Below are 288,358 nucleotides of genomic sequence, written 5' to 3'. Positions count from 1 at the left end.
AGAAGTTTCCTATTTTCCCCTGGACGTGGTATACAGGAAGCTATTCTTCATACAAGACTTACTTAGAATAAGACAAAGATTAAGAGAGACCTCCCTGGCCCAGATTTTATCTTTTCTTTGTTCTGCCTTTCCTATCTTTTTCATCTTCTGGCACCTCTACCTCAGGACCTGTCAGTAAAGTATAACCTGCTGTTGAAGTCTTTCAGTTCCTAACTGTCCCGACTTTCAGTTTTCTGTCACTATTTAATTTTTTTCAAATTATGTATGTTGTAGACTGAACCTGAAAGAATTTGAAGATGACAGCATATTTTGAAATTCATACTGCTTCATGAACAAGGCAGTGGTGGTGCATGCCTGTGGGGACACCAGACCTTGAGCAGAGACCCACTTCCCCATTGGCCTGGGAGTAGGCAGCTGTAAGACAATGTTTACTAAAAACATGTTTACTAAAAACAATACAATGCCCGGGGTAATAAGTTCCTGGAAAGGGCTTGCCCATGGGAACCGCCCTGACCTCGACTGTTTCCAAAGACTAACCGCTTCTTCAGACCCACCCACCTCCACCTCTGGTGTCAGGGTATATAATAACCAGCCAGAATAGGAATAAAAGAAAGCCTTCTTGAGGAGCCTTCAGTGTTGTCAATCCCCGACACCCTTGCCACATTCTCGGACTCAGGCTGCGAAGAGGACGCGGCATATGCCTTTAATCCCTGCAATTGGTAGTCAAAGGCAGGAAGATCACTGTGTGTTTGATGCCAGCCTGATCTACAGAGCTGCTTCAAGGACAACTGGCTGTTGCACAGAGTAACTCTGTCTCATCAAACCAAAAAGAATGTGTTTTAGGCTCTCTCTTCTTTGAGTATTAGACAGAGATGAATGCATGCTATCACTACAAAGATTTTTTTCTTTATTGATCTCTTAGTCTGTTGAGTTATTTCTAATTGGAAAAGCATTTTAATTCTAAAACAGCAGCACTTCCAGCATTTTAGAAAAAGGTTTCTTAGACAAGCTCTATCATGTTGACATAGGTGACCTTGATCCCAATCTGTTGCTTTCCAGGGCAATGACCTTGCTGTGGTCTTGTTTACCCCTTCTTAAATTAAGTGACTGTATGTAGAAAAAATATTTTGTTGGGATCACTGAAAGGGAAAAACAGGGCAGGAAATCAGCTGGTTGAGTCACAATCATGAAAAAGAACCTGATTGTGGCAATGTGATAGTCTGAATGTAATCTCATGGGGAGTGGCACTATTAGAAGGCGAAGCTTTGTTGCAGTGAGTTTGGAAAATTTACCTCATACAGTATGCTAATATTGATTCCCAGTGATTATTTATTTTTTTACTTTTTTACTTATATAGGCTCTTTTATTCTCTTCAATGTTAATCTGTGAAAGATTTCATTGTTTTGCCTAAAAAGTACGATCAGCCTTGGCATGTGGTTCAGCACATATTCTTCTAGGGGATGACCTGAGTTCAGATTCCAACACTCAAATTTGGAGGCATATTACTACCTACTACTCCAGATCCAGGGTGTCCAACCTGTCTTCTCTGGTATGTCACATGTACACACATGGAAAACCTCTCTCTCTCACAAATTCTATATACAAAAATTGCTATGATCTTATTTTCAAAATTTTTGTTAGATATAGAGAAATGAAAGAAAAACCAGTCACTTTGGGTGAATAATACAAAGCATACACTGTTTCTTTTTAAATTTATTTTAAAATTTTTGTTTTCATTTTACATATCCACCTCATTCTCTTCCCTCTCCATCTCCTGCCCCCTTCCTATCCCAATTTCCCTTCCTTGTTCACACCTCAGAAGGGGTAATTTCTTCTTAAAGGTGTAATTTATTCTTATGGGAGTAAACAAACTCTGGCACACCAAGTTGAGGAAGGAACTGTGGGAACAAAAGACCTTGGGCAGAGGACCACTTCCCTATCAGCCTGCAAACAGGCAGCTGTAAGACAATGTTTACTAAAAACATATTTACTGAAAACAATCTGGTGTCCATAAGAAATGTTTACCAGTGCAATAAGATTATGATAAGGGCTCGCCCATAAGAACGACCTGACCTTGACCTTTTCCAAAGACTCTTCCTGACCCACGCACCACCATCTCTGGTGTCAGGGCATAGACATCCAGGGATAAGAAGGGAGCAGAAGCTTTCCTTGAGGGAAGCCTTTCTTGGGAAGTTTTCTTGAGCCTTCTTGGGGCCTGCTTAAACTTTTCTTTGCACCGCTGACTGGTCTCAGTGTCATCAATTCTGGCACCCTCTGCACATTCTTGGGTACAGGCTGAAGAGCAAGGAACAAGACACTCCATCCCTTATCAAGACTGAGGAGCATCCCCCATTGGGAGTGGTTTCCAAAAAGTCAGTTCTTGCATCTGGGATGGGTAATGGTTTCACATTCAGGGTCCCCCAAATAATTCAAGTCACATAACCATCACCCACATTCACAGGGTCTAGTTTAGTCCCATGCAGAATCCCAGCTGTCAGTTTATAGTCTCTGAGCTCCCACATGCAACAAGAATAGTTTAAGTGGCTTTGTTGGAGTGGGGTTTTCCTTGTTAGAGGAATTTTGTCAGGAATTGAGGTTTGTCATATTCAGGATGCTGCCCCGTGATTCAATCAATGTTCAACGGTCTCTGTGTCAAGATGTAAGGACTCTAACCTCCAACACCACATCTGCATATAAGCATCCATGCCCCCTGCCATGAGGTTCAACTGAACCTCTGAAATTTTAAGTGACACACTTCATTTAAATTTTATCTTCGTAATAGTTTCTGTGGTTCATGGAGTCTCTTCACAGCAATGAAAACCTAACACATACAGAAGTTTATACCACGGATTTGGGTATTTCTGTCATAGGCTGAACCTGTCATACAATTTCTCCGATGTGTTCTCAGTAGTGTTGATGTGATTGCTTGCCTCTATCATTATGTCTGTTCATTGGAATTTCTTTCTCATGGCTATATGCTACTTAAAGAGCCAAGAAATGGTACATGTTTACCTCCCAGTCAGTTTCCTTCTAAAGTGACTGGGTGAATACATTATAATGTCCATGTCATGAGACAAGAGTGGGAAGCACCAGAAGTATATGAATACACTATTAACGAAGCATTTTTTGGGTTTTCGAGACAGGGTTTCTCTGTGGATTTGGAGGCTGTCCTGGAATTCACTTTGTAGACCAGGCTGGTCTCAAACTCACAAAGATCCGCCTGTCTCTGCCTCCCGAGTGCTGGGATTAAAGGTTTGTGCCACCAACACCTGGATTTAAGGAAGCATTTGTATACAATGCAATTATCACACATCCTGTATTACACATGTGTGGGTTGTTTCAGGACACTGTGACATATGATGATGTGCTCATCAGCTTCACTCAGGAAGAGTGGGTTTTGCTGAATCCTTCTAAGAAAAGTCTCTACAAGGACCTCTCTGCCATAGGTGAGACTGAACTTCCCTTCATGATTTAAAATAAGGGGACACCTGCTTCTTGGCTATTAATACTCTTCTGTAATTTTGATTGAGAAAAGGGAATATTAGGTAAATAAGATGGTTCTAATGTTCATTGATGATATTAACTTAAAATTAATGCCATTTCCCTTTATATGTATTGTATTTTAGGCTACAAGTAGGAAGAACATAATGTTGAAGAACATTGTAAAAGTTATAGAAGAAATAAAAGGTAATTTTCATATGCAAGCTCATGTAAATTTGTATTTCACCCGATTGAGATCTGTGCTGTAGAAATGCCAATCCTTTTAGTTTCATACCACTAAGATATTTCAAACAGTATACACATTGAATAGGTGAGATGTTTATGCCCAGGAACATTTAAGAAAAAAAAAGATTCTATAGTGAAGCAGTCATTAAGCATATGTTTGCTAAGTATATTAAAAATGGTCAGAATAGCTGAGCGGTGGTGGCTCATGCCTTTAATCCCAGCACTTGGGAGGCAGAGGCAGGCAGATCTCTGTGAGTTCGAGGCCAGGCTGGACCAACAGCCTCCAAAACAATACAGAGAAACCCTGTCTCATAAAACTAAAAAAATGGTCAGAATATGAGAGTCAAGAAGGTTGTTTTGGAGGAACCTTAATGCCTATATGACATGTCTCTGAGGAAAAGAAAGCTGAATTGTGGGAATGAAATGTGCAAAAAAATTTATTTGTTATTCTTGCTTTTGTAAGAGTATATTGTCCATCGGGGCAGTTGTAGTGCATACTTTTAATTCCATCACACAGGAGACATAGGCAGCTGGATCTCTCTGAATTGGAGGCCAGCCTGGCCTACAGAGTGAGTTCTAAGACAGAATCCAATGCTACAAAAGGAAAAACTGTCTCAAAAAAACAATGAAAAAAAGAATATCATGTATCACTCTAAATAAAAGCTATGGGAGCATATAATATGGATAGAAGCAATGTAGCCCCTCTCACTCTCTGGGCAACTAGAAAAAAAGAATGTTATTTCATGGTTCCCCACCTTGAGTAGCTGTGTTAAATGTGATACAAGATTACAGTTAATTGGATTTCCAACTTCCTTAGGAAGACATCAATGAATTCACACTGCAGAAAAGCCCACTGAGTCTTGGAATGTGTGAATATGTTCATGTGTCCTGGTACATTAAGGTAATGAAATATAATTCAAATTACAGGAAAATTTGTGAATGCAGTGGGTATGGCAGAGCTCTGAGTTCATCCAGTTCTTCTCAAATATGTGAAAATTCTCATATAAATGAGATGCCATAGATATGGGCCATGAAATAAAGTCTCTAACTCTCTGTCACAGGTGTCTTCATAGCCACAAACAACTCCTCATGAATGGAGACATCATGAATATAAATCTTAAGAACTGATTAATATCTGCAATTAGGCAAAATTTTAAACTCAATGTATATAAATACCATCCATGGTTCATCAGTATAATGGAAGTAGTAAAGCTTTTACATGTGATAATTATCTTTTCAGGAATGAGCCATACAAGAGAGAAACCTTTGAATATACTCAATGGGTTTAAATCTTTGTATGTTAAAGGCATCTTCAAAGACATGAAAATGTTCATACTGGAGAAAAACCATGTGAAGATCTTCAAAATGGTGGTGTCTGTGCATGTCACAGTTGTCTCAAACTCCATAAAAGAACAGGTGCTGGACAGACAGCCCATGAATGTAATCAACGTGGTGAAGCTTTTTCACAACACAGCAGTCTCATAAGTCATAAAACAACACATATTAGAGACAAACATTATGAATGCAATCAGTGTGATAAAGCTTCTCTTCATATCAGTGATCTTCAATATCATAAAAGAACACACACTGGAGGGAAACCCTATGCATGTAATCACTGTGGTAAGACAGGGTCAACATCAAGTACATAAAAGAACACACACTGGAGAAAGACACTACAACTGCAATGAATGTAGTAAAACTTTTTAACAGAACAGTCATCTTCAAGTACATCAAAGAGCACATGTTGGAGAGAAACCCTATGAATGTAATCTGTGTGGTAAAGCTTTTACAAGCCACAGTCACCTTAAAAGACATAAAACATCACACATGGGAGAGAAACCCTATGAATGTCCTCAGTGTGGGAAAGCATTTTTATGACACTGTCAACTCCAAATACATAAGAGAACTCATACAGGAGAGAAACCCTATGCCTGTAATCACTGTGGTAAAGCCTTTACCCTCAAGGCCCATGAAAGGACACATATGGGAGCAAGACCCTATGAATGTAATCTATGTGGTAAAGCCTATTCACAAGCCTGTAGTCTTCAATATCATAAAAGAACACACACTGGAGAGAAATTGTATGAATGTAATCAATATAGTAAAGCCTATTCGCATGTCAGGAGTTGTCGCACCTGCTGTGCGGCCTGCATCCAAGAATGTAGTGAGATAGTCGGGATAGATGACACAGAGACCGGTCGGTTGCTTTAAGAAAACTTTATGCTTCCCCAGTCAGCTTAGGAGGAGAACTCAAGTCTGCTTAGGAGAGAGAGCTCTCTCAGGAGAAGCCCCTCCAAGAAAAAACGCTTCCCCTTTTTAAGGACTTCTCCCATCCATCTACATACAATTTTTCCAGACTTCTCACCCTCCTGGCTGGTGGTTTAATCTCTGGCCCCAGAATCAGGGAGACACAGCAGGGGAACGGAAAGAGGCATCTAGCCGTAGGGGGTGTCAAAGTCATGGTTTTTCAGTGAGCGAGCCCTTATCTGAGCCCTATCAAGAGCTTTATAGCACTGAATTTTTTTCAGTAAACATTATCTCACAGCTGCCTGCTCCCAGGCCGAAGGGGAAGTGGGTTTCTGCTCAAGGTCTGGTGTCCCCACAATTCACCCCTTTTTTTCTTTTTTTTAAATCATTTTTTATTTTAATTTTAAATAGCTTGTTTTACAGGTCAATCACAGTTCCCTCTCCCTCCCCTCCTCCCGCACTCCCCTTCCCCCCATCCTCCCACCCTATTGCCAAATCCTCCACATAGGGGATATCTAGAGTCTGTCATTTTACTCTGGGTAGGGTCCAGGCACTCCCCTAAGAGTCCAGGCTGAGAGAGTATCCCTCTTTGTGCTATAGGCACACGAAGACTGTTTGTATACCAGGGATAGACACTGATCCACAGCTCTGGGCCCCATAGATTGCCCAGGCATTCTTGCTGACACTCACATTTGGGGGGTCCAGATCAGTCGCATGCTGGCCTCCCCACTGTCGGTCTGGGGTCCAAGAGCTCTCCCCTGTTCAGATCAGCTGTCTCTGCTGGTTTTGCAAGCCCATTCCTTGCCAATTTGCTCATCACTCCTCTCTCTCTGTCACTGGGTTCCTTGGGTTCAGTTCAGTGATTAATTGTGTGTTTGCCTCTGCTTCCATCAGTCACAGGATGAAGGCTCCTGGATGGTTATAGACATAAAGTTCATTATCAGGAATGAGCATTTGAGGTGGTATCTCCACTATTGCTTAGCTTGCCAATTGGTGTTATCCCTTTAGATCACTTGAGGTCACTATGGTGCCTGATCTGTATTCTATCCTATGATTCCCTCTTCCCCCTATTCTACCCCAATCCCCTCAACTTCCTCTTCACCCATGACCAACTCTCTTCCTCTTCACCCTTTACAATAGCCAAAAACAGCATCAAATATCTGGGGATAATGTTAACCAAGGAAATTAAAGACCTGTATATCAAGAACTTTGTGTCTTTAAAGAAAGAAATCAAAGAAGATACCAGAAAATGGAAAGATCTCCCATGCTCTTGGATTGGTAGGATCAACATAATAAAAATGGCAATCTTGCCAAAAGCAGTCTACAGATTCAATGCAATCCCTATCAAAATTCCATCACAATTCTTCAAGGACCTGGAAAGAACATTAATCAACTTTATATGGAAAAACAAAAGGCCCAGGATAGCTAAAACATCCTTATACAATAAAGGAACTTCAGGAGGCATCACCATACCTGACTTCAAGGTCTATTATAGAGCTATAGTCCTGAAAACAGCTTGGTAATGGCACAAAAATAGGCAGGTAGACCAATGGAACTGAATCGAAAGCTCTAATTTTAACCCACACACCTATGAACACTTGATTTTTGACAAAGAAGCTAAAACTGTACAATGGCAAAAAGCATCTTCAACAAATGGTGCTGGCATAACTGGGTACTGGTATGCAGAAGACTGCAGATAGATCCATGTTTATCACCTTGTACAAAACTTAAGTCCAAATGGATCAAAGATCTCAACATAAATCCATCCACACTGAAACTTTTAGAAGAGAAAGTGGGAGATACTCTTCAACAAGTTGGTACAGGAGACCACTTCCTAAACATAACAACAGTGGCACAGGCACTGAGATCGACAATTAACAAATGGGACCTTCTGAAACTAAAAAGCTTCTGTAAGGCAAAGGACACAGTCAACAAGACAAAAAGGCAGGCCACAGAATGGGAAAAGATATTCACTAACCCTACATCTGACAGAGGGCTAATCTCCAAAATTTACAAAGAACTCAAGAAACAAGTCTCCAAAACACCAAAGGATCCAATTAAAAGGTGGGGTACAGAGCTAAATAGAGAATTCTCAGTAGAGGAGGCTAAAATAGCCAAGAGACACTTAAGAAAGTACTCAACATCCTTAGCCATCAGGGAAATGCAAATCAAAACAACTCTGAGATACCATCTTACTCCTGTCAGAATGGCTAAAATCAAAAACACCAAAGACAATTTATGCTGGAGAGGATGTGGAGAGAGAGGAACACTCCTCCACTGCTGGTGGGAGTGCCGACTCATACAGCCTCTTTGGAAATCAGTATGGAGATTCCTCAGGAAAATGGGAATTAATTTACCATTAGACCCAGCAACTCCACTCTTAGGCACATATCCAAATGAGGCAAGTTCATACAACAAGGGCATCTGCTCCACTATGTTCATAGCAGCATTATTTGTAATAACCAGAACCTGGAAGCAACCTAGATGCCCCTCAACTGAAGAGTGGATAGAGAAAAAGTGGTACATTTACACAATTCACCCCTTTTTATTTTTAAATGAGGCACTCCTGGTTTAGATCAAGTAGAGTCACCCTCCCTGGCCCGTCTTTGGGGGACCTTGAACCCCTGTCTTAGGTGGAAGAGGTCTTCCCCACAGGTTGCCTGTCAAACGAGTGGCCCCACCCTTAGAATCATCTGTAATAAGGCTTTATGGCTATTGGGATTGCCATGGTCTAAGGCACTTTGAACTCAGCATGAAGTCAGAATGCCTACTGCCACTGTTACCATTCCTAGGACCCCCACTGACATAGCGCCTCTCTGTTACCTGCCCATCCCCCGATCTGGGCAGTAGCATTTTACCACCAGTCTTTCTTTGTTACAAGGGTGATTTATAGTTACAATTTGACGGTTAAAACAGTGATAAAGTTTACAATCATTTTAAGATGTACCTAGGAAAGCATTAGATAGTGCTCTTGCACAGATACATTAGGTACAATCATTGATGTTACACATGTAGCATTATAAAAAATATGAACAACAGGCTTGTTTCACTATTTACAGACTACCAATTTGTTCCTGTGGTGATGTAGTCTGTCAATTTAATGTCAGTAGTATCAGCCGAACATGTAACCCGAGTCAGTCTTTTTGACGCACCAGGACAAACCACATTTCTCCAGAAAAACACACTGGCATAGGTGTGATTCCAGAAACAGGAACTACCAAGTCTGATATTTCAAGTGACCAAGTCCTGTTCAAATACTGAAAAGAGGCTTTTGCCACTCATCACAGTCCATACCAATGTCCAAATGTTTTAAATGGGTCCTTTTTTTTCCAGAAGGTTGATGCAGCAGGTCTGTTGAGAAACTGGAAATCTCAAACCAACTGTTTTCTTTCTTTCTTGGGCTGTAGATTTGATGACATCAAGGGTCAGGAACACTGATTTAGGAGATCTCACTCAAACTGGCTTAGATAGGCTCCCATGGTCTCAGGTCCAGTTTTTCTCTGCTCCATGCATCTCACTAAATGGTCTGACAGCTGCTGAAGCTTTTTTCTTTTCCTGCAAGAAAACACAAACATGCCCTCGACCCCAAATTAGGGTCTTTTCCACTGTCTAGTGTATGGATGTTTCAATTTGACCTGAGCAATAGTTGTTTAAGTTTTTTATGCCAGAATCTGTCTGAAGCAGATTGCTCACTGGCATTTACATTTTAAAATTTTTAAAATGAGGAGTGGATTATTCAATGAATCATGTAGGGACTGGGGACATTACTCCCCCTTTTTTATTTTTAAATTTTGTATGAACTGTTGAAGTTGGACCATAACAGTAGAAGGATTTGTGTACCCTCCTTAGTTAACTATCTAGGTGAATTGGGATCACTATTTAAATTATTAATTAGTAGATGTCCTTTAAAAGGGACATAACCATTAAGTACCTTTGAGAATCATTTAAGGATTGTAAACTATACTATGTCCCAAATAGTCCCTTTTTTTCTAACCTGTAGCTCTCACTAGCTGACAAGGCCTCTTTGAATCTGAGCTGACAAGACCTAACTTGCATTTACAAAGACACCTTTGGGGGTCCAGGCCTGCCAAAGCAGCAGGGCAGTTCCCTGAAATAAACCTCTCTCTCTTTTTTTTTGACTGGCTCTGAGAGCTTAACTTGAATTTTTTATTAAGATATTAACTGAGGAGTCCAGCGAAGTAGCTTTCCCTCCAGCAGCATCAGGTAAACAGGCCGGCTTCCCGGCCTGTGTTCCAGTGCCTGCAGATCGCCTGGGAACTGCAGAGAGCTCCCAATCCCGGCGGGAGCCAAGCACCCCAGACTCCAGATCTTCTCTCCCACCAACGAGACCAGGAAACGAGAGGAGGCTGGGAGTCCAGGGAAGCAGCTGTTCCTCCAGCAGCATCAGGTAACCAGGCCGGCTTGCCGGCCTGTGTTCCAGTGCCTGCAGATCACCTGGGAACTGCACAGAGCTCCCAATCCTGGCGGGAGCCAAGCACCCCAGACTCCAGATCTTCTCTCCCACCATTGAGACCAGAAAACCAGAGGAGGCTGGGAGTCCAGGGAAGTAACTTTCCCTCCAGCAGTGTCAGGTAAACAGGCCGGCTTCCCGGCCTGTGTTCCAGTGCCTGCAGATCGCCTGGGAACTGCACAGAGCTCCCAATCCCGGTGGGAGCCAAACACAACAGACTCCAGATCTTCTCTCCCACCAACGAGACCAGGAATCCAGAGGAGCCAGGGAGACAGGGGTAGTGTCTGTTCTGGATCAGGTACAACAGGACCCAGCATAGGGTCCAGGGGACCAGGTAGGAGGCTAAGCACCCCAGATTCCTGTACTTCTTCTCCATCCATGGACCAGCATTTGGACAAGGAATAGAAGAACCACCAGATTATTGGACTTGCTAGCACCCACCAAAAGGGAACTCTGGTCCCCAGACCAGTAAGAGGCTCTTTCTGCACCCACTAGAAGAAGAGATGGGAAAGAGACAATACAAAAACACACTCAGCAACAGAAAAACAAATATGACACCGCCAGATTCTAGAGACTCCACACCAGCAAGACCCCAACATTCCAATGCGAAGGAAGCAGAAGAGAACAACCTTAAAAGCACTTTCATGAAAATGATAGAGGCCCTAAAAGAGGCTATTGGAAAATCCCTCAAAGAAATGGAAGAAAAAACAAGCCAAAAAATGCAGGAAATGAAAGAAGAAATGAAGCAAAAAATGCAAGAAATGGAAGAAAAAACAAAGCAAAAAATTCAAGAATTGGAAGAAGAAACATACCAAAAAAGGCAGGAAATGGAAGAAGAAACAAAGCACAAAATGAGAGAAATGGAACAAAAAGCAAACCAAAAAATGCAAGAAATGGAATAAAGAACAAACCAAAAAATTCATAAAAGGCAACAAACGGACGAACAGATAAACAGAAAATTGCAAGAAGCAATGCAAACACTGCAAGGGTTGAAAACTGAAATAGAGACATTAAAAAAAGATAATCTGAAGAAAGGCAGAAAATAGAAAAGCTGGACAAACAGCCAGGCACTATCAATACAAGCATTACCAACAGAATAGAAGAGATGGAAGAGAGAATCTCAAGTGTTGAAGATACACTAGGAGAAATGGATTTATCAACCAAAGAAAACCTTAAATCCAACAAATCCTTAACACAAAACATCCAGGAAATATGGGACACCATGAAAAGACCAAACCTAAGAACAATAGGTATAGAAGAAGGAGAAGAAATCCACCTCAAAGGGGCAGAAGGCATATTCAACAAAATCATAGAAGAAAACTTTCCCAACCTTAAGAAAGACATGCCAATGAAGGTACAAGAAGCCTACAGGACACCAAATAGAGTGGACCACAAAAAAATCCCCTCGCCACATAATAATCAAGACCCCAAACATACAGAATGAAGAAAGAATATTAAGAGCAGCTAAGGAAAAAGGTTAAGTAACATATAAAGGCAGACCTATCAGAATTACACCTGATTTCTCCATGGAAACTCTGAAAGCCAGAAGGTCCTGGATAGATATTCTACCTACACTAAGAGACCATGGATGCCAGCACAGACTACTATACCCGGCAAAGCTCTCAATCACTATAGACGGAGAAAACAAGATATTCCATGACAAAACTAGATTCAAGCAATATGTTTCCACTAACGCAGCCCTACAGAAAATGTTGGAAGGAAAACTCCAACCCAAGGAAGCTAACTACAACCAGAAAAACATAAGCATTAGAGAATCCCTCTCTACCAACAGCCAAAAGAACAAAGGGGTGAAATTCCACACATAATTCCACCAACAACAACCATCGCAAATCGAAGAAGGATGAGCAATCAATGGTCATTAATATCCCTCAACATTAACGGCCTTAACTCACCCATAAAAAGACACAGACTAGCAGAATGGATTCGAAGACAGAACCCTTCCTTCTGCTGCATACAAGAAACACACCTCACCCTCAAAGACAGACATTACCTGAGAGTTAAAGGTTGGGAAAAAATTTTTCAATCAAATGGACCCAAGAAACAAGCAGGGGTAGCAATCCTAATATCTAACAAACTAGACTTTAAAATAAAATCAATCAAAAGATATGAAGGAGGTCATTACATACTCACCACCAAGATGAAGTATCTATCCTGAACATCTATGCCCCCAATACAAAGGCATCCACATTCGTTAAAGAAACATTATTAGAACTTAAATCTCATCTAAAGCCCCACACAGTTATAGTGGGAGATTTCAACACACCACTCTCACCACTAGACAGGAATACCAGACAGGAACTCAACAAAGAAGCAAAGGGTCTAATAGAAGTAATGACCCAACTGGGATTAACAGATATCTATAGAACATTTCATCCACATAAAAAAGAATATACCTTCTTCTCACCACCACATGGAACCTTCTCAAAAATCGACCACATACTTGGCAACATATCAAACCTCAGCAGCTACAAAAAAATTTGGAATAACTCCATGCATCTTATCAGACCACCATGCCTTAAAATTAGAATTCAACAACAAGACAAATTTCAGAAAACCTACAAATTCATTGAAATTGAATAATGCTCAACTGCACCATCCCTGGGTCAAAGAGGAAATAAAAAAAGAAATTAAAGACTTCCTCGAATTCAATGAGAATGAAGACACAACATACCCAAACATATGGGACACTTTGAAAGCAGTGCTACGGGGAAAGTTCATAGCACTAAGTGCTCACATGAAGAAACAGGAGAACAGTTATACCAGAGAATTAACATCACAGCTAAGAGCTCTAGAACACAAAGAAGCAAACTCCCCCAGGAGGAGTAACTGCCAGGAAATAATCAAATTGAGGGCTGAAATCAATAAAGTAGAAACCAGGAAAACAATACAAAGAATCAATGCAACGAAGAGTTGGTTCTTTGAGAAAATCAACAAGATAGACAAACCTTTGTCCAAACTTACCAAACAGCAGAGAGTGAACACGAAAATTAACAAAATCAGAAATGAAAAGGGGGACATAACAACAGACTCTGAGGAAATCCAGAGAATCATTAGGTCATACTTTGAAAACCTGTACTCCACAAAATTCAAAAATTTAAAGGAAATGTATGACTTCCTGGACAGCTATCATTTGCCAAAACTAAATCAAGAACCGATAAGCAATTTAAATAGACCTATTACCACCTATGAAATAGAAGCTGTCATCAAAAGTCTCCCAACCAAAAAAAGTCCAGGTCCAAATGGCCTCAGTGCAGAATTCTACCAGAAATTCAAAGAACAGCTTATACCAATTCTTCTCAAAGTGTTCCACACAATAGAAGCATTTGCCAAACTCTTTCTATGAGGCTTCAATAATCTTGATCCCCAAGCCACACAAAGATACAACTAAGAAAGAGAACTTCAGACCAATATCCCTCATGAACATTGATGCAAAAATACTCAATAAAATACTGGCAAATCGGATCCAAGAACACATCAAAACAATTATTCACCACGATCAAGTAGGTTTCATCCCAGGGATGCAGGGAAGGTTCAACATACGAAAATCCATCAACATAATCCACCTTATAAACAAGCTGAAAAACAAAAATCACATGATCATCTCACTAGATGCTGAAAAAGCCTTTGACAAAATCCAACACCCCTTCATGATAAAGGTCTTGGAGAGATCTGGGATGACAGGGACATACTTAAACATAATAAAAGCTATATACAGTAAACCAACAGCCAACATCAATCTAAATGGACAGAAACTCAACGCAATTCCTCTAAAATCAGGAACAAAACAAGGCTGTCCACTCTCTCCATACCATTTCAACATGGTACTTGAAGTTCTAGCTATTGCCATACGACAACAAAGGGGGATCAAGGGGATACAAATTGGGAAGGAAGATGTCAAACTTTCACTGTTTGCAGACGATATGATAGTTTACATCAATGACCCAAAGAACTCTACCAGGGAACTCTTACAGCTGATTAACACCTTCAGCAAAGTGGCAGGCTACAAGATCAACTCAAGAAAATCAGTAGCCCTACTATATACAGATGATAAAAGGGCTGAAACAGAAATCAGAGAAACATCACCCTTTACAATTGCCACAAACAACATAAAATACCTTGGGGTAATGCTAACCAAACAAGTGAAAGACCTGTATCGTAAGAACTTTGAATCTTTAAAGAAAGAAATTAAAGAAGCCCTCAGAAAATGGAAAGATCTCCCATGCTCTTGGATAGGTAGGATCAATGTAGTAAAAATGGCAATCGTGCCAAAAGCAATCTACAGATTCAATGCAATCCCCATTAAAATCCCAGCACAATTCTTCACAGACCTTGAAAGAACAATAATCAATTTTGTATGGAAAAACAAAAGACCCAGGATAGCCAAAACAACCCTGTTCAACAAGGCAATGTCCGGAGGCATCACCATCCCTGACCTCAAGCTCTATTATAGAGCTATAGTCCTGAAAACAGCTTGGTATTGGCACAAAAAAACAGGTAGACCAATGGAATCGAATTGAAAATCCAGGTATTAACCCACACACGTACAAATATCTGATATTTGACAAAGAAGCTAAAAATATACAATGGAATAAAGAAAGCATCTTCAACAAATAGTGCTGGCATAATTGGAGACTGGCATGTAGAAGAATGCGGATCGATCCATGTTTATCACCATGCACAAAACTTAAGTCCAAATGGATCAAAGACCTCAACATAAATCCAGCCACACTGAACCTCTTAGAAGAGAAAGTGGGTGGTACCCTTGAACGAATTGGTACAGGAGACAGCTTCCTGAACATAACACCAGTAGCACAGACAGTGAGATCAACAATTAATAAATGGGACCTACTGAAACTGAGAAGCTTCTGTAAGGCAAAGGACACAGTCAGCAAGACAAAAAGGCAGCCCACAGAATGGGAAAAAATATTCACTAATCCCACATCTGACAGAGGGTTGATCTCCAAAATTTACAAAGAACTCAAGAAGCAAGTCTCCAAAACAGCAAAGGACCCAATTAAAAAGTGGGCTGCAGAACTAAATAGAGAGTTTTCAATAGAGGAGTCTAAAATGGCTGAGAGGCACTTGAGAAAGTGCTCAACATCCTTAGCCATCCGGGAAATGCAAATCAAAACAACTCTGAGATACCATCTCACTCCTGTCAGAATGGCTAAAATCAAAAACACCAATGACAATTTATGCTGGAGAGGATGTGGTGAAAGGGGAACACTCCTCCATTGCTGGTGGGAGTGCCAACTGCTTCAGCCACTTTGGAAATCAGTATGGAGATTCCTCAGAAAAATGGGAATAAACCTACCACAAGACCCAGCAACTCCACTCTTAGGCATATATCCAAAAGATGCCCATTCATACAACAAAGATGTCTGTTCCACTATGTTCATAGCAGCTTTATTTGTAATAGCCAGAACTTGGAAGCAACCTAGATGTCCCTCACCCGAAGAGTGGATAGAGAAAATGTGGTACATCTACACAATGGAGTACTATTCAGCAGAAAAAAATAATGGAATCATGAGATTCGCAGGCAAATGGATGACACTAGAAGAAACCATCCTGAGTGAGGTAACCCAGTCACAAAAAGAGAAACATGGCATGTACTCTCTCATATATGGATTTTAGACATAGATCTGGGGAGTGCCAGCCTACAATCCTATGGCCAGAGAGTCTGGGAAACAGAAACTTCATTTAGTGGCTGATCGAAGAAGAGGCAGACTCCCTTGGTTAAGTACTGAGCTGAACTCAAGAAAGCCAGTAACAGAGAGGGAGGACTGATGATCAAAGGGATTAAGACTGGGCTGGTTTAACCCCCAGAAACAGCTGACCAGACAAAGGTTAACTCTTGAATCCCAGGCATCAACCTGGGAATCCAGCATGGGACTGATCAATACCCCCTGAATATGGGTATCAGTGAGGAGGCCTAGGGAATCTATTGAGCCTTGGGCAGCAGATCAGTACCCATCCCAAGTACACACATGGACTTTGGACTCTCATTGAAAAATGTGAGGTGCATTCTCACCCTGAACTCTTGGGGAAGGGTCTAGGCCCTGCCCTATATGAAATGACAGACTATGGACACCCCCATGGAGGGCCTCACATTCCCTGGGGGAATTTGGGGATAACGGGGGGGGTTGGGGGAGGGCACGGGAGAAGGGGAGGGAATGGGAGAGGTATCTGGAATTGACTTGTGAAGCAACCTCGTTTCTTATCTAAATTTAAACTGGATTTAAATTTGTATCAATAACCTACCCCATGTAAATGTAACCAAACCTTTTTATTTTATATACCTTTGTCTTTTTTTTTACTGAATACTAATACCTCATTTATTAACTTTACCAATTTTTTTAATTTACCCATCTTTAATCTATCCTTCCATTGAGGATGATCCTCCAATCCACCCTCCAACTGAGGGCAACTTCTTATCTTAGGTTCCCTTTTTTTTTTCCTGACCTTTGTTAGGTGAGGGCCTAGACATTTAATCTGGTACCCCTTGCTTGGTATCCCCTTTTTAATACATCTTTATAGCCTTACTTGTTGGCCAGTCTTTTAAATCTCTTAGTTTTTCTTTTAATTTCCTCGAGCCTTGTAAGGAGTTGTAGGGAGGAGGAGCAACTGAGCAATCCGCTCTCCTGCTGGGATGGAAACAACCCCACTGGCCACTGATGTCATTATTTTAATCTCTCCTTTGTTATTCTGGTCTATAACCCCAGGGTGTACCTGGATGCCTAGAAGGATAGTACTGGACCATCCCAAGAGTAGTCTGACTGTGCCTGGGGCAATGGCCCTTGTACCCCAGTAGGGAGGGCCTGGATCCCCATCTCTGGTGTTTGGACTGCCCGGGTGGAGGGACCGATGTCCAGTGCTGCACTGCCTGAAGTGTCTCTAAGGAGGTCTGAGATATGAAGGGGTTGCTCTGGGGGAGTAAACGAATCTTGCTGCTGCCCACAGCGGGGGGGGGGTCATTGCCCCATACACATTGGTTTTGGGGCCCTGGGGTGGGGCCCTCTTCCAGTTTTTTTGATTATTATTAGTAGGAAGGAAATTGCCCCCCAAGTCAGTTCTAGAGTAACAGTCAGTGGCCCAATGATATTCCTTTTGGCAGCGGGGGCATAAACCAGGTCTCTTGAGACTAGTAGTACTATTTTGAGGGCATTCTCTATGGAAGTGTCCCTCCCTACTGCAGCTGAAACATGTTTTTCTCCCTCCCTGATTAGATCTTTTTTTCCCCCTTGGGGTCGAATAGTAGCAGCTAACACTTGGCCCTGGATGAAATTACCATTAATGTCTCTACAGATCCGGATGTAGTCATTTAGACTTTTGTTGCGGTGGGGGCGAAGAGCCTCCTTACAGTACTTATTTGCATTTTCAAAAGCCATCTGTTTGATAATTGGCATCGCAGGCCCAATGCCCCCAAATATTCTCTCTGTTACCTGACTGAGGTGGTCTACAAAGTCTGGAAAGGTTCGGAGGGTCCTTGAAGGACTCTGGATAGGTGATCCCCTCCTTCCTTTGAAGGCAATGCTTTCCAAGCACCTTGGGCTGCTGCCTCCACTTGGGCATAGACAGCGATGTCATATTGCATTTGTTGTTGAGCGGTGGCATACTGACCACTCCCAGTAAGCATCTCAACATTTCTCTGGGGCTGTCCGGCCTGTGCATTCCTTTGGGCTGTCTGGCTGCATCTTTCTTGAAACTCACCTCTCCAAATCAAATAATCTCCCCCGGACAAGGCTGCTCTGCAAAGCTGCTGCCAATCGCCAGGTGTCAAATTAAGAGGCACAAAAGATTCCATTAAGGAAAGTGTAAAGGGAGCCTGAGCTCCATAATTTAGAGTTGCCTCTTTCAGTTGTTTTATATCTTTGAAACTTAAAGGGTTATGGTGCCTAATGACCCGCTCAGGGTTGTTTGGGTCTGGAACTTCCATTACTGGGGCCACCACCGGACAGCATTGGACCCCTCCTCTGGGTCTTCCCTCCAGATCCGAGAAGGAGGAGTCCCTCATTTTAGAGTATGGAGGGTTTCTCTCCCTGTCCTGTCTTTTTTTAATTCAAGTCCTTTTTAGTGCCTTTTTAAGGGCCGAGACCTCAGCAAGTAACTGTTCCTTCTCAGACTCTGACGAGTCAGAGTCTGGGTCTGAGCTATTTTCATTTTCTAGGTCTGACAGAGTAGGATATACCCGATTCTGACTGAAGTCCCTCCTTTTGGGTCGTGCCCCGAGATTTCTATTAACTCTTTTGTTGTTGCTAAGAGGCTCCTCCTCATCCTCACTAACAATGGAGCCTCTAGTTTCAGGCAGGGTTTCTCCAGATGATTCACTGTTATTCTCTGCCTCAGAACTCAGGGAGGCTTGAGTCTCAGTCTCTTGTAACTCTGAAAAAGCCTCTTTTGTGGCCTGGACTACCTGGTGGTGGCTAGCCTTATCTGTCAAAAGTGCGCCCTTCACTAATCTCCATAAGGAGAATGTGGATGGCGGCAGGGACTCAGGTCCCTCTTTTTGTAAAAGTTGATGAAGATCACGGCGAACCTCCTCCCACTCTGGGATACTTAAGCTCCCCCCAGTAATGAACCATGGACTGGCTCGTTTGATCGATAAGAAAACTTTATGCTTCCCCAGTCAGCTTAGGAGGAGAACTCAAGTCCACTTAGGAGAGAGAGCTCTCTTAGGAGAAGCCCCTCCAAGAAAAAATGCTTCCCCTTTTTAAGGACTTCTGCCATCCATCTACATACAATTCTTTCCAGACTTCTCACCCTCCTGGCTGGTGGTTTACTCTCCGGCCCCAGAATTGGGGAGACACAGCAGGGGAACAGGAAGGGGCATCTAGCCTTAGGGGTTGTCAAAGTCATGGTTTTTCAGTGAGCGAGCCCTTATCTGAGCCCTATCAAGAGCTTTATAGCACTGAATTTTTTTCAGTAAACATTATCTCACAGCTGCCTGCTCCCAGGCCGAAGGGGAAGTGGGTTTCTGCTCAAGGTCTGGTGTCCCCACAAGGAGTCTTCAATATCACAAAACAACACATACCTGAGACCGACCCTCTGAATAAAACCAATGTAGTAAAGTCTTGGTAAGTAATCATACAGTAGAGAAACCCTATATCTGTAAGCAGTATGGTAAAGCTGTGAACTCTGCATAACTCAATAATCTGTGAGGTCCTGAAAAATTTAACACTGAAGGGAATCTTGGTATAAAGGATTTCATGAGATCTACAATGAGCACACATTTAGTTACACAAGATTCTTCAGGGAAAAACATCTGAAAAGTGTCACCAATCTGCTCAAGCATTGTGATGTCTCTGTTATGTTTGCACCTGCAAACTCTTATGGACAAATGTTCTATGAGTTCGCTGATAAGGTAACCCTTTTTGTTTTAACACTTTTCTTTAATTGCATAAAAACATAACTCTGATCACTTGATTTCTCTAAATTCAATCCTATGTGCTTGCTGTCTGTTCCATGAACCAATGCATGATGAAGGGAAACTTTTAAGACTTTAAATGCCTCAACCACTGTGGTACAGGAATGAGCACATACAATAGAAAATCTTCACCTGTGCAAATATGTTTACTTAGAGAATGAATTGGATTTAATTAAATGATGTCAGTGTTTGGGTTTGTGATGGGTCATGCATGTTCCCAAGAAGGGTAGACCCTTGAGTTTTTCTGCAGCAGAGACCAAATAAAGTTCTCAAAACCCTGACCTAATTTCTGGCAATGAACTTGTAATAATTTTTCTCATCTGTATCTCTAACCCCATTCATATTTCAAACCCTTTTTTGAAAGAGCTTTATATAAGGTAATGGGGAAGAAGTCACAGAAGAGAAATCCCTATTCATATAAACATTTTGGTAGAGACTTTAGAATTCATACTCATGTTCATTTTCAATAAAATGTTTTTTCACGTAAGGAGAGGTGTCAATTCATTCACTAGACCCAAGATTAATGATTAGTGGGTGTTTTATTATGGAACAACTTACACAAAAAAAGCCATCGAGGCATTCTTGCTCCAGAAGATCAAATCTCTGTCTTTCTGACACCCAAGAGAGACAGAGGGAGGAGAGGAAGAAAATAGAGAGAGAGACAGGGAGACAAGGAGAGAGGGGGGAGATAGAGAGAGAGGAGGCAGAAAGGTAGAGAGAGGGAGAGAGATAGAGACAGAGAGGAGAAGGAAAGAGTGAGAGAGGGAGACAGTAGAGAGAGAGATGAGAGATACAAAGAGGGAGAGAAGAGAAAGATACAGAGAGGGAGACGGAGACAAAGAGGAAAAATAGACATAGTGGGAGAGGAGAGAGAGACAGAAAGACAGAGGAGAGAGATAGAGAGACACAGAGAGACAGAGAGAGAGACAGAGAGAGACAGAGAGAGAGAGAGAGAGAGAGAGAGAGAGAGAGAGAGAGAGAGAGAGAGAGAGAGAGAGAGACTGTGCCTCTCCCAGCTTCTCCATCTCTGGGTCTGGCATACAGAATCAAAGGCACAGAACTGGAGACTCCAGCAGATCCATCCCATCTGACTGGCAGATCTGCTAGAGGCTCTGATTGGCTTCTGTGCCCTGAATGACTGGACCAAGTGAGCAGAGGAGACAGCATAGTGGTTTAATCAGAGCAAAGAATCCTGTGTGACCCCAGGTTACAGCAAACCGAAAACCATGAGGTGAACCCTGTGGTGGGGGCTTTTACCAACCCCACCCCAGTGGTGGAGCCAGCAATAGTTGGCTTTTATTGGCAGAGCCAGGACTGGGGTGACCCCAGATGAGGTCCCGCCCTTGGCACCTTGAGGGCAGGGTTAGGAACAGGGCTAGGGAACAATCCATCCTCTTTGCACAGATAAAGAAGCTGGTAGGGAGTCCATATCAACAACCCACACTCCAAGGGTTTATGGGTGAAGGTTTAAATCTGGCTTCTTCCTGGTGAAAAGGGATGATGTGGAGGATGGGGACTTATGACTTGGTGGGTTCACATTCAGCAGGAAGTATGGGTGGAGATGCATTCCCTTAGCTGACATCCTGTAGACTTCAGGCATCAGTTCCTTGAGGAGGTTGCAGGTTGCAGGTTGGGTTAACCTCCCACCATAACAGGGAGGTGCCGGTGGAGACAGGCTACCACGAGTCCAGGTGGTGTTTGGCAGCAATGATCCAATCCCAGCCCTCAGGGTGCCAAGGGCAGGCCCTCTCCTGGAGTCACCCCAGTTCACACTCAGCAATTAAAAAGCCAACCATTGTCCCTCAGAGAAGGGGAAAGGGACAAGAGCTCCTGAACAAATAAGGAGCATGGGGGGAGCAGAGAGGAAGTTAGGAGAAAGAGAAGGGGAGATTAGGAGGGGGAGGAGGACATGAGGGAGCAGGAAGTTTGAGTCAGGGGAAGAATAGATAAGGAGAGCGAGAAAAGAGAGACCATATTAGAGGGAGCCATTATAGTTTTAAAGAGAAATCTGGCACTAGGGAAATGGCCAGAGATCCACAAGGATGACCCAACCCTACAATTTAAGCAATAGTTGAGAAGCGACCTTAAATGCCCCTTCCTGATAATGGGATTGATGACTACCTTAAATGCCATCCTAGAGCCTTCCTCCAGTAGCTGATAGAAGTAGAGGCAGACACTCACAGCTAAACACTGAGCTGAGCTCCTGGAATCCAGTCGCAGAGAGGAAGGATTGATGAGCAAAGTGGCCAAGATCAGGCTGGAGAATCCCACAGAAACAGCTGACCTGAACAAGGAGGGAGCTCATGGACCCCAGACTGATAGGTGGGGAACCAGCATAGGACAGAACCAGATCCCCTGAACATAGGTGTGAGCTAGGACCACTGGGCAGTCTCTGGGGCCTCTTACGGTGGAACCAGTGTTTATCCCATCTGCACAAATGGACTTTGGGAGCCCACACCCCCTGGAGAGAAACTCTCTCAGCCTAGATACATGGCTAAAGGACTATGGCCTGCCCCAAATGATTTGACAGATTTTGATGAACCCTCACAGAAGACCACACATCCCTGGGGAGTGGACGGGTATGGAACAAGGGTTCAGTGAGGGACATGGGAGGATGGAAGGAAGAGGGGGGATGGGAGTGACATGTAAAATTAGTTTCTAATTTAAATATAACTTATAAAGTAAAAAAAAGGAATAGGTGGAAAATACCAGTGCTAACAATTGCTAGGACCAGAGCCCTGAAGGTCTGGAGATTAGGGGATGACAAAGGACCTGCTGAGTTGCTTGCAGAGGGTGGAAGAAACACAGAATGGGGAGTAGAGGAAGTTATCTCTAAATTCTGTCTAAGGCCACATGACCAGTTGCAAACATGAGAATTATAGCTGACGTGAGTGCTTCTGCTGTGTTTTGCAAATAACATATTTGTACAGAAATCTGTATGTGTGGGTATTTGGGCATCTGCACCGGCCTGCCCTTGGGGTTCTGACAGGACATGCCCTCTGCTGCAGCCACTGAGAGCACCACCTGTACACATCCACTATGTTGCCTTTGAAAAGGGCTCTGATTCCTCGGCCATTAATGGGGCCTCTGGTAATGGATCAGTATTTATCCCTGGTGTGCAAACCAACTCTGGGAGCCCACTCCTCCTGGAGGGATGAGCTCTCAGCCTGGATGCCTGCTGGAGGTCCTGGTTCCTGCCCCAGCTGATTTGACAGACATTGGGATTCCCCATGGAGTGCCTCACCCTCCCTGGGAACAGAGGGTAGATGGGATCACGGGGGAGGAAGGGAGGGAGAGGGAGCATGGACTGACAAATGAAGCAGATTTTAAATTAAAATTAAATTAAAAACTTAAAAATAAAATAGCAATGAAATAAAATAAAAAGCACCTGACCACCTTGTTCCTCTCCAATTCTCTCTCCACCTCTATCTGTTCTCCTCTCTCTCTCTCTCTCTCTCTCTCTCTCCTGCTATTCTCTGTCTTTCTCTCTCTCCTCTCTCTCTTCTGATACTCTTTGTCTTTCTCTCTCTCCCTCTCTCTCTCCCTCTCTCTCTTTATGTCTCTCCTGCTACTCTCTCTTTCTCTCTCTCTCCTTCTCTCTCTCTATTCTGTCTCTCTCTCTCCTGATACTCTCTGTCTTTCTCTCTTTCTCTCTCTCTCCCTCTCTCTCTCCTGCTACTCTCTGTCCTCTCTTTCTCTCTGCTTCCTCTCTATTTCCTTGCCCCTCTCTTCTCTTCTGCCATTCCTACTTCAGAGACCAGCCTCCTCTCTCCCCTTTGCACTTTTCACACTCACTTTATACCCCAAAAAATCACATGACATCTCTATATCACATGATGCATTATTAAATTTGAACAGTATTTTCCTTCATGTTCCTTTTTAAATGCGGTAGCATCGATTAAGTGATTATCAGTGGTTATCAGATGCACGTTTGAGACACTAGGAAGTAGTTTTTCCCCAAGGGATATTGCCATTATTCTCAATAAATAATGAATTTGTGAATGTGTGTGGGATAGTCTTGTTATCTTTAGGCATAATTATGACCTGGTTATTGTTTTTCATTTGAAGATTAATCATGACATAAGATGATATGATTTTGTGTCAACTTGACAAGGCATGGATTGGGATGCCTATTCTTGGTTTTCATCTTGACTTATCTGGAATGAACTATAATTCTAAATGGAGAGCAGAGTTGTGGTCTGAACCCTGAGGCAGGAAGATTTCATGCCTTTGACCCATATTCTGAGGCTGGATGACACTTCTCTTTAATCCAGACCTGGATGCTGGAAGCTACACCTTTAATCTAAGTCACACCTTATGCTGGAAGGACAAAGGAAGAGGGAAGCTAGTGTGTTAGTTTATTGTCTGCTTTCCCACCCCTTGTCAGCACATCCATTCCTTTACAGGCATTGAAGCCTGCTTCTTTGGGATTCCATCGTATAAAAATAATTAAAAAGAACTCTGAGACACTAAGCCTTGTGGGACTGATAAACTCTAGATTCTTCAGCTTTTCATTTACTGTTGAACTGCAGCCTTTGAGGCATTCCAATAAATCCCCATACACACATGTGTACATAGATAGATAGGTAGATATATGCTATATAGATAAGTAGATAATAGGTGATACATAAGTAGATGATAGAAAGATATGAATGATAGATACAGATAGATGATGCAGAGATGGATGACAGATAGATATATAGTTAACTAGATGATAAAAGATAGATGATAGACCAATGATAGAGATAGATGATAAAAAGATGATAGATATAGATAGATAGATAAATACCAATAATAACAGATTGATTACAGATGATATAGAATGATGATTCATAGAATGATGATGTTTAGAAACATAGATAGAGACAGACAGATGAGAGATAGAGATAGATGACACACATGCATAGATAGATGATAGGTGAAAAGTGATAGATATAGATAGACTGATGATAGATAGATATAGACAGATGATAAGTATATAGATAGATGATACAGATAGAGATGAATAGATGACAGAGATGGATACATAGATGACAGATAGAGAAAGTGTATATAGATAGATGATATGTGAGTATAGATATAGATAGATGACAGACACACAGACAGATGGAAGAAAGAAAGAAAGAAAGAAAGAAAGAAAGAAAGAAAGAAAGAAAGAAAGAAAGAAAGAAGGCAGGCAGGAAGGAAGGAAGGAAGGAAAAGAAAAAAAGATGGACAAAGAGATTCTATACTTAATTTCTGTGACTCTAGAGAATCCTGACTAATACAGTGGGATTTCCAGTCAATTAAATTTCTATACTTTTAGGTTCTAATTTTGAATTTATACTGAAACTACACATTAGAAACACCTATAACAAGTACTTTATTACTAAAATACATAATTTGGAGAAAGTATCATTTCCTATTGAATAAAGCTAAACAATCTGGGAGACAGTGAAGCATAGGGTTGGGTATGATTTCTGATTAAACCTTTCTAAAATAGCAAGAGCCATTAGATACATGGATCATTTGATTATTTGTTTTATCAACTTAATAGATACTTGTTAGTGGAAAACTGCTTGCTTATTTAATTTAATCTCATAGGCATTACTTTTTTTGGTTTTTATGAGACAGGGTTTCTCTGTATTGTTTTGGAGGCTGTCGGTCCAGCCCAGCCTCAAACTCACAGAGATCTGCCTGCCTCTGCCTACCGAGTGCTGGGATTAAAGGCGTGCACCACCACCACCTGGCAGGCATTCCTTTTTTAATCTTACTAAATTTCAAAAATTAAGTAAATTGATGCTTAAAAAGGAAACACTAACATCAAAGTTCCAGTCACCAAGGAAGAAGAAAATAAACTCTGTCTCCAGTTGTAAAGCCAACAATTACAGTTGTAGTTAAAGGACTGAATGATGGAGATGGAGAGATGGTGCAGCAGTTAAGAACACTGGCTGCTCTTCCACAGGACCTGGGTTCATTTCTCAGCAATTATATTGTAGCTCACAGCTGTCTTTAGCTACAATTCTAGGGGACCTGACACACTCACATGGACATACATGCAGGCAAAACACCAATGCACATAAAATAAAATTAAATAAACAGCATTGAATGAAATTTAACATCACCTTCTAAATGGAGATAACTTATTACAGTGGCATCCTGATTTGATGAATTTTCCAGAGTTATGTTTGTACAACACCACCACCTGGCTGCATAGGTTTGTTTTCGTTTTTGTTTTGTTTTGATATTTTAAGAAAAAGAGATCTGTGTGATCCTGGCAGCACCAGTATACCTCAGAAAACATGATGGGCTTTAATGAAACTCCACATGGGTTTTACATTCTTTATAGCAAAACTAAGCCACTGGACAAGAAAGTGCTCTTGCCTCAACTGCAGACAGTATGCTGTCCAAATTGGGCAAGCAGCACACAAAAGAGAGTGAGTACCAAACCTTCCTAAGACAAGGTGGGACAGACCTTCAAAAATACTGCCTCATAGAAAAGTCTGTCAGATATGCTAGGCCAGTAGGCCAAAGATGGATGACATGATGTTACAGAGGATCCTTGGGTGGCTCTGCAAGCTGCCAGCATTTTCTGTCATTTCTCCCAATTTTTGGAAGTCTCTTGCTTACACTTCCTGCTTACTTGGGTAATGTTCCTCCCTTCTTGCATCTCTGATATATTTGAAGACTTTATAGCTACAGTTGTAGTTTTTTTCATCAGTTTCAGAAAAGAAATTCACTTAAGAAATGTAGAGTGTATAAGGTTGAGAAAGAGGAAAAGATAGTTTTGATAATTCAAGTTAGAATAGACAGTGAATTAGCTGCAACCTCTTGGACTGAACAAAATAGCATAGATACTGGTGTTCTTTTTTCTGAATTTGTCAAATGCTGATGAGCTAGACATTGTTGATGCATTTATTACCTGTGTATACTGGATGTATTTATTGAACTTATTGCATAGTTTTTCTTATATTAGTTATAACCTTTCTTATTTTTGACAAAAAAGGCAACATGTGGTGATATTTTGTTTGTGCACCTTGAAGGCCTCTATTCATGGAGTTCTTTGGTGGTTGGTCCAGGTCCTACCACAGGTCAAATCCTTTCTATAAAAAGCTGAAGGTGGAGCACAAGCAGGTCATGTTGGACATGCAGATATTGGAAAATGAGAAAACCCATGCTTCAGAAAATTTCAATGAGCTGGCCAAGGAGACCATCTTCTCCTGGAAAGTGCTTGGCTTATCAGAGACCACTAATATTGTGTATGGGTCATCTCTGCCTTTCTTTGTCCCTGGGTTGGAGAGGCCACAGCTCTGGTTCCAGCCTTTCTGCATCTTAGCAAGAAGCTCTTGAATTTGTACCTTTTGGACTCAGTTTATCCAAGTGTGAACAAATCTGCTAGTTCCCTACAGCACATGAACACACTCAGTATCCTCTAGATGAGTGGTTTTCCACCTTCCTAATTCTGTGAACATTCAATGTAGTTCCTTTTGGTTTGGTGACCTGTTAGATAAAAATTTTTGTTATTATTACCTCTTTTATATTGTGATCATGTGCGGAAGTGGATTTGTTGAATGACTATGTTTCAGACTAGGGAGCACACCACAGGAACATTTCTGGACTCCCTAAGTAAAATCCCCATGCTTTCCTAGTTTAGGAAAATGACTGCTTTGGAAACTACATTCATGGTCTCCTTGTCACCTGAGGTTTAAAAAAAAGGTCAGTGTTTTCTGTCTTGGTTGTTGTGATGTCTGTTCTAGATAGTCAAACTGAATACCTCTGGCCTTATCCAAAACTCAGTGATGTGGAGTATTTTGTTTGTTTGTTATTTTTATGCTTGTTTTAGGTTTCTTGAGACAGGGTTTCTCATTAGAGATAGAGCCAGTCCTAGAACTTGCTGAGTAGACCAGGGTGCATTGAACACAAAGAGATATATCTTCCTCTGCCTGTCAAGTGCTGGGATGAAGGGTGTGTACCACCACCACCCAGCTAGCATTTTCTTCTTAAAAGTTTTAAAATGGGAACACATATCTTTAATCTACATATTTGAAGGTTATAACGTCCACCTTTACCAGCTTTGAGTTTGTGTTCATTTTTAATTCCAGCACTCAGGAGGCTGAAGCTGTTGGATTATCTGAATTTGAGGCCTGCCTGGCCTACATAATGTAAATAAGGGCTACACAGATAAACACTGTCTCCAATAAAACAAAAATGAAAAATTAAATCATGAGGAAAAAATCCATGTATAACCTTTGTCATAACTTTGGCAGCAGTGTACATATATAAGAGATATTGAAGGAGCGCTCTCTCTCTTTGCCTTCCTGTCCTAGCTCTGGCTACTGAGTTTATTCCTTTAATAACTTTAGAGCCCTCTTCTTTGAAATACTAATGTATACTGAAGAGAAGCTGAGACATCCAGACTCATAAACGAAACAATTACTGAATTCTTCACTCTCCATTGGTATACACAGCCATTGCTGTACTACCTGGATCACAACCTGTAAGACATCCTAATAAATCCACTTTCTACAATCATGCAGAGATTCATTTTACCAGCCCTGTTCAAGCAGAGAACACTGAATGATGCAAGTGTTTTTTCAACTACCCACTGAAAAACATGTGCAGCCTCACCATTGAAAGGGGTAAACTAAACACAAAGGCTTCACTTCTAATAATTTGCAAATAAAGGGACCAGACCTTCTCTCAACCCCTGCTTTAGCAGCCATGACAGGCTACAGAAAAGACATGGAGGTCTCTGACACAAGGAAATTCCAGATCCCCTGGCCTCCCAGAGCCTAGGGCCAAAAATGAACAAAAAGAAACTTCAGACCTTAACTAGACTCTTAGATGCTTGGTTTCTGGGAACTGTTTGTCCACAAAAAAACCCTGAGGAGACCAAAGCCTCCTGTATAGTCTCCAGGATACAATTCTGAAAGCTAGTGTTGTCTATGTACAACAGGTCACCTGCAAGTAACAAGACAAAACCATAGAAACCACAGAATGCTCCCTCTCAGCACTGATTAGTGAGAATAATTAGTACACAGGTATTTCATGACAAAATATGATTTTGAGAAATTCTCCTAATTGTTCCCAAATGTCAACCAATCAGAAACCAACCCATACTTCCTGTGACTTTTGTCTTTGAAAACTAGCAGTAGACAAGGAACTTTCCTACCTCTGGAGGATGCTGCTTCAACTTGCTAGGCAGGTTCCCTGTTATGGTTGGATAAGGAATCATTAAACCTTGCTTTTGCAGTTTGGTGGGTCTTACTTGTGGTCTCTGGGCATCTTTTCAACTTGGCCACAACATTTGGGAGCTCATCCATGATCCCCAGGAACCCAGACCCCTAAAGGTTTAAGTTTCTAACCAGACAGGTAAATGTTCTGTGTTTGTTTGTTTGTTTCTGTGTTATTTATTGTACTGGCCTGGAAAATTGTGTGACCTGAATTCTGTGACAGGTTTGTGATTTTCCATTTTTGTGACTTTCATGTTTCTATTTTTGATTCACTGGCAGACAATCTGAGACTGTAAAAAACTCTAAGAAAGAGATCAAGCAGTCCTTGACAGACATGCTATAAGGTCAGATCTGGAGGTGATGAAATGTCTCAGCTTCTTGATTTATTGTCTTGATGGGAATTCCAGCATCTGAATCTAAATTTGGGTAAAAATCTGGTGAATTAATGCACCATGTGAATTTGAGTAGCTACCAGGGTGTTTGCATCCCGGCTGTAAGCCTGAAACTTGCCAGTCTTTGAGATGGACCCCTTTCATTTGTCTAAGTGCTGTGCTTGTTTCTCTGATGTTTTTCTTCTCTTGTCTTATCTTGATGGTACTGACAAGATGGACCTAACTGGGACACACCTTAACATGGGACAGACACCCTCCTTCTCTCTAGATCTCACCTGACCCATCAAAAGAATATAAAACAGAGAACCTCAGATTGTGGCTGAAAATGTTGGGAAAAATTTTGTTTTCTTTCAGGAACACTGGCAGTGAAGGACACTCTGTGCTCAACAGCACTGTTCCCCCTCCCTTCTAGTCTGTATACTTTATGCTCTTCCTTCCACAGGGGGAGCAATATACATATAGGTTTTAGTCATTTGTGGTGGCTACATGCAGAAGCTCCCATAAATATGGGTCACCCCAGCTGCTGGCTACAGGGCATTACACTCCAATTTCTGAATGCAGTCTTTCAACAATGTGCCTCACCTTGAGTAGCTAGTAGCCAACTCAAGAAAAGTGGACAAGATACAGGTTTTAATGGATTAATATGATGTTGGCATCTATATGTCTTTGATAATAACATGTCTGTTTATGGATTTTGCCCTTTTTCTACTTGGATCGTTTGTTCATGTCACTGTTGAGTTTTATGTAGGTTCTCTATCAGATGTGTGGTTATTTAAACTTTTTCACATAACTTGTAACAGGAAAAATAAGTACACTTTACCAGGACTTCATGCATGGCCAATCACTGACAAAAGAGATGTGAGCTGTGAGTGAACCTCAGCCAGTAGATCAAGAGACACTTCTTTCTGACTTGTACCTTCCCTCTTCAAAGGAGCAATATAATCTATTCTGTTAATTACACTTTTCTGTTCTAAAAAAGTTATGCAAGTTTATAATTTAACAGACACCCAGGGTATAATGGTTTTAAGGACATAAGGGCATTTTATTTCTTCCCTCAGCCTAGACAGAGGGACAATTTAGTTAGCTTGCACCAACAAATTCTCCTGCCAGACATAATTCATTTACTTTTTTACCTTTTATATTGGTTACTGACAGTTTTCTTCATTCACTGGCTCTGTTACACTTGTCTTGTTTGAAGAATAGTCTGCCTTTCCAGGGACCAGGTGGGCACACATTACAGGCAAAAATCCTGCCTGTTCCATTTGCAGCAGATCTACATTCTTGTCGCTGACACTTTGAAGTCACTGTCTGTTTAAATGTTCTGTTTGCTAAGTTAAAACCAGTTACAGTCAGACTGGGGGGATCTAAATAAAATATCACTCCACAACCTGTTAATTTAAATCCAGTTCTCCAGGAAGATCCTAGATTAATGTCATTGTAACCCTACTAAGTACAGAAACTTTTTTTTAGCAGGGATAAACCTTACTCAGTTCCCTGTATATATTTTCAAAGGTTAAGCTGAAAACAAATAACTGAAAACAGAGTTGTCTCTACAGATTTACCTAGGCAGCATTTTTAATGCTTCCAGAGATCTGCAGAATATGGCATTTAAAATCTAAAAGGCTTATAATTTCAGAGAATTTTAGATCCTGACAGTGACCCAAATTCTCCAAAGAAGATCACAGGACACATTGATGACTACACAATAATGATCAGGGACCAGGATGCACGAATGCACACCTGCTGCCAGGACATGGACCAGACCATGGACAGGTGATATGACATTGGAGAATTAATGGTATCCCTTTGCCTAGACAAAATAAGGCCAGTCTTTTCCATGCCCCTTTTCCACAGAGAGAAAAAAACTCACCTCATAGACCTGGCAAAGATTGATGCTATTCTTTGATACTTCTGCTGGGTAATGGAGACTATGGTATAGCTAACTAAGTGTGAAATTGACCCTGTCATTTTTTAATAGATTAAGAATCTGTATAAAATTTTTCCTTCTGAGATCTCTGATAGTATTAATGGTTAAAGTATAGCCAGCTTAATAGCTTATAATTCTGATAAGCTGATACAACAGTGACTACCTGGTGTTCAGTCACAAGCTCAAGGTTTTTAGGTTTATTTTGGTTGTCATCTAAATATAAACTTAAGGGATTTTCATCAGGTCAAAGTACCTCTATCCAATCTTACCCAACTCTCTTGACAGAAGAAAAATATACAAGCTTCTAACTCAAAGCCATAGTTTTTGCTAGGACTCAAAGTTATGAGTCTGTTCCTGCTGTTTTGCCTATACCTGATCTCTGCTTTTTCCACAATGTAGATGTTGATACAGATTCATAATACTAATAGGTTTAAAACTTTTAATTACTTTTATATAATAAAGTTCATATAGTCCTCAGAGGAGCAAAAGTCATAAAGCTTGGATCTGCTTCTCACAGGGCAAAAGGACTCTAGATAAGTACTGCTTTTGATATCCCACCTATCTGTTTCTAAGGATAGGATTTTCTCCCTTGGTCTTAGGACTCCAGCCATTACTGATGGCTAAAACTATGGGGCTAAGTGTTCTGATTAAATATATAAATTTTAACTTTTGTTTCATGTTTAAACATGTCTCAAACAGGCTGTGTCTTCAGGTTTCCACTTCTGGCAGAGGCATCTGAACATCAGTTGCTGATGACAGTCTGCTCCTAAAGAATACAAACTCCAGATTTGTTGTGTATATAAATGGGTCCAGCCAATGTGAACACTCCCTGTCTCTTCAACAGAGTCTGCCAACCAGATGCTTCTGATAAATGCACCTATTGCCTAAATTCCCTCTTTGCTTTTGAATAGCATTTTAGACTACTTGGGCCCCTGACTACAACACCCCAAAGTCAGTGGGAAGTATCACAGAAATGAATACATCACTTGTTTTCCCTGGTTGAAAAACTCCCTTGCATAGGGAACAAGATTACCTATAAGAAGAGGAGAGAATGAAAGGAGTAAACTAAACTCAAAGGCTTCACAAGTGATAATTTATAAATAAATTAACCAGACCCTCACTCAGCCCTTGCTTTAGCAGCCATGACAGGTTACAGTAAAAACACAAGCCAGGCATTGGTGGCACACAGCTTTAATCCCAGCACTTGGGAGGCAGAGACAGGTGGATCTCTGTGAGTCGAGTTCAGAGTGGTCCACAGAGCGAGTACCAGAACAGCCTCCAAAACAATACAGAGAAACCTTGAAAAACCAAAAATAAATAGTTGCAGAAAAGACACATAGGCCTCTGACACAGGAAACTCCAGATCCTCTGGCCTCCTTGAGTCCAGGGCCAAAACTGAACCCAAAGAAACTCCAGGTAGGTTTCCCACCCTAGCCTTATAGATAGCTCATTGGAATTGTTTGTCCACAAAGGAAACTCCAGAGGAGACCAAAACCTCCCCTGCAGTCTCCAAGACACAGTTCTGAAAACTATTGGTGTCTATGAACAACAGGCCATCTGTAATTAACAACAAAAAGTCACAGAAACCACAGAATGTTCCCTCTTGGCACTGACCAATGAAAATAACTGGTACATTGGTATTTCATGCCAAAATTTTACTTTAAGAAATGCTCCTGATTGTTCCCAAATGTCTACCCAGTACCTACTGATGCCATCCTGTAACTTTAGTGTTTAAAACTGACCAGTAGTCAGGGAACTTCGCTCCCTCTGGAGGATGCTGCATCAACTTGCTAGACGGAGTCCCAATCATGGTTGGATGGACAATCATTAATCCTTACTTTTGCGGTTGGGTGGGGTATTCCTCATGGTCTCTGGGCATCTTTGCAACTTGGACTCAACAACCATAGCACTCTTCCATGGCCCATTGTCTCTGAGTATCCTCATAACCATGAAGGCTATCATTTTTATTATCATTCATTCCTCAAGAATTTGACATATATTTCAGAAATAAAACTCAGTCTTCTGGCAGGAGAAACTTATGTCATCTTCTTTGTGATCTGGTTCCTGCATTTTTCTCCTGGTTATCTGAAGTGACTGTGACTACCAGGTAAAAAGTAGACTCTGTTCCCCAGAAATTATAAAGAAGCCACAGAATAAACTTTTTTTGTTGTTTTTTGACACATGTTTTTTTTTTTTATTTTTTTGTTATAGGCTGTCTTGGAACTAGCTCTAGTAGACAAGACTGGTCTATAACTCACAGAAACCTGCCTGTCTCTGCCTCCTGAGTTCTGGGATTTAAGGTTTATACTACCACTGCCCAGCACCAAACATATTCTTATGTGTCCTTAAAATCTCTATTCTTTTTAATACCCTGGGTTCCCTTCCATCTCTTGAATGAGAGAATCACTCCAGTCCACACTGTGTCAAGCTCGGCACATGGTGTGGAGGAGGAGGAAGAGGATGGACCTGTGAAATGCAGGAGGAGAGCTGAATCATCTCCTGGAGACAGGGGTGAGTGATAATGAAATGCATGTCTCTGCAGATCTCTGAAAGGCCCAGGTCTGGAGCAGAAGCCAGGGCCAGGACCCAGTGTGCTGTGTCTTTAAGCACACTCTAACCACTAAGGAAGTGCTCTTGTTGCTCAAGCCTCACCAGCCAATCAGGGTCACCAGGCCAACCTGCCAGTCACGGGTCTCCCAGGACACTTCCTGGAGCCATATTGCAGGCTTGGTTTCACAGAAGGACAGTCACAAGGGATTGCCTGCTGTGCTGTGAGTACTGCCATAGGGGATGTGAGGCGAGCACGGATGAGCACTGAAGCCACAGCATGGTGAGCTATACCAAGATGGGGTGGACGGGGTCAGGAGGCCTGGGAGATGGTGTGGGAGGCCCTCCTGTAGTCTGGGTGGGAACCTGCAGCCCCATTAAGTGCTCTGTGAGGTCCCTTGGGGACCTAACAAATCCCCAAACCCTTGTGCTGGCCTATGAGTAATTCACTCTGTTGGCTGCATCTGTGGAAAACATTTTTTGTTGTTGTTGTTATTTTTCGAGACAGGGTTTCTCTGCGGCTTTGGAGGCTGTCCTGGAAGTAGCTCTTGTAGGCCAGGCTGGTCTCGAACTCACAGAGATCTGCCTACCTTTGCCTCCTGAGTGCTGGGATTGAAGGCGTGCGCCACCAACGCCCGGCTGTGGAAAACATTTCTAACAGGGAGATTTGTGTAGAACCATCTTTGCACTCAACACCAATGTGCTTTTGGTGCATGCACAAGGCAAATTGTCAAACTTGAAGCAACTTAGTTTCTGTAGTGTCTTCTAGACGCTCTGTACTTTACATTTGACAATTAGGTGTAAGATCAATGTGGAGTTTATTTTGTGCACGGTGTAAATGACATTCATTTTCTTTCCTTTTTAATACTTATTTATTTTTGTTTTTTTCAGACATAATTTCTCTCGATAGCTTTGGAATTTGCCTGGAACTTGCTCTATAGAGCAGGCTAGTCCCAAAGTCACAGAGATCTGCCTGCCTCTGCCTCCAGAGTGCTGGAATTAAAGGCTTGCACCACCAATGCCACTCTCTTTCTTTTTATATATATTTTAATGATTTATTTATTTATTATGAATACAACATCCTGCCTCCATGTGTGTCTACACACCAGAAGATCACACAATATGTCATTGAGGATGTTTGTGAGCTACCCTATGGATGGGGGGGAATTGAACTCATGACCTCTGGAAGAGCAGTCAGTGCTCTTAACCGATGAACCATCTCTCCAGTCCCCATTTTTGCTGGTTTGTTCTTTGTTTGTTTTTTTTGAGACAGGATTTCTCTGTGTAGCTTTAGAGTCAGACCTACAACTTGCTCTGTAGAGCAGGCTAGCTCCAAACTCATGGAGATCTGCCTGCCTCTGCCTCTCCAGTGTAGGGATTAAAACATGGGACACTAAAGACATCTGTAATGGCATTCTCATGTTGGATTGCACTCCACTATTAAACTGAATTTGGAGAGTAGAATTGTTGATATAAAGGATTTACCAATTTTTAGGGAATAGTAAATCCTGCAAAGTAGAATTTACCTGAGGGAGTGCTGACTCTAAAATAACCCAAAGATAATTAGTATGCTAACCAGGTCTGTTAGAGATTAGGATGCTAAAATATGCATTTGTTCTCCTGGATTGTCCCGACATTTGGCTCCAAACCATGACAAGTGAGAAACCCCTGATTTACAAACAGGCCCTAGGCCCATCCACATATCACAGAACAGGGCTGCTGTTTTTTTCTTTTTCTTTTATTTTTGAGTCCAGGTTTCTCTGTGGCATTGGAGGCTATACTGAAACAAGCTCTTGTAGGTCAGGCTGGTCTCTATCTCATAGAAATCTGCCTGCCTCTGCCTCTTGTATGCTGTGATTAAAGGTGTCTGCCACCAAAGCCCAGCTGGCTGTCTGTTTAATTATCAACACGTCAGGCCCTTAGGGAAAGCACAAAAGACCTAGGCCCCAGGCTGTCACTAGCTCTCCCAGGAATGATTCTCCTCCATGCCTGAGGGCTGAAATAAAATCCTTGGTTGATCAGGCAAATCCTTAACACAGCAGTGTTTTATATTTCAAATAGTTGTCACATGGTGTCCCATTGTGCAGCATCATTTGAGTGACCTCCTGAGTTTGTTCCAATGTGTGATAATTTCTGACAGCTTACCAGAAATTTGCTCTTTCTGTCCATTTCCCCTAGGAAGTCATATACAAGAAGCAATTCCTCAGCCAGGCATTGGTGGTGAACGTCTTTAATCCCAGCCCTCCGGAGGCAGAGGCAGGTGGATCTCTGTGAGTTCAAGGCCAGCCTGATCTACAAGAATGAGTTCCAGGACAGGCTTCAAAGTCACAGAGAGACCCTGACTCAAAAAACTCCCCAAAAGAAGCGTTTCCTCTTAAGAAGCTGACTTAGAATAAGACACAGTTTAAGCAAATCCTCCATGCCCCAGGATGTAAAGGCTCAACACCTTCATTTCCACATCTTCCTGCTAGCTTCTTGACCCCACCCCTCCCATGATGATGATTAAGTGAACCTCTGAAATTTTCAGTGAGACACTGCAACTTAATATTTTCTTCATATGTGCCTGTTCACAGCAATAAAAAAACTATAAAAGACAGAGGTTAGAACCAGGGACTGGGGTATTGTTGTCAAAGGCTGGCCCTGTCATACAATTCCTTGGATGTGTTCTCAGTAGTGTTGATCTGCTGGCTTGCCTCTCCGTTTATGTCTGTTGACTGGCATTTCTTTCACAAGTCTATAGGCTATTTAAAGGGCCAAGATGTGTTGCATGGGAATTTCCTAGTCTGTTTCCTGTGAAAGTTACTGGGTGAATATATTTTTTTAAATTTTATTTTCCAGTTTAAATTTAGATAAGAAACAAGCTTGCTTCACAAGTCAGTTCCAGGTCCCTCTCCCTTTCCCTCCCCTCCTCCTGTGCCCTCCCCCCAACCCCCCCCCCCCCGTTATCCCCTCATTCCCGCAGGGAGGGTGAGGCCCTCAATGGGGGTGTCCATAGTCTGTCATTTCATATGGAGCAGGGCCTAGACCCTTCCCCAAGAGTTCAGGGTGAGAGTGCACCTCACATTGTTCTATGGGAGTCCAAAGTCCGTGTGTATACTTGGGATGGGTACTGATCTGCTGCCCAAGGCTCAATAGATTACCTAGGCCTCCTCACTGACACCCAGATTGAGGGGGTCTTGATCAGTCCCATGCTGGATTCCCAGGTTGATGCCTGGGATTCAAGAGTTAACCTTTGTCTGGTCAGCTGTTTCTGGGAGTTAAACCAGCCCAGTCTTACTCCCTTTGATCATCAGTCCTCCTTCTCTGTTACTGGCTTTCTTGGGTTCAGCTCAGTACTTAACCAAGGGAGTCTGCCTCTTCTTTTATCAGCCACTAAATGAAGTTTCTGTTTCCCAGACCCTCTGGCCATAGGATTGTAGGCTGGCACTCCCAAGATCTATGTTTAAAATCCATATATGAGAGAGTACATGCCATGTTTCTCTTTTTGTGACTGGGTTACCTCACTCAGGATGGTTTCTTCTAGTGTCATCCATTTGCCTGCGAATCTCATGATTCCATTGTTTTTTTCTGCTGAATAGTACTCCATTGTGTAAATGTACAACAATTTCTCTATCCACTCTTCGGCTGAGGGACATCTAGGTTGCTTCCAAGTTCTGGCTATTACAAATAAAGCTGCTATGAACATAGTGGAACAGACATCTTTGTTGTATGAATGGGCATCTTTTGGATATATGCCTAAGAGTGGAGTTGCTGGGTCTTGTGGTAGGTTTATTCCCATTTTTCTGAGGAATCTTCATACTGATTTCCAAAGTGGCTGACCAGTTGGCACTCCCACCAGCAATGGAGGAGTGTCCCCCTTTCACCATATCCTCTCCAGCATAAATTGTCATTGGTGTTTTTGATTTTAGCCATTCTGACAGGAGTGAGATGGTATCTCAGAGTTGTTTTGATTTGCATTTCCCGGATGGCTAAGGATGTTGAGCACTTTCTCAAGTGCCTCTCAGCCATTTTAGACTCCTCTATTGAAAACTCTCTATTTAGTTCTGCAGCCCACTTTTTAATTGGGTCCTTTGATGTTTTGGAGACTTGCTTCTTGAGTTCTTTGTAAATTTTGGAGATCAACCCTCTGTCAGATGTGGGATTAGTGAATATTTTTCCCATTCTGTGGGCTGCCTTTTTGTCTTGTTGACTGTGTCCTTTGCCTTACAGAAGCTTCTCAGTTTCAGTAGGTCCCATTTATTAATTGTTGATCTCACTGTCTGTGCTACTGGTGTTATGTTCAGGAAGCTGTCTCCTGTACCAATTCGTTCAAGGGTACCACCCACTTTCTCTTCTAAGAGATTCAGTGTGGCTGCATTTATGTTGAGGTCTTTGATCCATTTAGACTTAAGTTTTGTGCATGGCAATAAACATGGATCGATCCACATTCTTCTACATGCCAGTCTCCAATTATGCCAGCACCATTTGTTGAAGATGCTTTCTTTATTCCATTGTATATTTTTAGCTTCTTTGTCAAAGATCAGATGTTCGTATGTGTGTGGGTTAATACCCGGGTTTTCAATTCAATTCCATTGGTCTACCTGTTTTTTTTTTGTGCCAATACCAAGCTGTTTTCAGGACTATAGCTCTATAATAGAGCTTGAGGTCAGGGATGGTGATGCCTCCGGACGTTGCCTTGTTGAACAGGGTTGTTTTGGCTATCCTGGGTCTTTTGTTTTTCCATACAAAATTGATTATTGTTCTTTCAAGGTCTGTGAAGAATTGTGCTGGGATTTTAATGGGGATTGCATTGAATCTGTAGATTGCTTTTGGCAGGATTGCCATTTTTACTACATTGATCCTACCTATCCAAGAGCATGGGAGATCTTTCCATTTTCTGAGGGCTTCTTTAATTTCTTTCTTTAAAGATTCAAAGTTCTTACGATACAGGTCTTTCACTTGTTTGGTTAGTGTTACCCCAAGATATTTTATGTTGTTTGTGGCAATCGTAAAGGGTGATGTTTCTCTGATTTCTGTTTCAGCCCTTTTATCATCTGTATATAGTAGGGCTACTGATTTTCTTGAGTTGATCTTGTAGCCTGCCACTTTGATGGTGTTAATCAGCTGTAAGAGTTCCCTGGTAGAGTTCTTTGGGTCATTGATGTAAACTATCATATCGTCTGCAAACAGTGAAAGTTTGACATCTTCCTTCCCAATTTGTATCCCCTTGATCCCCCTTTGTTGTCGTAAGGCAATAGCTAGAACTTCAAGTACCATGTTGAAAAGGTATGGAGAGAGTGGACAGCCTTGTTTTGTTCCTGATTTTAGAGGAATTGCGTTGAGTTTCTGTCCATTTAGTTTGATGTTGGCTGTTGGTTTACTGTATATAGCTTTTATTATGTTTAAGTATGTCCCTGTTATCCCAGCTCTCTCCAAGGCCTTTATCATGAAGGGGTGTTGGATTTTGTCAAAGGCTTTTTCAGCATCTAGTGAGATGATCATGTGATTTTTGTTTTTCAGCTTGTTTATATGGTGGATTACGTTGATGGATTTTCGTATGTTGAACCATCCCTGCATCCCTGGAATGAAACCTACTTGATCGTGGTGAATGATTGTTTTGATATGTTCTTGGATCCTATTTGCCAGTATTTTATTGAGTATTTTTGCATCAATGTTCATGAGGGATATTGGTCTGAAGTTCTCTTTCTTAGTTTATCTTTGTGAGGCTTGGGGATCAAGGTTATTGAAGCCTCATAGAAGAGTTTGGCAAAGACCCTTCTGCTTCTATTTTGTGGAACACTTTGAGAAGAATTGGTATAAGCTGTTCTTTGAATTTCTGGTAGAATTCTGCACTGAGGCCATCTGGACCTGGACTTTTTTTGGTTGGGAGACTTTTGATGACTGCTTCTATTTCCATAGGGGTTAGAAGTCTATTTAAATTGCTTATCTGTTCTTGATATAGTTTTGGCAAGTGATAGCTATCCAGGAAGTCATCCATTTCCTTTAAATTTTCGAATTTTGTGGAGTACAGGTTTTCAAAGTATGAGCTAATGATTCTCTGGATTTCCTCAGAGTCTGTTATGTCCCCCTTTTCATTTCTGATTTTGTTAATTTGCGTGTTCACTCTCTGCTGTTTGGTAAGTTTGGACAAAGGTTTCTCTATCTTGTTGATTTTCTCAAAGAACCAACTCTTCATTGCATTGATTCTTTGTATTGTTTTCCTGGTTTCTACTTTATTGATTTCAGCCCTCAATTTGATTATTTCCTGGCGTCTACTCCTCCTGGGGGAGTTTGCTTGTTTTTGTTCTCTAGCTTTCATCTGTGATGTTAATTCTTTGGTATAATTGTTCTCTTGTTTCTTCATGTGAGCACTTAGTGCTATGAACTTCCCCTGTAGCACTGCTTTCAAAGTGTCCCATAGGTTTGGGTATGTTGTGTCTTCATTCTCATTGAATTTGAGGAAGTCTTTAATTTCTTTTTTATTTCCTCTTTGACCCAGGGATGGTGCAGTTGAGCATTATTCAATTTCCATGAATTTGTAGGTTTTCTGCAATTTGTGTTGTTGTTGAATTCTAATTTTAAGGCATGGTGGTCTGATAAGATGCACGGAGTTATTCCAATTTTTTTGTAGCTGCTGAGGTTTGATATGTTGCCAAGTATGTGGTCGATTTTTGAGAAGGTTCCATGTGGTGGTGAGAAGAAGGTATATTCTTTTTTATGTGGATGAAATGTTCTATAGATATCTGTTAATCCCAGTTCGGTCATTACTTCTATTAGACCCTTTGCTTCTTTGTTGAGTTCCTGTCTGGTATTCCTGTCTAGTGGTGAGAGTGGTGTGTTGAAATCTCCCACTATAACTGTGTGGGGCTTTAGATGAGATTTAAGTTATAATAATGTTTCTTTAACGAATGTGGATGCCTTTGTATTTGGGGCATAAATGTTCAAGATAGACACTTCATCTTGGTGGGTTTCACCTGTGATGAGTATGTAATGACCTCCTTCATCTCTTTTGATTGATTTTATTTTAAAGTCTAGTTTGTTAGATATTAGGATTGCTACCCCTGCTTGTTTCTTGGGTCCATTTGATTGAAAAATTTTTCCCAACCTTTAACTCTCAGGTAATGTCTGTCTTTGAGGGTGAGGTGTGTTTCTTGTATGCAGCAGAAGGAAGGGTTCTGTCTTCGAATCCATTCTGCTAGTCTGTGTCTTTTTATGGGTGAGTTAAGGCCGTTAATGTTGAGGGATATTAATGACCATTGATTGCCCATCCTTCTTCGATTTGCGATGGTTGTTGTTGGTGGAATCATGTGTGGAATTTCACCCCTTTGTTCTTTTGGCTGTTGGTAGAGAGGGATTCTCTAATGCCTATGTTTTTCTAGTTGTAGTTAGGTTCCTTGGGTTGGAGTTTTCCTTCCAAAATTTTCTGTAGGGCTGGGTTAGTGGACACATATTGCTTGAATCTAGTTTTGTCATGGAATATCTTGTTTTGTCCGTCTATAGTGACTGAGAGCTTTGCCGGGTATAGTAGTCTGTGCTGGCATCCATGGTCTCTTAGTGTAGGCAGAATATCTATCCAGGACCTTCTGGCTTTCAGAGTTTCCATGGAGAAATCAGGTGTAATTCTGATAGGTCTGCCTTTATATGTTACTTGACCTTTTTCCTTAGCTGCTCTTAATATTCTTTCTTTATTCTGTATGTTTGGGGTCTTGATTATTATGTGGCGAGGGGATTTTTTTTGTGGTCCACTCTATTTGGTGTTCTGTAGGCTTCTTGTACCTTCATTGGCATGTCTTTCTTAAGGTTGGGAACGTTTTCTTCTATGATTTTGTTGAATATGCCTTCTGCCCCTTTGAGGTGGATTTCTTCTCCTTCTTCTATACCTATTATTCTTAGGTTTGGTCTTTTCATGGTGTCCCATATTTCCTGGATGTTTTGTGTTAAGGATTTGTTGGATTTAAGGTTTTCTTTGGTTGATAAATCCATTTCTCCTAGTGTATCTTCAACACTTGAGATTCTCTCTTCCATCTCTTCTATTCTGTTGGTAATGCTTGTATCAGTAGTGCCTGACTGTTTGTCCAGCTTTTCTATTTTCTGCCTTCAGATTGTGTTTTTTTTAATGTCTCTATTTCAGTTTTCAACCCTTGCAGTGTTTGCATTGCTTCTTGCAATTTTCTGTTTATCTTTTCGTCCATTTATTGCCTTTTATGCATTTTTTGGTTTGTTCTTTCTTCCATTTCTTGCATTTTTTGGTTTGCTTTTTCTTCCATTTCTCGCATTTTGTGCTTTGTTTCTTCTTCCATTTCCTGCCTTTTTTGGTATGTTTCTTCTTCCATTTTTTCATTTTTTGCTTTGTTTTTTGTTCCATTTCTTGCATTTTTTTGCTTTGTTTCTTCTTCCATTTCCTGACTTTTTTGGTATGTTTCTTCTTTGAATTCTTGCATTTTTTGCTTTGTTTTTACTTCCATTTCTTGCATTTTTGCTTCATTTCTTCTTCTATTTCCTGCCTTTTTTGGTTTGTTTTTTCTTCCAATTCTTGCATTTTTTGGTTTGTTTTTTCTTCCAATTCTTGTATTTTTTGGTTTGTTTTTTCTTTCATTTCTTTGAGGGATTTTCCTATATCCTCTTTTAGGGCCTCTATCATTTTCATGAGAGTGCTTTTATGGTCGTTTTCTTCTGCTCCGTTCTTATTGGAATGTTGGGGTCTTACTGGTGTGGAGTCTCTAGAATCTGGCAGTGTCATATTTGTTTTTCTGTTGCTGGGTGTGTTTTTGTATTGTCTCTTTCCCATGTCTTCCTCTAGTGGGTGCAGAAAGAGCCCCTTACTGGTCTTGGGACCACAGTTCCCTTTTGGTGGGTGCTAGCAAGTCCAATATTCTGGTGGTTCTTCTATTCTTTGTCCAAGTGCTGGTCTTGTGGGTGCAGAAGAAGAACAGGAATCTAGGGCACTTAGCCTCCTACCTGGTCCCCTGGACCCTATGCTGGGTCCTGTTGTACCTGATCTGGAACTGCTACTCCCCTGGTCTCCCTGGCTCCTCTGGTTTCCTGGTATTGTTGGCAGGAGAGAAGACCTGGAATCTGGGGTGTTTGGCTCCCGCCGGGATTGGGAGCTCTGTGCAGTTCCCAGGCAATCTACAGGCACTTGAACACAGGCCGGGAAGCTGGCCTGTTTACCTGATGCTGCAGGAGGAACAGCTGCTTCCCTGGACTCTCAGCCTCCTCTGGTTTCCTGGTCTCGTTGGTGGGAGAGAAGATCTGGAGTCTGGGGTGCTTGGCTCCCATCAGGATTGGGAGCTCTGTGCAGTTCCCAGGCGATCTGCAGGCACTGGAACACAGGCCGGGAGGCTGGCCTGTTTACCTGATGCTGCAGGAGGAACAGCTGCTTCGGGTGAATACATTTTTAATGTCCATGTCATGGATTAATTTGGTAAGTACCAGAATTTTATGAATACACTATGAAAGAAGCATACATGTACAGTGCAATTATCACATGTCCTTTATTACACACATGTGGGTTGCTTTAGGAAGCAGTGGGCTTTGCTGAATCCTTCCCAGAAAATCTCTACAAAGATGTGATTCTGGAGACCTTCAGCAACCTCTCTGCCACAGGTGAGACTGAATTATCCTTCATGATTTAAAATAAGTGGAAGTCTGTTTCTTTGTTGTTGATGATCTTCTGTAATTTTGATTGAGAAAAGGGAAACTTAGGTGAATAAGGCATAGTTCTAATGTTCATTGACAATATTAACTTAAATTTGATGCAATTTCCTTTCATATTTCATGTATTTTCTGGTATTGTATTTTAGGCGACAAGTGGAAGGATCATAATATTGAAGAACCTTGTGACAGTTATAGAAGAAATACAAGGTAATTTTCATGTTCAAGCGTTCAAGCTCATGCAAATTTGTATTACACCCCATCGAGATCTGTATAGAAATGCAAATCCTTTTAGTTTCATACTGCTCAGATATTTTAAACAGTATACAAATTGAAGAGGTGATATGTTTATGTCCAAGAACTTTTTAGGAAAAAATTTTCTATAGTAAATCGGTCTTTAATCGCATGTTTGTGACTTTGCTAAGTATATTGAAAGGCTCAGAATGTGAGAGTCAAGAAGGTTGTTTTTGAGGAACCTTAATCCCTATATGACCTGTCTCTGAGGAAAAGAAAGCCAAATTGTGGGAATTAAATGTGCAAACAATTTGTTATTCTTGCTTCAGTAAGAGTATATTGTCCAGAGGGGCAGTGGTAGTGCATGCCTTTAATTCCACCACACAGGAGGGAAAGGTGTCTGATTTCTGTGAGTTGGAGGCCAGCCTGGTCTACAGAGTGTATTCTAGGACAGAATCCAAAGGTTCACAGAGAATCCTATCTCAAAAAATCCACGAAAAAAATGAATATCACATATCACTCTAAATACAAGCTATGTGAGCACAGAATATGGAAAGAAGCAATGTAGTCCCCCTCACTCTCTGGGTAACTAGAAAATATGAATGTTATTTAGTAGTTCCTCACCTTGAGTAGCTGTGTTAAATGTGATACTATATTACAATTAATTGGATTTCCAACTTCCTTGGGAAGATATCAAAGAACTCACACTCCAGAAAAGCCCTTGAGTCTTGGAATGTGTAAATACATTCATTTGTCCTGGTACATTCAGCTAATGAAATATAATTCAAAATACAGGAAATCTAATGAATGCAGTAAGTATGACAAAGCTCTGGGTTCAGACAGTTTTTCTTAGATATGTGAAAAATCTCACATAAATAAGATGCCATAAATGTGGGCCATAAAATGAAGTCTCTAACTCTCTGTCTCAGGTATCTTTATAGCCAGAAAGCAACCCCTCATGAATTTAGGCATAATGAATATAAAACTTAAGTACTGATTCATCTTTACAATTAGGCAAAATTTTAAATTCAGTGTATAGAGACACCACGATTCATCAGTATAATGGAAGTGGTAAAGCTTTTTCATGTGCCAATTCTCTTTGCAGGAATGAGCCAAGCCATACAGGAGAGAAACCCTGTGAATACACTCAATGTGTTAAAACCTTTGTGTGTTGCAGGCATCTTCAAAGACATGAAAACATTCATACTGGAAAGAAACCATATGAAGGTGACCGTGTGAATGAAACCAATGTGGTAAAGCCTTTGTAAGAAATCACACTGCTGCTGGGTGGTGGTGGCGCATGCCTTTAATCCCAGTACTCAGGACGCAAAGGCAGGCAGATCTCTGTGAGTTCGTGGCCGGGCTGGACCTACAGCTTCCAAAACAATACAGAGAAACCCTGTCTTGTAAACAAAAAAAACAAACAAACCAACAAACAAAAAAGAAATCACACTGCTGAGAAACCCCTTAATTGTAAGCAGTGTGGTAAAACTGTGCACTCTGCATAACTCAATAATCTGTGAGATCCTGAAAAATTTAATACTGAAGGAAATCTTGGTATAAAGATTTTGGTAAGATCTTCAATGAACGCATTTAGTTACACATGATTCTTCAGTGCAAAACTTCTGACAAGTGTCACCAATCTGTTTAAACATTGTGTTGTCTCTGTTTTGTTTGCACCTGCAACCTCATATGGACAAAAGTCCTATGAGTTCACTGATAAGGTAACCCTTTTTGTTTTCACGCTTTTCTTTAATTGCAGAAAAAAATCATTCAGATTACTTGATTTCTCTAAATTTAATCCCATGTGCTTGCTTTCTGTTCCATGAACCAATGTATGATGAAGGGAAACTGTTAAGGCTTTAAACGCCTCAATGCCTGGGATACAGGAATGAGTGTGTACAAGAGAAAATCTTCACCTGTGATCATCTGTTTGGTTAGAGAATTGATTGAATTTAATTATGTGATGTCAGTGTTTGGGTTTGTGATGGGTCATGTGAGTTCCCAAGAAGGGTAGACCCTTGTGTTTTTCTGTAGCAGAGACTATATACATTTCTTAAAACCCTGACCTAGTTTCTGTGGCAATGAACTTGTAATAATTTTTCTCATCCTTATCTCTAACCCCGTTCATATTTTGCTTTATATAAGGTAATGAGGAAGAAGCCATGGAAGAGAAATCCCTATTCATGTGAATAATTTTGTAGAGACTTTAGAGTTCATACTTGTGTTCATTTTCAATAAAATGTTTTTTCATGTGAAGACAGAAAGATGGAGAGAGAGATGGAGAAGGAAGAGAGAGGGATAATGAGGGAGAGACAGAGATGAGTGAGAGAGACAAAGAGGTAGAAAGTAGAGAGATACAGAGGGAGACAGAGAGAGGGAGAAGTAAGAGATGGAGAGTGAGATAGAGGAGAGAGATGGAGAGTGGGGAGATAAAGAGAGAGGAGAGATACAGAGAGATAGGAGAGAGAGAGAGAGACTGAGTCTCTCTCGACTTCTCCTTCTCTGGGTCAGGTACACAGAACCAAAGGCACACCGCAGTAGACTCCAGCAGATCACTCCCATCTGTCTAATGGGTTCACTAGAGGCTCTGATTGGCTTCTGAGTCCTGAGTGACAGGACCAGGGGAACAGAGGAGAGACAGCACAGTGGTGTAACCTGAGCAAGAATTCCTGTGTGGACCCAGGGGAACAGAAAACCAAAAACCATGAGGTGAATCCTGAGGTGGGAGCTATTTCAACTGCTTGCATGTGGAGCCAGCAACAGTTGTCTTTTAGGTTCAGAGTGTGGACTGGGGTGACCCCAGATGAGGGCCCACCCTTGACACCTTGAGGGAAGAGTTTGGAACAGGGATACTGAACATTTCAACCTCTTTGCATAAGTATAGAAACTGGTAGGACATCTATATCATCAACTCACACTCCAAGGGAATATGGGCGATGTCGTAAATCTGACTTCTTCCTGGTGACGAGGGATGATGTGGGGGGTTGGGACTCAGGACTTGGAGGGTTCACATTCAGCAGGAAGTATGGGTGGAGATGTGTTCCCTTAGCTGCCATCCCGTAGACATCAGACATTTGTTCTTTGAGGAGGCAGAGAATGCAGGTTGGGTTAACCTCCTGCCATATTAGGAAGGTGCTGGTGGAGAGAGGCTGCTGTAAGTCCAGTCTGTGTCCAGCAGCACCATTCCAAACCCCATCCTCAGGGTGTCAAGGGCAGACCCTTCCCTGGAGTCACCTCAGTTCAGACTCAGTAATTAAATAGCCAGCCATTGACCCCCAGAGAATGGGAAAGGGACAAGAGCTCCTGAGCAAATAGGGAGCATGGGGGGATCAAAGGGCATTAGGAGAAAGAGAAGAGAAGAAGAGGAGGGGGGAGGATGATATGAAGGACCAGAAGGTTGAATCAGGGGAAGAATAGAGAAGGAGAGTGAGAAAAGAGAGACCATATTAGAGGGAGCCATTATTGGTTTAAAGAGAAATATTGCACTAGGTAAATGTCCAGAGATCCACAAGGATGACCCCAACTAAGAATCTAAGCCACCGTGGAGAGGCTACCTTAAATGCCCTTCCCCTATAATGAGATTGATGACTACCTTAAATGCCACTCTAGAGCCTTCATCCAGTAGCTGACAGAAGCAGAGGCAGACACCCACAGCTAAACACTGAACTGAACTCCTGGAATGCAGTTGCATAGTGGGAGGAGTGATGAGAAAAGGAGTCAAGACCAGGCTGGGGAAACCACAGAGACAGCTGACCTGCACAAGGAGGAGCTCATGGACCTCAGACTGACAGCTGGGAAACCAGCATAGGATGAAACCAGGCCCCCTGAATGTGGGTGTCAGTTAGGAGACCTGGGCAGTCTATGGGGCCTCTGGGAGTGAAACCAGTATTTATCCTTTGTGCATGAAAGGAATTTGGGAGCCCATTCCCCATGGAGTGATACTCTCTTTGCCTAGATATATGGTGAAGGGCCAATTTAAATAAAATTTATGAAAGCATAGGAAAGATGGGGGTGGTAAATACCTGAGCTAACAATTTCTGATGCCACAACCCTGATGTACTGAAGCTTCAGGGAACATTATAGACACTGTCCTGAACCAGTCACAGTTTCCCTTTGGTCTGTGGTCCTCCCACCAAACTCCATTGACCATATTCTTCTTGGATGACTTTGAAACCTTGAAATTCCTTCCTCCCCTTTGTAAGTGAAGATGAAGGTGGCTTCATCTTTACTTAGTGAAGCATTAGAATGATGGGATGAGTAACATGAGGAGTTCTGCTAGACTTAAAATTGACTTATCTCAGTGAGCCTGGGTTTCACCATCTACAGAAAAGGCCAAAACTCTTGCCCAGTCCTTTGACGAGTTATAACAGACTCCATGATAAGGAAAAAAATTTCTTAGAGTTGGAAGCCAGTGGACTTTAAGGCAAAAATACTGCCTTTGGTGGGTACCTTCTTCTGTTACTGGAGTTTGGACCAGAGCCTGTGTCCTGGCTACCATAACCACCCAGGTTCAGTCATTCACCCTCAGGAATCCAATTAAATGAACCAATTTATCAAGTGACACACCTAATTATAATGCTGGCACTCTGGAGTCAAGATGCGCAGATTTCTCTGGTATCCAGGACAACATATTCTATAGTGTGAGTTCTAGGTCAGATAGGGACTTACAGTAATGCTATTTTTAAAAAGAAGAGAAGAAAAATAACACAAAATGTAAAATGACAAAATTAATAAAAATTTAAAATTTATTTATTCATTTTGAGTAATTTGGAACAATAAAAACAACACGTTGAATAATCCATTACTGGGATGCTAACAGGCTGAGATAGAAGACAAATATATGCAAATCTAAATAATCTAATGAAGAAAAATAAAAGCTTTTCCCCATCTCTAAAGCACTCCCACATTCTCAGTTACTCTTTATCATGTAATTTAGTCAGATAAAGGTTTCTCCATTAGAGTCATTCTTACTTGGAAGACTCAAGTCTTTTCCCACAATGAGTTTCCCCAGGAAAATATATTTTTTTTGGTTTTTTGAGACAGGGTCTCTGTATTTTTTTTCTTGGAGCTGTCGTAGAACTTGCTTTGTAGACCAGCATGTTCTCGAACTCACAGAGATCCCCCTGCCTGTGCCTACAGAATACTGGGATTAAAGGAGTGCACCACCAATGCCCAGCATTAAAGTATAATTTTATGGGTTTCATTAGTTGTAGGTCTAAAGCAGACCCCATGAAGATGACTTACAATCTCCACATAACTGTCATGGTCTAAAAGCCTGTAATTACATTACAGACTCACACATATAATGGAAATTATTTTGTTTCATTTTGAATAAATCTGTTTGCCATGACATTATAAAGTCTCTCAGGATAATCCATTTGAAGTCATTACTTAAAGATAAAGTAAATCTTTTTTTTTCTTTTTTTTATTTTTTATTTTATTTTTTTTATTTTTTTATTAATTTTTTTTATTTTCCATTTTAAATTTAGATAAGAAACAAGGTTGCTTCACAAGTCAGTACGAGGTCCCTCTCCCTTTCCCTCCCCTCCTCCCGTGCCCTCCCCCATCCCCCCCCGTTATCCCCTCATTCCCCCAGGGAGGGTGAGGCCCTCCATGGGGGTGTCCATAGTCTGTCATTTCATATGGAGCAGGGCTTAGACCCTTCCCCAAGAGTTCAGGGTGAGAGTGCACCTCACATTGTTCTATGGGAGTCCAAAGTCCGTGTGTATACTTGGGATGGGTACTGATCTGCTGTCCAAGGCTCAATAGATTACCTAGGCCTCCTCACTGACACCCAGATTCAGGGGGTCTTGATCAGTCCCATGCTGGATTCCCAGGCTGATGCCTGGGATTCAAGAGTTAACCTTTGTCTGGTCAGCTGTTTCTGGGGGTTCAACCAGCCCAGTCTTAATCCCTTTGATCATCAGTCCTCCCTCTCTGATACTGGCTTTCTTGAGTTCAGCTCAGTACTTAACCAGCCAGTAAATGAAGTTTCTGTTTCCCAGACTCTCTGGCAATAGGATTGTAGGCTGGCACTCCCCAGATCTATGTCTAAAATCCATATATGAGAGAGTACATGCCATGTTTCTCTTTTTGTGACTGGGTTACCTCACTCAGGATGGTTTCTTCTAGTGTCATCCATTTGCCTGCGAATCTCATGATTCCGTTATTTTTTTCTGCTGAATAGTACTCCATTGTGTAGATGTACCACATTTTCTCTATCCATTCTTCGGGTGAGGGACATCTAGGTTGCTTCCAAGTTCTGGCTATTACAAATAAAGCTGCTATGAACATAGTGGAACAGACCTCTTTGTTATATGAATGGGCATCTTTTGGATATATGCCTAAGAGTGCAGTTGCTGGGTCTTGTGGTAGGTTTATTCCCATTTTTCTGAGGAATCTCCATACTGCTTTCCAAAGTGGCTGAACCAGTTGGCACTCCCACCAGCAATGGAGGAGTGTCCCCCTTTCACCACATCCTCTCCAGTAAATCTTGAGAAAATAATGGGGACATGAAGAAGCTCGGATTTGAAATAGTAAGTACTTACATACATATCCATAGCACATGAAGTTGTGTCATGCAATAATGACATGGACCATGTGGTGCCCATTGCTTCTTGGCCATCATTTCACCATTGCAGACTAACCTCACTTTTCCAGCACCTACAGAGGCAGGCAGATCTCTGTGAGCTCTGGGTCAGACTGGAAGAATGAGTTCCAGGACAGCCAAAGCCAGACAGAAAAACCCTGTATCGAAAAAGTTGAATAGATCCACATTTATCTGCTTGGGTGCAGAGCAAATGATTAACCCATGCACTCAGGAGGCAGAGCTATGTGGATTTTCTGAGTTTGAGGCCACTCAGCTCCACAGAATGAGGTCTAGTGCTAAACAGGCAAACGCTGTGTTGAAAACACCAAAAGAAAACAAAACAAAAGTAATAAAGAAAGAATAGAATAAAACTTTAGTAGGGCTCATACCATCTGGTGGCAGCCTGCATATATAAAAGATACTGAAGGAGGAAGCTCTCTTTCTCTTTGAGTGCTTACCCTAGCTCTGACTACCAAGTGCATTACTTTCCTAGCATTAGAACCTACATCTTTGGAATTTTAGTGTGTGATGAAGATCAGATGAGATACCCTGCCTGACAAACTAAACAACTACTGGACTCTTCAACTTTCCATTGGTAGGCAGCCATTGTTGGACTATCTGGGCCACAACTTGTGAGGCATTCTAATAAATCCACTTTCTACACACATGGAGAGGTTCACTCTACCATTCCTGTTCATGTAGCGAACCTGGAATGATGAAGTTGGTTTTTCTTTGTTTTTTTTTTTTTTGGTTGCTTGGTTGGTTGATTTTGGTTTTTTGTTTTGTTTTGTTTTGTTTTGTAACCTTCTCACTGAGGAAGATGTGCTGGCTAACAATAGTGGTCATAAACACACTCTTCCAAAGTCCATTACTCTCTTAATATTCAAATTTCTATGAAGACTACTCTTTTTATTACTGTGCATTTGCCAACTGTTTGCTCTGAGTTTCAGGAATAAAATCCTACAGCAATGGAGACATCACCCAGCCTTCTGATTAGAGAAAGACCTATTATCTTTTTTGTGATCTGGTTCCTAGTTTTCTTTCCTGAGTGTCTAAAGTTCCTGTGACAACCAGGTAAAAAGCACCTTCAGTCCGGTGAGATTGGGTCTCCGGCGGGGACCACCCGCCCTTCCCCCATCTCCCTTGGTCTTCGGGGCCGCTCCCGGCATCCAGAAGACCCGCCCACACAGGAAAGACATCAGCCCCTCCAAGACCCCAACCCCAGCGAGTCCAGCTTCAGGAAAGACATCAGCCCCTCCAAGACCCCAACCCCAGCGAGTCCAGCTTCAGGAAAGACATCAGCCCTTCCAAGACCCCAACCCCAGTGAGTCCAGCTTCAGGAAAGACATCAGCCCTTCCAAGACCCCAACCCCAGCGAGTACAGCTTCAGGAGACCTGCCCACACAGCAAAGAAGTCAACAACTCCAAGACCCCAACCCCAGTGAGACCCGCTTCAGGAAAGACATCAGTCCTACCAGGACCCAAACTCCATGTCAGCATCCCCAGCTTCAGCTGCAGGAAGGAAGGAGACCAGTGGAGACAGAAAGACCCCACCAGCACCCACTGAAAGAAGAGATGGGAAGAAGACAGAATAAGAGATCACTCAGCAATAGAAACACCAACATGACCCCACCAGAATCCAGGGATCCAACACCAGCAAGACCCGAAAAGCACTACATAGACGAAGAAGAGGAGACAGACCTTAAAAATTATTTCATGAAGATGATGGAGACCCTCAAAGAAGAAACGAGGAAATCCCTTAAAGAAATAGAAGAAAAAACAAACAAAAAATCCATGAAATGGGGGAAAAATTCAAGAAATAAACAAATCTCTCAAAGAATCTAAAGAGCACCAAGAAAGAACAACCAAAAAAATGAAGGAAACAACTCAAACAGTTGAAGGATTGAAAGCTGAAATAGAAACGATAAAGAAAACACAGAATGAAGGGATGCTGGAAATAGAAAAGCTGGGTAAACGATCAGGAACTACAGATGCAAGTATCACCAATAGAATACAAGAGATAGAAGAGAGAATCTCAGGTGTTGAAGACTCATTAGAGTATATAGTGTCGTCAACCAAAGAAAATCTCAAAACCAACAAATCCTTAACACAAAATATCCAGGAAATATGGGACACCGTGAAGAAGCCAAACCTGAGAATAATAGGTATAGAAGAAGGTGAAGAAATTCAACTCAAAGGTACAGAAAACATATTCAACAAAATCATAAAAGAAAACTTCCCTAACCTAAAGAAAGATATGCCTATGAAAGTACAAGAATCTTACAGAACACCAAATAGGCTCGACCAGAAAAAGAAGTCACCTAGCCATATAATAATCAAAACATCAAACCTACAGAGTAAAGAGAAAATATTAAGAGCAGCTAAAGAAAAAGGCCAAGTAACATACAAAGGCAGACCTATCCGAATTACACCTGACTTCTCAATGGAAACGATGAAAGCCAGAAGATCCTGGACAGATGTCCTACAAACGCTAAGGGAACAAGGATGCCAGCCCAGACTACTATATCCAGCAAAGCTCTCAATTACCATAGATGGAGAAAACAAAATATTCCATGACAAAGCCAGATTTAAACAATACGTATCCATGAATCCAGCTCTACAAAAAATGCTAGAAGGAAAACCTAAGGCCAAGGAAGATAACTACATTCACAAAGACACAGGCAATATATAATCACACTTTACAAAACACCAAAAGAAAAAGGGAGGAGAAATTACACAAAATAACTTCACTAACAATAAATCAAGCACAAGCAAGGATCACCAATCAATATTCATTAATATCCCTCAATGTCAACGGCCTCAACTCGCCTATAAAAAGACACAGACTAGCAGAATGGATACGAAGACAGAACCCTTCCTTCTGCTGCATACAAGAAACACATCCCAACATCAAAGACAGATGGTATCTCAGAGTAAAGGGTTGGGAAAAGATCTTCCAATCAAACGGTCCCAAGAAACAAGCGGGTGTAGCAATCCTAATATCTAACAAATTAGACTTCAAGTTAAAATCAATCAAAAGAGATGAAGAAGGACACTTCATATTCGTCAAAGGAAAAATACATCAAGACGAAGTCTCAATTTTAAACATCTACACCCCAAATACAAAGGCACCTACATTCGTGAAAGAAACATTACTAAAGCTCAAAATGCACATAAAATCTCACACACTAATAGTAGGAGACTTCAACACACCGCTCTCACCGCTAGACAGGACCTCCAGACAGAAACTTAACAAAGAAACAAAAGAACTAATAGAAGTTATGACCCAACTGGGTTTAACAGACATCTATAGAACATTCCACCCAAATACAAAGGGATATACCTTCTTCTCGGCACCACATGGAACCTTCCCTAAAATTGACCACATAATAGGAAACATAGCAAATCTCCAAAGATACAAAAAAATTGGAATAACCCCCTGCATCTTATCAGACCACCATGCATTAACATTAGAATTCAACAATAACAGAAATCGCAGAAACCCTGCAAACTCATGGAAATTGAACAATGCACAATTGCACCATCCCTGGGTAAAGGAACAAATAAAAAAGAAATTAAAGACTTCCTCGATTTCAATGAGAATGAAGACACAACATACACAAACTTATGGGCCACTTTGAAAGCAGTGCTGAGAGGAAAGTTTATAGCACTAAGTGCCCACATGAAAAAACTGGAGAATAGTCATACTAGAGAACTAATAGCACAGCTGAATGTTCTAGAACTAAAAGAAGCAAACTCCCCCAGGAGGAGCAGATGCCAGGAAATAATCAAATTGAGGGCTGAAATCAATCAAGTAGAAACCAGAAAAACACTGAGAAGAATCAATGAAACAAAGAGTTGGTTCTTTGAGAAAATCAACAAAATAGATAAACGTCGGTCCAAACTAACCAAAAGACAGAGGGAGAGCATGCTAATTAACAAAATCAGGGATGAAAAAGGGGACATAACAACAGACTCTGAGGAAATCCAGAGAATCATCAGGGCATACTTTGAAAATCTGTACTCCACAAAATTTGAAAATTTAAAGGAAATGGACAATTTCGTGGATAGATATCACTTGCCAAAACTAAATCAAGAACAGATAAATAATCTAAACAGACCTATAACCCCTAATGAAATAGAAGCAGTCATCAAAAGTCTCCCAAATAAAAAAAGCCCAGGCCCAGATGGCTTCAGTGCAGAATTCTACCAGAAATTCAAAGAAGAGCTCATTCCAATACTCCTCAAAGTATTCCACACAATAGAAGCAGGAGGCTCACTGCCAAACTCTTTCTACAAGGCTACAATTACCTTGATACCTAAGCCACACAAAGACACAACTAAGAAAGAGAACTATAGACCAATTTCCCTCATGAACATTGATGCAAAAATACTCAATAAAATACTCACAAACCGGATTCAAGAACACATCAGAAAAATCATCCACCATGATCAAGTAGGCTTCATCCCAGGAATGCAGGGATGGTTCAACATTAGAAAATCTATCAATGTAATCCACCATATTAACAATCTGTGAAAGAAAAACCACATGATCATCTCACTAGATGCTGAAAAAGCCTTTGACAAAATCCAGCACCCCTTCATGATAAAGGTCCTAGAGAGATCAGGGATAACAGGAATGTACCTGAATATAATAAAAGCAATATACAGTAAACCAACAGCTAACATCAAACTAAATGGAGAGAAACTCAAAGCAATTCCTCTAAAATCAGGAACAAGACAAGGCTGTCCACTCTCTCCATATCTCTTCAATATTGTACTTGAAGTTCTAGCTACAGCAATAAGACAACAAAAGGAGATAAAGGGGATACAAATAGGAAAAGAAGAAGTCAAACTTTCACTATTTGCAGATGATATGATAGTCTACATAAGTGACCCAAAAAACTCTGCAAGGTTACTCCTAGAGCTGATAAACACCTTCAGCAATGTGGCAGGATACAAGGTAAACTCAAAAAAATCAGTGGCCCTATTATATACAGATGATGAAGTGACTGAGAAAGAAATCAGAGAAACATCACCCTTTACAATAGCCAAAAACAGCATCAAATATCTGGGGATAATGTTAACCAAGGAAATTAAAGACCTGTATATCAAGAACTTTGTGTCTTTAAAGAAAGAAATCAAAGAAGATACCAGAAAATGGAAAGATCTCCCATGCTCTTGGATTGGTAGGATCAACATAATAAAAATGGCAATCTTGCCAAAAGCAGTCTACAGATTCAATGCAATCCCTATCAAAATTCCATCACAATTCTTCAAGGACCTGGAAAGAACATTAATCAACTTTATATGGAAAAACAAAAGGCCCAGGATAGCTAAAACATCCCTATACAATAAAGGAACTTCAGGAGGCATCACCATACCTGACTTCAAGCTCTATTATAGAGCTATAGTCCTGAAAACAGCTTGGTATTGGCACAAAAATAGGCAGGTAGACCAATGGAACCGAATCGAAAGCTCTAATTTTAACCCACACACCTATGAACACTTGATTTTTGACAAAGAAGCTAAAACTGTACAATGGAAAAAAGAAAGCATCTTCAACAAATGGTGCTGGCATAACTGGGTACTGGTATGCAGAAGACTGCAGATAGATCCATGTTTATCGCCTTGTACAAAACTTAAGTCCAAATGGATCAAAGATCTCAACATAAATCCATCCACACTGAAACTTTTAGAAGAGAAAGTGGGAGATACTCTTCAACAAGTTGGTACAGGAGACCACTTCCTAAACATAACACCAGTGGCACAGGTACTGAGATCGACAATTAACAAATGGGACCTTCTGAAACTAAAAAGCTTCTGTAAGGCAAAGGACACAGTCAACAAGACAAAAAGGCAGGCCACAGAATGGGAAAAGATATTCACTAACCCTACATCTGACAGAGGGCTAATCTCCAAATCTAACAAAGAATTCAAGAAACAAGTCTCCAAAACACCAAAGGATCCAATTAAAAGGTGGGGTACAGAGCTAAATAGAGAATTCTCAGTAGAGGAGGCTAAAATGGCCAAGAGACACTTAAGAAAGTGCTCAACATCCTTAGCCATCAGGGAAATGCAAATCAAAACAACTCTGAGATACCATCTTACTACTGTCAGAATGGCTAAAATCAAAAACACCGAAGACAATTTATGCTGGAGAGGATGTGGAGAGAGAGGAACATTCCTCCACTGCTGGTGGGAGTGCCGACTCATACAGCCTCTTTGGAAATCAGTATGGAGATTCCTCAGGAAAATGGGAATTAATATACCACTAGACCCAGAAATTCTACTCTTAGGCATATATCCAAATGAGGCAAGTTCATACAACAAGGGCATCTGCTCCACTATGTTCATAGCAGCATTATTTGTAATAGCCAGAACCTGGAAGCAACCTAGATGCCCCTCAACTGAAGAGTGGATAGAGAAAATGTGGTACATTTACACAATGGAGTATTACTCAGCAGAAAAAAACAATGGGATCTTGAAATTCGCAGGGAAATAGATAGCACTGGAAGAAACCATCCTGAGTGAGGTAACCCAGTCGCAAAAAGACAAACATGGTATGTACTCACTCATATATGGATTTTAGACATGGATCAGGTTAGTGCCAGTCTGCACTTCCACTGATAGAGAGTCTGGGAAACAGGAAAGAACCTAAAAGATAGGCAGATATGCATAGTACCCAAGAGAAGAGGATGGAGACAAGATCCCCTGAATGGATGGGGAACACGGCGAGGGGTGGGGGGTAGTGGGACCTGGGAAGAAGGGAGGGGGTGAAGAGGAAGAGAGTTGGTCATGGGGGAACAGGAAGTTGAGGGGGTGGGGGTAGAATAGGGAGAAGAGGGAATCATAGGATCGAATACAGATCAGGCACCAGAGCGACCTCGAGTGATCTAAAGGGATAACACCAACTGGCAAGCTAAGCAATAGTGGAGAGACCACCTCGAATGCCCATTCCTGATAATGAACTTGATGTCTATAACCATCCGGGAGCCTTCATCCCGTGACCGATGGAAGCAGAGGCAAACACACAATTAATCACTGAACTGAACCCAAGGAACCCAGTGACAGAGAGAGAGGAGTGATGAGCAAATTGGCAAAGAATGGGCTGGCAAAACCAGCAGAGACAGCTGATCTGAACAGGGGAGAGCTCTTGGACCCCAGACCGACAGCGGGGAGGCCAGCATGGGACTGATCCGGACCCCTGAATATGAGTGTCAGTGAGGAGGCCTGGGCAACCTATGGGGCCCTGAGCTGTGGATCAGTGTCTATCCCTGGTATACAAACAGTCTTCGTGTGCCTATAGCACAAAGAGGGATGCTCTCTCAGCCTGGACTCTTAGGGGAGTGCCTGGACCCTACCCAGAGTAAAATGACAGACTCTAGATATCCCCTATGTGGAAGGATTTGGCAATAGGGTGGGAGGGTGGGGGGGGAAGGGGAGTGCGGGAGGAGGGGAGGGAGAGGGAACTGGGATTGACATGTAAAATAAGCTATTTAAAATTAAAATAAAAATGATAAAAAAAGGAAAAAAAAGCACCTTCAGTTCACCAGACCTCAGGGTAAAACCACATAACAAATACTACATTTTGTATCTCTATTAAGTAGATAATATTGTGGGCACCCTTCTAGCTTTTTGACAAAGAATCACTCTATCCATATATTAAGTGTAGTGGGCTGTACAAGCTAGCTAATTATGTTGTGTCCAGGAGGAAGAAGGGGAAAAGTCTATGGAGGGCAGGAAGATAGCAGGGTCTGCTGTTAGAGACAGGGACACGTGTTACAGAAATGCAGATCTTTGCTGACCTAGATATGGTCTTTTTCTGTGGTAGAAGGCTAGGTCAGGAATATATTGTGCTGAGACCTTAAGCACTCTGTAACCCTATGGGAGGTGTGGTAATCACTGAGGCCTTACTAGCCAATCAGGACCCTAGGTGATGTGCCTGTCAGAAGTGGTGCAGGGCCCTTCTGGCTACTGACTACAGGCTTGGCTTTGAAGACTAACTGGAGCCAGTGGTCTTGTGTGCTGTGCTTTGAGCAGGCACTACCTTGGAAACCACAGAATGGTAATGGAGGGGTTGTGTCCCCAGATGTGGAGTGGTGAGGTGCTAGAGTCCATGTGGGGGGTATTCCCTGGATCTGGGTGGGAAGCTGCAGACACACTCCCTGTCCTGGGTTGTGCCATGCAGTCATTGAAAAGCCCTGCACCCAGAGGGTGGACTCTCAATAACTTCGCTCTATGGGCTGAGTCTGCAGTGAGCATTGGAGCAGGGAGTTGTGTGTAGAATCATCTTTCTAGTCAGCTTCAATGTGCTTTATTTGCACCCATGGAAAGCAGGCCACCAACCATGAAGAGGCCTAGTATCTTCAGTGAAATGTAATGGGGAAAATAAAAGTCCCCAACTAAGCGAGGTGACAGGAAGCCACAAGCAGTTCCCACAAGAAGGGGACTTAAGTTCATCCCTACTCCATTGTCTTAAGAAAACTGTAAACTGCATGCTGCCTGACTTGCCAGTCATAAATCCCTCTGACCACAGATTATCTGATCAGAAGCTGGGACCCACGAGCAGCTTCAACAACATCTGCAGCTACTCCCTTGCCTTGAGAAGACTGGGAAGCAGATAGCCTCTTGCCCTTCTGATCAACAAAATTACTCCATAGCACACAGTCGCAGGATGTCCTCTGGCTGTGAACCCCAAGACCACAAATGTGCCAATTAATTCTACCTAACCAGGTGGCAGTTATTGCCTTCCTCAAGGCCCTTCATTTCATGATGTCCTTGTATGGAAACTGTATGCTAAGTAATCTGTGTAACCATGAGAACCTTAGGAACTGAGGCTTGCAGTCTTGGAAATCCCCCTTTCATATCTCTCTTTAAAAGTGCCTTGCATTTTCAGTTTGGGGCTTCAAATCTCCCACAGGGTTTAGCCCCAGCTAGCTGTTTTTCCTTGGAAATACCCAAATGTTCTTGTACTTGCATTCGGTATCATTAATTTCCTTGAAGCCTTGAGTTCCCTCTCCTAGTGGGCACAACGTTCAGTAACTTCTAGCTGTTCGGCCCTTTGCATTTAAACTTTCCATGTACCATCCATCTGTTGTTAATATTGTGGAGGTTTGAAAAGGCTCTCAAGTGTTGTCTTGCAGTTCACTACTAACCTGCCATGTAGAAGAGTAAAATTGGTAAAAAACAAAGGATTTACAAATGCTTAGGAAAATCTAAATCTGAGAAAGCAAAATTAAACTGAGTGAGGACTGCCTCTAAAACACCAAAAACATAAGTATATGCTAACTAGGCCTGTTAAAAATTAGGATGTGAGGATACACATTTGTTAACCAGAAATGCCTAGACATTTGGCTTCAAACAATTGCAAAGAAGCCACTCCTGATTTACAGCCAGCCATAAGACCCATCCACATATCAAAGAACAGGCCTGTTTCAAGTTGCACATGGAGACATTACAGGGTCCCAAACAACCTTAAGTCTTGCTGTGCCATAAAGTTTCAGTTTCCTTCATGAGATCAGGAAAGTTCTGCCGCGTGTGCAATAGGAAACCAGGTGGCAACAATTTAAAAAGCAAAACACTTGCATTAAAGACTTGCCTAATCAGGCAAGGATTTCATTTAGGCCCTTAGTCAGGAAGTAGGAACATTTTTCAGATAGTTAGTAACAACCTGGGGCCTAGGCCTTGAGAACTTTCCCTATGGGTCTGATGTGTTTACAATAAAACACATTGTCTAAAACCAGGAATATTCTTGGGAGATCTGATAATGGTTTGTAACAAAGCCTTTGTGGTGAGGTTACTTCAGACGAGGAGAAACAAATTATTCCCAGTACTTGGAGCTTGTTTATCAACCTCAAGGCCACAGTGGGCTTAGTCAGTAATGATCTTGAGATTCCCTGTGTTCCTCTTGCACAGCATTGTTTGATTAGCCTCCTCTCTGAGTTTCTCCCATTGCATGATAGTTTCTACTTTCTTCATAGAACCCTCCCACTTACTTCCATTTTCCTCCTGGAAGTAGTGTACAAGACGCTGCTCTTCGTAAGAAGCTTACTTGGCATGGGGCATATCTTGTACAAGACCTCCCCATATTTTATCTTTTCTCCCTTCTACATTTCCTAACTTTCTCATCCCCTACCACCTTTACATCAGGATCCTGTCAGTGAAGAAGATTCTGCTGTCTCAGGTCTCTCATGTACTTAAGAAACAATTTGGAATTATATTTACCCTGTAGGTCTCCCATCTGCTCAAGTAGCTACACATGCTATCTCCTGTCTCTATTTAAACTTTTCAAAGTGTAACCTGGAGCATGAAGAAAAATGACACTTAAGGATGACAGCATATATGAAATGCAAATGTGACTAGGCTGCCTCCTCTTTAAGTACTATCGAGAGATGGATGCATGTTATTGATAAATTTATTTTACTTTATTAATCTCTCAAGTGTGTGAAGGGATTTCTCCCTTGTAAGGCATATTAATGCATTTCCATTCTGTTAGAAGAATGTGTCTGAGGCTAGCTCTCTTATAAGTTTACATAAATGGCCTTGATTTCAGCCTGTTGCTCTCCAGGACATGACCTTGGTGTCTTCTGTACTACACATTCAAATTTCTTAAATGAATGTAGCACCTCAGAGAGCTAAAATTGTCCATTTGAGTCATGTAGTCAACTATCCCATGCTGTAACAGGAAAAACATTCCCATGGGAAGTATTGCATCTGCTTTCAAACCAAAATAGGAGGAATAGTTTACACTGCAGGAGGATTCAGTGCAGGTAGCCAGCTGCTGGAGTCACCGTTGTGAAAAGGGACAAGTTGTTTTAGTGGGAAAGATTTTCAAATTTCCCAGCATGTTTTAATCCATGTCATGTGAATAAACACAGACCAGATTTTGTGGGTGTAAATTTTGGGAAGGTTAGCTTCAATCAATGAAAATCGAGGTTTCTACCCTGTGCAGACAAGTGCTATCCTGCTTGACACAGTTATCAACTCATAGGATCGAGAAGCAGGTCATTGACTGTAACTGTGGGTCAGATTACAAAGCGCAGTAGCCAACATATGCATATGGGCAGCATCAGCCTATCTCTCATTAATGACAGCTGTAATAGTTTGTTTGAATTATAGCAAGTAAGTTTTGCCTGAAGATTAGAGTTGAGAGAAAAGTCACTAGTTAGCTACACACCTCATAAAATGCTAAGTTACTAGTTAGGCACACACACTAAGTCACTAGTTAGTCACAGAGGCAGGAAATCAAGCACTCATGGTCATCCCTGACCATGCATGGTGGGTCACAGCTTTAATCACAGCACTTAAGATGTGGAGGCAGGTAAATCTCTGTGAGTTCAAGACCACTCTGATCTGAGAGAGAGAGAGAGAGAGAGAGAGAGAGAGAGAGAGAGAGAGAGAGAGAGAGAGAGAAACAGACAGACAGAAAGACACAGAGAGAGATAGTGGCAAGGACCACATGAAACACCACAGGACATGGAATCTGGCTACAGATTCCCACTCAGATCCAGAGAGAACTCACCACACTTGCTCCCACACCTCACCATATGCTCCTCAAATCTGGGGACATTTGCCCCTCACTTGGCATGTCATGGTCACCCAGCTCACCCATGTTCGCCACTCAGCTTCCTCAGCAGTACTCACAGCACAGCACACACAAAAATTGCTCCTTCTCCTCTGCAGAGACAAGACTGAAACTGGAGCCCAGTAGAAAGAACCCTGTAATTCTTGTGACTGACAGGTTGCCTGGATGGACTGATTGGCTAGTGGGGCATTAGTGACAAGTGTGCCTCCAATAGGTGTGTCCTTAGACACACAACACAATGCTTCAGGACACTTCCTTTCACTGGAGACAAAGACCTTTTCTAGATCAACAGAGATTTGTATTTCTATGGCACTTGCCCAGGCTTCCAGAGCAAATCCTGTTAGCTTCCTGTACCTCCACTTTCTTTCTAGACACAGTGTGATTAGCTAGCTTGCACAGGCCACTATTCAATGCAGGTGGAGTGATTATTCCCTGTCTCACAGGGGAAAGGCTGCCCAGAATGTTAACAAGTAAAGAGAGATTTCAGGAAACAAATGGAAATGTTTGTTCTGTAGATTCACGCTGAGTTCAGATGAACTGCCGGTGTTTTTTTCATGGTTGTCACAGGGAATTCAGACAACTAGGGAAGAAAAGCAGGAACCATATATTGAACAAGAAAATATGTTTTTCACAATCATAAGGCTTTAATGGCTCCATTGCTTTAGGAGCCTGGAATTCAGAGCAAACTCTTGGCAAAGGCATAACTATAAAGTGTTATCTGTCTCTTTCCATTTGTAGATGACTCTTAGTTCATATGAACTGGTGTTTTGCTTGCATGCATGTCTATATGAAGGTGCAGATCCCCTGGTATTGGAGTCACAGACAGTTTTGAACTTCCATATGGTTGCCGAAAATTCAACGTCTTCCACTGTGAAGAGGTGAGGGAAAAAAGCAGCTGCATGATTCTAGGTTTTCTACATGAACTGGTAGAATGAGTCTCTCCATGTATGTAGAAAGTGGATTTATTGGAATGGACAGTGTCTCACAAACTGTGATCCAGGTAGTCCCTACGATGGCTGCCTATCAATGGAAATTTAAGTAGTCCAGTAGTTGCTCAGTCCATGACACAGAATGTCTTAGCTCCTCTTTGGTATACACCAAAACGCTGAAGAAATAGGCTGTAATTCTAGTGATGGCAGTAGAGGTAGAGCGAACAGGCAGAGAGAGCTTTCTTCTTTAACATCCTTCACATATGTCAGCTGCTAACAGAAGGTGTGATCCAGAGTAAAGTTGGATCTTATTCTTTGTTTGGTTGGTTTTTGCTGTTTCAAGACAAGGTTTGTCTGTGTAGATCTGGAACTCATTTTTAATCTAGGCTGGCCTCAAACATATAAAATCCAACTGCCTCTGCTTCCTGAGGGCTGGGTTTAATATATGCACTGCTCCAATCAGCTAAAGGTGACTTTTATTAATTCATATTATCCAGATTAAAATACATCTTTAATTTCAAAATCTTCAAGAAAATTCCTTCACAGTTGATTCAACTGTTTGGCTTTTAGTTAATTCCAGAGATAAGTTTGACTACCAACAATGGTCATCCCAACAGCCAAGACAGAAAAAAGGAGAAAGAACTCTTACCTTCAGGAAGCAAGGAGAGCATGGGCAATATTTCAAAAACCACTCTTTTCCTAAACAAAGGAAGCCTGGGGATTTTATTTAATGAGCCTAGAAACATTCATGCAGGGCTCTGACTATTCCTAAGCATGTCCAGTTATCAAATCCACATCTGAACATGATCACAATGTAGAATGAAAGACATTTACGGATATTCTTACCTCATAGTCATGCTAGAACACATATAAATCAAAAAATGATAGAAAGAATGGCAAATTCATCTTGAACCACAATATCTTAGCTAAATATAAAGTATATGACTGCAGGGTCCTCCCTGCAGGTAGAGCGGGGGAATGGCTGGTCCAGCAGGCCTCTTCCCGGGGGCTGAGTTGAGTGGGATGGTGAGTGTCGACAACTCAGACCCTCCCCCATTAGTTACCAGGGAGAAAAAAACCACACTGAGTGGGGAGTCTGTCGAAGCAGGATCTCGATTTATTCCAACACACAGGAACTTATATAGGACTGAGGTAGGGGATGGCAATTTTGGGATAGGGTAAGGTGACGTGAGGAGTTAAGGGCCAATAGTATTCCACCAAGCAGGCAGGTAGCTAGGCAGGGGACAATCTTGCATCAGATCTGGCTGAGTCACCCCCACATGGAGGTTACAGGTTAGAGACAGGTCACCAAACTCTTGCCAGGCTCAAGAGGTTACACTGGGCCTCACATCTGAGCCCAAAACTCAAGTCAGGATCGGGAGCTTACACTGGGCCTCACATCCAAGCCTTTCTTAGGCCCAACATATGACAAAATGCTTTAGATCGTATACTACCTGTCAATCTTGATGTTTGATCTAAAATTAACTGTATCAATGCCACAATTCTCACAGTTCCAAAAGATAGATGACCAAAATACAGAAAACTTCAGGGAAAAGTCATGTAAGAGCAGTTTGTACTATGGTCTTAGATTCATGTTTGTGATGATCTGTATTAACATCATAACACAGTTGCTTTTGCCTCTGAACAGGCTGACTCTGAGAATGTCACAGCTACTTCCATGCAAGACCATAAGGAGTTCATTTTAATGGTCCTGGCTGTTCTCTGTTTCAGGGCTGTCACATCCTTATAGAGAATTCCATTCTTTCCTTTTTCTAACTTTCTAAAAATTTAGTTATATGGGTGTTAAGCCTGCATGTGTCTGTGCACAGTACTTACAGAGGCCAGAAGAAGGGAGGAGATGCCTGGGACTGGAGTTACCTCAAATGGTTAACTGACATGTGTTCTGGAAATAGGACCTGGGTCCTCTTAAGTACAGAGTGTTGTTAATTACAGAGCCATCTCTCTTGTCCCTCTTTTTATTTAAAAGTTATTTACATAAACTGATAATTAGAATGTATTATATCACTTTCCCTTTTTATCTATTCACTCCATACATTCACAAATCCCTTCCAACTGCCTTCCTGTTATGTATGGGTGAATAAGTAGACTGAAATATATGAATACAACCAACTTCACACATTTTTGTTTGTTGTACATATATGGATGATTGCCTTACATGTTCTATTGCATAAACCATTAGGGAGCTCATCCTTGCCTGATGAATTCTCTCAAATGGAGGAGAATTCTCCTTTTTAATCTGCATTGGTGCCTGGCCATAACAAGGCTGCCTTTGAAAGGAAACATAATCAAGAATAGAAAATTTGTCATGCAGTGGTGGCACACACCTTTAATCCCAGCACTCGGGAGGCAGAAGTAGGTGGATCTCTGTGAATCTGAGGACAGCTACAACTGAGTTCCTGGAGAGCCAAAATTGTTACACAGAGAAACTGTGTCTCAAACAACTAACAAAAAAAAACAGACAAACATAGAATAGAAAACATATGGTGGGAATTACCTTAGCAGTGAAAAGCACAGATGATTCTTTCAGAGCACACAGCTGCCATTCCTCATATATTTAGAAGCTCACTATTACCTGTAACTCATATATCAGGGCTTCTGACACCATCTCCTGGCCTCCCTGGTCATGATAAGAAGGGGAGACTTAAACCATAAAAATTATTTTCAAGCTATGTGTGGTAGTGCATTCTTTTAGGTCCAGCAATATGGACACAGAGGCAGGAAGATCAATCTCAGTTTTAAAGCCTGTGCTACACAGTCTTCACACACTCACACACTCACACACACACACACACACACACACACACACACACACACACACACACAGCCTGGTTTACAGAGTCAGTTCTAGGACAGACTCCAAAGCTACACAAGGAAATCCTGTCTCAAAAAAATCTGTGAAAATAAAAAGAATATCACATATCACTCTAAATACAAGCTATGTGAGCTTAGAATATGGAAAGAAGCAATGTGTCCTCCTCACTCTCTGGGCAACTAGAAAATATGAATGTTATTTAGTAGTTCCCCACCTTGAGTAGCTGTGTTAAATGTGATACAAGATTATAGTTAATTGGATCTCCAACTTCCGTGGGAACACATTAATGAACTCACACTGCAGAAAAGCCATCTGAGTCTTGGAATTAGTGAATACATTCATTTGTCCTGGTACATTCAGCCAATGAAATATAATTCAAATGACAGGAAAACTTATGAATGCAGTAAGTATGGCAAAGCTCTGAGTTCATCCAGTTCTTCTCAAATATGTGAAAAATCTCACATAAATAAGATGCCATAGATGTGGGCCATGAAATAAAGTCTCTAACTCTCAGTCACAGGTATCTTCATAGCCACAAAGCAACCCCTCATGAATGGAAGCATCATGAATATAAAACTTAAGACTGATTCATCTCTGCAATTAGGCAAAATTTTAAACTCAATGTATATAAACACCATGGTTTATCAGTACAATAGAAGTTGTAAAGCTTTTACATGTGCCAATTATCTTTGCAGGAATGAAAGAACCCATCCAGGCCAGAAAAACCTGTGATTACACTCAATGTGTGAAAACCTTTGTGTGTTACAGGTGTCTTCAAAGACATGAAAACATTCATACTGTAGAGAAACCATATGAAGGTCCTCAAAATGGTGGAGTCTTTGCATTTCATAGCTGCCTCAAAATGTTTAAAAGAACAGGTGGTGGAAAGACACCCCATGAATGTAATCAACGTGGTAAAGCTTTTTCACAACACAACAGTCACATAAGTCATAAAACAGCACATATTAGAGACAAACCTTATGAATGTAATCAGTGTAGTAAAGCATTTTCAGATCGCTCTAATCTCCAAAGGCATAAAATAGCACACACTGGAGAGAAACCCTATTCATGTAATCACTGTGGTAAAGCTTTTGCAGTTTGCTGTTACATGAACCAATGCATGATGAAGGGAAACTGTTAAAGACTTTAAACGCCTCAACCCCTGGGATACAGAAATAAGTGCATACAAGAGAAAATATTCACTGGTGATAATCTGTTTGGTCATAGAATTGATTGAATTTAATTATGTGATGTCAGTGTTTGGGTTTGTGACAAGTCATACATGTTCCCAAGAAGGGTAGACCCTTGAGTTTTTCTGTAGCATAAAATACATAAAGTTCTCAAAAAACCTGACCTATCTCACATGCAATCACAAGTGTATTATTGTCTGCTTTCCCTCACCTTGTCATCACATCCATTCTTTCATGGGCATTGAAGCCTACTTCTTTGGGATTCCATCGTATAAAAAGAAAACATCTGAGACACCAAGCATTGTGGGACTGAGCAACTCCAGATTCTTCAGTTTTCCATTCAGTGCTAAGCATTGTTGGACTGAAGCCTGCAAGGCATTCCAAAAAGTTCCCATACACACATATGTAGATAGACAGACAGATGGTAGATAGATAGCTAGACTGAAGATAGATGATAGATAGATAATAAACAGATAGATGACAGATATAGATATAGATAGATAAGTAGATAGATAGATAGATAACAGTTGAGAGATGGAGAAAGAGATTCCTTTCTTAGTTTCTGTGACCCTAGAGAATCCTGACTAATACTGTGGTATTTCCAGTCAAATAAATTTCTATACTAATTTTGAACTTACACTCTAACTACACATCAGAAATACCTTTACCAAATACTTCAATACCACAATACATAAATTTGCAGAAAATGTTATTTTCTATTACATAAAGCTAAAGAATAAGGGAAGCAGTGAATCATAGGGTTGGGCATTGTTTCTGATGAAAAGTTTCTAAAAATAATTAGAGTCATTAGATACATGGCTAAATTTGGTTACTTGTTTGTCAAGGTGACAGATACTTGCTACTTAGTGTAAAACTACTTGTTTATTAATTTAATCATATAGACATTCATTTTGGAAACTTATTAAAGTTTAAAAAGGAAAAGTCATCATCAAACTTCCAATCACCAAGGAAAGAGAAAGTAAACTCTGTCTCCAGTTGTAAAGCCACCAATTACAGCTGTAGTTAACGGACTGAATGATGGGGATGGAGAGATGGTGCAGCAGTCAAGAACATTGGCTTCTCTTCCAGATGACCTAGATTCAATTCTCAGCAATCACATGGATCTCACAACTGTCTTTAGCTACAGTTCTAGGGGACCTGACACCCTCACACAGACATATATGCAGGCAAATTTCCAATGCACATAAAATAATAACTAAATTTAAAGTACTGAATGAAATTTAACATCACCTTCTAAATGGAGATATCTTATTGCAGTGGCATCCAGACTTGATGGATTTCACAGAGTTATGTTTGTACAACACCACCTCCTGCAGGGCAGTGCTGGTGCATGTTTTTAATCCCAGCACTCAGGAGGCAGAGGCAGATGGATCTCTGTGAGTTCCAGACGAGCCTGGTCTACAAGAGCAAGTTCGAGAACAGCCTCCAAAGCCACACAGAAACCATGTGTTGAAAAACAGAAAACAAACAAACAAACAAAAAAAACCCACCACCTCCTGGCTATATAGCTTTTTGCTTTTTTTTAAGAAAATGAAACATGTCTTATCCTCTTAGCAACAATATACTTCAGAGAAGATGATGGGCATTAAAAAACCCTATATTGGCTTTACTTTCTTTATAACAAAAGTAAGCCAATGGGCAAGAAAGTGCTCTTGTCTCAACAGCTGACTGTATACTGTCCAAATTGGGTGAGCAGGACACAAAAGAGAGTGAGTGTCAAACCTTCCTAAGACAAGGTGGGGCAGTCATTCAAAAATACTGCCTCACAGAGAAGTCTCTCAGACATGCTAGGCTGGTAGGCCAAAGATGGATCTTTGGGTGACTGTTACAGAAGATCCTTGGGTGACTGTGTAAACAGCCAGCAGTTTCTGTCATTACTCCCAATTTTTGTAAGTCTCTTGCTTATACTTCCTGCTTACGTAGTTACTGTTATTCCATTTTGTGTCTCTGAAGGATTTGAAAACTTTATAGCTACAGTTGTAGTTTTAGTTCATCAGTTTCAGAAAATATATTCATTTAAGAAATGTAAAGTGTATAAGGTTGAGAAACAGGAAAAAATAGTTTTGATAATGCAAGTTGCAATAGAAAGTACATTAGCTACAACCTTTTGGATTCAGCAAAATGGGATGGACACAAGTATTTTTTCTGAAATTGTCGAATGCTGATGGGCTAGACATTGCTGATGTATTTATTGCCTGTGTATATTGGATATATTTATTGAACCCGTTGCATAGTTTTTCTTACATTAGTTATTACCTTTTTATTTTCAACAAAAGGGCAAAATATTGTGATATTTTGTTTGTGCACCTTGAAGGCCTGAATTCATGGAGTTCTTTGGTGGTTGGTCCAGGTCCTACCACAGGTCAAATCCCAAATCCTTTCTATAAAAAGCTGGAGGTGGAGCACAAGCAGGTAATGTTGGGCATGTAGAGCTTAGAGAATGAGAAAACCCAGACTTCAGAAAAGCTGGCCAAGAGACGGGCTTCTACTGTCATGTGCCTGTCTTGTCAGGGACCATAAATATTGTGGAAGGGTCATCTATGCCTTTCTTTGTCACTATTTTGGAGAGGACACAGCTCTGGTTCTATCCTTTCTGCCTCTCATCAAGATTCACTTGGATTTGTACCACTTGTACTCAATTTTTCCAAGTGTAAAAGAGACTGCTGGCTCACTCCAGCACATAGCCATACTCAGTAGCCTCTAGATCAGTGGTTCTCAACCTTCCTGATTTTATGACCTTCAATGCAGTTCCTTTTGTTTGGAGACCCCCCTGAGTGATGGAAGTCCTTCTGTGTGTTTCTTTTTGGTTGATAAATAAATCACTGTTGGCCAATAGGGAAGCAAGATAGGTGGGACTAGAATGTGAGGAGCATTCTGGGTAATGTAGTCAATAGATAGTCACCATATGATCCCAGGAGGAGAGCACACAAATCTGGCATTCTCTGGAAACCTTATAAAATATATATTAGTAATTATGTGTTAATAACTTAGTCAAAGCTGGACATCAAGATACCATAGCAAACAGCCAACGGCTTCATAATTAATATAACGTCCTGCATGTTCATTTGGGACTAATGAAGCTCAGGGACCAGGCTGCCAGGAAGAATGCACACTTCACCTGAGATAAGAATGAATATAAGTATTTCTGCCTTTACACTGTGATCACATGCAGAGGTGGATTTGTTGACTGACTATGCTTTGGAATAGGGAGAAAACCTCAGGAGCATTTCTGGACAGCCTAAGTAAAATCCCCATGCTTTTATTGTTTAGGAAAAGAACTGCTTTGGAAGTTTCTCTGATGGGTTCCTTGTCACCTGAGGTAAGAAATCTTTCTTGTTTCTTTCTGTCTTGGTTGTTTTGATGGTAGTAAAACTTACTACATCTGGAATTAACTAAAAGTCAATGAGGTGGGGAATTTTTTTGTTTATTTGTTATTTGCTAGTTTTGTGTTATTCCATACGTTTTCTCTTTAGAGAAGAAATAGTCCAGGAATTGATTTGTAGACCAAGTTGTCTTTGAAGAAAGAGATCCATCTGCCTCTGGCTCTCAATTGCTGGAATTTAGGACATCTGTTACCACCTCCCAGCAGGCATTTTCTTATTAAAAATTTTAAAATGGGAATTCTAATCTTTAATCTAGATCTTTGGAGGTGATAAAATCTACCTTTACCAGCTTGGTGTTGGTGCACATCTTTAATCCCAGCCCTCAGGAGACTGAAGCAGTTGGATTTCCTGAGTTATAGGCCTGTCTGGTCTACAGAATGTGATGCAGGCCTACACAAATAAATGCTGTCTCAAAAAACAAAATAAAAAGAAAAACAAAATAAAATAAAAACATGGAAAAGAAACCCATCTATAATTTGGTTCACACATTTTGGTCGCAGTGTACATATGTAAGGGATATTGAAGAAGAAGAGCACTCTCTCTTTGCCTGCTCACCCTACCTCTAGCTAATGAGTTTATTCCTTTACTATCATCAAAACATATTTTTTTCAAATAAGCTGTGTACTGAAGATCAAGACAGGGTTTTTCTGTGGCTTTGGAGGCTGTCCTGGAACTAGCTCTTGTAGACCAGGATGGCCTCGAACTCACAGAGATCCTCCTGCCTGTGCCTGCATAGTGCTGGGTTTAAAGTGGTTCATCACCATTGCCCAACACAAACATCATCTTTTCTGTCCTAAAAGTCTTTTTATTTTTTGTTATCCTGATCACCCTTTCATCTGTTGAATGAGAGAATCACTCCAGTCCTCACTGTGTCATGGTAGGTGGAAGCTAGGCATGTGGTGTGGAGGAGGTGGAAGAGGATGAACCTGTGAATTGCAGGAGGAGAGACAGGGGTGAGTTATACTGAAATCCATGTCTCTGCAGATCTCTAAAAGGCCCGGGTCTGGAGTAGAACCCAGGGCCAGGGCTCCCTGTGCTGTGTTTTTAAGCACACTCTCACCCTTAAGGAAGTGCTCTTGTCACTCAAGCCTCACCAGCCAATCAGGGTCACCAGGTCAACCCACCAGTCACAAGTCTCTCAGGACACTTCCTGGAGCCATGCTGCAGGCTTGGATATATAGCAGGACAGGCACCAGGAGATTGATTGCTGCACTGTGAGCACAGATGTAGGGGATATGAGGAGAGTAGGGATGAGCACTGAAGTGAGTGAGGGGATGCTATCCCAAGATGGGGAGGCATGGGACACAGTGGGGCAGACCCTCGCCGACTGAGGCTGGGTGCGAACCTGGGACCACATTCAGTGCTCTGTGAGGACCCATGGGGTCCTAGCAAATCCCCAGACCTTGGTGCCAACCTGTGAATCATTCACTATGTGGGCTGCATCTGTGGAAAACATTTGTAACAGGGAGATTTGTAGAAACATCTTTGCAGTCAACACCAACATGCTTTTGGTGCACATGAAAGGCAACTTGACAAACTTAGACAGTCCTCATTTCTCTAGTGTCTTCTGAAAGTTCTGCACCTCACATTTAACATTTACATATAAGGTCCATTTAGAGTTAATTTCGTGCATGGTGTAAATGGTAATCCTTTTCTTTCTTTTTTATATTTATTCATTTTTGTTTTATTTATTTATTTATTTATTTTTGAGACTGGATTTCTTTGTGTAGCTTTGGAACCTGACCTGGAACTTGCAATATAGAGCAGGCTAACCCCAAACTCAGAAATGTTTGCCTGACTCTTCCTTGTGAGCGCTCTGATTAAAGGCATGGGCCACAAGGAAGACTGCAAATGGCATTCTTGTGTTGGATTGCACTCCACTATTAAGCTGGGTTGTCGAAGAGTAGAATTGTTGATATAAAGGATCTACCAATTTTCAGGGAATAGTAAATCCTGCAAAATAGAATTTACCTGAGGGAGTGCTGACTCTAAAATAACCTGAAGATAATTGGTATGCTAACCAGATCTGTTGGAGATTAGGATGCTAAAATATGCATTTGTTCTCTGTGACTGTCCAGAAATCTGGCTCCAAACCATGACAAATGAGAAACCCCTGATTTATAAACAGGCCCTAGTTCCATCCCCATATCACAGGACAAGGATGCTCTTTTTTCTTGTTTGTTTGTTTTGAGACAGAGTCTATGTGTGGCTTTGGAAGCTTTCCTGAAGGTCTTTAATTCACAGAGATCTGCCTGCCTGTGCCTCTGAAGTGCTGGGGTTAAAGGCATGTACCACCAATGCCCAGCTAAGAATGGGGCTTTTAAAAGCTGCTCAAGGGGGTATTACTGGGTCATAGTGAACATTAGGGCCTGTTGTGCCACACAGTTCTAGTTTTCTTCTAGAGAAACTCATTTTTCTGCCAGATGGACAATGGGATACCAGTTGACAACTATTCAAAACATGAAACACTCTTGTGTTAAGGACTTGTGTGATCAACCAAGGATTTCATTTAGGCCCGGAGGCAGGGAGGATGATCATTTTTGGGACAGCTAGTAACAGCCTGGGGCCTATGACTTTTGTGCTTTCCCTAAGGGCCTAGTGTATTCATAATAAAACAGAGACCCAGCCAGGCATTGGTGGTACATGCCTGTAATGCCAGCACTTGGGAGATGGAGGGAGGTGGATTTCTGTGAGCTCAAGGCCAGCCTGGTCTACAACAGCTAGTTCCAGAACAGCCTCCAAAGCAATACAGAGAAACCCTGTCTCGAAACACCAAAAAATAAAATAAAATAAAATAATAAGATAAAATAAAACAGAGAGCCTTGTTTAAAACAAGGAATTTGCTTGTGAGACTGGTAATGGTCTGGAAAGAAGCCTCTATGGAGTGGTTCCTTCATTTGTGGAAAAACAATCTTTTCCCACAATGGTTATCTGTCCAAAGGCCACTGTGGGGTTTGTCAGTACTGGTCATGAGATACCCTGTGTTCCCCTTGTGCAGCATCATTTGAGTGACCTTCTCCTGAGTTTCTTTCAATGTGTGATAATATCTGCTGACTTCCTAGAAATTTCCTCTCTCAGTCCATTTCCACCGGGAAGTCATATACAAGAAGCTGTTCCTCAACCAGACATCGGTGGCACATTCCTTTATTCCAAGCACTCAGGAGGCAGAGGCAGTCAGATCTTTGTGAGTTCAAGGCCAACCTGGTCTATAAGAGTGAGTTCCAGGACAGCCTCCAAAGCCACGAAGGAACCCTGACTCGAAAAACCAAAAAAAAAAAAAGAAGTGGTTCCTCTTAAGAAGCTAACTTAGAATATGACACAGCTTATGCAAATCCTCCCTGCCCCAGCTTTTGTCTTTTCTTTGTTCTGCCTTTCCAGTCTTTCTCATCCCCTGACACCTCTGCCTCAGGACCTGACAGGAAAGTATTACCCACTGTGTCATGTTGCTCGTGTGCTATGAAATAACTATGTTCATGTCTTTTCTGTTAAAGACTTTCATTTGTCTAACTGGCAAACTTGCAGTTTTTTGTCACTATTTAAATTCTTCAGAGTGTAAGCTGGAGTCTGACCCCTAAAGAAATTAAAGATCACAGCATATGTGGAATGCAAAATCTGTTTTAGGAACCAGGAGGTCATGGTCTATGCCTTTAATCCCAGCACTCAGGTATCAAAGGCTGAGTTTCCTTTCATCTTCTGATGAAAATTTGATTGTATTTTCTTCCTTTTGTTCTTGTCTTTTTCTCTACATCCCCTTCATTCTTTTCCAAATATCATACACCTTCTTCATTGCTGTCAATTAGTTTTAAGTACAGAAGTCACACTGTGTGAACATGGGTATGATTTTTCTTTTGAGAATTCTGTTTCCACTTTGTTATAGCTTTGAAATCAGGCATCCTGTTATAAGGTGTTTGTAATTTTCTTTGGATTGTGTTCAATTCATGGTGTAAAATTACCTTATATGGTATCTTAATGTTGACACATCAAGTCCCAATGATTATTTATTTACCTCTTTATTTATGTTGGCTCTTTCATTCTCATTGTTTTTCATCTGTGAAAAACTGTTAATGTTTTGCCTAAAATCTGCTATTGGGCTTGACTGGTCGTTCAGCACTTATTCTTCTTGGGCATGACCTAGCTTCAGATACCAACACCCACATTTTGAGGCTCATAAGTATGTGCTTCTCCAGATCCTGGATATCTATCACCCCCTTCTCTGGTGTGTCACATGAACATACAAGGAAAACGTCAATGAATAAAAACTGTATATATAAAATATTTAGGAAAAACTTGTTTTCAAAATTCTTCTTGCTCATAGAGAAATGAGAGAAAAACCAGTCACTTTCAGTGAATAATATAAATAATACACTATTTTTAATTTATTTTAAAATTTTAATTTTAAGTTTATATATCCATCCCAGTTCCAATCCCTCTTTCTCTCCCTTCTTTTGGGAGTCAACCAAGTCTGTTATAGCAAGTTGAGGAAGGATCAAGTCAGTCCATCCTGTACAATGACTGAGCCAGTTACTGCTCCCATAGGTTGTAGCCTCCAAAAAGCCAATTCTTGCACCAGCAATGGGTCCTGGTTTCACTGTCATGGCCCCCCCAAGGAATCACATCACATGACTGTCACCCACATTCACAGGGTCCAGTTTAGTCCCATGCAGGTTCCCAGCTATCAGTTTATAGTCTCTGAGCTCCCACATGTGACAGGAGTAGGAGATGTGGCTTTGTTGGAGTGGGCTTTTCCTTGTTACAGGAAGTTATGTCACTGTGAGGTCCAGAATTGAAGTTTCTCATACTCAGGATGCTGCCCAGTGAGTCAGTCAATGTTCTACTGTCTCTGTGTCAAGATGCAAGGACTCTAACCTCCAACACCACATCTGCATATAGGCATCCATGCCCCCTGCCATGAGGATGCTCAACTGAACCTCTGAAATTTTAAGTGACACACTTCAATCAAATTTTATCTTTGTAAGAGTTGCTGTGTTTTGTGGAGTCTCTTCACAGCAATAAAATCCTAACAAAGACAGATGTTGGTACCAGGGACTTGGGTATAGATGTCATAGGCTGGCCCTGTCATACAATTTCTCTGCTCTGTTCTCAGTAGTGTTGATCTACTAGCTTACCTCTCCCTTGGGATTTCTTTCTCAAGGCTATATGCTACTTAAAGGTCCAAGAAATGGTGCAATTTTACCTCCCAGTCAGTTTCCTTCTAAAGTGACTGGACGAATACTTTATTATATCCATGTCATGAGATAAGTGTGGGAAGCACCAGAATTATATGAATACACTATCAAGGAAGAATTCGTATACAATGCAATTATCACACTATCAAGGAAGCATTTGTATGCAATGCAATTATCATGCATCCTGTATTACACATGTGTGGGTTGTTTTAGGACACAGTGACCTATGATGATGTACACATAGACTTCACTCTGGAAGAGTGGGCTTTGCTGAATCCATCGCAGAAAAGTCTCTGCAAGTATGTGATGCTGGACACCTACAAGAACATCTCTGCCATAGGTGAGACTGAACTTCCCTTCATGATTTAAAATGAGGGGACATCTGCTTCTTGGCTATTAATACTCTTCTATAATTTTGATTGAGAAAAGGGAATATTAGGTGAATAAGTCATAGTTCTAATGTTCCTTGATGATATTAACTTAAAATTGATGCCATTTCTGTTCATATTGTATGTATTTTATGGTATTGTATTTTACGCTACAAGTGGGAAGACCACAATATTGAAGAACATTGTGGCAGTTCTAGAAGAAATAGAAGGTAATATTCAAGTGCAAGCTTATGCAAATTTGTATTGCATCCCATTGAGATCTATGCTGTAGAAATGCCAATCCTTTTAGTTTCATACTACTCAGCTATTTTAAACCGTACACATGTTGAATAAGTGATATATCCAAGAACCTTTAAGAATGTAAAGATACTATAGTGAATCTGTCATTACTCAAATGTTTGTGACTTTGCTAAGTATATTGAAAGGGTCAGATTATGAGAGTCAAGAAGGTTGTTTTGGCAGAATCTTAATATGTATATGACCTGTTTCTGAGGAAAAGAAAGCCAAATTGTGGGAATGAAATATGCAATCATTTTATTTGTTATTCTTGCTTTAGTAAGAGCATATATTCTAGTGGGGCAGTGGTAGTGCATATCTTTAATTCCACTACACAGGAGGCATAGGCAGCTGGATCTCGGTGAGTTGGAGGCCAGCCTGGTCTACAGAGTGAGTTCTAGGACAGAATCATTTCAAGTGTCTGACACTGACTGCCAAAGAAACACATTAAAAATATATAGCTAATCTTGTGAGCACATGTCATTAGTCCTAGCCACTGAAAGAAACTGGACATTCGGTAGTGGGTCCTGCGACCTGAAACCATCAAGTCATAAAGAAGGACATGTTCTGGGCATTGCAGCAATCTATTATCAGATGGATGTGATATATAAGAGAGCAGGCCTTCTGGGTGCTGGTGGCTCTCCCATTAATCCCAGAACTCAGGAGACAGACACAGGCCCGCCTCTGTGAGTTTGAGACCAGCTTGGTCTAAAAAGCAACACAGAGAATCCCTGTCTCTGAAAACCAGATCAAGAGAAAGAGAGAGAGAGAGAGAGAGAGAGAGAGAGAGAGAGAGAGAGAGAGGGAGGGAGAGAGAGAGAGAGAGAGAAAGACAGAGAGAGAGAGCGAAAGAGAGTTTGAAGAGGGAGAAGGTGATGGAGAGAGGAGAGACACAGAAAGGGAGAAATAGAGAGGGTAAGGGGGAGAAGAAGAGGGAGAGAGAAAGAGACAGGCACACAGACAGACAGACAGACAGACAGACAGACAGACAGACAGACAGACAGACAGAGAGCCCAAGCAGCTACTGAAGACACAAGCAAGCCACATGGAGGAGTTGTCCATACCCTTCTGGTTTCTTCTACTCCTGTTACAACGCCTTCTGCTGCCACCATAGTCCTAAATTCTCAAGGGTCTTCCATGTGATTTGTTTACTGGAGAAGTGTAGACTATGTCTGGATTTACTGATGGGTCTGCACATCATGTAGGCACCACCCAGAAGTAGACAGCTGTAGCATTGTAACCCCAATCTGGGACAAGCCTGAAAGATACTGGTGTATGATATTTTGTTTGTGTCTGATAAATAAAGCTTGCCTGGTTAGATCAGAGGTTAGAGCCAGCCACTACTTAACCATGGAGGCCAGGCAGTGGAGGCAAAAATATTTAATACCTGTACATGGGAAGTGGAAGCAGGATGATCAGGATGATCTTGGCTACACAAGATTGCTTCAATCTGAAAGGGAAACAAAGTCACATTGTGATGGCACAAAACTTTAATCCTAGTGCTAAGGAGGTGAAGAAAGGAGTACAAAAAGGCAGGTACAGATCTCTGCCACCTCTTCAATCTGATGATGATTCATAGAGACAGGGTCTTCCCCATTCAGTCTGAGATTTCATAGGGGTGAGAAGTCTATGGTGTCTGTCTGCTCTGCTCCTCTGATTTTTCAGCTTTCTTGATAAATATCTGACTCTTGGTTTTTATTGATTAAGATTAATTAGGAACACATTTCATATTACAGAAGGGAAAATTTCACAGTGGGCAGGAGTCGGGCAGGGTGCATGGTCATGCAGTTTGTTTTGAAGGAGAAATGATCAAATGTGCAACTACTCACTGATTGATCAGCTCTAGCCAATGGCTGGACTGGGTGGTCAGGGTCCTGGAAATAACATGACTGGAAAGCGGGTAAGAAAAACATCTGGGGGAGAGTTGTGTATGTAGCTCCCTCCAAGTGGGCAATGGGTGTGTTGATACTTGTGTCCCACATAAATATTCACCACTCTGACTTCAGCTGAGGGGGAATTCAATAATCAAGTAGACCATTTGCCTTTCTGTGGACAGTTGGCCTCTTTTCCCTGCAATACATGTGATTCCCCATTGGGCCCATGAACCCAGTAGTCATGGTGGCAGAGATGGGGTCTATGCATGGGCTCAACAACATGGTCTTACACTCACCACATATGACCTGGATACTACTGCTGCTGAGTGCAAGAGCAGCCAACAGTGGAGACCAACACTGAGCACCAGATATAGTCCCATTCCTTGGGGTGACTACACAGCCACATATTGGCAGGTTGGCTACATTGGATGGCTTCCTCTCTGGAGAGGACAACTCTTCCCTACATGTAATGTTACTGCCAAAACTACCATCAATTCTGGGCAGTGTTGGTGCAGGACTTTAATCCCAGCACTCAGGAGGCAGAGGCAGGCAGATCTCTGTGAGTTCAACGCCAACCTGGTCCATATGAGCAAGTTCCATGACAGCCTCCAAAGCCACCGAGAAACCCTGTCTCAAAAAATGAAATACATAAAGAAAGAAAGAGAGAGAAGGAAAGAAAATCCACCAACATGGTATTCCACACAGCATTGCTTCTGACCAGGGAACTCACTTCACAGGAATCAGGGTCCAGGAATCAAGTGGTAGAAACCGGGATAGATCCACTCACTATAACCCCTAGTTGTCAACTAGGAAAGTTTTTCATTTTGTTTCAGCAACTCTAAATTCTTCTGATCTAGAGGTTTTGTCTACACATGGGGGCAGTGCTCCTGCGTGGAGCCCCAACAAACTTTTCTATTGAAGAGCCAAATCTCCAAATCAGTCCTTCCTCCAGCCTTGGCTCAAAGAGACTGCATTGTATGCAGCAGGCCTAGGGCTAAAACTGAACACAAAGGAACTCCCAACCCCCCTAGCCTCCTAGGTACTTGGAGACTGGGGGCAGTTTGACCACAAAAGGAACGCCCCTGCAGTCTCCAGAAAATTCAACTCTGAAATACATTGTTAGAATAGACCACATGCAAGACACATAAACCACAGAATGCTCCCTCCCAGCACCAACCTATGAGGAATACGGGTGCACAGGTATTGCACACCAGAAACATGACTTTGAAAAAAAATTTGATTGATCCCCAAATGTCAACCAAACAGAAACCAACCTGTACCTAATGATGTTATCCTGTGATTTTTGTCTTTCAAACCTAGTGGTGGACAGGGACCTTCACCCCCTCTGGAGGCGGCTGTGTCAGCTTCCTAGATGGGGTACTCCACATGAGGAAGGACAGAACAATCAATAGACCTCATGCACTGGCATTGGTGGTCTGTCTGCCTGGACTCTTTGGGGTCCTTGTAACTTGGGCACAGCACCGAAGAACTGGAAACTGAGACTTCCCCCTGACCCTCAAATGCCTTTAAACCAAAAGACTGAGGAAGGAGTGATACCATTAGGAGGCTTGATATATTCATATAACCATGGGGAGATAGGATTCACTCTCATAAATAAAGGTAAGAATAATCGTGTCTGGAATCCAGGAGATCCTTTGGGGCATCTCTTGGTGCCATTGTGCCATGTGATCAAAGTTAATGGGAAACTACAGCAATCCATCCCAGCAAGAGTGATAAAGGGCACAGACCCATCAGGAGAGAAGGTTTGGGTCACTTTCCCAGGAAAATATTCAAGACTGGCTGAGGCGTTTGCAGAGGATGGAAGAAATACAGAATGGGTAGTAGAGGAAGGTAGCTCTAAATTCATCCAAGGCCCCATGACCAGTTGCAGAAATGAGGATTATACCTGATGAAAGATAGCAAGAACTTACAAAGGCAAGTGTGCCAGCTTGTGTCCAAATGGGCTTTCCAAGAAAGCTGTATGTTTATTACTGCAGAATAAAGACTGAACTGCACAGAGAAATATAACAATCAAAACACAGGACAGCTTTTATTAGGCTGGGACTTCACCAATATACTTAGTCTCTTCAAGCTTATCGAGATAGGGAACCCTGCCTCCACCAAGGTCATTCAAAATTATTGGTGAAGCAGCCGCAGAATTAAAAGAACACTGTGTACTCTACACTGTCTGCTCTATTCTGCAGGTTCTACACTGTCTTCTCAAAACTGCCTGCTCTACAGTGTCTTCTCCACACTTCCTGCTCTACAGTGTCTTCTAAACTCTCTCTAATCTACACTGTCTGCTCTACACTGTCTGCCTACACTGCACGCTCTACACTGTCTGCTCTATACGGCCTGCTCTACACTCTCTGCTCTACAGTGTCTGCTCTACACTGTATGCTCTGCACTGCCTGCACTACACTCTCTACTTTACACTGTGTGCTCAACACTGTCCGCTGTACACTGTCTCTCTACAATGCCCGCTCAACACTGTTTGTTTTACACTGTCTGCTCTACACTGCCCACAATACACAGTCTGATATACACTGCACGCTCTACATTGTCTGCTCTATACTTTATGCTCTACACTGCCCAATCTACACTGCGGGCTCTACACTGTATGATGTAAACTGTCTGCTCTACACTGCATGCTCTACAGTGTCTGTTCTACACTGCCTGCTCTACACAGTCTGCTATTAACTGCCTGCTCTACACTGCCTGCTCTACACTCTGTGCTCTACACTGTCTCCTCTATACTGGATGCTTCACACTGTCAGATCTACACTGCCTGCACTACACCATCCGCTTTACACAGTCTGTATTAACTGCCTGCTCCACACTGCCTGCTCTATACTGTCTGCTCTACAATCTCTGCTCTACACACTGTGCTCTACACTGTCTGATCTATACTGCACGCTCCACACTGTTGGCTCTACACTGTCTGCATTACACCATCCAGTCAACACTGTCTGCTCTACAATGCCCACTCTACACTCTCTAATCTATATTGTCTGCTCTACACTTCGCTCTATACACTGCGTGCTCTATACTGCGTGCTCTACACTGCCTGCTCAAGACGGTCTGCTCTACAATGTTTGCTTTACAATGCCTGCTCTACACTCTCAGCTGTACAGTGTCATCTCTACACTGTCTACTCTACACTGCACACTCTACACTGTCTGCATTACAGTGTCTGCTCTACACTGTCTGCTCTACACTGCATGCTCTACACTGTCTGCTCTACAGAGTGTTCTCAACACTACCTGCTATACACTGTCTGCTCTACACTGTTCGCTCTAACTGTGTGCTCTACACTGCCCACTCTACACAGTCTGATGGTCAGTGCCAGCTCTACACTGTCTGCTCACACAGTGTATGCCATATATTTCCCACTCTACACTGCACACACTACACTGTATGCCATACACTGTGTGCTCTACTCTGCACGATATACACTGTCTGCTCTATACTGCCCCCTCTATTCTGTCTGATCAACGCTGTCTGCTTTACACTGTCTTGTCTACACTGTCTGCTCTACACTGCGCACTCTACACGGTCTGATCTACAGTGTCTGCTCTACAGTGTCTGCTCTACAATGTCTGCCCTACACTGTCTGCTCTACATTGCCTGATATACACTGTCTCATCTACACTGTCTGCTCTGCACTGTCTGCTCTACACTGTCTGCTCTACACTGCACACACTACACTGTCTGCTCTACATTGCATGCTCTAAACTTTCCGTGCTACACTTCCCAATCTACACTGCCCTCTCTACACTCTATGCTCTGCACTGTCTGCTGTACACTGTCTGTCCTACTCTGCCGGCTCTACACTTTCTGCTCTATAATACTCGCTCTATACTGCCCGCCCTATACTCTGCTCTGTACTGACAGGCTGTAAACTGTCTGGCCTACACTACCTGCTCTACATTGTCTGCTCTACACTACCCACTCTACACTGTCTGCTCTACACTGCCCATGCTACACTGTCTCCTATACACTGTGCCCTCTACATTTTTTGCATTACATTTTCTGCTCTACACTGTCTACTCTACACTGTCTGCTCTACACTGTCTGCTCTACACTATGACCTCTACACTGTCTGCTCAACACTGCCCGCTCAACACTGTCTGCTCTACACTGTATGCTCTACACTGTCTGCTATAAACTGCCTGTCATACATTCTGTTCTACACTGTCTGCTCTAAAATTCCTGCTCTAAACTGTCTGCTCTACACTGCCCACTCTACTCTGTCTGTTCTAAACTGTCTGCTTTACACTGTCTGGTATACAATGTCAGCACTACACTGTCTGCTCTATACTGTCTGCTCTACCCTGTGCGCTCTACACAGTCGGCTCTACAGTGTCTGCTCTACACTGTCTGCTCTACATTATGAGCTCTACACTGTCTGCTCAACACTGCCCACTCTACACTGTCTGCTCTAGACTGTATGATCTACACCGTATGCTCTGCACACTCTGCTCTACACAGCGAGCTCTACACTGTCTGCTATACACTTTGTTCTACACTGTCTGCTCTACAATTCCTGCTCTACACTGTGTCCTCTACACTGTCAGCTCTACACTTTCTGCTCAATAGTGCCTGCTAGTACACAGTCTTATCTACACTCTCTGCTCTACACTCTGTGCTCTACATTGTATTCTCTACACTATCTGCTCTACAGTGCCTGATATGCACAGTGTGCTCTACAGCGCATGCTCAACATTGCCTACTCTACACTCCCTACACAACACTGCCTGCTCTATACTTTGTGCTCTAAACTGCGTGCTTTCAACTGTCAGCTCTAAACTGTCTCCTCTACCCTGCGCCCTCTACACTGTCTGCTCTACACTGTCGGCTCTACACTGTCTGCTCTACACTGGCCGCTCTAAACTATCTGCTCTACACTGTCTGCTCTAGACTGTATGATTTGCACTGTGTGCTCTGCACTGCTCTACACAGTGAGCTCTACACTGTCTGATCTACACTGTCTGTTCTACACTGTCTGCTCAACATTTCTCGATCTACACTGTCATATCTACACTCTTTTCTCTACACTCTGTGCTCTACATTGTATTCTCTACACTATCTGCTCTACACTACCTGATATGCACAATGTGCTCCAAAGTGCAGGCTCAACAGTGCCTGCTCTACACTGCCTATACAACACTGCCTGCTCTAAACTTTGTGCTCTACACTGCCTGCTTTCAACTCTTGCTCTAAACTGTCTCCTCTACCCTGCGCCCTCTACACTGTTTGCTCTACACTGTCAGGTTTACACTGTCTGCTCTACACTTTCTGCTCTAACTATCGGCTCTACAGTGTCTGCTCTACACAGTCTGCTCGACACTGCCCACTCTACACTGTCTGCTATACACTATCTGTTCTACACTGCATGCTCTCCTGTCTGCTCAACAGTGACTGCCATACATTGCCTGCTCTACACTGCACATTACACTGTCTGCTCTACACTGCCTGCTATACACTGTCTTCTCTACACTGTCTGCTCTGTCTGCTCGATACTGTCTGGTCTACACTGTCTGCTCTACACTGCACACGCTACACTGCTCTACACAGCACGTCCAACACTTTCTACTCTACACTTCCCCCTCTACACTCTATGATCTGCACTGTCTGCTGTACACTGTCTGCCCTACACTGCCAGCTCTGAACTTTCTGCTCTATAATTCCCACTCTAAACTGCCCGCCTTATACTCTCTGCTCTGCACTGTCAGGCGGTAAACTGTCTGGCCTACAGTACCCGCTCTACACTGTCTGCTCTACGCTGTCTGCTCAACACTGTCTGCTCTACACTGCCCATTCCTCTCTGTCTCTTCTACAATGTCTGCTTTACACTGTCTGTTCTACACTGTCCGCTCTATACTATCTGCTCTACATGGTCTGCTATACACTGTGTGCTCTACACGGTCTGGCCTACACTGTCTGCTCTACATAGTCTGCTGTACACTGCGTGTTCTACACGGTCTGCTCTACACTGTCTGCTCTACACTGTCTGCTCTACACTGTCTGCTCTACACTGTCTGCCCTACACTGCCCACTCTACACTGTCTGCTCTACATTGTCTGCTCTATATGGTCTGCTCTACACTTCCTGATCTACACTGCCTTCTCTACAGTCTCTGGCCTGCACTGTCTGCTGTAAGCTGTCTGCCCTACACTGCCTGCTCTACACTGTCAGCTGTACACTGTCTGCTCTATACTGCACGATTTACACTGTCTGCTGCACAGTGTCTGCTCTAATCTGTTTGCTCTACAAATTCTGCTCTACACTGTCTGCTCTACACTGTTATCTGTACAGTGTCCTCTCAAAACTGTCTGCTCTAATCTGCCTGCTGTATACTTTCTGTTCTACACTGCTGGCTCTACACTGTCTGCTCTAGAGTTTCTGCTCTTCACTGTCTGCTCTACACTGCATGCTCTAAACTGTCTGCTCCACAGAGTCTGGTCAACACTGTCTGCTTTACACTGTCTACTCTACACTGCCTGCTGTACACTTTCTGCTCTACACTGCACGCTCTACCCTGTCTGCTCAACAGTGTCTGCCATACATTACCTGCTCTACACTGCACACACTACACTGTCTACTCTAGAGAGTCTGCTCTAAACTGCTCAACACTGTCTGCTCGAAACTGTCTGCTCATCACTGCCCAATCTACACTGTCTGCTTTACACTGCCTGCTGTACACTTTCTGTTCTACACTGTGTGCTCTACACTGTCTGCTCTAGATTTTCTGCTCCTCACTGTCTGCTCTACACTATGTGCTCTAAACTGTCTGTTCTATAGAGTCTGGTCAACACTGTCTGCTTTACACTGTCAGCTCTACACTGTCTGTTCTACACTGCATACTCTACACTACCTGATCTACACCATCTGCTGTACACTGCCGATCTACACTGACTGCTCTACAGTGTCTGCTCCACACTGTATGCTATAATGTCTGCTCTACACTGCATGGTCTACCCTGTCTGCTCAACAGTGTCTGCCATACATTGCCCACTCTACACTGCACACACTACACTGTCTGCTCTACAGTGTCTGTTCTACACTGTCAGTCTACACTGTCTGCTTGAGTCTGTGAGGTCTACGCTGTCTGCTATACAGTGTCTGACATAAATTACCCTCTCTACATTGCACACACTACAGTGTCTGCTCTAGAGTGTCTGCTCTACACTGTCTGCTCGACACTGTCTGCTCAACATTGCCCGCTCTACACTGACTACTCTACACTGTCTGCAATACACGGAGCCATCTACACTTTCTGCTTTACAGTGTCTGCTCTACACTGTCTGCTCTACACTGTGAGCTCCACACTGTCTGCTCAACACTGCCCACTCTACACTGTCTGCTCTTGGCTGTATGATATACACTGTCTGCTATGGACTCTCTGCATTACACAGCGAGTACTACACTTCTGTTCTACACTGTCTGCTCTACAATTCCTGCTATACACTGTCTGCTCTACACTGTCTGCTCTGCACTATCAGCTCTACACGTTTTGCTCAACACTACTGGCTCTACACAGTCTTGTCTACACTCTCTGCTCTACACTCTGTTCTCTACATTGTATTCTCCACACTATCTGCTCTACATTTCCTGATATGCAAAGTGTGCTCTACTGTGCATGCTCAACATGGCCTGCTCTACACTGCCTAAACAACACTGCCTGTTCTAAACTTTGTGTTCTACACAGCCCTCTCTCCAATGTCAGCCCTAAACTCTCCTTCTACCCTGTGCCCTCTACACTGTCTGCTCTACATTGTCTGCTTTACACTGTCTGCCCTACACTGGCCACTGTAAACTACTAGCTCTACACTGTTTGGTCTCCACTGCCCGGTCTACACAGTCTACTCTACACTGCCCACTCTACACTGTCTGCTCTACACTGTCTGCTCTACACTCTGCTCTATAATGTCTGCTCTACAATGCCTGCTTTACACTGTCTGCACTACACTGCCTGCTATACACAGTCTCCTCTACACTGTCTGCTCTGCACTGTCTGCCCTAGACTGTCTGCTCTACACTGTTTGCTCCACACTGTCTGCTCGACACTGTCTGGTCTACACTGTCTGCTCTACACGGCCCGTGCTACACTGTCTGCTCTACACGGCCCGTGCTACACTGTCTGCTATACACTGTCTGCTATACACTGAGCTCTCCACATTTTCTGCTTTACATTGTCTGCTCTACACTGTCTGCTCTACACTGTGAGCTCAACACTGTCTGGTCTACACTGTATTCTCTACACTGCCTGCTATACACTGCTATACACTCTGTTCTCACTGTCTGCTCTACAATTCCTGCTCTACACTGTCTGATCTACACTGTGAGGTCTACACTGTCTGCTTAACACTGCCCACTCAACACTGTCTGCTCTACACTCTATGCTCTGTACTGTCTGCTATACACTCTGTTCTACACAGTCTGCTCTATAATTCCTGCTCTACACTGTCTGTTTTACACAGTCTGGTCTACACTGTCAGCTCTACACTGTCTGCTATACACTGCTATACACTCTGTTCTCACTGTCTGCTCTACAATTCCTGCTCTACACTGTCTGATCTACACTGTGAGGTCTACACTGTCTGCTTAACACTGCCCACTCAACACTGTCTGCTCTACACTCTATGCTCTGTACTGTCTGCTATACACTCTGTTCTACACAGTCTGCTCTATAATTCCTGCTCTACACTGTCTGTTTTACACAGTCTGGTCTACACTGTCAGCTCTACACTGTCTGGTCTATATTTCTGCTCTACACTGTGCGCTCTACAGTGTCTGCTCTACACTGTCTGCTCTACAATGTCTGCTCTACACTGTCTGCTCTACACTGTCAGTTCTATAATGTCAGCTCTACAATGCCTGCTCTACACTGTCTGCACTACACTGCCTGCTATACACAGTCTCCTCTGCACTGTCTGCTCTGCAGTGTCTGCTCTACACTGTCTGCTCTACACTGTCTGCTCTACACTGTCTGCTCTACACTGTCTGCTCCACACTGTCTGCTCCACACTGTCTGCTCTACACTGCACGCTCTACCCTGTCTGCTCAACAGTATCTGCTCTACACACCCTCTCTAAACTTCACACTCTACACTGTCTGGTCTAAGCTGTCTCTTTACACAGCCCGCTCTACAATATCTGCTCTACACTACCCGCTCTACACTGTCTGCTCTATACAGCCCGTGCTACACTGTCTGCTATACACTGTCTGCTATACACTGAGCTCTCCACTTTTTCTGCTTTACATTGTGTGCTATACACAGTCTCCTCTACACTGTCTGCTCTACACTGTCTGCTCTACACTGTCTGCTCTACACTGCATGCCCTACACTGTCTGTTCTACACTGTCTGCTCTACAATTCCTGCTCTACACTGTCTGCTCTACAATTCCTGCTCTACACTGTGTGCTCTACACTGTCTGCTCAACACTGCCCGCTAGTACACTGTCTTATCTACACTCTCTGCTCTACACTCTGTGCTCTACACTGTATTCTCTACACTGTCTGCTCTGCACTGCCTGATATGCACAGTGTGCTCTACAGTGCATGCTCAACATTGCCTGCTCTACACTCCCTACACAATGCTGCCTGCTCTAAATGTTGTGCTCTACACTGCCCACTTTCCACTGTCAGCTCTACCCTGCACCCTCTACACTGTCTGCTCTGCACTGTCTGCTCTACACTGCATGCTCTATACTGTCTGCTCTATACTGTCTGCTCTACACTGCACGCTCTACCCTGTCTGCTCAACAGTATCTGCTCTACACACCCTCTCTAAACTGCACACTCTACACTGTCTGCTCTAAGCTGTCTGCTCTACACAGCCTGCTCTACATTATATGCTCTACACTGTCTGCTATCCACTGTCTGCTTTACACAGTCTGCTCTACAATTCCCGCTCTACACTGCCCTCCCTACACCCTCTGCTCTGCACTGCCAGGCTGTAAACTGTCTGGCCTACACTACCTGCTCTACACTGTCTGCTCTACAGTGTCTGCTCTACACTGTCTGCTTTACACTGTCAGCTCTACACTGTCTGCTCTACACTGTCAGCTCTACACTGTGTGTTCTACACGGTCTGCTATACAGTGTCTGCTCTACACTGTCTGCTCTCGACTATGAGTTCTACACTGTCTGCTCTACACTGTCTGCTCTACAATTTCTGTGCTACACTTCCTGGTCTACACTGCCCTCTCTACAGTCTCTGTTCTGCAATGTCTGCTGTACTCTGTCTGCCATACAATGCCCACTCTACACTGTCTGCTCTACACTATCCGCTCATCACTGTCTACTCTACACTGTCTGGTATACACTGTCTGCTGTACACTGTCTACTCTACACTGTGAGCTCTACACTGTCTACTCAACACTACCCACTCTACACTGTCTGCTCTATACTTACTGCTCTACACTGCCCTCTCTACAGTCTCTGGTCTGCACTGTCTGCTGTACGCTCTCTGCCCTACACTGCCTACTCTACACTGCCCAAACTACACTGTCTGCTCTATACTGTCTAGTTTACACTGTCTGCTCTACACTTTTTACTCTACACTGCGTGCTTTACCCTGTCTGCTCTAGACTGCAGGCTCTACACTGCATACTCTACACTGCCCTCTCAACAGTCTCTGGTCTGCACTTTCTGCTGTATGCTGTCTGACCTACACTGCCCGCTCTACTCTGTCTGCTCTACACTGCCCACTCTATACTGTCTGCTCTCCACTGTCTGCTTTACACTGTCTGCTCTACACTGTTTGCTCTTTACTGCGTGCTTTACACTGTCTGCTACAAAGTGTCTGCTCTAAACTGTTTGCTCTACAATGTCTGCTCTACACTGCCTGGTCTACACTCTCAGCTTAACAGTGTCATTGCTACACTGTCTGCTCTACACTGTCTGCTTTACACTCTCTGGTCTACACTGTCGGCTCTACACTGTCTGCTCTACACTACACGCTCTACATGGTCTGCTCTGCACTGTCTGCTATAGACTGCGAGCTCTACACTGTCTGCTCTATTCTGTTGCTCTACACTTCCTGCTCTACACTGCAGGCTCTACACTGTGCACTCTATACTGTGTGCTCCACACTGTCTGATCTACATCGCCCACTCTACACTGTCTGCTCTACAATGCCCGCTCTACACTGTCGGCTCTACACAGCCCGCTCTACACTTTCTGTTATACACTGTCTGCTGTACACTGAGCCCTCTACAATTTTTGTTTTACAGTATCTGCTCTACACTGTCTGCTCTACACTCTGTTCTACACTGTCCAGTCTAGAATTCCTGATCTACACTGTCTGCTCTACTTTGTCTACTCTACACTGTCAGCTCTATACTGTTTGTTCAACACTGCCTGCTCTACACTGTCATATCTACACTCTCTGCCCTACACTGCCTGATATGCACAGTGTGCTCTACAGTGCATGATCAACATTGCCTGCTCTACACTGCCTACACAGCACTGCCTGCTCTTAACCTTGTGCGCTAAACTGCCCGCTTTCCTCTGTCAGATCTAAACTGTCTCTTCTACCCTGTGTCCTCTACACTGTCTGCTTTACACTGTCTGCTTTACACTGTTTGGTCTACACTGCCCGCTCTACACAGTCTACTCTACACTGCCCGCTCTACACTGTCTGCTCTACACTGCGTGCTCTACACTGTCTGATATACACTGTTTGCTCTAGACTACACGTTCTACACTTTCTGATCTACACTTCCCGCTCTATACTGCCTGCACTACACTCTATGCTCTGCACTGTCTGCTGTACACTATCTGCCCTACACTGCCCGCTCTACACTGTCTGCTCTACACTGCCGCTCTACAATGTCTGCTCCACACTGCCCGCTCTACACTGTCTGATATACACTGTCTGCTCTAGACTACACATTCTACACTTTCTGATCTACACTTCCCACTCTACACTGCCCGCACTACACTCTATGCTCTGCACTGTCTGCTGTACACTATCTGCCCTACACTGCCCACTCTACACTTTTTGCTCTACACTTCCCGCTCTACACTGACCACTCTACACTGACTGCTCTGCAATGTCTGCTTTACACTGTATGCTATACACTGTCTGCTCTACCCTGCATGCTGTCCACTGTCTGCTCAAAAGTGTCTGCCATTCATTGCCCGCTCTACACTGCACACACTACACTGTCTGCTCTAGAGTGTCTGCTCTAGAGTGTATGCTCGACACTGTCTGCTCTACACTGCCCGCTCTGCACTGCACACTCTACACTGTCTGCTCTACACTCTCTGCTCTACACTGCCCGCTCTACACTGTCTGCTCTACACTGCCTGCTCTATACCATCTGCTCTACATTGCCCGCTCTACACTGTCTGCTATACACTGTGCCCTTTACACTTATTACTTTACAGTGTCTGCTCTACACTGTCTACTCTACACTGTCTGCTCTATATTGTCTGCTCTACACTGTAAGCTCTACAATGTCTGCTCAAAACTGCCAGCTCAACACTGTCTGTTCTACACTGTATGCTCTACACTGTCTGCTCTACACAGTCTGCTATACCATCTGTTCTACACTGTCTGCTCTACAATTCCTGCTCTACACTGCCCACTCTACTCTGTCTGATCTACACTGTCTGCTTTACACTGTCTGGTCTATACTGTCTGCTCTACACTGCGTGCTCTACATGGTCTGCTCTACACTGTTGGCTCTTCACTGTCTGCTCTACACTGTCTGCTATACGCTGTCTGCTCTAGACTGCAAGCTCTACACTGTCTGCTATACACTGTTTGCTCTACACTCTCTGATCTACACTTCCGTTCCCCACTGCCCTCTCTACAGTCTCTGGTCTGCACGGTCTGCTGTACGCTGTCTGCCCTACACTTCCCGCTCTACACTGTGTGCCCTACACTGCGAGCTCTACACTGCCCACTCTACACTGTCTGCTTTACACTCTGCTGTACACTGTCTGCTCTACACTGTTTGCTCTATGCTGCGCGCACTACACTGTCAGCTCTACACTCTCTGCTCTATACTGCATGCTTTACACTGTCTGCTACAGAGTGTCTGCTCTAAAGTGTTTGCTCTACAATATCTGCTCTATGCTGCCTGCTCTACACTGCCCGCTCTACACTGCAAACTCTACACTGTGTGCTCTACACTGTCTGCTCTACACTACCCACTCTACACTGTCTGCTCTACACTGCCCGCTCTACAATGTCTGCTCTACACTGCCTGCTCTATGCTGCCTGCTCTACAATGCCCACTCTACACAGTCTGATATACACTGTCTGCTCTACACTGCATGTTCTACACTTAACACTCTACACTGCCCGCTCTACACTCTATGCTCTGCACTGTCTGCTGTACACTGTCTGCCCTACACTGCCCACTCTACACTTTTTGCTCTACACTTCCCGCTCTACACTGACTGCTCTACAATGTCTGCTCTACACTGTATGCTATACACTGTCTGCTCTACACTGCATGCTCTACACTGTCTGCTCAATAGTGTCTGCCATTCATTGCCCACTCTAAACTGCACAAACTACACTGTCTGCTCTAGAGTGTCTGCTTGACACTGTCTGTTCTACACTGTCCGCTCTGCACTGCACACTCTACACTGTCTGCTCTACACTCTCTGCTCTACACTGCCCACTCTACACTGTCTGCCCTACACTGCCTGCTCTATACCATCTGCTCTATATTGCCCGCTCTACACTGTCTGCTATACACTGTCTGCTATACACTGTGCCCTCTACACTTTCTAATTTACAGTGTCTGCTCTACACTGTAAGCTCTACACTGTCTGCTCAAAACTGCTGGCTCACCAATGTCTGTTCTACATTGTATGCTCTACACTGTCTGCTCTACACAGTCTGCTATACCATCTGGTCTACACTGTCTGCTCTACACTGCCCACTCTACTCTGAGCTACACTGTCTGCTTTGCACTGTCTGGTCCACATTCTAAGCTCTACACTGTGTGCTCTACACTGTCTGCTCTACACTGCGTGCTCTACATGGTCTGCTCTGCACTCTCTGCTCTACACAGGGAGCTCTACCCTGTCTGTTCTACAATGTCTGCTCTACACTGTCACTTCTATACTGTCAGCTCTATACTGTTTGCTCATCACTGCCCGCTCTACACTGTCATATCTACACTCTCTGCTCTACCCTCTGTGGTCTACATTGTATTCTCTACACAATCTGCTCTGCACTGCCTGATATGCACAGTGTGCTCTACAGTGCATGCTCAACATTGCCTGCTCTACACTGCCTACACAATACTGCCTGCTCTAAACTTTGTGCTCTACACTGCCCGATTTCCTCTGTCAGATCTAAATTGTCTTCTCTACCCTGCGCCCTCTACACTGTCTGCTCTACACTGTCGGCTCTACACTGTCGGCTTTACACTGTCTGCTCTACACTGTATGCTCTCCACTGCATGCACCACACAGTCTACTCTACACTACCCACTCTTCACTGTATGCTATACAGTGTCTGCTATACACTGCACGCTCTACTCTGTCTGCTCAACAGTGTCTACCATATATTGCCCGCTCTACACTGCACACTACACTGTCTGCTCTACACTGCCTGCTATACACTGTCTCCTCCACACTGTCTGCTCTACACTGTCTGCTCTAGACTATCTGCTATACACTCTGTTCTACACAGTCTGCTCTACAATTCCTGCCCTACACTGCACGCTCTACCCTGTCTGCTCAACAGTGTCTGCCATACATTGCCCACTCTACACAGAACACCACATTGTCTGATCTACACTGCCTGCTATACACTGTCTCCTCTACACTGTCTGCTCTGCACTCTCTGTTCTACACTGTCTGCTCTACACTGCATGCTCTCCACTGTCTATTCTCCACTGTCTGCTCCACACTGGCTGCTCGACACTGTCTGCTCTACACAGTCTGCTCTACACTGCATGCTGTACACAATCCGCTTTACACTCCCGCTCTACACTGCCCACTCTACACTCTATGCTCTGCACTGTCTGCTGTACACTGTCTGCCCTACATTGCACACTATATACTTTCTGCTCTACACTGACCACTCTACACTGACTGTGATACACTGTATGCTATACATATCTGCTGTACACTGCGCACTCTACACTGTCTGCTCAACAGTGTCTGCCATACATTGCCCGCTCTACACTTCACACACTACACTGTCTGTTCTAGAGTGTCTGTTCTACACTGTCTGCTCTACCCAGTATGCTCTACACTGCCCGCTCTGCACTGCACACTCTACACTCTATGCACTACACTGCCTGCTCTATATTTTCTGCTCTACATTTCCCGCTCTACACAATCTGATATACACTATCTGCTATACACTGTGCTCTCTACACTTTCTGCTTTACAGTGTCTGCTCTACACTGTGAGCTCTACACTGTCTGCTCAACACTGCCTGCTCAACACTGTCTTCTCTACACTGTCTTCTCTACAATGTCTGCTATACAATATGTTCTACACTGTCTGCTCTACAATTCCTGCTCTACACTCTCTGTCCTACACTGTCCACTCTACTCTGTCGACTCTACAGTGTCTTCTTTACGCTGTCTGGCCTACAATGTCAGCTCAATACTGTCTCTACAAAGCCTGCTCTACACTGTATGCGATACACTGTCTGCTATACACTGCACGCTCTACCCTGTCTGCAAAACAGTGTCTGCCATACATTGTCCGCTCTACACTGCACACTACACTGTCTGCTCTACACTTCCTGCTATACACTGTCTACTCTACACTGTCTGTTCTGCACTGTCTGCTCCACACTGCACGCTATATACTGTCTGGTTTACACTCTGCTCCACACTGTCTGCTTGACACTGTCTGCTCTATGCTGTCTGCTCTACACTGCATGCGCTACCCTGTCTGCTCAACTGTGTCTGCTCTACATTGCCCGCTCTACACAGCACACTCTACACTGTCTGCTCTATGCTGTGTGCTCTACACTGCCCGCTCTACACTCTCTGCTCTACACTGTCTGCTCTACACTGTATGCTCTACACTTTCCGCTCTACACTTCCCGGTCTACATGGCCTGCTCTACACTCTATGTTCTGCACTCCCAGGATGTAAACTGTCTGACCAACACTGCCTGCTCAACTTGTGTGTTCTACACTGTCTGCTTTACACTGTCTGCTCTACACTGTGCGCTCTACACAGTCTGGTCTACAGTGTCTGCTCTAAACTGTCTGCTCTACATTGTCTGCTCTACACTCCCCACTCTACACTGTCTGCTCCACACTGTGAGCGCTACACTCTGTGGTCAACACTGTCCGCTCAACACTGTCTGCTCTACACTGTCTGCTCTACACTGTCAGCTCTACACTGTCTGCTCTACACTATCTGCTCTACACTGCATGTTCTACATGGTCTGCTCTACAGTTTCTACTCTACACTGTCTGCCCTACACTGTCTGCTCTACACTGTCTGCTCTAGACTGCGAGCTCTACACTGTCTGCTCTAAACTTTCTGCTTTACACTTCATGCTCTACACTGCCCTCTCTACAGTCTGTGGTCTGCACTGTCTGCTGTACACTGTCTGCTCTACACTGCCCGCTTTACACAGTCTGCTCTACACTCCCGATCTACACTGCACACTCTACACTCTCTGCCTTACACTGTCTGCTCTACAGTGTTTGCTCTACGCTGCGCACTCTACATTGTCAGCTCTACACTGTCTGCTCTATACTGCGTGCTTTACACTGTCTGCTCCAAAGTGTCTGCTCTAAAATGCTCTAAACTGTTTGATATACAATGTGTGCTCTACTCTGCCTACTCTACACTGTCTGGTATACTCTGCGCCCTCTGCACTTTCTGCTATACACTGTCTGCTATACACTGTCTGCTCTACACTGTGAGCTCTAAACTGTCTGTTCAACCCTGCCTGCTCTACACTGTCTGTTCTAAACAGTATTCTCTACACTGTCTGCTGTACACTCTCTGCTCTATACTCTGAGCTCTACACTCCGAGCTCTACACTGACTGCTCTACACTGCTATACACTCTGTTCTACACTGTATGCTCTACAATTCCTGCTCTAAACTGTCTGCTCTACACTGTCTGATCTACACTGACTGCTCAACACTGCCCACTCTACACTGTCTTATCTACACTCTCTGCTCTACACTCTGTGCTCTACACTGTATTCTCTACTATGTCTGCTCTAAACTGCTTCATATGCACAGTGTGCTCTACAGTGCATGCTCAAATTTGACTGCTCTACACAGCCTATACTACATTGCCTGCTCTAAACTTTGTGCTCTACACTGCCTGCATTCCACTGTCAGCTCTAAACTGTCTCCTCTCCCCTGGCCCTCTACAAACTCTGCTCTATACTGAGTGAACTACACTGCCCACTCTACACTGTCGACACAAAACTGTTCGCTGACAATGCTCTCACTAAACTGCCTGCCTTACACTGTCTGCTCTACACTGTCTGCTCTACATAGCCCGCTCTACAATTTCCACTCTACTCTTCCCACTCTACAGTGCCAGCTCTACTCTCTATGCTCTGCAATGTCTGCTGTACACTGTCTGCCCTATAATGCCCGCACTAGACTTTCTGCTCTACACTTCTGGCTCTATAGTGACTGCTCTACACTCTCTGCTCTGCACTGCATGCTGTAAACTCTCTACCCTACACTACCTGCTCTACACTGTGTGTTTTACACTGCCCACTCTACACAGTCTGCTCTACAATGTCTGCAGTACACTGTCTGATCTACACTGCACGTTCTACACTGTTTGCTCTCCACTGCCCGCTTTACACAGTCTGCTCTACACTGCCCAATCTACACTGCACACTCTATACTGTCCACTCTACACTGTCCACTCTACACTGTCTGGTCTACACTGCACGCTCTACATGGTCTGCTCTACAGTGTCTGCTATACACTGTCTGCTCTACACTTTCTGCTCTACACTTCCTACTGTACACTGCCCTCTCTACAGTCTCTGGTCTGCACTGTCTGCTCTACACTGTCAGCTCTACACTTTCTGCTCTATACTGTGCACTTTACACTGTCTGCTCCATAGTGTCTGCTCTTAAACTCTCTGCTCTAAACTGTTTGCTCTACAATGTCTGCTCTATACTGCCTGCTCTACCCTGCCTGCTGTACACGTTGTGCTCTACACTGTGTGCTCTATACTGTCTGCTCGAGAGTTTCTCCTCTTCACTGTCTGCTCTACACTGCATGCTCTACACTGTCTGCTATACACTGTATGTTATACACGAGTCCTATACACTTTCTGCTTTACAGTGTCTGCTCTACACTGTCTACTCTACACTGTCTGCTCTACTCTGTCTGCTCCAAACTCTCTGCTTTACACTGTCTGCTCTACACTGTCTGCTCAACACTGTCTGCTCGACACTTTCTGCTCTACACTTCCCGCTCTATACTGCCAGGTCTACACTCTCTGCTCTGCACTGCATGCTGTAAACACTCTGCCCTACACTACCCGCTCTACACTGTGTGCTGTACACTGCCCAATATACACAGTCTGCTCTACACTGTCTGCTTTATACTGTCTGCTCTACACTGTCCGCTCTACACAGCCCGCTCTACACAGTCTGATCTAGACTGCACGCTCTACACTGCCCATCTGCTCTGTCTGCTCTACACTGCCCGCTCTACACTGTCTGCTCTACACTGCCCGCTCTATCTGTCTGCTCTATACTGCCCGCTATATACTGTCTGCTCTAAACTGTCCCCTCTACAATGTCTGCTGTACACTGTCTGCTATACACTGCTCCCTCTAAACTTTCTGCTTTACAGTGTCTGCTCTACACTGCCTACTCTACACGCTCTGCTCTGCACTGTCTGCTCAACACTTTGAGCTCTACATGGCCCGGTCAACACAGTCTGCTCTACACTATATGCTCTACACTTTCTGCTCTACACTTCCTGCTCTACACTGCCCTCTCTAGAGGTTCTGTTCTGCACTGTCTGCTGAACACTGTCTGCCCTACACTGCCCACTCTACACTGGCTGCTCTACACTGTCAGCTCTACACTGTCTGCTCTATACTGTGCGCTTTACACTACCTGTTCCATGGTGTCTGCTCTAAACTGTCTGCTCTACATTGTCTGCTCTACACTCATGCTCACTCCTCACCCCTCACCCTCACCCACACTCATCACCCTCACTCCTCATTCCTCACTGCTCACCCTCACTCTTCACCCTCACTCCTTACTCCTCACCCTCACTCCTCACTCCTCATTCCTCAAACTCACTTCTCACTCCTCAACCTCACACCCCACTCCTCGTTAATTACTCCTCATTCCTCACTTTTCAATCCACACTCCTCACCTTGACAGGTCACCCTGACCCCTCACTCCTCACTCTCATTCCTCACTCCTCACCCTCACTCCTTACTACTCACCCTTACTCCTTACTCTCACTCCTGACTGCTGACCCTCATTCCTCACTCCTCACCCTCACTCTTCAACCTCACTCATCACCCTCACACCTCACTCCTCACCCTCATTCCTCACCACTCACACCTCACCCTTACTCCACAACCTCACTCCTCACTCTTCACTCCTCATTCCTCTCTCCACACCCTCACCCTCACTCCTCACTACTCAACAACACTCCTCACTCCTTAATCCTAACCTTCAATCCTCATTCCTCACTCTCACTCCTCACCCTCACAACTCACTCCTCACCCTCACTACTCACTCCTCACATTTTTTACTCACTCCTCAGCCTAACCCTCACTCCTCACTCCTCACTCCTCAATCCTCACCCTCACTCTTCACCCTCACTCCTCACCCTCACACCTCAACCTCACTGCTCAACCTCACTCCTCACCCTCACTCCTCACCTCACTCCTCACACTCACTCCTCATTCATCAACCTCATTCCTCATACTCACTCCTCACTCCTCACCCATAATCCTCACACTCACTCCTTACTCCTCACCCTCACACCTCACTCTCAATCCTCTATCCTCACCCTCACTCCTCACTCCTCACAGTTACTACTCAATCCTCATTCCTCACCCTCACTCCTCAGCCTCACTCCTCACTCCTCACTCCCCACCTTCACTCCTCAAACTCACTTTCACTCTCACTCCTCACCACTCACCCTTACTGCTCACCCTCACTCTTCACCCTCACTCCTCACTCTTCAGCCTCACTCCTCACCCTGACTCCTCACTCCTCAATGCTCATCCTCAATCTTCACCCTCACTCCTCACTCCTCACTCTTCATCCTAACTCCTCACCCTCACTCCTCACTAGTCACACTTACTCTTCACACCTCAACCTCTCCATCACTTTACACTCACCCCGCACTCCACAATGTTCACTCTCACTCTTTACTCCTCACCCTCACTCCTCACCCTCTCTTTCACTTCCCACTCCTCACGATCACTCACACCCTCACTCCTCACTCCTCACCCTCACTCCTCACTCCTCATCCTCACTCCTCACTCCTCATGCTCACTCCTCACACCTCATCCTCTCCATCACTTTGCCAGCACTCCTCACTCCACACTGTTCACTCTCACTCCTCACCCTCACTCCTCACTCCTCACCTCACTCCTCACTCCTCACTCCTCTCTCCTCACTCCTCACTCCTCACTCCTCTCTCCTCACTCCTCACCCTCACTCTTCACCCCTCACCCTCACTCCTCACTGCTCACCCTCACTCCTAACCCGAACTCTTCACTCCTCACCCTCACTCCTCACTCCTCTCCCTTACTCCTAACCCTCACTCTTCACTCCTCACCCTCACTCCTCACTGCTCACCCTCACTCCTCACCCTCACTCCTCACTGCTCACCCTCACTCTTCACTCTTCACTCCTCACCCTCACACCTGACCCTCATTCATCACTCCTCACCCTCACTCCTCTCTCCCCATCCTCACTCCTCTCTGCTCACTCTTCAAGCCTCACTCCTCACCCTCACTGCTCACTCCTCACTATTCACCTCACTCATCAATCCTCACACCTCACTCTGACTCCTCACTCCTTACCCTTCACCCTCACTCCTCACTCCTCACACTCACTCACCACCCTCACTCCTCACCCCTCACCTTCACCCCTCACTCCTCACCATCACTACCCATTTCTCATTCATGACTCTTCATGCCTCACTTCTAACCCTGACCACTAACTCCTCACCCTCACTCGCCACTTCTCACTCCTCACTCATTACCCTGACCATTCACTCCTCACTAACTCCTCACCCTCACTCCTCACCCTCACTTTTCACCCTCATTCCTCACTCCTCACCCTCACTCTCACTCCTCACTCCTCACCCACACCCCTCACCCTCACTCCTCACCATCACTCCTCACACCTTGCTCCTCACTGCTAACGCTCACTCCTCACTCCTCAGTCCTAACCCTCACTCTTCACTCCTCACCCTCACTCCTCACGGATCACCCTCACTCCTCACCCTCACTCCTCATTGCTCACCCTCACTCCTCACTCTTCACTCCTCACCCTCACACCTCACCCTCATTCATCACTCCTCACCCTCACTCCTCACCATCACTCCTGACACTTCACTCTTCACTGGTCACCCTCATTCCTCACTGCTCACCCTCACTCTTCACCCTCACTCCTCACTCCTCACCCACACCCCTCACCCTCAATCCTCACCCTCACTCCTCACCCTCACCCCTCACCCTCACTCCTCACTGCTCACACTCACTCCTCACCCTTCACTCCTCACCCTCACACCTCACCCTCATTCATCACTCCTCACCCTCACTCCTCACTCCTCTCTCCCCATCCTCACTCCTCTCTGCTCACTCTTCAATCCTCACTCCTCACCCTGACTGCTCACTCCTCACTCTTCACTCATCTCTCCTCACTCCACACTCCTCACCCACACTCCTCACCATCACTCCTCACACCTCGATCCTAACTGCTCACCCTCACTCCTCACTCCTCAATCATCACTCATCACTACTCACTCTCACTCCTAACCCTCACTCTTCACTCCTCACACTCACTCGTCACTGCTCACCCTCACTCCTCACTCTTCACTGCTCACCCTCACACCTCACCCTCATTCATCACTCCTCACCCTCACCCCTCACCCCTCACTCCTCAATCCTCAATCCTCACGCTCACTCCTCACTCCTTACTCCTCACCCTCACTCACCACCCTCACTCCTCACCCCTCACCCTCATCCCTCACTCCTCACCCTCACTGCCCACTTCTCATTCCTGACTCCTCACTCATCACTTCTAACCCTGACAACTAACTCCTCACCCTCACTTGCCACTTCTCACTCCTCACTCATTACCCTAACCATTCACTCCTCACACTAACTCCTCACCCTCCTCCTCACCCTCACTCCTCACCATCACTCCTGACACCTCACTCCTCACTGGTCACCCTCACTCCTCACCCTCACTTTTCACCCTCACTCCTCACTGCTCACCCTCACTCTTCACCCTCATTCCTCACTCCTCACCCTCACTCTCACTCCTCACTCCTCACCCACACACGTCACCCTCACTCTTCACCATCACTCCTCACACCTTGCTCCTCACTGCTAATGCTCACTCCTCACCCTCACTCCTCACCCTCACTCCTCACTCCCCATCCTCACCCTCACCTTCACTCCACACCCTCACTCCTCACTCCTAGCCCTCACTCCTCACTCCTCACTATCCCTCCTCACTCCAAATCCTCACCCTCACCCTCACTCCTAATCCTCACTCCACACCCTCACTCCTCACTCCTCTCTCCTCACTCCTCACCCTCACTCCTCACCCCTCAACCCTCACTCCTCACCCTCACTCCTCACCCTCACTCCCCATCCTCACAATCACCCTCACTCCTAACCCTCACTCCACACCCTCAATCCTCACTCCTCTCTCCTCACTCCTCAACCCTCACCCTCAATCTTCACCCTCACTCCTCACCCTCACTCCTCACTCCTTACCACTCACCCTCACTCCTCACTCCTCACCCTCATTCACCAAACCTCACTCCTCACTCCTCACCCTCACCCCTCATTCCTCACCCTCACTGCCCACTACTCATTCCTGACTCCTCACCCTCACTCCTCACCCTCAATCTCAACCTCACTCCTCACCCTCACTCGCCACTTCTCATGCCTCAATGGTCACTCCTTACTCTGACCATTCACTCCTCACCCTAACTACTCACCCTCACTCATCATCCTCCCTCCTCACCATCTCTCTCACTCCTTACTCCTCACCCTTGCTCCTCACTCCACACCCTCACTCATCATCCTCCCTCCTCACCATCTCTCTCACTCCTTACTCCTCACCCTTGCTCCTCACTCCACACCCTCACTCCTCACTCCTCTCTCCTCACTCCTCTCTCCTCACTCCTCAACCCTCACCCTCAATCCTACCCTCACTCCTCACTACTAACATTCACTACACAGCCTCACACCTCACACCTCTCTCCTCCATTCTCAACCCTCACCCTCAATCCTCACCCTCACTCCTCACTCCTCACCCTCACTCCTCACTCCTCACCCTCACTCCTCACCCTCAATCCTCACTCCTCACCCTCACTCCTCACTCCCCATTCTCACCCTCACTCCACACCAGCACTCCTCACTGCTCTCTCCTCATTCCTCACTCCTCACCCTCACTCCTCACCCTCACTCCTCACCCTCACTCCTCACTCCCCATCCTCACCCTCACCTTCACTCCACACCCTCACTCCTCACTCCTAGCCCTCACTCCTCACTCCTCACTATCCCTCCTCACTCCAAATCCTCACTCTCACCCTCACTCCTAATCCTCACTCCACACCCTCACTCCTCACTCCTCTCTCCTCACTCCTCACTCCTCACCCTCACTCCTCACCCCTCAACCCTCACCCTCACTCCTCACCCTCACTCCTCACCCTCACTCCTCACCCTCACTCCCTCACCCTCACTCCTCATCCTCACAATCACCCTCACTCCTCACCCTCACTCCTCACTCCTCACACCTCACTCCTCACTCCTCATTCATCACTACTCACCCTCACTCCTAACCCTCACTCTTCACTCCTCACCCTCACTCCTCACTCCTCACCCTCACTCCTCAGCCTCATTCATCACTTGTCACACTGACTCCTCATTCCTCTCTCTCCACCCTCACTCCTCTCTCTTCACTCCTCACTCCTTACCCCTCACCCACACTCTTCAGTCCTTACCCCTCACCCTCACTCCTCACTCCTGACACTAACTCCTCACTCCTCACCCTCACTCTTCACCCTCACTCCTCACTCTTCACCCTCACTCCTCACTCCTCACCCTCACTCCTCACCCCTTACCCCTCACACTCACTTGCCACTTCTCACTCCTCAATATTCATTCCCCACCCTGATCATTCACTCCCTCCCACTCCTTACCCTCACTGGTCACCCTCACTCCTCACCTTCTCTCTCACTCCTCACTCCTCACCCTCACTCCTCACTCCTAATCCCCCCTACTCCTTACCCTCACTCCTCATGTTCACTGCTCACCCTCACTCCTCATTACTCACCAACACTCCTCACACTAACTCCTCACTCCTGATCCTCACTCCTCACTCCTCACCCTCACTCCTCACCATCACTCCTCACCCTCAATGCTCACTCCTCACAGTTACTTCTCACTACTCATTCCTCACCCTCACTCCTCCATGTTACTACTCACCCCTACTCCTAACCCTCAATCCTCACTCCTCACCCTCACTCCTCACTCCTCACTCCCCACCCTCACTGTTCAACCTCACTTTCACCCTCACTCCTCACCCCTCACTATTACTCCTCACCCTCACTCTTCACCCTCACTATTCACTCCTCATCATCACTCCTCTCTCCTCACTCCTCACCCTCACTTTGTACCCTCACTTCTCACTCCTCACTCCTCACTGCTCACCCTCACTCTTCACTCTCACCTCACTCCTCACTCCTCACCCTCACTCCTCACTCCTCAATCCTCACACTTAGTCCTCACACCTCACCCTCTCCCTCACTTCACCCTCACTCCTAACTCCACACTCCTCACTCTCACTCCTCGCTCTTTTGTTATGAGAAGCTTTCCTTGTTAGCTAGCTGCTTTGGTTTATCTCCTGCCAGTTGCCTGGGCTCTGCCACTTTGTAGTCCCCAAATAAACACACAAGACGCTGTATTAATTATGAAGCTGTTGGCCTTGCTTGTCTCCTACTGGCTAGCTCTGACTTAAGTAATTACTCATAATTGTTAATCTAAGTATGTCTCTTACTGGAGAGGTTTCCGGGCTTCCTACCCCAATGGTGTTACATCTCGAACTCTCCTGTGTTTCTCCTCCCAGAGTCCTCCTGGACTCCTAGTCCTTCCTATCTAGATTCCCCATGGGCCAGACAGTACTTTATTGACAAATGACAAGCAAATAACAGGACTCCCCAACATCTCCTCTTTTCTGTTTAAACAAAAGAAAGGTCTTAAGTTTAACATAGTCAAATTATATATGACAGAACAGTTATCAAGTAAGAACACAGTTACAACATTTTGTCTATTAACATTTAGCAAGATCTAAAGAAAATATCATCCATCGTCCTATATGTAGCTTATCTTTTATCATAATTAAGGAAAACTATAATTATAACTATCTGTCTTCAACTCCATCAAAGACCACAGAAGGATTATATATAAACACTAGGATTGACAGAGGTATCTTACTGCCTGGACAGTCACCTGAAGTTCCTCTGTAACGTTGGGGCATCCATCTTCAGCCATAGGCCACAATGTATCCAGAAGATTTCTCAGCAAAGCAGGAAATTTCAAACTGTCCATCTGCGTTGGCAGTCTGTCAATCATTTTTCTTTGTCCTGCAGAAAGTCTTGTAGACTCTTCATGAAGCAGGAACCCTGTAAGACTGAGTTCAGTAGTCACTTTCCTGTGGGTCCTGCATGTCCAGATTATACAACAACAGTCAAGCAGTACAAGCAAGAGCAGTTTCTTGCCAAATGGCTAATCTTGCCATGTTGAAAGCAAACTCCATAACAAGTTTCTTTGATGCCCATCTTCCTCTCAGACATAATTGGTGCTGCCAAGAGCAGATATTTCTCATTGTCAAGAAAAACCCTAAACCATTTTAAATGCCATTTTCTGAAGGTCTTTGAAAGGTTTGAAGACTATCTATCTGTCTCAAATATTATCTCTATATATCTAGAAAACCTAACTTACCTAACTATAAATTCTGTTATAAGTAACTATAGTCTGTATTCAATTATGCATTACATTTTAAAAGATCAGTATAAGCACAATACTTAATCAAGAGGAGAAATATACACATCACAAAATTGACCTTGACTTTGTATCAATAAATGAAAAACAATACCCATACCACAATTCCCCTTTTTACCATTAAAAGGAGATTGGTTGTGATCATTAACCAATTATAAACAATCCCATTTAAATTAAAACAAAGATTTATAAACAAGATGGGAATTAGGACGTCGCTCATTCCAAACTGCTTCATGCTGGAAGGGGGCGCTGTTCATACCATGGGGATCATGACAAAACTCAGAAACCTGTATAAGTCTGTATTTTCAGGGTCTGTAAAACTGCATCCTCTTAGCTGTTTTGATTGTTGGAACACCTGATCCACTGCTTCCGGGGGTCTTGGTTCGTCGAACCACAGAAGCCTGGAAGGAATCCTCAGCTTTTCATTTTCTGTGGAAACATAAACTAAAACTCCTTTTCCGAGTAACATATCCTTATACTTAAATTTTGAAGTCAAGGCATTTTTAAAAGATAGAAGTTGGATTAATTCAGCAGCATTTATAATCAAGTGTACTTCAGTAGCTGTTCCTTCCTGAGTAATCAAAAAACTGAAAAACACAATAGCATACAGTATCCAGACTCTCTGTGTATTTTCCATCTTTATGTGGCTTATTTATTGATCTATTATTACTTTATTTATTTTACTTTTATTTATTTTTCTCTGAGACAGGGTTTCTCTTTGGAAATCCACCTGCCTCTGCCTCTGGAGTAAATCCTACCAGCGTGCGCCACCACAACGCCGGCTTTTGTATTTATATACCACTTTGTCATTTCATTTTCTCTCTCAATCTCACGTATATTTTTAAACACACTGTAAACCTTTAGAGGTTTTGTTCATCCAAGTCTGACTTTACAGTAAATCTTTATGATTTTCTGGACACGTGTCTTATCTGTAAAACCGGGGCTGTTTTAAACTGCCGTTTCAAGATGGTGGGCATAAGCGTGTTTCCAGCTTACCGCCTCAGTCCACGCTGACATCCAGCAAAAGCTGCCACTTCCAGCTGTACGTACATACCTTTTAATCATTAGCAGAGTCTCCTAAAACAACCTTGGTGGTTTTTTTGTTTTTTTGTTTTTTTCTTTTTATGCCGAGTCAGGAAGACTCCAGTAAGCGAGCCACGTGAATCATGGCTTGTGGCTAGCAAAACAGAGCACACCTGAGAAAAATGCTGCTACCAAAATCTGTGGTTCTCTCTGTTGTTCTGTTTCTAAAATTCCTTGAAAGCTTTTGTTGTTTTGAGTGGAAGTTCAATCCCGCTTCTGACAACCATTATGTTATGAGAAGCTTTCCTTGTTAGCCAACCCCTTTGGTTTATCTTCCACCAGTTGCCTGGGCTCTGCCACTTTGTAGTCCCCAAATAAACACACAAGACGCTGTATTAATTATGAAGCTGTTGGCCTTGCTTGTCTCTTACTGGCTAGCTCTGACTTAAGTAATTACCCCATAATTGTTAATCTAAATATGTCTCTTACTGGAGAGGTTTCCGGGCTTCCTACCCCAATGGCGTTACATCTCGAACTCTCCTGTGTTTCTCCTCCCAGAGTCCTCCTGGACTCCTAGTCCTTCATATGTAGATTCCCCATGGGCCAGACAGTACTTTATTGACAAATGACAAGCAAATAACAGGACTTCCCCAACACTCTTTACCATCACTCTTCACCCTCACTCCTCACCCTCACACCTCACCTCTCACTCCTTACCCTCATTCCACACCCCTTACAACTCACCCTTACTCCACAACCTCACTCCTCACTCCTTACCCTCTATCCTCACTCCTCACCCTCACTCCTCACTCCTTACCCTCTCTCCTCACTCCTCACCCTCACTCGTCACTGTTTAATCCTCACCCTCACTCTTCACTCCACACCCTCACTCCTCATGTTCACTCGTAACCCTCACTCCTCACTCCTCACTTATTACCCTCACTCATCACCCTACTCCTCACTACTCACTCCTCACTGTCACTCCTTACTCCTCACCCTCACTCCTCATTCCTCACTCCTCACGATCACTCCTCATGTTCATTCAAACCCTCACTCCTCACCCTCACTCCTCATTCATAAGCCTCATTCCTCACACTCACTCCTCACTCCTTACCCATACTCCTCAGCCTCACTCCTTACTCCTCACCCTACACCTCACTCTCACTCCTCAATCCTCACCTTCACTCCTCACCCTCACTCCTCATGTTCACTCCTAATCCTCACTCCTCCCTCCTCACCCTCACTCCTCAACCTCACTCCTCACACCTCACTCTTCACTGCTCACCCATACTCCTCACTCCTCATTCATCACTCCTCACTCATCACTACTCACCCTCACTCCTAACCCTTACTCTTCACTTCTCACCCTCACTCCGCAATGGGCACCCTGACTCCTCACTTCTCTCACCCCACCCTCACTCCTCACTCCTCATGTTCAACCTCACTCCTTACCCCTCACCCTCACTCCTCACCCTCATTCACCAAACCTCACTCCTCACTCCTCACCCTCACTGCCCACTACTCATTCCTGACTCCTCATTCCTCACTTCTCACCCTGACCACTCACTCCTCACCCACAATCTCAACATCACTCCTCACCCTCACTCGCCACTTCTCATGCCTCAATGGCCACTCCTTACTCTGACCAATCACTCCTCCCCTAACTACTCATCCTCACCCCTCACCCTCCCTCCTCACCATCTCTCTCACTCCTTACTCCTCACCCTTGCTCCTCAATCCACACCCTCACTCATCACTCCTCTCTCCTCACACCTCAACCCTCACCCTCAATCCTACCCTCACTACTAACATTCACTACACACCCTAACACCTCACTCCTCTCTCCTCCATCCTCAACCCTCACCCTCACTCCTCACCCTCACTCCTCACTCCCCACCTCACTCCTCACCCTCACTCCTAACCCTCACCCCTCACCCTCACTCCTCACTACTAACATTCACTCCACACCCTCACATCTCACTCCTCTCTCCTCCATCCTCAACCCTCACCCTCAATCCTCACCCTCACTCCTCACTCCTCACTCCTCACCCTCACTCCTCACTCCTCATTCATCACTACTAACCCTAACTCCTAACCCTCACTCTTCACTCCTCACCCTCACTCCTCAGCCGCCCTCCTCACCATCTCTCTCACTCCTCACTCCTCACCCTTACTCCTCACTCCTCACACTTGCTCCTCACTCCTCACCCTCAATCCTTACTCCTCACAGTTACTACACACTCCTCATTCCTCACCCTCACTCCTCACTCCTGACTGTTACTACCCACTCCTACTCCTCACCCTCACTCCTTACTCCTCACTCCTCACCCTGACCATGCACTCCCCACCCTCACTCCTCAACCTCTCTTTCACCCACACTCCTAACCCCTAACCCTTACTCCTCACTCTTCACCCTCACTCCTTACGTACTCTCCTCACTCCTCACTACTCATGCTCACTCCTCACACCTCATCCTTACCATCACTTCACCTACACTCCTCACTCCTCACCCTCACTGCTCACTCTGACCATTCACTCCTCACCCTCACTCCTCACCCTCACTCCTCAATCCTCACCCTCACTTTTCACCCTCACTCCTCACTCCTCACTCTCACTCCTCACCCTCACTCCTCACTCCTCACTCTCACTCCTCACTCCCTATCCTCACCCTCACCCTCACTCCTAACCCTCACTCCACACCCTCACTCCTCATTCCTTTCACCTCAATCCTCACTCCTCACCCCTCAACCCTTACCCTCACTCCTCACCCTCAATCCTCACCCTCACTCCTCACTCCTAACACTCACTCCACACCCTCACACCTCACTCCTCTCTCCTCCATCATCAACCCTCACCCTCAATACTCACCCTCACTCCTCACTCCTCATTCCTCACCCTCACTCCTCACCCTCACTCCTCACTCCTAATCCTCACCCCTCACCCTCACTCATCACTCCTCTCTCCTTACTCCTCACTCCTCACCCTCACTCCTCACCCTCACTCCTCACTCCTCTCTCCTCACTCCACACTCCTCATTCATCACTACTAACCCTAACTCCTAACCCTCACTCTTCACTCCTCACCCTCACTACTCACTCCTCACCCTCACACCTCAGCCTCATTCATCACTCCTCACCCTCACTCCTCTCACCCCACCCTCACTCCTTTCTCTTCACTCCTCACTCCTTACCCCTCACCCTCACTCCTCACTCCTTACCCCTCACCCTCACTCCTCACTCCTGACACTCACTCCTCACTCCTCACCCTCACTCTTCAGCCTCACTCCTCAATCCTCACCCTCACTCCTCACTACTCACTCCTCAAACTCACTTGCCACTTCTCACTCCTCAATATTCACTCCCCACCCTGATCATTCACTCCCCTCCCACTCCTTACCCTCACTGGTCACCCTCACTCCTCACCTTCTCTCTCACTCCACACTCCTCAGCCATCATTCCTCTCTCCTCACCCCTCTCTCCTCACTCCTCACTCCTCACCCTCACCCCTCATCTTACTACTCACCCTCACTCCTCACCCCTCAACCCTCACCCTAACTCCTCACCCTCACTCACTCCTCACCCTCACTCCTTACTCCCCATCCACACCCTCACTCCTCACTCACCATTCTCACCCTCACTCCAAACCCGCACTCCTCACTCCTCTCACCTCACTTCTCACTCCTCACCCTCACTCCTCTCTCCTCACTCCTCAACCCTCAACCTCAATCCTCACCCTCACTCCTCACTCCTAACACTCACTCCACACCCTCACACCTCACTCCTCTCTCCTCCATCCTCAACCCTCACCCTCAATCCTCACTCCTCACTCCTCACTCCTCACTCCCCACCTCACTCCTCACCCTCAATCCTCACCCTCACTCCTCATTCATCACTACTAACACTAACTCCTAACCCTCACTCTTCACTCCTCACCCTCACTCCTCACTCCCCACCCTCACTCCTCTCTCTTCACTCCTCACACCTTAACCCTCACTCCTCACTCCTTACCCCTCACCTTCACTCCTCACTCCTCACTCCTCATGCTCATACCACACTCGTTACCCCTCACCCTCAATCCTCACTCCTGACACTCACTCCTCACTCCTCACCCAAACTCTTCAGCCTCATTCCTCCTTCCACACCCTCACTCCTCACTCCTCACTCCTAACCCCCCTACTCCTCACCCTCACTCCTCATGTTCACTCCCCACCCTCACTCCTCACTACTCACCAACACACCTCACCCTCACTTCTCATGCTCGCTCCTCACACCTCACCCTCACCCTCACTTCACCCTCACTCCTCACTCTCTCTTCACACTCCTCACCGTCACTCATAACCCTAAGTCCTCAAATGTCACCCTCACTACTCACTCCTCATGTTCACTCCCCACCCTCACTCCTCACTACTCACCAACACACCTCACCCTCACTTCTCATGCTCACTCCTCACACCTCACCCTCACCCTCACTTCACCCTCACTCCTCACTCTCTCTTCACACTCCTCACCCTCACTCATAACCCTAACGCCTCAAATGTCACCCTCACTACTCACTCCTCACTCTTCACTCATCAACCTCACTCCTCACCCTGACCATTCACTCCTAACCCTCTTTCCTCACCCTCACTCCTCATCCTCTCTCCTCACTCCCCACACTCATTCCTAAACCTCACTTTCACCCTCACTCCTCACTCCTCACCCATACTCTTAACCCTCACTCTTCACCCTCACTACTCACTCTAACTCCTCACCCTCACTCTTCAATCCTCACCCACACTTTTCACCTTCACTCCTCAACCTTACTCCTCACTCCTCACCCTCACTCCTCACTCTTTATTCCTCACTCCTCGCCCTCTACCCACTCCTCACCCATACTCCTAAACCCTCACACTTCACCCTCACTTCTCACTCTCACTCCTCACCCTCACTCTTCTATCCTCAACCTCACGCCTCACCCTCACTCGTCACTCCTCACCCTCACTCCTCACCCTCACTCCTCATCCTCTCTCCTCACTCCTAAATCCCCACCCTCACTCCTCAACCTCACTTTCACCCTCACTCCTCACTCCTCACCCATACTCCTAAACCCTCACTCTTCAACCTCACTTATCACTCTCACTCCTCACTCCTCACCCTCACTTTTTACCCTCACTCCTCACTCCTCAACCTCACTCCTCACTCCTCACCCTCACTCCTCACTCTTCATTCCCCACTCCTCTCCCTCACTCCTCACTCCTCACCCATACTCCTAAACCCTCACTATTCACCCTCACTTCTCACTCCTCACCCTCACTTTTCAATCCTCAACCTCACACCTCACCCTCACCCTCACTCCAAAACCTCACCCCTCACCCTCACCCATCACTACTCTCTACTCACTCCTCACTCCACACCCTCACACCTCACCCTCACTCCTCAACCTCACTCCTCACTCCTCACTCATCACTACTCACCCTGACCATTCACTCCCCACCCAAACTCCTCAACCTCTCTTTCACCCTCAATCCTCCCCCCTCACCTTTACTCCTCACCCTCACACCTCACTCTTCACCCTCACCGCTCACTCCTCACCCTCACTCCTCATGTTCACTACTCACCCTCACTCCTCACTCCATATCCTCACTCCTCACCTTCACTCCTCACACCTCACTCCTCACATCTCACTCCTCAATCCTCACTCCTCACGTTGACAGGTCACCCTGACCACTCATTCCTCACACTCACTCCTCACCCTCATCCTCACTCCTCACTACTCACCCTCACTCCTCAACATCACTCCCCACTCTCACTCCTCAACCTCACATTCACCATACTCCTCACCCCTCCCCATTACTCTTCACCCTCACTTCTCACTCCTCACCCTCACTCCTCAATCCTCACCCTCACTCCTCACCTTCACCCTCACCCTCACTCCTCACTCCCCAATCCTCACCCTCAGTTCTCATGCATCAGCCTCATTCCTGACACTCACTCCTCACTCCTCACCCATACTACTCACCCTCACCTCTTACTCCTCACCCACACTCCTCACTCTCACTCCTCAATCCTCACCCTCACTCTTCACCCTCACTCCTCATGTTCACTCCTCACCCTCACTCCTCACCCTCACTCTTCACTCCGCAATCTCACTGCACACTCCTCACTCTCACTCATCACCCTCACTTCTCACTCCTCACCTTTCTCCTCACTCCTCACTTCCCACCCACACTCCTAAACCTCACTTTCACCCTCACTACTCACTCCTCACCCTTACTCCTAAACCCTCACTCTTCACCCTCACTCCCCATCCTCACCCTCAACCTCACTCCTAACCCTCACTCCACACCCTCACTCCTCACTCCTCTCTCCTCAATCCTCACCCTCACTCCTCATCCTCACTCCTCACCATCTCTCTCACTCCTCACTCCTAACACTTACTCCTCACTCCTCACCCTCAATCCTCCCTCCTCACAGTTACTACACACTCCTCATTCCTCACTGTTACTACTCACTCAAACTCCTCAGCCTCACTCCTCACTCCTCACTCCTTACCCTGACCATTCACTCACCACCCACACTCCTCAACCTCTCTTTCACCCTCACTCCTCACCCCTCACCCTTACTCCTCACCATCACTCTTCACCCTCACACTTCACTCTTCACCCTCACTCCTCACACTCACTCATCACTCCCCATCCTCACTCCTCACCTTCACTCCTCACCCTCACTCCTAGCTCCTCAAACTCAATTCTCACTCCTCAGCCTCACTACCCACTCCTCATTCCTCACTCCTCACACCTCACCTCACTCCTCACCCTCACTCCTCACCCTCACTCCTCAGTCCTCACCCTCACTCTCTCACTACTCACCCTCACTCCTCAACCTCACTCCCCACTCTCACTCCTCAACCTCACATTCACCATACTCCTCACCCCTCACCCTTACTCCTCACCCTCACTTCTCACTCTTCACCCTCACTCATCAATCCTCACCCTCACTCCTCACTCCTCACACCTTACCCTCTCCCTCACTACACCCTTACTCCTCACACCTCACTCTCACTCCTCACCCTACTCGCCACTCCTCACTCCTTACCATCACTCCTCACTCCTCACATTCACCCTCACCCTCACTCCTCACTTCTCACTCCTCACCCTCACCCTCACTCCTCATTCATCAGCCTCATTCCTCACACTCACTCCTCACTCCTCACCCATACCCTCACCCTCACTCCTCAATCCTCACCCTCACTCCTCACCCTCACTCCTCATGTTCACTCCTCACCCTCACTCCTCACTACTCACCAACATTCCTCACCCTCACTCCTCATCCTTACTCCACACGCTGACCATTCACTCCTCACCCTCACTACTCACCTTTCTCCTCACTCCTCACTTCCCACCCACACTCCTCACCTCACTTTCACCCTCATTCCTCACTACTCATCCCTACTCCTCACACCTCACTCCTCACTGCTCACCCTCACTCCTTTCTCCTCACCCCACACTCCTCACTCCTCACTACTATGCCTCGCTCTTCACTGCTCAACCTCACTCCTGGCTCCTCACTACTCACCCTCACTCCTCACCCTCACTCCTCACACCTCACTCCTCGCTGCTCACCCTCACTACTAACCCTCACTCTTCATTCCTCATGTTCACTCCTCACTGCTCACCCTCACTCCTCACTCATCTATCCACACACTCACTCCTCTCTCCTCACTGCTCACTCCTCACCCTGACCATTCACTCCTCACCCTCACTCCTCACCCTCACTACCCACTCCTCATTCCTCACACCTCACACCTCACTCCTCACTGCTCAATCCTCACTACTCTCCCTTACTCCTCACTACTCACCCTCACTCCCCACGCTCACTCCTCAACGTTACATTCACCATACTTCTCAAGCCTCACTCTTATTGCTCACCCTCACTTCTCACTCTTCACCCTAACTCCTCACTCCTCACTCTCACTACTCACTCATCGTCCTCACTCATCGCCCTTCTCCTTACTGCTCACACTACTCACCACTCCTCAATCCTCACCCTCACTCCTCACCTTCACCGTCACCCTCACTCCTCACTCCTCACCTCACACTCTTCACTCCCCACTCCTCACCCTCAGTCCTCATTCATCAGCCTCATTCATTCCACTCACTCCTCAGACCTCACCCATACTCCTCACCCTCACTCCTCACTCTCACTTCTCAATCCTCACCCTCACTCTTCACCCTCACTCCTCACCCTCACACATCAATCCTCACTCCTTACCATCAGTCCTCACCCCTCACACCTCACCCTTACTCCACAACCAGACTCCTCACCCTCACTCCTCACTCATCACCCTCACTCTTCAACCTCACTCCTCACCCTCACTCACCACTCCTCACACCTCATTCTTCTATCCACACCCTTACTCCTCACGCCACACTCCTCACTCCTCACTCTCACTCCTCACTACACACCAACACTGCTCACCCTCACTCCTCACTCCTTATCCTCTCTTGTAGGAGGAAGTCTGATGCCGCCATTAAACATGTGACTTATTAGAGGCGCATACAGATGAGGTAATAAAAGGGCGGTTTACCACACCGCTAACCACACCCACTTTAGGCAGGACTAAAGATGTATACGTACGTAAGCGGAACTACGTCACTAGCCAGGCCCACTTTTGGGCATGGCTAGGGGCGTTACGGGGGAAGGCATAAAAGACAGCGCACAGGAAGTCTCGGTCTCTTTTCCTGGAGATGGGCTTCCGGGTTGGCCACTGAAAACTGCTCCTCTGGGTTTGGTATCTTGTGAGTAATTTTCTACATTAAATACTTAGCTTTACTGTCAGTAATTGTGTGTCGCGTATTGTTACAGCGTCCATTAAAGCCTACACTCTCTCCTCACTCCTCACCCTCACTCCTCATGTTCACTCCTCAACCTCACTCCTCACAACTCACCAACACTCATCGCCCTCACTCTTCACTCCTCACCCTCACTCCTCACTCCTCAGTCCTCACTTTCACTCCTCATTCTGACCATTCACTCCTCACACTCACTCCTCACTCTCACTCCTCACCTTTCTCCTCACTCCTCACTTCCCACCCACACTCCTAAACCTCACTTTCACCCTCACTCCTCACCCTTACTACTAAACCCTCACTCTTCACACTCACTCCACAGCCTCACTCCTCACTCCACACCCTCACTCCTCACCCTCACTCCTCACCCTCACTCCTCACCATCTCTCTCACTCCTCTCTCCTCTCTCCTCACTCCTCATTCCTCACTCCTCACCTCACTCCTCACTCCTCACCCTCACTCTTCATTCCTCACCCTCACTTCTCACTACTCACTCTCACTCCTCACTCCTCAATCTCACTCTACACTCTCACTCCTCAACCTCACATTCACCATACTCCTCACCCCTCACCCTTACTCTTCACCCTCACTCCTCACTCTTCACCCTCACTCCTCAATTTTCACCCTCACTCCTCACACCTTACCCTCTCCCTCACAACACCCTCACTCCTCACTCTCACTCCTCACCCTCACTCATCACTCCTCACCTTCACTCCTCACCGTCACTCCTCACTCCTAACTCCTCAAACTCACTCCTCACTCCTCACCCTCACCCTCACTCCTCACTCCTCACCCATACTCCTCACCCTAACTCCTTACTCCTCACCCTCACTCCTCACTATCACTCCTCACCCATACTCCTCACCCTAACTCCTTACTCCTCACCCTCACTCCTCACTATCACTCCTCAATCCTCACCCTCACTACTCACACTCACACCTCACTCCTCATGTTCACTCCTCACCCTCACTCCTCACCCTGACCATTCACTCCTCACTCCTCACTTTCGACCCACACTCCTCACCTCACTTTCACCCTCACTCCTCACTACTCATCCCTACTCCTCACACCTCACTCCTCACTGCTCACCCTCACTCCTCTCTCTTCACACTCACTCCTTTCTCCTCACTCCACTTCTCCTCACTCCACACTCCTAAGCCTCACTCCTCACTGCTCCACCTCACTCCTGACTCCTCACTACTCACCCTCACTCCTCACCCTCACTCCTCACACCTCACTCCTCGATGCTCACCCTCACTACTAACCCTCACTCTTCACTTCTCATTTTCACTCCTCACTGCTCACCCTCACTCCTCACTCATCTCTCCTCACACTCACTCCTCTCTTCTCACTGCTCACTGCTCACTCCTCACCCTGACCATTGACTCCTCACCCTCACTCCTAACCCTCACTCTTCTCTCCTCACCCTCAGTCGTCACTCCTCACAGTTATTACTCAATCCTCATTCCTCACCCTCACTCCTAACTCCTCACTGTTACTACTCACTCCTAATCCTCACCGTCACTCCTCACACCTCACCCTCACTCCTCACTCCACACACTCACTCCTCAACCTCACTGTCACCCTCACTCCTCACCACTTACCCTTTATCCTCACCCTCACTCTTCACCCTCACACCTCACTCTTAACCCTCTCACCTCACTCCTCACCCTCACTCCTGACTCCTCAATCCTCACACTCTCTCCTCACTCCTCACACCTCACCCTCTCCATCGTTTCACCCTCACTCCTCACACCACACTGTTCACTCTCACTCTTCAGTCCTCACCCTCACTCATCACCCTCTCTTTCACTACTCACTCCTCACGATCACGCACACCCTCAGTCCTCAATCCTTACCCTCACTCCTCACACTCACTCCTCACTTCTCACCCATACTCCTCACCCTCACTCCTTACTCTTCACCCTCACTCCTCACTCTCACTCCTCAATCCTCACCTTCACTGTACACTCCTCACTCCTCACCCTCACTCCTCACTCCTAACCCTCAATCCTGAATGCTCAGCCTCACTCCTCACAATCACTCCTCACCCTCACTTATCACTCCTCACTCCTCATCCTCATCCTCACACCTCATCCTCATTCCTCACAGCTCACCCACACTCCTGACTCCTCACTACTCACCCTCACACCTCAAGCTCACCCTCACTCCTAACCCTCACTCTTCACTCCTCACCCTCACTCTTCACTGCTCACCCAGACTCCACACTCCTCTCTCCCCACACTCACTCCTCTCTCCTCACTGCTCACTCCTCACTCCATACCCTCACTCCTCACCCTCTCTTTCACTTCTCACTCCTCACGATCACTCACACCCTCACTCCTCAATCCTTACCCTCATTCCTCACTCCTTACCCTCACTCTGCACTCCTCACAGTAACTCCTCACTCCTCAATCCTCACTCCTCACACCCCACTCCTTACTCCTCACTCCTCATCCTCACTCCTGACTGCTCAAACTCACTTCTCACTCCTCACTCATCACTACTCACCCACACTCCTAACCCTCATTCTTCACACCTCACCCTCACTCCTCTCTCCACACCCTCACTCCCCTCAACTCACTCCATACTCCTCACTCCTCACCCTCACTACTCACTCCTCATTCCTCATCCTCACTCCTCAATCCTCATCCTCACTCCTAACACTCACTCTTCACACCTCACCGTCACTCCTCACTGCTCACCCTCACTCCTCACTCCTCACCCTCACTTCTCACCCTCATTCATGACTCCTCGCCCTCACTCCTCACTCCTCTCTCCCCACCCTCACATCTCTTCTCACTCCTCACCCTCACTCCTCACTCCCCACCCTACTCCTTACTCCTCACTCCTCATGCTCACTCCTCACTCCTTACTCCTCACCCTCTCTCCTCGCTCCTCATCCTCACTCACCACTCCTCACTCCTCACCCTTACTCCTCACTCCTCACCCTCAATCCTGACTCCTCACAGTTACTACACACTCCTCATTCCTCACCCTCACTCCTCGCTGTTACTAATCACTCCTATCTCTCATCCTCACCCCTCACTCCTCACTCCTTACCCACACTCACCACTTCTCACTCCTCTCTCCACATTCCTTACCCTGACACTTCACTCCCCACCCTCACTCCTCAACCTCTCTTTCACCCTCACTCCTCACCACTCCCCCTTACTCTTCACTCCTCACCCTCACTCCTCACTCCTCATTGCTCACCCTCACACTTCACCCTCACTTCTCACTCCTCACTCCTCACCCTCACTCCTCACCCTCACTTCTCACACCTCACCCCCTCCCTCACTTCACCCTCACTCCTCACTCCACACTCCTCAATCTCACTCCTCACTCCTCACCCTCACTCATCACCCTTCTCCTCACACCTCACCCCTCACCCTCATTCCTCATTCTCTCTCTCTAACTTCGCACTCCTCACGATCACTCATCACCTTCACTCCTCACTCCTTACCCTCACTCCTCACCCTAACTCCTCACCTTCACTCCTCACCCTCACTCCTCACCCTCACTCCCCACTCCTCATTCCTCACTCCTCACACCTCACTCCTCACTCCTCAATCCTCGATCCTCACCTAGACAGGTCACCCTGAGCCCTCCTCACCCTCACTCCTCACCCTCATTCCTCACTCCTAACCCTCACTCCTCACCCTCACTCATAACTCCTCTCTCCTCACTCCTCACTCCTTACTGCCCACCCTCACTCCTCACATCTCACTCCATATTGCTCACTCTCACTCCTCTCTCCTCACTCCTGACCCCTCACTCTTCACTCCTCACCTTCACCCCTCACTCCTCACCCCCACTGCCCACTCCTCATTCCTGACTCCTCACTCCTCACTTCTCACCCTGACCACTCCCTCCTCACACTCACTCCTCACCCTCAATATCATGCCTCACCCCTCACCCTCACTTGCCACTTCTCACTCCTCACTCATCACTCCTTATCCTGATCATTCACTCCTCACCCTAACCCCTCACTCTCACTCCTCACCCTCACTCCTCACCCTCTCACTCCTCACTCCTCACCCTTACTCCTCACTCCTCACCCTCAATCCTCACTCCTCACAGTTACTACTCACTCCTCATTCCTCACCCTCACTCCTCATTCCTCACTGTTACTACTCACTCCTACTCCTCTCCCTCACTCCTTACTCCTCACTTCTTACCCTCACTGGCCACGTCTCACTCTCTCTCTCACTCCTTACCCTGACCATTCACTCCCCACCCTCACCCCTCAACCTCTCTTTCACCCTCACTCCTCACCACTCACCCTTACTCCTCACCCTCACTCTTCACCCTCACTCCTCACTCTTCACCCTCGCTCCTCACTCCTCACCCTCACTCCTCACCCTCTCTTTCACCTTCACTCCTCACCCCTCACCCTTACTCCTCACCCTCACTCTTCACCCTCACTCCTCATCCTCTCCCTCACATCACCCTCACTTCTCACTCAACACTCCTCACTCTCACTCCTCATCCTCACTCATCACCCTTCTCCTCACTCCTCACACTCTCAATTCTCACTCCTCATGATCTCTCCTCACCCTCACTCCTCACTCCTCAAACTCACTCCTCACTCCTCACCCTCTCTCCCCACTCCTCATTGCTCAGTCCTCACACCTCAATCCTCACTCCTCAATCCTCACTCCTCACCTTGACAGGTCACCCTGACCCCTCACTCCTCACACTCACTCCTCACTCCTCACTCTCAGTCCTCACTACTCACCCTCACTCCTCACCCTTACTCCTCACTCCTGACCTTCACTCCTCACTCCTCACCCTCACTCTTCACCCTCACTCCTCACCCTCACACCTCACTCCTCACCCTCATTCCTCACTCCTCAAACCTCATCCCTACTCCACAACATCACTCCTCACTCCTCATTCCTCACTCCACACCCTCACTCCTAACTCCTCACTCCTCCCCCTCACTCCTCACTACTCACCAACACTCCTCACCCTCACTCCTCATGTCCACTCTTCACCCTCACTCCTCATGTTCACTCCTCACACCTCACCCTCACTTCACACTCACTCCTCACTCTCACTCCACACTCCTCACCCTCACTCATCACCCTCACTCCTCAGTTCTCACTCCTCACTCTCACTCCACACTCCTCACCCTCACTCATCACCCTCACTCCTCACTCCTCACCCTCACTCCTCTCTCCTCACCCTCACTCCTCACCCTCACTCCTCATCCTCTCTCCTCACTCCTCATTCCCCACCCTCACTCCTCAACCTCACTTTTGGCGACACCAGACCTTGAGCAGAAACCCACTTTCCCTTAGGCCTGGGAGCAGGCAGCTGTGTAATGTTTACTGAAAACAATTCAGTGCTTTAAAGCTCTTGTAGGGCTCAGATAAGGGCTTGCTCACTGAGATACCATGACTTTCACACCCCCTATGGCTAGATGCCTCTTCCTGCCCCCCCTGCGATGTCTCCCCGATTCTGGGGCCTGAGATTAAACCACCAGCCAGGAGGGTGAGAAGTCTGGAAAGAATTGTATGTAGATAGATGGCAGAAGTCCTTAAAAAGGGAAGCTCTTTTTTCTTGGAGAGACTTCTCCTGAGAGCTCTCTCCTAAGCGGACTGGGGTCTCCTCCTAGGCTGACTTGGGAAGCATAAAGTTTTCTTAAAGCAACCGACCAGTCTCTGTGTCATCTATCCCGACCACCTGGCTACATTCTTGGATGCAGGCCGCACAGCAGGTGTGACAATTGGAGGATCCCACTGAGATTGTGAAAGCAAGGTAGTGAGCGGGTTCGTCTCTTTTTCTGGCCAGGGACAGATTGGGGAAAAAAGAAAAGAAACCATGGGGAATAGTTCTGGGAAGCTTAAATTATAGTATCAAGTTAAAAAGTTACTTGAAGGACATGGGACTACAGTAAAGTCTAAAACCTTAGAAGGCTTTCTAAAGTCGATCAAATGAGCCAGTCCATGGTTCATTACTGGGGGGGAGCTTAAATATCCCAGATTGGGAGGAGGTTTGCCATGATCTTCATAAACTTTTATGAAAAGATGGACCTGAGTCCCTGCCCCCATCCACATTCTTCTTATGGAGATTAGTGAAGGGCGCACTTTTGACAGATAAGGCTAGCCACCACCAGGTAATCCAGGCCACAAAAGAGGCTTTTTCAGCGTTACAAGAGATTGAGACTCAAGCCTCCCTGAGTTCTGAGGCAGAGAGTGACAGTGAATCATCTGGAGAAACCCTGACTGAAACTAGAGGCTCCATTGTAGTGAGGATGAGGAGGAGCCTCTTAGCAACAGCAAAAGAGTTAATAGAAATCTCGGGGCACGACCCAAAAGGAGGGACTTCAGTCAGAATCGGGTATATCCTACTCTGTCAGACCTAGAAAATGAAAATAGCTCAGACCCAGACTCTGACTCGTCAGAGTCTGAGAAGGAACAGTTACTTGCTGAGGTCTCAGCCCTTAAAAAGGCACTAAAAAGGACTCGAATTAAAAAAAAAGACAGGACAGGAAGAGAAACCCTCCATACTCTAAAATGAGGGACTCCTCCTTCTCAGACCTGGAGGGAAGACCCAGAGGAGGGGTCTAATGCTGTCCGGTGGTGGCCCCAGTAATGGAAGTTCCAGACCCAAACAACCCTGAGCGGGTCATTAGGCGCCATAACCCTTTAAGTTTCAAAGATATGAAACAACTGAAAGAGGCAACTCTAAATTATGGAGCACAGGCTCCCTTTACACTTTCCTTAATGGAATCTTTTGTGCCTCTTAATTTGACACCTGGCGATTGGCAGCAGCTTTGCAGAGCAGCCTTGTCCGGGGGAGATTATTTGATTTGGAGAGGTGAGTTTCAAGAAAGATGCAGCCAGACAGCCCAAAGGAATGTACAGGCCGGACAGCCCCAGAGAAATGTGGAGATGCTTACTGGGAGCGGTCAGTATGCCACCGCTCAACAACAAATGCAATATGACATCGCTGTCTATGCCCAAGTGGAGGCAGCAGCCCAAGGAGCTTGGAAAGCATTGCCTTCAAAGGAAGGAGGGGATCACCTGTCCAGAGTCCTTCAAGGACCCTCCGAACCTTTCCAAGACTTTGTAGACCGCCTCAGTCAGGTAACAGAGAGAATATTTGGGGGCATTGGGCCTGCGATGCCAATTATCAAACAGATGGCTTTTGAAAATGCAAATAAGTACTGTAAGGAGGCTCTTCGCCCCCACCGCAACAAAAGTCTAAATGATTACATCCGGATCTGTAGAGACATTAATGGTAATTTCATCCAGGGCCAAGTGTTAGCTGCTACCAATCGACCCCAAGGGGGAAAAAAGGATCTAATCAGGGAGGGAGAAAAACATGTTTCAGCTGCGGTAGGGAGGGACACTTCCATAGAGAGTGCCCTCAAAATAGTACTACTAGTCTCAAGAGACCTGGTTTATGCCCCCGCTGCCAAAGGGGATATCATTGGGCCACTGACTGTTACTCTAGAACTGACTTGGGGGGCAATTTCCTTCCTACTAATAATAATCAAAAAAACTGGAAGAGGGCCCTGCCCCAGGACCCCAAAACCAATGTGTATGGGGCAATGACCCCCCGCTGTGGGCAGCAGCAAGATTCGTTTACTCCCCCAGAACAACCCCTTCACATCTCAGACCTCCTTAGAGCCACTTCAGGCAGTGCAGGACTGGACATCGGTCCCTCCACCCGGGCAGTCCTAACACCCCAGATGGGGATCCAGGCCCTCCCTACTGGGGGTACATGGGCCATTGCCCCCAGGCACAGTCAGACTACTCTTGGGACGGTCCAGTACTATCCTTCAAGGCATCCAGGTACACCCTGGGGGTTATAGACCAGAATAACAAAGGAGAGATTAAAATAATGACATCAGTGGCCAGTGGGGTTGTCTCTATCCCAGCAGGAGAGCGGATTGCTCAGTTGCTCCTCCTCCCTACAACTCCTTGCAAGGCTCGAGAAAATTAAAAGAAAAACTAAGAGATTTAAAAGACTGGCCAACAAGTAAGGCTATAAGGATGTATTAAAAAGGGGGTACCAAGCTAGGGGTACCAGATTAAACGTCTAGGCCCTCACCTAACAAAGGTCAGGAAAAAAAAGGAACCTAAGATAAGAAGTTGCCCTCAGTTGGAGGGTGGATTGGAGGATCATCCTCAATGGGAGGATAGATTAAAGATGGGTAAATTTTAAAAAAATGGTAAAGTTAATAAATGAGGTATTAGTATTCAGTAAAGAAAAAGACAAAGGTATATAAAATAAAAACTGTTTACATTTATATGGGGTAGGTTATTGATACAAGTTTAAGGTCAATTTAAAAAATTGGTAACAGTTAATAAATGAGGTATTAGTATTCAGTAAAGAAAAAGGCAAAGGTATATAAAATAAAAATGTTTGGTTACATTTATATGGGGTAGGTTATTGATACAAATTTAAGGTCAATTTTGTGAGTCATTTCTAAAAACTTTTGACAAAAGCCTGGTCTTTCCACTTTGCATCTACAGAATTGCAAGGAGTGGGTATGGCTGTAGCCCCTAAGTGTAGCTCAAAACTTCTCTAATGAAGAAATGATGAGGGACATACAGGACTTTTTCAACCTTTTGTTTTAATTCAAAGATTGACTGGAGTTGTTCTGTTAAAGAAGTTTCAATTCAACAAACTAATCATAACCTAGGCAAAAGGAGAGATATGTATGCATGGTCTGTGTGTATGGACGTGGCCACGTCAGTATGTATAAAGTGTGAAATGTAAATGCGTGAATGTTGACAAAAGCAACTGTTCTAATTGCCTTGGATATGATTAAAGGGATACTTAAATCCCTTCAAACAGTTAAAAACTACCTAAATCGATTTAGATATAGCCAAAAGAAACATCCAGTCAGTCGGTTAATATCTTAACAAAAAAATTCAAGTTAAGCCCTCAGAGCCAGTCAGAGAAAGAGAGAGAGAGAGAGAGAGAGAGAGAGAGAGAGAGAGAGAGAGAGGTTTTTTCAGGGAACTGCCCTGCTGCTTTGGCAGGCCCGGACCTCCAAAGGTGTCTTTGTAAATGCAAGTTAGGTCTTGTCAGCTCAGATACAAAAAGGCCTTGTCAGCTAGTGAGAGCTACAGGTTAGAAAAAAAAGGGACTATTTGGGACATAGTATAGTTTACAATCCTTAAATGATTCTCAAAGGTACTTAATGGTTATGTCCCTTTTAAAGGACATCTACTAATTAATAATTTAAATAGTGATCCCAATTCACCTAGATAGTTAACTAAGGAGGGTACACAAATCCTTCTACTGTTATGGTCCAACTTCAACAGTTCATACAAAATTTAAAAATAAAAAAGGGGGAGTAATGTCCCCAGTCCCCACATGATTCATTGAATAATCCACTCCTCATTTAATAATTTTTAAAATGTAAATGCCAGTGAGCAATCTGCTTCAGACAGATTCTGGCATAAAAAAACTTAAACAACTATTGCTCAGGTCAAATAGAAACATCCATACACTAGACAGTGGAAAAGACCCTAATTTGGGGTCGAGGGCATGTTTGTGTTTTCTTGCAGGAAAAGAAAAAAGCTTTGGCAGCTGTCAGACCATTTAGTGAGATGCATGGAGCAGAGAAAAACTGGACCTGAGACCATGGGAGCCTGCCCAAGCCAGTTTGAGTGAGATCTCCTAAATCAGTGTTCCTGACCCTTGATGTCATCAAATCTACAGCCCAAGAAAAAAAAGAAAACAGTCTGTTCGAGATTTCCAGTTTCTCAACAGACCTGCTGCATCAACCTTCCGGACCCATGAGTTTTCATCGTGAAGCCAAGAGAGAAAAAAGGACCCATTTAAAACATTTGGACATTGGTATGGACTGTGATGAGTGGCAAAAGCCTCTTTTCAGTATTTAAACAGGACATGGTCACTTAAAATATCAGACTTGGTAGTTCCTATTTCTGGAATCACACCTATGCCAGTGTGTTTTTCTAGAGAAATGTGGTTTGTCCTGGTGCGACAAAAAGACTTTGACTCGGGTTACATGTTCTGCTGATACTACTGACATTAAATTGACAGACTACATCACCACAGGAACAAACTGGTACTCTGTAAATAGTGCAACAAGCCTCTTGTTCATATTTTTTATAATGCTACATGTGTAACATCAATGATTGTACCTAATGTATCTGTGCAAGAGCACTATCTAATGCTTTCCTAGGTACATCTTAAAATGATTGTAAACTTTATCACTGTTTTAACCGTCAAATTGTAACTATAAATCACCCTTGTAGCAAAGAAAGGCTGGTGGTAGAATGCTAAGGCCCAGATTGGGGGATGGGCAGGTAACAGAGAGGCGCTATGTCAGTGGGGGTCCTAGGAATGGTAACAGTGGCAGTAGGCATTCTGACTTCATGCTGAGTTCAAAGTGCCTTAGCCCATGGCAATCCCGATAGCCATAAAGCCATATTACAGATGATTCTAAGGGTGGGGCCACTCTTTTGACGGACAACCTGTGGGGAAGACCCCTCCCACCTAAGACAGGGGTTCAAGGTCCCCCAAAGATGGGCCAGGGAGGGTGACCCTACTTGATCTATGCCAGGAGTGCCTCATTTAAAAATAAAAAGGGGTGAATTGTGGGGACACCAGACCTTGAGCAGAAACCCACTTCCCCTTCGGCCTGGGAGCAGGCAGCTGTGTAATGTTTACTGAAAACAATTCAGTGCTTTAAAGCTCTTGATAGGGCTCAGATAAGGGCTCGCTCACTGAGATACCATGACTTTCACACCCCCTACGGCTAGATGCCTCTTCCTGCCCCCCCTGCGGTGTCTCCCCAATTCTGAGGCCTGAGATTAAACCACCAGCCAGGAGGGTGAGAAGTCTGGAAAGAATTGTATGTAGATGGATGGCAGAAGTCCTTAAAAAGGGAAGCTCTTTTTTCTTGGAGAGACTTCTCCTGAGAGCTCTCTCCTAAGCGGACTGGGGTCTCCTCCTAAGCTGACTTGGGAAGCATAAAGTCTTCTTAAAGCAACCGACCGGTCTCTGTGTCATCTATCCCGACCACCTGGCTACATTCTTGGATGCAGGCCGCACAGCAGGTGCGACACTCACTCTTCACCCTCACTTGTCATTCTTCACCCTCACTCCTCACTCCTCACCCTCACTCCTCACCCTCACTTTTCACCCTCACTCCTCACTCCTCACTCCTATCCTCACCCTCACCCTCACTCCTAACCCTCACTCCTCACCCTCACTCCTCACCCTCACTCCTCACCCTCACTCCTCACTCCCCATCCTCACCCTCAGCCTCACTCCTAACCCTCACTCCTCACTCCTCACCCTCATTCCTCACTCCTCACCCTCATTCCTCACTCCTTGTGCAGAGCTGAGCCACCCTTTGCCTTAAAGATGGTGCTGGCTTCAGCCTTCCACCATCCTGACAGTGGGTGCTCTCAGTGATAAACAACTCCTTTTTTGGCCTGCTCCCATCCTGCTGGGATCAGGACATGATCATCAGACTGCTTATGCATTCTACTGAGCCTATGGCTTGGGCACACTTGGCTGCTCAGGGTTGGCTGGCCTAGGCTATTTAGGGAGCAGGAGGGGTTTCTCCCGTGGCTGCCTCTGCATTGTTCATCAAGGTCCTGAATAAACCTCTTGTGAGAAGGACTCCTGAGTTGTGTCTTCCTTGCTGGTCGAGGTGGTCATGACAACTCTTCACTCCTCACTCCTCAACCTCACTCCTCACTCCTCAATCTCACTCCTCACCCTCACTCCTCACCCTCACTCCTCACTCTCACTCCTCACTCCTCACTCTCACTCCTCACCCTCACAACTTAACCTCACTCCTCACTTTCCACTCCTATCCCCCACTTTTTTGCTCCATGATACAGAATCCTAGAACAGTCTAGTTACTTTCTTTGCATGATAGAAAACTTCTGCAGACTTGAGTGTAGGGGAACTCTTCTGATGAGCATGTTCTTTAATATTTCAACGATTTTTTGTCTTTATTGTTTGCTAGAAAATAACGACTTATCTTATATAAACCTACTATAATATGGCTGAGGTAGTTGGAGATGAGGAAATAGTTGGTAGCAATATAGAGGCAGTAGACACTGGTTATGACACCCTAGTGCTGGTCAACTAATGGTTTGATTTTTCTTATTACCTTTTATGTGTATGCATGGTTTCCTTGTGTATATGTGTGCAGCAAGTCCAAGGTGGCTAGAATAGAGAGTCTGATCCTTTGGAAATAGAGCCACAGATGGTTGTGATTTAGCCACATGTGTGTGTTGGGAAATTGACCCAGGTCTCTTGGAAGGGCAGAGAGTATTCTTAATCACAGAGCCACCTGTCCAGCTCCTGGTGCTGGTGAGATTTTCCAAGGCTGAACCCTCTGAGCACTCACCTACTAGTCCCCAGGGCCAGGCCATATGTTGTTTGAGATTGGTCAGGAGCCAATGGGCAGCTGTAGAAGTTCAGCTAACCCATCCAGAGGTTCCTGGATTTAACTGTACTGCAGCAGCTTTGGGTGCTCCTAATGGCTAGAGAGAAGTTTCTGGAAAACAAGATATTCTTATTTAACACAACCTTTACTTAAGAGTATTTCCAACCATACCGTTTCTTTTCAGGTCATCTCATCCTGACCCAGGAGACACACAAAATCCAGAGACTCCCTTCTTATGTTAGGGGTGTGATAACTATATTAGGATTTGGGGAGCATAGTACTCAAATACAACAACTCTACTCAACCATTGTGTGATAGCAGCCACAATATGCAAATGAAGAGGAGTGGCTGTGAGCCAGTATGTGACAACACAGAAATGTGCATTTTGTTTGATTTTCATTCCTTGTAAACATTGTTCCTCTTTGGATGGTTTTCATTTAAAATCATTCTTAGCTCACAGGCCATGAAACAATACAAAAAGAACCAGACAGCAAACTGGTCTTGTCTTTAAGCTAGTTCTACAGCAGAGGGTAATCTTTCAAATTGGAGGCAAGCTGCAGCCTACAAAAGAGGCTGAGGTGAATGGGCCTCCGAATGCAGCAAGAGCAGCTGGCTGGCTTCTCCACACATGGGTCCTCTCCCTGTCCTCTCTCTTTTTTCACCTTGCACATTTCCCAAGTGACTTCTTTGCTAGCCATGGGTGTGATGTAAATTTGCAAACACCACTTTTGATGAAGTGGAATAGAAAAGGTTTCAGGGTTCCCACACTAAAGTTTAGCACAGTCCACAGCATCTTGCCAGGTGTGCACTTGATAATATTAGCTCATGCGGTCCTAACCTGAACACAAATGAAAGCAAAACCCACCTCAAGTCTAGAAGGTGATGGTCATGAATGTTCTCAGTCACTGCCATCCAGCCAGTGTGGTCTAGACTTATTTCTTACCTGTTCTGAAAAGAAATTGAACAGTAGTCACAACTTTGTGGTCTGAAGATTTAGGAGCTCTCCCCATGTCTGAATCCACATGTCATAGTGACATTGCTTGAGAACACAGAGGAGGTCTGTTTCTGTCAAGTGCCACACTTCAGAAAGCTCAGAGCTTACACCTAGTATTTGGGCATGCTTTTCAGTTTTTAAATTTCATGTATATGGGCGTTTTGCTTGCATACATGCCTAGTGCCCAAGAGGCAAAAAAGGAGCTCATATTCTCTGGGTCTAGAGGTAGACAGTTGTGACCTGCTGGAGATTAAACCTGGGTCCCTTGAAGAAACAGTCGGTGCTCTTAATCATTGAGACACCTTTATAGCTCATAGTTGAGCATGGTTTATTCTGAAGCAATTGTGAGCCATTTGCAGACTTCAGGAGCAATGTCTTGTTATTTTCTTTAAATCCCCTTTTTCCTTTCAGACACTGGGGTTGCAGGTATGAAATGTGAGGGAGTAGAACACAGCTGTGGAACTGGATGAACCCAGTGAGAAACATTTGAGTGTTGGCCTGTAACTACACCAGCCAGCTTAATATTACACACAATATCAGTGAGGCTCTGGGACGAATGTAGGAAAAGTGCTGTCCTGCCCTCTTGGTCAGGTAATAAAAATGCTTATTTTATCAGAAATACAAGCTACCCACAAATACTCAGAAGCACTCACTTGGTGTGAAGAGAGGGTATTTACATCGCAGCATGGGAATCACAGTTATTCTCCAGTTCTCCAGTCACTGACTTCTGGGAAACATGAACCTGCTTTAGGGCAGCACAAAGACCAATTTCTAGGCAAAGTGGGCAGTGAGTGCTGAGGTCACATGGGATGGCACGTGAGGAAAGAAGAGAAGACTGAGCCAGGAACACAGACAGAAGAGGCTCTCCAGTCTCCTTCCTTATGAAAGTCCTCTTCTGTGGAACACCCCAGCACTCCTTCAAGATGCCTATAGTTCTTCTGGCCTGACTTCTTGGGTCTGAACAATGCATAAATTACTAAGAAGTGTCAGATTCCCTGGCTCAGATGGGATGGCTTCAGAACTACTTCCGGTCTAGTCTTTCAAGTGGGATCATTTTGAGTTTCTTTCTAGATGTAAGAAAATCCTACAGTATTAGAATATGGATTAAAGATTGGGCTTTGGTGGGGCAGCGTAGGAGTGTCCTGAGTCACAAGACTAAAGGAGAAGAAAAAACACAGCAGGATTGTGATGAGCTGGGCCCAGAGTGTGGACGACACTTCTCCCAGTCCATGAGCAGCAGGTAGACACTTGACTTCAAATGGAGGAGCTACATGAACTCTAAGTAGTGGGATATCCAGAGAAGGGTGAATGAGTGACAAGACCTGTGGTCCTATAAGAAGATAAAGTTCTGCCAGGCATTGGGGGCACACACCTTTAATCCCAGCACTCAGAAGACAAGAGGCAGGAGGATCTCTGTGAATTCCTGGCCAGACTGGTCTGCCGAGCGAGTTCCAGGACAGCCTCTAAAAGCTACAGAGAGAAACCCTGTCTCAAAAAAAAAAAAACAGAAAAGATAAACTTCTAAACAGCCTTTTCTTCCAGAAGCAAACTGAAACCTGGTGGCTATAATTCAGACACTGCAGACAGTTCCTGGAACTCTCGGGTGCTTCTGCTGTTTGCTTGATAGTCACACAAGGGCACCTGTCCCTCAGCACTCAAGTCTCTGACCTAGCTCTGCAATCAGCATGCTAAGCATCCAAGGTCCTCTGAGTTCCAGGTCCTCCAGTCACTCCAGGTCCATGTTGTATGTCCACTAATTACCCTGGTCAGTACTGACTTACCCCAATGAACAGGGATTCCATGATTATCCAGCCACTCCTAAGAAGCAGTGACTTCCCAACTGGAACCCAAGAAAGAAATGAGACATTCCAAAGAAATGAGACATTCCAGAATCATCATCTAAGGGTCATGTCCATATGTCACCACCACCCCCCAGCCCGCATGCATGCTCAGAGATAGAATCTGTATTTAGCATTTCATCTCATCATTTTATTTTATGTAGGTGAGACAAACATCTGGTACCCAAATCTTCATCCATTTTCATGCCTTGCTAGCCCCTTCAGATGCCGCAACCTGCCTCCCCATCCTGTTAATGTGAATGTGAACTTCACAGATACTAAGTCAACAAGATTCTTTTGTAGTGTGGCTGAACAGATGTGTTGCATGAGAAGCATCTCCTCAAATATACCTCTTGGCAATACCCTCCCACATAAAGGAACCCAAGAGAAAACCCGAGGCACAGGCAGCTGGCACAGTGCCTGGGGTGGGCACATGGCAGCTGCCTTTCAGGGGGATGTCTGCTTCCTTTAGGATCTGCTTCTTCATAATGTGTTCCCTTCCTTTTCCTAGGGACCACTTGCCAGACTCTGGGCAAAGGACAAGAGAGTGCCAGCTGCCCTGCACATCCTGTGGTGTAAGGAGCACTCAATTCTGGAGCCTGCACTGCTCAGTCTCTCTAGGAGATTAAAATCAGAGACTTTAAAGTTCCATCCGAGTTATGACCCAGCACTTTGGCATACTCTGAGGAACACTCATCCCCAGGGCTGAAGAGTTCCCATCCAAACTCAGAAAGTCTGGATTCTGGAGTTGCAGAAATCTCAAGTGGCTCCTTGGGGCACTGAAAACTACGATGTCACTCTGGCCTTACCCGCTTCTAAGGTCAAACAATATCCCTGAAGCTGTGTGGGCAGTGGGGACACCAGTTAAAACACACAGCAAGCAAAATCTGTCCGCTGGGCTTTCAGGGAAATAAATCCCAAGCAAATCCAAAGCTCTCACTGCTTCAGAAGTGGCTTGTTAGGCAGGGGGAATACATGTCTCTGTGCTGGCTAGTTTCACGTCAACTCAAAACAGGTGGAGTGGTCAGAGAGGAAGCCTCAGCTGAAAATTCCTCCATAATATCAGGCCACAGGCCAAATATGTAGAACATTTCCTTCCTTCCTTCCTCCCTCTCTCCCTCCCTCCCTCCCTTCTTTCCTTCCTTTCTCTTTATTTCTCTCTCTCTTTTCTCCCCCGCTTCTGGCTTTTTGAGACAGGGATTCTCTGTATGGCCCTGGCTGTCCTGGAGTTTGTTCTGTAGATGGGGATGACCTCAAACTCAGAGAGATCCACCTATCTCTGTCTCCCGAGTTCTGGGACTAAAGGCATATGCCACTACAGACTGGAAAGCATTTTAATTAATGACTGATGGAGTGCCCAGCCTATTGTGGGTGGTACCATTCCTGGGCTGGTGCTCCTGCATTCTATAAGAAAGCAGCTGAGCAAGCCATGATGAACAAGCCACTAAGCAGCACCCTCCATGGCCTCTGCATCAGCTCCTGCATCCAGGATCTACCTTGTTTGAGTTCCTGCCCTGAATGTGATGTGGAAGCATAAGCCAAATAACCCCTTTCCTCCCTTGTACCTGTAGGGCTGCACCTTTTAGATACAGATATTAAGTATTCACCAGCCTCTTTCATCACAAGTTAACCAAAGTCTGGTTGATTTGTGGATTAGTTCTCCCAGAGCCTTGATGTTAGGCCTGTCTTGATGAGTCACTTTCTCAGAGCTAGGTGACAGGGCAGGGTACCTAGGCAGGGAAGGTAAGGGGCACTCAGTGTCATCCCATGAGTTGTGTGAGGCTGAACTTAATGCACTTTGCACTCTGTAAATGGCCCATGTCTAGGTGGCCCACTCGGGCCAGTTGTTCCCTTGGCTGCTTTCTTTGGAACCAGCAGTGCTTGGCCTGAAGTACCTATTAGCAGAAAAAAAGGAACTGGATGGCAAGGCCAAGGTGCTCAGATGTGGTCTTTCTGCCACTCTCCACTGGAAGGGCTCTGGAGCAGGCAGCCCCAGAGGTCTTGGAGAAAGAGGCCTGAAGCTTCCCCCAGAAAATACCCCAGCCAGAGAAAAAATAGTGGCTAATTCCTATGTACATGTCACATACAGACTCTCACTAAATGTACACACTACTTTTGTGAAGGTGTATTACTATCCTTATTTCCCTTTCCCACAGGAGGAAACAGACCCTACCCACTCTTGCCATGTTAATAATGGCAGAGTCGGCTTTAACCAAGGAAGGGCAGAGTCCACTACTTTAGTCAGCCATGTCTTCTCCAGAGTGGTAACAGGTCACCTTGGGGTCACTCACCCAGTCTAAGACCCATATTTGGGGCTATGGAGCTAACCCAACAAATTGCTTGTCTTGCAAAAACTCAAACCTGAGGTCAATACCCAGAGCCCACAAAAAAGCCAGATGTGGTGGTGTGTGCAGTTCAGGGGTGGAAACAGGTGGATTTCTGGGCTTGTTGGCTAGACAACCTAGCCTACTCAGTCATTTCTGGTCTTGTGAGAGCTTTGCCTAAAAAACCAAGGTGGGTAGGACCTGAGAAAAAGTGTCCTCTAGAGTTCACATGCACTGGCACACACACACACACACACACACACACACACACACATCCCATATGAACACAAACATGCACACATGTAGTTGGGCTTTCTTTGGACCACCAGCTCAAAATAATGACATGCAGACTTCCTATGAAGTATGAAAGCTTGGCCTTAGATTAGGCTTGTTCCCAACTAGCTCTTATAACAAATTAACCTGTGTGTATTAATGCGCATTCTGCCACATAGCTCATTACCTCTCCTCCATACTGTAGTCTGACTCTTTCTTACTCTGAACTTCAACGGTGAATTTCTCCTCTCTTCTTCCCAGAGGTCCTGTCTCTTTCTGTCCCCTCCTCTCCTGCCTAGCTATTGGTCATTCAGCTCTTTATTAAACCAATCAGAAGGTGTCTTGGCAGAGACACATCTTCAGTGTACAAAAGATTATCCCACACACACACACACACAGAGAGAGAGAGAGAGAGAGAGAGAGAGAGAGAGAGAGAGAGCAAGAGCAAGAAAAGCATCTTCTGTGGCATTCCTTTAAAGGTTTATTTTATTTTAGGTGTATATTTGTGAATGCTTTGCCTGAGTGTATATATGTGCACCATATATGTGCCTGTGGAGGCCAGAAGAGGGCATTGAATGCTTTGGAACTGAAGTTAGCGGAGGTTGTGAGCTTCTGTGTGGGTGCTCTGTCCTCTGCAAGAGCAACAAATGTCTCCAGCCCCTGTGATACTCCTTTAATGGGGGAAAGTTTCAGAAGCAAGTAGAATACATTAACTGCAAACTAACACTCTACAGCTGTGGCAAGAAGAGTCACAGGTTTGCAAGGCTGAACTCTGGCTTTATAGGATCCTTTAAGTTCAGGGTGGAGTTGACTCCCATGATTACACATTCCCCCAGGGGATGAAGTAGTCCATGTGAAGACATTAGACAAGCGAAGAGGACCTTTGATAGAGCCTGTGCCCTCTCTTCCCTTCTACAGTCAGCAGGGATGGTTAAGAGTTTTATCTTCTAAAGGGGGAGCTACAATGCCTTCCCATTCATTAAAAGCTCACACATGAGGCTCATGGCAGCACTTCCCACACCTCCACAGTGATGGACCCAGACAAGCCTCCCTGGTGGAGGCTCCCAGGAATTTTATAGGCACTTTGGCATGAAACTGAAGGTCTTTTGAGGTCAGGTACAACACAACAGAATTTACTCAGAACAAGACCCAGGGCATCAAAGTGGGTATCCACAGCCCTACTCCAAACATAGAGGAAGATTATATGGCAAACAATGCCTTTCCCTGTCATTCAAAAGAAGTGGAGACTGCTCAACCCTCACTGCCATGCCCCATGCCCATCTAGAGACCACTAGTCCCACAATGAGGACCATGATGCACGCTCGGTTTTCCAAAGGAGACTAAAGTTCACACACCTCTTACCCCTGAAGGGTGCTTAGGGAGCACAAGCCAGCTCAAGCCCTTTGACTTCAGACATAAAATCTGACACCATTCAGAGAGACAGCCAATAAGTGCTGATCAGAAAGAAGACATGTACTGGGAGGGGAAGCCATTCCTCCACACTCACCTCCCCAAGATCACTGTTATTAATACTCCAGGTGTAGTGACCAGTCCCCCATCTTAGCAGCCATGACAGGCTAACATGTGTTTGCATGACCTTGCCGCTCCTGTCCTGGTCACTAAGGTCAGATGCCCTCCTCGTGGCAAGGAACCAATCAGATTAGCTGGCAGGGCTGTGCTTTACGGCTCTGGGTGTGCTTTACGGACAAGTGCACAACAGTGATGTGCAGAGCATAGCAACCACACTGGGAGGGCCTATGGGCCATAACAACCAGTTGACACAGGGCGGGTCACCCAAACTTGGAAGCACACCAATCCTGAGACTGTTTCATACCCCTAGACACTCCCCTTATGCTGCCATTTAAGGTCCCTGCCTCAAGGTTGCTTGGGGTCTTTCTCCAGCCATCCACCATGGTGGCGGTGTGAAGGGCCCGAGCTAATGGGGTTAGCTCGTTAAACATCTACAATAAAAAACTCTTTGCTTCTGCAACGAAATGGACCTCTTGGTGATTTGGGGGTTCAGAATTTGGGCACAACACAGGGAGTGTTCCAGACCCATTAATCAGGGATGCCAACGCACCCATATGACCCCTGAGGAAAATTCTGCCTAAATGAGAGACTTCGGTTATAGAAGTCAAATGATCTTTTCCTCTCTGGAAACTGATTTTAAGAATAAACAGGGGGGAAGGGCTTGGTTCTGCCTCAATTTGGTATCCAGACTTTGGTGACTACCTGAGGGAGGCCTTATCCCCTCTAAGGATGGGATTGGGGGTGGGGTAGGGGAGGGTGGGAAGGCAGGAGAAGGGGAGGGAGAGAGAACTGGGGTTGGAATGTAAAAATGAAAAAACTGATTCCTCCAACAGCATCAGGTAAAGAGGCCGGCTTCCCGGCCTACGTTCCAGTGCCTGCAGATCGCCTGGGAACTGCACAGAGCTCCCAATCCCGACGGGAGCCAAGCACCCCAGACTCCAGATCTTCTCTCCCACCAATGAGACCAGGATACCAGAGGAGGCAGGGAGACCAGGGGAGTAGCTGTTCAGGATCAGGTACAACAGGACCCAGCATAGGGTCCATGGGACCAGGTAGGAGGCTAAGCGCCCCAGATTCCTGTTCTTCTCACCCCTGGGACCAGCATTTGGACAAGGAATAGAAGAACCACCAGATTATTGGACTTGCTAGCACCCACCAAAAGGGAACTCTGGTCCCCAGACCAGTAAGGGGCTCTTTCTGCACCCACTAGAAGAAGAGATGGGAAAGAGACAATACAAAAACACAGTCAGCAACAGAAAAACAAATATGACAACGCCAGATTCTAGAGACTCCACACCAGCAAGACCCCAACATTCCAATGCAAAGGAAGCAGAAGAGAACGACCTTAAAAGCACTTTCATGAAAATGATAGAGGCCCTAAAAGAGGATATAGGAAAATCCCTCAAAGAAATGGAAGAAAAAACAAACCAAAAAATGCAAGAAATGGAAGAAAAAACAAACCAAAAAATGCAAGAATTGGAAGAAGAAACACACCAAAAAAGGCAGGAAATGGAAGAAGAAACAAAGCAAAAAATGGAAGAAATGGTAGAAAAAACAAAGCAAAAAATGAAAAAAATGGAAGAAACAAACCAAAAAAGGCAGGAAATGGAAGAAGAAACAAAGCACAAAATGCGAGAAATGGAACAAAAAGCAAACCAAAAAATGCAAGAAATGGAAGAAAGAACAAACCAAAAATTTCATAAAAGGCAACAAACAGACGAACAGATAAACAGAAAATTGCAAGAAGCAATGCAAACACTACAAGGGTTGAAAACTGAAATAGAGACATTAAAAAAAAACACAATCTGAAGAAAGGCAGAAAATAGAAAAGCTGGACAAACAGTCAGGCACTACCAATACAAGCATTACCAACAGAATAGAAGAGATGGAAGAGAGAATCTCAAGTGTTGAAGATACACTAGGAGAAATGGATTTATCAACCAAAGAAAACCTTAAATCCAACAAATCCTTAACACAAAACATCCAGGAAATATGGGACACCATGAAAAGACCAAACCTAAGAATAATAGGTATAGAAGAAGGAGAAGAAATCCACCTCAAAGGGGCAGAAGGCATATTCAACAAAATCATAGAAGAAAACTTTCCCAACCTTAAGAAAGACATGCCAATGAAGGTACAAGAAGCCTACAGAACACCAAATAGAGTGGACCACAAAAAAAATCCCCTCGCCACATAATAATCAAGACCCAAAACATACAGAATAAAGAAAGAATATTAAGAGCAGCTAAGGAAAAAGGTCAAGTAACATATAAAGGCAGACCTATCAGAATTACACCTGATTTCTCCATGGAAACTCTGAAAGCCAGAAGGTCCTGGATAGATATTCTACCTACACTAAGAGACCATGGATGCCAGTCCAGACTACTATACCCGGCAAAACTCTCAATCACTATAGACGGAGAAAACAAGATATTCCATGACAAAACTAGATTCAAGCAATATGTGTCCACTAACCCAGCCCTACAGAAAATTTTGGAAGGAAAACTCCAACCCAAGGAAGCTAACTGCATCCAGAAAAACATAAGCATTAGAGAATCCCTCTCTACCAACATCCAAAAGAACAAAGGGGTGAAATTCCACACATAATTCCACCAACAACAACCATCGCAAATCGAAGAAGGATGAGCAATCAATGGTCATCAATATCTCTCAATATTAATGGCCTTAACTCACCCATAAAAAGACACAGACTAGCAGAATGGATTCGAAGACAGAACCCTTCCTTCTGCTGCATACAAGAAACACACCTCACCCTCAAAGACAGACATTACCTGAGAGTTAAAGGTTGGGAAAAATTTTTCAATCAAATGGACCCAAGAAACAAGCAGGGGTAGCAATCCTAATATCTAACAAACTAGACTTTAAAATAAAATCAATCAAAAGAGATGAAGGAGGTCATTACATACTCATCACAGGTGAAACCCACCAAGATGAACATCTATGCCCCAAATACAAAGGCATCCAAATTTGTTAAAGAAACATTATTAGAACTTAAATCTCATCTAAAGCCCCACACAGTTATAGTGGGAGATTTCAACACACCACTCTCACCACTAGACAGGAATACCAGACAGAAACTCAACAAAGAAGCAAAGGGTCTAATAGAAGTAATGACACAACTGGGATTAACAGATATCTATAGAACATTTCATCCACATAAAAAAGAATATACCTTCTTCTCACCACCACATGGAACCTTCTCAAAAATCGACCACATACTTGGCAACATATCAAACCTCAGCAGCTACAAAAAAATTGGAATAACTCCATGCATCTTATCAGACCACCATTAGAATTCAACAACAACACAAATTGCAGAAAACCTACAAACTCATGGAAATTGAATAATGCTCAACTGCGCCATCCCTGGGTCAAAGAGGAAATAAAAAAGAAATTAAAGACTTCCTCGAATTCAATGAGAATGAAGACATAACATACCCAAACCTATGGGACAATTTGAAAGCAGTGCTACGGGGGAAGTTCATAGCACTAAGTGCTCACATGAAGAAACAGGAGAACAGTTATACCAGAGAATTAACATCACAGCTGAAAGCTCTAGAACACAAAGAAGCAAACTCCCCCAGGAGGAGTAGACGCCAGGAAATAATCAAATTGAGGGCTGAAATCAATAAAGTAGAAACCAGGAAAACAATACAAAGAATCAATGCAACGAAGAGTTGGTTCTTTGAGAAAATCAACAAGATAGACAAACCTTTGTCCAAACTTACCAAACAGCAGAGAGTGAACACGCAAATTAACAAAATCAGAAATGAAAAGGGGGACATAACAACAGACTCTGAGGAAATCCAGAGAATCATTAGGTCATACTTTGAAAACCTGTACTCCACAAAATTCGAAAATTTAAAGGAAATGGATGACTTCCTGGACAGCTATCATTTGCCAAAACTAAATCAAGAACAGATAAGCAATTTAAATAGACCTATAACCCCTGTGGAAATAGAAGCTGTCATCAAAAGTCTCCCAACCAAAAAAAGTCCAGGTCCAGATGGCCTCAGTGCAGAATTCTACCAGAAATTCAAAGAACAGCTTATACCAATTCTTCTCAAAGTGTTCCACACAATAGAAGCAGAAGGGTCTTTGCCAAACTCTTTCTATGAGGCTTCAATAACCTTGATCCCCAAGCCACACAAAGATACAACTAAGAAAGAGAACTTCAGACCAATATCCCTCATGAACATTGATGCAAAAATACTCAATAAAATACTGGCAAATCGGATCCAAGAACACATCAAAACAATCATTCACCACGATCAAGTAGGTTTCATCCCAGGGATGCAGGGATGGTTCAACATACGAAAATCCATCAACGTAATCCACCATATAAACAAGCTGAAAAACAAAAATCACATGATCATCTCACTAGATGCTGAAAAAGCCTTTGACAAAATCCAACACCCCTTCATGATAAAGGTCTTGGAGAGATCTGGGATAACAGGGACATACTTAAACATAATAAAAGCTATATACAGTAAACCAACAGCCAACATCAAACTAAATGGACAGAAACTCAACGCAATTCCTCTAAAATCAGGAACAAAACAAGGCTGTCCACTCTCTCCATACCTTTTCAACATGGTACTTGAAGTTCTAGCTATTGCCATACGACAACAAAGGGGGATCAAGGGGATACAAATTGGGAAGGAAGAGGTCAAACTTTCACTGTTTGCAGACGATATGATAGTTTACATCAATGACCCAAAGAACTCTACCAGGGAACTCTTACAGCTGATTAACACCTTCAGCAAAGTGGCAGGCTACAAGATCAACTCAAGAAAATCAGTAGCCCTACTATATACAGATGATAAAAGGGCTGAAAGAGAAATCAGAGAAACATCACCCTTTACAATTGCCACAAACAACATAAAATACCTTGGGGTAACGCTAACCAAACAAGTGAAAGACCTGTATCATAAGAACTTTGAATCTTTAAAGAAAGAAATTAAAGAAGCCCTCAGAAAATGGAAAGATCTCCCATGCTCTTGGATAGGTAGGATCAATGTAGTAAAAATGGCAATCCTGCCAAAAGCAATCTACAGATTCAATGCAATCCCCATTAAAATCCCAGCACAATTCTTCACAGACCTTGAAAGAACAATAATCAATTTTGTATGGAAAAACAAAAGACCCAGGATAGCCAAAACAACCCTGTTCAACAAGGCAACGTCCGGAGGCATCACCATCCCTGACCTCAAGCTCTATTATAGAGCTATAGTCCTGAAAACAGCTTGGTATTGGCACAAAAATAGACAGGTAGACCAATGGAATCGAATTGAAAATCCGGGTATTAACCCACACACGTACGAACATCTGATCTTTGACAAAGAAGCTAAAAATATACAATGGAATAAAGAAAGCATCTTCAACAAATGGTGCTGGCATAATTGGAGACTGGCATGTAGAAGAATGCGGATCGATCCATGTTTATCGCCATGCACAAAACTTAAGTCCAAATGGATCAAAGACCTCAACATAAATCCAGCCACACTGAACCTCTTAGAAGACAAAGTGGGTGGTACCCTTGAACGAATTGGTACAGGAGACAGCTTCCTGAACATAACACCAGTAGCACAGACAGTGAGATCAACAATTAATAAATGGGACCTACTGAAACTGAGAAGCTTCTGTAAGGCAAAGGACACAGTCAGCAAGACAAAAAGGCAGCCCACAGAATGGGAAAAATATTCACTAATCCCACATCTGACAGAGGGTTGATCTCCAAAATTTACAAAGAACTCAAGAAGCAAGTCTCCAAAACACCAAAGGACCCTATTAAAAAGTGGGCTGCAGAACTAAATAGAGAATTTTCAATAGAGGAGTCTAAAATGGCTGAGAGGCACTTGAGAAAGTGCTCAACATCCTTAGCCATTGATTTGAAATGCAAATCAAAACAACTCTGAGATACCATCTCACTCCTGTCAGAATGGCTAAAATCAAAAACACCAATGACAATTTATGCTGGAGAGGATATGGTGAAAGGGGGACACTCCTCCATTGCTGGTGGGAGTGCCAACTGGTTCAGCCACTTTGGAAATCAGTATGGAGATTCCTCAGAAAAATGGGAATAAACCTACCACAAGACCCAGCAACTCCACTCTTAGGCATATATCCAAAAGATGCCCATTCATACAACAAAGATGTCTGTTCCACTATGTTCATAGCAGCTTTATTTGTAATAGCCAGAACTTGGAAGCAACCTAGATGTCCCTCAACCGAAGAGTGGATAGAGAAAATGTGGTACATCTACACAATGGAGTACTATTCAGCAGAAAAAAATAATGGAATCATGAGATTCGCAGGCAAATGGATGACACTAGAAGAAACCATCCTGAGTGAGGTAACCCAGTCACAAAAAGAGAAACATGGCATGTACTCTCTCATATATGGATTTTAGGCATAGATCTGGGGAGTGCCAGCCTACAATCCTATGGCCAGAGAGTCTGGGAAACAGAAACTTCATTTAGTGGCTGATCGAAGGAGAGGCAGACTCCCTTGGTTAAGTACTGAGCTGAACTCAAGAAAGCCAGTAACAGAGAGGGAGGACTGATGATCAAAGGGATTAAGACTGGGCTGGTTTAACCCCCAGAAACAGCTGACCAGACAAAGGTTAACTCTTGAATCCCAGGCATCAGCCTGGGAATCCAGCATGGGACTGATCAAGACCCCCTGAATCTGGGTGTCAGTGAGGAGGCCTAGGGAATCTATTGAGCCTTGGGCAGCAGATCAGTACCCATCCCAAGTATACACACGGACTTTGGACTCCCATAGAACAATGTGAGGTGCACTCTCACCCTGAACTCTTGGGGAAGGGTCTAGGCCCTGCCCTATATGAAATGACAGACTATGGACACCCCCATGGAGGGCCTCACCCTCCTTGGGGGAATGAGGGGATAACGGGGGGGGGGGGTTGGGGGGAGGGCACGAGAGGAGGGGAGGGAATGGGAGAGGGACCTGGAACTGACTTGTGAAGCAACCTCATTTCTTATCTAAATTTAAACTGGAAAATAAAATATAAAAAAAGTATAATATATATATATATATATATAATGAAAAATTTTAATTAGTTAAAACAGCAAGAATAAAAAGAAAACGAGTCAATCGGCTTCAGAGAGGAGTCGTGGATGTGCGCTGAGGAGCCAGGGAGAGAATGCAGACACTGAGGCATGCTGATGCTGCCGTACCACAGCAGCCATGAGCCCAAGTGCCCACACACAGTGTCCGGCAGCCTACCTGTCACAGGTGGGTGCCACACTGTAATGTGGAGCATGGACCTGCTACTTCAAGGGGGGCACAGACTGTCAGAGAGCTGAGGGGAGTGCTTCATGCAGAACAACGGAACACCAGTGTGTGCCAACACAGCCACAGATTCAGGGCATTAGTTCAGAAGAAAGAAGGGCTGGGGCATGCCATGGCCCCTTTACTGCCATTGTGAAGGCTGTTGAGGTAGGCCATTGCTGACAGGAGGAAGTTACATAGCCCAGAGTCCCAGAGGCAATTTAAGATAAGGGTGCAAGCTGGCAACTATTTGTCTTCTGGTGAGGCCTCAAGCTTCTAGGCAAGTGTGTGTATGCAAAAGACAGAGAGCACAGGACACACCCCTCAGGAGTTAAAGCACGGACCAAAACTCCTCAGTAGTTAGGACATCAGTGCATCCATGAGGTCTCTGCTCTCTACGGCCCAAACACCGCGCTGAGGTCCTACCTCCCAATGTGCCACAGTGACAATCAAGTTCCAACATAAATGTCATAGGGGACAGACCCCATTCAAGGTGGAGCAGGTCCATACCAGTTATCCCCAATGACGGCGTAGGTTGGAAGAGTAGCCAAGTGAGTGCTACACTAAGTCATGCAATTTAATTCCTTTAAAGAATTGCCAAAAAAAAAAACCAAAACCAAACAAACAAAAAGACCCTAGTATTTGAACATGTGCCATCATAGTCAACAGAAGCCCCTGATTTCCAGTAACAGAAACCAACTCAAGTGAACTGACCAAGAAATTTGGTGATTTCCACAACCGGAAAGTGATCTAAGGCCAGACCCATCCTCAGCAGTGCTGGGCACATTTGTTCAGCACCGCTCAGGAACCAGCATTTATCCTTACTGCTCTCCCCCAGCTGTGCCCATTCTCTGACTGGCAAGCCCCTTCCCACAGTCCACAAAGTCCTCAATACTGACTTTCCAGATTAGCAGCCTGTACCCACAGCACTAGTCTATCTTGGGAAACGTGTCTATGAGTGAACCAATCATGGAGCTTGGGAGGAACAGCCATCGGAATGGCCTGGTGTAGGCCATGTGCTTAGTTGTGGACCCAGCAAATGTCAGCCCCTCCAGAACACAGGGCCTAACAGAACACAGAGTTGCTGCCTGAGAGAATGAGCAGGAGGCTGTCACAGCCTCCACACTAAGCAGGTAATTGGATGAAGATCCTTAACTGTCTTTAGCCCCCAAGTGATTTTTAATTTGTGTGTGTGTCTATGTGCCTGTGTGTGTGTGCATGTGCATGTGTGTGCATCTGGTGTGTGCATGTGTCTGTGTGTGTGCATGTGCATGTGTGTGTGCATGTACGTGCATGTGTGTGTCTGTGTATGCATGTGTGTGCATGTGCCTGTGTATGTGCAGGTGTGTCTCTGTGTGTGTGCATGTGTCTGTGTGTCTGTCTGTGTGTGCATGTGTCTATGTGTGTCTGTGTGCGTGCATGTGCATGCATGTGTGCTTGTGTGTGTCTGTGTGTACATGTGCCTGTGTGTGTCTGTGTGTGCATGTGTCTGTGTGTGTGCCTGTGTGTGTCTGTGTATGCATGTGCATGTGTGTGTGTGTCTGTCTATGTGCTTGGGTGTGTGCATGTGCCTACGTGTGTGCTTGTGTGTCTCTGTGTGTGCATGTGTCTGTGTATTTGTCTGTGTGCATGCGTGTGTGCCTGTGTGTGTCTCTGTGTGTGCAAGTGCATACTCATGTGCACACAGCACTGGGGTTCAGAGCCAGAGCTCTGTGCACATCAGGTACAGCACGGCTTCCTGATCTCATGACATTTAAGTTCACAGTGAATTTATCAATTGAGGATCTTACAGACATGTGCATCTCAGACTGATTGATTTAAACAGAAGTCATATTTACAACAGCTGACAGGGTCTCCACAAGGCTCAGAGTGGGCTTCCTACCCTCTAGTGACAAGCCTTTGTTGCACACTGCTGTGAGGACCTCTGTCCCTCTGCCACACCCTACCTCCATCACCAAGTCACAATCCCACTTGAATCTGTCCCTTGCCTTCTTCTCTTCCAGACTGAAGTCTCATGATGCCCAGTTGATGGGTACAGCCTAGATTATATGCCTGCGTGTGGCGTCTGTGCCACAAACAAGTCTGAGGTATCTGGAAATGAGAGACAAGATATCCAACCGTTTGTGCTAAGAGAATGCGTCTGCTGCCTTTATTGCCAGGAGAATGAGTGTGTGTATATGCGTGCCACACCTGCGTGTCCTTATTATATCATTGTGCTAGATGTTGATGTTAGTGAGGCAGGACTAGAAAACAGGATGCACCTGTGGCTATCAGCTGACAACTCAAAGACCCTGTGGGGGCTGGGACCTGAAACCTGAGGCCTCCCCACAAAATCATTCATAACAGAGCTCTGATTATCTGCTCACCAGCTTTCTGTTATTGTAATGAAGCACCCAAAGCAATTAACTTATAAAGACTTGCTTTGGCTTATAGTTCCAGAAGGCTCAGTCCAAGACTGGGACCATCTATTGCTTTAGATTCCTGGTGGGGTTGGTGAATGGGAATAGCAGAGAAAACTACTTACCCCAGGGGGAAAAATAGAAAGACTGTCCCACAATTTCCCTCAAGGACAAACCTCCAAGAACCTAAGCACTTCCCACTAGGCCCCACTTCCTAACAGTTCCCCCGCCTCCCAACTATCCCACCCTGGAGGTGGGCATGCCATTACCACAGCAGTGGTGCATTTCCCCGGTTTAGGAAAGCTATTAAAATGCTGCTGAGTCAGCATCCATAAGACCCATGCCCACCCTACTGTCCCTGAAAAGTCAGGCTCTGGAGACACTGAGCAAGGGAGCCAAGGATCTGTGTTTCACATGTGGCCTCCCAACTAGCCTGAGAACCTATGTCTAGGGTAATGAAAGGAGCTTAGTTAACACAATTTGACCAATGAAACTTGAATAAAGTGTGGTTTGCAGGTATTTATTCTCAATGAGACTGCTGACAGAAGCTGACAGCTTCATTATTAGGAAGGTACCCAGTGGGTCGGTCATCAGAGCATGGCTAGTCCCTCCTCACACTGGAACCCTGCAAGTTCCTAATAAGCCTGTCACAGCAATGCAGAAATGCCACTCTGGCCCGTTATAACCAAAGAAGCAGCCCCCAGCCATGAATGAGAGCTGGGCTGATGGTGGGCCCTGGCAAGGCCCTCCCTAGTCTGATAAATTCTTCTGGAATCTAGCACGCTCCAGCTCCTCCCAGGAGACTAACTTATTTGACTTTCCTCTTATGTCCATGAACTGCTTCACCAAGGGCCAAAGCTCCTCAGCGAAGACATCATTATCTGCATAACAGCAATATTTCAGACACTGAGCTAATACTGAACATGCTCTGCCCCCAGAAGCCCTCAGATTAGTCAGTGAAGGGAGGGCAGGCGAGGCAGGCAGACTTATTACCGTGCTGCTACTTTGAAAGACACTGAAAGCACGGTCTCTGATGTGATATGGGAGCATAATCACTCTGTTTTCTGGACACATAATCCAACCACAAAGCGTCTTCTGGTGGAAAATCCATTGGTGTCACCATCAAGAACACTTAGTTATGTTTAAGAATGAGACCAGAGGAGATAATGGCCACTGCAGAACATCTCAGCTTGGTCAGGCATACACAGCTCCTGGCAAATGCCGGGAAAGGCAGCCTTGGACGTGCCCCCACCCCCAGGAGTGAGGCGTGTTCCACAAGGGTGGGGCATTGCAGAATCTGGGCCTTGAGAGGACATCTGTCTCCCTGTGACCCTCCGGCTTCGCCATTTCCAAAGAAGTGGCAGGTGCCCCTGAGGACCACTAGGTGTCACTGTGAACCTGTGTGAGCAGGGCCTTCTGCAGGGACCCAGCATCAGCTAGGTCTGTTTTCAATCAACACCTTGTCAGTTTTTCTCCCCAAGGCCCCAGGGGTGTGCTAGGAATTTTTATTTCTTGAGAAATCCTGTGATTCAGCTGCCCTTTGGCCCTACTAGAGAGAACAAAGGTTGAGCTTGCTCCTGCAGCCCCCTCGGGGCCAGGGGAGGAGGGGGGAGGGCGGAGTGTCGTCCTCACCCCCCCCTGCAGGAGGCTCCAGGCCACCAGCCACAGCCCCTGCCTCAGATCTCTCCTCACATCTTTCTTCCTCTTCATTCCCCTTGTATGTCTCCCCTCAGTGACACATTGGCCTAGCCCTGTCAAAGCCTCCTTCAACCCTTGGGACTTTCAGGACACCCAAAACAAAGCATGTGGGCGCTTTCTTTGACTCAGGACCCCCAATACCCCTTCAGGTCCTCCACCACTTACCAGCTGAGAGGCCTGTGGCAGCACACTAGGCCAGTGGTTCTCAACCTTCTAGCCCTGAGACTTTCATATAGTTCTTTGTGCTGTGCTGATCCCCCACAGCCATAAAATTAATTTGTTGCCACTTTATAACTGCAGTTTTATTAGTTATGAATCATAACGTAAATATCTGATATGCAGGATTTTTGATATGTGACCCCCAAAAGGGTTATGACCCACAGGTTAAAAACTGTTGCTAGCCTTTTCCAAGCCCGCTCTCCACTAGATAGTGTCACACTAGCACCCAAGTATCCCGGCACGTGATTTAAGTTATCCCCACAGGGACAGTCACATTAACACATGGACATGCACAGGCAGACAACGGCACAGAGTATGGGACCTTCCTTCATTCTCCTGAATCTGTGGGAAGACACTGTTACAGGACCAACGTCCTGGGTGTCCTTAGAGAGGCCCACACTGCGGCCGACTGGACCCCTTTACCTGTGTTGGTACTGACTAACTTGTGGATAGCCCAGATGGGAGCTTGCTTGGCAAAAGGAAATGAAAACTGTCCTGCAGCTTTCCCGGAAACGTCCACTTGTGGGTGGAGCTCCAGGTTTGGATGGCATTTCTGGTTTCCAGCAACCACGTAGCTTCTGCGGTTTCCAGCAGGAGACAACAAGCTCGATCCCAATTGAAGGTCCTGAAGCGGCTCTTTGCCGGCGTCGAGGCCACAGGCCCTGGAACTCCCAGTACCAAAGTGGGGAGTGACCAAGCTGGACTTTCCCAGAAGCAAGTCTGGATCTGCTGAAACTGACCCTGACCCTAACCCTAATCCTAACCCTAACCCTGCCTGTCTGCCTGACCCTGACCCTGACCCTAACCCAACCCTAACCCTGCCTGTCTGCCTGACCCTGACCCTGACCCTAACCCAACCCTAACCCTGCCTGTCTGCCTGACCCTGACCCTGACCCTAACCCAACCCTAACCCTGCCTGTCTGCCTGACCCTGACCCTGACCCTAACCCAACCCTAACCCTGCCTGTCTGCCTGACCCTGACCCTGACCCTAACCCAACCCTAACCCTGCCTGTCTGCCTGACCCTGACCCTGACCCTAACCCAACCCTAACCCTGCCTGTCTGCCTGACCCTGACCCTGACCCTAACCCAACCCTAACCCTGCCTGTCTGCCTGACCCTGACCCTGACCCTAACCCAACCCTAACCCTGCCTGTCTGCCTGACCCTGACCCTGGCCCTGACCCTGACCCTGACCCTGACCCTAACCCAACCCCAACCCCAACCCTAACCCTATTAGTGGAAGCAAGTAGGCAAAAGAAAGACAGTGCCCCTGCTGGCCGACATGCGCAACTGCTTCTCTTCAGCCTGAGGAAGAGTGAAGGAGAGAATGCCTGTAGTTGGGGAGTAGCAGTAAAACTGAGAAAAGAACACGTGATTCTTTTTTACACACCAAAGCAAAGCGCTGGGCAGGGCATGAGTCCAAGGCCCCACAGCTGAGGTCTGCCTGTGTGGCAGAGGAGACACGGCTCAGCTGACTGCCTGCTCTGCAGCTCCTGAGCATGCTCTCCCGACATCTTCAGTTTTTCCTGTGCACCAAAGAGATGGACCTCAGACCCACTCAGAGAAGGCTGTGAGGGTCACAGGGCAGAGGCCGAGCTTGCTAGCCACAGCAATCCAGAGGCTTGGGCAGGCCAGCCTGCAAACTGCTCTCGCTAGATTCATAGAGTTCTCCAGATCTAGAACTCCTGACCAAGACCAACCCCTCAAGCCCGTGGATGAGTACTGGAAGGGCTAAATGCCACACTCTTATGAACCCCTCATGTTCTGCTGGGAGGGAAGGGGGTGGAGCAGCTTCTGGAATAAAGGTTCAAGTTGCTGTATGGCCCATTAACTCCATTCTTACATATGTCTCAAATAAATGAGGACTTTTGTCCACACAAAAGCTTGTAGGATGTGTTCACTGCGGCAATATTCACTATATCCAAAAGGTGGAAACAACTGAAATGAACGCCCACCAATTGATATATGAGTAAATATGTTGTACATGCATGCAATGAGCTATTATGTAGCCAGAAAAAGCAGTGAAGTACTGATATACTTAAAATGTGCCTGGGTGTCAGAAACGTACCAAGTGAATCATGCAGGATGGAAATGCATGGAGTAGGGTTCTGCTTACCTGAAATATATTAATAGGCACTGATACTCAGCCAGCAGCTTCCTGGGCTGAGAGCTGTGGCTAACAAGGTACTTTTGTGGGGAAGATCTATTTTATATATAGCCCAGCCATTGTTTACTTAAATGCTCAGCCTCCGATCCCTCCCTAGAATGTAAACACAGGAGGACACTGCTTCCTTCGCTGCTATGTCTGAGCTATGTCTTCACAGCTCAGAGCAGTGCTACACTTTGTACACCCTTGCTGGCAGTCAGCCGGTTATTGGGCTGTTTATCTAGATCTAGGTAGAAAGGCTGTGGCTGCCATATGTGGGTACATGAACATCTGCCTACCCGATTCAGCCTGCACCTACAAATGTTTGCTGAGTGGAAGGAGGTGTTCAGACTTGGGCATCTCTTTCAGATGAGTTTACGGTTTAGATGGGATAGATATTTGTTTATCATCTTCTATGTATATATGCTGTATATGTTTGAGTTTTGTATCAAGTCTAAATCTTTTAATTAGACTGAAAGGGGAACTGCAGGGGAGAGCTCACGTGCCCGAGATACTGTCCACAACCCACATGGACAGAGGGACGTGAGAAAAGCGAGAGATACACAGGAGAAAGTAAGTCTCTCTCTCGGATGCTGGCCGTGTTTCTGAGAGCAGAGCACTTAGCAGCTTCCCCTGTAAGTGACTATGTCTTTAATAAAGAACCCCAGCCTCCATTTCCCAGAGCACTGCTTTCCTTATCAGTGCTTGCTGTACACTAAGGTAGCCACTCCAGATTGCACTGTATTGAAGGGAAGCCTCGGGGTTCTGACCCATGCTCTCCAATTCTGAGTCTCCCCACCTGTAACACCCTTCAGGTCAACCCCTTACTTTCATAATCTTCTCTGGCCCAAGTCTACTTCCTCCAGCCTTCATTCAGTTCTCAAAGAGTATCCATGTGATAAGGAGTTTGAGAAGAGGGGGGACTAAGGTGTGGGAGGGACGAAGGATTGAGAGACCAAAACCAGGGCCATTTTAGAAAAGAGGGCCAGAAACAGAACATGGGATCTTCACCCCAGAACCTGTGCAGACTGGCTCACATCACCCACCCAGTTCCAGGAAAAGCAGGCCCTCAGGAAGAACAGATAACCACACACGGCCCTGACTCCTACAGGAAGAGCAGATACCCAGGGCTAAGATTAACCTATGGAAATCTCCTGTTCTAGACATCTCAACCAATCAGTTTTGAACCAGTACCCCTCACCCTATCCTGTGGTTTTGGTCGCTTACGAGGCTCAGGACCCTCTCCTGCAGCTGCCGTGTGCCAGTCGGTGGGACAAGGTCCCTGCCTAGGCTTGAATTCAGTAAAGAAACCTTGTGCTCACATTTGGTGGTTGAAAGACCCTGAATTTATAGAAACAAAATATAAGCTTAAACAGGAAGGGCACCCCACTAGAAAACTTGGGAAGTGAACAAAGGACCCCATCCCAGGAACTGGCCAAACCACAGAATGGAATGTATGGTTTAGAGACCTTAATTGCAGAAGGGCTGTAAACCCACAAAAGGCCAATTCTGGGCTGCTGACCACCTGTGAAGAACTGACCAGGGCGTCAGAGATGGGCAAACAAGATTTGTGGGAAACAAGGAGATGATAACACCATTTACTTAGGGAGAGATAATTAACACATACCAAGGTCTGAGGAATTTACAATGTGTAGGTCAGAAGAACATCTACTTCCCCTGGTCAGTAGTCACGTACCCCCCCTCCTGTCACGAGATAGGGACCCCTCCCAAAGGCTTGTGGTTTTTGTCTTTAAAAGCTGATTATAACTGAACCTCGGGGCCAATCGGTCTAAAAGCTGACCGAGAGGCCCAGCTGCAGATGCCTAATTAAAGCCTCTTGCGTGTTGTATCAATTGGCGCGTGGACTCTTGATTCTTGGGGTGATGAATCCAGTTTGGTGACCCCTCCTCAATTTGAGGTACCCCAACAGTGGTCTCTCTGGAGTTTTGTGAACTGGACATAGCAGGATGAACTGACGCAAAGGACAAGAACACGTGATCACAGAGTATCAGACTCAGCTGTGGTTCCTTTGGTTTGCTTTGCTTTTAAGGCAGTTTGATGCTCTAGTTCAGGCTGGCTGGAATTCACTGTTTAGCCCAGGCTGGCCTCAAAGTCAGTGTCCTCTTGTCTCACCCTCCCCAGTGCTGAAACAATTACTTTTTAAATGGTGCAGCAAAAATGTGGCCATATGTTAAGAGACTCTCTGTCTCCATCTCCTCTTCTCCCACAGTTCCTTCATGGCGTCCCAGCTGTCAAGATTACTTGCTGTGCCTTACCCTCCTGAGGAGCTGGGACACAGGTGCTCACAGCCACACCAAGCTCTCTGTGTTTCCTCTGTGAGCTGGTCATCTTCTGAGTTGGCTCATTACCTTAGAGTGAGTGTCACAGCTTGTCCCCGATACGGGTGACACAACAATCTGTGTATTCTGAGTGCAACTTCCCTCCCCACTTGACTCTGTATTGGGGTCCAGATTAAAAGTTCATTAGCCACCGGATTCATCCACAGAAGATCAAGTAGGGATGTAGTTACATTGCGCTGGCCCAGTTGCCTGGGCCTCGTCCTGCACTTGGGCATCTCCATTACTTTTTTGACAAAGGCTCCTCAGTAAGTACAAGTGTGTACAACACACACACACACACACACACACACACACACACACACACAGAGTGGTGCTAGATTACAAAGGAGATTTCATGCTTGGGTTAATTCACTTCCAATTTTTGAAAACTGGAAATGGGACAGTCCATCAGCAGCCAGTATTGGAGACTGAAGGGCAGCTCTGTGGTAGATTCTTAGCCCTGGGCCTCAGCCTCACAAGGCTACATATGCATAAGGAAGGAGGAGGGCTGTGCTCTCTGAAGCTTCTGGGTGACCCTGCCCCATTCCTGGGGTCCTTCTGGGCTCGCCTGGAGAGTTAGGTCTTTGCACAGCACCCATCCCTCTCAAAGCCCAGTCTCCTGCCACCCTAGAACCTTCTGCCATCTTCGATGGGCTTGTGAGCTGTTGTGAAGCTGCCTTCACGGAACTTGCATCAACACTGAAGACCTCCGAAGAACGCATTTTAGCTGGTGCTCCGAGGACTTCAAAATTCTGAAATGGGTAACCAGCCACTTCACATGCTCTAACCCCATGAGGGAGTGGCTCAGCTGTCTTTTGCAGGATTTATACCCATTCAAGGGAGCTCCCCGGCAGCCCAGTGTTATTAATAAGCCGTGTCTCTAGCTAAGTCAGTTTTTACCAATGTCTGCCTTTCTCTGGCTCCAGCACACAGAAAACCAGCCACTGAGCTGTGTGAGGGGTTGTGTCCTGTGAGGATTCTGCTGTGGGCCTCCTCAGTGGGGTTGGGGTGCTGAGGTGATGGATCCCGCCTACTCTTCCTGGTAGTTATTGAACTAAGTTCTCGGCAGCTAAGAACAAGTCAGAGGGCAACTGAGGCCCACGCTGCTCTTCCAGGCCTCTGTTGTAAAGGTCCTGTTAAGACCCATTATGTCACTTTTAGTTAGGTGCCAGCAGGGAGTTTAAGGTCTACTGCTGGGCAGCACTTTCCAGGGTATATACATTTAGAGCCAATGGCAGGATGTGGGAAGAAAGCGGACAGGAGTTGTGTTATTTCAAACCGATGTTATTTCCACTTTGAGAAATATATTTCATGGGTCATCTTTATCAGAAGGACTAAAATGAAAAGGACTGACAGTCCCAAGAGTCGTAAAGGAGGCAGAGCGACTGGACCTCAGTCTTTGACGCTGGAGTAGACCCTGGAGCTACCTCTGTAGAACGCTGCGGTCATATCCAGCGGTGGCTCTGCCTCCTTCAGCTGGTGCAAAGTCATACAAGGCCATCAATGGTCCCCCAAACATGACAGAAAGCCATTTTCATGAGTTTTTAAAAGGCAAAACTAATCTACCAAAGAGGACTGTGTCTGTCTCTGGAAGAAGCCCGCATATTAACAGGGTAAATGCCTCAGATCTGCATAGTTTGTCAAATGCAAAATACATCCAAACAAAATTAAAGTAAAATAAAATAACACTACATTTCTTCTTCCCAAATGAATGGCTTGCTGTACCAGCTATGTCTTTTTTAATTTTATTATTTATTTATTATGAATACAGTGTTCTCACCTGTGCACCTAAAGAAGGCACCAGATCTCATTACAGATGGTTGTGAGCCACCATGTGGTTGCTGTGAATTGAATCAGGACCTCTGGAAGAGCAGCCAGTGCTCTTAACCTCTGAGCCATCTTTCCAACCCCCATTTATGTCTTCCAAAAAACAACTCGTGGTCAGGTTTACTGTGTTGAGCTATATTTATAAATGAACACAAGGATGGGTGTATTAGGGCAAATGGTGTGAGGCTGAGCTGAAGGGGCTTCCTGGCCACAATTATGAAGAACACACAGGGACAACTTGGCATGAGCCGATGAGCACAGACAGTTGTGAGCCTAGAGAGAAAAATTCCCAGTGCCATTTCAGAAAGAGACCATTGTGTGATCAAATCCCATTTCAGAAATATCTAAAATGTTTTGCCAGCCCACATTCGTGCACTTGGGTCAAACACATCACTGTCCCTGTGCAGCTTAAGGCAAGGTCCCCCCACACACACAGGCTGGTCCCTGTCCCTCACGAGGAGGCTGGCAAACACACCTGTTATGACCTTTCTGCAGCCGTGCCTCTGTGCTGGGGGCTGGGCTCAGGCCAGGTAGGCAGTTGAGTTAATGGGTCTTTCCACTTCCTGGCACCAGTTTTTGAGTTGAATTCATATATTTCCCCGGTCACTAGGGGCAGATGATATAGCAATCATGTAAAACAAAAGGTTGAACACATCTGTGTCTTCCTACTTCTCCCTGTTCTGTTCTGATGACTGGGGAAAGATGAAGGAGGCTAGATGTGACCCCTGAGATGGACAGCACCCAGACAGCGATTCCCCCAAGCTGTGAAGCTCACACTGTGCCTCTCTGGAAGGGAAGGTTGGCAGGCTTGTAAGATGAGGGTCCATGTAAATTGTGACTTCCTTGTGGCTATCAAATAAATTGGGTTCAATTTCTAGTGGGGTTACTCGGTAGGGTGGGATTTATTTTGTTTTAAAAGACCCTTGAATACAGCCATACAAAGGAATTCACTAAGGGCAGGTGGGGTTCTTTGGTTTATGTCAGGTTGTCAGAGAGTGTAGACACTGATCTGGTCCTGCAGGGATGAGGAGAGGCAGCCATTCTCATTGGAGCCAGCAGACACTAATTGAAGTGTTTGTTCACATTGGGCCAATTGGCTCCTTTCTTCCTCTTTTCTTCTGTCTAGCACATAGGAACTACGCAAGTCTTCCCTGGCTTGCTTCTTGTAAATTGGGGTTTGAGGCAAGCCCAGCTCCTACCACTGCAATACAGCACAAGTGGCCTGTCTAGGCTCAGGATCCCTCCAGCACTTATGCTAATGTGGGCACATCATGGTAACAAGTACCTAATAATAGAGGGAAATTTAATTCCAACAGCAGCAGCCTCTCACTGGAGAGGAGCATCCTCCTTCTGACAGCCGGTCCGTTTGCTTATGAAGGTGGCTGGGAGCCAGCACACTCGCCTCCTGAAGTCAGTTTCCTTCCCTTTACTCACCTCTATAACTGAGCCTTTGTTAAGTCAATGGATATGTGTAAGGGAGCTAAATTTGGAGCTGATTTCAGGGGCAATGAGAGTTCTGGAGGCCAGCTTTACCTTATGTTCTTATCAACCAAGACGTTCTTGGCCCTGATCTAGGGGTTGGGGAGCCAAACTTGCCACTTCACTACTAATAAGATGGTACTTGAAGCACACTGGAAGGAGGTGAGAGAGGATCAGTGAGCAAGGGAAAGCTTCGAAGTTTTAATTCACTAGTTTCCTAAATTGGCTTGTAAATAGGCAGTAGGAGGAGAAATCACCCTGGAGAGCAGCAGCAGGTTGGAGCGCTGCGATGTCCTCTAAGAGATGGGTCTGCAATCTGCCTCACAGCACCCAGCACCCAGTTTAACAATGTCAGAGCCTAAAAGGGTCACCCTCACACTGCGGACAACACAGCCAAGGTGCTGACCAGTGGTTAAAGGATACTGGACACTGTTCCAACTCTTCTGTCCCAGAGCACAGAGTGTCCTCATAGGTGGCATTGCCATTTGGTTACCTGGGTCTGTGGCTTCTCCATCAAAGACAGTATTCATCTGGACAGACTCCTAAGGAAAAGAGACTGCTTCCAGCACAATGCTGTGGTTCACCCCAGGCAAGCCACCCATCCTCACTCAAGGCTTCCTTTGCTATTTCTTTTACTCATTTATCACTTATTTTCTTAAGACAAGGTTAAGCCCAGGCTAGTCGTGGACTGGGTATGTAGCCAAGTCTCTCAACCCCCTAATCTTTCTGATTCTATCTCCAAAGTGATGGCTTACAGGCATTTACACCTGGCTTCCCTTGTTCAAAGCACTGGGCCATATGTTAGGGACACCACAGTGACATAACTTGCCACTGACAAACAAAGGCTCCATTGAAGATACATGGCTATGACAGGAGAGGTGTCAGATGCTATGGGACACAGGTGGTGAGCAATTAACCCAGACCTGTGGGCTAGGAAAGGATCCTGAGAAAATGTTATCTAAACTATGTAAAAGCAAGAGTCAAGACACCAAGTGCCTGGCAAAGATTTGCCATAATCTCCATGCTTCCCCGGCAGGCAGACTTAGAAGTAGGCCCACCAGAGAACTTACTGTGGTCAACAGTGCTCCAACTAGCTCCTCTAAGGCCCAGCCTCCATGATCGGTGTGCTATCCTCCAGCTACAAGCTCTGCTAAATGTGCTTGTCCCCAACCTATAGACAGCCTTTCACTACAGGATACTCTAAAAAAGTGATAAAAGCAAGGTCCTCAGCATGCTAGCAAGCTCTTCAGAGCTCAGTGGGCCTTTCCATACCAGCACCACCTAGTCCCTTCCCCACAGCTCTGGATCCTGAAGAGAGGTGGGAATTGCACGTGTTTCACCTGCTAGGTCATCTAGAAAGCCCTGAGTTTCATGCCATGAGGGTTTGTTTATTTAACAGATCAATGTGGCACAGTTTTAAGGCCACCTGTGAGTGGCCTCCTCCTGGCACCCTAGGTGCTCCTTTTAGATGGGAAGACCGTGGAAGCCCAAAGCCGTTCCTACCTCCCACTAGCAGACTAACCTAAGAGCTGAAGCACTAAGGAGGTGAAGTGTAAAGCCAAGCCCTCACCCTCCCTGCCCCTTAAGCTGTACTGAGACTCGTGATACAGATTCACTCAAAGTATTCATCTTACATCATAACAAGGTTTATCGGGGGGAACAGAGGATATAAGGGGAGGTATCAAGTTTTTATCTCTATCGGGCTCAGTAAGAGAAAGTAAAAGAACTAAGATGAGTGTGTTGGTCTTAGGAGAATAGCCCCAAGGCTCCTATGTTTGATTACTTGAACCTCACTTGACAGAATGGTTTGAGAAGGACTAGGAGGTGTGTTGGAGATGTGTCACTGGGCGTGGGCTTGCAGGTTTCAAACACCCACTCGATTCCCATCTTCCTCCTCCTCTGTCTCCCTTGTGGCTGTGTCTCAGGATGTAAGCTCTCAGCTACTGGTCCAACAGATGTAAGCTCTCAGCTACTGGCCCAGCAGATGTAAGCTCTCAGCTACTGGTCCAGCAGATGTAAGCTCTCAGCTACTGGTCCAGCATCAGGCTTGCTCCCCACCATGATGGCCATGGACTTTAATTCTTGGGAGCTGTGATCCCCAAATAAATCACTCTAAGTTGCCTTGGTGTTGTATCACATTGATAGCAGAGGAAGACAGTGAGGGGGTGGCTCTAGCCAGGATGAGCATTTCACAGAGTTCCCCAGCCATTGTCTCAGGGTGGGTGTCCTCCACTCCACTTCACGGAGAAATCTAAAGCTCCCAAAGACATGGAGGTCTCCAGGGTCATGTGTCTAAGGGGTAGACAGAGCCAAGCTCAGACCCACGCTGGCTGTCCCTTTCTTGCAAAGTTGTGGAAAAGTCAAGAAAAATGAAATCCCGAGGAATGCTGCAGCGCTAGCACTGGCCTTTAAGCTCTGCTCCCCCAGTGCCCTCTTGTGGAGAGCTGGTATGGGTAATGAACACCACTACTCAGTATTTCTGAAACCCAGAGGAAACATATCAGCGGACATGTTCAGTGAGGGAAGGAATCCTATCAGAGGCTTGCCATGTAGCAAGCTGTGTCTGTGGTCAAACGCTTGTGCCTCCCAGAACGCATAAATACACCTCCAGAGCCTGGTCTCTGCTGGGTACCAGCACCCAGCACCCAGCACCCAGCACCCAACACCCAGCACCCAGCACCCAGCACCCAGGTAAGATCCCTGTGGATGACCACACTCACCACTATAGCCTCTCTCTTCGCATTCTTCATGTCTGCAGGGGAAAGAACAAGGTAGCATTGGAGCCTCTAAGATGCTACCCTGACCCTGAACAGGCTTTGACTCTTACAGACATGGAAAAGGTTTTTAAGGTTTTTTTTTTTTGCAGCCCAGTTCACTGACAGCCTTCAGTTTTCTCAGAAAACATACAAGTTTATACACAGCATACAATTTAATTTTTAAAACATTTTCCTAGATTATGTATACTGGTCCTACGCTATCAGCTCCTTAATGAATTTAGAGATAAGAAAGACTATTTGTTCATAACAAAGGATTTCTGACATTCAATCCCAAATGCTGGTTAAAACTGAGTTTGGGACTGGAGAGATGGCTCAGTGGTAAACAGCACGTGTTGCTCTTGCCAAGGACACAAGTCTGACCCCAGCACCCACATAGTCGCTCATAACCATCAGTTAGTTGAATTCTAGGGGCCCCAACATCCTCGTCTGGCCTCTAAGGGAAACTGTCACACATATTAAATTAATAAATCTATTTTTTAAAGCCAGGATTGGAAGCAGTCTGTGACCTTTCTTCATGTCATCAATAAGCATTATAACAAAAATTTGAGCCCTGCTTGTATGCTTTGTGCTGAGAACACACCCCACATGTGTGGAGTGACTTAAGCAAACATTTCTTCAAATGCATAGAATTTCCAATTCTATGTCCTGTCTTTCCCCATAACTCAGAGTAGCCTTAAGGTGACAACTCTTGGCCAGGATTAGGATGACATACCTCTTTGGGCCTGGGACTCTCAGTAGATCTCGATCAATTTAACAATTAACTGGTCTAACCCAATGAACTTTGTGAAAAATGATCAAATCCATTACAATCTGAGAAGAAAGCATCACTGTTCTTCCAGAATAGCACTTGTTCAAGGCAGAGCATTCACTGTCCTTGGGAGTTGTTAGATTGTCTGTGGGCAGCAGCCAGGAAATGCTGGCTGTGTGTAACACACAGGGAGGTCCCTAGTATGGATGAACTGGGTTCCCTGGAGAGACATCTAGACGTTAACCTGAGTTAACTAGAGATGAATATGGGTAGAAATTAGGCAAGGTCAAAGCGAGAGGGTCAAGTACAGGCACCCTGCATCCTGGTCTTCCCTGTTCCAGCATAGATGCCCTCTGCATCCTCATTCAAGACATGGATACCCCTGATTGAAGAGAGCAAGCAATGAACAGCAGACACACCAAGAGAACATGCCATGTACATACCTCCATTCTTTCTCCTGTGGGGAAAAGGACAAGCATTAATTGACTGGACAGTATCACACACACACACACACACACACACACACACACACACACGCACGCACGCACGCACGCACGCACGCACACGCCCACAGACGGTAACACAGGGCCTCTAGGCATCTGGATTCCTTGGGATTTGGGATTAGAGTTTGAGAATGAGCTGGGGATAGGGACTAAAAAGTTTTGGTTACCAGTCCTGCTCTAAACCAAGCAGTTTGGCAAGTGATAGCCTGGAATTACAGAGGGTCTAAGAGTTTGAAACTCTTGCTTCCTACAACTCCAGGGAATACAGTGACTCTGGGGAAGGCAAAACTAGTCCAATGGGACCATCAGCCTGTTCTTCTCCCCAGTAGCCCTCAGAGCAGAGACCATGGCTCACAGCAGGGAGCCTGGAAAGTCAACAATTAACTTCAGTTTAATATAACATGAAAGAGCCAGACAGTGTCTCTAATGGTGTCATATAGCCTGGAATTCAATAATTCTAATTTGATTCCTCGCTCTTTGATAAGTGTTAGCCACCACATTGTACATTTAACTTTCAGAGAGTACAAGTCTTAGTCTAAGTCTGAATTTCTAGCTATTTTCTCTTTTAGGTTGGGCCATGCTGAAAACTCTATTTAGAATCTGAGTAGAAACAACCAGGTTCAAGACACATATTTACCATTTAGCTATAATTTGCATGTAAGTCGCAGTCTGTCTCTGTCTCTCTCTCTCTAGTTGTTTTGTTTTTTACAAGACAGGGCTTCTCTGTGTAGACTTGGCTATCCTGGAACTTGCTCTATAACCCTGTAGACCAGGCTGGCCTCCAACTCACAGAGATCTTCCTGCCTCTGCCTTCTGAGTGCTGGGATAAACCCAAATCTCATACGAGATCTGTATGAATTTAAATATGACCTTTTTATAAACAGGGTGGGTTTTTTTCTGACTTTCTCAAAGTTGATTTGTGACTGCAATGAAAACTAAAATGTCCTTTTAAATTTAGTAGCTGCTCAAGGATTTCTTACCTGAAGTCAAGGTTGTCAAAAGTACAAACGTCCCCCAATAAATATGGTGGAATGCAATGCATGCCTTTATGACATCTTGCATACTGACACTCAAAGTTACTTGATAGTTGCAGCTAATACTCAGATACTCCTAAGATCCATTTGAGCCTTACCATTCATTCCCCATCCATTCCTTTTTGCCACTGAGAGGTCCTGAAATTCGGGAATCCAGTTCCCAGGACATTCCATATTGTGGTTAAATGTATGGTCTAGAATTCTGAGCTCATTGGGTCTTGGCTATGAAGTTAAAGCTGCAGCAATTTCAAAATACTGCTATGGAGATGGAAGCATTTGCTGGTGTCAGGAACACTACCTAGTGCTCTCTTTGTTTGACTTATTTATTTGGTTTACAGAGGACACTGATGCCTAGAGAGTTGTCATGTGCTCAGTCAAGTTCAGGTGCCCAGAATGTGACAGCATTCCGTTTTGAACCTGGAACTTGACCAACTCTAAAATCCTGGCTGTAAGCCACTGAGCTCTGACTGGAAGAGCTACGGAGGATGAATCCTGCCCTAGGAGACGTCTGTGATACACAGGTGCACATAAGAATCAATGCCTGAGCAAGTGAGAGCAGGCAGGACAGAACCCAGCATGTCATTTCTGTGTTCCCAAGAGGGTGGGAGACGAAGTAACATGCCAGAAAACAACGGTCTAATGACACGAAGGTCTAAGGGAGTCACTGGTACCCAAAGTGTAATTTCCTAATCTGCTTTTGTTGTTGTTTTTGTTTTGCTTCCTTCAATTCCATCCGTGCCCACAAATACCCCTTTTGGGAAGAGCATGTTATGTTCCACTGCTATGCTCAGTGGGGCTTTATCTAGGGCAAGGTCACTGGAAGGGTGACATCCCATTTCTCCAGATCTCACCAGGGCCAGCGTAAGTTGCCAGAGAGAGCCAAAGGGCCAGCCAGTGTTCTGGACCCACAGGTGACAAAGTGGGTCCCCGGGCCAAGGGCAGCTAGGATTCCTTCACTTCGTCTCCTATTCTCTCCTTCAAGCCAAGTACCCTGCTCTGCACAAAACAAATAAACAAACAAAAACAAAAACCAAGGAAAGCCCCAGCCCACCAGAACTTACAGAGGTTTCTTGTCCTTTCTGGTGATGGAGAAGCAATATATGTAGACAGCTTTGGCCAGCAGGACCGTCAGGGACCCCAGAAGACCCACAATCACCAAGGAGCCCAGGGTGATGGTGAATGGCACGTACCACGCTGATGAGCTATATATATTTTCCCTGAGGATCTGGTAAGTGACCCTGGGCTGAAGGACAGAGAGGGAGAAAGAGTGGGTGGGAGCACTGTTGACATTTAGCGTCCCCTGTGTGCAGTGTTCAGGCTGCTCAGTTCCTGCCCTGCAATCCTCACAGCTATGTGCTCAGGGCCCTGCCACTTCCAGCCTGCCCTCCTTTACCCTCTATCCTTCGGATCAAAACCCAGAACAGTTAGGGAGCTGCGGATTAGCTCCTGACTTAGCTGCACTGGCTCTTTCCTTCCTCGGACCTGAGAGGCCAGCTAGCTATTTCCCAGTAGGCTTTTCAGTGTTCACTCGACACAGCTGCCACTGTCAGATGAGTGGGCTGTGACCACAGGGAAACTTCAAGTTCGGGATCTGCTTCCTAGAGTGGGAGACAGATAACGAACAAATCATGGAGATCTCAGGGCTGGAAATGTCGCGGTGGGTTATGCTGTCCTCTTCCTAAGGACAGCCTGTGGGCTCGTCCTGCAGTGCCAGTCCCCAGGGTGTACTATGGTTCAGCTGGAAATCCCCAGTGGTTCAGAGGGCAAAGGAGCTTGCTGCCAAGCCTGAGCCCACCTGGTGCAAGCAGAGCATGGACACCTACAAGTTGTCCTCTGATTTCCACAGGTGAGCTGTGGCACACATGTGAGACACAAATTCACATGTATGTGCACACACACACACTCACACACTCACATACACTCACACACTCTCACATACACTCACACACTCTCACATACACACTCTCAGAAACTTTCACACACAGATACACTCTCACACATACACTCTCTTTCACACACACACACACACACACACACACACACACACACACACACACACACCAAGCAAATCACCACAGAAGTCTCACAAGGCACCTCCTGGAGGTGGTTAAGCAGTTAAGCGCACTGACTCCTGTAAAGAGGACCCAGGTTTGGTTCCCAGCACCCACATCAGATGGCTCACGACCACCTGTGAGTCCAGTTCCAGAGACCCAACGCCCTCTTCTGGCCTCTGTGGGCATCTGCATCCATGCTGTGCACCTACAGATGTGGAGGCATATGATCAGCGTAAATAGAACACAGAGAAAGCTCTAACTGAATAAATTAAAAACGAAGCCCCCACCAGCTGAGATGTTGAACTGCTTGCTCCCCGAGGTGGTAGCCCTGTTTTATGAGGCTCTGAGAACTTTAGGAGCTGAGGCCTCACTGCGAGGGCTCTGAGAGTTCCTGCAAGTCTTTCCTCTTACGTGGTTCTGTCCATGTTTTGTTCGCTGCTATGCAAAAGAAAGCCACACAGGGTCTCTATTCACTGGGGTCTCTCTCTCTCTCTCTCTCTCTCTCTCTCTCTCTCTCTCTCTCTCTCTCTCTCTCTCTCTCTCTCTCTCCCCTCTGTCTGTCTCTCTGTCTGTCTCTTGTCTCTCTCTCTCTCTGTCTCTCTTTCTCTCTGTCTCTCTCCCTCCGCCCTCTCTCTCCTTCCCTCCCTCTCCCACGAAATTTCTCTAGCTGTCCTGGAACTCACTCTGTAGACCAGGCTGGCCTCAAACTCATAAAGACCTACCTGCCTCTACCTCCTGAGTGTGCCCCGCCAGCTCCTGGGGTCTCCTGACTGCAGTACCAGAGAGGTGAAAATTACCAGCTATTAGCAAGACTCTGAGAAGCAGATGATAGCCTCACTCATAAGCAGTTTTCTAAGAGGGAGACGTGAACGGAGAAGGGCAGAGGGAAGGGAGGAGGGGGAGAGTACACCTTTTCTGCAATGATGCTTCTCTTCGCCCTCCAGTATGCCCTCTGCCCTGCCCTCCCTCAGCCCTCTGCCCTGCCCTCCTCAGCCCCTCTGCCCTGCTCTCCCTCACCTAGGTACATAGCCTGTACTCTGAAATTTCAGAAACTATGAGCCAAAATAACCTTTTGTAGTTGGAGTTGTTTACCTCAAGTGTTTTTCCACAGTGATGCAGTCTTTACCACAGTGGTCCCTGCTTAGTCTACCACATGTCCCTGTGCTGACGCATTCCTCTCTACTGTGAGAGGCCAGTGGCTCTACACATCCATGCCCTTACACGGCTTTCTATCTACTGATCAATGGTCCTTGCAAACAAATCCTCATCCCACTGGGTCAAAGATTCCATTGCTATAAATGTTAAGGCTATGGCTGGAGATTGCAGGTCCTTACCCTGGGAGCTGTGGTGATGGCCGAGGTTGGATGAGGAGTGACTTTAACACTTAGTGTCACTGTCCCTGTTTCAACAAGAGCCTCAGCTTTTGTCCTGCCAGACAGCAAGTTGTCATCAGTAATGTAGACAAGCAGCTTGTAGTCCCAGACCTTATCAAGGCCACCAGCATAATCAAAGCGGGATGCCAGCAGCAGGCGTGTGACATTGGAGCCGGCATTGGGAGAGAAGGTGAAATGACTGTTGATGTTGCCTAAATGAGATTTGACCCATGAGATTTGGTAAAAGAAGTAAAAGGGGCATAAAATAAAGACAAGAAAAATTACATTTGTTTTATTTCCTCAAATGTCCACAGTTTACTTTTTATGTAACAGGGTTGGGTCTGATACCATTCAAGTGTAAATGGGCTGAATAAAAGGACCACAGCACCCCTGTCTTAGGACGCTAGGAGGAGAATTAATTGTTCTGGTGCAGCTCCTGATAGTTTAGCAGCCAGCATTCCATTGCAATGTAGGTACATGTCAACGTTGACTGAGGCCAGTGAGTTGGCAGCAAGGTCCTAGAGTTAGTGACACCCTTAACCATGACCCACGTTCACCCTATGCCTTTTGTGGAGCTGTCTGGACATGCTGGTGACAGGGAATCTTGAAGTCCTCCTAAAGGAAGATACCTTCTTAAGTTGCAAGGACTTCAGGCCCAGGTTCTTGGGAATTCTCCCCACTGGCCTCCTGCACACACACAGACTCACACAGACACACACAGAGATACATGCAAACACATACATATAAACAGACACAGACACACACATACATAGACATACATATAGATATCACACAGACGCATACATAGACACACAGACAGACACACAGAGACATACCATACAGACATACAGAGACAGACACACAGACATACAGACAGACACAGAGAGACATACACACAGACACACGCTGTTGGAGGGTCCACAACCTCAAGCTCCAGAAGCTGGGGCAGGAAGGATGCGGCCCAATCCTGGCTCTTGCTCCCCCTCTGGAGTCTCCAGACCTATTACTGACTGAAAACCAGTAAATGGAGCAGATGATGCAATTTTTATTTCCTTAGCAGCGAAGTGCTCCGTAAGGCTCTCAGGACTCTCAGTATGGATTATTTCCACCCTCGGCAGCTGTGGTCTTTAGGCAGTGTCTGCCCCTGTACAGGCAGTGGCTCAGCGGCTTCCCAGCGCTCTGCCAGGCTCAACAAACATGGATTTTTAGCCTTTCCTGTGGAATTGCTCTGCTTATTTGGGTTTAAATCTCTGGCCCTGGAACCTCGTTAGATGAGCTATTCTGGTCTCATTTCCATTGAGAGGGGCTCTTTCCCCTCCTTCTTTCCCACAACGGCAGTTTTTAAAGAAAGAAAATGAACGGCACAGAGTATTGCTGAGGACACATTTCAAAATGCATTCATCTACTCTTAGCCTGAGAGAGGACTAAGATTCCCTTCCCCCACGACAGGTTTTTCAGGGAAAGAGGTGGTGAGGAGATGAACTACAAAAATTGCATTCGTTATATTCTGGGAATTTGGGGAGAGTATTCCACTGAAAGAATTCCTCCTTCCTGGGATCTTGGGACAGCCATGTGAGGGTAAGTCTGGTTGGGGAGAACCTGCTTGAGGCATGAAAGCTGGTAGAGCGCAGGTGAACACACAGACCCTTGTAAAGTCAGCTGTCTTTCCCCGTGCAAACTATGCCCCCCATGCCCACACTGTGCCCTCATCGGTGTGAGCAACCGCCCACTGTCCTTCCCCTCTGTCAGTGGCCCAGAACTGTGGGAAGCCGAGTATAGTACCTGAACCAATGGAGTAGCGAAGAGATCTGGGGCTAGAATCAAGGTCAGTGCACGTCAACTTGAAATTCTGAATGTTTGTGCCGACTCTCAGATCCACTGGGATGGCCATGAAGTAAAAATGTGGGGTACACACTGGCTTTTCGTCATTTTCTCCAATGATGTTCACAGTTACCTAGAATAGCAGGCAGGTGGTTGAATGATTACTACATTTTCTTCAGTGTGTATTTGCGTGCTGCACAGGCAAAAGTCAGAGGAAAACCTGTTCTTTCACCCTGTGGACCCCAGGGGTCAAGCTCGAGTTTCCAGGTTTGGCAGCAAGTGCCTTTACCTACCAAGCCATTTATCAGCCTAAGACAGTTATTCTTAAGAGCTAAAAGGTAGTGAGTGCTCACTGTGTAGCATATGCAATTTGCATGAATTCACTGATCTAACCTCATATGTGAGTAAGAATGTGATAGCTCCCACCTACAGATGAGAAAGGGTGGTTGAGAGACAGCAAGTAATTGACATAAAACCACTCAACAGTGAGGGGCTGGGTAAGAGTTCAGTGTAGCTCTAGCCTGCTCCAAATCCTTTGCTGTCAGCATCTGTGTGTGTGCATGTACAGGTGTACGGGTGAGCATGTACAGTATGCAGATATATGTATATCATCTGTATGTGTGCATTGCAGTATGCAGATATATGTATATCATCTGTGTGTGTGCATGAAAAGTATGCACATATACACATATCATGTGTGTGTGCATGTGTGTGCATGTGCAGTATGCAGATATACGTATGTCATCTGTGTGTGTGCATGGAGAGTATGCAGATATACATATATCATCTGTGTGTGTGCTTGTACAGGTGTTCTGGTGAGCATGTACAGTATGTAGATATACGTATACAATCTGTGTGTGTGTGCATGTATAGTATGCAGATACGCAAACATCGCCTGCTGTGTGTGTGCATGTGCAGGTATGTGTATGCATGGTGAGTATGCGGATACGCAAATGTCATCCCTCAACACACATGCTCTCCAAAGACAGTGCCACATTCTTTCCACAATGGCCATGGACTTATGGGAACCCAAATATTTACTTAGGCACTGTTCCTGGGTGAACCTGAAATTAGTCTCTGATTTTGGTGTGCACCACAATGGTTCTCAATGCTGCATCTATTTTCTTGGGGCCACTTGGAGTCCCTGGAGAGTGGTGCCCAGGCACTTTCTGTATGTTCCTCAGCTGACAGTACTGTGCAGCCAGGCCTAAGAAACAAGAGACTAGAGCAAAGCCCTGGATTTGCCAGGGTCTCACCTGGCCTGGGTTTTCAGAACTGCAGAGTCCTTGGCTGACCTGCCCCACACAGACTGGCTGGTCTCTCACTGTTGTGTCGGGCCTGGTGAACTGACTGGGACTCCTGCCAGCATGGGACCCCACAGTGTCAATCCTGAAAGGGACTTATGTGATCATTTTGGCTCATCACCCTTTTTAAAGGCTTATGAACTTTGAGTCGTATTCTTTCTACTTTTGAAATTTAGGCGTTTCAGCTATTTCTGAGACTGAGAATAAATTGAAATGTTCACTTTAGTTAACTCCCAGAGTAGAGTCCATTCATTTTTCTCGTTAAAAAAATTAAAGAAGGAAAAAGATACAGCCTAACAAACACTGCAATTATCACCAAGTTTCCTTGGCCAGCAATTCAGAGCCTCATGCATGGCTAAAAACTTCCTCCCATTAATTCAAAGCAAGTCTCTGGAGGAACTAAACTGCTCTGGCACTGGCCTATCACGTGACTTTCTGCAGAAGTCGGGTCGGGTCGTAGAGATAAGCCTTACCCGTACCCTCTCATTGGGAGCATGGCTGAGAAATGAATGCGTTTGGGAGCATGGCTGAGAAATGAATGCGTTCTCCTCACTGCAAAGCAAATGAATGCGTTCTCCCCACTGCAAAGCCAGTTGCTGTCCCCACCACACAGCCACCAGCTGCCACCCGAGTCACTTCCCTCGCGCTCTTTCACCTTACGAGTGGATCTTCAGCACCACGGTGTAGCCCTCAGGTCATCCCCACACTCACCCCGCAGACCCACTTCCGGGATGCCTGTGTGCAGCACTGGCGCCCCTGGAAACCGTGTCGGGTGTGGCCTGGGAACTAAGGCCCTGCACACAGTGCACTGAGAACCCGCATTTAATGTGAGCCTCCGCACGGAACACTGGGCAGCAGCGTGGCAGCAGGCATGTGCCACACGCTTGTGCCCGACCTGGTACGGATGTGGAGTGTGGTGACTGTGGGAGGGAGGGCCTCATGGGAACTGCACAGGCCAGTACGGGACCCTCTCAAAGGGATTGTGGGACCCTGGCCTGTCTTCTTGCTTCCTTCCTGACTCTTGAGATGGGAATGAGCATTGTCTAAAACACAGCTGCCGGGCAGTGGTGGCACACGCCTTCAATCCCATCACGGGGGAGGCCAGCCTGATCCATAGAGGGGGTTCCGGGGCAGCCAGGGTACTTACACAGAGAAACCCTGTCCCAAAAAAACCAAACCAACAACAAAAAGCAAGCATAAAAACAACCCTCCCCCTTAAAAAATACCCCACATATTCCACTACAAGCCACCCATACCAAAGGCCCAAACAGACTGGCACAAGGTTGAGTCACAACATCACATAATATCTACCCCATCTGGTGAGCGTGGCTGTGGGACAGAAACAGGCAATGCTGCTTCAGGGACAGATTAGGAACTACAGTGACTGGCAGCTTGCCACTTGCCACCAACCCAAAGAAGACAGAGCAAGATTCAGAGGGCACTAGGAGGAACTTTGTCCCACAAAGTGTCTTGTGGGTTCAGCAGACACACACACCAATCACCAGTACTTGCCATCAGTCTTAGCGCTTCCCTCAACCACTCATAAATGCGAGCCTCAAGTAGAGCTGTGATCTGTGTGTCCTGGGAACTGCTACTCCTCTTCATGTACCCATCTTGCTGCAGCCACATGCTGACGGTGCCAGGGAGACTCTAGTCAGCCCTCTGGGGGAAGGTGGAGAGTCCCAACAGCCCCAACTCACAGTGACCGAGCCTGTGTCCTCGCCATTGGTGGCCTCGACTGTGAGAACGTAGATGGCAGTGGTTTCATGGTCCACTTTAGTTACGAGTCGGAGTTCTCCTGTCTTGGGATTAATCCAAAATATGTTTGGGTACCAGTGGCTGGCCCCTCCACTGGCTATGGAATACACCACGGTCCTCTGGGGGAGGTCTCTGTCCATCGCTCGCACCCACCCAACTCGGGTTCCAGCTGCAGGAATGGAGAATGATTAACACTGACTTGGGGGAAAGTGTCCTCACTGCCAGACTTTTGGAGGCTTCCTAGTTGCCAGAAGCCTGGATATTTTAAATATTCAATTCTATTAAATTCAAAGAATGCAAATAAACACCCAAGGAGTGACTGGGCCAGTAGACCCAGCAATATTGGAGGAGGGAGAGAGAATTCACACCCTATAGAAGCTCAAAGGCACTCATTGTATCACCACCACAAATGGTGAGAACAACTAAGCACATCCCCACACCCAACTTTCAGCAATAGTGCAGTCTAAAAGTCTCTTAAAAAGTTTTCAATTTTCCTATAGTGAACTCTTGGGGCTAGGAGATGTCTCAATGGTTAAGAGCACCTGGTGCTCCTTCAGGGCACCCAGGGTTGATTGTAAGCACCCATATGATGGATTGCAGCCATCTGCAACTCTGGTTTGGGAAGATCTGGACACTCTCTTCCGGCTTCTGTAGCACCAGGTGGTCACACGATGCACGTACATACCCACAGGCAAAACATCCGTACACATAAAATAAAAATAGGTAAATCTAAAACAGGAATATAGCCATTGGTGAAGACTGACTATAGAGGTTTAAATTCTGCTATTTCTGCTTAGTTTACAAGTTGGTAGGGTTGTTGAAGTTCTGGTTTGCTTGTTTTATAGAAGTCCTTTCTCATAAATTCCACTCCTGTGGGCCAGAGACCTTGCCATTCAGTTCCACAGGCCAGCATCAAGTATGTGACCCAGGGAAGATGGCAAAACCACAGTAGGTTTGTGAGATGCTTGGTCCTGTTGAACATAGAGAGTACACAGGGCAATGTGAAGGAAACTAACTATGCTCCCCATAGGGAGCTAACAAATATGCTCCCCATGTGGACCCAACAACTATGTTCCCTGTAAGAAACTAATAGTCCTCTCTCCACATCCTCTCCAGCATAAATTGTCTTCGGTGTTTTTGATTCTAGCCATTCTGACAGGAGTAAGATGGTATCTCAGAGTTGTTTTGATTTGCATTTCCCTGATGGCTAAGGATGTTGAGCACTTTCTTAAGTGTCTCTTGGCCATTTTAGCCTCCTCTACTGAGAATTCTCTATTTAGCTCTGTAGTCCTCCCCTGTAAGGAGCTAACAACTGTGGTCCCTGTAATGAGCTAACAAATGTGCGCCCCTCCTTGTGTTTTGTTTTAAAATGTCAGAAAACAATGAGTGTCATGAGAATAAAATGGATAGGAGTAATTGGGGTGGGATACTCTGATTTGGTTTTTTTCCATTATAGAAGAAATACCCATGATGTCAAGGTACATGGCTGGGGAGGATCTATTAGATCTGAAAGAATACTCTAGACAATAGAAAGCTAACTCTACCTATGCATCATCTGCTTCCCCTCTGTGTGTGCATGTGTGTGTTCACGTGTGTGTGCACTCAAGTGTGTGTGTTTCTAGCAGGGTGTCATGCAGTCCAGGGTGATATTGAACTTGCTGTATGGTAACAGATGACCCTGAAATCCTGTCCCCCGTGGAGCCACCTCCGAAGTGCATGGAATACAGGCATGACCCACCATGTCCATCACCAGACTCTTTTCTTAACTGGTGAATAGACCATAGAAATCAAAGTATTATTATAATGGAAGACAGAAAATAATATGGCCAGTTAACTCAAGAAGAGGAAGACACTCTTATTTTGTCTTTAAATAAAGAAACTAGAAAAGTGGGAAATCTTTTCTGTACTTGAAAATTCTAACTCTCTGAGTAAATTAAAAATCACAGAGGAGACCAAGAAAAAACTTAGTCTACAACATGGGGGATTAGTAGAAACCAGACAGACAGACAAGTAAGCAATAAGAGCATTCAGAGATATGCAGTTTAAAAAAGTTTTCAAACCCCATGTTTCCCAATGAAGTCTCTGAAGGAAAAAGATCAATGGGAGGAGAGGAGAGAGGGGTGGAGGGAAGGAGGGATGGAGGGTGAGAGACAAGGAAGAAGGGAGGGAGAGAGGGGAGAGAGAATGAGGGGTGAGAAGGAGAGAAGGAAAGAAGGGAGGGAGGGAAGGAGAGAGGCAGAGAAGGAGGGAGACAAGAGATGGAGGGAGGGAGGGAAGGCAGGAGGGGAGAGGGAGGAAGGAAGGTAGAGAGAAGAAGAAAGGAAGGAAGGATGCAATAAACAACACAAGTCAACCATGAACCTGGGAAAGCCTACTGTGGTCAATGTCAGGAGCCATGCCTGTTCAGAGCCTGAAGTCAGATGAAGCCTGGCAAAGAGTGTATGATCTGTGATTTGGCCCCTACACACCTGGTCTTGTTTCTGACACATCAAACTTGTAGGATGGTCTATCAAAGATGAGAGGAAATTCATTTTCTGGGCTTGTTAGGATGCAAATGTAGATGATTTCTAAAAAGGGAAATGGAGACAAATTTACATCACACCCTGCAAGCACCTGCTCAGTGGGCAGCAATGAAAGCATCTAGTAATTGTGGGCTCAAGTTCAGGGGGACATCTGCTTTCAGACAATTAGTGGTATGTCCACGACACATCAGATACAGGGCACTGTGAAACCTGGGGGAGAAGGAAGTGTGAGATAGCCTGACAAGGATGGAAAGAGAATAAAATGGGGACAGTATGGAACGGGGGAAATGTGGGAGAGGACAGTGTGGATGGGGACAGTGTGGATGAGGACTGTGGGGATGAGAACAGTGTGGTTGGAGACAGTGTGGATGGGCACAGTGTGGATAGGCACAGTGTGGATGAGGACAGAGTGGATGAGGACAGTGAGGATGAGGACAGTGAGGAAGAGGACACTGAGAAAATGAGAATGAGGACAGTGAGGATGAGGACAGTGAGGACAGTGTGGATGAGGACAGTGAGGATGAGGACAGTGAGGACAGTGTGAATGAGGACAGTGTGGATGAGGAGAGTGAGGATGAGGAGAGTGAGGATGAGGACAGTGTGGATGAGGACAGTGAGGATGAAGACAGTGAGGACGAGGACACAGAGGATGAGGAAAGTGTGGATGAGAACAGTGAGAACTGTGTGGATGAGAACAGTGAGGAAGAGGACATTGAGGATGAGGACAGTGAGGATGAGGACAGTGAGGACAGTGTAGTTGAGGAGAGTGAGGATGAGGACAGTGAGGATGGGGACAGTGAGGATGAGGAAAGTGTCGATGAGGACACTGTGGATGAGGACACTGAGGATGAGGACAGCGTGGATGAGAACAGTGAGGACAGTGAGGATGAAGACAGTGACAGTGTGAATGAGTACAGTGGGGATGATGAAAGTGTGGATGAGGACAGTGAGAATGAGGACAGTGAGGATGAGGACAGTGAGGATGAGGACAGTAAGAATGAGGACAGTGAAGACAGTGTGGAAGAGGACAGTGTGGATGAGGACAGTGAGGACAGTGAGGATGAGGACAGTGTGGATGAGGACAGTGAGGATGAGGACAGTGAGAATGAGGACAGTGTGGATGAGGACAGTGAGGAAGTGAGGATGAGGAGAGTGTGTAAGAGGACAGGGAGATGAGGACAGTGAGGACAGTGTGGATGAGGAAAGAGTGGATGAGGACATTGAGGATGGTGAGGATGAGGACAGTGAGGACAGTATAGATGAGGACATGAGGATGACGACAGTGAGGACAGTGTGGATGAGGACAGTGTGGATGAGGACAGTGAGGTGAAGGACAGGGAGGACAGTGTGGATGAGGAAGGAGTGGATAAGGACAGTGAGGATGAGGACAGTGAAGATAGTCTGGATGAGGACAGTGTGGATGAGGACAGTGAGTATGAAGACATTGAGACAGTGAGGATGAGGACAGTGTGGATGAGGACAGTGAGGACAGTGTGGATGAGACGGTGTGGACAGTGAAGATGAGGACAGTGAGAAGAGTGTAAATGAGGCCAGTGTGGATGAGGACAGTATGGATGAGGACAGTGAGTATGGTGAGGATGAGCACAGTGAGGACAGTGTGGATGAGGACAGTGAGGATGAGGACAGTGTGGATGAGGACAGTGTGGATGAGGACAGTGAGGATGAGGACAGTGTGGTTGAGGACAGTGAGGACAGTGTGGATGAGGACAGTGTGGATGAGGACAGTGTGGATGAGGACAGTGAGGATGAGGACAGTGTGGTTGAGGACAGTGAGGACAGTGTGGATGAGGACAGTGAGGATGAGGACAGTGAGGAGAGTGTGGATGAGGAGAGTGAGGATGAGGACAGTGAGGATAGGGACAGTGAGGATGAGGAAAGTGTGGATTAGGACACTCTGGATGAGGACAGTGAGGATGAGGACAGTGTGGTTGAGGAGAGGGAGGACAGTGTGGATGAGATCACTGTGGATGAGGACAGTGTGGATGAGGACAGGAAGGACAGTTTGGATGAGGAGAGTGTGGATGAGGACAGTGAGGATGAGGACAGTGAGGACAGTGAGGATGAGGACTGTGAGGATGAGGAAGTGAGGAAAGTGTGCATGAGGATAGTGTGGATTAGAACAGTGAAGATGAGGACAGGGAGGATGAGGACACTGTGGATGAGGACACTGAGGACAATGTGGATGAGGACAGTGAGTACAGTGTGGATGAGGAAAGTGAGGAAGATAACACTGAGCATGAGGACAGTGAGGATGAGGACAGTGAGGATGAGGACAGTGTGGATGAGGACCGTGAAGATGAGGACAGTGAGAATGAGGACAGTGAGTACAGTGTAGATGAGGACAGTGATGATGAGGACAGTAGGATGAGGACAGAAAGGATGGTACAGAGAGGACAGTGTGGATGGGGACAGTGAGGATTAGGCCAGTGTGGATGAGGACAATGTGGATGAGGAGAGTGAGGACGGTGTGGATGAGAACAATGAAGATGAGGACAGTGTGGATGAGGACAGGGGGGATGAGGACAGTGTGTATGAGGACATGGGACAGTGAGGATGCGGACTGTGTGAATGAGGACAGTGTGGATGAGGCCAGTTAGGATAAGGACAGGGAGGATGAGGACAGTGAGGACAGTGAGGATGAGGAAGGAGTAGATGAGGACAGTGAGGATGGTGAGGATGAGGAAAGAGTGGATGAGGACAGTGAGGATGAGGACAGTGAGGACAGTGTGGATGAGGACAGTGAGGATGAGGACAGTGCGGATGAGGACAGTGTGGATGGGGACAGTGAGGATGAGGACAGTGAGGACATTGTGGATAAGAAAAGAGTGGATGAGGACAGTGAGGATGAGGACAGTGAAGATAGTCTGGATCAGGACAGTGTGGATGAGGACAGTGAGTATGAGGACATTGAGACAGTGAGGATGAGGACAGTGTGGATGAGGACAGTGAGGACAGTGTGGATGAGGACAGTGGGCACAATGTGGATGAGGACCGTGAGGACAGTGAAGATAAGGACAGTGAGAAGAGTGTAAATGAGTCCAGTATAGATGAGAACAGTGTGCGTGAGGACACTGAGGACGAGGACAGTGAGGACAGTATGGATGAGAACAGTGAGGATGAGGACAGTGAGGATGAGCACAGTGAGTTCAGTGTGGATGAGGACAGTGAGGATGAGGACATGTGGATGAGGACAGTGAGGACAGAGTTGATGAGGACAGTGTGGATGAGGAGAGTGAGGATAAGAACAGTGAGGAAGTGTGGATGACAACTGTGTGGATGAGGACAGTGAGGATGAGGACAGTGAGGACAGTGTAATGAGGACAGTGAGGACAGTATGGATGAGGACAGTGAGGATGAGGACAGTGAGGACACTGAGGATGAGGACAGTGTGAATGAGGACAGTGAGGACATTGAGCATGAGGACAGTGAGGATGAGGACAGTGAGTATGAGGACACTGTGGATGAGTGCAGTGAGGATGAGGAGAATGTGGAAGAGGACAGTGAGCATGAGGACAGTGAGGATGAGGACAGTGAGGACAGTGTGGATGAGGACAGTGAGCACAATGTGGATGAGGACCGTGGGGACAGTGAAGATGAGCACAGTGAGAAGAGTGTAAATGAGGCCAGTGTGGATGAAGACAGTGTGGATGAGGACAGTGAGGACAGTGTGACTGAGAACAGTGAGGATGAGGACAGTGTGGATGAGGACAGTGAGGAGGAGGACAGTGAGGACAGAGTGGATGAGGACAGTGTGGGTGAGTACAGTGCGGACAGTGTAATGAGGACAGTGAGGAAGGTATGGATGAGGACAGTGAGGATGAGGAAAGTGAGGACATTGAGGATGAGGACAGTGTGGATGAGGACAGTGAGGACAGTATGGATGAGGACAGTGAGGAAGAGGACAGTGAGGTTGAGGACAGTGAGGACAGTGTGGATGAGGAGAATGAGGATGAGGACAATGAGGATGGGGACAGTGAGGATGAGGAAAGTTTGGATGAGGACACTCTGGATGAGGACAGGGAGGATGAGGACAGTTTGGATGAGGACAGTGTGGTTGAAGAGAGGGAAGACAGTATGGATGAGATCACTGTGGATGAGGACAGTGTGGATGAGGACAGGGAGGACAGTGTGGATGATGACAGTGAGGATGAGGACAGTAAGGATGAGGACAGTGAGGACAGTGAGGAAGAGGACAGTGAGGATGAGGAAGTGAGGAAAGTGTGCATGAGGACATTGAGGACAGTGAGGATGAGGACAGTGTGCATGAGGATAGTGTGGATTAGAACAGTGAAGATGAGGACAGGGAGGATGAGGACACTGTGTATGGGACACTGAGGACAATGTGGATGAGGACAGTGAGTACAGTGTGGATGAGGAAAGTGAGGAAGATGACACTGAGGATGAGGGCAGTGAGGATGAGGACAGTGAGGATGAGGACAGTGTGGATGAGGACCGTGAAGATGAGGACAGTGAGAATGAGGACAGTGATGACAGTGTAGATGAGGACAGTGAGGATGAGGACAGTAGGATGAGGACAGAAAGCATGGGACAGCGAGGACAGTGTGGATGGTGACAGTGAGGATTAGGCCAGTGTGGATGAGGACAATGTGGATGAGGACAGTGAGAACGGTGTGGATGAGGACAATGGAGATGAGGACAGTATGGATGAGGACAGGGGGGATGAGGACAGAGTGTATGAGGACATGGGACAGTGAGGATGAGGACTGTGTGAATGAGGACAGTTAGGATGAGGACAGTTAGGATGAGGACAGGCAAGATGAGGACAGTGAGGACAGTGTAGATGAGGACATGAGGATGAAGACAGTGAGGACAGTGTGGATGAGGAAAGAGTGGATGAGGACACTGAGGATGGTGAGGATAAGGACAGTGAGGACAGAGAGGATGAGGATAGTGAGGATGAGCACAGTGTGGATGATGACAGTGAGAATGAGGACAGTGAGGACAGTGCAGATGAGGACAGTGTGCATGGGGACAGTGAGGAGGAGGACAGTGAGGACAGTGTGGATGACGAAAGTCAGGATGAGGACAGTGAGGATGAGGACAGTGAAGATAGTCTGGATGAGGACAGTGTGAATGAGTACAGTGAGTATGAGGACATTGAGACAGTGAGGATGAGGAGAGTGGGGATGAGGACAGTGAGGACAGTGTGGATGAGGACAGTGAGCACAATGTTGATGAGGACCGTGAGGACAGTGAAGATGAGGACAGTGAGAAGAGTGTAAATGAGGCCAGTATGGATGAGGACAGTGTGGATGAGGACAGTGAGGATGAGGACAGTGAGGAAATATGGATGAGAACAGTGAGGATGAGGACAGTGAGGATGAGCACAGTGAGTTCAGTGTGGATGAGGACAGTGAGGATGAGGACAGTGTGGATGAGGACAGTGAGGACAGAGTTGATGAGGACAGTGTGGATGAGGAGAGTGAGGATAAGGACCGTGAGGAGAGTGTGGATGACAACACTGTGGAGGAGGACAGTGAGGATGAGGACAGTGAGGACAGTGTAATGAGGACAGTGAGGACAGTATGGATGAGGACAGTGAGGATGAGGACAGTGAGGACAATGAGGATGAGGACAGTGAGAATGAGGACAGTGAGAAGAGTGTAAATGATGCCAGTGTGGATGAGGACAGTGTGGATGAGAACAGTAAGTATGAGGACAGTGTGGATGAGGACAGTGTGGATGAGGACAGTGAGGACAGTGTAATGAGGACAGTATGGATGAGGACAGTGAGGATGAAGACAGTGAGGACATTGAGGATGAGGACAGTGTGGATGAGGACAGTGAGGACAGTGTGGATGTGGACAGTGAGGAAGAGGACAATGAGGATGAGGAGAGTGAGGATGAGAGTGAGAATGAGTACACTGAGGACAGTGTGGATGAGGACAGTGTGAATAAGGACAGTGAGGATGAGGATGGTGAGGACAGTGTAATGAGGACAGTGAGGACAGTATGGATGAGGACAGTGAGGATGAGGACAGTGAGGTCAATGAGGATGAGGACAGTGTGGATGAGGACAGTGCGGACAGTGAGGATGAGGACAGTGTGGATGAGGACAGTGCGGACAGTGAGGATGAGGACAGTGAGTATGAGGACACTGTGGAGGAAGACAGTGAGGATGAGGAGAGTGTGGGAGAAGGACAGTGAGGATGAGGACAGTGTGCATGAGGACAGTGAGGACACTGTGGATAGGGAAAGAGTGGATGCGGACAGTGAGGATGGTGAGGATGAGGACAGTGAGGACAGTATGGATGAGGACAGTGAGGATGAGGACAGTATGGATGAGGACAGTGAGGATGAGGATAGTGAGGACAGTGTGGATGAGGACAGTGTGGAAGAGGACAGTGAGGATGAGGAGAGTGAGGAGAGTGTTGATGAGGAAAGTGTGGATGAGGACAGTGAGGATAAGGACAGTCAGCCAGTGAGGCTGAGGACAGTGTGGATGAGGACCGTGAGGATAGTGAAGATGAGGACAGTGAGAAGAGTGTAATTGATGCCAGTGTGGATGAGGACAGTGTGGATGAGGACAGTGTGGATGAGGAATGTTATGACAGTGTGGATGAGAACAGTGAGTATGAGGACAGTGTGGATGAGGACAGTGTGGATGAGGACAGTGAGGACAATGTAATGAGGACAGTGAGGACAGTATGGATGAGAACAGTGAGTATGAGGACAGTGAGGACATTGAGGATGAGGACAGTGTAGATGAGAACAGTGAGGACAGTGTGGATATGCACAGTGAGGAAGAGGACAGTGAGGATGAGGACAGTGAAGATGAGGAGAGTGTGGATGAGGACAGTGAGGATGAGGACTGTGAGGATGAGGACAGTGTGGATGAGGACCGTGAAGATGAGGACAGTGAGAATGAGGACAGTGAGAATAATCTGGATGAGTACACTGTGGATGAGGACAGTGAGGATGAGGACAGTGAGCTAGTGAGGATGAGGACAGTGTGGATGAGGACTGTGAAGACAGTGAAGATGAGGACAGTGAGAAGAGTGTAATTGATGCCAGTGTGGATGAGTACAGTGTGGATGAGGACAGTGTGGATGAGCACACTGTGAATGAGGACAGTGAGGATGAGGACAGAGATGACAGTGTGGATGATGATAGTGAGGATGAGGACAGTGATGACAGTGTGGATGAGGACATGAGGATGAGGACAGTGAGGACAGTGTAGATGAGGACATGAGGATGAGGATGGTGAGGACAGTGTGGATGAGGAAAGAGTGGATGAGGACAGTGAGGATGGTGAGGATGAGGACAGTGATGACAGTATAGATGAGGACATGAGGATGAGGACAGTGAGGACAGGGTGGATGAGGAAAGAGTGGACAAGGACAGTGAGGATAGTGAGGATGAGGACAGTGTGGACAGTGTGGATGAGGACAGTGTGGATAAGGACAGTGAGGATGAGGACAGTGAGGAGAGTGCAGATGAGGACAGTGTGGATGAGGACAGTTAGGAGGAGGACAGGGAGGACAGTGTGGATGAGGACAGTGAGGACAGTGTGGATGAGGACCGTGAGGACAGTGAAGATGAGAACAGTGAGAAGAGTGTAAATGAGGCCATTGTGGATGAGGACAGTGTGGATGAGGACAGTGAGGATGGTGAAGATGAGCACAGTGAGGACAGTGTGGATGAGGACAGTGAGGATGAGGACAGTGTGGATGAGGACAGTGAGGACAGAATTGATGAGGACAGTGTGGATGAGGAGAGTGAGGAATAGGACAGTGAGGACAGTGTGGATGAAAACAGTGTGGATGAGGACAGTGAGGATGAGGACAGTGTAATGAGGACAGTGAGGACAGTATGGATGAGGACAGTGAGGATGAGGACAGTAAGGACAGTGAGGATGAGGACAGTGAGGATGGGGACATTGAGAACAGTATGGATGAAGACAGTGAGGACACTGAGGATGAAGAATGTGACAGTGAGGACAGTGAGTACAGTGAGAATGAGGACAGTGTGGATGAGGACAGTGAGGATGAGGACAGTGTGAATGAGGACAGTGTAGATGAGGACAGTGAGGATGAGGACAGTGTGGATGAGGACTATGAGGATGAGGACAGTGAGAATGAGGACAGTGTGGATGAGGACAGTGATGACAGTGAGGATGAGGACAGTGAGGATGAGAACAGTGTGGATGAGGACAGTGAGGACAGTGAGGATAAGGAACGGTGTGGGTGAGGTCACTGTGGATGAGGACAGTGAGGATGAGGAGAGTGTGGAAGAGTACAGTGAGGATGAGGACAGTGAGGATGAGGACAGTGAGGACGTTGTGGATGAGGAAAGAGTGGATGCGGACAGTGAGGATGGTGAGGATGAGGACAGTAAGGACAGTGTGGATGAGGACAGTGTGGATGAGGACAGTGAAAATGAGGACAGTGAAAATGAGGACAGTGAGGACAGTGTAGATGAGGACAGTGTGGAAAAGAACAGTGAGGATGAGGACAGTGAGTCCAGTGTGGATGAGGAAAGAGTGGATGAGGACAGTGAGGATGTGGACAGTGAGGATGAGGACAGTCAGCCAGTGAGGATGAGGACAGTCTGGATGAGAACAGTGAGGACAGTGTGGATGAGGACAGTGAGCACAATGTGGATGAGGACCGTGAGGACAGTGAAGATGAGGACAGTGGAAGAGTGAAACTGAGGCCAGTGTGGATGAGGACAGTGAGGACAGTGTGGATGAGAACAGTGAGGAGGAGGACAGTGAGGATGAAGACAGTATGGATTAGGACAGTGAGGATGGAGACAGAGAGGATGAGGACACTGAGAACAGTGTGGATGAGGACAGTGAGTACAGTGTGGATGAGGAAAGTGAGGAAGATGACACTGAGGATGAGGGCAGTGAGGATGAGGACAGTGAGAATGAGGACAGTGATGACAGTGTAGATGAGGACAGTGAGGATGAGGACAGTAGGATGAGGACAGAAAGCATGGGACAGCGAGGACAGTGTGGATGGTGACAGTGAGGATTAGGCCAGTGTGGATGAGGACAATGTGGATGAGGACAGTGAGAACGGTGTGGATGAGGACAATGGAGATGAGGACAGTATGGATGAGGACAGGGGGGATGAGGACAGAGTGTATGAGGACATGGGACAGTGAGGATGAGGACTGTGTGAATGAGGACAGTTAGGATGAGGACAGTTAGGATGAGGACAGGCAAGATGAGGACAGTGAGGACAGTGTAGATGAGGACATGAGGATGAAGACAGTGAGGACAGTGTGGATGAGGAAAGAGTGGATGAGGACACTGAGGATGGTGAGGATAAGGACAGTGAGGACAGAGAGGATGAGGATAGTGAGGATGAGCACAGTGTGGATGATGACAGTGAGAATGAGGACAGTGAGGACAGTGCAGATGAGGACAGTGTGCATGGGGACAGTGAGGAGGAGGACAGTGAGGACAGTGTGGATGACGAAAGTCAGGATGAGGACAGTGAGGATGAGGACAGTGAAGATAGTCTGGATGAGGACAGTGTGAATGAGTACAGTGAGTATGAGGACATTGAGACAGTGAGGATGAGGAGAGTGGGGATGAGGACAGTGAGGACAGTGTGGATGAGGACAGTGAGCACAATGTTGATGAGGACCGTGAGGACAGTGAAGATGAGGACAGTGAGAAGAGTGTAAATGAGGCCAGTATGGATGAGGACAGTGTGGATGAGGACAGTGAGGATGAGGACAGTGAGGAAATATGGATGAGAACAGTGAGGATGAGGACAGTGAGGATGAGCACAGTGAGTTCAGTGTGGATGAGGACAGTGAGGATGAGGACAGTGTGGATGAGGACAGTGAGGACAGAGTTGATGAGGACAGTGTGGATGAGGAGAGTGAGGATAAGGACCGTGAGGAGAGTGTGGATGACAACACTGTGGAGGAGGACAGTGAGGATGAGGACAGTGAGGACAGTGTAATGAGGACAGTGAGGACAGTATGGATGAGGACAGTGAGGATGAGGACAGTGAGGACAATGAGGATGAGGACAGTGAGAATGAGGACAGTGAGAAGAGTGTAAATGATGCCAGTGTGGATGAGGACAGTGTGGATGAGAACAGTAAGTATGAGGACAGTGTGGATGAGGACAGTGTGGATGAGGACAGTGAGGACAGTGTAATGAGGACAGTATGGATGAGGACAGTGAGGATGAAGACAGTGAGGACATTGAGGATGAGGACAGTGTGGATGAGGACAGTGAGGACAGTGTGGATGTGGACAGTGAGGAAGAGGACAATGAGGATGAGGAGAGTGAGGATGAGAGTGAGAATGAGTACACTGAGGACAGTGTGGATGAGGACAGTGTGAATAAGGACAGTGAGGATGAGGATGGTGAGGACAGTGTAATGAGGACAGTGAGGACAGTATGGATGAGGACAGTGAGGATGAGGACAGTGAGGTCAATGAGGATGAGGACAGTGTGGATGAGGACAGTGCGGACAGTGAGGATGAGGACAGTGTGGATGAGGACAGTGCGGACAGTGAGGATGAGGACAGTGAGTATGAGGACACTGTGGAGGAAGACAGTGAGGATGAGGAGAGTGTGGGAGAAGGACAGTGAGGATGAGGACAGTGTGCATGAGGACAGTGAGGACACTGTGGATAGGGAAAGAGTGGATGCGGACAGTGAGGATGGTGAGGATGAGGACAGTGAGGACAGTATGGATGAGGACAGTGAGGATGAGGACAGTATGGATGAGGACAGTGAGGATGAGGATAGTGAGGACAGTGTGGATGAGGACAGTGTGGAAGAGGACAGTGAGGATGAGGAGAGTGAGGAGAGTGTTGATGAGGAAAGTGTGGATGAGGACAGTGAGGATAAGGACAGTCAGCCAGTGAGGCTGAGGACAGTGTGGATGAGGACCGTGAGGATAGTGAAGATGAGGACAGTGAGAAGAGTGTAATTGATGCCAGTGTGGATGAGGACAGTGTGGATGAGGACAGTGTGGATGAGGAATGTTATGACAGTGTGGATGAGAACAGTGAGTATGAGGACAGTGTGGATGAGGACAGTGTGGATGAGGACAGTGAGGACAATGTAATGAGGACAGTGAGGACAGTATGGATGAGAACAGTGAGTATGAGGACAGTGAGGACATTGAGGATGAGGACAGTGTAGATGAGAACAGTGAGGACAGTGTGGATATGCACAGTGAGGAAGAGGACAGTGAGGATGAGGACAGTGAAGATGAGGAGAGTGTGGATGAGGACAGTGAGGATGAGGACTGTGAGGATGAGGACAGTGTGGATGAGGACCGTGAAGATGAGGACAGTGAGAATGAGGACAGTGAGAATAATCTGGATGAGTACACTGTGGATGAGGACAGTGAGGATGAGGACAGTGAGCTAGTGAGGATGAGGACAGTGTGGATGAGGACTGTGAAGACAGTGAAGATGAGGACAGTGAGAAGAGTGTAATTGATGCCAGTGTGGATGAGTACAGTGTGGATGAGGACAGTGTGGATGAGCACACTGTGAATGAGGACAGTGAGGATGAGGACAGAGATGACAGTGTGGATGATGATAGTGAGGATGAGGACAGTGATGACAGTGTGGATGAGGACATGAGGATGAGGACAGTGAGGACAGTGTAGATGAGGACATGAGGATGAGGATGGTGAGGACAGTGTGGATGAGGAAAGAGTGGATGAGGACAGTGAGGATGGTGAGGATGAGGACAGTGATGACAGTATAGATGAGGACATGAGGATGAGGACAGTGAGGACAGGGTGGATGAGGAAAGAGTGGACAAGGACAGTGAGGATAGTGAGGATGAGGACAGTGTGGACAGTGTGGATGAGGACAGTGTGGATAAGGACAGTGAGGATGAGGACAGTGAGGAGAGTGCAGATGAGGACAGTGTGGATGAGGACAGTTAGGAGGAGGACAGGGAGGACAGTGTGGATGAGGACAGTGAGGACAGTGTGGATGAGGACCGTGAGGACAGTGAAGATGAGAACAGTGAGAAGAGTGTAAATGAGGCCATTGTGGATGAGGACAGTGTGGATGAGGACAGTGAGGATGGTGAAGATGAGCACAGTGAGGACAGTGTGGATGAGGACAGTGAGGATGAGGACAGTGTGGATGAGGACAGTGAGGACAGAATTGATGAGGACAGTGTGGATGAGGAGAGTGAGGAATAGGACAGTGAGGACAGTGTGGATGAAAACAGTGTGGATGAGGACAGTGAGGATGAGGACAGTGTAATGAGGACAGTGAGGACAGTATGGATGAGGACAGTGAGGATGAGGACAGTAAGGACAGTGAGGATGAGGACAGTGAGGATGGGGACATTGAGAACAGTATGGATGAAGACAGTGAGGACACTGAGGATGAAGAATGTGACAGTGAGGACAGTGAGTACAGTGAGAATGAGGACAGTGTGGATGAGGACAGTGAGGATGAGGACAGTGTGAATGAGGACAGTGTAGATGAGGACAGTGAGGATGAGGACAGTGTGGATGAGGACTATGAGGATGAGGACAGTGAGAATGAGGACAGTGTGGATGAGGACAGTGATGACAGTGAGGATGAGGACAGTGAGGATGAGAACAGTGTGGATGAGGACAGTGAGGACAGTGAGGATAAGGAACGGTGTGGGTGAGGACACTGTGGATGAAGACAGTGAGGATGAGGAGAGTGTGGAAGAGGACAGTGAGGATGAGGACAGTGAGAATGAGGACAGTGAGGACACTGTGGATGAGGAAAGAGTGGATGCAGACAGTGAGGATGAGGACAGTGAGATTGAGGACAGTGTGGATGAGGACAGTGATGACAGTGAGGATGAGGACAGTGAGGATGAGAACAGTGTGGATGAGGACAGTGAGGACAGTGAGGATAAGGAACGGTGTGGGTGAGGTCACTGTGGATGAGGACAGTGAGGATGAGGAGAGTGTGGAAGAGTACAGTGAGGATGAGGACAGTGAGGATGAGGACAGTGAGGACGTTGTGGATGAGGAAAGAGTGGATGCGGACAGTGAGGATGGTGAGGATGAGGACAGTAAGGACAGTGTGGATGAGGACAGTGTGGATGAGGACAGTGAAAATGAGGACAGTGAAAATGAGGACAGTGAGGACAGTGTAGATGAGGACAGTGTGGAAAAGAACAGTGAGGATGAGGACAGTGAGTCCAGTGTGGATGAGGAAAGAGTGGATGAGGACAGTGAGGATGTGGACAGTGAGGATGAGGACAGTCAGCCAGTGAGGATGAGGACAGTCTGGATGAGAACAGTGAGGACAGTGTGGATGAGGACAGTGAGCACAATGTGGATGAGGACCGTGAGGACAGTGAAGATGAGGACAGTGGAAGAGTGAAACTGAGGCCAGTGTGGATGAGGACAGTGAGGACAGTGTGGATGAGAACAGTGAGGAGGAGGACAGTGAGGATGAAGACAGTATGGATTAGGACAGTGAGGATGGAGACAGAGAGGATGAGGACACTGAGAACAGTGTGGATGAGGACAGTGAGTACAGTGTGGATGAGGACAGTGAGGAAGATGACAGTGTGGATGAGGACAGTGAGGATGAGGGCAGTGATGATGAGGACAGTGAGGATGAGGACAGTGAGGATGGGGACAGTGAGGATGAGGACAGTGTGGATGAGGACAGTGTGTTTGAGGAGAGGGAGGACAGTGTGGATGAGATCACTGTGGATGAGGACAGTGTGGATGAGGACAGGGAGGACAGTGTGGATGAGGACAGTGAGGATGCAGACAGTGAGGATGAGGACAGTGAGGACAGTGAGGATGAAGACAGTGACATGAGGAAGTGAGGAATTTGTGCATGAGGACATTGAGGACAGTGAGGATGAGGACAGAGAGGATGAGAAGAGTGTGGATTAGGACAGTGAGGATGAGGACAGTGAGGATGGGGACAGTGAGGATGAGGACACTGAGGAGAGTATGGATCAGGACAGTGAGTACAGTGTGGATGAGGACAGTGAAGAAGATGACAGTGAGGATGAGGACAGTGAGGATGAGGACAGTGATGATGGGAACAGTGAGGATGAGGAAAGTGTGGTTGAGGACACTGGATGAGGACAGTGAGGATGAGGACAGTGAGGATGAGGACAGTGTGGTTGAGGAGAGGGAGGAGAGTGGGGATGAGATCATTGTGGATGAGGACAGTGTGGATGAGGACAGGGAGGACAGTGTGGATGAGGACAGTGAGGATGCAGACAGTGAGGATGAGGACAGTGAGGACAGTGTGCATGAGGATATTGAGGACAGTGAGGATGAGGACAGAGACGACAGTGTGGAAGAGGACAGTGAGCATGAGGATATTGTGGATTAGAACAGTTAGGATGAGGACAGGGAGGATGAGGACACTGTTGATAAGGACACTGAGGAGAGTGTGGATGAGGACAGTGAGAACAGTGTGGATGAGGACAGTGAGGATGAGGACAGTGAGGATGAGGACAGTGTGGATGAGGACCGTGAAGATGAGGACAGTGAGAATGAGGACAGTGATGACAGTGTAGATGAGGACAGTGACGATGAGGACAGTAGGATGAGGACAGATAGGATAAGGACAGAGAGGACAGTGTGGATGGGGACAATGAATATGAGGACAGTGTGGATGAGGACAGGGGGAATGAGGACAGTGTGTATGAGGAGAGTGTGGATGAAGACAATGAAGACAGTGTGGATGAGGACAGTGTGGATGAGGACAGTGAGGACAGTGTAGATGAGGACATGAGGATGAGGACTGTGAGGACAGTGTGGATGAGGACAGTGAGGATGAGGGCAGTTAGGACAGTGTGGATGAGGACAGTGAGGATGAGGACAGAGATGACAGTGTGGATGAGGACAGTGAGGATGAGGACAGTGATGACAGTGTGTATGAGGACATGAGGATGAGGACAGTGAGGATGGGGACAGTGAGGATGAGGAAAGTGTGGATGAGTACAGTGAGGATGAGGACAGAGATGACAGTGTGGATGAGGACAGGGACTATGAGGACAGTGAGGACAGTGTGGATGAGGAAAGAGTGGATGAGGACAGTGAGGATGGTGAGGATGAGGACAGTGTGGATGAGGACAGTGTAGATGAGGACATGAGGATGAGGACGGTTAGGACAGTGTGGGTGAGGAAAGTGTGGATGAGGACAGTGAGGATGGTGAGGATGAGGACAGTGAGGACAGTGAGGATGAGGACTGTCTGAATGAGGACAGTGTGTATGAAGAGATTTAGGATGAGGACAGGGAGATTGAGGACAGTGAGAACAGTGTGGATGAGGAAAGAGTGGATAAGGACAGTGAGGATGGTGAGGATGAGGACAGTGTGGACAGTGTGGATGAGGACAGTGAGGATGAGGACAGTGAGGACAGTGCAGATGAAGACAGTGTGGATGAGGACAGTGTGGATGAGGAAGGAGTGGATGAGGACAGTGAGGATGAGGACAGTGAAGATAGTCTGAATGGGGACAGTGTGGATGAGGACAGTGAGTATGAGGACATTGAGACAGTGAGGATGAGGACAGTGTGGATGATGACAGTGAGGACAGTGTGGAGGAGGACCGTAAGGACAGAGAAGATGAGAACAGTGAGAAGAGTGTAAATGAGGCCATTGTGGATGAGGACAGTGTGGATGAGGACAGTGAGCATGGTGAGGATGAGCATAGTGAGGACAGTGTGGATGAGGACAGTGAGGATGAGGACAGTGTGGATGAGGACAGTGAGGACAGAGTTGAAGAGGACAGTGTGGATGAGGAGAGTGAGGAATAGGACAGTGAGGACAGTGTGGATGACAACAGTGTGGATGAGGACAGTGAGGATGAGTACAGTGAGGACAGTGTAATGAGGACACTGAGGACAGTATGGATGAGGACAGTGATGATGAGGACATTTAGGACAATGAGAATGAGGACAGTGTGAATGAGGACAGTGAGGATGAGGACAGTGAGGAAGAGGACATTGAGGACAGTATGGATGAAGACAGTGAGGACACTGAGGATGAAGACAGTGACAGCGAGGACAGTGAGTACAGTGTGAATGAGGACAGTGGGGATGAGGACAGTGAGGACAGTGAGGATGAGGACAGTGAGGAAGATGACAGTGAGGAAAAGGACAGTGAAGATGAGGACAGTGTGGTTGAGGAAGGGAGGACAGTGTGGATGAGGACAGTGAGGATGCGGACAGTGAGGATGAGGACAGTGAGGACAGTGAGGATGAGGACAGTGAGGATGAGGAAGTGAGGAAAGTGTGCATGAGGATATTGAGGACTGTGAGGATGAGGACAGAGAGGACAGTGTGGATGAGGACAGTGAGCATGAGGATAGTGTGGATGAGAACAGTGAGGATGAGGACAGGGAGGATGAGGACACTGTGGATGAGGACACTGAGGACAGTGTGGATGAGCACAGTTAGTACAGTGTCGATAGGACAGTGAGGAAGATGACAGTGAGGAAAAGGACAGTGAGGATGAGGACAGTGAGGATGAGGACAGTGTGGATGAGGACCGTGAAGATGAGGACAGTGAGAATGAGGACAGTAATGACAGTGTTAATGAGGACAGTGAGGATGAGGACTGTAGGATGAGGACAGAAAGGATAAGGACAGAGAGGACAGTGGGGATGGGGACAATGAAGATGAGGACAGTGTGGATGAGGACAGGGGGAATGAGGACAGTGTGTATGAGGAGAGTGTGGATGAAGACAGTGAAGACAGTGTGGATGAGGGCAGTATGAATGAGGACAGTGTGCAGAGTGTGGATGAGGAAAGATTGGATGAGGACATTGAGGGTGGTGAGGATGAGGACAGTGTGGACAGTGTAGATGAGGACATGAGGATGAGGATGGTGAGGACAGTGTGGATGAGGAAAGAGTGGATGAGGACAGTGAGGATGGTGAGGATGAGGACAGTGAGGACAGTGAGGATGAGGACTGTGTGAATGAGGACAGTGTGGATGAGGAGAGTTAGGATGAGGACAGGGAGATTGAGGACAGTGAGGGCAGTGTGGATGAGGAAAGAGTGGATGAGGACAATGAGGATGTTGAGGATGAGGACAGTGAGGACATATAGATGAGGACATGAGGATGAGGACAGTGAGGACAGGGTGGATGAGGAAAGAGTGGATGAGGACAGTGAGGATGGTGAGGAGGAGGACAGTGTGGACAGTGTGGATGAGGACAGTGTGGATGAGGACAGTGAGGATGAGGACAGTGAGGACAGTGCGGATGAGGACAGTGTGGATGAGGACAGTGAGGAGGAGGACAGGGAGGACAGTGTGGATGAGGAAAGAGTGGATGAGCACAGTGAGGACAGTGTGGATGAGGACCGTGAGGACAGTGAAGATGAGGACAGTGAGAAGAGTGTAAATGAGACCAGTGTGGATCAGGACAGTGTGGATGAGGACAGTGAGGATGGTGAGAATGAGCACAGTGAGGACAGTGTGGATGATGACAATGAGGATGAGGACAGTGTGGATGAGGACAGTGAAGACAGAGTTGATGAGGACAGTGTGGATGAAAACAGTGTGGATGAGGACAGTGAGGATGAGGACAGTGAGGACAGTGTAATGAGGACAGTGAGGACAGTATGGATGAGGACAGTGAGGATGAGGACAGTGAGGACAATGAGGATGAGGACAGTGAGGATGAGGGACAGTGATCACAGTGAGGATGAGGACAGTGTGGATGAGGACAGTAAGGATGAGGACAGTGAGGATGAGGACATTGAGGACAGTATGGATGAGGACAGTGAGGATACTGAGGATGAAGACAGTGACAGTGAGGACAGTGAGTACAGTGTGAGTGAGAACAGTGTGGATGAGGACAGTGAGGCCAGTGAGGATGAGGACAGTGTGAATGAGAACAGTGTAGAGGAGGACACTGAGGATGAGGACAGTGAGGACTGTGTAATGAGGACAGTGAGGACATTATGGATGAGGACAGTGAGGATGAGGACAGTGAGCACAGTGAGGATGAGGACATTGAGGACAGTATGGATGAAGACAGTGAGGACACTGAGGATGAATACAGTGACAGTGACGACAGTGAGGACAGTGTGAATGAGGACAGTGTGGATGAGAACAGTGAGGACAGTGAGGATGAGGACAGTGTGAATGAGGACAGTGTAGATGAGGACAGTTAGGATGAGGACAGTGTGGATCAGGACAGTGAGAATGAGGACAGCGTGGATGAGGACAGTGATGACAGTGAGGATGAGGACAGTGAGGATGAGCACAGTGTGGATGAGGACAGTGAGGTTGAGGACAGTGAGGACAGTGTGGATGAGGACAGTGTGGAAAAGAACAGTGAGGATGAGGACAGTGAGGACAGAGTGGATGAGGACAGTGAGCACAATGTGGATGAGGACCGTGAGTACACTGATGATGAGGACAGTGAGAAGAGTGTAAATGAGGCCAGTGTGGATGAGGACAGTGTGGATGAGGACAGTGTGGATGAGGACAGTGAGGAGAGTGTGGATGAGAACAGTGAGGATGAGGACAGAGTGGATGAGGACAGTGAGGACAATGTAATGAGGACTGTGAGGAAAGTATGGATGAGGTCATTGAGGATGAGGACAGTGAGGACATTGAAGATGAGGACAGTGTGGAGGAGGACAGTGAGGACAGTGTGGATGAGGAAAGTGAGGAAGAGGACAGTGAGGATGAGGCCAGTGAGGATGAGGACAGTGAGGACAGTGTGGATGAGTAGAGTGAGGATGAGGACAGTGAGGATGGGGACAGTGAGGATGAGGAAAGTGTGGTTGAGGAGAGGGAGGACAGTGTGGGTGAGATCACTGTGGATGAGGACAGTGTGGATGAGGACAGGGAGGACAGTGTGGATGAGGACAGTGTGGATGAGGACAGTGAGGATGAGGACAGTGAGGATGAGGACAGTGAGGATGAGGAAGTGAGGAAATTGTGCATGAGGACATAGAAGACAGTGAGGATGAGGACAGAGAGGACAGTGTGGATGAGTACAGTGAGCATGAGGATACTGTTGATTAGAACAGTGAAGATGAGGACAGGGAGGATGAGGACACTGTGGATGAGGACACTGAGGACAGTGTGAATGAGGACAGTGAGTACAGTGTGGATGAGGAAAGTGAGGACAGTGAAGATGAGGACAGTGAAGACAGTGTGGATGAGACAGTGTGGATGAGGACAGTGTGGATGAGGACAGTGAGGATGAGGACAGTGAGGAGAGAGTGGATGAGGACAGTGTGGATGAGGACAGTGAGGACAGTGTAATGAGGACAGTGAGGACAGTATGGATGAGGACATTAAGGATGAGGACAGTAAGCACATTGAGGATGAGGACAGTGTGGATAGGGCAGTGAGGAGAGTGTGGATGAGGACAGTGAGGAAAGGTCAGTGAGGATGCGGACGTTGAGGATGAGGACAGTGAGGACAGTGTGGATGAGGAGAGTGAGGAAGAGGACAGTGAGGATGGGGACAGTGAGGATGAGGAAAGTGTGGATGAGGAAGGTATGGTTGAGGAGAGGGAGGACAATGCGGATGAGATCACTGTAGATTAGGAGAGTGTGAATGAGGACAGTGTGGATGAGGACAGGGAGGACAGTGTGGATGGGGACAATGAATATGAGGACAGTGTGGATGAGGACAAGGGGAATGAGGACAGTGTGTATGAGGAGAGTGTGGATGAAGACAATGAAGACAGTGTGGATGAGGACAGTGTGGATGAGGACAGTGAGGACAGTGTGGATGAGGACATGAGGATGAGGACTGTGAGGACAGTGTGGATGAGGACAGTGAGGATGAGGACAGTGATGACAGTGTGTATGAGGACATGAGGATGAGGACAGTGAGGATGGGGACAGTGAGGATGAGGAAAGTGTGGATGAGTACAGTGAGGATGAGGACAGAGATGACAGTGTGGATGAGGACAGGGACTATGAGGACAGTGAGGACAGTGTGGATGAGGAAAGAGTGGATGAGGACAGTGAGGATGGTGAGGATGAGGACAGTGTGGATGAGGACAGTGTAGATGAGGACATGAGGATGAGGACGGTTAGGACAGTGTGGGTGAGGGAAGAGTGGATGAAGACAGTGAGGATGGTGAGGATGAGGACAGTGAGGACAGTGAGGAGGAGGACTGTGTGAATGAGGACAGTGTGTATGAGGAGATTTAGGATGAGGACAGGGAGATTGAGGACAGTGAGAACAGTGTGGATGAGGAAAGAGTGGATAAGGACAGTGAGGATGGTGAGGATGAGGACAGTGTGGACAGTGTGGATGAGGACAGTGAGAATGAGGACAGTGAGGACAGTGCAGATGAGGACAGTGTGGATGAGGACAGTGATGACAGTGTGTATGAGGACATGAGGATGAGGACAGTGAGGATGGAGACAGTGAGGATGAGGAAAGTGTGAATGAGTACAGTGAGGATGAGGACAGAGATGACAGTGTGGATGAGGACAGGGACTATGAGGACAGTGAGGACAGTGTGGATGAGGAAAGAGTGGATGAGGACAGTGAGGATGGTGAGGATGAGGACATTGTGGATGAGGACAGTGTAGATGAGGACATGAGGATGAGGACGGTTAGGACAGTATGGGTGAGGAAAGAGTGGATGAGGACAGTGAGGATGGTGAGGATGAGGACAGTGAGGACAGTGAGGAGGAGGACTGTGTGAATGAGGACAGTGTGTATGAGGAGATTTAGGATGAGGACAGGGAGATTGAGGACAGTGAGAACAGTGTGGATGAGGAAAGAGTGGATAAGGACAGTGAGGATGGTGAGGATGAGGACAGTGTGGACAGTGTGGATGAGGACAGTGAGGATGAGGACAGTGAGGACAGTGCAGATGAGGACAGTGTGGATGAGGACAGTGAGGAGGAGGACAGGGAGGACAGTGTGGATGAGGAAGGAGTGGATGAGGACAGTGAGGATGAGGACAGTGAAGATAGTCTGAATGGGGACAGTGTGGATGAGGACAGTGAGTATGAGGACATTGAGACAGTGAGGATGAGGACAGTGTGGATGAGGACAGTGAGGACAGTGTGGATGAGGACCGTGAGGACAGTGAAGATGAGAACAGTGAGAAGAGTGTAAATGAGGCCATTGTGGATGAGGACAGTGTGGATGAGGACAGTGAGGATGGTGAGGATGAGCACAGTGAGGACAGTGTGGATGAGGACAGTGAGGATGAGGACAGTGTGGATGAGGACAGTGAGGACAGAGTTGATGAGGACAGTGTGGATGAGGACAGTGAGGAATAGGACAGTGAGGACAGTGTGGATGACAACAGTGTGGATGAGAACAGTGAGGATGAGTACAGTGAGGACAGTGTAATGAGGACACTGAGGACAGTATGGATGAGGACAGTGATGATGAGGACATTGAGGACAATGAGAATGCGGACAGTGTGAATGAGGACAGTGAGGATGAGGACAGTGAGGATGAGGACATTGAGGACAGTATGCATGAAGACAGTGAGGACACTGAGGATGAAGACAGTGACAGTGAGGACAGTGAGTACAGTGTGAATGAGGACAGTGTGGATGAGGACAGTGAGGACTGTGTAATGAGGACAGTGAGGACATTATGGATGAGGACAGTGAGGATGAGGACAGTGAGCACAGTGAGGATGAGGACATTAAGGACAGTATGGATGAAGACAGTGAGGACACTGAGGATGAATACAGTGACATTGAGGACAGTGAGTACAGGGTGAATGAGGACAGTGTGGATGAGAACAGTGAGGACAGTGAGGATGAGGACAGTGTGAATGAGGACAGTGTAGATGAGGACAGTTAGGATGAGGACAGTGTGGATCAGGACAGTGAGGATGAGGACAGTGAGAATGAGGACAGTGTGGATGAGGACAGTGATGACAGTGAGGATGAGGACAGTGAGGATGAGAACAGTGTGGATGAGGACAGTGAGGATAGTGAGGATAAGGAACGGTGTGGGTGAGAACACTGTGGATGAAGACAGTGAGGAAGAGGAGAGTGTGGAAGAGGATTGTGAGGATGAGGACAGTGAGGATGTGGACAGTAAGGACACTGTGGATGAGGAAAGAGTGGATGCCGACAGTGAGGACAGGGAGGATGAGGACAGTGAGGACATTGAGGATGAGGACAGTGTGGATGAGGGCAGTGAGGACAGTGTAGATGAGGACAGTGAGGAAAGATCAGTGAGGATGCAGACAGTGAGGATGAGGACACTCAGGACAGTGTGGATGAGGAGAGTGAGGATGAGGACAGTGAGGATGAGGTAAGTGTGGATGAGGACACTCTGGATGAGGACAGTGAGGATGAGGACAGTGTGGATGAGGACAGTGTGGTTGAGTAGACGGAGGAGAGTGTGGATGAGATCACTGTGGATGAGGACAGAGTGGATGAGGACAGGGAGGTCAGGGTGGATAAGGACAGTGAGGATGAGGACAGTGAGGATGAGGACAGTGAGGAGAGTGTGGATGAGAACAGTGAGGATATGGACAGTGTACATGAGGATAGTGTGGATTAGAACAGTAAAGATGAGGACAGTGAGGATGAGGACACTGTGGATGAGGACACTGAGGACAGAGTGGATGAGGACAATGAGTACAGTGTGGATGAGGAAACTAAGGAAGATGACACTGAGGATTAGGACAGTGAGCATGATGACAGTGAGGATGACGACAGTGTGGATGAGCCCGTGAAGATGAGGACAGTGAGAATGAGGACAGTGATGACAAGGTAGATGAGGACAGTGAGGATGAGGACAGAAAGGATGGGAAAGAGAGGACAGTGTGGATGGAGACAGTGAGGATTAGGCCAGTGTGGATTAGGACAATGTGGATGAGGACAGTAGGGACGGTGTGGATAAGGACAATGAGATGAGGACAGTGTGTATGAGGACATGGGACAGTGAGGATGAGGACTTTGTGAATGAGGACAGTGTGGAGGAGGACAGTTAGGATGAGGACAGGGACGATGAGGACAGTGAGGACAGTGTGGATGAGGAAAGACTAGATGAGGACAGTGAGGATGAGGACAGTGAAGATAGTCTGGATGAGGACAGTGTAGATGAGGTCAGTGAGTATGAGGACATTGAGAGAGTGAGGATGAGGACAGTGTGGATGATGACAGTGAGGACAGTTGGATGAGGACAGTGAGCACAATGTGGATGAGGACCTTGAGGACAGTGAAGATGAGGACAGTGAGGAGAGAGTGGATGAGAACAGTGAGGATGAGGACAGTGAGAATGAGCACAGTGAGGACAGTGTGGATAAGGACAGTGAGGATGAGGACATGTGGATGAGAACAGTGTGGAAAAGAACAGTGAGGATGAGGACAGTGAGGACAGTGTGGATGAGGACAGTGAGCACAATGTGGATGAGGACCGTGAGTACACTGATGATGAGGACAGTGAGAATAGTGTAAATGCAGCCATTGTGGATGAGGACAGTGTGGATGAGGACAGTGTGGATGAGGACAGTGAGGAGAGTGTGGATGAGAACAGTGAGGATGAGGACATAGTGGATGAGGACAGTGTGGATGAGGACAGTTAGGACAGTGTAATGAGGACAGTGAGGACAGTATACATGAGGACAGTGAGGATAAGGACAGTGAGGACATTGAAGATGAGGACAGTGTGGAGGAGGACAGTGAGGACAGTGTGGATGAGGAAAGTGAGGAAGAGGACAGTGAGGATGAGAACAGTGAGGATGAGGACAGTGAGGACAGTGTGGATGAGGAGAGTGAGGATGAGGACAGTGAGGATGGGGACAGTGAGGATGAGGAAAGTGTGGTTGAGGAGAGGGAGGACAGTGTGGATGAGATCACTGTGGATCAGGACAGTGTGTATGAGGACAGGGAGGACAGTATGGATGAGAACAGTGAGGAGGAGGACAGTGAGGACAGTGAGGATGAGGACAGTGAGGATGAGGAAGTGAGGAAAGTGTGCATGAGGACATTGAGGACAGTGAGGATGAGGACAGAGAGGACAGTGTGGATGAGGACAGTGAGCATGAGGATAGTGTGGATTAGAACAGTGAAGATGAGGACAGGGAGGATGAGGACACTGTGGATGAGGACACTGAGGACAGTGTGAATGAGGACAGTGAGTATAGTGTGGATGAGGAAAGTGAGGACAGTGAAGATGAGGACAGTGAAGACAGTGTGGATGAGGACAGTGTGGTTGCGGACAGTGTGGATGAGGACAGTGAGGATGAGGACAGTGAGGAGAGAGTGGATGAGGACAGTGTGGATAAGGACAGTGAGGACAGTGTAATGAGGACAGTGAGGACAGTATGGATGAGGACATTAAGGATGAGGACAGTAAGGACATTGAGGATGAGGACAGTGTGGATAGGGCAGTGAGGAGAGTGTGGATGAGGACAGTGAGGAAAGGTCAGTGAGGATGCGGACGTTGAGGATGAGGACAGTGAGGACAGTGTGGATGAGGAGAGTGAAGAAGAGGACAGTGAGGATGGGGACAGTGAGGATGAGGAAAGTGTGGATGAGGAAGGTGTGGTTGAGGAGAGGGAGGACAATGTGGATGAGATCACTGTAGATGAGGAGAGTGTGAATGAGGACAGTGTGGATGAGGGCAGGGAGGATGAGGAAAATGAGGATGAGGACAGTGAGGATGAGGAGAGTGAGGTTGAGGAAGTGAGGAAAGTGTGCATAAGGACATTGTGGACAGTTTGGATGAGGACAGAGAGGACCGTGTGTATGAGGACAGTGAGGACAGTGCGGATGAAGACAGTTGAATGAGGACAGTGTAGATGAGGACAGTGAGGATGAGGACAGTGTGGATGAGGACAGTGAGGATGAGAACAGTGAGAATGAGGACAGTGTGGATGAGGACAGTGAGGAGAGTGAGGATGAGAACAGTGAGGATGAGGAGAGTGTGAATGAGGACAGTGAGGACAGTGAGGATAAGGAATGGTGTGGGTGAGGACACTGTGGATGAGGACAGTGAGGATGAGAGGAGTGTGGAAGAGGACAGAGAGGATGAGGACAGTGAGGATGAGGACACTGTGGATGAAGAAAGAGTGGATGCAGACAGTGAGGATGGTGAGGATGAGGACAGTGAGGACAGTGTGGATGAGGGCAGTGAGGATGAGGACAGTGAGGACAGTGTGGATGAGGACAGTGTGGAAAGGACAGTGAGGATGAGGACAGTAAGGACAGTGTGGATGCGTAAAGAGTGGATGAGGACAGTGAGGATGGTGTGGATGACGACAGAGGGGACAGTGTGGATGAGGACAGAGAGTATGATGACAATGTGGATGAGGACAGTGTGGATGAGGACAGTGAACACAATGTGGATGAGGACCGTGAGGACACTGAAGATGAGGACAGTGAGAAGAGTGTAAATGAGGCCAGTGTTGATGAGGACAGAGTGGATAAGGACAGTGTTGATGAGGACAGTGAGGACAGTGTAATGAGGACAGTGAGGACAGTATGGATGAGGACAATGAGGATGAGGACAGTGAGGACATTGAAGATGAGGACAGTGTGGAGGAGGACAGTGAGGACAGTGTGGATGAGGACAGTGAGGAAGAGGACAGTGAGGATGAGGACAGTGAGGATGAGGACAGTGATGACAGTGAGGATGAGGACAGTGAGGATGAGGACAGTGAGGATGGGGACAGTGAGGATGAGGAAAGTGTGGTTGAGGAGAGAGAGGACAGTGTGGATGAGATCACTGTGGATGAGGACAGTGTGTATGAGGACAGGGAGGACAGTGTGGATGAGGACAGTGAGGATGAGGACAGTGAGGATGAGGAAGTGAGGAAAGTGTGCATGAGGACATTGAGGACAGTGATGATGAGGACAGAGAGGACAGTGTGGATGAGGACAGTGAGCATGAGGATAGTGTGGATTAGAACAGTGAAGATGAGGACAGGGAGGATGAGGACACAGTGGATGAGGACACTGAGGACAGTGTGGATGAGGACAGTGAGTACAGAATGGATGAGGACACTGAGGACAGTGAAGATGAGGACAGTGAAGACAGTTTGGATGAGGACAGTGTGGTTGCGGCCAGTGTGGATGAGGACAGTGTGGATGAGGACAGTGAGGAAGAGGGGATGAAGACAGTGTGGATGAGGACAGTGAGGAAAGTGTAATGAGGACAGTGAGGACAGTATGGATGAGGACAGTGAGGATGAGGACAGTGAGAACATTGTGGATGAGGACAATGTGGATGAGAGCAGTGAGGACAGTGTGGATGAGGAGATTGAGGATGAGGACAGTGAGGATGGGGACAGTGAGGATGAGGAAAGTGTGGATGAGGAAGGTGTGGTTGAGGAGAGGAGGGACAGTGTGGATGAGATCACTGTGGATGAGGAGATTGTGGATGAGGACAGTGAGGAAAGGTCAGTGAGGATGCGGACAGTGAGGATGAGGACAGTGAGGACAGTGTGGATGAGGAGAGTGAGGATGAGGACAGTGAGGATGGGGACAGTGAGGATGAGGAAAGTGTGGATGAGGAAGGTGTGGTTGAGGAGAGGGAGGACAGTGTGGATGAGATCACTGTGGATGAGGAGATTGTGGATGAGGACAGTGTGGATGAGGACAGGGAGGATGAGGACAGTCAGGATGAGGACAGTGAGGATGAGGAGAGTGAGGAGAGGAAGTGAGGAAATTGTGCATGAGGACATTGAGGACAGTGAGGATGAGGACAGAGAGGACAGTGTGGTTGAGGACAGTGAGGACAGTGGGGATGAAGACAGTTGAATGAGGACAGTGTAGATGAGGACAGTGAGGATGAGGACAGTGTGGATGAGGACAGTAAGGACAGTGAGGATGAGAACAGTGAGGATGAGGACAGTGTGAATGAGGACAGTGAGCACAGTGAGGATAAGGAACGGTTTGGGTGAGGACACTGTGAATGAGGACAGTGAGGATGAGGAGAGTGTGGAAGAGGGCAGTGAGGATGAGGACAGTGAGGATGAGGACAGTGAAGACACTGAGGATGAGGAAAGAGTGGATGCAGACAGTGACGATGGTGAGGATGAGGACAGTGAGGACAGTGTGGATGAGGACAGTGAGGATGAGGACAGTGAGGACAGTGTGGATGAGGACAGTGTGGAAGAGGACAGTGGGGATGAGGACAGTGAGGACAGTGTGGATGCAGAAAGAGTGGATGAGGGCAGTGAGGATGGTGTGGATGAGGACAGTGAGGACAGTGTGGATGAGGACAGTGAGTATGAGGACAGTGTGGATGAGGATAATGAGGATGAGGACAGTGAGTACAATGTGGATGAGGACCATGAGGACAGTGAAGATGAGGACAGTGAGAAGAGTATAAATGAGGCCAGTGTGGATGAGGACAGTGAGTGTGAGGACAGTATGGATGAGGACAGTGAGGACAGTGTGACTGAGAACAGTGAGGATGAGGACAGTGTGGATGAGGACAGTATGGATGTGGACACTGAGGATGAGGACAGTGAGGACAGAGTGGATGAGGACAGTGTGTCTAAGAACAGTGAGGATGAGGACAGTGTGGATGAGGACAGTATGGATGTGGACAGTGAGGATGAGGACAGTGAGGAGAGAATGGATGAGGACAGTGTGTCTGAGAACAGTGAGGATAAGAACAGTGTGGATGAGGACAGTGTGGATGAGGACAGTGAGGATGAGGACACTGAGGACAGAGTGGATGAGGACAGTGTGGATGAGGACAGTGAGGTCAGTGTAATGAGGACAGTGAGGAAGGTATGGATGAGGACAGTGAGGATGAGGACAGTGAGGACATTGAGGATGAGGACAGTGTGGATAAGGACAGTGAGGACAGTGTGGATGAGGAGAGTGAGGATGAGGAGAGTGAGGATGGGGACACTGAGGATGAGGAAATTGTGGATGAGGACACACTGGATGAGGACAGTGAGGATGAGGACAGTGTGGATGAGGACAGTGTGGTTGAGGAGCAGGAGCACAGTGCGGATGAGATCACTGTGGAATGAGGACACTGTGGATGAGGACAGGAAGGACAGTGTGGATGAGGACAGTGAGAATGAGGACAGTGAGAATGAGGACAGTGAGGAGAGTGTGGATGAGAACAGTGAGGATGAGGACAGTGTGCATGAGGATAGTGTGGATTAGAACAGTGAAGATGAGGACAGGGAGGATGAGGACACTGTGGATGAGGACATTGAGGACAGTGTGGATTTGGACAGTGACTACAGTGTGGATGAGGAAAGTGAGGAAGAAGACACTGAGGATGAGGACTGTGAGGATGAGGAGTGTGAGGATGAGGAGAGTGTGGATGAGGACCGTGAAGATGACGACAGTGAGAATGAGGACTGTGATGACAGTGTATATGAGCACAGTGAGGATGAAGACAGTAGGATGAGGACAGAAAGATGGGATAGAGAGGACAGTGTGGATGGGGACAGTGAGGATTAGGCCAGTGTGGATTAGGACAATGTGGATTAGGACAGTGAGGACGGTGTGGATGAGGACAATGAAGATGAGGACAGTGTGGATGAGGACATGGGACAGTGAGGATGAGGACTTTGTGAATGAGGACAGTGTGGATGAGGACAGTTAGCATGAGGACAGGGAGGATGAGGACAGTGAGGACAGTGTGGATGAGGAAAGAGTAGATGAGGACAGTGAGGATGGTGAGGATGAGGAAAGAGTGGATGGGGACAGTGAGGATGGTGAGGATGAGGACAGTGAGGACAGTCTGGATGAGGACAGTGAGTATGAGGACAGTGTGGATGAGGAGAGTGTAAATGAGGACAGTGAGCACAATGTGGATGAGGACAGTGAGGACACTGAAGATGAGGACAGTGAGAAGAGTGTAAATGAGGCCAGTGTGGATGAGGACAGAAGGGATGAGGACAGTATGGATGAGGACAGTGAGGATGAGGACAGTGAGGACATTGAAGATGAGGACAGTGTTTAGGAGGTAAGTGAGGACATTATGGATGAGGACTGTGAGGAAGAGGACAGTGAGGATGAGGACAGTGAGGACAGTGTGGATGAGGAGTGTGAGGATGAGGACAGTGAGGATGGGGACAGTGAGGATGAGGAAAGTGTCATTGAGGAGAAGGAGGACAGTGAGGATGAGATCACTGTGGATGAGGACAGTGTGTATGAGGACAGGGACGGCAGTGTGGATGAGGACAGTGAGGATGAGGACAGTGAGGATGAGGACAGTGAGGACAGTGAGGATGAGGACAGTGTGGATGAGGATAGTGTGGATATGACAGTGAGGATGAGGACAGTGAGGAGAGAGTGGATGAGGACAGTGTGGATGAGAACAGGGAGGACAGTGTAATGAGGACAGTGAGGACAGTATGATGAGGACAGTGAGGATGAGGACAGTGAGGATGAGGACCGAGAGGACAGTGAGGATGAGGACCGAGAGGACAGTGTGGAATAGGACAGTGAGGACAGTGAGGATGAAGACAGTTGAATGAGGACAGTATAGATGAGGACAGTGAGGATGAGGACAGTGTGGATGAGGACAGTGAGGATGAGGACAGTGAGAATGAGATCAGTGTGGATGAGGACAGTGAGGACAGTGAGTATAAGAACAGAGAGCATGAGGACAGTGTGAATGAGGACAGTGAGGACAGTGAGGATAAGGACAGTGAGGATGAGGACACTGTGGATGAGGACAGTTAGGACAGAGTTGATGAGGACAGTGAGGACAGTGAGGATGAGAACAGTGAGCATGAGGACAGTGTGAATGAGGACAGTGAGGACAGTGAGGATAAGGACAGTGAGGATGAGGACACTGTGGATGAGGACAGTGAGGATGAGGAGAGTGTGGAAGAGGACAGTGACAATAAGGACAGTGACGATGAGGACAGTGAGGACACTGTGGATGAGGACAGTGAGGATGAGGACAGTGAGGATAGTGTGGATGAGGACAGTGTGGAAGAGGACAGTGGGGATGAGGACAGTGAGGACAGTGTGGATGAGGACATTGAGGATGAGGATAGTGAGGACAGTGTGGAGGAGGACAGTGTGGAAGAGGACAGTGAGGATGAGGACAGTGAGGACAGTGTGGATGAGGACAGTGTGGAAGACGACAGTGAGGATGAGGACAGTGAGGACAGTGTGGATGCGGAAAGAATGGATGAGGACAGTGAGGATGGTGTGGATGAGGACAGTGAGGATGAGGACAGTGAGGATGAGGACAGTGAGGACAGTGTGGATGCGGAAAGAGTGGATGCAGACAGTGAGGATGGTGAGGATCAGGACAGTGAGGACAGCGTGGGTGAGGACAGTGAGGATGAGGACAGTGTGAATGAGGACAGTGAGGGCAGTGAGGATAAGGAACGGTGTGGGTGAGGACACTGTGGATGAGGACAATGAGGATGAGGAGAGTGTGGAAGAGGACAGTGAGGATGAGGACAGTGAGGATGAGGACAGTGAGGGCAGTGTGGATCATGAGACTGATGATGAGGACAGTGAGGATGGGGACAGTGAGGGTGAGGAAAGTGTGGATGAGGAGAGTGAGGATGAGGACAGTGAGGATGAGGACAGTGAGAATGAGGACATTGTGGATGAGGACAGTGAGGAGAGTGAGGATGAGAACAGTGAGGATGAGGACAGGGTGAATGAGGACAGTGAGGACAGTGAGGATAAGGAACGGTGTGGGTTCGGACACTGTGGATGAGGACAGTGAGGATGAGGACAGTGAGGACACTGTGGATGAGGAAAGATTGGATGCAGACAGTGAGGATTGTGAGGATGAGGACAGTGAGGACAGTGTGGATGAGGACAGTGAGGATGAGGACAGCGTGGATAAGGACAGTGCGGATGAGGACAGTGAGAACAGTGTGGATAAGGACAGTGTGGAAGAGGACAGTGAATATCAGGACAGTGAGGACACTTTGGATGCGGAAAGAGTGAATGAGGACAGTGAGGATGGTGTGGATGAGGACACTAAGGACAGTGAGTATGAGGACAGTGTGGATGAGGATAGTGAGGACGAGGACAGTGAGCACAATGTGGATGCGGACCGTGAGGACAGTGAAGATGAGGACAGTGAGAAGAGTGTAAATGTGGCCAGTGTGAAAGAGGACAGTGTGGATGAGGACAGTGAGGACAGTGAGGATGAGAACAGTGAGGATGAGGACAGTGTGAATGAGGACAGTGAGGACAGTGAGGATAAGGAACGGTGTGGGTGAGGACCCTGTGGATGAGGACAGTGAGGATGAGAACACTGTGGAAGAGGACAGTGAGGATGAGGACAGTGAGGATGAGGACAGTGAGGACACTGTGGATGAGGAAAGACTGGATGCAGACAGTGAGGATGGTGAGGATGAGGACAGTGTGGATGAGGAGAGTGTGGATGAGGACAGTGTGGATAGGACAGTGAGGATGAGAACAGTGAGGACAGAGTGGATGAGGACAGTGTGGATGAGAACAGTGAGGACAGTGTAATGAGGACAGTGAGGATAGTATGATGAGGATAGTGAGGATGACGACAGTGAGAACATTGAGTATGAGGACAGTGTGGATTAGGGCAGTGAGGCAGTGTGGATGAGGACAGTGAGGAAAGCTCAGTGAGGTTGCGGACAGTGAGGATGAGGACAGTGAGGACAGTGTGGATGAGGAGTGTGAGGATGAGGACATGGAAGGTGGGGACAGTGAGGATGAGGGAAGTGTGGATGAGGAAGGTGTGGTTGAGGAGAGGGAGGACAGTGTGGATGAGATCACTGTGGATGAGGAGATTGTGGATGAGGACAGTGAGGATGTGGACAGTGAGGATGAGGACCGAGATTACAGTGAGGATGAGGACCGAGAGGACAGTGTGGATGAGGACAGTGAGGACAGTGAGGATGAAGACAGTTGAATGAGGACAGTATAGATGAGGACAGTGAGGATGAGGACAGTGTGGATGAGGACAGTGAGGATGAGGACAGTGAGAATGAGATCAGTGTGGATGAGGACAGTGAGGACAGTGAGTATGAGAACAGAGAGTATGAGGACAGTGTGAATGAGCACAGTGAGGACAGTGAGTATAAGCACAGTGAGGATGAGGACAGTGTGGATGAGGACAGTTAGGACAGAGTTGATGAGGACAGTGAGGACAGTGAGGATGAGAACAGTGAGCATGAGGACAGTGTGAATGAGGACAGTGAGGACAGTGAGGATAAGGACAGTGAGGATGAGGACACTGTGGATGAGGACAGTGAAGATGAGGAGAGTGTGGAAGTGGACAGTGACAATGAGGACAGTGACGATGAGGACAGTGAGGACACTGTGGATGAGGACAGTGAGGATGAGGGCAGTAAGGACAGTGTGGATCAGGACAGTGTGGAAGAGGACAGTAGGATGAGGACAGTGAGGACAGTGTGGATGAGGACATTGAGGATGAGGACAGTGAGCACAGTGTGGATGAGGACAGTGTGGAAGAGGACAGTGAGGATGAGGACATTGAGGACAGTGTGGATGTGGAAAGAATGGATGAGGACAGTGAGGATGGTGTGGATGAGGACAGGGAGTACAGCGTGGATGAGGACAGTGAGGATGAGGACAGTGAGGATGAGGACAGTGAGGACAGTGTGGATGCGGAAAGAGTGGATGCAGACAGTGAGGATGGTGAGGATGAGGACAGTGAGGACAGCGTGGATGAGGACAGTGAGGATGAGGACAGTGTGAATGAGGACTGTGAGGACAGTGAGGAAAAGGAACGGTGTGTGTGAGGACACTCTGGATGAGGACATTGAGGATAAGGAGAGTGTGGAAGAGGACAGTGAGGATGAGGACAGTGAGGATGAGGACAGTGAGGCCAGTGTGGATGATGAGACTGATGATGAGGACAGTGAGGATGGGGACAGTGAGGGTGAGGAAAGTGTGGATGAGGAGAGTGAGGATGAGTACAGTGAGGACTGGGACAGTGAGGATGAGGAAAGTGTGGATGAGGACACTCTAGATGAGGACAGTGAGGATGAGGACAGTGTGGATGAGGACAGTGTGGTTGAGGAGCAGGAGGACAGTGCGGATGAGATCACTATGGATGAGGACAGTGTGGATGAGGACAGGGAAGACAGTGTGGATGAGGACAGTGAGGATGAGAACAGTGAGTATGAGGACAGTGAGGAGAGTGTGGATGAGAACAGTGAGGATGAGAACAGTGAGTATGAGGACAGTGAGGAGAGTGTGGATGAGAACAGTGAGGATGAGGACAGTGTGCATGATGATAGTGTGGATTAGAATAGTGAAGATGAGGACAGGGAGGATGAGGACACTGAGGATGAGGACACTGAGGACAGAGTGGATGAGGACAATGAGTAGAGTGTGGATGAGGAAACTGAGGAAGATGACACTGAGGATGAGACAGTGAGGATGAGGACAGTGAGGATGAGGAGAGTGTGGATGAGGACCGTGAAGATGAGGACAGTGAGAATGAGGACAGTGATGACAGTTTAGATGAGGGCAGTGAGGATGAAGACAGTAGGATGAGGACAGAAGGATGGGATAGAGAGGACAGTGTGGATGGGGACAGTGAGGATTAGGCCAGTGTGGATTAGGACAATGTGGATTAGGACAGTGAGGACGGTGTGGATGAGGACAATGAAGATGAGGACAGTGTGGATGAGGACATGGGACAGTGAGGATGAGGACTTTGTGAATGAGGACAGTGTGGATGAGGACAGTTAGCATGAGGACAGGGAGGATGAGGACAGTGAGGACAGTGTAGATGAGGAAAGAGTAGATGAGGACAGTGAGGATGGTGAGGATGAGGAAAGAGTGGATGAGGACAGTGAGGATGGTGAGGATGAGGAAAGAGTGGATGAGGACAGTGAGGATGGTGAGGATGAGGACAGTGAGGACAGTGTGGATGAGGACAGTGAGGATGAGGACAATGAGGATGAGGACAGTGAGGATGAAGGCAGTGACAGTGAGGACAGTGAGTACAGTGTGAATGAGGACAGTGTGGATGATGACTGTGAGGACAGTGAGGATGAAGACAGTGAGTACACTGAGGATGAAGACAGTGACAGTGAGGACAGTGAGTACAGTGTGAATGAGGACAGTGTAGATGAGGACCGTGAGGACAGTGAGGATGAGGTCAGTGAGGATGAGGAATGTGAGAATGAGGACAGTGTGGATGAGGACAGTGATGACAGTGAGGATGATGAGAGTGAGGATTAGAAGAGTGTGGATGAGGACAGTGAAGACAGTGAGGGCAGTGTGGATGATGAGACTGATGATGAGGACAGTGAGGATGGGGACAGTGAGGGTGAGGAAAGTGTGGATGAGGAGAGTGAGGATGAGGACAGTGAGGATTGGGACAGTGAGGATGAGGAAAGTGTGGATGAGGACACTCTGGATGAGGACAGTGAGGATGAGGACAGTGTGGATGAGGACAGTGTGGTTGAGGAGCGGGGGACAGTGCGGATGAGATCACTGGGGATGAGGACAGTGTGGATGAGGACAGGGAAGACAGTGTGGATGAGGACAGTGAGGATGAGAACAGTGAGTATGAGGACAGTGAGGAGAGTGTGGATGAGAACAGTGAGGATGAGAACAGTGAGTATGAGGACAGTGAGGAGAGTGTGGATGAGAACAGTGAGGATGAGGACTTTGTGAATGAGACCAGTATGGATGAGGACAGTTAGGATGAGGACAGGGACAATGAGGACAGTGAGGACATTGTGGATGCGGAAAGAGTAAATGAGGACAGTGAGGATGTTGAGGATGAGGAAAGAGTGGATGAGGACAGTGAGGATGGTGAGGATGAGGACAGTGAGGACAGTGTGGATGAGGACAGTAATGATGAGGACAGTGTGGATGAGGAAAGACTGGATGAGGACAGAGAGGATGAGGACAGTGAAGATAGTCTCGATGAGGACAGTGTGGATGAGGACAGTGAGTATGAGGACATTGAGACAGTGAGGATGAGGACAGTGTGGATGAGGACAGTGAGTACAGTGTGGATGAGGACAGTGAGGATGAGGACAGTGTGGATGAGGACAGTGAGGAAAGAATTGATGAGGACCATGTGGATGAGGAGAGTGAGGACAAGGACAGTGAGGATGGTGAGGAAGAGGACAGTGAGGACAGTGTGGATGAGGACAGGGTGGATGAGGACAGTGCGGTAGAAGAGAGTGAGGACACTGTGGATGAGGACAGTGTGGAAAAGGACTGTGATGATGAGGACAGTGAGGACAGTGTGGATGAGGAAAGAGTGTTTAAGGACAGTGAGGATGAGGACAGTGAGGGTGAGGGCAGTCAGCCAGTGAGGATGAGGACAGTGGGGATGAGGACAGTGAGGACAGTGTGGATGAGGACAGTGAGCACAATGTTCATGAGGACCGTGAGGACACTGAAGATGAGGACAGTGAGAAAAGTATAAATGAGGCCAGTGTTGATGAGGACAGTGTGGATGAGGACAGTGAGGACACTGTGGATGAGAACCGTGAGGATGAGGACAGTGATGACAGTGTGGATGAGGAGAGTGAGGATGAGGACAGTGAGGATGGGGACAGTGAGGATGAGGAAAGTGTGGTTAAGGAGAGGGAGGACAGTGTGGATGAGATCACTGTGGATGAGGACAGTGTGGATGAGGACAGGGAGGACAGTGTGGATGAGAACAGTGAGGATGAGGACAGTGAGGATGAGGACAGTGAGGACAGTGAGGATGAGGACAGTGAGGATGAGGAAGTGAGGAAAGTGTGCATGAGGACATTGAGGACAGTGATGATGAGGACAGAGAGGACAGTGTGGATGAGAACAGTGAGCATGAGGATAGTGTGGATTAGAACAGTGAAGATGAGGACAGGGAGGATGAGGACACTGTGGATGAGGACAGTGAGGAAAGTGTGGATGAGGACAGTGAGTACAGTGTGGATGAGGACAGTGAGGACAGTGAAGATGAGGACAGTGGAGACAGTGTGGACTAGGACAGTGTGGATTAGGACAGTGGGGATGAGGACAGTGAGGATGAGGACAGTGAGGACAGAGTGGATGAGGGCAGTGAGGATGAGGACAGTGTAATGAGGACAGTGAGGACAGTGTGGATGAGGACAGTGAGGACATTGAGGATGAGGACAGTGTGGATGAGGGCAGTGAGGACAGTGTGGATGAGGACAGTGAGGAAAGGTCAGTGAGGATGCAGACAGTGAGGATGAGGACAGTGAGGACAGTTTGGATGAGGACAGTGAGGATGAGGACAGTGAGGATGGGAACAGGGAGGATGAGGAAAGTGTGGATGAGGAAGGTGTGGTTGAGGAGAGGGAGGACAGTGTGGATGAGATCACTGTGAATAAGGAGAGCGTGGATGAGGACAGTGTGGATGAGGACAGGGAGGATGAGGACAGTGAAGATGAGGACAGTGAGGATGAGGAGAGTGAGGATGAGGAAGTGAGGATAGTGTACTTGAGGACATTGAGGACAGTGAGGATGAGGACAGAGAGGACAGTGTGGATGAGGACAGTGAGGACAGAGAGGATGAAGACAGTTGAATGAGGACAGTGTAGATGAGGACAATGAGGTTGAGGACAGTGAGGACAGAGTGGATGAGGACAGTGTGTCTGAGAACAGTGAGGATGAGACAGTGAGGATGCAGACAGTGAGGATGAGGACAGTGAGGATGAGGACAGTGAGGATGGGGACAGGGAGGATGAGGAAAGTGTGGATGAGGAAGGTGTGGTTGAGGAGAGGGAGGACAGTGTCGATGAGATCACTGTGAATAAGGAGAGCGTGGATGAGGACAGTGTGGATGAGGACAGGGAGGATGAGGACAGTGAAGATGACGACAGTGAGGACACTGTGGATGAGGAAAAGTGGATGCAGACTGTGAGGGTGGTGAGGATGAGGACAGTGAGGACAGTGTGGATGAGGACAGTGAGGATGAGAGCAGTGAGGATGAGGACAGTGTGAATGAGAACAGTGAGGACAGTGAGGATAAGGAACGGTGTGGTTGAGGACACTGTGGATGAGGACAGTGAGGATGAGGAGAGTGTGGAAGAGGACAGTGAGGATGAGGACAGTGAGGATGAGAACAGTGAGGACAGTGAGGATAAGGAACGGTGTGGTTGAGGACACTGTGGATGAGGACAGTGAGGATGAGGAGAGTGTGCAAGAGGACAGTGAGGATGAGGACAGTGAGGATGAGGACAGTGAAGACGCTGTGGATGAGGAAAAGTGGATGCAGACTGTGAGGGTGGTGAGGATGAGGACAGTGAGGACAGTGTGGATGAGGACAGTGAGGATGAGAGCAGTGTGGATGAGGACAGTGAGGATGACAGTGAGGACAGTGAGGATGAGGAGAGTGTGGATGAGGATAGTGAGGATGAGGACAGTGAGCACAATGTGGATGAGGACCGTGAGGACAGTGAAGATGAGGACGGTGAGAAGAGTGTAAATGAGGCCAGTGTGGATGAGGACAATGTAGATGAGGACAGTGAGGATGAGGACAGTGAGGACAGAGTGGATGAGGACAGTGTGTCTGAGAACAGTGAGGATGAGACAGTGTGGATGAGGACAGTTTGGATGAGGACTGTTAGGATGAGGACAGTGAGGACACAGTGGATGAGGACAGTGTGGATGAGAACAGTGAGGACATTGAGGATGAGGACAATGTTGAGGAGGACAGTGAGGAAGAGGACAGTGAGGATGAGGACAGTGAGGACAGTGTGGATGAGGAGAGTGAGGATGAGGACAGTGAGGATGGGGACAGTGAGGATGAGGAAAGTGTGGATGAGGACACTCTGGATGAGGACAGTGAGGATGAGGACAGGTGAATGAGGACAGTGTGGTTGAGGAGCGGGAGGACAGTGTGGATGACATCACTGTGGATGAGGACAGTGTGGATGAGAACAGGGAGGACAGTGTGGATGAGGACAGTGAGGATGAGGACAGTGAGGATGAGGACAGTGAGGATGAGGACAGTGAGGAGAGTGTGGATGAGAACAGTGAGGATGAGGACAGTGTGCATTAGGATACTGTGGATTAGAACAGAGAAGATGAGGACAAGGAGATGAGGACACTGTGGATGAGGACACTGAGGACAGAGTGGATGAGGACAGTGAGTACAGTGTGGATGAGGAAAGTGAGGAAGATGACACTGAGGATGAGGACAGTGAGCATGAGGACAGTGAGGAGAGTGTGGATGAGAACAGTGAGGATGAGGACAGTGTGCATGAGGATAGTGTGGATTAGAATAGTGAAGATGAGGACAAGGATGATGAGGACACTGTGGATGAGGACACTGAGGACAGTGTGGATGAGGACAGTGAGTACAGTGTAGATGAGGACAGTGAAGACAGTGAAGATGAGGACAGTGAGAAGAGTGTAAATGAGGCCAGTGTGGATGAGGACAGTGTGGATGAGGACAGTGTGGATGAGGACAGTGTGGATGAGGACAGTGAGGATGAGGACAGTGAGGACAGAGTGGATGAGGACAGTGTGGATGAGGACAGTGAGGAAAGTGTTATGAGGACAGTTAGGACAGTATGGTTGAAGACAGGGTGGATGAGGACAGGGTGGATGAGGACAGTGCGGTTGAAGAGAGTGAGGACAGTGTGGATGAGGACAGTGTGGAAAAGGACAGTGATGATATGGACAGTGTGGATGAGGAAAGAGTTGTTAAGGACAGTGAGGATGAAAACAGTGAGGGTGAGGACAGTCAGCCAGTGAGGATGAGGACAGTGGGGATGAGGACAATGAGGACAGTGTGGATGAGGACAGTGAGCACAATGTAGATGGGGACCGTGAGGACACTGAAGATGAGGACAGTGAGAAAAGTATAAATGAGGCCAGTGTTGATGAGGCCAGTGTGATGAGGACAGTGAGAAGAGTGTGGATGAGAACAGTGAGGATGAGGACAGTGATGACAGTGTGGATGAGGAGAGTGAGGATGAGGACAGTGAGGATGGGGACAGTGAGGATGAGGAAAGTGTGGTTGAGGAGAGGGAGGACAGTGTGGATGAGATCACTGTGGATGAGGACAGTGTGGATGAGGACAGTGAGGATGAGGACAGTGAGGATGAGGACAGTGAGGACAGTGAGGATGAGGTCAGTGAGGATGAGGAAGTGAGGAAAGTGTGCATGAGGACATTGAGGACAGTGAGGATGAGGACAGAGAGGACAGTGTGGATGAGGACAGTGAGCATGAGGATAGTGTGGATTAGAACAGTGAAGATGAGGACAGGGAGGATGAGGACACTGTGGATGAGGACAGTGAGGAAAGTGTGGATGAGGACAGTGAGTACAGTGTGGATGAGGACAGTGAGGACAGTGAAGATAAGGACAGTGGAGACAGTGTGGATGAGGACAGTGTGGATTAGGACAGTGTGGATGAGGACAGTGTGGATGAGCACAGTGAGGACAGAGTGGATGAGTGCAGTGTGGATGAGGACAGTGAGGACAGTGTAATGAGGACAGTGAGGACAGTGAGGATGAGGACAGTGTGGATGAGGATAGCGAGCATGAGGACAGTGAGCACAATGTGGATGAGGACCGTGACGACAGTGAAGATGAGGACGGTGAGAAGAGTGTAAATGAGGGCAGTGTGGATGAGGACAATGTAGATGACGACAGTGAGGATGAGGACAGTGAGGACAGAGTGGATGAGGACAGTGTGTCTGAGAACAGTGAGGATGAGACAGTGTGGATGAGGACAGTGTGGATGAGGACTGTGAGGATGAGGACAGTGAGGACAGAGTGGATGAGGACAGTGTGGATGAGGACAGTGAGGACATTGAGGATGAGGACAGTGTTGAGGAGGACAGTGAGGAAGAGGACAGTGAGGATGAGGACAGTGAGGACAGTGTTGATGAGGACTGTGAGGATGGGGACAGTGAGGACATTGAGGATGAGGACAGTGTTGAGGAGGACAGTGAGGAAGAGGACAGTGAGGATGAGGACAGTGAGGACAGTGTGGATGAGGAGAGTGAGGATGAGGACAGTGAGGATGGGGACAGTTAGGATGAGGAAAGTGTGGATGAGGAGAGTGTGGATGAGGACCGTGAAGATGAGGACAGTGAGAATGAGGACAGTGATGACAGTTTAGATGAGGGCAGTGAGGATGAAGACAGTAGGATGAGGACTGAAGGATGGGATAAAGAGGACAGTGTGGATGGGGACAGTGAGGATTAGGCCAGTGTGGATTAGGACAATGTGGATTAGGACAGTGAGGACGGTGTGGATGAGGACAATGAAGATGAGGACAGTGTGGATGAGGACATGGGACAGTGAGGATGAGGACTTTGTGAATGAGGACAGTGTGGATGAGGACAGTTAGCATGAGGACAGGAAGGATGAGGACAGTGAGGACAGTGTAGATGAGGAAAGAGTAGATGAGGACTGTGAGGATGGTGAGGATGAGGAAAGAGTGGATGAGGACAGTGAGGATGGTGAGGATGAGGACAGTGAGGACAGTGTGGATGAGGACAGTGAGGATGAGGACAATGAGAATGAGGACAGTGAGGATGAAGACAGTGACAGTGAGTACAGTGTGAATGAGGACAGTGTGGATGATGACTGTGAGGACAGTGAGGATGAAGACAGTGAGTACAGTGAGGATGAAGACAGTGACAGTGAGGACAGTGAGTACAGTGTGAATGAGGACAGTGTAGATGAGGACCGTGAGGACAGTGAGGATGAGGTCAGTGAGGATGAGGAATGTGAGAATGAGGACAGTGTGCATGAGGACAGTGATGACAGTGAGGATGATGAGAGTGAGGATTAAAAGAGTGTGGATGAGGACAGTGAAGACAGTGAGGATAAGGAACGGTGTGGGTGAGGACACTGTGGATGAGGAACGTGAGGATGAGGAGAGTGTGGAAGAGGACAGTGAGGATGAGGACAGTGAGGATGAGGACAGTGAGGACACTGTGGATGAGGAAAGAGTGGATGTGGACAGTGAGGATGGTGAGGATGAGGACAGTGAGGAGAGTGTGGATGAGGACAGTGAGGATGAGGACAGTGTGTATTAGGACAGTGAGGACAGTGTGGATGAGGACAGTGAGCACAAAGTGTATGAGGACCGTGAGTACAGTGAAGATGAGGACAGTGAGAAGAGTGTAAATGAGGCCAGTGTGGATGAGGACAGTGTGCATGAGGGCAGTATGGATGAGGACAGTGAGGACAGTGTGGATGAGAACAGTTAGATGAGGACAGTGTGGATGAGGACAGTGTGGATGAGGACAGTGAGGACAGTGGATGAGGACAATGTGGATGAGGACAGTGAGGAAAGTGTGGAGACAACAGTGTGGATGAGGACAGTGAGGATGAGGACAGTGAGGAGAGTGTAATGAGGACAGTGAGGACAGTATGGATGAGGACAGTGAGGATGAGGACAGTGAGGACATTGAGGAAGAGGACAGTGTGGAGGAGGACAGTGAGGACAGTGTGGATGAGGACAGTGAGGAAGAGGACAGTGAGGATGAGGACAGTGAGGATGAGGACAGTGAGGACAGGGTGGATGAGGAGAGTGAGGATGAGGACAGTGAGGATGAGGACAGTGAGGATGGGGACAGTGAGAATGAGGAAAGTGTGGTTGAGGAGAGGGAGGACAGTGTGGAAGAGATCACTGTGGATGAGGACAGTGTGTATGAGGACAGGGAGGACAGTGTGGATGAGGAGAGTGAGGATGAGGACAGTGAGGATGAGGACAGTGAGGACAGTGAGGATGCGGACAGTGAGGATGAGGAAGTGAGGAAATTGTGCATGAGGACATTGAGAACAGTGAGGATGAGGACAGAGAGGACAGTTTGGATGAGGACAGTGAGCATGAGGATAGTGTGGATTAGAACACTGAAGATGAGGACAGGGAGGATGAGGACACTGTGGATGAGGACACTGAGGAAAGTGTAGATGAGAACAGTGAGGACAGTGAAGATGAGGACAGTGAGAAGAGTGTAAATGAGGCCAGTGTGGATGAGGCCAGTGTGGATGAGGACAGTGTGGATGAGGACTGCGAGGATGAGGACAGTGAGTACAGAGTGGATGAGGACAGTGTGGATGAGGACAGTGAGGATAGTGTTATGAGGACAGTGAGGACAGTATGGATGAGGACAGGGAGGATGAGGACAAGGACATTGAGGATGAGGACAGTGTGGATGAGGGCAGTGAGGACAGTGTAGTTGAGGACAGTGAGGGAAGGTCAGTGAGGATGCGGACAGAGAGGATGAGGACAGTCAGGACAGTGTGGATGAGGAGAGTGAGGATGAGGACAGTGAGGATGAGGAAAGTGTGGATGAGGACACTCTGGATGAGGACAGTTAGGATGAGGACAGTGTGGATGAGGACAGTGTGGTTGAGGAGAGGGATGACAGTGTGGATGAGATCACTGTGGATGAGGACAGTGTGGATGAGGACAGTGAGGATGAGAACAGTGAGGATGAGGACAGTGTGCATGAGGATAGTGTGGATTAGAACAGTAAAGATGAGGACAGGGAGGATGAGGACACTGTGGATGAGGACACTGAGGACAGAGTGGATGGGGACAGTGAGTACAGTGTGGATGAGGAAACTGAGGAAGATAACACTGATGATGAGGACAGGGAGGATGAGGACAGTGAGGATGGCGACAGTGTGGATGAGGACCGTGAAGATGAGGACAGTGAGAATGAGGACAGTGATGACAGGGTAGATGAGAACAGTGAGGATGAAGACAGTAGGATGAGGACAGAAGGATGGGATAGAGAGGACAGTGTGGATGGGGACAGTGAGGATTAGGCCAGTGTGGATTAGGACAATGTGGATTAGGACAGTGAGGACGGTGTGGATGAGGACAATGAAGATGAGGACAGTGTGGATGAGGACATGGGACAGTGAGGATGAGGACTTTGTGAATGAGGACAGTGTGGATGAGGACAGTTAGCATGAGGACAGGGAGGATGAGGACAGTGAGGACAGTGTAGAAGAGGAAAGAGTAGATGAGGACAGTGAGGATGGTGAGGATGAGGAAAGAGTGGATGAGGACAGTGAGGATGGTGAGGATGAGGACAGTGAGGACAGTGTGGATGAGGACAGTGAGGATGAGGACAATGAGGATGAGGACAGTGAGGATGAAGACAGTGACAGTGAGGACAGTGAGTACAGTGTGAATGAGGACAGTGTGGATGATGACTGTGAGGACAGTGAGGATGAAGACAGTGAGTACAGTGAGGATGAAGACAGTGACAGTGAGGACAGTGAGTACAGTGTGAATGAGGACAGTGTAGATGAGGACCGTGAGGACAGTGAGGATGAGGTCAGTGAGGATGAGGAATGTGAGAATGAGGACAGTGTGGATGAGGACAGTGATGACAGTGAAGATGAGGACAGTGAGGATGAGGAGAGTGAGGATGAGGACAGTGAGGACACTGTGGATGAGGAAAAGTGGATGCAGACTGTGAGGGTGGTGAGGATGAGGACAGTGAGGACAGTGTGGATGAGGACAGTGAGGATGAGAGCAGTGTGGATGAGGACAGTGAGGATGACAGTGAGGAGAGTGTGGATGAGGACAGTGTGGAAGAGGACAGTGAGCATGAGGACAGTGAGGACAGTGTGGATGCGGAAAGAGTGGATGAGGTCAGTGAGGATGGTGTGGATGAGGACAGTGAGTATGAGGACAGTGTGGATGAGGATATTGAGGATGAGGACAGTGAGCAAAATGTGGATGAGGACTGTGAGGACAGTGAAGATGAGGACGGTGAGAAGAGTGTAAATGAGGCCAGTGTGGATGAGGACAGTGTGGATGAGGACAGTGTGGATGAGGACAGTGTGGATGAGGACAGTGAGGAGAGTGTGGATGAGAACAGTGAGGACAGAGTGGATGAGGACAGTGTGCCTGAGAACAGTGAGGATGAGACAGTGTGTATGAGGACAGTGTGGATGAGGACTGTGAGGATGAGGACAGTGAGGACAGAGTGGATGAGGACAGTGTGGATGAGGCCAGTGAGGACATTGAGGATGAGGACAGTGTTGAGGAGGACAGTGAGGAAGAGGACAGTGAGGATGAGGACAGTGAGGACAGTGTGGATGAGGAGAGTGAGGATGAGGATAGTGAGGTTGGGGACAGTGAGGATGAGGAAAGTGTGGATGAGGACACTCTGGATGAGGACAGTGAGGATGAGGACAGGTGAATGAGGACAGTGTGGTTGAGGAGCAGGAGGACAGTGTGGATGCATCACTGTGGATGAGGATAGTGTGGATGAGAACAGGGAGGACAGTGTGGATGAGGACAGTGAGGATGAGGACAGTGAGGATGAGGACAGTAAGGAGAGTGTGGATGAGAACAGTGAGGATGAGGACAGTGTGCATGAGGATACTGTGGATTAGAACAGAGAAGATGAAGACAGGGAGGATGAGGACACTGTGGATGAGGACACTGAGGACAGAGTGGATGAGGACAGTGAGTACAGTGTGGATGAGGAAAGTGAGGAAGATGACACTGAGGAAAGGGCAGTGAGGATGAGGACAGTGAGAAGAGTGTAAATGAGGCCAGTGTGGATGAGGCCAGTGTGGATGAGGCCAGTGTGGATGAGGACAGTGTAGATGAGGACAGTGAGGATGAGGACAGTGAGGACAGAGTGGATGAGGACAGTGTGGATGAGTACGGTGAGGAAAGTGTTATGAGGACAGTTAGGACAGTATGGATGAGGACAGGGAGGATGAGGACAGTGAGGACATTGAGGATGAGGACAGTATGGATGAGGGCAGTGAGGACAGTGTAGATGAGGACAGTGAGGAAAGGTCAGTGAGGATGCAGACAGTGAGGATAAGGACAGTCAGGACAGTGTGGATGAGGAGAGTGAGGATGAGGACGGTGAGGATGAGGACAGTGAGGTCAGTGAGGATAAGGAACGGTGTGGGTGAGGACATTGTGGATGAGAACAGTGAGGATGAGGAGAGTGTGGAAGAGGACAGTGAGGATGAGGACAGTGAGGATGAGGACAGTGAGGATGAGGACAGTGAGGGCAGTGTGGATGAGGACAGTGAGCACAAAGTGTATGAGGACCGTGAGTACAGTGAAGATGAGGACAGTGAGAAGAGTGTAAATGAGGCCAGTGTGGATGAGGCCAGTGTGGATGAGGACAGTATGGATGAGGACAGTGAGGACAGTGTGGATGAGAACAGTTAGGATGAGGACAGTGTGGATGAGGACAGTGTGGATGAGGACAGTGAGGACAGTGGATGAGGACAATGTGGATGAGGACAGTGAGGAGAGTGTGGATGACAACAGTGTGGATGAGGACAGTGAGGATGAGGACAGTGAGGAGAGTGTAATGAGGACAGTGAGGACAGTATGGATGAGGACAGTGAGGATGAGGACAGTGAGGACATTGAGGATGAGGACAGTGTGGAGGAGGACAGTGAGGACAGTGTGGATGAGGACAGTGAGGAAGAGGACAGTGAGGATGAGGACAGTGAGGATGAGGACAGTGAGGACAGTGTGGATGAGGAGAGTGAGGATGAGGACAGTGAGGATGAGGACAGTGAGGATGGGGACAGTGAGGATGAGGAAAGTGTGGTTGAGGAGAGGGAGGACATTGTGCAAGAGATCACTGTGGATGAGGACACTGTGTATGAGGACAGGGAGGACAGTGTTGGTGAGGAGAGTGAGGATGAGGACAGTGAGGATGAGGACAGTGAGGACAGTGAGGATGCGGACAGTGAGGATGAGGAAGTGAGGAATGTGTGCATGAGGATATTGAGAACAGTGAGGATGAGGACAGAGAGGACAGTTTGGATGAGGACAGTGAGCATGAGGATAGTGTGGAATAGAACAGTGAAGATGAGGACAGGGAGGATGAGGACACAGTGGATGAGGACACTGAGGAAAGTGTGGATGAGGACAGTGAGTACAGTGTAGATGAGAACAGTGAGGACAGTGAAGATGAGGACAGTGAGAAGAGTGTAAATGAGGCCAGTGTGGATGAGGCCAGTGTGGATGAGGACAGTGTGGATGAGGACCGTGAGGATGAGGACAGTGAGTACAGAGTGGATGAGGACAGTGTGGATGAGGACAGTGAGGACAGTGTTATGAGGACAGTGAGGACAGTATGGATGAGGACAGGGAGGATGAGGACAAGGACATTGAGGATGAGGACAGTGTGGATGAGGGCAGTGAGGACAGTGTAGTTGAGGACAGTGAGGGAAGGTCAGTGAGGATGCGGACAGAGAGGATGAGGACAGTCAGGACAGTGTGGATGAGGAGAGTGAGGATGAGGACAGTGAGGATGAGGACAGTGAGGATGAGGACAGTGAGGATGAGGACAGTGAGGATGAGGACAGTGAGGATAAGGAACGGTGTGGGTGAGGACATTGTGGATGAGAACAGTGAGGATGAGGAGAGTGTGGAAGAGGACATTGAGGATGAGGGCAGTGTGGATAAGGACAGTGAGGACACTGTGGATGAGGAAAGAGTGGATGCGGACAGTGAGGATGGTCAGGTTGAGGACAGTGAGGACAGGTTGGATGAGAACAGTGTGGAAGAGGACAGTGAGGATGAGGACATTGAGGACAGTGTGGATCAGGAAAGAGTGGATGAGGACAGTGAGGATGAGGACAGTGAGGATGAGAACAGTCAGCCAGTGAGGATGAGGATAGTGTGGATGAGGACCGTGAGCACAGTGAAGATGAGGACAGTGAGAAGAGTGTAAATGATGCCAGTGTGGATGAGGACAATGTGGATGAGGACAGTGTGGATGAGGACAGTGAGGACAATGTGGATGAGAACAGTGATTATGAGGACAGTGTGGATGAGGACAGTGATGACAGTGTAATGAGGACAGTGAGGACAGTGTGGATGAGAACAGTGAGAATGAGGACAGTGTGGATAAGGACAGTGAGGATGAGGACAGTGAGGACAGTGCGTATGAGGACAGTGTGGATGAGGACAGTGAGGAGGAGGACAGTGAGGACAGTGTAGATGAGGAAAGAGTGGATGAGGACAGTGAGGATGAGGACAGTGATGATAGTCTGAATGAGGACAGTGTGGATTAGGACAGTGAGTATGAGGACATTGAGACAGTGAGGATGAGGACAGTATGGATGAGGACAGTGAGGACAGTGTGGATGAGGTCAGTGAGCACAATGTGGATGAGGACCGTGAGGACAGTGAAGATGAGGACAGTGAGAAGAGTGTAAATGAGGCCAGCATGGATGAGGACAGTGTGGATAAGAACAGTGAGGATGAGGACAGTGAGGACAATGTGGATGAGAACAGTGAGGATTAGGACAGTGAGGATGAGCACAGTGAGGACAGTGTGGATGAGGACAATGAGGACAGTGTGGATGAGGACAGTGAGGACAGAGTTGATGAGGACAATGTGGATGAGGAGAGTGAGGATAAGGACAGTGAGGACAGTGTTGAAGACAACAGTGTGGATGAGGACAGTGAGGATGGGGACAGTGAGGACAGTGTAATGAGGACAGTGAGGAGAGTATGGATGAGGACAGTGAGGATGAGGACAGTGTGGATGAGGACAGTGAGGATGAGGACAGTGAGGATGAGGACAGTGAGGACAGTGAGGATGAGGACAGTGAGGATGAGGAAGTGAGGAAAGTGTGCATGAGGACATTGAGGACAGTGAGGATGAGGACAGAGAGGACAGTGTGGATGAGGACAGTGAGCATGAGGATAGTGTGGATTAGAACAGTGAAGATGAGGACAGGGAGGATGAGGACACTGTGGATGAGGACAGTGAGGAAAGTGTGGATGAGGACAGTGAGTACAGTGTGGATGAGGACAGTGAGGACAGTGAAGATGAGGACAGTGGAGACAGTGTGGACTAGGACAGTGTGGATTAGGACAGTGGGGATGAGGACAGTGAGGATGAGGACAGTGAGGACAGAGTGGATGAGGGCAGTGAGGATGAGGACAGTGAGGACAGTGTAATGAGGACAATGAGGACAGTGTGGATGAGGACAGTGAGGACATTGAGGATGAGGACAGTGTGGATGAGGGCAGTGAGGACAGTGTGGATGAGGACAGTGAGGAAAGGTCAGTGAGGATGCAGACAGTGAGGATGAGGACAGTGAGGACAGTTTGGATGAGGACAGTGAGGATGAGGACAGTGAGGATGGGAACAGGGAGGATGAGGAAAGTGTGGATGAGGAAGGTGTGGTTGAGGAGAGGGAGGACAGTGTGGATGAGATCACTGTGAATAAGGAGAGCGTGGATGAGGACAGTGTGGATGAGGACAGGGAGGATGAGGACAGTGAAGATGAGGACAGTGAGGATGAGGAGAGTGAGGATGAGGAAGTGAGGATAGTGTACTTGAGGACATTGAGGACAGTGAGGATGAGGACAGAGAGGACAGTGTGGATGAGGACAGTGAGGACAGAGAGGATGAAGACAGTTGAATGAGGACAGTGTAGATGAGGACAGTGAGGATGAGGACAGTGATGACAGAGTGGATGAGGACAGTGTGTCTGAGAACAGTGAGGATGAGACAGTGAGGATGCAGACAGTGAGGATGAGGACAGTGAGGATGAGGACAGTGAGGATGGGGACAGGGAGGATGAGGAAAGTGTGGATGAGGAAGGTGTGGTTGAGGAGAGGGAGGACAGTGTGGATGAGATCACTGTGAATAAGGAGAGCGTGGATGAGGACAGTGTGGATGAGGACAGGGAGGATGAGGACAGTGAAGATGACGACAGTGAGGGACTGTGGATGAGGAAAAGTGGATGCAGACTGTGAGGGTGGTGAGGATGAGGACAGTGAGGACAGTGTGGATGAGGACAGTGAGGATGAGAGCAGTGAGGATGAGGACAGTGTGTATGAGAACAGTGAACAGTGAGGATAAGGAACGGTGTGGTTGAGGACACTGTGGATGAGGACAGTGTGGATGAGAACAGGGAGGACAGTGTGGATGAGGACAGTGAGGATGAGGACAGTGAGGATGAGGACAGTGAGGAGAGTGTGGATGAGAACAGTGAGGATGAGGACAGTGTGCATTAGGATACTGTGGATTAGAACAGAGAAGATGAGGACAGGGAGGATGAGGACACTGTGGATGAGGACACTGAGGACAGAGTGGATGAGGACAGTGAGTACAGTGTGGATGAGGAAAGTGAGGAAGATGACACTGGGGATGAGGACAGTGAGGATGAGGACAGTGAGGAGAGTGTGGATGAGAACAGTGAGGATGAGGACAGTGTGCATGAGGATAGTGTGGATTAGAATAGTGAAGATGAGGACAGGGAGGATGAGGACACTGTGGATGAGGACACTGAGGACAGTGTGGATGAGGACAGTGAGTACAGTGTAGATGAGGACAGTGAGGACAGTGAAGATGAGGACAGTGAGAAGAGTGTAAATGAGGCCAGTGTGGATGAGGACAGTGTGGATGAGGACAGTGTGGATGAGGACAGTGTGGATGAGGACAGTGAGGATGAGGACAGTGAGGACAGAGTGGATGAGGACAGTGTGGATGAGGACGGTGAGGAAAGTGTTATGAGGACAGTTAGGACAGTATGGTTGAGGACAGGGTGGATGAGGACAGGGTGGATGAGGACAGTGCGGTTGAAGAGAGTGAGGACAGTGTGGATGAGGACAGTGTGGAAAAGGACAGTGATGATATGGACAGTGTGGATGAGGAAAGAGTTGTTAAGGACAGTGAGGATGAAGACAGTGAGGGTGAGGACAGTCAGCCAGTGAGGATGAGGACAGTGGGGATGAGGACAATGAGGACAGTGTGGATGAGGACAGTGAGCACAATGTTGATGGGGACCGTGAGGACACTGAAGATGAGCACAGTGAGAAAAGTATAAATGAGGCCAGTGTTGATGAGGACAGTGTGATGAGGACAGTGAGAACAGTGTGGATGAGAACAGTGAGGATGAGGACAGTGATGACAGTGTGGATGAGGAGAGTGAGGATGAGGACAGTGAGGATGGGGACAGTGAGGATGAGGAAAGTGTGGTTGAGGAGAGGGAGGACAGTGTGGATGAGATCACTGTGGATGAGGACAGTGTGGATGAGGACAGGGAGGACAGTGTGGATGAGGACAGTGAGGATGAGGACAGTGAGGATGAGGACAGTGAGGACAGTGAGGATGAGGACAGTGAGGATGAGGAAGTGAGGAAAGTGTGCATGAGGACATTGAGGACAGTGAGGATGAGGACAGAGAGGACAGTGAAGATAAGGACAGTGGAGACAGTGTGGATGAGGACAGTGAGCATGAGGATAGTGTGGTTTGGAACAGTGAAGATGAGGACAGGGAGGATGAGGACACTGCGGATGAGGACAGTGAGGAAAGTGTGGATGAGGACAGTGAGTACAGTGTGGATGAGGACAGTGAGGACAGTGAAGATAAGGACAGTGGAGACAGTGTGGATGAGGACAGTGTGGATTAGGACAGTGTGGATGAGGACAGTGTGGATGAGGACAGTGAGGACAGAGTGGATGAGTGCAGTGTGGATGAGGACAGTGAGGACAGTGTAATGAGGACAGTGAGGACAGTGTGGATGTGGACAGTGAGGACATTGAGGATGAGGACAGTGTGGATGAGGGCAATGAGGACAGTGTGGATGAGGACAGTGAGGAAAGGTCAGTGAGGATGCAGACAGTGAGGATGAGGACAGTGAGGACAGTGTGGATGAGGACAGTGAGAATGAGGACAGTGAGGATGGGGACAGGGAGGATGAGGAAAGTGTGGATGAGGAAGGTGTGGTTGAGGAGAGGGAGGACAGTGTGGATGAGATCACTGTGAATAAGGAGAGCATGGATGAGGACAGTGTGGATGAGGACAGGAAGGATGAGGACAGTGAAGATGAGGACAGTGAGGATGAGGAGAGTGAGGATGAGGAAGTGAGGAAAGTGTGCATGAGGACATTGAGGACAGTGAGGATGAGGACAGAGAGGACAGTGTGGATGAGGACAGTGAGGACAGAGAGGATGAAGACAGTTGAATGAGGACAGTGTAGATGAGCACAGTGAGGATGAGGACAGTGTGGATGAGGACAGTGAGGATGAGAACAGTGAGGATGACGACAGTGTGAATGAGAACAGTGAGGACAGTGAGGATAAGGAACGGTGTGGTTGAGGACACTGTGGATGAGGACAGTGAGGATGAGGACAGTGAGGATGAGGACAGTGAGGACACTGTGGATGAGGAAAAGTGGATGCAGACTGTGAGGGTGGTGAAAATGAGGACAGTGAGGACAGTGTGGATGAGGACAGTGAGGATGAGAGCAGTGTGGATGAGGACAGTGAGGATGACAGTGAGGACAGTGTGGATGAGGACAGTGTGGAAGAGGACAGTGAGGATGAGGACAGTGAGGATGGTGTGGATGAGGACAGTGAGAACAGTATGGATGAGGACAGTGAGTATGAGGACAGTGTGGATGAGGATAGTGAGCATGAGGACAGTGAGCACAATGTGGATGAGGACCGTGAGGACAGTGAAGATGAGGACGGTGAGAAGAGTGTAAATGAGGCCAGTGTGGATGAGGACAATGTAGATGAGGACAGTGAGGATGAGGAGAGTGAGGACAGAGTGGATGAGGACAGTGTGTCTGAGAACAGTGAGGATGAGACAGTGTGGATGAGGACAGTGTGGATGAGGACTGTGAGGATGAGGACAGTGAGGACAGAGTGGATGAGGACAGTGTGGATGAGGACAGTGAGGACATTGAGGATGAGGACAGTGTTGAGGAGGACAGTGAGGAAGAGGACAGTGAGGATGAGGACAGTGAGGACAGTGTGGATGAGGAGAGTGAGGATGAGGACAGTGAGGATGGGGACAGTGAGGATGAGGAAAGTGTGGATGAGGACACTCTGGATGAGGACAGTGAGGATGAGGACAGTGTGAATGAGGACAGTTGGTTGAGGAGCGGGAGGACAGTGCAGATGACATCACTGTGGATGAGGACAGTGTGGATGAGGACAGGGAGGACAGTGTGGATGAGGACAGTGAGGATGAGGACAGTGAGGAGAGTGTGGATAAGAACAGTGAGGATGAGGACAGTGTGCATGAGGATACTGTGGATTAGAACAGAGAAGATGAGGACAGGGAGGATGAGGACACTGTGGATGAGGACACTGAGGACAGAGTGGATGAGGACAGTGAGTACACTGTGGATGAGGAAAGTGAGGAAGATGACACTGAGGATTAGGACAGTGAGCATGAGGACAGTGAGGAGAGTGTGGATGAGAACAGTGAGGATGAGGACAGTGTGCATGAGGATAGTGTCGATTAGAACAGTGAAGATGAGGACAGGGAGGATGAGGACACTGTGGATGAGGACACTGAGGACAGAGTGGATGAGGACAGTGAGTACAGTGTGGATGAGGAAAGTGAGGAAGATGACACTGGGGATGAGGACAGTGAGGATGAGGACAGTGAGGAGAGTGTGGATGAGAACAGTGAGGATGAGGACAGTGTGCATGAGGATAGTGTGGATTAGAATAGTGAAGATGAGGACAAGGAGGATGAGGACACTGTGGATGAGGACACTGAGGACAGTGTGGATGAGGACAGTGAGTACAGTGTAGATGAGGACAGTGAGGACAGTGAAGATGAGGACAGTGAGCAGAGTGTAAATGAGGCCAGTGTGGATGAGGACAGTGTGGATGAGGACAGTGTGGATAAGGACAGTGTGGATGAGGACAGTGAGGATGAGGACAGTGAGGACAGAGTGGATGAGGACAGTGTGGATGAGGACGGTGAGGAAAGTGTTATGAGGACAGTTAGGACAGTATGGATGAGGACAGGGAGGATGAGGACAGTGAGGACATTGAGGATGAGGACAGTATGGATGAGGGCAGTGAGGACAGTGTAGATGAGGACAATGAGGAAAGGTCAGTGAGGATGAAGAGTGTGAGGATGAGGATAGTCAGGACAGTGTGGATGAGGAGAGTGAGGATGAGGACAGTGAGGATGAGGACAGTGAGGATGAGGACAGTGAGGATGAGGACAGTGAGGATGAGGACAGTGAGGACAGTGAGGATAAGGAACGGTGTGGGTGAGGACATTGTGGATGAGAACAGTGAGGATGAGGAGAGTGTGGAAGAGGACATTGAGGATGAGGACAGTGTGGATAAGGACAGTGAGGACACTGTGGATGAGGAAAGAGTGGATGCGGACAGTGAGGATGGTGAGGTTGAGGACAGTGAGGACAGGTTGGATGAGAACAGTGTGGAAGAGGACAGTGAGGATGAGGACATAGAGGACAGTGTGGATCAGGAAAGAGTGGATGAGGACAGTGAGGATGAGGACAGTGAGGACAGAGTGGATGAGGACAGTGTGGATGAGGACGGTGAGGAAAGTGTTATGAGGACAGTTAGGACAGTATGGTTGAGGACAGGGTGGATGAGGACAGGGTGGATGAGGACAGTGCGGTTGAAGAGAGTGAGGACAGTGTGGATGAGGACAGTGTGGAAAAGGACAGTGATGATATGGACAGTGTGGATGAGGAAAGAGTTGTTAAGGACAGTGAGGATGAAGACAGTGAGGGTGAGGACAGTCAGCCAGTGAGGATGAGGACAGTGGGGATGAGGACAATGAGGACAGTGTGGATGAGGACAGTGAGCACAATGTTGATGGGGACCGTGAGGACACTGAAGATGAGCACAGTGAGAAAAGTATAAATGAGGCCAGTGTTGATGAGGACAGTGTGATGAGGACAGTGAGAACAGTGTGGATGAGAACAGTGAGGATGAGGACAGTGATGACAGTGTGGATGAGGAGAGTGAGGATGAGGACAGTGAGGATGGGGACAGTGAGGATGAGGAAAGTGTGGTTGAGGAGAGGGAGGACAGTGTGGATGAGATCACTGTGGATGAGGACAGTGTGGATGAGGACAGGGAGGACAGTGTGGATGAGGACAGTGAGGATGAGGACAGTGAGGATGAGGACAGTGAGGACAGTGAGGATGAGGACAGTGAGGATGAGGAAGTGAGGAAAGTGTGCATGAGGACATTGAGGACAGTGAGGATGAGGACAGAGAGGACAGTGAAGATAAGGACAGTGGAGACAGTGTGGATGAGGACAGTGAGCATGAGGATAGTGTGGTTTGGAACAGTGAAGATGAGGACAGGGAGGATGAGGACACTGCGGATGAGGACAGTGAGGAAAGTGTGGATGAGGACAGTGAGTACAGTGTGGATGAGGACAGTGAGGACAGTGAAGATAAGGACAGTGGAGACAGTGTGGATGAGGACAGTGTGGATTAGGACAGTGTGGATGAGGACAGTGTGGATGAGGACAGTGAGGACAGAGTGGATGAGTGCAGTGTGGATGAGGACAGTGAGGACAGTGTAATGAGGACAGTGAGGACAGTGTGGATGTGGACAGTGAGGACATTGAGGATGAGGACAGTGTGGATGAGGGCAATGAGGACAGTGTGGATGAGGACAGTGAGGAAAGGTCAGTGAGGATGCAGACAGTGAGGATGAGGACAGTGAGGACAGTGTGGATGAGGACAGTGAGAATGAGGACAGTGAGGATGGGGACAGGGAGGATGAGGAAAGTGTGGATGAGGAAGGTGTGGTTGAGGAGAGGGAGGACAGTGTGGATGAGATCACTGTGAATAAGGAGAGCGTGGATGAGGACAGTGTGGATGAGGACAGGGAGGATGAGGACAGTGAAGATGAGGACAGTGAGGATGAGGAGAGTGAGGATGAGGAAGTGAGGAAAGTGTGCATGAGGACATTGAGGACAGTGAGGATGAGGACAGAGAGGACAGTGTGGATGAAGACAGTGAGGACAGAGAGGATGAAGACAGTTGAATGAGGACAGTGTAGATGAGGACAGTGAGGATGAGGACAGTGTGGATGAGGACAGTGAGGATGAGAACAGTGAGGATGACGACAGTGTGAATGAGAACAGTGAGGACAGTGAGGATAAGGAACAGTGTGGTTGAGGACACTGTGGATGAGGACAGTGAGGATGAGAAGAGTGTGGAAGAGGACAGTGAGGATGAGGACAGTGAGGATGAGGACAGTGAGGACACTGTGGATGAGGAAAAGTGGATGCAGACTGTGAGGGTGGTGAAGATGAGGACAGTGAGGACAGTGTGGATGAGGACAGTGAGGATGAGAGCGAGGACAGTGAGGATGGGGACAGGAGGGGATGAGCAGTGGGGACAGTGTGGATGGGGATGAGGACAGTGTGGAAGAGGAGGAGAGGATGAGGACAGGTGATGAGACTAGTAAGATGGAGGAGATGAATAAGTAAAGAACAAGTATAGATATAGAGACAATAGTATCGAAAAAGAAAACAATGAGATGAGAGACAAAGGAAGAGATAGGAAGACAGTGTGGATGAGGACAGTGAGCATGAGGATAGTGTGTGGTTTTGGAACAGTGAAGATGAGGACAGGGAGGATGAGGACACTGCGGATGAGCAGATGAGATGAGGACAGTGAGACAGTGTGGATGAGAACAGTGAGATGAGGACAGTGATGACAGGAGGATGAGGAAAGTGAGGTATAAGGACGGTGAGATGGAGACAGTGTAGGATGAGGACAGTGTGGATGAGGACAGGGAGGACAGTGTGGATGAGGACAGTGAGGATGAGGACAGTGAGGATGAGGACAGTGAGGATGGGGACAGGGAGGATGGGGACAGTGAGGATGAGGAAAGTGTGGTTGAGGAGAGGGAGGACAGTGTGGATGAGATCACTGTGGATGAGGACAGTGTGGATGAGGACAGGGAGGACAGTGTGGATGAGGACAGTGTGGATGAGGACAGTGAGAATGAGGACAGTGAGGATGGGGACAGGGAGGATGGGGACAGTGAGGATGAGGAAAGTGTGGTTGAGGAGAGGGAGGACAGTGTGGATGAGATCACTGTGGATGAGGACAGTGTGGATGAGGACAGGGAGGACAGTGTGGATGAGGACAGTGAGGATGAGGACAGTGAGGATGAGGACAGTGAGGACAGTGAGGATGAGGACAGTGAGGATGAGGAAGTGAGGAAAGTGTGCATGAGGACATTGAGGACAGTGAGGATGAGGACAGAGAGGACAGTGAAGATAAGGACAGTGGAGACAGTGTGGATGAGGACAGTGAGCATGAGGATAGTGTGGTTTGGAACAGTGAAGATGAGGACAGGGAGGATGAGGACACTGCGGATGAGGACAGTGAGGAAAGTGTGGATGAGGACAGTGAGTACAGTGTGGATGAGGACAGTGAGGACAGTGAAGATAAGGACAGTGGAGACAGTGTGGATGAGGACAGTGTGGATTAGGACAGTGTGGATGAGGACAGTGTGGATGAGGACAGTGAGGACAGAGTGGATGAGTGCAGTGTGGATGAGGACAGTGAGGACAGTGTAATGAGGACAGTGAGGACAGTGTGGATGTGGACAGTGAGGACATTGAGGATGAGGACAGTGTGGATGAGGGCAATGAGGACAGTGTGGATGAGGACAGTGAGGAAAGGTCAGTGAGGATGCAGACAGTGAGGATGAGGACAGTGAGGACAGTGTGGATGAGGACAGTGAGAATGAGGACAGTGAGGATGGGGACAGGGAGGATGAGGAAAGTGTGGATGAGGAAGGTGTGGTTGAGGAGAGGGAGGACAGTGTGGATGAGATCACTGTGAATAAGGAGAGCGTGGATGAGGACAGTGTGGATGAGGACAGGGAGGATGAGGACAGTGAAGATGAGGACAGTGAGGATGAGGAGAGTGAGGATGAGGAAGTGAGGAAAGTGTGCATGAGGACATTGAGGACAGTGAGGATGAGGACAGAGAGGACAGTGTGGATGAAGACAGTGAGGACAGAGAGGATGAAGACAGTTGAATGAGGACAGTGTAGATGAGGACAGTGAGGATGAGGACAGTGTGGATGAGGACAGTGAGGATGAGAACAGTGAGGATGACGACAGTGTGAATGAGAACAGTGAGGACAGTGAGGATAAGGAACGGTGTGGTTGAGGACACTGTGGATGAGGACAGTGAGGATGAGAAGAGTGTGGAAGAGGACAGTGAGGATGAGGACAGTGAGGATGAGGACAGTGAGGACACTGTGGATGAGGAAAAGTGGATGCAGACTGTGAGGGTGGTGAAGATGAGGACAGTGAGGACAGTGTGGATGAGGACAGTGAGGATGAGAGCAGTGTGGATGAGGACAGTGAGGATGACAGTGAGGACAGTGTGGATGAGGACAGTGTGGAAGAGGACAGTGAGGATGAGGACAGTGAGGACAGTGTGGATGCGGAAAGAGTGGATGAGGACAGTGAGGATGGTGTGGATGAGGACAGTGAGAACAGTGTGGATGAGGACAGTGAGTATGAGGACAGTGTGGATGAGGATAGTGAGCATGAGGACAGTGAGCACAATGTGGATGAGGACCGTGAGGACAGTGAAGATGAGGACGTTGAGAAGAGTGTAAATGAGGCCAGTGTGGATGAGGACAATGTAGATGAGGACAGTGAGGATGAGGACAGTGAGGACAGAGTGGATGAGGACAGTGTGTCTGAGAACAGTGAGGATGAGACAGTGTGGATGAGGACAGTGTGGATGAGGACTGTGAGGATGAGGACAGTGAGGACAGAGTGGATGAGGACAGTGTGGATGAGGACAGTGAGGACATTGAGGATGAGGACAGTGTTGAGGAGGACAGTGAGGAAGAGGACAGTGAGGATGAGGACAGTGAGGACAGTGTGGATGAGGAGAGTGAGGATGAGGACAGTGAGGATGGGGACAGTGAGGATGAGGAAAGTGTGGATGAGGACAGTTGGTTGAGGAGCGGGAGGACAGTGCAGATGACATCACTGTGGATGAGGACAGTGTGGATGAGGACAGGGAGGACAGTGTGGATGAGGACAGTGAGGATGAGGACAGTGAGGAGAGTGTGGATAAGAACAGTGAGGATGAGGACAGTGTGCATGAGGATACTGTGGATTAGAACAGAGAAGATGAGGACAGGGAGGATGAGGACACTGTGGATGAGGACACTGAGGACAGAGTGGATGAGGACAGTGAGTACACTGTGGATGAGGAAAGTGAGGAAGATGACACTGAGGATTAGGACAGTGAGCATGAGGACAGTGAGGAGAGTGTGGATGAGAACAGTGAGGATGAGGACAGTGTGCATGAGGATAGTGTCGATTAGAACAGTGAAGATGAGGACAGGGAGGATGAGGACACTGTGGATGAGGACACTGAGGACAGAGTGGATGAGGACAGTGAGTACAGTGTGGATGAGGAAAGTGAGGAAGATGACACTGGGGATGAGGACAGTGAGGATGAGGACAGTGAGGAGAGTGTGGATGAGAACAGTGAGGATGAGGACAGTGTGCATGAGGATAGTGTGGATTAGAATAGTGAAGATGAGGACAAGGAGGATGAGGACACTGTGGATGAGGACACTGAGGACAGTGTGGATGAGGACAGTGAGTACAGTGTAGATGAGGACAGTGAGGACAGTGAAGATGAGGACAGTGAGCAGAGTGTAAATGAGGCCAGTGTGGATGAGGACAGTGTGGATGAGGCCAGTGTGGATGAGGACAGTGTGGATGAGGACAGTGAGGATGAGGACAGTGAGGACAGAGTGGATGAGGACAGTGTGGATGAGGACGGTGAGGAAAGTGTTATGAGGACAGTTAGGACAGTATGGATGAGGACAGGGAGGATGAGGACAGTGAGGACATTGAGGATGAGGACAGTATGGATGAGGGCAGTGAGGACAGTGTAGATGAGGACAATGAGGAAAGGTCAGTGAGGATGAAGAGTGTGAGGATGAGGACAGTCAGGACAGTGTGGATGAGGAGAGTGAGGATGAGGACAGTGAGGATGGGGACAGTGAGGATGAGGACAGTGAGGATGAGGACAGTGAGGATGAGGACAGTGAGGACAGTAAGGATAAGGAACGGTGTGGGTGAGGACATTGTGGATGAGAACAGTGAGGATGAGGAGAGTGTGGAAGAGGACATTGAGGATGAGGGCAGTGTGGATAAGGACAGTGAGGACACTGTGGATGAGGAAAGAGTGGATGCGGACAGTGAGGATGGTGAGGTTGAGGACAGTGAGGACAGGTTGGATGAGAACAGTGTGGAAGAGGACAGTGAGGATGAGGACATAGAGGACAGTGTGGATCAGGAAAGAGTGGATGAGGACAGTGAGGATGAGGACAGTGAGGATGAGGACAGTCAGCCAGTGAGGATGAGGATAGTGTGGATGAGGACCGTGAGGACAGTGAAGATGAGGACAGTGAGAAGAGTGTAAATGATGCCAGTGTGGATGAGGACAATGTGGATGAGGACAGTGTGGATGAGGACAGTGAGGACAATGTGGATGAGAACAGTGATTATGAGGACAGTGTGGATGAGGACAGTGATGACAGTGTAATGAGGACAGTGAGGACAGTGTGGATGAGAACAGTGAGAATGAGGACAGTGTGGATAAGGACAGTGAGGATGAGGACAGTGAGGACAGTGCGTATGAGGACAGTGTGGATGAGGACAGTGAGGAAGAGGACAGTGAGGACAGTGTAGATGAGGAAAGAGTGGATGAGGACAGTGAGGATGAGGACAGTGATGATAGTCTGAATGAGGACAGTGTGGATTAGGACAGTGAGTATGAGGACATTGAGACAGTGAGGATGAGGACAGTATGGATGAGGACAGTGAGGACAGTGTGGATGAGGTCAGTGAGCACAATGTGGATGAGGACCGTGAGGACAGTGAAGATGAGGACAGTGAGAAGAGTGTAAATGAGGCCAGCATGGATGAGGACAGTGCGGATAAGAACAGTGAGGATGAGGACAGTGAGGACAATGTGGATGAGAACAGTGAGGATTAGGACAGTGAGGATGAGCACAGTGAGGACAGTGTGGATGAGGACAATGAGGACAGTGTGGATGAGGACAGTGAGGACAGAGTTGATGAGGACAATGTGGATGAGGAGAGTGAGGATAAGGACAGTGAGGACAGTGTGGAAGACAACAGTGTGGATGAGGACAGTGAGGATGGGGACAGTGAGGACAGTGTAATGAGGACAGTGAGGAGAGTATGGATGAGGACAGTGAGGATGAGGACAGTGAGGACAATGAGGATGAGAACAGTGATTATGAGGACAGTGTGGATGAGGAATGTGAGGACAGTGTAATGAGGACAGTGAGGACAGTGTGGATGAGGACAGTGAGGATGAGGACAGTGTGGATGAGGACAGTGAGGATGAGGACAGTGAGGACAGTCCGGATGAGGACAGTGTGGATGAGGACAGTGAGGAGGAGGACAGTGAGGACAGTGTAGATGAGGAAAGAGTGGATGAGGACAGTGAGGATGAAGACAGTGAAGATAGTCTGAATGAGGACTGTGTGGATTAGGACAGTGAGGATGAGGACATTGAGACAGTGAGGATGAGGACAGTATGGATGAGGACAGTGAGGACAGTGTGGATGAGGACAGTAAGCACAATGTGGATGAGGACCGTGAGGACAGTGAAGATGAGGACAGTGAGTAAAGTGTAAATGAGGCCAGCATGGATGAGGACAGTGTGGATGAGGACAGTGAGGATGAGGACAGTGAGGACAGTGTGGATGAGAACAGTGAGGATTAGTACAGTGAGGATGAGCACAGTGAGGACAGTGTGGATGAGGACAGTGAGGATGAGGACAGTGTGGATGAGGACAGTGAGGACAGAGTAGATGAGGACAATGTAGATGAGGAGAGTGAGGATAAGGACAGTGAGGACAGTGTGGATGACAACAGTGTGGATGAGGACTGTGAGGATGAGGACAGTGAGGGCAGTGTAATGTGGACAGTGAGTAGAGTATGGATGAGGACAGTTCGGATGAGGACAGTGAGGACAATGAGGATGAGGACAGTGTGGATGAGGACAGTGAAGACAGTGAGGATGAGGACAGTGTGGATGAGGACAGTGAGGATGAGGACAGTGTGGATGAGGTCAGTGAGGATGAGGACAGTGAGGACAGTGTGAATGAGGACAGTGTGAGAGAGGACAGTGAGGATGAGGACAGTGAGGACAGTGTGGATGAGGAAAGAGTGGATGAGGACAGTGAGGATGAGGACAGTGAGAATTATCTGGATGAGTACAGTGTGGATTAGGACAGTGAGGATGAGGACAATCAGCCAGTGAGGATGAGGACAGTGTGGATTAGGACCGTGAGGACATTGAAGATGAGGACAGTGAAAAGAGTGTAAATGATGCCAGTGTGGATGAGGGCAGTGTGGATGAGGACAGTGTGGATGAGGACAGTGAGGACAGTGTGGATGAGAACAGTGAGTATGAGGACAGTGTGGACGAACAGTGTGGATGAGGACAGTGAGGAGAGTGTAATGAGGACAGTGAGGACAGTATGGAAGAGGACAGTGAGGATGAGGACAGTGAGGACATTGAGGATGAGGACAGTGTGGATGAGGACAGTGAGGATGAGGACATTGAGGATGAGGACAGTGAGGATGAGAACAGTGAGGATGAGGACAGTGAGGACGGTGAAGAAGAGGACTGTGAGGAGAGTGTGAATGAGGCCAGTGTGGATGAGGACAGTGAGGATGAGGACAGTGTGGATGAGGACTGTGAGAATGAGGACAGTGAGGACAGTGTGGATGAGAACAGTGACAATGAGGTCAGTTAGGATGAGCACATTGAGGACAGTGAGGATGAGGACATTGAGGATGAGGACTTTGTGGATGAGGACAGTTAGGACAGTGTGGATGAGGTCAGTGAGGATGAGGACAGTGTGGATGAGGACAGGGTGGATGAGGACAGTGTGGATGAGGACAATGAGGATGAGGACAGTGAGGACAGTGGAATGAGGACAGTGACAACAGTATGGATGAGGACAGTGAGGATGAGGACACTGAGGACATTGAGGATGAGGACAGTGTGGATGAGAACAGTGAGGACAGTGTGGATTAGGACAGTGAGGATGAGGACAGTGAGGACAGTGTGGATGAGAACAGTGAGGACACTGAGGATGAAGACAGTGAATGTGAGGACTGTGAGTACAGTATGGATGATGACAGTGTGGATGAGAACAGTGAGGATGAGGATAGTGAGGATGAGAACAGTGTGGTTGAGGACAGAGAGTACTGTGTGGATGAGGACATTGAGGATGAGGACAGTGATTATGAGGACCGTGAGGATGAGAAGAGTCAGGACAGTGTGGATGAGTACTGTATGAATGAGGACAGTGTGTATGACGACAGTGTGGATGAGGACAGTGAGGATGAGGACACTGTGGGTGAGGACAGTCAGGATGAAGACAGTGTGGATGAGGACAGTGAGGACACTGTGGATGAGGAAAGAGTGGATGCGCACAGTATGGATGGTGAGGATGAGGACAGTGAGGACAGTTTGGATGAGGACAGTGAGGATGAGGACATTGTGAATGAGGACAGTGAGGATGAGGAGAGTGAGGACAGTGTCGATGAGGACAGTGTGGAAGAGGACAGTGAGCATGAGGACAGTGAGGACAGTGTGGATGAGGAGAGAGTGGATGAGGACAGTGAGGATGAGGACAGTGAGGACGGTGTGGATGAGGACCGTGAGGAAGAGGACAGTGAGAATGAGGACAGTGAGGATGAGGACAGTGAGGATGAGGAAAGTGTGGATGTGGACAGTGTGGTTGAGGACAGGGAGGACATTGTGGATGAGAACAGTGAGGATGAGGACAGTGAGGATGAGGACAGTGAGAACAGTGAGGATGACGAAGTGAGGAAAGTGTGCATGAGGATATTGAGGACAGTGAGGATGAGGACAGAGAGGACAGTGAGCATGAGGATAGTGTGGATTAGAACAGTGAGGATGAGGACAGGGAGGATGAGGACACTGTGGATGAGGACACTGAGGACAGTGTGGATGAGGACAGTGAGTACAGTGTGGATGAGGACAGTGAGGAATATGACAGTGAGGATAAGGACAGTGAGGATGAGGACAGTGAGGATGAGGACAGTGTGGATGAGGACCGTGAAGATGTGGACAGTGAGAATGAGGACAGTGATGACAGTGTAGATGAGGACAGTGAGGATGAGGACAGTAGGATGAGGACAGAAAGGTTACGGACAGAGAGGACAGTGTGGATGGGAACAGTGAGGAATAGGGCAGTGTGGATGAGGACAATGAGAATGAGGACAGTGAGGACGGTGTGGATGAGGACAATGAATATGAGGACTGTGTGGATGAGGACAGGGGGGATGAGGACAGTGAGGACAGTGTGGATGAGGGTAGTGTGGATAAGGACAGTGTGGATGAGGAAAGTGAGGGCAGTGTGGATGAGGACAGTTAGGACAGTGTGGATGAGGACAGTGAGGAGGAGGACAGTGAGGACAGTGTAGATGAGGAAAGAGTGGATGAGGACAGTGAGGATGAAGACAGTGAAGATAGTCTGAATGAGGACTGTGTGGATTAGGACAGTGAGGATGAGGACATTGAGACAGTGAGGATGAGGACAGTATGGATGAGGACAGTGAGGACAGTGTGGATGAGGACAGTAAGCACAATGTGGATGAGGACCGTGAGGACAGTGAAGATGAGGACAGTGAGTAAAGTGTAAATGAGGCCAGCATGGATGAGGACAGTGTGGATGAGGACAGTGAGGATGAGGACAGTGAGGACAGTGTGGATGAGAACAGTGAGGATTAGTACAGTGAGGATGAGCACAGTGAGGACAGTGTGGATGAGGACAGTGAGGATGAGGACAGTGTGGATGAGGACAGTGAGGACAGAGTAGATGAGGACAATGTAGATGAGGAGAGTGAGGATAAGGACAGTGAGGACAGTGTGGATGACAACAGTGTGGATGAGGACTGTGAGGATGAGGACAGTGAGGGCAGTGTAATGTGGACAGTGAGTAGAGTATGGATGAGGACAGTTCGGATGAGGACAGTGAGGACAATGAGGATGAGGACAGTGTGGATGAGGACAGTGAAGACAGTGAGGATGAGGACAGTGTGGATGAGGACAGTGAGGATGAGGACAGTGTGGATGAGGTCAGTGAGGATGAGGACAGTGAGGACAGTGTGAATGAGGACAGTGTGAGAGAGGACAGTGAGGATGAGGACAGTGAGGACAGTGTGGATGAGGAAAGAGTGGATGAGGACAGTGAGGATGAGGACAGTGAGAATTATCTGGATGAGTACAGTGTGGATTAGGACAGTGAGGATGAGGACAATCAGCCAGTGAGGATGAGGACAGTGTGGATTAGGACCGTGAGGACATTGAAGATGAGGACAGTGAAAAGAGTGTAAATGATGCCAGTGTGGATGAGGGCAGTGTGGATGAGGACAGTGTGGATGAGGACAGTGAGGACAGTGTGGATGAGAACAGTGAGTATGAGGACAGTGTGGACGAACAGTGTGGATGAGGACAGTGAGGAGAGTGTAATGAGGACAGTGAGGACAGTATGGAAGAGGACAGTGAGGATGAGGACAGTGAGGACATTGAGGATGAGGACAGTGTGGATGAGGACAGTGAGGATGAGGACATTGAGGATGAGGACAGTGAGGATGAGAACAGTGAGGATGAGGACAGTGAGGACGGTGAAGAAGAGGACTGTGAGGAGAGTGTGAATGAGGCCAGTGTGGATGAGGACAGTGAGGATGAGGACAGTGTGGATGAGGACTGTGAGAATGAGGACAGTGAGGACAGTGTGGATGAGAACAGTGACAATGAGGTCAGTTAGGATGAGCACATTGAGGACAGTGAGGATGAGGACATTGAGGATGAGGACTTTGTGGATGAGGACAGTTAGGACAGTGTGGATGAGGTCAGTGAGGATGAGGACAGTGTGGATGAGGACAGGGTGGATGAGGACAGTGTGGATGAGGACAATGAGGATGAGGACAGTGAGGACAGTGGAATGAGGACAGTGACAACAGTATGGATGAGGACAGTGAGGATGAGGACACTGAGGACATTGAGGATGAGGACAGTGTGGATGAGAACAGTGAGGACAGTGTGGATTAGGACAGTGAGGATGAGGACAGTGAGGACAGTGTGGATGAGAACAGTGAGGACACTGAGGATGAAGACAGTGAATGTGAGGACTGTGAGTACAGTATGGATGATGACAGTGTGGATGAGAACAGTGAGGATGAGGATAGTGAGGATGAGAACAGTGTGGTTGAGGACAGAGAGTACTGTGTGGATGAGGACATTGAGGATGAGGACAGTGATTATGAGGACCGTGAGGATGAGAAGAGTCAGGACAGTGTGGATGAGTACTGTATGAATGAGGACAGTGTGTATGACGACAGTGTGGATGAGGACAGTGAGGATGAGGACACTGTGGGTGAGGACAGTCAGGATGAAGACAGTGTGGATGAGGACAGTGAGGACACTGTGGATGAGGAAAGAGTGGATGCGCACAGTATGGATGGTGAGGATGAGGACAGTGAGGACAGTTTGGATGAGGACAGTGAGGATGAGGACATTGTGAATGAGGACAGTGAGGATGAGGAGAGTGAGGACAGTGTCGATGAGGACAGTGTGGAAGAGGACAGTGAGCATGAGGACAGTGAGGACAGTGTGGATGAGGAGAGAGTGGATGAGGACAGTGAGGATGAGGACAGTGAGGACGGTGTGGATGAGGACCGTGAGGAAGAGGACAGTGAGAATGAGGACAGTGAGGATGAGGACAGTGAGGATGAGGAAAGTGTGGATGTGGACAGTGTGGTTGAGGACAGGGAGGACATTGTGGATGAGAACAGTGAGGATGAGGACAGTGAGGATGAGGACAGTGAGAACAGTGAGGATGACGAAGTGAGGAAAGTGTGCATGAGGATATTGAGGACAGTGAGGATGAGGACAGAGAGGACAGTGAGCATGAGGATAGTGTGGATTAGAACAGTGAGGATGAGGACAGGGAGGATGAGGACACTGTGGATGAGGACACTGAGGACAGTGTGGATGAGGACAGTGAGTACAGTGTGGATGAGGACAGTGAGGAATATGACAGTGAGGATAAGGACAGTGAGGATGAGGACAGTGAGGATGAGGACAGTGTGGATGAGGACCGTGAAGATGTGGACAGTGAGAATGAGGACAGTGATGACAGTGTAGATGAGGACAGTGAGGATGAGGACAGTAGGATGAGGACAGAAAGGTTACGGACAGAGAGGACAGTGTGGATGGGAACAGTGAGGAATAGGGCAGTGTGGATGAGGACAATGAGAATGAGGACAGTGAGGACGGTGTGGATGAGGACAATGAATATGAGGACTGTGTGGATGAGGACAGGGGGGATGAGGACAGTGAGGACAGTGTGGATGAGGGTAGTGTGGATAAGGACAGTGTGGATGAGGAAAGTGAGGGCAGTGTGGATGAGGACAGTTAGGACAGTGTGGATGAGGACAGTGAGGATGAGGACTGTGAGGACAGTGTGCATGAGGACAGTGATGATGAGGGCAGTAAGGACAGTGTGGATGAGGACAGTGAGCATGAGGACAGAGATGACAGTGTGGATGAGGACAGTGAGGATGAGGACAGTGAGGACAGTGTGAATGGGGACAGTGAGGATGAGGACAGTGTGGATGAGGACAGTGAGGACAGTGTGGATGAGAACATTGAGGATGAAGAGAGTGAGGACATTGTGGATGGGGACAGTGAGGATGAGGACAGTGTGGTTGAGGACATTTAGGACAGTGTGGATGTGGACATTGAGGATGAGGACAGTATGGATGAGGAGAGTGTGGATGAGGACAAGGAGGCCACTATGGATGAGGACAGTGAGTATGAAGACAGAGAAAATGAGGACAGTGTGGATGACAACAATAAAAATTAGGACAGTTAGCACGAGGACAGTGAGGTAGAGGACAGTGAGGATGCGCACAGTGAGTACAGTGTGGATGAGGACAATGAGGATGAAAACAGTGTGGATGAGGACAGTGAGGATGAAGACAGTGAGGATGAGGACAGTGAAGACAGTGCGGATGAGAACAGTGTGGACAGTCTGTATGTAGACATTGAGGATGAGGACAGAATGCATGAGGACAATGTGGATAAGACCAGTGATGCCATTGAGGATGAGGACAGTGAGGATAGTGAGAATGAGGACAGTGGAGACAGTGAGGATGAAGACAGTAACAGTGAGGACAGTGAGTACAGTGTGGATGAGGACAGTGTGGATGAGGACAGTGTGGATGAGGACAGTGAGGACAGTGTGGATGAGAACAGTGAGTATGAGGACAGTGTGGATGAGGACAGTTAGGATGAGGACAGTGAGGACATTGAGGATGAGGACAGTGTGGTTGAGGACAGTGAGGACAGTGAGGATGAGGACAGTGAGGATGAGGACAGTGTGGATGAGGACATTGAGGACAGTGTGGATGAGAACAGTGACAATGAGGACAGTTAGGGTGAGCACATTGAGGACAGTGAGGATGAGGACATTGAGGATGAGGACGTTGTGGATGAGGACAGTTAGGACAGTGTGGATGAGGTCAGTGAGGATGAGGACAGTGTGGATGAGGACAGTGTGGATGAGGACAGTGTGGATGAGGACAGTGAGGATGAGGACAGTGAGGACAGTGTAATGAGGACAGTGACAACAGTATGGATGAGGACAGTGAGGATGAGGACACTGAGGACATTGAGGATGAGGACAGTGTGGATGAGAACAGTGAGGACAGTGTGGATTAGGACAGGGAGGATGAGGACAGTGAGGACAGTGAGGACAATGTGGATGGGAACAGTGAGGAGACTGAGGATGAAGACAGTGAATATGAGGACTGTGAGTACAGTATGGATGATGACAGTGTGGATGAGAACAGTGAGGATGAGGATAGTGAGGATGAGAACAGTGTGGTTGAGGACAGAGAGGGTAAGGAGAGTGAGGATGAGGAAGTGAGGAAAGTGTGCATGAGGACATTGAGGACAGTGAGGACAAGGACAGAGAGGACAGTGTGGATGAGGACAGTGAGGACAGTGAGGATGAGGACAGTGTGAATGAGGACAGTGTAGATGAGGACAGTGAGGATGAGGACAGTGTGGATGAGGACAGTGAGGATGAGGACAGTGAGAATGAGGACAGTGTGGATGAGGACAGTGAGGATGAGGACAGTGAGAATGAGGACAGTGTGGATGAGGACAGTGAGGATAAGGAACGGTGTGGGTAAGGACACTGTGGATGAGGACAGTGAGGATGAGGACAGTGAGGACACTGTGGATGAGGACAGTGAGGATGAGGACAGTGTGGATGAGGACAGTGAGGATGAGGACAGTGTGGAGGAGGACAGTGTGGAAGAGGACAGTGAGGATGAGGACAGTGAGGACAGTGTGGATGAGGAAAGAGTGGATGAGGACAGTGAGGATGGTGTCTATGAGGACAGTGAGGACACTGTGGATGAGGACAGTGAGGATGAGGACAGTGTGGATGAGGACAGTGAGGATGAGGACAGTGTGGAGGAGGACAGTGTGGAAGAGGACAGTGAGGATGAGGACAGTGAGGACAGTGTGGATGATGAAAGAGTGGATGAGGACAGTGAGGATGGTGTGCATGAGGACAGTGAGGACAGTGTGGATGAGGACAGTGAGGATGAGGACAGTGAGGATGAGGACAGTGAGGACATTGAGGATGAGGACAGTGTGGTTGAGGACAGTGAGGACAGTGAGGATGAGGACAGTGAGGATGAGGACAGTGTGGATTAGGACAGTGAGGATGAGGACAGTGAGAACAGTGTGGATGAGGACAGTGAGCACAATGTGGATGAGGACCGTGGGGATGAGGACATTGAAGATGAGGACAGTGTGGATGAGGACATTGAGGATGAGGACAGTGAGGATGAGGACAGTGTGGATGAGGACAGTGAGGATGAGGACAGTGTGGATGAGGACAGTGAGGATGAGGACATTGAAGATGAGGACAGTGTGGATGAGGACATTTAGGACAGTGTGGATGAGAACAGTGAGGATGAGGACATTGAGGACAGTGTGGATGAGGACGAAGTCGATGAAGACGGTGAGGATAGTGAGGATGAGGACTGTGAGGACAGTGTGGATGAGGACAGTGAGGATGAGGACAGTGTGGATGAGGACAGTGAGGATGAGGACATGAGGATGAGGACAGTGTGGATGAGGATAGTGAGGATGAGGACAGAGAGGATGAGGACCTGAAGATGAGGACAGTGAGGATGAGGACAGTGAGGACAGTGTGGATCTGGACAGTGAGGATGAGGACAGTGTGGATGAGGACAGTGAGGACAGTGTGGTTGAGAACAGTGAGGATGAGGAGGTTGAGGGCATTGTGGATGGGGACAGTGAGGATGAGGACAGTGTGGTTGAGGACATTGAGGACAGTGTGGATGTGGACATTGAGGATGAGGACAGTATGGATGAGGCCACTATGGATGAGGACAGTGAGGATGACAACAGTAAAAATTAGGACAGTTAGTATGAGGACAGTGAGGATGAGGACAGTGAGGTTGCGCACAGTGAGTACAGTGAGGATGAGGACAGTGAAGACAGTGTGGATGAGGACAGTGAGGACAGTCTGGATGTAGACGTTGTGTATGGGGACAGTGAGGATGAGGACAGTGTGGTTGAGGACATTGAGGACAGTGTGGATGTGGACATTGAGGATGAGGACAGTGTGGTTGAGGACATTGAGGACAGTGTGGATGAGGACAGTGAGGATGAAGACAGTGAGGATGAGGACAGTGAAGACAGTGTGGATGAGGACAGTGAGGACAGTCTGGATGTAGACATTGAGGATGAGGACAGTATGGATGAGGACAGTGTGGATAAGGCCAGTGAGGCCATTGAGGATGAGGACAGTGAGGACAGTGAGGATGCGGACAGTAAGGACAGTGAGAATGAGGACAGTGGAGACAGTGAGGATGAATACAGTGACAGTGAGGACAGTGAGTACAGTGTGGATGATGACAGTGTGGATGGGGACAGTGAGGATGAGGAGTGTGAGGACAGTGAGGATGAGGATAGTGTGGATGAGGACATTGAGGATGAGGACAGTGAGGATGAGGACAGTGTGGATTAGGACGGTGTTGATGAAGACAGTTTCGATATGAACAGTGATGTATTGGGAGAGTATCAACAACACAAGTTGGAATTATGACCGTGTTAGGGGAGTGTATGGAACGGGCAGCAGTGTTGTAGCTATAAGCAAAGGCACTGTGGTATAAAACTCTGTGACTCTCAGGCCATTTGTCAGTGATTAGCACAGTTTAGAAAAGGGTAAATTCAGATGGGGAGGCAAGGGTGTCACAGTGTGCCAAACTCTGGCGTTTAAATATAAATGCAACTGCTGCAGCTCCGTTGAAAGCCATGAGGTGACTGCGTTTGTATTTCCTTAGGAATCACTGACAGAAACAGTGAAGCTGTGTAGGAAGGAGCAAGATGGAGGCTCAGGGGCCCACTGTATTTCAGTCAAAAGGAGGAAGTAGCTGATTGGTGTTTGTAACAGGAAACCCTGCGCCCAATGCCTAGAAATACCTAAGGCAGTTCAAGCACTGATGTTCAAGAAGATGTCAAAGAATCAAGCCAAAGCACACTTACTTTTGTAGTGTGGCGGGGCAGCATCTTGCACCTGGATTATCACACTGTACTTATTGCCAGCTGCTAGGTTGCTTGGATTTTCATAATTTAGATCACCAATTAACTAGGTCAAAACAGATAATAGATTCCACAGGATAAGCAGTCATATCATTGGGGTGACAAATCGGTTTTCATACAGTTAGTGAATTTGTAAATTGCCAACATCCTTTAGAAAACCATTTGCTGGGGTGTTTATGGAGCTTTGAGATATGGCCATTCTCTGGTGTAGCTAGAGAACTTACTCAGAAGAATTTAGCAGAGGAGAAAAATCTGTCTCCAAAAATGTCTGCCTAGCTAGCACAATTGCCCAACAAACAAGGTTCATGCCATCGTATCAGTTAAGGAAAGTAGAAAATGAAGTCCTTTACATAGAATAGTTTCCATTATTTAGCATGCTTATACAAATATATATAGAGATACATAAAACCACATAGAAAAGAAAAATATATCAAAATGTTGACAATATTTGCTCCTATCTGGTGATGTTCAACAGTGTTTTCTACAATTTAAATAGTGGATATAAACCAAGAACCTAAGAAAAGTGTGAATTTCCCCAAATCACAATCAGGTTGTTTTTTATGACTTTTTGTAAGGGACTGAAGGTAGCTGGAGATAGGCAGTAGGTACAAAAGGAGGTAGGCTGAGGAGAAAGGGGGCGGGCAGCTTGCTGTCATCGCAGAGGCCTGTGGGAAAGACCCCTGGAGACCTCGGCATGCCCTTCCTTCTTGGTGTTCTCCTGTGCCCTGCGGCAGGAGCCCAGTAGGAACTGACGCCACACACCTTGCTGAGCCCCTATCAAGCCCATCCCCCCAGCCCTAGCCCTGCCTTTGCTCCTAAGTGCACTTTCCACCCCTCCTTGCTGTAGTCTCTGTGGGGTCTCTGGTGGCTCTGTGATGCAGAATCTATCAAGATGGCACTGAAGGGCCTCATTCGAGGAATGAGCACTCAAACAGCAGAAGAGCTTGTGCACAGAGGGCGCCGCCACATCTGCAAAGGCTCGCTAAACAGGCGTGCAAATGGCTCGCTAAGTAGGCGTGCAAACGGCTCACTAAGCAGGCGTGCAGATGAAAGGCACCTGCAGATCAGCCTCTAGCAGCGCTCTGCATAAGGAACGATGCTTAAGGAAGCCTGAGGGAAATAAAGAGCTGACAGGAACACACAGCCACTGTTAAGTCTGTCAGTTACTGTGGTTCTGAGGGGAGGCTGCCTTCTCTCTGCAGGGTAGCAAAAGTGCCATGCATGCTGGAATAGCTTCCCCAGTGTCCTTTTAAAGAGGCAGTTGATGTGGGAAGTCCTGTTATTTGTCAATAAAGCACTGCTGGCCAGTAGGAATCTAGATAGGTGGGACTAGGAGTCCAGGAGGACTCTGGGAAGGAGAAACACAAGATTCAAGATGTAACGCCATGGGGTAGGAGCCCGGAACTATTCTCCAGTAAGAGACATACTTAGATTAACAATTATGGGGTAATTACTTAAAGCGGAGCTAGCCAGTAAGAAACAAGCAAGGCCAACAGCTTCCTAATTAATATAGCCTCCTGTGTGTTTATTTGGGACTGATGCGGCTCTAGAACCAGGCTGGCGGGAAGACTCCTCTCAAGGAAAAAGCTTCTCTTTACAGGCAATGACCGTGAACTGACCACAATTCTCCCAGAGCCGGGTGGATGCTGTGAGAATCTGCTGCTGCTCCCCACTCCAGATGGCGTGGTAAAGTTGAATTTGTTGTTTGGTGCTTCACTGTCATCGTCAAAGCAGAACTTGTTCAGGTCCAAAAGCAGCGTTCCATTGGCTGCTCTTTCAGCCAACATAATGCTGGAAAAAAGATACAATTCAATATTTTCCTCTAACAAATGGCGAAAATCAGCCTTCAGACCCAAGCTGAGGCTGGATACCTCTACTACATATTCAATTCCACGGGTCCTTACTGCTCTCACCACTTCTGCCCTTGAGTCCTTCCGGTCTGTGTCTAACACAGTGTCAGGTTATGGCAGCCTGCTCCTGAGGACATCTCAACTTTGGACCACAGGACTCTCCTCAGCTTCTCCCACCTCATCTCCCTGCCCTCGTTGCTCCTTGTTTGCCCTCCTCCCACCAGAGCAGGAAGCCCCTCAGAGGGGCCACCAAGGCTCTAGCCCCAGGCACTACTCTGGAATGCCCTTCCCACAAATCTCCAGTGTGTTCCTCAGAGTCCTGTGTACCAAAGCTCAGTGTCTCTCACAACCAAAGTATCCTCCTATATTCCACAACCTCTTCTTGTGACTGCTAAAATGAACTTTGGATCAGCAGCTATGGAGCAAGGATTGTGTTAAGCTGTGGCCAGTAAGATCATCTGCTTGCTAAAGAGACCTGTGTCCCTGTGTCTCCACAAGGCCACCCTGGCAGAAAGCTTCTGCCATTTGCTTCTGCCTTCACTGTCCAATGCCATGGTTTTAGTCATCAGTTCTTCAAACAGGGACCACTTATTAAATACTAACTGTGTGTTCTTTCACATTAACAAAAAGAAAAATGCTCTCCTGCATCTCCAAGAGTTTTGTGCACGTGTCCTCATCTGACAGGGGAGCAAAGAGTAGTTTGGAGGGGGGGGTCAAGGCTTGTCTAAGACGGTTAAAGCCTCCAGACATGGTTTCTCACTGTCTGTGTGAAGGTCATTGTAAAGCTAAGTTCCTGTGATGGGGCAAGACAGCACAGAGCTTCCTCCACCGTGTGCTCTTCCCTGGTTTAACTACAATCTGATTTCCTTGACGGAGAATCCCGTGCAAAGTTACCCAACTCTGGAGGAACCCAAGGTCAATGTCCTTGGGTTATCTTAGCTTCTGTTAAAACTACTTGCTTCACAAAGAACTCGGTGGACAAGACAAAACGGCTCCCTACAGAATGAGAAAAGATCTTCACCAACCCAACATCTGATAGAGGGCTGATCTCCAAAATATACAAAGAACTCAAGGAACTATAAATCAAACTACCACATAATCCAGTTTAAAAATGGGGTACAGATCTAAACGGAGAATTCTCAGCAGAACAATCTCAAAAGGCAGAAAGACACTTAAGGAAATGCTCAACATCCTTAATCAGCAGGGAAATGCAAATCAAAACCACTCTGAGATTCCATCTTACACCGATCAGAATGGCTAAGATAAAAAACACCAATGACAGCTTATGCTGGAGACGATGTGGAGAAAGGGAGACACTCCTCCATTGCTCGTGGGAACACAAACTTGTACAGCTGCTGTGGAAATCAATATGGCAATTTCTCAGAAAACTAGGGATCAACCTACCTCAAGACCCTGCAATACCACTGTTGGGCACATTCATACCTCAAGGACATTTGCTCAGTTATGTTCATAGCTACATTATTTGTAACGGCCAGATCTTGGAAACAACTTAGATGCCCCTAAACTGAAGAATGGATAAATAAAATGTGGTATATTTACACAATAGAGTACTACTCAATGCTAAGAAACAATGGCATCCTAAAATTTGCAGGCAAATGAATGCATCGAACTAGAAAAAAAACATCCTAAGTGAGGTAACCCAAAACCAGAAAGACAAATATAGTATGTACTCACTCATAAGTGGATACCAGACATTAAGCAAAAGATACCCAGCCTACAATTCTTAACCTCAGAGAAGCTAGAACCCTCTTTCAGAAACAGATGGAAGCATATGCATAAATTCACAACTAACCAATGGGCCAAGCTCCTGGAGTACAATCAAAGTGAGGGAGGAGTAATAATATGAACAAAGGAGTCAAGACCATGATGGGGAAACCCACAGAATCAACTGACCCGAGCTAGTGAGAGATCACTGACTCAGGTCTGACAAACAGGGAACCTGTGTAAGACTGAACTAGACTTCCTTCATATAGGTGACAATGGTGTGACTGAGACAATATATGAGGCCACTGGCAGTGGGTCCAAGATGTAACTCTAATGTACAAACTGACTTAATTCGATATGGAGAGATACCTTGGTGTGGGGGTGGGGAGGTGCCTTGGTCCTGCCTCAGTGAGATGATGGGACAGATTTAGTAGACTTCTTATGGGAGGCCTCACCCTCTCTGAGGAGCAGATGGGAGGAGGGGGGAAGGAAGGATGGAAAGGAGGGAGGGGGAACTGGGATGAGAATGTAAAAAAAAATTAAGAAAAAGTAAAAACAAAAAACCAAAACAAAATCTGCTTGCTTCAAACTGCTTACTTTTGCAAAGCTCTCAAGGTGGAGGACATGGTTTCTACTTTTTAAAAACCCATGTTCTGGACACTTGGGGCTCTACCCAGGTTCCTGAACACTTGAATGTGGTCCCAGTCACTAGATAAAGACTTTAAATTGTCTGAACACGATGCCTGAGTGATCATCTCTGGTGAACTCCCCAGTAACACAATCAATACATAATTATATCTAGGCCATGGATGTTTGTGGACCTAAGCTTTGATTACACACTGTGGACCTAGGAGAGTGTGTCACCTGAAGAATTCAGGATCCTGGTGCCAGAGTGCACACATGCACATTCTCTCTCACACACACACTCTCTGTGTCTCTCTTTCTCTGTCTCTGTGTGTGTGTCCGTCTGTCTCTCTGGCATCTCTTTCTCTGTGTATCTCTCTGTGTCTGTTTGTGTGTCTCTCTGCTCTGCTCGCGCGCGCATGCGCGTGCGCGCGCGCGCGTGTGTGTGTGTGTGTGTGTGTGTGTGTGTGTCTGTCTGTCTGTCTGTCCCTCTGTCTCTCTCTGTCTTTCTGTCTCTCTCTTTCTCTGTGTCTGTGCTCAGGCTGTCTGTGCTGCTGAAGATATAACTGCTAGACAAGAAGTAAGCAGCATCAGCAGTTTTGACATGCTCTTCTCATTGTTCTCTGACACTTGGCCCTTTTCCCACAAGCATGTGTCTTGGAAAGCCACTCCCCCTCATGTATCAGTCCCTGCCTCCAAGGGGAGCCCCTTCTCCCCTCACAGCCATCAGATCATGTGCCCTCTGCACACAAAGGTGACTACCCAACCGCTTTGTGGATCTCCTCCTGTTCATGGACAGTTTGCAAAGCACATTCAGCCAAGAGCTGGACAATTTACAACATGAGCAGAGGCCACCTCGCTGCCTTTGATGCCTCTGCTGGAGCCTGGGCCCATTCATCATCAACCTGGGATTGCCACAGCTTCTCCAGGCTGTCCTGTCCCACCCACCCGCAGCCTCTGGGCCTCCAACTATCACACAGCTGCTCTTAACGATTGCTGGCACCCAACCCTCCCACTCTCCAGCCCATCTGCAAAACTTTCAAGTCACAACGCTCTAGTGTAAATGTCAGTGACTGTGCAGCTCCAGTCCCGTGGTTTTGTTTTGCTTTCATGCTTGGCATTGTAATGACTGGGATGGAGAAGGGATCAAGGATGGGGTGGTGGATACGTGGGCAACACTTCTCGGTCTCTCAGATCTGTATGTTCAACATCATGGACACGCAGACTGAGCTCCTGAAGTGAAGATTTCCACTTTGCAGCTCAAAGAAAGGGATCCTCTCACAGACAACCTCACTTTCAGGCCTTCAACAGCCCAGCTGGGAGTTACCCTCTTTGGAAAAACCTGGGGGCAATGACTCCATTGTTTAGAACTATCTTCAGAAATGAATGTAATTAGCACAGTTACTGATGGACTTCAGGGCTAGCTAGAGCAGGACTCTGTGGGCTTGCCTGGTAGACCTATGACATTCAAATTACCATTTCACCAGGTAGTATATAACACAGTCTGCAAACTGTCCTACCACCTCAGGGAACTATAGACCACAGAAAGCCAGAATATTTGATGAACAGATATGAGAAAAAGACAGAACAAAGAGGCTTGAGACAGCACAGTCTGCTCCAGACACCAATAGCCCTCCAAGTAGAGGAACAAAGAGTCAGAAGGCTTAGGATAAAAAGTAAATTTCCCAGGATGCACTGGGGCCATTTCAGAGAGCTATCGTAAATGAAGATTCTCAAGAGAAGTGGATGACTGCAAAAACGTTGTTCCATCTACAGGCCCACACTTCCTTTAGCAGACTATGGGATTTACACTGTGCCTGTGTTGGTGTGGAAATCACATCCTAATGTCCATGGCACCTATTCCTGCCCATAAGAGACTGAACATCCGGAATGTTCAAGTTTGGAAAGTGATCTGCAACATGGTCCAGCCTGTGACTGGGTAAACCAGGTCTCAGCAGGAAGCAGACAACAAATGAGGAAAATTCTAGGAGATTTAGTAAACAGATGATTACAAAGGGTATTTGGGTGTGTGAAGAAATTTTAAGGGCTGATGCATTTCTCAGGGCTAGTAAGAGTAGAGCAGCTGGGCCGGACGGTGGTGGCGTACACCTTTAATCCCAGCACTCGGGAGGCAGAGGCAGGCGGATCTCTGTGAGTTCAAAGCCGGGCTAGACCGATAGCCTCCAAAACAATACAGAGAAACCCTGTCTCGTAAAAACAAAAAAAAAAAAAAAAAAAAAAAAAAAGAGTAGAGCAGCTGGTTGTGGTGGTACATGCCTTTAATTCCAGCACACTGGAGGCAGAAACAGGTGAATCTCTATGAGGTCAAGGCCAGCCTGGTCTACAAAACAAGTTCCATGACAGTCAGAGCTACACAGAGAAACCCCATTTTCACTCCCCACCCCACACCCCCCACACACACTCAGTGTGGATCATCCTTGCGATGCAGAGTCTGGGAAGTTCCTGTGGAGGAAAACTGTGAAAGGGAGGGAGTTGATAAACCCCCAGCTTCACTCTCTTTATTTCCTTTTTGAGAGCTCCCCACTGGTCAGGAGAACATAAATTGCAAGGAAAGTAGTAGGCAACCTTGCTGGATCTGAGATGTGTCCAGGACAGATTCTAAGCCATCACACTGATCCTCAAGCACTGAGTAGAGTGTGTAAATTTGAAAATGGAGGGCTGGTCATATACATAACAAATGAACTTAATAGCTATCCCTTACCCTGGACAGTCTTTGTCTAGGGCTGTTCATTGCAGCACAATAAATAAAAGATTGATATTCCAATATTCAAGTTGAATATCAGAAAAACAAAACAGCTGGCCACCAGCTTCTTACCTCTACCTCAGGCTAAATGGGCTGAGCCTGTCTCCACAAGCTCTCACCAAGCCTCAGACTGTAACTCTCCTCAGGGTGACTGGAGAATGAGTATCTGATACTGACTACTGAAGATCCTGTTTCTATCTTTTATACCCCTCTAGTGCTGGGATTAAAGGCATGTGATCTATTACTCTTTTAGACTCATTCAGTATCACGTATCCCTGGGTGGTCTTAAACTCATAGAGATCCATCTATCTCTTGTTCCTGAATCCTAGGATTAAATCTGTGTAGCTCCACCTCCTAGATTCTGGCTGCTGGGATTAAAGGTGTGTTGTTGGGAGACGTCATTCTGTAAATATGTGTCTGATTGGTTTAAATAAAGCACTGTTAGCCAATAGAGAAACAAGATAGGTGGGACTAGGAGTCTAGAATGATTCTGGGAAACATAGTGAAGAGATGGGTTACCATATGATCTCCCAGGAGAAATGGACGCAGCAGGAGTACATCCTCATAACAATAAGTCCTTATAAAATATATATATTAGTAATTATGGGTTAATAATCAAGTCAGAGCTAGACAATAAGAAACCAAGCAAATGGCCAACAACTTCATAATTAATATAGTGTCTTGTGTGTTATTTGGGGGCTAAAAGAGACAGCAGGACCCAGGTGGTGGGCAGGAAGACTACACATTACAGTGTGTGTCGCCAGTGCATGATCAGCTTAAGGCTGACTTTGCTTTTCTGAATCCTCAGGCAAGCTTTAATAAATCACAAATAATATATCACTACACATCTTTTGCACAGCCATGCTATGTACTGTATCTGTCCAAAGTCACCTGGAGCAAACTTGAAAACCCAGTCAAGGTAACCCAAGAGACTTTGCCTACTGGGTCATCAAAACAGGCCTGTTCCGATCTCCAGCCTTACTTTAGATGCAGGACACTCTGTCCACAAAGGTCATTTCTGAGACACACCCCACCCCATTCAGACCTCCAAAGACTGACTAGCATAGAAACCACGGAACTGAAGGTGCTATGGAAGAATTCCCACTCTGTGGCTTTCTGTCAAAATAGCTATGGCTTCAGAAAAGAAAAAGCATAGTAACTAGGAATCAAAAAGGTCTTTGAAGGGCTGAAGTGAAGACTCAGAGTTTCAGAGCACTTGATGGTCATCCAGAGGACCTGGGTGCAGCTCCTAACATCTGTGTGGAGGCTCACAGCTGAGTGTGTGTTCACAACTCTTGTTCTGTGGAGCTGAGTGTTCACAACTCCTGTTCCAGGGGCTGATGCCCTCTTCTGACCTCTGCAGGCACCAGGCATGCATACATGCAAGCAAAATACTAACACATGTAAAGTAAAAATAAATAATTATTAAAGAACTTTTAAAAATCATTGTGAATTAATTGTGAGTCAAAGGACAAGTAAATATATATAATAACTCATGTTGTATATGCACCTGTATTTCACCTATATGCAATTAAGTTATAGAAGGTGAATTAGATGTTTGTTTTACCCAAGTACTTGGTTTGGTTTATTTGTATTATTTACTTACTGTGAGTGTCTTTGGGAGGTCCTAGTTACTAATCCTGACTCCATTATAAGTGATAACTGCACTGTCTTACCTCTGGTGGCAATAAATAGAAAGACAGGGACTGTGGTGCAAGTGGAATGAAATTTAAAAATAACTATAAACACAGAAAGTAGAAAAGAGAAATAATGAAGAGGGAAGAAAATGAAAGAGGAAGGAAAAGAATAACAAAAAGGCATTTGAACAAAATGGGAAACTTTGAATCTGCTTGTGGAAAGTCATTTCCCCGATGCCATCGTATATCAGAGAAGCCCAGAGGTCAAGGGCCACTCAAGAGGGAATGCATTTCAATACACGAGTACCTGAAGGTGAGCTTTCTGCATGTTGCAGGGTTGTCATTGATGTCTTCCACAGTGATGGTTATCTGGATGCGGTTCTCCTGACCCCCAGAGGGTCTGTCCCTCACCAGAACTTCCAGTGATATTATGGGATTTTGTCTCAGTTCACCTGTATCTCTATCTAGTCTGTGGGCCACTTGGATTGTCCCAGTCACTAAGAAGACAAAGATTAGAAGTCAAATGAAGAATAAGTCACAGGGACATGGAAAACACAAGGAAAGACTGATCTAGAATAATGACTGTCCTACCCTGGGAGTAGACCTATATAGACGTATCTCTGTAAAATCATATGCATTTTTGAATTTGACACCATTGAATGCCTGACCTGACCCTGCTCTAAAGCCACACATTAGACTTCAGGGTTGAGCCCTGGGCAGAACTGACAAAACTGGGGGATAGCTGCCTTCAATTATTGGATATTCCGTTGCTAAGAAACAGGTACTGTTTCTTAGAATGAGTGAGGCTACCACTGAGTGCAGGTGAAAGCCCAGAACTCGAGTTGCTGAGACCCTTGGAGCAGTGCTGGTTCAAGCCCTCCTCTGTCCTGATGAGATGGCCTCCCCTCCCCTCCTCCACCCTGATGAGATGGCCTCCCCTCCCCTCCTCTGTCCTGATGAGATGGCCTCCCCTCCCTCTCCTCCACCTCCCTCCTCTCCTTTCTTCTTCTCCTCCTTTTCCTAGTCTCATGCTTAGCTTGATTTGCTTTCATTTTTATTACTTGAAACCAGTCTTAATTTAAACACTCAAAAAAGGAGGGTGTGGGAATATAGCTCAGATGTAGTATTGGTCTCATATGGACAGCGTTCTGCATTCAATCCCCAGCACTCATGTGTGTGTGTGTGTGTGTGTGTGTGTGTGTGTGTGTGTGTGTGTGTGCGTGCGTGCACGCGTGTGTTTGTTAAAAGTTCATTTTTGCAACACTGGAGTAAACCAAGGTCATCTATCCCTACACTCTTAGCTATGTGAGGTTGTCAATATCAAAAGCCTTCAGTTGTTTCCAGAGATAGATCCCAGGTGTTGACTTTGCATGCCCAGCATTTCCTAGGCCCAGACAAGGTGTACTCAAAAGCCATTGACACATGGTCTGATTTCCACAAAGGCATTATTTAAAGTGAAGTTCAACAGGCTGATGTGGCCTGGATTTACAGAGATGGGCCAGTATAGTGGCTAAGAGGACAGGCACGAGAATCATCTGACTTGGCCATCCAAGTCCCCCTATGACCTGGGGACCTTGAGGAAGTCACTGAACCTGTCTAGGTATCTCTCTAGCTCTTGATTTTCCTTTGTAAACTGGGTGATGTTAATTCATTGGGAAGGAATGTGTGCAGCTGCACCGCATAAGTACAAAGTCTCCACTAGGTGGGCATTACAGAGGGGAGGAAGTTCATTCTCTGCACTAGGCCGCTCATATGGGATCATAACTGCCAACCACCTAGTAAGCTGATCTACAGAGACACTGTCCAATGCATCACCATTAGCCACAAGTAGCTACTTAACCCCTGAAATGGGGGCAGCCTGATTTGAGATATGCTTTAAGTATAAAATATACAATAATCTTCCAAACAAAAGAATGTAAAATATCTCAATTACTTTTAAAGATTAATTGTGCTGTAATTACAATATGTTGGATCTTAAGAGCAATTTCATTTTTTAGTGCAACTACTGAAGACATTGAAATTACACATCTGTCTTCATTCTACTTCAGAGGTCACATTATTCTTCACTTCTGAATCTTTAGAAGTGTGTTGCTAGGGCAGGCAACTCAAGCAGCTTTCCAGGCCCACCTTCCTGAGAGTGATGAGGCACAGGACCACCCCACAGCATGGCAGCCTGACACGCGAGATGACAGCAGAAGCAGGAGAGCCTCTCTGCCTTTATCCTGTCCTCCCCTGGAGAAAGCCATCAGACCTTCGATGGGGGGATATTCACTTATTGTTTGATGAATAAAACATTGATTGGCCAGTAACCAGGGAGGAAGTATGGGCGGAGCTAACAGGCGAGGAGAATTCTGGGGAGAAGCACAGAGGGGCCACAGAAGACTCATAGCCGCTGAAGGAGTAACATGCTGGAGCATTCCCTGCTAAACCAAAACCACATGGAAATACACAGATTAGTAGATATGGGTTAATAATTAAGAGAGAGCTAGCCAATAAGAAGCCTGAGCCATAATTAATTAATATGAGACTCTGTGTATTTATTTGGGGCTAAAGGTTTGCAGAACCTGGTAGGACAGAAACCCTGTCTACAGGCCTTCATTTGAGAGATTTGCGCTCAGATGTAAGCATCACCATCTAGGACAGACACACCTGAACACCAGGGCTCACACAGTTTACTCCACTTTTAGAAACTTTGTCCTCCAATCATATTTATCCATTTACTTTCTCATAAACACTGGTATAAAAAAATGCAATTTTCCAGACAGGTCTGGTGGTTAATGTCTGTAACTCCAGTATTCAAGGGGCTGAAGCGGAGGATTGCATGAGTTGGTATATAGCAAGTCAGAGCTACATACCAAGACCTTGCCAGAAAAAAAATATTGTGCTGTGGTGACACACACCTTTAATACCAGGACTCAGGCCATCCTGGTCCAAAGAGCAAGTACCAGGACAGTCAGGGCTACACAGAGAAACCCTGTCTCAAAAAACAAATAAACCAAAAAAAAAACATTAAATACAATTTCTCTGGTGTCTTTGAGTCTTCATTTCCATAGAGAGATATCTGAGTTCTATTTTTAGGAATTTCAACCTTAATCTTCATGTTAGTTAAGAAATTAAATTCATCCCCCTCCATAAACGTGACAGGTGACCCAGCTATTCACACTCAGCCCTCTTCAGGCTCCACAGTCTTTGGCAGTGTCTCATGCCTTTAATACATCCTTTCCCTGAGGCTGAACCTGGACCGAAAGGCAGGCCAAGAGAGGAAGACAGCATTGCAAAAGCATGGGAGCAGCTGCACTAGAGGATGCAGGATGACTCACGCTGGTCTATCACAAAGTAGCTGCTGGTGGCGGGGATGCTGTAGAGGAGGTGGCCAGGCAGGCCCTCGTCATCAGGATCCTCTGCGGTGATGTTCGCCACAATGGTTCCTGGACGCACTTCCTCGGGAATGGAGTACTCTCTCCTGGGACTGAAACAAAAATACTGCAGGAGTGGCTGGCTAATTTGCAGGGGTAGGGGAGGGTGCAGATCGGGCAGTAGGTATTCTGGTGTGTGCTAACTATAGCACTGCATTGCTTGAGTTGCATCAACATGCAGAAAACCCAGCTGAAAGGAGGGGTGACTGGCATCTTTATTTCCAAAGATCACATCCTCATGGATGCCAACAGGTGTGCCAAGCTTTTCCTACATTGGGCACAGCCACTGACTACCTGCCTGATACCTTTACCTATCATGAACAGTCTCGCACAACACACTTCTCTTACCTGGTCAGCTTCTCTCCTCTGAGTTTCTGATCCTTGTAAAGACCCCATCTAGACACGATGTTCAGAACTGCAGGCTTCCTCATCCTATGGAATCTGACAGAATCCCAATACTGTGCCTTCTAGCATCTCTAGTCTATTTCTTCTGCTGCATTTGCCTGAAGACACTCTTCCCCGTGGAACTTGGGCATCTCTCCAGGCAGTGCTCACTCCGAGGTCAGCTCTCTAAACTGAGAAGCCCTTGGCACATGTCATGGCACTGTTCTCCAAGGAACACTGTGTCTACCAGAACTCCAAGTGCCCAGCTCACACACCTTTCTCAGGCCTCCATGCTTTTGTAGAAGACCAGTAGTAAGATCATTTCAGAATGGCAGAGCCACCTTTAATTTTCCTGTTTCCTAAGGCGCCATTTCCCCCAGCTGTCCCTCCTTGAAGGGAGGCAGTCTTCATCTCAGCTCTAAACGCCCTTGTGTTGGGGGCTCAAGCTACTCTGCTGCCCCTAGCTCACCACTACTGTCCCACTGCGTGTGCCACAGGAACCAGACACAAGACAGGACCTGTGGCTGGCCTCAAGAGAAGCAGAGACAACCTGTAGCCAGGTCTTCACCCTAGCCTACCACATGGGCCCTGCCCCAAATCCTGGGCCCAATATCATCCATGTACCCCATTGTTGGGAAGGAGTTAGCTTGTTTTGTGCAAGGTCACTCCAGGGCATGGGTCTCCCTGCCCTGTGACCCACTCTTTCTCACTTGCAATATCCCTTCTCAGAGTATGTGACATTAGTGGGTGGAGCCAGAAGAGCCAGGGGGGCAGCAAGGACCAGACACAGAGTCAGATGAGAGAGACAGTCTTGTCTTCACAGCCAACAGAACCCTGTTTCTAATGCAGGATGGATTTTCTTCCATCCGCTAGATTGGGTCCAGTAACTTCCTAGCCAGGGCTACAAAGATGCTTGGTGGTCTGAAGGACAAAACGTCCCCATGGTTTCTGGCATTTGAATATTTGCTCCTCAGTTGCTTTGGGGGAACACTCAAGAGGTGTGGCATTGCTGGAAGAAGGCTTTCACTGGGGCAGGCCTTGAGGTTTCAAAGCACTCCCTTCCCAGCTTGATCTCTGCTTCCTGTTTGAGGTTAGAGACGTGTGCACCATGCTGTTGTTCTAGCTGCCATGTCTGCCTGGAATCCTGATTCCCTGCAGTGATGGGGATGGATCCTTACCTCTGCAACTGTTAGCCTCAAACACACCCTTTGTGTAAGTAGCTGTACCCATAATGCAACAGAAAAGTGAAACAAAGGTGCCCTGCTGCCTGCAAAGCCTTGTCCCAGCTTTCTGCATTGTTCCCCTAACCAGCAACACCAGCATCACCAGCGAGCTCAGACGAGATGCAGATCCCTGGAGGGAGAGCAGAGTGTACACTGAGACAGACAGGGATGTGCACACACTCTCCAGCATCAGAGGTGACAACTAGCCCCAGGCTGCCTAGGACAGAAACAAGGTACCATAGGAGGAATATGCCCTTTGAGGCAGTGATTCTGGGTGGTGTTGGGGGGGAAGATTCTATGCAGACACAACTTTTGGTTGTCACAACCTGGGGAAGGAACTGCTCTTCTCATGCTGAGGAGGATGCTGCTGAACAGACTCCTTCCATAGGACAGCCTTGTCACAGAGAAGCATTTAGTTCAAGTCAGGGTGTGAGTTTAAATCCTGCTCTGAAGCCTCCATAGTCCACACTGACTGTGCCAGGAACCCTTGAAAGAAACAGGGCTGACTGTTAGGGAGTGTGTCTCATTGCCCTCATGGTAAGCATGGCAGAAAATAAAGTTTTAGTATTTGATTTATGATTTATGTATATAAAAAAAGATTATCCAACAAAAGTCCAATTTCAGGTCTATGAAAACAGAGAGGGACTGGAGAGATGACTCAGCAGTTAAGAGCACTGGCTCTTCCAGAGGTCCTGAGTTCAATTCCCAGCAACACCGTGACTCACAACCATCTGCAATGAGATCTGGCACCCTCTTCTGGCCTGCAGGCAGACATGCAGACAGAAGACTGAATAACTAAGTAAATAAATAAATAGAAGACTAAGTAAATAAGTAAATTTAAAAACACAGAATAAATATGATTCTCATTCACATTGCCTAGTCAGCCCCGCTCTGACTGCCAGAGCTCAGGACAACAGTGCCGGAGGGGGATGGTTATCAAATTCCCTGTGTTGATTGGGTAACTTCCTCCCTGTTAATGAGTACCCAAGAAGGCATTGCCAGGCACCCCTTATGAGAGGACTTCAGTGACTACAAAGGGAGCAGGCAGAGGGAGGAAGATACTGCCGACAGCTGAAATACAGTGCTCTCTGTCAGCACCGCACACAGGGAGTAAGCATGTTCCGGATTTTCACCCTCCAGTGGCCACAGCCTCCCAGCATACACAGCACACCCACAAAGCGGTCAGACAGACATCCGTCTCCACTCAAGCATGAAATGAGGCGACAGTCTCAGCAACAGAAGCAGCACTTGCTGCGGTGTCCTTAACTAGACAAAGACGATGAGCTGTTTCCACAGCCGCCGTGGCTGCCTCATGCTGGGACTTGGTATACCTGAGTCAAGTCAAAGATTTAATCTCCTATGGTTAGTGCTAGCAGAGGTGTCAGAGAAGAGAGATGGAGGAACCCAAGGAATCAGGCATGCTGTCAATGCAACGTCCAGTATGACTCCAAGTTTCTCCTTTCACTCCATGGCTGCTGAGGGACCGAGAGATCGTGACTGAACAGCCTGAGAAAAATGAGGCACGTCCTGGCCCACTCGCTTCTAGAGTGCAGGCTGCTCCTGCAGACACACCTTGAAATCATCCATGAACCCGGAAGCAAAGCCGATTCAGAGACTAAGAGGCCCATCTCTAAAACCACAAGTGAGAAGCACAGATGTCTGGAGCTGCCTCTGGGTGGCCACTTCCCCTCAATGCTAAATCACTTAGTGCCGTGTTTTAGACGACATGGCTCAAAGCAGAAGAGTGCCAGGGGAGGTCTCCTCCTCGGCATCCGTCAGTGTGCCTCGCAGTAGTACTTGTGGGAGTGTTTCCGGCTGTATGGGTGCCAACCCCACAGCTATCACCTTCCTAGATCTTTTGGTCCACAGAGCCTGAGTTTGAACTGGTGTATCACAACCATTTCTCAACCTACTGGTGTTTGTTTCTAGGCTGTCCCATCTGTAGAAATGCTGAGCTCTGGAGCCCAGCATCAGGCACTGATGGAAACACCCTGCGGAAGATGATTTGCAGCCTCCGTACCACAGCTGGAGCTGATGTCAGTGACCAGAAGTGTCTCCACTCTGCCGCGTCTGCAAAGCAGCAAAAGGTTAGCCTGGGAACAGAGTGGGCTTAATACCTCCCAGGCTTAAAACATGTTTGGTTTTGCACATGCTTGCATTTCTCGTGTATGCAGTACTCGTGCATATGGAAGCCAAAGAACACCCTTGAACGTCACTCCTCAGGGATGCCCACCCATTTCCTTTGTTGGGACGGGCTTTTCACCAAGGAGGCGTGGCTGACTGACCAGTGAGGCCCAGTTTGTCTTTCTCCCTCTCCCCAGCACTGGGATGGTAAGTGTGCAAGCATGCCCAGCTTTTTTGCATGGCTTTGGGGATTTGACACAATGAGCACTTTATCTACTAAACCTACTCTCCAGCCCTCTTAAAATATTTTTGTAAGCACTCTACCTTGGTCTCATGGTTGTGGCTGTTTCAAATATTTTCATCTTATTATATACATATATATCATATCTACAAATATATGTATAATATGCAAACATAATATAAATATATGATAACATATATTATATGTAATAAGAATAAATATTACATATGTAGTGTTTTTTTTTTGAGACAGGGGTTCTCTGCAAAGCCCTGGCTGTCCTGGAACTCGCTCTGTAGACCAGGCTGGTCTCGAATTCAGAGATCCATCTGCCTCTGCCTCCCGAGTGCTGCTATTAAAGGCGTGTACTACGACTGCCCAGCTTTTTTCAGTATTTTTAAAGATTTTGTTTTATTGTGCTTATGTCTCCGTGTGTGTTGTGAACACATGGGTGCAGGTACCTGAGAAGGCTGCTACAGAGTGTTGGCTCCCTGGGCTTCAAGTTACAGGCTATTACGAGCTGCCCGAAATAGGTGCTGGGTACTGAAAACTGAACTCTAGTCTTCATAACAGCAACAAGTCCTCTTTACTGTCGGGCCACCTCTCCAGCTCTGGTTCTAACTGACAAATAGTAACTAACTTTGTGCTGTTTTGTCGCAGTCTTTAAAGCTGCTGGCCTCCGAGCACAAGATGGTGCTGTTTTCCCTGTGGGTGGTGCCTGTGCCCACTGGGGGCAGCAGAGAGCCAGGCGCCTCTGAAGCTCATCTGCTGCCTGTAAACCCCATCTTATCTTCCTGAATCCTCGTGTGCAGCAGGCCGGGGATGGGGCCAGGTCCACACTCTTTCCCTCATCTCTACTGTATGAGGAGCAGGAGACACAGCCAGGTGTCTTTCTGGATCCACCAAGCCAAGAAGAAACTCTGGTATTCCAGTGGCCTTACGATACCAGTATGGACTTCAGGGTTCTATTAATGACATGGGACGCTCTATTAAACTCGTGTATGCCTTCTATTCATCTCTGTGTTTGTACAGCAGCTCACAAGGAGCACTGTGCTCCGCCCTGCCTCTTCCCACCATGCCCACAGTCCCAAAGTGCGTGTGAAGGTGGGGGTCAGGAGGTGCGGAGAGCAAAGAGGGAACTTGGGGGAGAAAGGCATGAAGGACACTGGAGAATTCATCCCCGTCTAGGCCAGAGTAAAGTACATCTGTCTGTTGTGTCACGAACGTGCTTCAGACACCTGGGGCAGCAGATTTTTTGAGCCCTGAGCTGCGTACCCATAGGCCTACCTGGTAAAGTGTGGGATCTCATCGTTGATGTTCACAATGGTCACCTGGAGCACTGTGGAGGCTTCGAGATTCCTGCTGTCCCTCACTCCCACAAGGAGATAGAAGCTGTCAGGGAAACAAACAAACTTTGCTTACATAGCCACAGAGGAAGGTGAGCAGGCTTCTTCTCCAGCTGCCTGCTTCTCATGCACCTTCAAAGGTCCTTCTCTGGTCATGGGTTCACTCCCTCATTTTTCAGTCTGGAGTTTTTCCTCATGGCTACTACCTCCCTGGACAGATTCCACTCAAGCCAGCCAACTCATGTCCTCTGCCTTACAATGTCCCTGCAATGGACCTGCTCCATTCTCAAGGAAATAAGGCTAACATTTTATTCACTCACTCGAGGTACTAGTTATAGAAGCCAGGGCATCCCATACACTGGGTAGCAAGCACTCCACCACGGAGCTACACCCATCCTCAGTTCTCTTGACCAATCTAGAGCCAGGAGCCTCACCTGGCTTCCCCAACGCTTCCATCTCAAGCCCAACCTCTCAGACGACAGCCTCCCCACTCAGGCCTCCAGCTCTGGCCATGCCCTCCCCTACACCATGGCACCATTGGTTCTCCTGTGTCCTGACAGGGCTTTTGGCCTGCTGAAGCTGACCTTCCATACCCCAGGCTGCTCAGGGACCAGCCACCCTGAGTTTGGATCTGACTATTCCCTTATTTTCCTTGGGTTTTGGACAGACATACTTCAGGGAAAGTCCTTGAAAGGTTACCTCTTGTGTCCTGCTTCAAAGTCCAGCTCTGTGGTGGAGAAGAGGGTGCCATTGGCAGACATTCTGAAGTTCCTTGAGGGAGAAGTGAGGAAATACTGGAAAACAAGGGAAAGTTAGGATGGTTTCAGCCCTCAGGTGTTTGCTCACACACCATGTCTGGCACTCTTGTTCTGTGCAAGGCTATGAATGAGGAGAAAGATGAGCAGCTCTGAGACTTCATGGTTGCTCAGGAGAAAAGCCTGTAGATGCAACTGGTCTGAACCGCTCTGATGAATACTCCCTAAAGAGCTGTTCCAACCACTGAACGTCTACCACAGGGCCCCTGCCTGGGCAAGCGCTGATGCTAGCACTTACCTCCCTCTCCGTGTCCCAGTCACCTGACTTCTGCTTACCCTGGCTCTGGCACTATACCTTGACTTAAACACCTCTTAGACAATTAGAAACATATACCTGAGCATCATTCATTGAAACTATAGAAAGAAAGGGAAGAGGCAATTATAACTCAAGGATGAGGCAGACAGCAGTACTTAGAGCTGGGGATATGCTGTTCTTAAATTTTAGTCCTTGACTGGATCCCCACTCAGATCAGAAGGCGGGTTAATCCAACCCTCAGTTGGATCCCCACCTGGATGGGGAGTTGGGAGGTCTCCCCAGGTCTGACCCTCCAGTGTGTCCTCCAAGGTCCTTTTGTCCCGTCAGATACAGACTGTTTCACTGGCAAACCGAAAGCAAAAGACACAGAACTACAGGGATACCATAGACACAAATACAGCAGACACACACAGAAACTCACCCGACTCTTTGGAGATGAAACCTTTGGGGTTGGGGACCCAAGGGGATTGCTGGGGATTACAGAAGAGCCCTCAAATGTTATGCCAGTTCACAGGACTCCAGAGAGACCACCAAGGAGCTGAAGCCCCATATGCAAACACAAGGTTTCTTTACTGAATTCAAGCCTAAGCAAGGACCTCCCACAGACTGACACAGGGCAGCTGCAGGAGAGTGTCCTGAGCCTCAAAAGCAAGGGGTTCATAAAGACCAAAACCACAGGAAAGGGCGAAGGGATGGATTCAAAACTGATTGGTCGGGATGTCTAGAATGGGGGAATTTCCACAGGTTAATCTTTGGCACAACACGTGTCCATAAAAGTTGTTTTGCTGATTAACCCTGCTCTTCTTGCCAGAGTCAGGCCATGCTTTTCCTGGAACTGGGTGGGTGATGTGAGCCAGTCTGCACAGGTTCTGGGGTGAAGATCCCAAGTCGCGTCTGCTGTGCGGCCTGTGTCCGAGAACGTGCGGAGGGTGTCGGGGATTGACAACACAGAGACTTGTTCAACGGTGTAAAGAAAACTTTAAGCAGGCTCCAAAAAGGTTCAAGAAAACTTCCTAAGAATGGCTCCCACCAGAGAAGCTTCTGCTCTCTCCTCTACCCTGGCTGGTTCTCCCCTGACCCCAGAAACTGATCTGGGCGTGGCAGAAGAGGCGGTTAGTCTTTGGACAAAGTCGAGGTCAGGGCGGTTTCTGTGGGTAGGCCTTTTCCAGGAACGTATTGCCCCAGGCATTGTATTGTTTTTAGTAAACATGTTTTTAGTAAACATTGTCTTACAGCTGCCTACTCCCAGGCAGAAGGGGAAGTGGGTCTCTGCTCAAGGTCTGGTGTTCCCACAATCCCATATTCTGTTTCTGGCCCTCTTTTCTAAAATGGCCCTGGTTTTAGTCTCTCACTGGGCATAGAGTCATTGATAAAAGTAGGCTTCCCACATTTTTGGGTAGTGGAGGGTTTTTGTTTTCCTTGATACCAGTGCCCAGTGACACTCTCTTGAAATTTGTCTGTAACCCATGGAATCTGACCGAACCATACAGGCTCATGCCTAGAACCCACTAAAGGTGCTCATCAAGATGGCTTCCTTGCCTGGAGTGTAGAGTCAAGGAAGCAGGAGAAGGGCTGGGTACATCTTCTTATCTTTCCCTTGCTATCACTTAGGGACTATATCAATGGCTCCACTCTTTGCCATTGGGAGGATTGAGAATGCATGCTGTTAAATACGAAGGGTGGCTGGGTGTTGGTGGTGCACACTTTTAATCTCAGGCAGAGGCAGGTCGATCTCTGTGAGTTTGAGGCCAGCCTGGTCTACAGAGAGAGTTCTACAGGACAGCCTCCAAAGTCACAGAGACGCCCTGTCAGGAAAAAACACAACAAAAAACTAAAAATCTATCTCTAAGGCCTTAGATGGGTGAATTAGATAACCAGTGGAAGGTTTGAAAATGGAACTACAGCTCCCAAAGGCTAGGATTGAAAGACCCCGGCCCAGCACAGGTGGCTGAGGCCTATGGAAAATTCCTTTCCCCCACAGATCAGCCGAATAGTCATTTTTTTGATCAGAAGGAAGCTCAGCTCAAGGACTTTACAGCTGCATAGTCACTACTATCTCTGTCCAGATAGGGGCCCAGGTGTCTATGGTCTGCACAGCCAGCCCAGAAAGATTGGGCAGGCACAGAAACCTTTGTTCTTCAGATAGGGCCAAGGCCGAGAATTGAGTTATGAGAGAAACCTTAATTGCCTCTCTGTCCAGATGAGAGAAACCTTAATTGCCTCTCTGTCCAGATGAGAGAAACCTCGTTCTGAGCCCCCGCCTCATTTAAATTACCCAATCAGGGTCCTGTAACTAGGCTTCTCGCTTCTGTACTGCGCTTTTTGCTATAAAAGAACCCCTGAGTCCCCAGCTCGGGGCTCTCAGTTCCCGAGACTGAGACGCCCCGGGTACCCGTGTATTATCAATAAAGCCTCTTGCTGTTTGCATCCAAGCTCGTGGCCTCGGTGTTCCTTGGGTTCGGGTCTCCCTCCCGTGAAAGTCCCCACCTGGGGTCTTTCATTTGGTGCGTTGGCCGGGAATTGAGACCCCGCCCAGGGACCACCGACCCACTTCTGGGAGGTAAGAATTGTCCGGACTAAATTTCTGTTGTTTCTGTTGTCTGCTGTCTGTCTGTCTATGCCTGTTGTTTTATTGCGCCTGCGTCTGTAATATACAGCTGTATACATCTGTATCTGGTGGCACCGACCGCAGCTCTAGGACACGATCTGCCTCGTCTGTTTGGGGCCCCGTCTGTTTGGGGCAGATGTCCATCTGCCCCGTCTGGAGTTCTTAGGGAACTCGTCTGTTTGGGGCCCCGTCTGTTTGGGGCAGATGTCCATCTGCCCCGTCTGGAGTTCTTAGGGAACTCGTCTGTTTGGGGCCCCGTCTGTTTGGGGCAGATGTCCATCTGCCCCGTCTGGAGTTCTTAGGGAACTCGTCTGTTTGGGGCCCCGTCTGTTTGGGGCAGATGTCCATCTGCCCCGTCTGGAGTTCTTAGGGAACTCGTCTGTTTGGGGCAGGTCTGTATCTGGAGCTGGAGTTCTTAGGGACTCGGTTGTTTGGGGTAGATGCCTAGGAATCTGCCCCGTCTGTTTGGGGAAGTCCCGCTGGCCGAGGGAGTTTCCATCCTGATAGGGGACAAGGACGGGAGCACAAGGCCCCCGTCCCCGATCTGAATTTGCTTTTGACTTTCGTCAAAGCCGCGCAGCAAAAATCTGTTTGTTTTTGTTTCTTATCTGTTCGTCCGTCTGAATGTCGTTTGTCATCGCTCTCGAGATGCTCGTAACCGGACTGTCGCGCGCAAGAAGCATGGATCATCCTTTGCTCTTCTGAATGGCCAACTTTTGATGTTGGCTGGCCACGAGATGGCACCTTTAACCCTCAAATTATTTTCCAGGTGAAAGAGAAAGTCATGGATCCTGGACCCCAGGGCCACCCGGACCAAGTACCCTATATAGTTACCTGGGAAGTGCCGGTCTATGACCCTCCCTCCCCCTCCTCTTCCCTAACCCCGCCGCCGCCGCTGCGGCACCGCTCGGGCTGCGGCCCATTTCCGGTTCGCGTTCAGCGTCCCGGCCGCTGCGCGAAGGGCGCCCTGAATGTGAAGGCGCGACCGACCGGCGACAATGCGAGGGGAGCTGTGTCTGCCTCCCTGCGGCCCGCGATGGACCGGGTCAGAGAGCGGCCGCCACGCCCCTCGGCCCCGCTCCCCGGCAGACGCTCCGGCCCTTCCGGGCGGCGCCGTAGCCTCAGCCCGCTCCGGATTAAACTGCCCTGCCCCTTCGGACGGGCCATGATGGCCAATTACAGTACTGGCCGTTTTCTGCCTCTGATCTTTATAACTGGAGAAATAATAACCCCTCCTTTTCAGCAGATCCTGTGAGACTGACTGATTTATTGGAGTCGGTTCTTACTACCCACCAGCCCACCTGGGATGATTGCCAACAGCTTTTACAGGTCCTCCTCACTTCGGAGGAAAAACAGAGGGTCCTTCTTGAAGCCCGGAAAAAAAAATTGTTCCTGGGGCAGATGGACAACCTACGCAGCTTCCAAATGAAATTGATGCTGCTTTCCCCCTCGACCGCCCAGACTGGGACTTCACCACTGAGGCAGGTAGGACCCATCTAATGTCTTTAATGCCAGTTGCTTGTAGCGAGTCTCCGAAAGACGGATAAGCAATCTATATATTTGGCCCAGGTAAGACAGATAGTTCAGAAGGCAGAGGAATCGCCAGCCGCATTTTTTTGAAAGACTTAAGGAAGCTTACAGAATGTATAACCCATATGACAGGGGTATACACTACCAGATGTATTGAGGGAGACAGAATGTATTTTTTTAATAAAAGAGAAGCTCAGAGAGAGAGAGAAAAGAGGTAAACAGAATGTCAGAGACAGGAAATGAGAGAGACAGGATAGCAAGGGACAAGAAGCGTAATAGAGAGATGACTAAACTGTTGGCCACAGTAGTTGCAGAGCAGAGACAGGATAGGCAGAGAGAGGGACAAAGAGGGCCTTGCCTGGAAAGGAACCAGTGTGCATACTGCAAGGAGAGAGGACACTGGGCAAGAGAATGTCCCAAGAAACAAAGAAGGACATTCCAAAGGCCCAAACCCCGCTCTCAGACCTCCGACCTGCTGAGCCTCGAAGATTAGGGAGGTCAGGGCCAGGAGCCCCCCTGAGCCCCGGATAACCATACCAGTAGGGGGGCGCCCGGTCACCTTCCTGGTAGACACGGGGGCTCAACACTCTGTTCTAAATCGGTCACCCGGCCCCCTGAGCCGCCGCACTGCCTGGGTACAAGGAGCTACCGGTGGGAAGCAATATCGATGGACCACGGACCGCCAGCTCCACCTAGCGACCGGTAAGGTGATGCACTCCTTTTTACATGTTCCTGACTGCCCAAACCCCCTCCTGGGTCGAGACCTCCTAACGAAGTTAAAGGCTCAAGTACATTTCGAGAAAGCCAACATAAGAGTCACGGGGCCAGAAGGGGCCCCACTCACGGTACTGACTATAGCCTTAGAAGAGGAATATAGAATACATGAGCCCAAGGATGACTCCTTTAAGGTCGAGGACCGCTGGCTGGCTGACTTTCCCCAGTCCTGGGCAGAGACTGGAGGAATGGGACTAGCCCTCCAGCAGGCTCCCATCATAGTCCATTTAAAGGCATCTGCTCTCCCGGCCTCAATTAAACAATATCCCATGTCCCGGGAGGCCCGCGATGGAATCAAACCTCACATTAAGAGGCTACTGGAGCAGGGCATTCTAACCCCTGCCGGTCCCCCTGGAACACTCCCTTGTTGCCAGTCAAGAAGCCCGGAACCAATGACTATAGGCCGGTCCAGGACCTCCGGGAAGTCAATAAGCGGGTTGAGGACATACACCCCATGGTCCCCAATCCCTATAACCTCCTGGGTGGACTGCCACCTGACTATGTTTGATACTCAGTCCTGGATTTGAAGGATGCCCTCTTCTGCCTGCGGTTACACAAAGACAGTCAGCCACTGTTTGCCTTTGAATGGCAGGATACAGACCTGGGAATCTTGGGACAACTTTGACTGAGGGGAGAGCCAGGAGAAAGCCTTCATGGACATCAAGAAGGCTCTGCTCAGCTCCCCAGCTCTGGGGTTACCTGATCTGACTGAACCCTTTGACAAATTGACGTTGGGGCAGCCTTTGACTATCTATGCTCAGGCAGCCACCGGGCCGCTGGCTCACCAATGCCAGGATGACCCATTACCAGACTCTGTTGCTGGACAAGGACCGAACCCCGCCTCGTTACTCCTTGCAAGGTCCTGGCTGAGGTCCATGGGACGAGAGCTGACCTCACGGATCAACCCCTTCCCAACCCTGACCTTGTCTGGTTCACGGACGGAAGCAGCTTTGTACATCAAGGAGAGTGGAAAGCCGGTGCTGCATTGACAACTGAGTCAGAAACAATTTGGGCCGAGGCCTTGCCGCCAGGAACATCAGCCCAACGAGCAGAACTGATTGCCTTGACACAGGCCCTGAGACTGGCAGAAGGTAAGAAACTCACTGTCTACACAGACAGCCGCTATGCTTTTGCCACCGCTCACATCCATGGTGAAATTTATAGGCGAAGGGGGCTATTGACCTCAGAGGGCAAAGACATTAAAAACAAAAAGGAAATCCTGGCCCTCTTAGAGGCTCTGCACTTGCCAACCGCCCTCAGTATTATACATTGCCCAGGGCATCAGAAAGGTGACAGTCCAGTCGCCCGGGGAAACCGGAGGGCAGACCTGGCCGCCCGGGAGGCTGCCCTGGCCATGAAAAGCAGCAGTCACCTCCCCCAGGCAGCTGTAGTCCCTGTAACTAATGAGGCTTCCGAGAAGACCTCCCCGTCATGGGACTATGAAATAAAAGACATCAAAGCCATGAAAAGACTGGGGGCGACCCGAGTACATGATGGTCTCTGGACCTATCAAGGAAAGACTGTCCTTCCCCGCCTAATGACTAGATATCTGGTTAACAGCCTACACAAACTCACTCATTTGAGCTCCAGGAAAATGAGAGAACTGTTAGCCCGGGAAGAAAATACTCGCTACCTGTTGGGAATAGAAGAAATACTAAAACAAGTGACTGAGCAATGTGATGCCTGCGCCCGCGTCAATATGACCAGGCTAAAGCTACCCTTGGGGACTCGAGCTCGTGGGCACCGGCCTGGGGTGCATTGGGAAATAGATTTCACAGAAATCAAACCAGGAAAATATGGATACAAGTACCTCCTGGTTTTTGTTGACACCTTCTCGGGATGGACTGAAGCCTACCCCACCAAGCACGAGACAGCGAAGGTGGTCACCAAGAAACTTCTTGAAGAAATCTTCCCCCGTTACGGAATGCCACAGGTATTGGGGACAGACAACGGGCCTGCCTTTGTTTCTCAGGTAAGTCAGTCTGTGGCCAACTTGTTGGGGATTGATTGGAAATTACATTGTGCTTATCGACCCCAAAGCTCAGGACAGGTAGAGCGTATGAATAGAACCATTAAGGAGACTATAACTAAATTATCGCTTGCAGCTGGCACTAAAGACTGGGTCCTCTTGCTCCCCCTTGCCCTCTATCGTGCCCGGAATACACCGGGCCCCCATGGCCTCACCCCTTTTGAAATTCTGTATGGAACCACCGTTCCCTTTGTTCAGTTCTTTGACCAAGATATTTCTGACTACGCCAATTCCTCCTCTCTTCAAGCTCACCTGCAGGCACTCCAGCTGGTTCAGCAGGAAGTCTGGAAGCCTCTGGCCCAAGCCTACTGAGACCAGAGGAAACACCCTATCGTCCCTCACTCCTACAACGTGGGAGACAGCGTTTGGGTCCGGCGCCACCAGGCTAAGAACCTTGAACCCCGCTGGAAGGGACCATACACAGTCCTGTTGACCACCCCTACTGCTCTCAAGGTGGACGGGATTGCTGCTTGGATACACGCCTCGCATGTAAAAGCTGCCTTCCCTGAGGATCCGGACTCAGGATGGAAAGCTCAACGCACTCAAAATCCTTTAAAAATAAAACTTACCCGCTCCCCTCCCTCCTGCTAATAGCCCTCCTCATAAAATCAGACACTGGTGTGGCCTCCAGTCCCCATACCGTTTATAAATTAACCTGGGAGGTTCTCTCCCAGATGGGGGAGGTCATTTATGCTGTCACGGAACCACATGCACTTGGGACATGGTGGCCTACTCTACGGCCTGAATTTTGTGATTTAGTAGCAGGGTTGAACACTTGGGACATTCCCCATTGCCACCCAAAGGCATGCGCCAGTGGTTCCCACCTTTACAGACGCCGACGTACATTCATATTCGTGGACTCCAGAGAAACCACCCCCGGGTGTGTTAGTCGCAGAGCCAGAGAGCAGCTAAATTCACTGGACTTCTATGTCTGCCCCCGAGATGGACGTACCTGGCAACAGGCCCGGAAATGTGGGGGATATAATTCCTTTTTCTGTGCAGCTTGGGGGTGCGAGACTACAGGGGACGCATATTGGAGGCCATCCTCATCCTGGGATAAAATACAAGTACGTAGAGGCTGGGACAAAGGACAATCTGGAATGATAGGTATGCCCCTTGCCATTTCTTTCACTGCACAGGGAAAGCAAGCCCCGGACTGGCAGACTGGGTATACCTGGGGTTTGCGTTGGTATCTACACGGACCAGACAGGGGAGTAATCTTTACAATCAGATGCAAGGTGGCTCCCGTCAATCCACAGGCCATAGGCCCTAACCAGGTCCTTACTGATCAAAAGCAGCCTAGCCTATTCATGCCCAAGGCTGATACCAGGCCTCTGAACCTGCCTAAAACCACAGCCGCTCCTGCGCCTACAGAAAGCACTCCCAAACCCCCCTCCTCGGGTCCCCCCCTTGAAGGCACGGGAGATAGAATATTAGCCCTAATCAAAGGGACATATGCCACTCTGAATTTAACTCGCCCCGATAAGACTAAGGAATGCTGGCTTTGTCTGACTCTGCAACCTCCCTATTATGAAGGCTTAGCGGTTATGGGCGAGTATACAAATCAGGCCACAGCCGAGGCTCTTTGTGGGACAGCCACGCAACATAAATTGACCATCTCAGAAGTATCTGGAAAGGGGCTATGTATAGGTAACGTCCCCACCACACATCAAGGACTATGCAATGCCACTGAGCCTTTGCCCCAAAGTGGCCGCTACTTGATAGCCCCCAATGGGACATATTGGGCATGCAACACTGGATTAACCCCTTGTGTCTCCACCACGGTACTAGGTGCCACCGTTGACTATTGTGTTCTGATTGAATTATGGCCTAAGGTAATTTACCACCCCTCTGACTATGACATAATAAGTACTGGCCGCATTAAGAGGGAACCTATCTCCATCACTACTGCCATCCTACTAGGAGGACTAACCATGGGAGGCATAGCAGCAGGAATAGGAACCGGTACTGCCGCACTGCAGGAAACTAAACAGTTCCAACTCCTACAACAAGTAATGCGTGCAGATATTCGGTCTTTAGAGGAGTCTGTCGCTGCCCTGGAGAAGTCTCTGTCCTCCCTGGCAGAAGTAGCCCTCCAAAACAGAAGGGGACTAGACCTCTTATTTTTACAGCAAGGGGGAATTTGTGCGGCCCTTAAAGAAGAATGCTGCTTTTACGCAGACCATACCGGAGTGGTAAGAGATAACCTGGCTAAAATAAAAGAAAGACGCCAAAAGTACCACCAATTAATTGAGTCCCAACAGGGATGGTTTCAGAACTGGTATAACAGGTCCCCTTGGTATTCGACTCTCATATCCACTATTATGGGACCCCTGATCATTATATTTCTGATTCTGATGATTGGGCCATGCATCTTAAACAGATTGATCCAGTTCATAAAGGAAAGGTTATCAATTGTACAATCACTGGTTTTGACTCAACAATACCAGCAGCTAAAGCAAAGGGATTTCGAGATGGCAGAAACCTCTGAATGAAAGATTTCATTCAGTTACAAGAGCAATGGGGGAATGAAAGACCCCGGCCCAGCACAGGTGGCTGAGGCCTATGGAAAATTCCTTTCCCCCACAGATCAGCCGAATAGTCATTTTTTTGATCAGAAGGAAGCTCAGCTCAAGGACTTTACAGCTGCATAGTCACTACTATCTCTGTCCAGATAGGGGCCCAGGTGTCTATGGTCTGCACAGCCAGCCCAGAAAGATTGGGCAGGCACAGAAACCTTTGTTCTTCAGATAGGGCCAAGGCCGAGAATTGAGTTATGAGAGAAACCTTAATTGCCTCTCTGTCCAGATGAGAGAAACCTTAATTGCCTCTCTGTCCAGATGAGAGAAACCTCGTTCTGAGCCCCCGCCTCATTTAAATTACCCAATCAGGGTCCTGTAACTAGGCTTCTCGCTTCTGTACTGCGCTTTTTGCTATAAAAGAACCCCTGAGTCCCCAGCTCGGGGCTCTCAGTTCCCGAGACTGAGACGCCCCGGGTACCCGTGTATTATCAATAAAGCCTCTTGCTGTTTGCATCCAAGCTCGTGGCCTCGGTGTTCCTTGGGTTCGGGTCTCCCTCCCGTGAAAGTCCCCCACCTGGGGTCTTTCAGGATCAAAGACACACAGCCAGGGTGTTCCTAGGACCAGAGAAAAATGGCCAGAAAATAGATTAAAGGTCTCCTCTGGAGCCAATATAGAGTCTTCAAACAATGTTTGAAAAGTATTTACTTTCTTTTGTTAAATCATAATCTCTTTATAGTAGTGATGAATATACTTTTACACAAAAATTGGGGAAGACGTGAAAGTATTTAAAAGTCACTAACTGAAATCCATGTGTGAAATCGTATCACTTGGATGGATTTCTTCTCAGTCTTTTTGTGCAAACAGACACTTTCCAGAATCTCAGGATGACTTGCTAATCAAATGACAATACTGTGTTCTTATTTTTATCTCATGCATTTCCTTACAGCCTTATGTCTCCTATCAATGTTGTTTAGTTTCTGAGACAAGAAGAGATCAAGTGTGACCAGGAGGAGATGCCCAAAGACTGAGTCATTACATTGACTGACCTCCCTATTTGGTTAAGGACAGCACAGCCATTTTAGACATGGAGTTTATTTAACAACAACCTCTTGGTGTTCGTTTAGGGGTTTCCTGTCAAGTTTTAAGAGGAGAGGGTTGGGCAATGCCAGGGAGCTCTTTTCTGTGACCTTCTCTCAGGACCATGAGCCTGTCCATTATAGACACACATTTGCAAGCCCCCACCAACTCTCCAGCTCTTTTCCTGAGCTGCAATAGGTTGGGGCATAAGCCGGCCAAATGCAGAGCAATCCTGTGTCTTTGGGATGGGTCTTCCCTGCAGGAATCCTCCTGCTGAGTGAGACTGAAGAACAGGCTTTAGAAATCCTTGAGAACATGTACTACACACACCAGAAACAGAGTCTTCCTGTGTGTGTCTTGTAAAACCCTGGGAGACAAATCTATTTGTTTGGTTCTAAGCAGTGGGAATCTTGGATTACAGACATGGCAAATAGGCCCTACCTCAAAAAGCTTAAGGCAACTGAGGGAACAGAGTGTTTCAGGTGAGGTGAGGGGCTCCAAGAGGGGTCAATATGGGAAATGAAAGGAACCCAAAACTCTTAGACACATTTGGGATATAAAAGTCACAAACTGGAATAGTAAATTACATTTGTGATTTTGGAGAAAGGCCTCCTGGTCCCTCCATTTCTAGCTCTGCAAGTGTGCGGGATAATAGCAATAGAGCCTACCCCATGGAAAAACAAACAACATGTTCTCCTTAGTCGCTGTTCTACCCCTGTGAAGACACCATAATCAAGGAAGGCATTCAAAAGAAAGCCTTCATTGGGGGGCTGGCTTACAGTTTCAGAGATTTAGTCCATTATCATCATGTTGGAGAACATGCAGGAGGCAGGCAGGACTAGCTTTGGAAGCAGCTGAGAACTACATACTGCAGAGAAGGGGCAGGGGGCTGGACCTAATGTGGGCTTTTGAAACCTCAAAGCCTTCCCCCAGTAGTACACTTCCTCCGAAAAGGCCACACCGACTCCAACAAGGCCAACTCCAACCACTCATAATCTAACCCTTCCAAATATTTCCACTTCCTAGTGACTAAACATTCACATGTATGAGCCTATGGGAGCCATTGCTATTCAAACCACCACAGTGCTAAGACAATGCTTGAAACATGTTGGACCCACCATGGATGGCAGCTTCTACCATTCAATAAGATGTAAGATCCTATCATGAGAGTATAGCTCAAAGATAAAGCTCTTGCCTCACACATACAAGGCTCTGAATTCAATGCCCATCTCTGCAGCACCTTAAAAAACAGTAAGCTCCTGAGGAAGCATGTACTTCTGGTTTCCATGTTCCCAGTGTGTAACAAGCTGCCCCACACAGATGCTCTGGGAGTCATTGCTAAATATTCAGTGATGGGCTTTTCTTCTCACTGATGTGGGACCAACATTCCCACCTCTGAAAAATCCTAAAACAGACTGAGTGTGATGTTCTGTGCCTGTGATCCCCACACTCGTGAGGCAACTAGGAGCATCAACACAGATTCCAGGGCAGCCTGTGGTACAAAGTGAGACCCTGTCTCAAAAGCCAACCATGGCAGCAATCAGAAACAACAATATCATGTCAACCAATTTGTGAATCTGTTTAAGTATAGTAATGCTATATTTGGTAACAAAATCTTGAGTTCAGCCTACAGTCTCAACAACTGCTGTAGGAAAGAAAAAAAAGTCAAAGAAACAGCAACACATAGAATTGGTTTGGGGAACAAAAGCTGGTGGCATGAGAATTTTCGTAACTTCTATTATGCTGATTTTCTGGAGTCTTGATAATCTTTACACATATGTGTGTGTATGTGTAATTAGTGCTAAGTTAATTCTCTTTCCTTCAGTCCCCACGATTTGTTCATGGGCATGCAGTTTTGTGCCCAGAAAGGAGACAATATCTGCAAACTAGAAATACTATGTCATGTGGCCCCTTGCCAGTGACTCGGTAAGGCTTTCTGTAAAACCTGGCATTCTTGCCTCCTTTTTAAGGCTTGTTTAATCAAAGCTCTCCCTTGATATTCATTCTTGAAAAGCAGAAACAAAACAGAATGAAAAGCAACTGCAGCCCCTTTCTGCCCCAGTCCTGGCTGAGAAAAGTCCCGAGTAATCAGATCAATTCAGTTAACAAATGCTCATTAGACAAGCTCTCCATTTGCCTCTGGGAAGGTCCCTTCCCACCTCCCACAGTTCTGTTTGCTGGCTCCTGGTGGCTTCTGGTTGTCCTTGTTCACAAAAGCTTCCTTTTAGAAGACACAGGGCTCATCCTTCCTGCCTCATTCACTCTGCAGAGAGTGTTTTTGGTGTAGCCAGGGGGTGGTAAAGTGGCCCCGTTTTCAGAAAATTCAGCTCCCTTGGGGCGAGCACCTTCCCCTCAGTTCCTTGGTGTGATGTGGCAGCAGCTGGCAATATAACTTTGGTGTCTTTCCCCGCCATCCCTGGCTGTTAGGCCTCCATACAAAAATCAACATGAATTCAGCCTTGTGTCCTCGAGAACAGGGCATCCATGCCATACTGAGTCAGTTTCCAGGGGAAAGCAAGAACCCTTGTGGCCCCATGTCTGGGGGTGCCAATGGCACTTCAATCCTGAATTCAGGCCCCATAGCCTCAGCCAGAGAAGCAACACACAGACCAGGACCAGGGTGGGTTAAAAATACAATACCACGTGTCAGTCAGCTTTCCCTGTTTAAGCTGAATATTTTGAAACAAAAATTCCTACCAATTCTTCCTTCTCTTTTCTCTGTGCTACTAGCACCCAGCTCTGGAGGTGGCAGGTGGGGGAAGGAGAAGAAAGGATCCCTTAACTCAAGAAAAAAGCCAATAAAAGTGGCCCATTGCAGCCTACCCTGGTTTCTGCCTGTGTGGAAAAGCTAAGCGTGCATGGCAGTCATTTAAATGCTTCTAGGAGACACTGACAAATCTGTGTATTTGAAGTTTTGCTGCTGTTGCTTATTTGTTTTTAGAGACAGCATTTCACTGGCCCCAAGCTGGCCTCCAACCTGCTCTATAACAGATTTCATGGCATCCTAAGGGTTGAACCCAGGACTTTGTGCATGTTAGGCAAGCACTCTGCCAACTGAGCTGTATCCTTAGGCCCAGAGCTTATTTCACTCATGTTTACCTGCTAAAGAGTCAGCAACCATCCCTGTGCCTCAGTTTTGTCTACATGAGCCAGGGTCTACCAGTCCTAAGGACAACAATCTCCATCCACCTAGGTCTGCTCAGGAGCTTGCACAGCCATCGGTCCTGGGGGTGTAGGGCTTTAATCAACCAACCCTGAGGGATTTTCCTTTTTGAGCCTCACACAAACACCCAGAGTACATGGCTTTTGCTATGACTTCAAGGTGTGACTTCGAGGTTCACAGGCAGGACATATTGTAGGGTCCATGTGGTGGGAAAGCTTCGAGGAAGGAAAGGGTAGAAAGGTCTGGCTACCCAGTGAGCTACCAAGCAACACCTTACTTCCTTTTTTCATTCAGAAGTAAATGGCTGTTAAAATACCAGAAAGTTCTAGCCAGAAACTAGATGGTGGGACATGCTTGCGTTGTGTGACAAAACTTTCCTTGGGGTGGTGCAGCACATGTCTACCCACCCCAGATAGGGAACCCACACAGACCAAAGCATGGATTCCACCAAAGTCCAACTTGGTGAACCAAGGAATTGTTTGGGGGTTACTTACAGGAATGTGGGTGAGGGGTTACAGGAGCAGAAATGACTCAAAGACAGCTACATCACCAAGGCCCATTCCAGTGTAGGGACAGCTCACAAAGCTGGGAACCTGGAGTACACTGCACACCCCCAGGCAGCTCAACAGGTTGGAGGGTGTCCTTTCCAGGTGCCCCAGTTGCTCTGGCCCTCTTCTAGGCAGCTCAGATGGCCTCTGCTTCTTCCAGGCATGTGGGCTAGCCTCTAGTCTTGGCAGTTCAGTTTGTCTGTGTTTTCTCAGCAGCTCAGATTTCTTCCATCTGAGAGGGACTCTCAACTTCTATTGCTTAGTCTGGCAGGCAGGGACCAGAAGACTCTGGTCAGCTTCAGGGACTTCCTGACACTATTTTGAGTTGTTTATCTTCCTGCTTAAGGAATTTCCAGCAGGATGGAATGTTCTGATCAGTGAGGAAATTATTACACAGCTGCCTATAATCCCAGCATTCACAAGGTTGGGACAGACTAATTTGGGCTACATAACAAGACCCTGTCTAAAGCGGGCTGTGGCTGTGGCTCAGTGATAGAATGTAAAAGGAGTTCTTAATTGGTCAGAGACAAGGAGCAAGCCACAACACACCTTACCTCCTAAACATCTCATCTGAGAAGAGAGTGATTTCCTGTTTCTCCCTCCTTATATCCTGTTTCTGCCCAGTTATGTCACTTCCTGTCTGTCTGTACAGACCTCCAGACCTCTATGGTTAGCTAGTGGCAAGCTCCATTCTCTGACCTCCCAGACAGACTTTATTTGTGCAAAAAAGATATCACCATAATAGAACACTTGCCTGGCATGTATGAAGGCATCAGTTCAACTACTGAGGTGGGGATGGTGAAGACAGGAACCTCTGGGAGCCAGAAAGATGGCTCAGCACTGAGCAGATGACGCGACAAAGAAGCCTGGTGATCTGGGTTTGACCACCATGTTGGGAGGGAAGAACCAGGTCCACAAAGCTGTTCTCTGACCTTCACACATACTGCCCACACACTAATAGCACATAAATAAATAACAAAGATGTTGTTTGTTTGTGACCTTGATTGGTCCATTCAGCAGAGAGGATTTCTGGGAAGAAGGATTGCCTAGGTTCCTCTCACAGCCATGAGCAAGGAGATAAAGGTGAAGGTGTTCTGTTGCTCTCTCAGTACTGAGCTTACCGCTCTTTTAGCTCACTCCTCTGTCTGCCGTGGTGAGGACAAAGCACACTCAATGGAGGGCTATGCACTAGATCACCCCGCCACCAGCTGCAAAATCTGTCAGTATCCCAGGGTCTCCAAAGACGCTCTGCAGCAGCCAACAGACCATTGTCAATGAGACAGTTGGAGCAAAGGAAGGAGTGGGATCTCTCCCAAAGCCTTCCTCGTCTGGTGGGGAAAACCTGAGTGGGTGCCAGAAGAAAGCCAGAGCCCTGGGTATTCACTGGGAGATCATCGTTCCCTTCATATGCAGCCTCTGGATCCCAGTCACCTGTGTCCTGATTAGAACACAGAAGGAACCCTGGGCACACAGCTTCGTCAAGATAAAAGCCTGAGCACTCACACCAGCCCTCAGCCCAAGTGCATGTCACTATTGAGCACCTGAAATGTGACTGCTCTAATGGCGGTGAGCCTAGGAGTTTTAAGATCATATGAAAAGCGAATGTAAAATATCTCATTTGTCATTTGATGGTGTGTTATACATATTGAATTGGGCCATAGTATAACTATTGTAACTTAGGGAGAAAGAACAAAGGGACAGGTCTGTAGAGAGGAATTGACATGAGATCATCCTTCACAACAGTTTATTAGGAAAGACAGTTTTCAACCATTGTTGTGTGTGTGGGGGGGAGGAAGTCTCCCTTCAAGTTCCAAAGAATAGTTTCCCTAGGAGAGGCAACTGCTGGGTTCAGCATGACAGGGTTCCTGAAGGAAAGAACCTTTAAATCCACATAACAAAGTGGCCTTACCCACTCATGGATTCCTAGGGAACAGCAGGAAGTTCCCCACTTGTTCTTAGCCTACACTCCAGTAGGCAGGTACTAGTTCAGCCTTGGTCCTGGACAGCAGAGGGAATGTGCAGGGGCTGGGCTGCATCACCGCAGGCTCCTGTCAGTTCTCTGTCCTAAGGGACAGACTGCAGGGGTGTCTGACCTGATTTCTGGGGTGGAGAGAGGCAGCTGGAGGGTCTATGATCTAGCAGTGATTAATACCAACTGCTGTACTTGTAACGTTGAAAACAACATATGCTGCATTTATCTCTGGTTGCATAGACAGTACACTAAAGAACTAAGGTGGTCGGAACAGCACACAGTGTCATGCCTGTCAGGGTCCAGTGACGGAGCAAAGGTGGTGGCTCCTGAATGCACCCCCATTTTACATGGTCTGTGACATGCTGTCTCTTCTGAATGGTACACTAGCCCTCTAGAGTGTGTGGCTATGGCAGGCCTGGCCATTCTGCCCCATCCCCACTAGATGGCAATCCTAAAGCTGGCTACCAAGGTCTATTCCCTTAATTGGTCCCTTCCTCCCCCTGAGCATGATCATCAAAGCACCCTGTGGCTCACCTAGTTAGCATGCCCACTTAAAGTTAAACACCTCGTCCTAATGCAGGATTCCTCTGATTATCTTCATAAACTACCATGGCCTACAGACCGCATCTGTCTCCTCTCTACCCTGGGACAAATATCCTCGCTGCCTTTCCCTTGTCCCCTTCCCCTTCTCCCTCATTCCTATCTCCTTTTCCACCACATCCTAAACCATCTAACACAGATCTCCCCTTCCTCTCCCCTTAAGAATGACACATGCAAGGGCATCTGCTGCTGTTTTCGGTGTGAGTCAGAAAGGAGCCATTTTGACTTTCCTTCCCCACCTGATAAAGAATCTCTCTGTAAAAGCAGGTGTTTGGGTGTGGTTTGTGCCTAATCTGGGGTCTGGGAGGAAGCTCCCAGTGTTCGGGGTCCTCTTCACTTCCTTAAACTGGATAAGGACTGGAATGTTTCTCAGTTTCCAGGATGTGGGTTCAGTGTGAGCTCTAGATCTTTCTTGAGTCTACCCTTCATTTTGGGAGGGAAGTGAGTCTTATGGAACCATCAGCTAAGGTGGCAAGGCCTCTCTCCATATAGAAGGGCTCCTCTAAGTCAGTTTGTGCAGTAGAGTTAGATCTTGAACCCACTGCCAGTGGCCTCACATATTGTCCCAGTCACAATTTGTCACCTATATTAAGGGAGTCTAGCTCGGTCTTATGCAGATTCCCCATTTGTCAGACCTGAGTCAGTGATCTCTCACTAGCTCAGGTCAGCTGATTCTGTGGATTTTTCCATCATGGCCTTGACTCCTTTGTTCAAACAATGAACCTTGAACAAATGAATGAATGAATTTTTATCTGTTACTTTAGAGATGCCAACAACCTTCTGGCAGGTATTCAGATCCTGTGGTGACCTATATTGGTCCTGGAGATTATCCCAGGAACCACTTTGTCCTGTTAGAAGCTGCAGTTGGAAGAAACAGGCCCCAGATGTTGCTGACAGCCCGATTACCCCATTTCAGAATACTCTTCAACAGAGAGTAGGATTGGTGGCTGGGCACCCTGCAACCTTGGTAAACCTTCATGTTTTCCTCAAGACTGATCCAGGCAGATGCAGGGACAGTTCAGCCTCAGCAAAGAAAGGCACCCTTCCCAGAAATAGCTCAGAGACTTCAAGGGGGGGGGCGGGGGGGAGGTGTACTGAGTCTAAAAGCCCCAGCTCCAAAAAGGAATCTGATTTCAAACGCGTGCCAGGAGCAGGAGACCTAAGCCTTCTCAGCATGAATGGTGAGGCAATGAAAATCTCTGAGACTTAATTCTCCCCTAAAAAGAAAAGTATCTTTGCTGCAAGCTTGCCTGTCTCTTCGGAAGGATGGCAGTGCCTGGTTTGGGGGTGTGCCTTTTGTGCTCATGTTCAAAATAGCATGGTGTCATTGCATCAGCTTGAAAGTGAATGCGGCCAGCCTGACCTGGCCTGGGCCAGTGGCTTCACATGCAGCCCTCGCCAAGGAGCTATCACTGCCTATGCTAGGTACTTTCCTGCTTTTGCTGTCGCTCAGAAAGCACAGGAGCTCAACAAGGTTATGAGTCTGTGCGAGAGCACAAAATGCCATGCACCCAGAGCCCTGGCCGGGTCTTGGAAGTGACAGTACCTCCCTCTACTCCCCCTGCTACCCACCTGGTCGTCTTGGCCATCAAGCTCCCACCCCGAAGCTGGTATGCACAGCAGCAGCCTAGGATACTTACACTGAGGGGTATGTTCTGGCTCGTGTCTTCTGGGTCAAAGGCCTCCACCTGGTAAATGAATCCAGGGTTTGTTCTTTCTACTACATAGAGGTTCAAACCTGTTCAAAGTCAAAGGGGAACAGAATGTCTCATCAGACACTAGGCCATCCAGACAATGCAGGTAAAGGGAACCAACTAGGCAGGCTGGCATCTTGAGCCGAGAGAGCAGCCATGGTAAGACCTAGGGATGGATATCACTATGATGCTAGGTGTCATGTCTTCAGTCATGGGAAGTGATTTGGACTGTCACTGGCTGGAAAGAGGATGAGAGGGAGGTTGGAAGCCTCCCTAGTGGCCTCGCTCAGCTCCACCTTCTTATGTCAAAGAGACGCTGTGAAATACACATGGACTCCCAGCAGAAGGCAGCGGGGGTAAGGACACTAGAGAAGTGTGGGGCAGTGTGGGGTGAGGTGACAGTAAAGAGTTTGCTTTGAGAGACTTGCTGAGTTTGAGAAGCTTTTAGATGCCCAAGACACTGGGTGAAACAGATGGATATCTGAGCTGCAAGTTCCGAGTGAGCCCAAGAGGAACAATGTGCGTGGGGTTCTCATTGCACAGATAGTACACATAACCAGGAACTTGACAAGCTCTGATGGGAATGGCCCTAAGTTGTATCTTCTTTATCATTATCTGTGCTTTTAAATTTTATTTATTATCAATGTCTGTGTGTGAATGCACACATGTGCATGGTGTGTGGGGTGTGCGTGCCACAACGTGCATGTGAAGACCGAGAACAACCTTGTGTGCCAGCTGTCTCTTTCACTTTGATGTATGTGCTGGATCCTGAACTCGGGTCGCCAGGCTTGCACGGTATACGTGTTACCTTTTACTGCTGAGCCATCCCGTCACCCCTTGCGTTTATTCTTTGTGATGTTGAGGATTGAACCCATGGCGTTGTGCATGTGATGCACACATTCCCCCCCACCAGGCTACACCCCCAGATTTCACCAAGCTACACCCCCAGATTTCCATTTCCTTAGATTGTCCCCACTGCCTCCCGGGCAGGCTCAGGGCATATGGTGCCTCCCGAGTCCATGAGGGAGAACTAGACAGCTGGGCAATGGCTGTGGAATACGGTGGGCTGAGTCTGGGTTCCTCTAAAATGTTCCATTTTGAGGTCCCTGCAGTCAGCATTCTTCCTAGGACTGAAAGGTACAGAGAGAAGCAAAGCTGCTAGGCTCTAAATTTGCTGGGTGTGGTGGCTGGGGGAGCCGAGGAAGACATCGCACTCCTCCTGTTCAGTAAGCAACTGCCTTTCCGAGGGAGCAGCTGCTTGTTCATTTACTTTCTCTGTTTGTCCCTCAGGGTCCTCTCTGATGCCATTGTCTGGGTATGTCTCACCTTGTGCCAAGTTGCCTTGAAACTGAGGTGGCTCATTCACATCTGTCACCTGAACAGTCAGGACTTGCAAGTCTGTAACATGGGCATCATCCTTAACATAAATCTGCAAATCAAATATTTTTGGTCCTGTTTCAAAATCTAGTTGTTCCTTCCCAGTGGTGACAACCTAAAAAGAAACCGAAGAGTCCCAACATGTACATAGCTGGCTTTGTATACAAGCGCTTCCCAAGGGCTCTGAGTAGGGAGGGAGCATCCCGCCATTCTTCTAGCTGCCAGAGACAACTGCTCTTCCCCCTTAGCCCTTCCAACATAAGCCCTGCCCCTGCCCCTTCTCACAAGGCACTCCTGTGGGTGATGCTACTTTTCATAGGAAACAGAACTGTTATGGAGACATACTGGGTGATTAACTGGAGATGGAAAGCCTCAGAATTTTAAAACCTATCCCACTTAGCATTAGGCCCAGATAGGCCCCTTAGGTACTCTGGACAACTCCTACATGTCCAGGGGCATACTGTCATTTAATTATCCCCTAAAATGCTTGTGTTGAAATGGAATGACCAGTGTTACATCACTGGCTGGTGTGAGCTTGGCTGGCGTGAGCTAACCAGTAACAGGTGGTGGTGTGTGCTGAGAAGAGCATTCCACTGAGTCAACCAACACCTTATCTCAAGAGAGGGCTGCTTCCCAGGTGTTCCTTGTTTCACCAACTCACTCTCTTCCTGGTCACCTCACCACAGTTATGTTGGTCACGCTCTTCTGCAGCAGAGGGTCCTGGCCAGATAACAGCACCTTGACTTTGGACTCCCAGCCTCCAGAACAGGAAAAAAACTCTTTTATTTCTAAGTTACCCAGTCTGTGCCATGCTGTTATAGGAGTAGACAGCAGAGTGAGCAAACATTAAAGTTAATCTACTTCTCTCCTGTCTTCTCCTCTCCACCTCTCCTCTCCTCCATCTCTCCTTTTCATCCCTGTCCTTTCTTTTGCATTAATGGGGACTGAATCCACAACCTTTCACACACTAGGCTAGTACTCTACTACTGCACCAACCCTAGCTGAAGGAGTACATTTCTTCTAGAACTTTGATTGCTAATGTGGAACACTCAGCATCGAGGGATGACAGCTCTTAGCTGTGGTCAGTTCCTCTTCTGAACTTGTGTGTGTCCCCAGGGGAGTTGCTTTCCTTTCTGCTCTTGCTCCCATATGATTATAACTCAGGGAGTCATCCCTGTGCTACGCTGACACTTTATAGCAGAGGTGGGGATCAGGGAAAGGGAAGAGTTTGCCGTAAGCTATCTCTATTGAGAGAGGGTTGCGTGGAGGAGGCGGAGGGTATCAGGTTTAACATTGAAGATCTAGACTGCTTACAAGAAGAGATGGTAGCCACAGGCACAGTGGAGGAAGACTGGATGGGCAGAGAGAGAAGAGGTACCTGGTGTCTATAGAGAACCTGTGTTTAAGCCTCACAGCTGGGCTGTCTACTCTGTGCACAGATGGTGAGGGAGGGTAGCACTTCACAAGCAGAGACTCAGAGCCAAACTGAATGACTTCAAAAGCTCAGTCTCCCCTTGTGTAGCCTCAGTTTCCCCATATGTAACACAAGGATAAAAATAGCACTTGCTACACAAGGTCTTGTGAGGCTTGAGTGAGCTTGAATCAAAGGCTGTGCTCAGCGCGATCTGGCATTAAGAACCCTATGCAAAGGTTGGCTTCATCCCTGGGAAGGGAGCTGGTGAAGGGTACACATCCACCTGGTCAGCAGACAGTCCCGTGCCTCCTAATTCATACACCTGCTTCCTGCTCAGGCAGGAACCGCCTCTGTGTCCTGTTAGACAGATCCTTTCCTTCCATGTCACCTATTGCTGGTTCCTTCTCCTTGGGAACTCGCTGGGACCGTCTACAGGAAACAATAGACTTCTCACAAGTGTCCAAAGTTACATCTTAGAAACAAAGGAGTCATGTGGCTAGCAATGCAAATGGAAAACCTGTCTGCTCTCACCAGGGTTTGCAAATGTTTGTGGATCTGCCTCTTGCCAAACCATTTTGATATTTTGTCATGATAGCTATAGGTTGGCGAGCATTGCTCCACTTCACGCACAGGGACTGAGTCAGGAAAGGGCAGCGGCTCTCCCTAAGTACCAGGCGGGGTGGGGGCTTCAGTTTGGCCGAAGAATCTGGGGTAAGAGGGTAAAGTGTGGCTTTGCCTGTGTGGGCTTCAGCATCATCCTGAACAAAGCTCAGCAAAGATTTAGGTCCATAGTTCTCAGAACAGTTAACCACAAAAGCGGGAGTCAGACTAAGCCATGGTTGAGAAGGGCACTGGCCACACAGAACCTTGGAGAGCTCCTGGGCTGCTGCTGGGCCCAAGGGCTCAGAGCTATCCTAAGAGACACTCCTGCAGGAGAAAATCCCTGGGCCGTGACAAGCCCTATAGGGATGGGGAGACCCTCTACTTGTCAGTACTGGGCTCTACATGTGAACTAACAGGTCAATAAATACGTGTTTTGTTGTTGGTTTGTTGTTTTTCATGAGAGCTCCAGAGCTATGTGTCTTAGTTTGCAGCCACAGCTCAGCTATACACAGGCTGTGCAAGCTAGGACAAACTACACAGTCTCTCTGTGCTTCATTTTTTTCTCATCTGTGGGTAGGGTGATGTTAAAACTACACCACAGTGCCTTGTGAATTTTGAGAGCAGGAGCGTGAGAACCCTTTTCAGTGCTGTACAGAACACAGATGCACTCTAACTGTGAGCATCCTGCAGGGCTTAAGGGAACAGACTGGCGGCAGCTGCCAAAGGCAGGCCAGATGTCACGAATAGATAGGCAGGGCAGCTGAGTCCTGGAGCCAGTATCTGGGTCCTGAGAACTTCTGGAAGATGAGAGGTGAAAGTTGGCTGAATCCCCTCACCCCCAGTGCAGAGACGTTGGTCTCTGACTCAGGGCATGGGTTCTACAGGGCAGCTGCAGGCCCCTGATCTTCCTGCTACATTTAAGAACACCGTACGGATCTCATGGAAGCAACTAAGTCTAGACCAGACAGGCCTGAGCCCAATGTGCCCCACAAGGATACAAGGGACCCATGCCACAGCTGTCTCTAAGTTCAGGAGGCTGCCAAACCTGTTGAGGGGGACGACTCTCAAATGGCAGCAAGTCCAGATCCCGGATCCTAAGGATGTTCTCATGTTGGCTTTCCCTATAGGGAAGTGACAACTTCAGGAAAGACTCAAATGACAAACTAGACCCAGAGAAACCGTGGCGTGACACATGAGTGTGAGTGTTCGGCTCTGAGGCAGTCTGCTTACAGATGTGTGTGTGTCTTTCATGTTAAATCTCTTTCACATTGTCTCCTAAAATAAACCACAGAGTCACAGCAGTGTAGACTCCCTAGATTCAAGGTTATCAGGACCCGAAATGTCAAGACTCACCTCTTTGCTTCCAAAGAACAGGGCCAGCCAGTGCACACTGTCACCAGTGACGTGTGAGGTCAGAGTACTCAAGGGGCCTGTAGGAGTAGAGAAGGAAGGAGCAAAGACTGCCAGGGCATCTAGCCCAGGAGGACTGGGGCTCCTTGGTGGAAGGGAAACTCAAGCAGTGGTGGAGAAACAGATTTCTGGAATCCTGAGCATATCTTTTTTTCAGACATGGGACCTTACCTCAAAGTCAGTCCCCGACAGTCTGTTCACCCTGAAGGCTTCAGTGAAGGGAGTTGGGTTGACTACCAGGGGAAATCCTGGCATCAGAGGTGACAACGATACTGATAAATTTACAGAAAATGCATGCACAGAAGTTGCAGGTGGGCTGTTCTCTGCCACATTGCTAGTGGCGGGAAGGTGTATCAGGCACAGTGCGTCTCCTCCTGAAGATTTAAACAGAGACAAAGTGACATAAACACAAAGCTGTTGGCTGGACAGGTTTCCTTGCTTGATCTGTGACTTCATTTCATGGCAACAAAGGGGACTGGTCATTTCCCAAGACTGAATGCTTTCTAAGCACTGGAAGTGAGGTCTTTTGGGATCCAAGGAAACAGTCAGACCAAACAGCCATGAAATCTGCTGTTGCTGGGGAACAAAAGCTCTGGTTCTCCCTCCTCCCCCCACCCAGGCTTAAGAGCGAGGAAAGGAACCACTTAAAGGCCTTAGCGTGGTAATGGCATCCTCTCTCTTGATGGCCTTAGTATGGTAATGGTGTCCTCTTTCTTGCAAGGGCCAAGAAGATTTTGGAAGTTTATTTTCCTTCCCGAGGCAGTGTTGGATTCATGAGATCATCTGAGAATTGAGTGTGCATGTCTAGAGAACTCCAGAATCATGGGAATTTCTCCTCAGCTGTTAGCAATGTCAAGATCAATGAAGGGTCTATTGCTGAGGCTGTTCCAGGGCATCCTGCAGAGGATCAGTCAGTACTTTTTTGATTAATACCAGTTTCACAGAGGAGAAAGTGATCCAGTAGAGAGGACACATGGGTTGCTTTGGGCTTCACTAGAGACAGGGAATTTTATCGTTTAAGAGAGCCTGTGCTTCTCCCAGGAAAGACTGGGGGCCATTCTAAGGTCCCCAAGATATTGTGCCAGGCTTGGTCACAGCAGAGGCCATGTTCTCTAATGTTTTTATAATGTTTTATAATGTTGCTAACCATAGTGGGCTGCGGCTGTGTGGTGTCTTGACTAGGAATGGTCCCCATAGACTCGTGTGTGAATGCTTGGCCATAGGGAGTGGCACTATTAGCAGGTGTGACCTTACTGGAGTAGGTGTGGTCCTGGGAGAGGACATGTGTCACCGTGGAGGAGGGCTTGGAAGTCTCATATTTGCTCAAGCTAGGCCTAGTGTGGCAGTCTACTTCATGTAAGAGATGCCCTGACCTTCAGGTGACCTCTTCTCGGGATAAGGTCATGTGCCAGGATCATGCAAAGGAAGTAAAAAGCTTGGAAGCATCTACAGGAGATTCTGGCTATAAAGGTAACATTGCTAGAATCGCAGTGCCCGTTCTCCAAATAGCCTGCCAACAAAGGCAGGCATGGTGATTGCAATCATCAAGTCACTAGGGTCTGCATGCTAAGAGGTGCGTTAGTAAGATGCAACACTCAGAGCATCAACCCATCCATTCCACAGGGAAGACTGATGGAGGTTGAAAGGCACCAGCTGAAAGTGATGTGGCCAGCCAAGTTGTAGCAAGGAGGTCAGAGGCTCAAGGCCAACTCTTCTACCCAAGAACCTGTATTTCCATCCTAAGGTTGGTCTTCCAGAAGGTTCTTTTGGAGTCTGAGCAGGCAAGAGGCTTTAATGGAATTTGACTTACACATGTGTCTTAATTAAGAATCAAATTAGAATTGCTGGCATCTAACACACGGACAAATCAGAGGCATGTGAAGACGGATAAGCAGACATAGAGCCGGCTGCAACTTGATGCATGGAGCCCTTGTTTCTCATGCACTGCAGCCTTTCTAGGAATGGGGACCTGGGCCTCCTCCCAAGATCCAGTGTTGAGACGGGTAAAGTCTTCCTGCCGTCAGAAAGCTGACCACCCTGGGCCCCACAACACTACCTGTTTATCTAAACTCTGCTTTTGAGGAATAAAACAACCCTCCCCTGAAACCGTGTCAGTAAATATTCCTCCAGAGGCCAGTGGGATGGCTCAGTGGATAAAGATGCTTGCCAGGCAGGCCTGATAGATAAGCAGAGCTCACTCCCTGGAACTCACACAGAGGTGAGGAGTGAGAACTGATGTGTGGAGGTCAGAAGACAACTCTTGGTGTTAGTTCTCTAATGCGCATGCGTAGTCCAGCCCCCACCATACATGTGGCCATGATAAATAAACATACAATCAACCAGCCCTTCATTGTCTCCATTAATCAGTGTGTGGAGGAAAATGTAGCCGTGGAGCAGAGATCTGAAACAGGAAACCTTCAGTTTCACTACTGCTTGACCATGTGACTGGGCTGGACCCTGATCTTCTGTGGGACTCCAGTGTTAACTCTCTTGTGGCACTACCCAAATGGCTGCTAATCAGGGTTCTCTTACTCAAGGATGCCCATAGGAGCCTAATAACAAAATCCACAAATCTACAGTTTGTTTCAGGGGGAAAGTATTGAGAGCAAACCACAGAGAGATTCATCAGCTGAAGACTGCATCTTAACAAGAGACGCAGAGCCAGGGCCAAACTCCTGTTGCCACTTTTCCCTGAGGGCTTTGGAATGATGCACTTTCTTGAATTATGAACCACCAATGCATGCACAAATACTGTCTTGGCCCATTTTGTGATGCAATAATAGAATACCACCAACCAGGCAATTTATAGACTATGAGCTTCTGTGGCTTATTCTCATGCATGCTGGGACGCCCTAATTGAGAGTTTGTACATAGCGAGGGCCTTCCAGCTCTCCATAATATAGCTGTGCTGGAACTCACTATGCAACCTAGGTTGACCTCAAATTCATGACAATTCTCCAGTAGGACAGGGAAGAAAAGAAACAGCCCTCGGAATTGATTCTGATCATCACATTAGCTGGCGTCTGTCAGGGTCCTCCAGCCATCAACCAGAAACGGCTGCCTCACGTACCCATAAGAGAAGATATGACTCAACCCTCAGAGAGAGTACATGACTCTGGACCACCCTGCTACCTCTGCCAAATTCCAGAAACAGGCCTGCAGCTTAATTAGCAGTTAAAGATTAGCTCAACAGAAAGCCCCCTATTCCACCAGGAGTTAGATGAGGACATAGGAGAGATGGAGACAGATAAGGTAAGAATCTACGGTCAGGTTACCTAGCAACAAAGGAGGTTCTACCCCCAACATTTTGCCCTGCGAATTAGGTTTCCAGGCAGCACTGACCTTTGCCCCACCAGGCTCATCACAGCTGCAGCACACCCCCATTCCTTCCCCTCCTCCCTTCTCCTATATAAATCCCTTTGGGATGAATAAAGTTGTCGCCTTGATCAGACTCCTGTCTCGGCGTCCATCCTTGTGTCCCCTGCCCCCCATCTTTCTCCTGGGTGTCCGCCAGACCCACATCCAGTGTCCTGCCGGTCGGGACAGGTATCAAGAAAGGGGTGTGTTGGTCTGGGAGCCTCGCTCTGCCTGAAAAGTACTGGTTCCTTTCAGAACTTTCCTAATGGCACAGAGGTAGACAATGGGGGAAGGAGAGATGGACGAAAGCTCTTCTGAGGCCAGCTCTTAAGATTAATCTCTTTGAATGTCTTATACCACAGAAAGACTTTCTGGAAATTGACTCTCTTTCAGAGCTTTCAATCATGAGGATGAGCATTGGGAAGCGGCTATACGGCTGGATAGGTGGTCCAGCAGGGAATGCACAAGCCTGCTGGGCTGAGTTCTAGGACCCACACGAAGGGTGTGTTGTGTCTCACGCTCCCCCAATACCACACACACATGATAGTAATTTATAAACAGTTAATTTTTAGACTGGGTGGTGATAGCACATGCCTTTAAGTCCAGTCCTCCCTAGGCAGAGGCAGAAAGATCTCTGTGAGTTCAAGGCCAGTCTGGTCTACAGGGCTAGTTGCAGAATAGCCAGGAATACACAGAAAAAAACCTGTCTCAAATTAACAAAGTAATAATAATGATGATGATGATGATGATGATGATGAAAACAGTTATGGAGACGTGGCTCAGCGGCTAAGAGCACAGATTATTCTTGAGAGGACCCAGGCTGGATTTCCAGCACCCACGTGACAGCTCACAATCATCTGTAACTCCAGTTCCAGGGGCTCTGACATCTTCTGGCCTCTGTGGGCACTAAATACACACAGTGTGCAGACATACATGCAAGCAACACACACACACACACACACACACACACTCCAGGGACCTGGAGCTATTTCATGGTCACGTCAGACCTCCAGACTCCAAGGAAGTCTTTCACTCCCTGGCATGCTTTTGTTTGTTTGTTTCCATGGGGTAAAGCAAAAGCTGGTTTCCTGGAGCTTCCATATACCTTGGGTTTGAATACCTTGGGTCCTCCATTTTCTGGCTAGTGGAGAGCATGTGATTCTTTGTGCTTATGGAGTGCAAAGACTCTGGTCCCAACTCTTTCCCATGGATACAGTCAGGAGTTGTCTCATTTCTGTTCTCTGGGAATTTCCTTTGTAAGTCATTATCAGAATGGCTCATGACCATTCCCCAAGCACAAACTTTCCTTTCCCTCATCTTGGTAGGAGATAGGGAGAACAGAAACCAAAGGCCTGATGCTCTACATTCGGTGAAGGCTCACCAGTAAATGTGAAAGACACAGACACATGTGCACCAGACTCTGACAGATGACGACCAACTCAATTAAATACATACTGGATGCCATGCTGATTGTGGCAACCCACGGAGCACTAAGAAATGTGTAAACCCTGACATGGCTGGGCCGACATTGGAGTGGCAGAGATAGGACACACATTCTAGAGGTGACTTTCGGGGCTCATGTCTGCTTGTTGAGCACTCAGGCATTGTGCTGAGCTGTTGGCATAGAAAACACAGAGGCAAGGGCTGTTCCAGGGCACACAGGGAAGAGGGTCTCTGATAAACTGGAGCAAGTGGGAGGGCTCTAGGGGATAGTGGACCCTGATATGTGCCTTGAAGGAACTTAGGGTGTGAGAAACAAAAGAGGAGGCTGTATCCATATTCTGAGCTGCTGAGTTCTGAAGGCAGGCACACGCTGTCTGCCCACACACCTAGAATCTCTCAGATCCCTGCAGGGTAAGATTATGATCAGGTTCGCAGACTCCCAAAAGATGAGCAATAAACAAACCACATCATCAAAAGCTAGGGCTTGACAGTGCTGGGAAATGAGTTGTTTAGTGTGTGCTGTGTTAGGCCAGAAGTGATTTATACAGGAAATCCCAAGTGCCCCAAGTGCTTGCAAACCTGGGCCATTTGTTTCTTCCACACATCTGATAACAGCATTCCAGATTACAATGTTTGAATAAAAGCTACTGTCCCCATCCCATGTAACCTCACTCCTCCCCTCCTGACAATAAATGTCACCTTTCAACTCATATTTCTGGGGAACCTTCAGATGTTTCCTCAAACAAGCTTCCAGACCATTCATGGCCTGCTAACTCTGTAGATCTGCTTTCCACAGGCAAAGCCAGGTGGAGCAGCTCAATGTGAGTAAACCATGCTATCTTTTATTTAGCAGATCAGAAGAGAAAAATCAAATGTTCATTCTTATGGATTTTCAAAAAGCATTTTGATTTAAAAATCCATTTTGATTTAGAACTAATAATCCAGATAAAACCATCTGCTAATGCAGAAAACATTTTTGTCTTACACCAAAAGCTAGCAATCCTGCCTTGGGGTACAGAAACAGCGACACACATTTTTCTCATTAGTTATAAATGGTCAGGAAGGACAGGCTGGCAACTAGGTCAGAGAAAGAAATGGCACACAGAACAGTCAGAGCAGAGGACTACCAGGGTCCACTCTCCTCAATCCTGCAAAGTGCATACAAATTAAACATGAAACATTAGAAAGAGTGAGAAAAGTCATTAACCGGCACCCATATTGTATGACAACAAGCTAAAAGATGAAAGAAAAGAGAAGATTTTATTTACAAATGTAAAGAAAGAAAAAGGACTCCCCACAAATAACTGAGATCCACACAAGGAAACCAGCCCCACCCCTGAGGGAAGCAAAGGAGATTTGAGCAAACATCTGGAGCTGAGCAGCACGAATCGTCAGTACCACCTCTTACTAAACATTTACTTTGTTCCACGTCCTTCTCTAAGTATTTCACCATATAACTCATCAGAGGTGTAAATTACCCCTAAATTAGCCTGCAAATCAACATGAGTGAATTCCATTTATTATGCTGTATTACATAGTCAAAATACAAAATTTAATTTAAAAAGCTTAATTTCAATAATCCATACCGAAGATATTCTTGAAAAAACACAAGATTTTTGGCAGCTGGAGAGATGGCTTAAGGGTTGAGATCACTGACGGCTCTTCTCGAGATCCCAGGTTCAATTCCCAGCACCCACATGGCAGCTCACGGTTGTCTGTAGCTCCAGTTCCAGGGACCTGACACTCTCACATAAATATACACCCAGACAAAATGCCAATGCACATAAAAATAAATAGATCTTTAAAAAGTAATAACACAGGATTCTTGACACTCTTGAATAAGAGAGTGTGTAGGACGCCTCAGCTGGAGTCTTGGGCCCTTTATCAGAAGGACCAGCCTTTGCCCCATACGGAGACAATTGCTCTCTCTGTATCTGTTTCCCCAAAGGATGACTTGCCAAGTTCAACGCCTCAAAGAAGGACAAATTCTCACAAAGACTGGCTTGATATCCAACCACAACCAGGCTGTAAGAACCTAGCTTAGTTCTCAGGAAGGCTCCTTGCATCGGTCAGTCACAGCAGAGTGGGGCCTGGACAAGCCTGGCCTCTGCTGTGGGTCTCTAAGTGCATCTGCTCCAGGACCCCTGTCCCCAGAGAGCCACCTTTCCCTCCTCACAGGAGTTGCACCCTCACAGTGGTTTTGTGCTCTCTCAGGGCATGCTCACAAAAGGTATCGGCAAAGCAAGCAGGCTAAGCAAGGCTTCCCAGCGCTAGAGCTCCTACCTGAGGTGAGCTCCAGGAGAGCAAGGACAATGACTGCCCCCCACATCCTGGAAGGCTCCCTGTGTGTGTGGCTATCCAGAATCTTCATCCAGCGTTCCAGCCCACGTCTATTTCAGATACCACGATCTTCTTTCCCTCCTGACTTTGTTGCCAGGCAGGAAATCAGGCTTTGATGGTAACTAAAGGAGACTCTAAACATTGTGGTCTGTTTGTTCCTTGTTGACTTGTGTGATAGCCTGTTACCCAACAGGCCAGCTAGCCCATTCTAGTTAGCCTAAGGTCTGTCCCCAAAGTCCTCATCTATATGTCTCCTTGGAGAATTCAAGAGAAGTCAGAAAAGCAATACATGACACACCAAGAGG

At 47.0% G+C, this 288,358-nt stretch overlaps 2 protein-coding genes across 8 annotated transcripts; one reads left to right on the top strand and one right to left on the bottom strand.

Annotated features, from left to right (window-relative positions):
- Window positions 1-43,287: 43,287 nt before the first annotated feature.
- Window positions 43,288-45,149, top strand: LOC121139512 (zinc finger protein 431-like). Its single transcript, XM_040743386.1, has 4 exons — window positions 43,288-43,370; window positions 43,468-43,552; window positions 43,750-43,810; window positions 45,012-45,149. Exons 1-4 carry the CDS (start codon window positions 43,305-43,307, stop codon window positions 45,100-45,102), a joined length of 303 nt encoding a protein of 100 aa, XP_040599320.1. The 5' UTR covers window positions 43,288-43,304; the 3' UTR covers window positions 45,103-45,149.
- Window positions 45,150-151,593: 106,444 nt separating this feature from the next.
- Cdhr3 (cadherin related family member 3) lies at window positions 151,594-288,139 on the bottom strand. Of its 7 annotated transcripts, XM_040743292.1 has the most exons (21): window positions 287,997-288,139; window positions 281,085-281,287; window positions 277,436-277,601; window positions 276,056-276,153; window positions 257,220-257,314; window positions 256,462-256,566; window positions 251,110-251,258; window positions 248,097-248,286; window positions 240,809-240,980; window positions 239,133-239,235; window positions 168,794-168,892; window positions 166,268-166,494; window positions 163,225-163,396; window positions 161,404-161,654; window positions 159,077-159,258; window positions 156,922-156,935; window positions 155,674-155,705; window positions 153,377-153,495; window positions 152,909-152,916; window positions 151,950-152,080; window positions 151,594-151,747 (listed from the first exon to the last, which is right to left on the bottom strand). In XM_040743292.1, exons 1-20 carry the CDS (start codon window positions 288,082-288,084, stop codon window positions 151,953-151,955), a joined length of 2,601 nt encoding a protein of 866 aa, XP_040599226.1. In that variant the 5' UTR covers window positions 288,085-288,139; the 3' UTR covers window positions 151,594-151,747; window positions 151,950-151,952. The 7 variants fall into 7 exon arrangements, with proteins under 7 accessions (XP_040599226.1, XP_040599225.1, XP_012973287.2 ...); XM_040743291.1 differs by lacking the exon at window positions 152,909-152,916 and having other exon boundaries at window positions 153,360-153,495; XM_013117833.3 differs by lacking the exon at window positions 152,909-152,916 and having other exon boundaries at window positions 153,447-153,495.
- Window positions 288,140-288,358: the final 219 nt, after the last annotated feature.

The sequence above is a fragment of the Mesocricetus auratus genome, unplaced genomic scaffold (assembly GCF_017639785.1).
Source record: "Mesocricetus auratus isolate SY011 unplaced genomic scaffold, BCM_Maur_2.0 Super-Scaffold_15014, whole genome shotgun sequence".
Lineage (NCBI taxonomy): Eukaryota > Metazoa > Chordata > Mammalia > Rodentia > Cricetidae > Mesocricetus > Mesocricetus auratus.
The sequence above is the reverse complement of the archived record's forward strand: the minus strand, read 5'-3'. Positions and strand labels throughout refer to the sequence as shown.

Coding starts and splice junctions, on each gene's coding strand:
- LOC121139512 (XM_040743386.1), top strand. CDS start 43,305: ATGCTGCAGGAGGAACAGCTGCTTCGGGTGAATACATTTTTAATGTCC. Junction 43,371..43,467: donor CCATGTCATGGATTAATTTG/GTAAGTACCAGA, acceptor GGGTTGCTTTAG/GAAGCAGTGGGCTTTGCTGA. Junction 43,811..45,011: donor AGTTATAGAAGAAATACAAG/GTAATTTTCATG, acceptor TGTGTGTTGCAG/GCATCTTCAAAGACATGAAA.
- Cdhr3 (XM_040743291.1), bottom strand. CDS start 288,084: ATGAAGATTCTGGATAGCCACACACACAGGGAGCCTTCCAGGATGTGG. Junction 240,981..248,096: donor TGCAGAAAGCTCACCTTCAG/GTACTCGTGTAT, acceptor TCTTTTTTCCAG/CATTATGTTGGCTGAAAGAG. Junction 161,655..163,224: donor TCGCTACTCCATTGGTTCAG/GTACTATACTCG, acceptor AATCTCATTTAG/GCAACATCAACAGTCATTTC.